Raw genomic sequence first — 244,746 nt, forward strand, 5'->3', positions numbered from 1 at the left:
TGTTTTTTTGCAGTCTTCTTACAGTTGGGTCCAATATGTTCCCCGTCAATTACTGTAATTCAGTGCTTCCATCTTGTGGTCAGTTTATGTATTGCAGTAGCAAAGAAAACTCTTTTCAAACAACAGCTGTACACTTTGTTCACCATTACCGTTACTGTCACAATATTAAAATGTGCAATCGGTTTCAGTGTTCAGTTCAGAGAGCTTCCTTTTGCTTTATAGCATACCATTATGCTATATTTCTCCAAAGTAATGCCTTGAAGCAGAAAATAGTAATACTTTATTAAAACTTAAAACTAAAGTACAGTATTTGAATGTGTGTATTGTGTCTACTGTTTGTTAACTCACCATATTCATAATAAATTCCATATTCTATTACCACATTATTTGTGATAAGTGGGTTTGCAGGGTTGGGGGTGTGGGGGGGTAGGGTCTTTAGGCTTTGGCCCCCACCCCTGCCACCAGTATATTTTTAAGCAAGTATTTCTAACTTTAATTTGAATATTCAGTTTCCTACCATCTGCTTTTAAAGGGTAATTGCCAGGTAACCCGCCCTCACCCTTTGCACACACAAGCACACAAACAAAACACACAGTATAATTTACACCCTCATTATAGTGAACAAATATTTATGCCATTTTACACCATCAGACTTAGATAGCTAAGGATGAAGAACCTTTTGTTCTTTAACCCTTAAGGACCCACAGTGACACTGGTGTCACCGCCCCTTTACACTTAGAGAAAAACTATTTATAATGGTTTAACTTTGACTTTTAACTAATAAAGTCCCTAAGTGACGTCTACTGCACAAACTAGTTCAGTCATGTGACAAGTGAGGCACTCTGGGTGTTCAAGACACCATTTTCAAAGTCTTGGTCCACCTGGTTAGCTAATGAGACCACTCTGCTAATTTTAAAAACTTTCTTTTCTTTTTCCAAAGGTAAGCTTTTACTCCTTCAGCAATTCTAAACTTTAGATAAGATGTCATAGGTCACTTGTAACCTAGTTTGGTAATATTTGTGAAACAATTTGATCTAGAATCAGTTTGTTAAATATCGCTGTGACAAATATGTCACATCGGGCATTAAACTCCAAATTTTCTTAAAAAAACTGATGTGACATATTTGTCACAAAAAGACAAAAACTGATCATTTGCTTAGCCACTTTAGCTTATTCAGTTATTTTAATTAAACATATTCTTTGTTGTTAATTCTCAGTCATATTTAACTAAATTCAAGCATACCTAATTTGTTAAATTACCTAAATTTGTGATGGAACTTTACTTTAGCTTTGTTGAGGCGTTTTTCAGTTACCCCCTATTTTCTGTCATTTTCACTCTTTTGTAGAATGGATAAAAAGAAAAAATATAGTGTTCAAGATGCACTGGAGTTTATCACTGCAGAGGACAGTGAGTATGAGGGATGTGAAAGTAGCTCAGATGAAGATTCTGAAGACCCTAATAACATCCCCCACAAAGACGTGGAGAGTGATGAATCAAGTGAATCCAGTGATTCAGACAGTTGTGATTCAAGTGATTTAGAGACAGAGACACATTCAAGCCATATAGACACTGGGCAGCCCAAGGCAGCTATCAAAGGACAAAAATTCTCCTGGAGAAAGAAAATGTTCGAAACCGCTGAGACCACATTCAAGGGACCCTGTGCCAAACCTCCAGATGAGATCCACACTCCACTGGAGTACTTCAAAAACTTCATCACAGATGATATGCTGCTGTTGTTAATGGAACAAACAAATTTATACAGTGCACAAAAATCCAACCATCTGAGAAATGTAAATACCACTGTTAAAGAACTAGAAATACTCATTGGTCTCTATCTGAGGATGGGTCTATGCCAAATGCCTGGAAATCGAGCATACTGGGAAAATGACATCAGGTGTCCTATGGTAGCAGATAACATGTCCCGCAACCGATTTCAAACCCTGTTGGGATCTCTACATTTCACTGACAAAACAGATTTATTACACAGAGATGCAGAAGACAAGTGCTGGAAGATCCGTCCATGGCTTGAAATGCTTCGCAAACAATGCCTGGATATCGTCCCAGAGGAGTACAACTCTGTTGATGAGCAAATGGTACCCTTCAAGGGGACACACAGCCCAATAAGGCAGTATGTGAAGGGAAAGCCCCACCCCTGAGGATTGAAAATCTGGGCCCGGTGCTCATCCTCTGGTATGCTCCATGATTTTGTTGTTTATCAAGGTGGTACTGGGAAGAAGACTTTACTTGGGATTGGAGGAGATGTTGTGGTGAAGTTGTGTGAAACTCTGCCAGCTGAGCAAAACTACAAAGTTTTTGCTGATAACTTCTTCTCCTCAGCCCCACTTGTGCTCACACTTCTTCATTGGGCTGATTTATTTTTTATTTTTTTTCCAAGAAGCTTTTTGAAGTAACCCAAGAAGTGTTACCATCATTATCCATGTTAAGAATTTGAAAATAAAAAGGAAATTCTGGTTTTATAAGCAAGAAAGTGTTTACAGAATTACCTTCTAAATATGGAACAAATGTACCTTGTATGCCCAATGTGACGCATATGTGACATTTCACACCTGGGGCAGTGGGTGGAGCTATTACAAAAAAAACTTCAGAAATGTGTTATATATGATTCATTTGATATAACTTACAACCCCCATAATTTTCATGAAAGTAGAAATAGGTCTGGGTTCTTAAGGGTTAAAGAACCATTTGTAATAGCTAAAGAACCATGCACAAAATAAAAAGGTTCTTTGACGTATGATGGTTCTTTAAAGAACCATGAAGACATCTGAAGAACCATTTAAGAACCATAATTTTTCTGAGAGTGGAGGCTTCGGACCTGCAGAGTCCTTCTCCAGAACATCCTCAGACTGGCTGACGGGGTTAACACTGGACAAAATACAAAAGATTCTCCTTCATGATCCAAGAAGGAAGGAGTACCAGCAGAACTTGTTCAGACAGTAAAATAATATCGTACCTCTGTTGGGGTTCAGAAGGTGGCACGACCGTGTCTTCTGCCTTGTTTTCATTTTTGGGAAAAACCTTTGACTTTTTCTGCCAGTTACAAATAAATCCAGTTAAACACAAATAGATGCACAAATTCCTGCACCGTTTGTTTGTTCAGAGCTTATTCTCTGCAGTGTTAAACTCACCTTACAAAAAAGCCATCTGTGCCACCAGGAAGCCTTCTTTGATTTGTTCCTCTGAGCCTCAGCTGGAGGTGAGACTGGTGCAGAAGAGGTGGCTGGAGTGTCAGGGACCACATGTTCATCTGTGAGATCCTTTCGTGCACTCACACTGGAAAGATAACAGAGAAGATCAGTCTGCTGTAATGCACTCAAACTGCCCTCAGTGCCTCAAGAAAGTCAGCTAAACCGACTGCATGAAGCTGTGGACTCCACAGAGGGAACAAATCTACAACTTACACAGTAAAAACTGATTCAGCTCAAATATTCAGACAAATATTTACTTTCAAATGAGAAAACTGTGCATGCATGTTTATATGTGTATTTATAAATGTATACATAAACATAATCTTAAACATAGTAAAAATATGACAGAGAGCAAAGATCGTACTTTTTCAGTGGGGCCTCTCCAACACCCACAGTATCCTCCTTTATTATCTGTTTCAAATAAATCAAACAGCATGTGATTCAATAAGAACTGTTGCACAAAAACAGCATTTTTTTTTTTGAATATTAAAAAAACATGACAAATCAGGCTGTGCCTTTCTTCTTCTTAGAGTCCAGCAAAACATGTTTGCCCTGGTTGCTGTTTGAGCAAATAACTTGTAAAGTTTTTACAAAACACTTCTCCTTCTCTCTGCAATCTCCAACTCCGGTTTGCAAAAGTCTAAAAGTGTGTGAACTTAGAGTCCTCAAAATGTGACACCTACAGAATGTGTTTGAGTTAGCAGGTAACAAACATAAACATGGTTACCATAGTGATAATAATAAACTTTACAATTTGTTGCTAACATTTTGGTTGTTGTGATGATTCAAATTTGTTCAGTGAACCTCATTAAAATGAACATGTGTTGACATATATTTGGATCTCATATCTTCTTATTAAATGTAGCTAATGTCCGATAAACTGAAATCTGGGACTTACACTAATATTTCATATATTACTTAAACTCACTAATTTAATTAAGAGATTTGTTTTCAATTATAACGTAAAAAAAACAACAACAAAAAACAATACACAATGCAAAAAGGTTGTGCATGTAAATGTGCTGGCTGCTGTTTGCATGTTGTGTTCTCTAAGGGTGCTCTGGCTCCCTCTCACAGTCCAACAACTTGCTTTTTTAGGTTAATTGTTGATTCTTTTGGGAATTACAATCATCTATTGGGAATGTGATTCTGAGTGGTGAACTGTCAAGTGTGTACCCTGAGTTTTACATTATGGCAGCTGGGATAGTCTTCAACCCCCTCTACAGCAACCCTTAAATGCTTAAGAGGAAGGAAGAAGGAAAGGAAGGAAGGATAACTACACTTTATGATCTCAGCTGTGATTATTAAAGGTTTGTGCTTTCTAGACATTCCCTGTAATGGAAAGAGCAGAGAGGTATGGTACTTCATCACGGCCAGAGGGAGGCACTGGCCGTGCTATCAAACAAAAGACCCCAGTGCTGATAAGGCAACATGCTGTCCATTACCACCAGTTATGAGGACACAAGGTAGGTGGAAAACTCATTTGATCCAGCCTCAGTCGCCCTAAATGAGAGTAAATGTGTTACGTTTCTTCAAGTCCTGTCATATTATTTTGTATGCACAAAAGTTTTAGAACAGAAATATGTTTATGCATGCTTAATCAACCAGGTAAGGAAATCCCAAAATGTTGATTCTGTTCATCTGGATGTAGCGTTTTCAGTGGGAGAAACATTTCATCACTCTTCCAAGTGACTTCTTCAGTCTCAGCTGACTGCATGTTACCCCAACCTTATAAACAGTACATTTGCACAATGACTCAAACTAGCACCACTGGTAGGTCAGTTCCTTGATCATTAAAATGCAAATTTGAATGATCATTGATCAATGACCATTGATCAAAGGACATGGTTACCATTCACAGAGATTTGGGGAATGGCTGCAATCACCGGATTGTAAGATGATGAAAGCACAGAAATATTTAACTTAAAAAGACAAATCCAAATAGATTAAATCACTGTTCCCCTTTTTTTTTTTACCTTCCTGAATTTTAGCTACATTTTTAGGAGAGTAAAAGTAGTACTTGTGTAATGGAAGTGCCCGAGGTGACTGAGAACCCATGATTGCAAGGTGACTGAGAAATGTTTCTAGTTTAAGGAAACTATGAAGGAGTTGATATTCAACAGGTCATAAAGTATAGAGGTGGAAAGACTATCCTGAGCTGAATAAACGGGTGGAAAAGAAGAAATAATTTCAGTGGTGGTAACATAAAAACACTGACAAAAGAGAAAAATGGAATAAAAAGATCAGTATATCAAATACAATACTAAAGAAAGTAATACTTAAAATGAGACCAATACACTAAATCTGTATGAAAACTAACATGTTAGATGTTAGAATTAATTATGAAACAAATACTGGAGCAGGTCTAATTGGCACAGATACAAATCTTCATTTATATAGTTTTAGAAAACATAATGAGAAACAAACTAAGAAATCATTTTTGTTAAATATGTGTAATTTATATGTTTTGGAAATTTACAATACCGTTCACTAGAAAAAAACCTGCATGGTTTGAATCTCAAAATCGTAATATTTGCTAAATCCCATTGTAGCTCTTAATATTAAATACAAAGATTTGCTCAAATTCTATGTAACGTACATGTTTGTCCAGTTTGAATCTGTCATAGGCCTGAGGTAATTTTCACAAAATAAAATGTGTGTCCAACATATTTATTCTGTTTACAATCTGTGAAAGGCTACGATCAGAAATGGAAGTATTTAAAACAGAAGAGCCAGAGAATTTTGTTTTTTTTTATGGTCTGAAAGTCTTTCAGGTGCCTTTTGTGTATACTCCAAGTTAACTGTTATGTGCCTTTTAATAAAGAGTGGCTACCATACAGGCCTAATTGGCAGAGAGCTGCAGAAGTCATTGTCCTTTTAAAGGTTCTCCATTCTCCACACAGCAATGCTGGAGCTTTGTTAGAGTGACCATCAGGTTATTGGTCACCGCCATGACAGATGCAGCTCTTCAGCATCCACACTGTGTTTATGTGTTAAAAGAGAAATGATTTCATTGTAACTAAAACCAATTCTCTACTCCTAAGTTGAGAGGCACATAAGAGTACACGGTCCAGTAATAAATTATCCACCTTTTCTGAGGTTGTTGGGCAACATATATGAGAAATGAATTGCTGGGAGACTGGGGTCCTTATGGTAAGAATTTTTTACCTTATGATATGAAATTGTGGGTCTTTCTGTGTGGAGTTTGCATGTTCAACCCTGTGATTGCGTGGAAACTCTAAATTGTCCATAGGTATGAATCTGAGTGCAACTGGTTGTCTGTGTATTAGCCCTGCGCCAGTCCAGAGTACACCCTGGTGACAGCTGGGATAGACTCCAGCTGATTTTATTTTGTTTACTTGTTTTTATACAGTTTCTTCTGTTTCTTCAAATGCATCCTCCTTCTACCTGGATTTGAAGGATGGTTCGGGTGTATCCTTCGTGGCCCACCCTATCCCAGGATTCATAGCAGTGGCAGTGGATAATTTTTTTGATTTAAGCTTGTTCTGCAGCCACAAGAGACAGGCACCTTGCAGTCGACGAAATCCTCTGTATGCCAGAGTTTTCTAGAGTCAAATGTGAGGCCATCTGTCCGACAGCTAAAGCTTCTCCTAAATTAGGCCATGCAACAGGATCAGGAACCCAAGCACAGCAGCAAATCTACAGCATGGAAGTCCAGACCTCAACCTGACTGAAATGCTGTGTATAAAGGAATGCTTGCAAATGTCAGTGAATTGAAGTTATTGCTGCTGGCTGAAGGGTCTGTAAAATTCCTCAATCATAGAATGATTATGATATTGAACTAAAACAAATGCCTGAATCCTAAATTGTGGTTATCCTATTATGGTGATCTAAAATGTAACACTAAATGTGATTAAAACACTAAAACACTAAAACACTGGACTCCTGGGCTGAACAACTGTGAGGATCACCAACCCGAGGAAAACATACAATACACGAGTCCATGACAAAGACAATTCATTCTTGAATGAAGACATTGTTCAGACACATTTAAAATGCAGCCAATTATGTTTATTATTAAATTATTGAGGAAATAGAAGGGGGGGGGGGGAGGGGGTTAAGAAGAGGGTAAATTAAAGGGATAGAAAAGAGGAAAGAGATAGAGGAGAGAAAACCCCAACAATCCCCTCTGAGCAAGCACTAGGCGACAGTGGATAGGAAGAACTCCCTTTAAAGGAAGAAACCTATGACAGAACCAGGCTCTAGAGGGGGCAGTCAACTGTCGGGACTGGTTGGGGGGTGAGGGTGAAAGAGAGGGGGGGGGGGGGGGGGGAGGGAGATGGGACAGGTGTTAGGGGTTAAAGGGAAATAGGGGAGGGAGAGGTGTCAGGAGAGAAAGGGAGAGGACTTGAGAGGAGAGGTGAAAATTACGATGCAACAGAGGTGGAGGAAGACGAGGTGACATCAGCAGTAGAAAAAGTAGAAAAAGCAGGAGTGTCCCTCCTCCAGAAGAAGCGGAAGCGTTTTTTCTTCTTTTCCAAGAGCTTTTCCACGAACACTTTTTTCTCTAGGATGAGGGTTCCTAACTCTTTGATTGTTTGTGTATTTTCCTTCTCAAGTTTCCTGCATGTTTTCTCCTCTTCTTCTAATTTGGCTTGTTTTTCTTCGAGCCTTTCTTTCAGTTCTTTACATTTTGCCTCCTGCATTAGCTTTGCCTCGTGCATCTCTGTATAACTCTGTTGTAATTTGTTGTGCGTGTCTTCTAACTGCTGACTTCTCCTCTCGATTTGTTGAAGTGTACACTGCAGGTCTTTGTTTGTTTTCTGTAGTTGCTGCTTTAACATCTGCACTTCAGTGTTTTTGCACTTCAAGTTGTTGGAAAGTTCCTCGAGTTCTGTGTTTTTTCTCAGCATGTCATTGAGCTTACTCTGCATCTCTGAGCATTGTTTTTGCAGTGTTTTCTTTTCCCCCTCCAGTTCAGTTGTTTTGTTGTTCATTTTGTTGTAACGTTCTTGCAGTTTTTGGTTTTTCCTCTCAAAGTCCTGGAGAATTTGTTTTTCTTCTTTCTGCTTTATTTCCCGTTGTTCTTTGTCTTGAAGCAGCTCTTGATATTTCTGCAGTGTTTCATCAAGCTTTACCTGCTGTGCTCCGTATTTTTCCTGCATGCCTTGGAGTTGGCACTGCATGTCTCTCTGGTTTATGTCCAGCTTTTCTTTCTCTTCAAGGATTTCTTTATTTTTTTGCAGAGCTTCATCAAGCATAACTTGCAAATCTTTGTTGTGTTCCTTGATGCTCTGAAGCTTGCAATCCAGATCTTTCATGTCTTGCTGTTCTTTCTCTTGCTTGAAATCCTTATTTCTTTGCACTGTTTTATCGAGCTTTATTTTCAGTGCTGTGTATTTTTCCTCCACGTCTTCAAGCTTGCAGTCCATTTCTTTCTGTTTAATTTCTTGTTGCTTTTTTTCTTGAAGCAACTCTTTATTCTTGTTCAGTGTTTTATCATGCCTTGCCTGAAGCGCTTTGTACTTTTCCTCCATGCCTTGTAGTTTGCGCTGCTTTACGTCCATTTGCTCTTTTTCTTGGAGGAGTTCTTTATTTTTTTGCAGAGCTTCATCAAGCTTTATTTGCAAGCCTTTGTTGTGTTTCTCCATGTCCTGAAGCTTGCAATCCGTATCTTCGTGTTTCATGGTCTGTTGCGCTTTCTTTTGAAGAAACTCAACCCTTCCTTTCAGCACTTTGTGATTTATCTCTGTGCCTTGGAGTTTTATGACCAGTTGTTTCTTCTCTTGGAGGATTTCTTTATTCTTTTGCAAAGCTTCATCAAGCTTTACTTGCAGCTCCTGAATCTTTTTGTCCTTGTCCTGCTCGTTTTTCTTCTGTTGCAGGACTTCTTCTGTTGGTTTTTCTTGTGCTTTATTAAGCTTTGCTTGGAGCTCAAAGATCCTTCCGCGCATGTCTATGCGTTCCATTTCTTTCTCCTTTTCAATATCTTCCTTTTCAAGAAGCTGGCTGAACAATCTATCTACTTCAGCGGTCCTTCTCTCATATTCTTGTCTCAGGAAGATAATCTCCGCTCGTTGTTTAAAAAAACTTTGCCAGACGTAATAGATGTACTCTGGCTGGGGCGGGTGTCGCGTATTGTGGTTGTTCATGAGATTTTCCTCATGCATTTCTTCCAAGCACATCTTCTGTACTTGAATATTGTCCTCTTGATCGCAAAGAGGAGCGCTGGGCTTTACTATTTCTCTTTTTTTGTGTTTTCTCGGAGACATGCTAGAATCTGTAAACAGTGACCAGTGACTCTGAAAAGGATCCAAAAAAGGCTTCTCTGACGAACGTTTGAATGCTGCAAACATAAATGCTGCGAATAACGTACTAAAAGTTGTTGCGCCTCACCCCTATTTAAGGGTTTTTAGGCTCAAAGGATCAAAGGATCAAAGTGGTGGTAAGATTCTAAATGTGTGTGTGATGTCACAATTCTGTAAGCTAATGAGGTTGTCACATGACATTTGTGGGAGGGCACTTTTTACCTGACAAATTATCAATAAAGTTTCAGTCTCTGTAACAATGATCACAGTATAATTGTTATTGTTCAGCAGAACAACAAACAATTATATCAACAATTATATGTGTCCAGTATGTTGGCTGATTTTCTTTTACTTTTTGCATTTGAAAATAAAAGTTGGGCTGATTTTAACACCATTACAAGAAGTGTTGTTAATTATTCTTTTTGAATCACAATCAGGTTACCACAAATTGTTATTCTTAGTACTGCATACTTGCAATGAAGAAGTTGTCCTAACAGTCATCTTAAGTAAACTGCACTCATTTTTTTTTTTTTTGAGGCAACGAGTTTGCATACTTTTTTGAGTTCTGGGAACTACTTAGATTTTAAAGTGCAGTAGTTTGAACATTTGTAATAACATTTCTGCAAACTGGAACAAACCTCTCCTTTTCTAGAACTGTTGCTAACACTTATGACATGAAAATGAATCGAGATCGAGTGAAGACAGAGTGATAAATGTTACTTTTCTTGTTTTGTTTATATCTAAAGTTTAAAAACAAAAATAGAAACTGTTGAAATTACCTGGACTGCCTCAGCCCAGGTGATGTAATATTTGCAGACAGAGGGTTTGATGTTGCAGAATCTTTGGAGCTGTACCATGCTGAACTGAAGAGCCCAGCTTTCCCCAAAGGGAAGAACTAACTGGCCCCTAGATTGCCCAATCAAATCTCTTAATGCCATCAGCCCTCCCCTTCCTTCACTGTGCGCTCACCTTGTAGAAAAGAGTTGAGTGTGGAAGAAATGGCAAAAATGTGGAGCTGAAAAGCTAAGAACAGCCACCAACGTCCTTGCCTTCACATTTTTCAGTGCTGATGTTGCCGTAATAGAAAGACACAAACAGTGCAATCACAGTGATGAAATTAGAGGAGAAGAAACACAAAGATATGAATCAGCTTTAAACAGGAACACAGTAAAAGGACCTCATGCCTCAGATCTGTAGTTGAAGTTGGCAGGAATGTTTCACGTGCCACGGCTTCTTTGTCAGGTACAGCTGAGACTGCAGTAATTTGCAACAGTCTTGAACCATCCTTCGTTTTTTGCTTCCAGGAGCCAGACGGTTGTGAGCAATAGTTCTCCAAGCTTTCTGAAAATTTTATTTGGACATTGTACCTTGCACCTGATCACTTTCATTCTTTGTTTGTTAAGTGACTTAACACTGTCATAAATCATTCAAGGAAAAAAATGCACCTAACTTAAGTGATAAAACCTTCAAACTTGTTAAAATTAAAATGTTAAATTAAAAACATTAAAATGTTTAAAAGTACATGTCAGAAACAGAACTATAGGATGAAATTGTACCTAAGACACGTTAGAGGCACGTATGTACGCAGAGACAATAGTGCAGCATAATAAAGAGTTAATATTTCACTGTGTGTTAGGAGTCCTGCATAGTAGTAAAACCCAAAACATGTGGAGGATGGCGGAGTGTTTTTTATTCAGCAATGCACTTTCTGTAAGGCTAAGATACAAAGCAGCTCCTGATTGAGAAACTTTAGAGCTTCCTAAATAAATACAATGTAAATAACAAGCTGTTTAACCAAGAGAGACAGATAATTCTGCCCCAACGATCTCACAGTGTAACTTATTAAGACCAACAAAGTATCTGATTACTTCTTTTTAAGTAAGTCATTGTGACAATACTTTAACATGGTGGTCTGACCAACATTTGGAGAAATATGAAATGAAAGGGACTTAAAATCAGATGCAAATTAATAGAAGAAGCAGTATATGTAAACACATGGACAATAATAGAGACCACGTGCTCCTCCTAAGAAAACATTAAAGTGATTGTAATTATTTGAATTTACCGTTCCATATATAGGACAGAATTTTGGAGACGCCGTATCATTAAGGATTACTGTCTTACACGTTTTTAGACTTGTCCTGGTTGTTCATGTATTTCTGGTAAACCACTGCCAGCGTGGTGAAGACGTTTCCCATGAAGAGGACCAAGTAAGAGCAGCCGCACATGAAAACCTAAAATAATACACACAAATAATTCTAAATACAGAAAATGTATGCCTTTTATGAGGATCTGTTCACTAAAATATCTGTTTTCATGTAATTTTTGCTTAATGACCTCATTTATAAAATAAATAAATTTAAAAAAAAAACTTGTGAAAGCTCTGGTGTACAAACCTGCCACTCTTTACATTCTGGGAGCTGAAACATCCTGAAGAGTGTTATGCTGTTGTAAAGCTGCCAAAACTGTAACAGAACAAATAATCAACAGTCAAAAATGTCCTAAAAACAGGTTCCTGCAAGAATTTTCTAATTTAGTATCTAGTGTTTAAAAAAAGAAAAATCTAGTAAAGAGTTCACAGTATTACAGAAAAGAGCCACTCACATGATAAAAGAACAAAAAGGGCAGGAGGAAGGTCAAGCCTCTCCACATCCAGGACTGGAAACCTTCTGAACACAAAGAGGGGCGAGAATAGAGGCACTCGTATAAGAGAGACACTGAGACGATGCATGTGTGTAGGAGGAATATAGACATAGTACACAGCTGACATAAAATAAGATGTTAATATGTAAATGAGACACTGGGATTTAAAAATACTTATCATGTACAAACATGATAGTACAGGGATCAGAATATTGTTTGTGCCAAGTTAGACTTGTTCAAATGTAAAATGTTTAACTATAAACCAGCTGCTTTATACACATCTAGAAAATACACATCTAGATCAGACTGTATATCAACGATGGAAGTTCCCAAAATGCCAGTCACGTCACCCCTTGGTTTCTGGACTCTACACTGTGAAGTCTTAAAGCTATCATCCAGAGATGACTGTCTTTTGATGTGAGGGTACCCTGATAAGTTATCTGTTAAAGCAAGTAAACTGCATTGATAAAAGTTAAACACTACAATGCAAAAATAAATACAAACATAAAGAATTTCACTCGCCTAAACTGAAGCAAAACTCCTCATTTATCAGATAAAAGGCACTAATCCATAAAGAACAAAGGGTTTTTTTGTGTGAAAACTTGCTTTTGAAGCCTGCCTCAAGTGGCCAGTCCAGGAACTTCAGTTTCTGGCTTAATCTTTTTAGTCAGGCAGCATAACCAACCTGGTGGTGTTCCTAAAATGTAATCTCAACTGTTTCCATTGCCTCAGACATACTTTTATCATTCAGTAATTTTATTAGTAAATGACCAAATGTACCACCTGTAACACCCTGAAGTCAGATGCCAAGATCAGCCAGACAAATATATCATGCTTTATCTTGTTCTGTACCACCTTCCTCTTCGGCTTGCATTATTTCAAGGTCATTTATGAATATAAATAACAAGCTGGTGTACTCACCCACTGTAAGGTCCATATTATGTCTCTCTCCCAGTGCTCTGAGTCTGTACAAACAGCCACTTTGGTAGTAGTACTGGAGGAACTGAATAAAACCTAAAAGAAAGAGAAGTGCATGTATGACTTCATTGTTGGGCAAGATATCAGGGACACAAGTGAGACAAGGACAAACCACAAACAGACTTACTTACTTTGAATATTATCAACAGTTTACACATTTTAACCATGTGTAAGGATGACATGCATGCAGGAAACACATCAGAATGAGTACATTCATATAGCTTTCCTGATTGAGGCTTGTGCATATAGAACCCTAACTGTACAAAATTCTTTATTAAAGTGCATTCATTTTCACATCCCAGGTGCCTGATCTAATGTTTATATATTAACACAGAGACAGATACAGCTTTTATGCACTTTTATGATGCTTCCCATGATGAGAATCGAGTCCCCACAAGATACTTAAATGACTATGGGAAAAATATGCTTTCTATGCTTTTCCTTTTTTCAGTGTTTGGTTGCATTAGTTGTAAATTGTTGGATAATTTAGGCCTTAATGAATCCTTAAATTGAAATATGCAGTTCTGCTAGGTAGGCTCAGCTTCATTTTAAGAGTTTGCAAGCCAAAATCATCACCTGACAACTCATACTGCAAGCATGTCAATGAAACAGGGGCAGTCTCTTACTTTGGTATAAGCAGTAACTTAGAAACTGGTTCCTAAACATCTGGTAGAGAGCACCTTCAGGCCTGTCAACAAGGACATAAAAACAAAGCACACCCACATAATATGTATGTCATTTAAAACGGAAAGGATTTTGATAGCAGGGATGCAAACAGCTGTTGTATTATTGAATAATTTTAAAACTGTGATAAAAGTGCAAAAACATCACTCACCAAGTGAGCATGACTCCAGACAAGAAGGTTGACACATAGTGATGGAAAACCCACCAGCCTTTGATCCTGAAACAATTTGGAGGATTGAAGGATTACAGACAGGATACCAACAAGAAAATAACATCTCATAAATAAGACCAAAAAAATATATATATATCAAAGTCATTATAACTGGTCACATACAGTAGTTACAGGAAGGCTTAAGAATAAGGCTTTCTGTAGTTCACAGTGCCCTGCTTTATTACAAATAAATTATATTTGCATATAATCTCCTATTATCATTAAAACAAAAACAGTGGAGACAGAGGAAATAAAATGGTCACAGACCTAGAGCCGTTGCTGATGAGGATACTCTCCCGAATGGTGAGAGTGCAGTAGTACCACACCAACAGGAAGTTGAACAGGGCGTCTAGGACTCTAAAAACAACAAACATGATGATGATTATCTTCCTTTATACATTAACATGGTCATTCAGTAATGTATATACCTTTACATATTGTACATATATTTATTACTTTTTAGATTAGCCATTTTTATATTTTGCTTGTTTTACATTATTGTATTTTGCACAACTCTGTTGCTTGTGAAGCTCGCACACAAGAATTTCACTCACATGTACTGTACCAGTGTACCTGCACATGTGATGTGACAATAAAAGTGATTTGATTTGATTTGATAGTGGATTTGCAGATAATTCAACATTTACTACTTGCTGCTACAAACATTTGCCAATAATGAGCGAGTTAACAACATCATCCACAAGTTTCATGAAAACCAACTCAAAAGAAACAAAACAATAATAAGGTGTGGGAAATCATACCTGTAGCTTAACAAAAAGCGACACGTAAAAGAGAATACAAAGAGGATGACGGTGAGGACCAGTTTGAACTTCTCATATTCGTCTTTGTAGGCAAATCTGTTTCATGAAAGAATAGAAATGATTATTATTGTGGTGCTCATGTGGCCGCACTTTAAGAGGCATTTTTAGGTTTGAAAGAAGAAGAAAATGACCCTTATATGGGACTTACTTTGACTGTTTGTTGAGGAGTGTTACATTGACATTTCCTAAAACAAGATTGAGATATAACCTAAACAGGAAAAGGCATTAGTTATCCAAAATGTCCTCAAATCTTATATAAATATGTTTTATTTTTAAAACGCAAAACTCATCCACTTTAAACATTTTCCTTGTTTACTTCCATTTGGACAAAAAATTGTAGCTATTTATCATTCTCATTTAGAATCATACCCATTCCTCTTGGGGAGAAATGCTTCCATCTCAAAGAAAGTATGTGATTTGTCTTTGATGGAGTCCTCGATTTCTGCGATGGCATCCTCCTCCTCTGGACTTAATTTGGCTGTCGAAGAATTTGATTTGCATCTAATGGAAAAAAAGATTTGTTAGGACACTTGTTAGGTTTCATGCATGTAAGGAGATGTTCACAGAGTCACATTTGATTTTAGATCCAGTTTGTGGATGAGGTAGGTTGTGATTCTGTTGTGGCAGTTATAATCCATATTAATGCCCTCCTTCGGAAAATGCCTGCAATTGGTCAGATCCTCCTATCGCAGGCTAGATTTTGCAGGAGTCTAATTTCCTCCTTGGCACACATGATTATAATATGCTAAAAGGTTATCAATTTTTTGCTCAGTGATGCCAAAAATGGCTACCTATCCCAGCTTTAATAGTAACACTCTCCATGTTATGAGTGTGAAATCAAACCATGATATATCCATGAACTTAAAAAGTCTGAATTATGAACCCTTAGTATCTGAAGAAAGTATTACGTGAAGTACATTCAAATATAACTCTTACTTGACTTTTAAAGTCCTCACATTTTTTTGCATTTATACTCCCACTGACCATATCTGTCATACTAAGTTCATGTTTGTTTGTAGAGCACAAAGTCGTCCAACACCCAGCTGAAGTTTTTTAAAAAGAAACAAAGCTTCTTTAAATGCCAATTAATACTGAACTGCAAAACTAAACATAAAAAGCTGCAGTTACTCTTTAAAAAGCATGTCTGGTAATATTGGAGAAAGTGGAAAAAAGTCCCTGAAAACAACCAGCTACTAAAAAGCCAGAATAAATTCCTACCCAATTCATTTTTTGTCCCAGCAACAATCTGGGCTTCTGTATCCTGAATGAGCTGATAACACACAAGCTTTTACAAAAACATCACACACATATTTCAAGTTATCTTGTCTCATTTCTGATCAATACTTACTCTTCTAGGGACACAGTGAGCTCTTTCAGTTTCTTCCTCTGACGTGCGATAGCGTTCGAGCAGCTGTCTTGCAGTTTGGTCACTTCCTCAAGTTTCTGTTTATATAGACGATGGGTGTCCTGGGGTTAAAAAGAAAAAAAAATCCAGAGGATAACATAAATATGTATGGTGTAATGCAAAAGTTTTAATTATGATGAAATCTGCGAGGTAGGAAAAGCACAAAAAGATAAAAACCAACCAAAGCTTTAACCAATCAGAATCAGAATCAGAAAGACTTTATTTATCCCCAAGGGGCAAATAACAATTAACCAAAGACTCTGATGCTGTTGCATGTTTTTCTTTAATGGTTGCAATACAGGCTGCTAAATGGGTTATCATGTAATAATCATAGATTTATTGTTAATGGATTCTTGGCATTTCATAGATATTTTAAATGATTACATGAGAAAATCCGTCTAGCTTCCAAAGCATTTAAATAAGTTATTGTACCTTAATTATTTAACTATATATTTGAGGTAGGTATAATCAGACATAGGTATGTTGCTTTCCAGAAAACATGTGACTGGTTATCAAAGTTGGTTTGTACAAGTTTGAGACACTTAACTGCCAGTTTTTTCTGTAAACTGATTCTGTAAAAGTTGGGCACAGGAATAAATTTTTACCCTCTTGGCTTCATACTGTGGCAAATTCCCAGAACTGAGCAATCAGAATTGCACAAGAGACAGAGAAATGGTTGTGCCCTCTTGTATATGACGGAAAGTGATGCAATTTTACGCAGAATTTACAACTGCAGACAGCAGTTACTACTTTGCATTTTACTATTCACACACACATATTGATAGAGGGCAATCTGGCATTCAGTATCTCACTCAAGGACACTTTGAAAGGAATTGATCCAACAACCTTCCAGTTAGTAGACAACTCACTGTACCACCCAAGCCACAGCTGCTCTAATATGATGTGTAAATTGACATGGTAAGACGAGTTACCCTAGAAAAATATTTGCATATAGTATATAAGTGTATTGTGCTACATTTACTAGCATAAATAGACCGAATCTCAATGTATTAATCTTAGCAAAGACACACTGAATATATAAAATCTATTTTATATGTGTTTGCATCATTGTCTTGCAGTTGATTGATTGATTATACTTTATTCATCCCGAGGGAAATTGGGTTAAGGCTGCCAGCCGTGCCAGCGCCGTAAAATGCTCGCCTTTTTAAAATGTAAAATTTCCAGTTACACCAAAATTCACATTCAGTATATTGCTCCAACAATTTTGTTTTAAATGTAGTTTTTCTTACCTTGATGCTGGTTTAGGACCTGAACACTTCCTTTGACAAGTGACATACGTATTTCACTGCCTGCCATTTAGTTATATATTAACACCACACCTATAAACTACAACTAACCAGGCCTATATCAATATACGTGCACTGTAACGGATCTAAGCTCTCAACGATAACAAACCAACACCCATAGCCCCGAGGTTCTTCCTTTAACAGTGTGACAGCTGTCACGGTGGAGGAAAAAAAGAGGCTGTTGTCCTCGCAGGAATTAAGCTTAAGTTTCAATGACATTTTCTGCATCTCTTGGCTGTCACAAGACAGTTATCTTGAGCTGCTGAAGACGAGCCCCTCATTCTGTAGCCTGTGCGTTTCCCCCATCTACCCCCGGCTGTTAGCTTACCCGGGCAGGGGTAACCAAGGGTGGACACACCATTTACTTAAAATACCTGAATCCTTTGGTAGTCCTTCTCTAAATCCTCCCATTCGCGTAAGCACTCAGATAAACCAGCTGGACTGAACAACATTTTTCCCTCTGGCATCAGGAAACCTCGCGGAGTTGGTCAATAATCACACTCGAGTGAGCAACAGTTGTACCACCAGACAGAATTAAAGCTTAACAGATAAACAGGCGCTACTTCCTGCAAGCACCTTCATAATAAAGGTCTCGAGGTATTTTAACGTTCCCAGTTCAAAACGGATGGATAATAAAACAGGTAAACTGGCATTAGTTAAACATAATTACAAATGTGATGTAACTAATTGTGGTTTAATATTTTATTAATTTATGTTTTAGTTTCCAATGAATAAGTGATTTATGGGGTACTTTCAATGAGTTTTTGTTACTGACACCGATGGTTCAAAAAAAACCAAACAAACAAACGAAAAAAAAACCCAACCCCCCCCCCCCCCCCCCCAATAAATAAATAAATAAAAAATAATAAATAAATAAATAAAAACAGAAGGTAGAAGGACACATATTATGTAAACACAGTAATTATAGTGTGTGTGTGTGTGTGTGTGTGTGTGTGTGTGTGTGTGTGTGTGTGTGTGTGTGTGTGTGTGTGTGTGTGTCTGATTTTGGCTTAAACCACTATTATTTGTAAGTCTATTATTTTAACACGAATTTGTTTTAATTTAATTTAACTTCATGTGTAATTTCATTTACTTATTTCATTGCTGCTCTGTTATGAACATAATGTATTCGAATGGTGGCTTACAGGATAATTTCATATATATCATTTTTTCAAATAGTATAGATAGCAGTAATACTATACAGTCCAAATTTATTACTGTGTTCACTTCAAAACCACTTTACACTAACAACAGTACTATTTAATTTCAAGGATTAAAAATGTATGCTTTTATTTTTTTAATGTCCCATCCGGTTAATCATAGGCTTATATCTAGTTTCCCCAATCAGATGTCAGGCTGGCATTTCGGTTTCCCCTACCAGCCAATCAGCTCTAGCATCTTTAGAGCCGCTTTGTCACGTCAGGAAATAGTGCCCTGAGTTATATCTTTCAGGCATTACAACAGCTTTTTATCCATCCAAATTAACCAAGCTAATAAGATGGGTTTGCCACATTACCCTAAACTGTCCTCTAATCCTTGCCATGCTAGAAACTACAGAAACACAGATAATTAGGATATATGTTACTACTCAGTTGGGATTCTACAGAGAAGGCACTCTCTCACCAGAAAGGTAAAATCCAGGGTTACAAATTGCACACCACTTGGCCTGTGGCCTGTATTTTTAGAGGTGACGTGGTGCAACTGTGCAAATAGGGGAAAGTGTTACCGTCAATAATGTAAGCGCCTCTGGCAGGGCCATTTAAGAACCTAAATCAACAAAACCTTTGTCTATACAAACCAGGTCCTTTAAATTCTGCAAAATAAAAAAAGAAGAAGCAAAAAACAAAAAAGATGTTACCTTCATTTTTTTTTATCCTTGTGTATTGTAAAACTATATCAACACCTGAAATTGAAATCCTTGCTTTTTTAACCTTAAAAATCCATAAAAATGGTGAAAAGGTTATTTGTTTGCATTTAAGGCAGTAATGAATAATGAATGGAGAAATTCATTATTTAGAAAAGTTTATTTAAATACAGTTTTATTAACCATTTCTGAACTGTTTAAATGAGCAGTTTTAAAAGGAAAGAAATTAATTTACTTGAAATTGATCCTTTAAATTACACCCTAAATCTTGTGATGAAAGGGAATGTTTGGCGATTTCATTGCTTTGGATCAAATTTCCACTTAAAGTCACTGGAGCCTATTCCAGCTCTCATTTCAATACTTTCAACATTTCCAATAAATCTCAGTGTATTTATTTAAACAGTTCAATCCAATATTAAATGAACTAATACTGAATGAACCTAATTTGCATCTTAATTAAAATACAATTCCCCTGTCCCCTCCGTGAAATGAAAACAAAAAAGAAAACAAAAAGAACGTCTGCCCTGCCTCTTTATTTAGAAAATGTGAGATGGCATGCTACTTTTTTGTCATCGTGTCAAGATTATTATACTGAGACTTTAAAAAATAGATTCAGAAATATACATGTCTATCTTAAAGTAACAGTCAGATGGCAGTATGAGAAAAAAAGTTTGTTTGTTTAAAAATTTACAGTTATGTTTAAACATTTACATTTTAATGAGCAACCAGAATTGCTGCCTTATTTTGGTAGAGGGGTTTTTGTGTCCAAGGGATCCCAGGGGCTATGTTGTCAGGGGGCTTTTGCCCCCTGGTAGGGTTTACCATGGCAAATTGGTCCTGGGTGAGTGACCAGACAAAGAGCGATTGAAAAACCCCTGTGAGTGTGAAATCTAGGGAACAGTTCACCCTGCCAAGGACAGAGTTACAGGGTTACTGGGGCCCTGCCCTGGAGCCAGGCCCGGTGGTAATGGTAGTAGTGGTGGTAGTGGTGGGGGCACAGCCCAAAGAGGGGACACCACCCACAGGAGGTGCCATGGGGGTAGGGTGCAATGTGTGCAGGGGCGGAGACCCTGGCAGAACAATCACCGGGCTACCGAGCAATTGGGATATGGAACGTCACCTCTCTGGTGGTGAAGGAGGCTGAGCTAGTGCGTGAAGTTGAGAGGTACTGGCGAGATATAGTCAGGCTGACCTCAACGCACAGCTTGGGCTCTGGAACCAGTCTCCTGGAGAGGGTCTTGACTCTGTTCCAGTCTGGAGTTTGCTTTGATGAGAGGCGGTGGACTGGGATGGGTATCTTAGTATCCCCTCCACTTGCTGCCTGTGCATTGCAGTTAAAGTGGTTTGGGCATCTGACAAGGATTCCTTCTGAGCGCCTCCTGGATGAGGTGGTCCGGGTATGTCCCACCAGGAGGAGGCCCTGGGGCAGACCCATGATATGCGGGAGAGATTATACCTCTTGGGTGCCCTAGGTACACTTGTGTGTTCCCCTAGACAAGCTGGCCAGGGAAAGGGAGGTCTGGGCCTCTCTGCTTAGTCTGCTGCACCCATGACCTGCCCGCAGATAAGCGGAAGAGAATGGATGGATGGATTAAAAACCAAGGTCCTGTGAAGTTACAGACTTACATGCAGTCAATGTAGGTATATCAGATATTTTAAATGTTACGTGGGCCACATATACAGAATCCAGAGTTCAGATGACTAAAAAATTTCTTCTTTTGTTAAAAATGTGATTGAGACAAAATCAGTCGTTTTTGTTCCCAAAGTGTGAAGCTCCCAGTTGGACAACTGCTGCAGAAAACCTGTGTTTGGCCTCATGATGGGTTTACATTTGAGCATATGTGTCCAGGCCTCCTGAAAAAGTTAGACCAACATCATTATGCACTGTATTTACTGTACTTTCTATAACTAGGATCAGTTCTTTCTTGGTGCCTTTTTGGAAAATATATTATTTTTCTTGCCATTTGAGGACACAAGAGCCACACTTTGTGCACACACTGCCACTAAACTGAATGAAACCAACTTGCCTTTAGTGTGTATTTGAGGTAATGGATCAGAAATGCAATGGCCACTGCGCTGGCGCGGCTTCTGCCTTGCCTGGAAACTATCAGGACACGAGAGCCCATGTTGATGTGGGAACCTGAAAGCAGGAGATAACAAGAAAGTCCTCTGCAACACCTGTTCTGTGCAACACTTACTACATTTATAGCAACAAAAAACAGAAATTAGAAAAATCTGAAATCACTCATTACAATTTGTGGTGGATGAATTGCATTGCATAATACACATTGCCTCAAATAATAATTTTCTTTTTAAAATATATTCAGTAAGTTAACATTACACTCTGTGATTTTAAGTTAAAGCTATGACTTCTGGATTCATGATACATGATGCATTTCTTTCAGATGGACAGCTGTTGTATTTTTACATATTAATAACAAAATAATTCAGAATCTGAGTAATATGCAATCAGTTTTTTAGTTTGAGATCTTGAAATTTTTACCTGAACTAAGACAGCCAACTGCATTTTATATAATTATTTCTGTTCTCCTTCTAGAGTTTGCCCAATTGAAGAAATTCAGACACCTGTAATTCACTGGTTTCCGACTTCTATGAATGAAATTATAAAATTCAGATTTTTAAACGTCTTGTTAGTTAAAGCAAAGGAACAACTTACTAACAAAATTGCAGATCCTTTCAAAGCTTGAATATAAATCAGACCGCACTGAGTCAGCCACAGGGGTGATAAGCAAAGTATGGATCTCCTTTATGAACCTTGATTTGAAGGAATTTAAAAGAGTAAAAAAAACAAATAAGATCTATAAAGCAATACGTTAATTATTCTCTCTAATACTTAATATCCAGTCCTGCCTTACTCGAGAGTGTTACTCTCTGAGATGCTGACGATAGCACTGATTTTCAGGTCTTTCAGAAGATTGGAGTCCATGGATTGCTTCTCATCACCCATGTACAGCAGTCCTGCTATGATCTCCACTGGGTAAATCTTCAGGCTTTCCAGCTCCTGAGGCAGCCCACAAATATATACATACAATCAATTACAACAATTCTCCTAACTGCTTAGACTGGAGCCTATCTCAGCTGCTATGGGGCTAACAGAGTGACAGAAATACTCAATGGTACCATCCACACTGAAGGCCAATTTATAATCACCAGTTAACATAACATGCATGTATTTGGACCATGACAGGAAACTGGAGTACTTTGGGAAAAGGGTAAACATCCAGGTTAAACAGTAGGTGTCAAACAGGAAACTTATTGCATTTAAGGTGGCAGTGAAATAATTACCTGACATATTTTATATTTATTAGGCAGCAATTGGAATCAGTCCACTTTAGCTGGATATGTGGGAACATATATGAGTAAGAAACTGCCCTGTAGCCGCTAAACACTGGCCTTATGTTACCTTATATTACAACATATGTAATTTGGCAATTAATGGAATGTTGATGGAAGATTTGTATACCTGGCTCCAGATAAGACAGCCCCCCCCATAATCTTAAATTGATGAAAAAAAGTGAGAAAAAAACACGATGGCAGGAATGTTTGTGTTTTAGGAGAGTTCTACCATGATGGTGTTCAGGATTTTCTCAGTCCTCAAAAAAGGGTATTGAGCTGAGAATCTCTGAAAGCCTCCTCTCAGTATCTTGACTGGATTGAGGCTAGCCTTAGCGAACACTTGGGCACATGAAGTTGCTCTGCCTATAATCACAGTGAGAGAGCAACAATAAGCATTGCTTTTAAGGCTGAAATACAGCTTTTATTTATTTATTTTTGTTTGTTTGCAGGAAACCAGTTGTTTTCTTTTGGCACAACAATGCAAATAAAATGCATAAAAGTGGACTTGCTCTGAAGAAATCTCTCTTATATACCACTCTAACCTTGCTCCTGTAAAGAGCTTGTGTTGTTGTCGTAGACCACCACATGCTGCATACTGTCAACCTCCACCAACTCTGGAAGAAGGAATGTCCCCTCTGAATCCTGGAAAAAGTCAATTTGAAAGTTTTGGTACAGTCGTGTGCAAAAAGTTTAGAGGAAAGGTTAAAGCCTGACTAAATGTACAGGAGAAATTTGTAGTTTGAGCTCTGGGTTTTTGCATACACACACAGACACATGTCAACTGTGGACCCAATGATAGCCATACCATTTTAGCATTTTTAGCAGTTATGATGTGACTCCTGTAGTAATCTTGGGCTTCATTAGCATCTGGAACAGAGACATACAACACTCAACAAAGTTACAACTAACGAATCAAGTTTATCAATCAATTAATCAATCAATCAATTAAAACAGATTATTATCAATCTCACAATCTTATTTGGTTTTCATATTTTTAGTGATATCAACTTTTGTATTTGTCAATCATTATCAATTCTTTTCTTTCTCTCTTTTTTTTGAGATATATGTAATTTTGCCTATATTTGACAACAGCATAATAAAACTGGAAATTCTGTTTTTTAATTTGCCACCCCAATATTTTTGTTGGCCCCCATATGGCCACCACTATAAAAAAGACTGGAGGCACCCCTGCTAAAGGGAGCAGGCGAAATAAGAAAATAAATTATATTGCGAAATATAATATTGTATAAAGTTACAAGTAAATCCATTAAATGTCATGTTTGTGTTTGAACACCTTTTACGTTTTACTCTAAATCAAGCCTGCGGGTTTGTTTTGTTTTTTGCGCTAATGGGAAAGGTTTTGATAAAAGTATAAAATCATCCAGCACATGTGAAAATTGGGTATAATATCTTTTGCACAGGTGAGACTTTGTTACTATTTTCACATCTGCACAAAAAGTTGTGAGAATGAGTCCCCTAAAGAAACAAAAAGCATGTGCTATAGCACTCATACCCATAGACAAGCACATAGAGTAATTAAGGATAGGACTTATCTAACCAGACAAATGTTGGTACTGGCCGATTTTCTCTTACCAATCAAACACAGGTAGTTGATCTCTGCGAGTCTGGGCACACCTCGGCACTGATTGAGGATATTGTAGAGCTCAAGTGTCTCACACATCACGATTTTAGCCATCACACGGACAGCTGTAACAAGAAAACACTGAACTGGAACACTAATGTCAGCAAGAGATCCGAAAAGCTTGACCTGCCAGGTAAACGCAGCAGATACAAGTAGCACGTTCGCTTCCGCTTTGTTTGTGTGGGTTCTGTTGCTAAGCAACTCAGCGTTATCGCTCATTGGCCGTTGGCGATGATGTAGATTCTGCATTGTTGAACGGTAAGTGACTGCACCTGTGGGAGGGAGAGCCTGAAAGTATTTAAAGGGGCTCAGTGAACAGGAATGTGTTGTATTTTGCTGTTTGCCAACCGCCAATAAACCCTATACAGAAGAAGGAGGAATGTATTGTTCTGGAGTGAGGAAGCTGGTGAGTGTAGCTTATGACTCAGCCAAGCAAGCTGCAGCCTATTTTACTTTTAATTTTGGGAGAATTGTTCTAGTTGCATCCTGATTCCACTGTTTTGGGAGTCCATTGAAGCTCAGACCCTTGGGGGAATACTGAACCCAGGAAGAGTTAAGTGTTTTTAATGACTCTTAGTTATCTGTCTCTGTGCATGTTATTTCTAGAAAAAATTAAGGACTTAAACATCTATTGTAATAGTAGCTTAACAGTATCTTAGCTTCACCAACTAGCTTTTTAAATGATTTCTCAAAGTACAAATGCAAACACAGTCCATACAAAGGCATTTAGAAAGAAGAGTTTCTCCCTTTAATCTGAAGTTAAGTGTTAGTTAATCTGTTAGCTAATCTTAAAATGTCTATTTCTTGCTTTCACTTAACATTAGTGTGTTGCGAGGTCTTACGAATCCTTCTGCAATATACTTGTTTGGAGTGATGTTTGGAAATCTTTCTAAAACATTTCTGGACTATTAAAATTGAGGGTAAACATTCATTCACCCTCTAAGCTTGCTAATTTATTAACACTGCTGTTAAAATTATGAGGGGCAATTAATAAGAAATTGAGAGGGATTTTTTTTTTATTCTTTGAGATGTTAACGTGAAGCAACTCCTATGTTGCTCACTGTCCTTCTAAATTTCCTAAAAACAATGCTGATCTTAGAAGGCAAAAAAGCAACTCTACCTAATTGCTGCCTCTTCCCTTAAGACTTGGTGATTTTAATACCACAATGAGGGCATTGATTGTCTGGTGTGCACAGGCAGGAATTGGAGCTTTCCCTGGTAGGATGAAGGAATGTTTCTCCTTTGGGATTCATTCATAAACTCTTGGTAGTGTTGCAGTGAAAGTGGTCAGAGCAGTTGTCTCGGGGGCACATCCCTAGACTCAAGGGGGTTGCTGTTTATACAGTTGCCTTTCTCACTCTTGTGGTTTTCAGTGCATAAATACCCACTGCAAGTAACTGCATGAAGACTAGGGTTGAGATAGTAAGTTTTTTTTGGTAAGCAGTCAGTGGGAAAGCTCTAATTAAATTGCACATCATGGATCACTGCTGTTCTCTAAGGCTAGCTTTGTTTAACCTGCATTTGAACTGAATACTTTATTAATCATGTGGTGATAGTTACAATAAGAACAGTAACAGACTGAACTAAATGATATTGCATATAAAAATAAATTAATTTAAAAAAGAATTATTGTGCCATGGTCCTGTTCCTAGATGAAAGTAACAGTTCCACTGCACCAAGAACAAACTTTGTCAACCCACCTGTTTGAGAGAAGGCTATTAAAATAAAGTAGCAAAGGAAAATGGATAAGAAGTTAAAGTGTAGAGAGACAACGGGGACAACTGAAATGGGCTGCGTGCTGGTTGACTCGTGCACTTTTACTGTTCCTTTCTAGCTTGTAAAATTTAGGATGTTAAATTCTATAATTTAGTTCGGCCTTTTGGTTTGGTGTCCTTGCAAACCTTGATAGGTGCCATTATGCTGGTTGGATGTTCTATTCTCATTGTTCAAGAGAATGCAGAACACAGGTTTGATATCAAACTTCATCAGGTTAATGTGGATCATTAGTGCTCAGGTTTTTGCCATCATGCTTGCTTAATCTTTGTGGGTTTTTTGTTACCCTGATAAACAAATTCATCAAAATCTTAAAGCTCCTATTTAAAAAAAAAAAAAAAAAAAAAAAAAAAAAACTAGCAAAACATGCTTGCAAGGTAGAAATAGAAATTTCATAAATTGGTTGACATATTGGCCATTTTTATTACAATCAAATTGACACACTATTGCAGAATTAAACATGGAGATACTGCTTATTTTAGAATATTTTAATAATCCCTACAAATTTTTTTTAAAACTAAAGAATCAAATTATAAGCATGCATGCAAATCAAAACACTGATCCAAAGTACTTGCCCACTAAAGTGATTTTTTTTTTTTTTTTTTTTTTTGTTAAGTTTGAAAATGTATTTGGTCCCTGTAGTCCATATCTGCAATTTCTCACACAACCCAACTTGTGACAGGCTAGTGTGAAATCTATGGAAGTCAAACAAGAGCCTCCAGCTCAGCTGGGAGAGATGGGTGAAGGGAAAGGCTTGCATTCAATACAAGTCCACTTGTTCACTTAAATGACTGTAAAAGGTTGATTCTGTTCATCTGGACATGGTGTTCTCAGTGAGAGAAATGTTTTGTCACTCATCTAAGTGACTTCTTTAGTCTCAGCTGACTGAAGGCTTCCCCAAACTTATAAACAGTACATTTGCACAACTAGCCCACTAAATGAACAATGGACTGAGAGGTCAGCTCCTTGATCATTAACATGCAAATTGTCATGACATTGATCAAAGAACATTGATCAGTGGCCATGAGTACCATTCGGAGTTAAAATGGCTGCAATCACAGCATTGTAAGATGTTGACAGATGTACCCTTACACTCTAAAAACTATTGTTTAAGCTCAACAAAAAAAATTAACGCAACAGTTTCCATTACTCTTTTTGAGTTACGATAACTTATGTTGAAATTAGATTGAACCAACAAACTATATTGAGTTAGGGGAATTAACTTTTCCTCCATAATCAAAGGTGATTTTAATTACCATTTACGTAATATTTGGTAGCTTAAAAACATATTTTTAAGTTGTTTACTCATAAAAATTATGTTCCTCCAATTACTTTTTCCACATTATTTAAAATGATTTTTAAGTGTTATGTAATTAATTACAGCAATTACAAAAACAATTTTTTTTAAGTTCATTATTTAAAATATTAAGTTGCTGATTTTCATCATTATTATTATCATCATTTTAGCTTTCTCTTATTTTTATTGTAATAGCTTTTAAGAAAGGAATTCATTCAACATTTTTTTTATCAAATAACTTTATTTTTTAACTGTAGGCATTTCAACACTTGGTATTTAAAAAGTGAAAATAAACCAGAAATTTAGATTTATACCATCACAGCTAAGTTATAGAATATGCCTTTATATATTTAACACCACAGAAACAAATGTGTTCAATTGGTAAAAAATCTACTTAGAAAACATTTTGTTACAGTAATACTTCCATGCAAGTGTTCAGTAAATGTTAACTTTCAAAGCCTACCAAACTTGAACAAACAAGATCTTGCATCTTTCTTTTACACAATGCAGCAAACACCTTTAAGATCAATGTTACACATACAGGATTCAAAACAGTTAACAATTTGTGAAACAGAGTCAGCATCTTTAACATAATGCTGGTTCCATCAAGGTCAAGGAACAGCTTCTGAAAAACTTCAAAAGTATATTTCAGATCCTTGCATTAGCTCAGATTGAGAGCATATATTATGCCCATGAGCAAAACACAGCACGTTGGGAAATTCTGGCCCTCCATGATTTTTGTTTCCTCCACCACAATGGTTGCAGTCTTATGGTCAGATCCAGGGGTGTACTGGTCACTGATGATGACAATTTTCATCACCTGCCTTTCAAGGTTGGCCTTAAATTCTTTGGTGTCCTTGTAAAGCAAATTTTAAAAAATAGGTTAGTGAATTATAGATTAGACTTTTATACTTACTGAATCTTAATGAATTCAGATGATCAATGGAAGACACACACACGTACACACAATGCTGAATTACTTACACCAAACTCCATGAAAAGGTCCTCTTCCTTCTCTCCAAGGAAAGTGATAAGGCAGCAGATGGCTACTTCTGTGTGTTTCAATTGTATTGTGCTATTTAAGAAAAAATAAAGTATGAGTATAAAATACATGAGTGACTGCCAACAAAGTGCATTTCAAAGCTACCCAAAGTCTAAATAGTTGTCCTACCTCAAGAAGCATGTCCTTGATCTGCCTGATTCTCACTCCCTTAGCTCCTCCCCTTGATAAAATGATATCCATCAGTTTTGGGGTGCAATGGTCAAGTGTAGCCATTCAAGGCTTACAGTGGTTATTCTCTTGAACTCCTCCTTTATCTGTAGACCACACAAACAGAAGAATTAAACCTTGCAGACTATTAGCTATACTGCATTAATGAATGCTCTAATACATTATTTAAAGAGGATAGATGTGATCTAAGGCTAACCCAAGTTTTGAGGGAACAAAAAAAATCTTGTTGAAGACAAGGGAGACTTCCCCACCATAACTGTGGTGTAATCTCTAATGTTTTAGCAACCCTGTTTTTGCAGAGGTTTCGAATTTACATTGTTCACTCCCAGCCCATTTTGTAAAAAATGTGTCCCTTCTTAGCAAAGCACTAATGACCCTAGATTATCACACTATACTAACTGCTTACATAAAGTCTTAATGTTAAGTAGATTCACATAGCCTATGCCAGAATAATGCTATTGGAATGACATTAACAATATTTCACACAATCTGATTTTTTTTTTTTTTTTTTTTTTTTTTTTTTTTTTTTTTTTTTTTTAAAGAAACAAAGATAGCTACAGCTCTTAAGATCAAGAACAATACTTACTTTAAGCTGTATCACAATAGTAACCAAAATCATTTACAATGTAATATTACGTATAGGTCATGCAAGTTTTATAAAGACATAAAATAGGTGAGCCAGACGGAAAAAAGAAGCCTCTAGGTTATCCCTCTGACAAAACTATTCACAGTTTAAAGGCTTGTAATTTTGGTAAAAAGAAAAACAAAATCAGCCTATGATCGAAATTAGATTGCACTGTGTAGCAAAACTTTAACCACACTTTTCCTAGCCACAGTTGCACTCTCTAGCTGAAGACTTTTGTGAAATGAAACTTTATAAGTCTTATCCTCTCCTGTGCTAAAGTTTAGAATGGCTAGCATTAGCTACATGTGGTAGTGCAAAGTATTTCCTTATCTGTATGAGCATCACATCATACACAAATCCACTACAGGTGACTAGCACAAATGCTTTGCTTTGGTAGAACTGTTATTTGTAAATGAAATGTTACTTACCTTGAAATGTCTTTTACAAAAGCTTGCAAGTCCACCATGCAACGCAACATGTGTGAATTTGCCCGGGCTAGTTAAGTGGGTAGGGGAGGGAATTTGAAATCAGAAGTTACAGTGGAAAAAAAAATAAGTTATCTATTCAATTTCTTTAAGTAATTACAACTTGAATTTTATTTTGAACCCACTAACATTGGGATTTAATTTCAAATTACATATAAAATTAATTTAATGTAATTACCAACATTATTAATTCAACACAACCCCAAAAAATAAAGTTTGCAACTTAGAAGGTCTATCTTAATCAATAAATTAGAATTTTTATGTTGCAGCCATGGATTTAATCAAGTGGTGGTAAAAGGCCTGATGAATTACTTTTTAGAGTGTAGGCACCCTCCTCGATTCAGAGATGGTCTTTCCCTTTTCACATAAGTGGCCTCATTGACTCCCTGCTCAAACCAGCGTTCCTCTCTGTCCAGGATGTGTACATCCTCATCGAAAGAATTGTCCAGTGGCCTCTGTCTAAATAGACTGCGGAGTCTTGGCCTGACGAGTTAGTTTTTCTGTCTTGTGCCATCTGCTTTGCCAGAGGTTGTTTGGTTTCCCTGATGATGGCAATCCTCCTGGCACTTAACAGCGTACACTACATTACTGTTTGTATCGGGGGACCTGATCCTTGGGGTGGACCAATTTTTGGTGCAGCGTGTTTTGGAGTTTAAAAGCCACAAAGACATTGTGTTTAGAAAAAAATGTCTCAACTGTTCTGATACTCCTGACACAAGGGATCACAAGGGGTTTTCGCTTGGGCAGCAGTTGTCCTTCTCTCCTGGATTACCTGGTGCTTTAAGCACCTTCCCAGATTTGACAAATGTCCAGCTGGGATGACCACGTTTACTCAGGGCCTTCTTGATATGTTCCCCTGCTTCCCTGGCCACTCTGTCTGTAGGGATGGTGTTCTCTCTGTGTTGTGGTGTCCTAATGACACTGTAATCAAGCTGATGATGATAGTAGAACCTTAAAGTCGATCCTTCATGTGCTGTGCCAACTGTGCTTTGTTCTTGAATTTCCAAGATGGAGGAAGGGTTGGGTGCTGGGTTCCTGCAGGGTCTGGTTGATCTTGTTTTGGAGTGAATCTATAGTGAAATGGACTTGTGTTATCCTCCACTCAGGAGCTGGTTCAGTGCTTCCCATAAGATCTGCTCAGGTCTGTCTCTTGACTGTTTAATACATATGATCAAAGACTCACGAGCATCTTACCTTAGTCAGCAGAGTTTGCCAAAAGGAGGACCTAACTTCAATATACTGAAAGAGGTCCTGTACAGTGATTGGGCTCCAAAATAATGGCCACCTTGCTGGGGCTCCTCACCTTTTTTGGTGTTCTAGTGTTTTTCTTCTGCAAAGATTGCAGCAAATCTGTGCAGGTCTTGCCATATGGTTTAATCCTTTATAATACAACTCATGACTAGGGTATCGGTACCCTGCAATTTCAGGTTTTGATAGGAAACCCAGAAATAATTTTACTGCAAGTACCCTTTTCTTTCAGACTTTGCCTAGCACTTGAGCCAAGTGATGGAGGCAGGATGAGTTTTATAAAGACCCCCAATCATCTTACCTTGGCCATGCCCTCCTTTACACAACCTCCATTGACCTCAGTGAACTGAAACAAGTCCTGTGCAGGGATTGGTTGCTCAAGCACCAGAATTTGTTCCTCCTGCAGATCGTACCAATCCAGCAAGGACACAGATGTCGAGTTCAGCAGCTGTCCAGTTTTTCCATCCTGGAGTTCCAACATAATGGCCACCTCCACTGAAAGACACTTTCCATCCTCTGCCTGTATCACCACCAAATCAAAAGATAGGAGCTTTACTCAAACTCATGAATAAACTTCAGTTATTTCAGTGATGAATCAGAGTAGTAGTAACTTGTGTTGCTCACGTACCTTGTTTTCCCAGAAAATCTTGTTTTTTGGAATGTGTTTTATGGCCACCTACAAGAAACAGGATTTTGGTTAGTGCCTCAGGATGATATAGTTTGCATTCTGTTCATGAAAAGCATGTAACGATCCTTACCAGTAAATTGTCTGCTTTACGATAGCCAGCAAACACGGATCCAAATCCTCCTTCACCAAGTTGATGCTCCTGGATGTATCTGGCTTCAAATTCAGCTGAATGGACACAATCAAGAACCAATTTGGTTTCATAACGTGTGAGAAAGGACTGGTAATATGGTACCAGTGTTACCTAAACTCTAACATAAGGGAATGAATGAGATTAGGTATTTAATGAGTGTTACATTAAGCACAAAATGTGGTTGGAGGGATTCAGAATTTAAGCATACCTCTGCCAGTGTTCTCTGAGGATGAAGTTGGATCATTCTCCTTGAGGTCCAAAGGCCCCTCGCCAACTCCCCTGCTTGTCACAGACTCTGACAGCCTTGTCTTTTTGCTGAAGGCCTGGTCAGAACTGGCCTTCCTTTTGGTTGCCTTGCAGAGCTTGATAGATGATGTGTTCTGTGGTGCCATTGTGCTGTTTGGTCAAATAAAGGCAGACTACAGATGACCCTGAATTTATAGTGACCTGTAGCCATTGTCTGCATTGCAGACACTGCATGTAGCAGCAGTAATGACACCTGGTTATGTCATTTGGAATTCACCAAATTTAATATTGATTTTAAGTGTGACATTGCCAAAGAGTGTTGGACTCTCTAGTGGTGTGGGGTTTGTTTTATTTATTTATTTTTGATCCCCTTCCAAATCAGACCAGGAGTGACATGTTTAGTTGAATGTTCTCATATTGCAGTCTGAGTAGTGTCTAAAAAGACATGGCCTTTATAGATTGGGGAACCTAGTCTTGTTAGGAAAGATGGCATTCATCCTACTTTGGATGGAGTAGCTCTCATTTCTAGAAATCTGGACAATTATTCATGCTGAAATGGTGGTGCAAGAGAGACATGCTGGGCTGTTTCTAAGGTTGTCAACGCTTCTGTTTTAGCAGGACATCCTGTATGAGCAAAATTGGTTTGTCCCTTTACTCTACCTTAAATGTCCTGTACTGACAGTTACCTGCAATGTCACTTTCTGACAACAGATGGCACTCTTATAAATTCTAAATCTGATTGGACCACAATTGTATCAGGAGTGCTTGTGTCCAGTCATAGCTGTAAGTGATGGTGTTGTGCCAAAAAGTTGAGACTTTAAACTGTTATAAATGACTTGACCTAAAATCTGACAAATTGGTCAATCATATCTCTCACAAAGAATATAAAGTAATTTGGAACTAGAAGAGCTCTTCTATCAAAGTAGCTGCTGCAATCAGTTCCACAATGGCTCTACCCACAAGGGCAGCAGAGAGGGAAATGAATTGGTAAAATACCAGTTAACGCATCATGCTATGGAAGCTGCACAAAACTGCTCAGACAAAGTCAATCAGTAAGACATGTGGAACATGGGTGTAAAAAGCACAGATATGAGGGTTTGTTTGTTTTTTTTTTTTGGTTTTTTTGGGTTTTTTTTTTTTTCCCCCTTCAGTAGTTTCTCCTTACACAAGCAATTAAGACAAATAGGCCAGTATGAAACCTGTGGAAGGCAAACAAAACCCCATCTTCACATCAGAAAGCAGGGTCTAATTGGGGTGGAGATATCTATAGAAATCCATTTAAGTTTACACGAATAAGTCAGATGAGTTCTTAATTGTGTCTTTAGGTTAGGCTATGATTGATACTGGAGCTGCTCCATCAGGAGACTGTCAAATATCAAGGATTCCTGCTGCTCGGGGAAAGGGAAGACGGGCAGTTAGTACAGATAACTTTAATCACTACAGCCTTATCAGTTGTGTACAATTCATGCAGTACCTTTTCAGATTATTGAGATAAGTGATTGTGTCAAACCATCAATTTTGTAGAGATTTTCAAACAGGGCCACCTTCAGTTAGAATAGAATAAACTTTTATTATCCCACGAATGAGAAATTTGGGTGTTACATAGCTCTTATAGCAAGAAGAATATAGACATAAGCAAATGAAATTCATATGCATAAATAAAAATGTACAGATATTTACACAAGTGTAAAGGGTTGTATTAATACTGGTGAAATATACAGTGTACAAACAAGATGCAATGAGTAGCAGCAATAAATAAACATGTCAATTAAACCGATGAGTAATCATGTTAAACTGTGTTATAGAGTCTAACAGCTGCTGGTAAGCTTAGACAACATCGTCTCCTCCCCAACCTGCTCGATGGACTTCAGCGGACAGTCCAGGACAAAGCTGGCCCTCTTGACCAGTTAAGTTTCCCCCAGTCCCTCTCTGCCATTCCACCACTCCAACGGACCACAGCATTTAATTTAAAAAAAAAAAAAAAAAAAAAAAAAAAGGCAGACGCCACCACAGTGTCATTAAAAACGTCCCTAGAAGTCCTGTTCACCTCAAAGGATCTCAGCCACCGTAGCAGGTGAAGACTACTTAAACCCTTTTTGTAAAGGGCATTTGTATTCATGGAGCAATCCAGTTTGTTATTGAGGTGAACTCCCAGGTATTTGTACTCCCCCCATTGTCCAAACCCTGGATGTTCACTGGTGTAATAGGGGGTGACTTCTTGCTGGAGTCAATCACAAGCTCTTGTCTTGCTGGCTTGATGCAAAGATGGTTCATGACATTGTCAATAATGACCCCCTGTATTCCAGTTAGTTTCCCTTTGACACCCAACCCACAATGCCGGTGTCGTCTGAGAACTTCTGGAGATGGAAAGTGTCTGTGTTATAACTAAAGTCCGCAGTGTACAGGATGAAGAGGAAAGGGGCGAGTACTGTTTCTTGTGAGACCCCTGTGCTACAGACTACCACCTCAGACCCGCAGTCCCACAGCCTCACATACTGCGGTCTACTAGTAAGGTAGTCAACAATCCATGTGGACAACAGATGGTCCACTCCTGCTCCCTGCAGTTTCCCCCTTAGCACTGCGGGCTGGATTGTGTTGAAGGCACTGGAGAAATCAAAAACATGACTCTTACATCAGGTGTCTTCATTAGGTGTGAAATCAGGGCAACAGGTCTGAAGTGGTTCGGTTCCTTTGTGTACGTTGTCTTTGGAACTGGCACCATGCAGGAGGTTTGCCATAGACTGAGGACCCTCTCCAGACTGAGGTTGTGAAGAGCTTTGGATGGGGGAGGGAAGGGCTTCTGAGTCAAACCTGTTAAAGAACTGGTTCAATCTATTAGCCCAAACCTAGTCTCCAGACTCTGGGCCTTCTCTGCTCGCTGTACTCCATCTGGTGATTGTATTCAGTCCTCTCCACACCGTAGCAGAACCAGTGCCGCAGGTGAATGGAATGTACCACTTTGTACCCATTTTACCTGATGGTCACAGAAACATGGGGAAAGAACATAAGAGACTGTCTAGCTTATATTACATCACCTTAACAGAAAGCCAAAAATTAATAACTGTTCAATATTATAGTGTGTGCGCGCGCGCTACCATTTCAGTTTGAGAGCCACGGGTGCTGATAGAGTTGCTTCAGAGAGGGACGTTGCTCAGGAACTTTATTCAGACAAGTTCTCAAGAAATGACAGCAATCTGAGGAGCAATCACAGGAAATGTGGTGAGATCTACAGTGATTTAAGAAGGTGAACTACACCAGACCTGTGCTGACAGTTCATCATGCAAGAGTGTGTTTCTTACTTTTTGAGAGCCTGTTGCTGATCTTTAGTTTGTGCCTGATAAACTCTTGGGTCTCAAACTGTTTTCTGTGGAGGCTTTCATAAAGTAGCACTCCCAGCTGCCACACTGTTGTAGGACCAGCACTGTAGCTGCAACAGCTGTACCACTCAGGAGGAGCATGAGCAACTGTGCCTGCAAAATACAGGAATGAGACCTCATTAAGAAAAGGATTAAAGCAAATGGGTAAACTGGTAAACAAATGGGTAGGCTGAAGCAGGGCAACGTACCACGGAACACTTTGAAGCAGTCTTCCTGCACAAAACAGCTAAGGCCAAAGTCAATCAGCCAAACACGTGGAACATCTGAGCCGGTCTCTATTAGAACATTTTCCACCTTAATATCACGGTGAAAGATGTTCTTGTCCTCAAACGCCAATGCTCCAGTGACCAGCTGTTTCAGTATAATCTGAAAGAGGCAAATAAACATGCTGTGTGAGGGGAGGGGGGGGGGGGGTTTCTATGCATTGCTAGTTCAAAGTGCCATACTGCCATCCCCACAAGGCAGTCCTATTACTGTAATTACTTGTATAAAGATGGCGTTTACTTGACAAAAATAAAAAGTGCAGGACATGTTGCCAATTCCACACTTTGTTTAGGTGCTCAGGAGGTGAATAAATTTTTAAGTCTCCTACTCAGCATAGCTGAATTATAGGTACATTTTGTCTGAGGCCTTCAAAGGTAGAAATGGTGAAAGGTTACAGGCAATTTAGTATCGGAAATAGAAATGTTTAATACACACTTATAAAGACCCCCAATCATCTTACCTTGGCCATGCCCTCCTTTACACAACCTCCATTGACCTCAATGAACTGAAACAGGTCCTGTGCAGGGATTGGTTGCTCAAGCACCAGAATTTGTTCCTCCTGTAGATCGTACCAATCCAGCAAGGACACGGATGTCGAGTTCAGCAGCTGTCCAGTTTTTCCATCCTGGAGTTCCAACATAATGGCCACCTCCACTGAAAGACACTTTCCATCCTCTGCCTGTATCACCACCAAATCAAAAGACAGGATGAGCTTTACAGAAACTCAAACTCATGAATAAACTTCAGTTATTTCAGTGATGAATCAGAGTAGTAGTAACTGGTGTTGTTCACTTACCTTGTTTTCCCAAAAGATCTTGTTTTTTGGAATGTGTTTTATGGCCACCTACAAGAAACAAACAGGATTTTGGTTAGAGCTTCAGGATGATATAGTTTGCATTCTGTTCATGGAAAAACATATAACGATCCTTACCGGTAAATTGTCTGCTTTACGATAGCCAGCAAACACGGATCCAAATCCTCCTTCACCAAGTTGATGCTCCTGGATGTATCTGGCTTCAAATTCAGCTGAATGGACACAATCAAGAACCAATTTGGTTTCATAACGTGTGAGAAAGGACAATGGTAATATGGTACCAGTGTTACCTAAACTCTAACATAAGGGAATGTCTAAGATTAAGTATTTAATGAGTGTTACATTAAGCACAAAATGTGGTTGGAGGGATTCAGAGTTTCAAGCATACCTCTGCCAGTGTTCTCTGAGGATGAAGTTGGATCATTCTCCTTGAGGTCCAAAGGCCCCTTGCCAACTCTTCTGCTTGTCACAGACTCTGACAGCCTTGTCTTTTTGCTGAAGGCCTGGTCAGAACTGGCCTTCCTTTTGGTTGCCTTGCAGAGCTTGATAGATGATGTGTTCTGTGGTGCCATTGTGCTGTTTGGTCAAATAAAGGCAGACTACAGATGACCCTGAATTTATAGTGACCTGTAGCCATTGTCTGCATTGCTAGCGACTGCTCAGCCTACCTGATAAGTCAGGTGGCTCATTAACATGAGTGATTACAGGTTTCTGTTCACACTTACCATAATCATTTTCAGGGAATTGGAGCAGGGTGAAGCTTTTGTGCAATGCCTTTTGATCATGATGATGATTGAATTTAAAAGTTTCAGGTTAGTTTCTGTTCATCTCTTTTTAGGTTGCCTGACTGACTGTTGTAATGTCTTCAGGCTCTATGTAGTGATAACGGTTACCTTGAAAAATGTATGTTCTCTACCTGATAACACAGAATTTATTAATCACACAGTGTGAAAATGTACATGTTACAGCAGCAAAAGGGTCATGGAAAAGTGAATTAGAGCTATATTAGGAAAAAAGAAATTTTTAAAAAGCCCCTAAATCTATACAAGAGTAATTTCTAATATTTACAAATGGTAAATAAATATGATAAAAAAATATAAATTAAGATTTGAATAATTTTTTTAAATTATCTATTGGTAATTTTTAAATTCTAATGGTTGATTTTAGTTTCCACTATGTATTACATCATTTTATTCCAAATAAATTACAATATATTAAAGAGTGACTTTAAGTGGTTTAAGCCACTGCAAAAGTCTTCTTCAGAACTGAAGAAGCTTCCCGGATGAGAGGTGAAACACCTTCAAGCATCTTAAAGATGTCCAGACATCATTTTAATGGCAATTTTTTTTTTTTTTTTTTTTTTTTTTTTAAACTCTTGAGTGTAAGACTCAGTTTTGAGTTTGATGTGTTTAACAATCAGTTGGAGGCTTGACGTACACATGAATAATTGATGTAGATGGCCATTATACAAATGATTAGAACACAAAGGTGTGAATAGGTGAACTTAAACTGCTCAAAGATAATGACATGGTGACTTTAAGTGGTTTAAGCCACTGCAAAAGTAAAAATATTTTCCTTGGGCCCACTAATGTAATCCGTATGCTATATTGCAACTGTTAAAGCACAATGAGGGAAAAACACAGAATACAAGATAATGAAAGAAAAGACAATGCAATGAAACTAATAATGATCATCCATACAATTACCCACCCTTTGTCACAGCTGCAGCAACAGATGTGTGGAGTTATAAGAGAAGGATCCAAGTGCTGGCGCTGGCTTTACTGCGGGTGAACCTTTATTTTCAAATAGTGACAATTCAAACAGAAGCGGAAATGGCAAGGACAGAAACGTAGAAAAACCTAAACTGGGAAAGCTAGCTAAACAAACCTGCAGCTAGAACACAAGGGATGACGCAAAGAATTATACACAGGTGGACCAGCAACAAGCAGAGGGGGAAAAAGGGCTTAAATACACAGGTGGTAATGAGGGAGTGAGAAACAGAAACAACTAATTACACATAACGAGACCAAGGAAGCAAAGCAGAACATGCTGACAAAGGACAGGGATTATCAAAGTAAGACAGGAAACACACAGGCTGAACTCAAGACATGTAAGCTTAACACTTGGGACTGGAGGAATGAAACAGAGACAAGACTCACAAAACACAAAACCCGACTAGACACTTAGGGAGGTAAAACATGATCACTAACAGCAAGGAACTAAACAACCTAACATAAACCACTCAGAGAACCTAAACTTGGAATATTCTTTTAACCCCAAAACACAGTCCAATAGGGACGGAACAGTAACATAAACACAACAACCAACTGATACAAAACCAAGGAATATCAATCATACACATGGACACTGGGTCACCGGACCCAGAACCATGACACCCTTTATCTAAAACTTAAACACTCAAGCCAGCAGATGGTGCTGCACTGAACTGAACCGAAAAACCAGTTTATTTGTTCAGGACTTTTTTTTTCTTCTTTTTTTTTTTTGAGTAATAAACGCAACTATGGTTTTTCTCAGTGGTTGACATGGTCAAGAAGTGGTTGCCTTCTTGTGGTCATGTCCTTGCCCCCACACAGGTTGTAACACATGACTAATGTGGCTACAACTGGAAAAGAGTTTTAGGATTTTACACAATGCAGCATTTTCTTATAAAACAGAAAGCACCTCTGTTTATTTATTTACTTCTCTTTTAAACCACTGGTATCTTTCTGTCTAAAAATAGTGTATTGCTATGTTAGTATGATTGTAGATTATATGTGCATTGTCTTTAAAAGTTTAGATGGAAGCAGATTACAGTGGATAAAATTGTCTAGGCTACACATTGGGTGCTTTGTCAATGATAAATGTTTGGTCCAGGATGCCTAATCTCAATGTTTGTATTTTGTTCATTTATGAACACTGAAATCTCACCACAGTGAAGCATTGTTGATATGAAATTAGTTTTTCCCAATAAAAATGTAGACCCATCTATAGTCACACACACACGCGCTTTTGTCCTTTTTCTACAGTGGCTTTTGTGAACAACATGTACTCAGTTCCAGCAGAGCCTGAATGAATGACTGTGTCCTCCGTCCAGCCCAGAAGCACAAATCATGCTGCTCGTCTGAGAGGAAAACAAAGCTTGAGACCCAAGATGAAGGAAGAGAAGGGTGCTCCATTGAAAAACAAAATAATTTACCAGATTTTTTTGCTTGTGTGTTTTGGTTTCTGCAATTCAGGTATGTTACCTGTTCTTTTATATGGGTGCTTCAAACTTAATCTCCAGAAGAGCAAATACTTGCCTAGTACAAGTCTATATATTCTTAATGTACTGGATTGTTAGGATTCGTGCATAAAACAGTGTGTAGCAGATACATTTGTCTACATGTACCGCTGAAATTTGCAAATCTTTAGAAAACTGAAATTTGCTTCTTTTTTAATGTAATTTTTCACGTCATTGCATCACCAAGTCATTAAATGAACAGATGCTTCTAGTAGATTTTGCAAATTAACAGAAACATTTTCAGAATAACTGAATTATAGAGGCAGGTGGAGTTTTTATAATTGTTAGCTGTGGCGTGGATGGAAATGACGACAACAACAGCTGCAGATACGGTTGCGTACTTTGATCTAATTAGAAATAGAATTGAGAAATACAGTATGATCACTAGTTTCTGATCATTTTTGCAACATTTTGCCGATTTTAACATTTTAATGGTGTTACAAAAAGTATGGTTTCAGAGAATATAGATTTAAATTTAATAACATGAGGCTCTGGGGGTGTTTTGTGCCCGTTCTTCTAAGTAATAAGGGCTCACAGACTAGAGCCAGTGTTTTCAGCTGTTTTCAGCTGTGGCTGTGTGTCATCACTGTCCTGCCATTGTTGTGGTTAGCAGCAGAGTTACTGAGCTGCTCTGTTTCTGCAGAGCTAGCGTGGTGTCTGGATTGCTCCCATTGCTCTTTTCATGAACTGCCAAGAAGGAAATTTCAACGAACAATCCTCACTTTTGTTGGTTCATGCTGGCCCATCCCAAAGTCTAAAAGCCATCACCATGGTAATATAGATCTGTCATGCAAAGGCTTCCAGTATACAACAGTGATGGGGGGCAGTGCCCGCTTTCCCACAATGATAAAGTATTTGGTCTTCATCTAACCACTGTATCACTTACCAAAGTTAAAATACTGATAAATTATAATATATTTATATAAATTATTTAATTGTGCACAAATTCTTCATTGGCAGTAGAGTAGTCGGGGCCGTATTCTATTCAGATAGGTAGAATATTCAAAAAAGGATGGGTGTGTAGTTCCTTTTAAATCATTGAAGCTTTCCAACTGTAAACAATACATACTTTGTCAACTTTGTCAAGCTGGAAGGTGTATTAAGGTTTTTTATGTCTTAAAAAAAAAGTCACTAGGCTTTCAGGACTGTCCAGTGGCAGCACTTCCTCTTTAAATACTGCTGGTTATATGAATATCACATATTTATAGTTTGCAGAATTTACATTTTTCAGCAACTTGGAGTGTAAAGAGTTAAGATAACGCTGTCTGATTCATAGATATAATATAAACTTATATTTTAAGATTATGCATAGCCTCGCTATTCTTGTGTGTTAATTTTCTACTTACTTTTTCTAGGTTCATGCATTTGCTTCAGAACATTTCTTATCTCAAGAATATCACTTTTTAGTTAAATCATGGTCAATTCAATTCAGTGTTATTTATATAGTGCCAAATCACAACAACAGTCGCCTCAAGGCACTTTATATTGTGAGGTAGACCCTACAATAATACATACATAGAAAAACCAAGCAATCATATAACCCCCTATGAGCAAGCATTTTGGCGACAGTGGGAAGGAAAAACTCCCTTTTAACAGGAAGAAACCTCTGGCAGAACCAGGCTCAGGGAAGGGCGGCCATCTGCTGCGACCGGTTGGGGTGAGAGAGGGAAGACAGGATAAAGACATGCTGTGGAAGAGAGCCAGAGATTAATAACAAGTGTGATTCAGCAGAGAGGTCTATTAACACATAGTGAGTGAGAAAGGTGACTGAAAAGGAAAAACTCGATGCATCATGGGAATCCCCCAGCAGCCTAAACCTATTGCAGCATAACTAAGGGAGGATTCAGGGCCACCTGATCCAGCCCTAACTATATGCTTTACCAAAAAGGAAAGTTTTAAGCCTAATCTTAAAAGTAGAGATACTGTCTGTCTCCCGAATCCAAACTGGAAGCTGGTTCCACAGAAGAGGGGCCTGAAAACTGAAGGCTCTCCCTCCCATTCTACTTTTAAATACTCTAGGAACAACAAGTAAGCCTGCAGTGTGAGAGCAAAGTGCTCTAATGGGGTGATATGGTACTATAAGGTCATTAAGATAAGATGAGGCCTGATTATTATTATTTAAGACCTTGTATGTGAGGAGCAGGATTTTGAATTCTGGATTTAACAAGGAGCCAATGAAGGGAAGCCAATACAGGAGAAATATGCTCTCTCTTTCCAGTCCCTGTCAGTGCTCTTGCTGCAGCATTTTGGATTAACTGAAGGCTTTTCAGGGAGTTTTTAGGAAATCCTGATAATAAAGAATTGCAGCAGTCCAGCCTAGAAGTAATAAATGCATGAACTAGTGTTTCAGCGTCACTCTGAGACAAGATGTTTCTAATTTTAGAGATGTTGCGCAAATGGAAGAAAGCAGTCCTACATATTTGTTTAATATGTGCATTGAAGGACATATCCTGGTCAAATGAATTATGAAGGTTCCTCACAGTGTTACTGGGGGCCAAGGTAATGCCATCCAGAGCAAGAATCTGGTTAGATACCGAAAAATAACTTCAACTATTTTACAAAGACATTTTAAGTACAAAAACACTAAAAACAAAATTTTTCTTTTTATGGTACAAATGTAAAATAGCCACACAAAAAAATCTTAAACTTTAAATTGAATTTTAATCTTATACGACCAAATCACAAAACAGTCTTGTAGTATTTTATGTTGTAAGGTCAACCTTACATTGTTGTAGATATGAATTCAGGGTCATATAAATAACTCTGGGAAAAGTTAGGAGGCAACAGTATCTCAACCACCAAGCTAAAGAAGGGCAGCCAAGGGAAGTAAGCAGACAAAAGAATAGCATAAAGAAAGAAGTCTAAAAATTACATGTTGAAGCAAAAACCTTCACTGAAATATTTGAAAAGCATCAAACATTTCTAGTTGTGACTGGAATATCATACCAGTTATGCAACCTCCAGTCTTTATTTGGGTGGAGCCCATTTACAGGTTGCGCTGCTTGCAGTTACAACAGAGGAAACTACAGGACCAGTTACAGAGGCAACAAGCGCAGTCACATAATCTGTTTTGTAATGTTTTACATGATTAGTTGTTGTTCAACTAACTTAAACTGCTGATAATGCTGCCCAGATAAACCTAATCATTCGAAATTTGTTCTCTTAAGCAGATGACCTAAAACTAACAAGAAACTCTTGTAGTCTGTGAAGTGTTTAGAGTATTTAAAGTATTCACTGTGGGCGCCTGTAATTAATGGTGGAGAGTGTTGGTGTAGAGCAATGACTGTTTTCTACAGTCATTGGTGTAGAGCTGCACGATGCTATTTTTCATGCCAGTGTAGTTGTTGTAGAGTGCATGAGAAATATTTGATGGAAAAACATTGTTCCCCAAAATCTGGCACCCCAAAAAGCCAGTCATCTTAAAACTCTGTAGTATCAGTTAACTTTTACAATTTGTTTAAAATGGAAAAGAAACTTCTCAGGGACCTTTCTTCTTTGTTTCTGTGCAGGTGGAGTGTTGGCAGTGAATATGACTATCCCAAATGCTCTCATTAGAGGTAAATTAGGAGGGGAGGCCCTTCTGTCAGTCCGCTATGATAGTTTCAGCTTAGACCTGCCAGTTATCAAGTGGCTACTTAAAAGGGAAAAATCTGTCACGGTTGTCCAGTCGATTGGAACGGACATCATTGGGACGCTGAGGCCCGAGTACCGGGATCGTATCCTGGTATTTGGGAATGGGACTCTGCTTCTCCACAACCTCAGGTTTGCTGATGATGGAACATATGACGTAGAGATCTCCATCACAGATGATACCTTTCCAGGAGAGGGCAGCATCACACTCACTGTGGATGGTAGGAGGACATGTCCATTTGTACAATTCTGTAATGTTTTTAGGTGTAAAAGCACATTTTATTAACCCTTGTCTGCTGTTGCAGAATGCAACACTATCAGTTTTAATATATATAGAGAGACGTGTTTATTGTCTGAACTATAAGTTTAAACCATGATGATTCAAAACACTTACCTAGACTGCAAAAAAGCCATTAGTGATCTGTTCAGCATGAAAATTTGGAGCTAAACCTGCTGAACTATAATTTAACACGCATATTTGTCTTTCTTTCCTCCTGATAAGCTGCCTATGAGTCTTTGTGGCTCTTTGTTCGTCTTGCACACCATTAGTCTTGCTCTGAGTTCAGGTTTCTGAATCATTGTGTGTTTCAGACGTACTCAAACACTCCGGCGCTTCTGCAAACATTTTATCCCACAATGCAAAAGGATTTTATTAAACTGTACTGCACTGTTCACGGTTTGTAATCAGAGCGGACAGATTTAAAGTCCTTACACATCCACATGTTTTTCTCTTTCCCTGATTGGGCTACTGTTCAAGTTGTAGGTGGCTGAAAGAATGCCAGGAATCTCATGAAGTCACTCCATGAATTATTTGGCTGTACTGGTATGTCGGCTGTTAGTAGACAGGCACACAGATGTAAATCATCTAATTTTTATTAGCATCATTTTATGGAACAACAATTAACTTTAACTTCATCTTTCCTTTACTTTTTAGGCTCTGTTGAGAAATTTTGTTGAGACTTTTTCATCTCAACATCTCTATTTAAGATGAGCATGCACATGCACATGCACGCATGCACATGCTCATGCCAGCTCAAACTTTTTCCACAATAGTTTGAGCTGGCATGAGCAGCAAGTGCTGTTTTGCTTGTTGAATTTAAATGGAGTGCAAACCACTGGCACAAACAAAATAAAAAAATTGTTCTAGTCAGGTTTTTGGAAAACACTTATTTAAACTGATAAAAGACTTAATTTATCTCACAGTAAAAGGTGAAGATAACAGGAATGGAGAGGTCAACCAAACTAAATGAATGCACACCAAACCTTTTATCTGTGTATGTAAAACAAATATATAATAGTGAGTATAGGTGTGGCCAGCAGAGACATTCACATCAGCTCAGGTTGAGCAGTTTGCAGACAAAGTTGAAGAGGCAAGGCTGGGGTGGTTTGGACATATGCAAAATGAGGGATAGTGGATATATTGCACAAAGGATATTAAAGTTGCCAGGCAGGAGGCAACTTTAGACCACAAAGAAGATTTGTGCATTTAGTGCAGGGGTGTCCAAACTTTTTTCGCTGAGGGCCACATACATAAAAATATAGGACGGGCTGGGCCACTTACTAGAAATTAGGTATATAACCTTTACTGTTTTAAAAATCACTTAAAAATGGTCAAATGTGTTATATTGTTGAATATAATTAAAGACAAAACTGCCTTCATCACAGCTTTCCATAAATGGATCTTTATTGATTTATGCAGAAAAAGCTTTGGTAGCTCATTCTCAGAACAGCAGCCTCAGATTTCTTCTTAGAGGGAATATTTACAGCACAGAGAAAAAACAATAAAGGGGAAAATGGGACGGGTAAATTTCAAGTTTGTTATTTAAGTTATTAGGCTTAGCAACACACCTATTAACGTTCGTTTGAAACCGTTATCAACATTAACAGACTGAACTGGACTTAATAACAGGAGTGCATATAATTTTAGTAAATTATTCTGGTGAGTATCAGCTGCGCTGGGTATGTAAATCGGGCCATCCAGCTGCGGTGCTGATCCGACGCCACTCGTGCCAAAAAATCCGGACAAATGTCACTTGACCAAGGAGGAAATCTGCATCAGATGAGATCAGCTGACTTTGCATGTGCGTGCGCTGTGCACAGCGGTGTGTACTCTGTGTGTTAACAAGAAAAACGCATATAAGAAAGTGGTGCGCAAAAGCAGGGTAGTGACAGAATCGATGCGCATTATTGATATTTGAAGCACGTGTACCTGCACGTTAACACACGGGTACTGTGGAATATATTTTTTACTCACCTAAAGTGCTCGTGCTCTCGTCCACTCCCCGCAAAAAATTAGCAGCTGTGCGGCGTCTGTGGCATCGGCGCTCTCATCGCATGCAATGGAGTAAAAATCAAGAGCACAGCTTTATCAGACAGCTGCAGTTTAATGTTGGCTGACGAGTCTTCAATGCGTCGCACAACTGGATTTCTGGACATGCTGACGTTGTTGAAGTCCTGCACTTTTTCCGGGCACGTTATTTCGGTGACTTTAACGAGGCCGTGTTTTATGAGGCCTCCATCCCGACCTCATATTGGAGCCTTTTCCTGGACAATTTGAGCACGAAAAAAATACTGTTGCTCACCCTGCAGGAGAGCTACCATTTGCTTTAATTTCTGCTCTCGCTCAGCACCAGTGTAGGATGCATAGGCCTGATGTTTGGTTTGATAATGATGTCATACATTATACTCTTTCATAACTGCCACAGTTTCAGTGCAGATCAAACAGATACACGTCCCCATGAATTCTTTGAAGAAATATTCACTCTCCCACCTTGTCTGAAATTTTCTGCACTCACTTTCTACCTTTCGCTTCTTCGGTTCTGCCATGTTTAGTAACTTGGGGGTATATTTCTTCTGTGATTGTACTTTTTGGTGGAGCAACTGCCTTGATCAACAGCAGCTCCCCCTGGTGTTAAAACTAAGAAGTGCAATACACTCAAGCAAAAGTTGAAGTGCGGGCCATATTCTATTCAATTTATAAAATTACTTGCGGCCCAATTAAAACTGGACCGCGGGCCGCAATTGGCCCGCGGGCCGGACTTTGGACATGCCTGATTTAGTGGAAAAGGGATAGCGTGACCTGTGGCGACCCCTAAAGGGACCGTGCAAAAGGAGAAGATTAATATTCTAAAGAGCTTGGAAAGAAAAGCATCTGGACTTCTGGGGGAAACTCCCACTGGGTTTAAATCTGGGACTCTCCACCATTTGACCCTTAGAACTGAAGAAGCTTCTCGGATGAGAGGTGAAACGTCTTCAAGCAACTTAAAGAAGTCCAGACACTTTTCTTTCCAAGCTCCTTAGACTATGATGACCTGGATGACTGAGAACCTTCACAGACGAGAAGATTAATATATTGTCTGATGTTATGATAGAAGTTATTCCCTGAGAAATTATAAGTAATAGACTTACTTCTGACAGAATGTTGAATTGAAATCTTCTGGAGAATTCCTCAACAGTAGAGCTTTTTTTTTTGGTAGAGTTTTTTAAAATCATATTTTGAGTCAAAGTGAGGGTTTTTTTTAAACCACATTTGGTTGGTTTGATTCTGCACATGTAGTTTTTATGTCCCAGAGATCATCAAAATAGATATTAATTCAATGAAGTGCTTTAAGATAACTGCTTCAAAGATGTCTGTGGAGTGGGTTCAGCAATAATCTTTCCAGCATGAACTGATCTTTGATTACTGAGTTTCAGTCATGACAGTGTAAGTGGAAAGTATTGATCTGATGCCATGAGTTCTCCTTCTAAGAGAGACATCAATCATCCTGCCCATGTAGAAACCCAAGTGAAGGTCACCTATGTCTTAAAGAGTAGGAGGATGGAACAGCAATGTTCCACATGAGCCAGGAGGAGACCATTTCTTCCTACTTTGGCGCAGTTCCCTACCAAATAATTTTGACACTTGAGAATTACTTTGACTTAAGATAAGATAATATAAGATAAGATAAGATAACCTTTATTAGTCCCACACGTGGGAAATTTGTTTTGTCACAGCAGGAAGTGGACAGTGCAAAAGTTATGAAGCAAAAATTAGAATAAAATAAAATAAGAATAAATACAGTACACAACTGTACAGAATAGAATAAAATAAAATACTATATACAGTAGAATAAAATAGATATACAATAAGATAAAAATAGAACACAAATGCTATATACAACTGAGTAAAAATACAACGATGCCAGAAAAGATTATTGGACATTAGTGTTATTGCACATTTGTGGATGTGTGTGTTTGATCAGTTAAAGTCTTTGTTGTGGAGTCTGACAGCAGTGGGGAGGAAAGACCTGCGAAATCTCTCCGTCCCACACCGTGGGTGCCGCAGTCTCCCACTGAAGGAGCTGCTCAGTGCTGTCACAGTCTCATGCATGGGGTGGGAGATGTTGTCCAACAGGGATGACAGCTTAGCCACCATTCTCCTGTCACTCACCACCTCCACTGGGTCCAGAGGGCATCCTAGAACAGAGCTGGCCCTTCGGATCAGCCTGTTCAGTCTCTTCCTGTCCCCAGCAGAGATGCTGCCGCCCCAGCAGACCACACCATAAAAGATGGCTGAGGCCACCACAGAGTCATAGAAGGTCTTCAGGAGTGGGCCCTCCACTCCAAACGACCTGAGTCTCCGCAGCAGGTACAGCCTGCTCTGCCCTTTCCTGTAGAGGGCGTCTGAGTTATGAGTCCAGTCCAGTTTGCTGTTCAGATGAACACCAAGGTACCTGTAGCTGTCCACAGCCTCAATGTCCATACCTTGGATGTTCAGTGGTTGCAGTGGAGGATGTTTGTGCCTGTGGAAGTCTACCACCAGCTCCTTGGTTTTACTGGCATTGATCTGGAGGTAGTTCAGCTGGCACCAGTCCACAAAGTCCTGAGTCAGTCCTCTGTACTCCTTGTCATCCCCATCAGTGATGAGGCCGACTATTGCAGAGTCATCAGAGAACTTCTGCAGGAAGCACTGGGTGGAGTTGTGGGAGAAGTCTGCAGTGTAGATGGTGAAGACATTATTGATAGGTAATATAGTTTAAAAGTGAAGTAATGACTTTCATAGCAAGTCGACTCCATGTAAAGAGAAGAGGAAAAAATCTAAATATTTTATTATAGATCTAATGTAGAAAAAACTAATACTCTTGGCATAATTTATTTCAAAGGTTCCTTCAGTGTTTCTTGCATGTGTAAAGACCACTACTACAAGAAAGACACGACTTCAAAAAAGGACAGCAGCATGTTTATTGTTTTTATCTGCTAACATATCCAGAATTATTGTATCTGCTGTCTCTTGTATCCAGAACCTATATCCAGGCCTTATATCAACATGGAGTCTTCATCATTACTGGAGCTTAGCGAAAATGTTGTCCTCAACTGCTCTCATGACAATGGAACCAGGACTACATACAGGTGGTTCAAAGGCGGAAAACTCCTGACCAATGAGACAAGGTTCGTGTTTTCTCCTGATCAGAAGCTTTTGACCATCAAGCGGGTGCTGATGGCAGATGATGATGTCTACAGCTGCACAGTGGAGAATCCGGTGGGAAATATGACAAGTCTGCCAATTAGACTGACTGTGTACAGTAAGTAACACTGCCTTGGTTATTTATTGGAATGTCAACAAGGGTTAAAAACATCATGGTAGACACAGAGACATGGGCAGCAGATTTCAGTTGAATTCAGTTTTATTTTTATAGCCTCAGTTCAAAACAAGTTTCATCTCAAGGCCTGTAAATAATTGCATAATTTAATAAAGGTGGTGATTTTGACTACTAAGTATTGCAGTGCATTGCCTAAAATATTCAATTCAGTAGTATAATTTCAGGTGTTTAGTTTTTGTTCCGTTAACAGTTTAATAGCTCATTTGAAAGACTGGTTCAGGCTGTCCTGAGGGTGACACAACTTCTTTAACTATGCAGCTGTAAGAACACTGCAGGTCTACATAAAGTAAAGAAAATAGTTCCTTCAGTTGATCAGAGAGGATGCTTTTCTACATTGCTAAATTTTCCCTAAATCTTTTGACAGATTTCTCTCAGAAATTACAAATGTCTGCCTTCTGGTAGGGTAGGGATGGAGGAAAAGTCTGAGGTTTTTGAAAGCCAAAGAAAGGTGTGTCTTTGAAAGACCTGCACAATGCATTGCATATCTGCCATTCGCAGCAGACACATGAAGCATGGAGCAGGTCGTCAAAGACACAGCTCAGTAAGTAAGTAACATCTCATGACTCAGATCTCTGGAGGAGCAGGAAAGTAATACATAAAAAAAAAACACTACATGAATGGTGCTAGGCCACAGTTGACTGTTGTTAAAAGATTAAGTTTAATCAGGGTTGACAACATATACATTGCTCATCAATGATAATGTGATAATGATGTGAAAGGCTGGTACAAACTAGTACAAAAATAGTGAAAAACAGACCCAGAGGGTATACAGTATGTGTGTCACATGGGCATAAAGAGAAGGACTACTGTGGGTTATACCATTAGCTCTAGTTGCACATTTTGTTTTGTTAGTGCCTGTGTTGTTCATTAATTGTAATCTTGTACATTCTAATCAGAAAGAAGTTCCCTTTATATCATCCTTTCTACTGGAGGCATCTTTCTTTTGATCACCTTGGTGACTATATGTGCCTGCTGGACACCTTCTAAAAAGTAAGACTGGCTATTAAATAATTGAATTCAATGCCAAGTATCACAAAACTGATCAAATATTTTGTCTACGCAGACCAAGACAGCCCCCTAGAAAGCACCTCTCCAGGTTTTATAACCGCTCTCACCAATCACCAATCAATCACACAGGTAAAGTATAGCTGTGATGACAGTTATGAAGTGTGAATTTGTATTCAAATAATAATAAATTTGAATACAAATTTATTATTTATTTATTTTTACTTCATCACAGATTGTGTGCTTCCAAAAATACCACAGCACAATGGGATAAATGCAGTAACTTCACTTTATATCCTCCAGCAAAAGGTACCACTTTTCATTAATAGTCTGATTTTATTACATTCTGTGAGTCGTGAATGACACCACAACAAATCTGAAGCAATCTGAAACTATCGTCTAACAAATTTTTTCTTCTATTGCATAATCTTTAGGCATAAAACCCACAAGTCACTACAAGGAATACATGAAACATTATGTTCTGGCAAAAAAGTACTAAGGAACATGCAAACTGCTAATTGTTAGATTTGTTAGATAAAAGCACACGTTTATAAAACTCAAGGCTAGCCAGTTTAATAGCTGCATGGACAGACAGACCAGCTATAAGGTGCTCATTATAAACTGTCTCATTAGCTGCGGAAACTTCAAAACCAAGCTATCCAAATCTTTTTGCTCATTTAATAGCAGCTTATCAGTCTCACAGGCTAAGCTCAGTAAACCGAAACCAGTGACTTTTGCTATTAGGTAATCTGAGAGCCATTTACACAAATAGCCACAATGAAATTTAATAAAAGTAAAATGTTACTTTTGGAGAGTGAAGTTGGGCTCGTGTCACTGTGTTTTGCAGGATCCTTCCACAGATGACTCCTCCAGCAACAGTATTGGATCTCCATCTGAACTTGACAACCCACCATGCTACACCACTTCCCCCACATATACTGGTCCTATTACTCTAACTGCTGGCTCCCCTGCTCGCATCTCCCGTAAGCATACCTGATGGGTCATCGGTTTAAACAGTCCACAGTACAACAAACAGAAGGTTACATGCTCTACATTCTACTGCTCCAAAATGAAAAGTACTCTAGACATCCTGGAGATTGTCATAAAATGAAGAAAATGCTGTAAATTAAACACTGTAACTTAAATAACAGTTGTTTTAAAGTTTAGTAGCACAGCCTGGAATGAAATATGAGGACAGTTTGACATTAGAGTCAAAATGTTTCAGTTTTTATGATTTAAAATTTTGATTTGGTTTGTTACTCAACACCATTGCAGTCTGTTACATGTCAATTCCAGACATATAACTGACTTGTTACATGTTATCTCTCTGTTATGTGAAATTTTCTGTATACATAAAAATACAGATTACTTTGTGAAATAATGTAAATTAGTATTTTAGTTCTACTAGATTGCTTAATTTATGTGTATACAGTGACAAAACCATGTTGGGGTAGGATAGGGGGCCATGGTATTTTAATTTTATACATACTTTAATAAAAATGTCGAATTATCAGAAATTTGTCTTTGTGATATTTTGGAAAGACTGACCTGTGCCAGTTGACTTGAACAAGTAGCGTCCTTGTTTGCTTGTCATTTATCATAGATAGATTAGTAGATTTAATTTTTAACAAAAACAGTTGCCTCAAGGTGCTTTATATTGTAAGGTAAAGCCTCTACAATAATACAGAGAAAACAGAGAAGATCCCATCAGATGGCAGTGACACAACTGTCATTGATGTCCACTATCGCTGATCAAAAAGAAGTTTTCATCATAGCCATCTTCCCATTTTAGGACATGGGTGTCTAATTTTTACTTACCAGTCTATACTAATTAGTCTTGAAGGACCTAGGCCTTGTTGCAGAGGTAAAATTCAAATGTTCAGCATGGGCAGGAGGAGAAAAAATGTGGTATTTTTAACAGTGTTGCTTTCTTTATACATAAAGAAATGGTTTAATTTATGCCATGTTCCTTGTTCCGTGCCTGAGGCACTGAAGATATTTCACATCAACATGAGTATCCTTCTGTTTTTCAACTCTTGGGCTGCATTCAGACCCAGGGGACTAAAGCTAGCAATTTTGACTTCTCCATTGTTCAGAAATTGATACTAAAGTACTGTGTTTTTAGTTTTTGTTTTTTATGTCACTTACCTTAATATTGGAAGATCCAACCCTTCAGACCCAGGGAGTACAAGGAGCAATTTTGAGAAATTGATACTAGAGCATAGGACTGTGCTTTCTGAATATCACTTACCTTACTGTTGGTAGATCCAACCCTGTTGGACCATGGGATTGCACCCAACTTTTTCTCTGAAAATTGTCCTAACCTGAAAAGTAGAGTAAAGTGGGAGGAAACATATCTTCTTCCAACACACAGAGAAGTCTTTGCTTTTCCAACTGATCACTCAAAGGATATACTCGCTATACTCCTCAAAGGAGTATAGCGATACTATGAAATGGTAGTAAACGCCATTGCGTTTAAGTTTGGTTTTTAGCTGAGTTCAATCAGTACAGACAGAAGGTGTTGTAAAATCTCCTCCGAGCCGGAGTTGAACCAGCGACCTAAGGATTCCTGTTCCCATACACCTACAGTCCTCCGCTCTACCAACTGAGCTATCGAAGGGATCGCATGTGCAGTGTCTGGTTTGTTGGACCATCGGATACATGGTACCTAACAGAGTCTGTGTTTTGCAAGAATTCCATGTTTCAAGGACTTGAACATAACAAAACTCTGTCTGACTCTACATGTTCCTTCATGCCTGAGGCACTGAACATATTTCACATCAACATGAGTATCCTTCCTTTTTCCAACTCTTGGGCTGCGTTCAGACGCAGGGGAGTACAGGGAGCAATTTTGAGAAATTGATACTAGAGCATAGGACTGTGCTTTTTTGAATGTCACTTACCTTACTGTTGGTAGATCCAACCCTGTTGGACCATGGGATTGCACCCAACTTTTTCTCTGAAAATTGTCCTAACCTGTCTGGAACATGTCTCATGTTCGCTGTGTGTTACACTGTATGGGCACCTATAGCTACTGACTTAGAACCCTTCACCTTATCAAGTCAAAGGGAGTACAGGAAGCTGCTTTGATATTTCCCATACACCTACAGTGTCCCTCAAATGTATACTTGATTGTAGGACGGTGGGGGTTTAATGTCAGTGACCTTTCATGTAGATCAGTCTTTTTTGACCTAAGGACTTGGCCCTACTTTCTGACTGAAAAGTAGAGTAAACATGTCTTCTTCCAACACACAGAGAAGTCTTTGCTTTTCCAACTGATCACTCAAAGGAGTATAGCGATACTATGAAATGGTAGTAAACGCCATTGCGTTTAAGTTTGGATTTTAGCTGTGTTCAATCAGTACAGACAGAAGGTATTGTAAAATCTCCTCCGAGCCGGAGTTGAACCAGCGACCTAAGGATTCCTGTTCGCATACACCTACAGTCCTCCGCTCTACCAACTGAGCTATCGAAGGGATCGCATGTGCAGTGTCTGGTTTGTTGGACCATCGGATACATGGTACCTAACAGCGTCTGTGTTTTGCAAGAATTCCATGTTTCAAGGACTTGAACATAACAAAACTCTGTCTGACTCTACATGTTCCTTCATGCCTGAGGCACTGAACATATTTCACATCAACATGAGTATCCTTCCTTTTTCCAACTCTTGGGCTGCGTTCAGACGCAGGGGAGTACAGGGAGCAATTTTGAGAAATTGATACTAGAGCATAGGACTGTGCTTTTTTGAATGTCACTTACCTTACTGTTGGTAGATCCAACCCTGTTGGACCATGGGATTGCACCCAACTTTTTCTCTGAAAATTGTCCTAACCTGTCTGGAACATGTCTCATGTTCGCTGTGTGTTACACTGTATGGGCACCTATAGCTACTGACTTAGAACCCTTCACCTTATCAAGTCAAAGGGAGTACAGGAAGCTGCTTTGATATTTCCCATACACCTACAGTGTCCCTCAAATGTATACTTGATTGTAGGACGGTGGGGGTTTAATGTCAGTGACCTTTCATGTAGATCAGTCTTTTTTGACCTAAGGACTTGGCCCTACTTTCTGACTGAAAAGTAGAGTAAAGTGGGAGGAAACATGTCTTCTTCCAACACACAGAGAAGTCTTTGCTTTTCCAACTGATCACTCAAAGGAGTATAGCAATACTATGAAATGGTAGTAAACGCCATTGCGTTTAAGTTTGGTTTTTAGCTGAGTTCAATCAGTACAGACAGAAGGTGTTGTAAAATCTCCTCCGAGCCGGAGTTGAACCAGCGACCTAAGGATTCCTGTTCCCATACACCTACAGTCCTCCGCTCTACCAACTGAGCTATCGAAGGGATCGCATGTGCAGTGTCTGGTTTGTTGGACCATCGGATACATGGTACCTAACAGAGTCTGTGTTTTGCAAGAATTCCATGTTTCAAGGACTTGAGCATAACAAAACTCTATCTGTCTGACTCTACATGTTCCTTCATGCCTGAGGCACTGAACATATTTCACATCAACATGAGTATCCTTCCTTTTTCCAACTCTTGGGCTGCGTTCAGACGCAGGGGAGTACAGGGAGCAATTTTGAGAAATTGATACTAGAGCATAGGACTGTGCTTTTTTGAATGTCACTTACCTTACTGTTGGTAGATCCAACCCTGTTGGACCATGGGATTGCACCCAACTTTTTCTCTGAAAATTGTCCTAACCTGTCTGGAACATGTCTCATGTTCGCTGTGTGTTACACTGTATGGGCACCTATAGCTACTGACTTAGAACCCTTCACCTTATCAAGTCAAAGGGAGTACAGGAAGCTGCTTTGATATTTCCCATACACCTACAGTGTCCCTCAAATGTATACTTGATTGTAGGACGGTGGGGGTTTAATGTCAGTGACCTTTCATGTAGATCAGTCTTTTCTGACCTAAGGACTTGGCCCTACTTTCTGACTGAAAAGTAGAGTAAACATGTCTTCTTCCAACACACAGAGAAGTCTTTGCTTTTCCAACTGATCACTCAAAGGAGTATAGCAATACTATGAAATGGTAGTAAACGCCATTGCGTTTAAGTTTGGTTTTTAGCTGAGTTCAATCAGTACAGACAGAAGGTGTTGTAAAATCTCCTCCGAGCCAGAGTTGAACCAGCAACCTAAGGATTCCTGTTCGCATACACCTACAGTCCTCCGCTCTACCAACTGAGCTATCGAAGGGATCGCACGTGCAGTGTCTGGTTTGTTGGACCATCGGATACATGGTACCTAACAGCGTCTGTGTTTTGCAAGAATTCCATGTTTCAAGGACTTGAACATAACAAAACTCTGTCTGACTCTACATGTTCCTTCATGCCTGAGGCACTGAACATATTTCACATCAACATGAGTATCCTTCCTTTTTCCAACTCTTGGGCTGCGTTCAGACGCAGGGGACTACAGGGAGCAATTTTGAGAAATTGATACTAGAGCATAGGACTGTGCTTTCTAGAATGTCACTTACCTTACTGTTGGTAGATCCAACCCTGTTGGACCATGGGATTGCACCCAACTTTTTCTCTGAAAATTGTCCTAACCTGTCTGGAACATGTCTCATGTTCGCTGTGTGTTACACTGTATGGGCACCTATAGCTACTGACTTAGAACCCTTCACCTTATCAAGTCAAAGGGAGTACAGGAAGCTGCTTTGATATTTCCCATACACCTACAGTGTCCCTCAAATGTATACTTGATTGTAGGACGGTGGGGGTTTAATGTCAGTGACCTTTCATGTAGATCAGTCTTTTTTGACCTAAGGACTTGGCCCTACTTTCTGACTGAAAAGTAGAGTAAACATGTCTTCTTCCAACACACAGAGAAGTCTTTGCTTTTCCAACTGATCACTCAAAGGAGTATAGCAATACTATGAAATGGTAGTAAACGCCATTGCGTTTAAGTTTGGTTTTTAGCTGTGTTCAATCAGTACAGACAGAAGGTATTGTAAAATCTCCTCTGAGCCGCAGTTCAACCAGCGACCTAAGGATTCCTGTTCCCATACACCTACAGTCCTCCGCTCTACCAACTGAGCTATCGGAGGGATCGCATGTGCAGTGTCTGGTTTGTTGGACCATCGGATACATGGTACCTAACAGAGTCTGTGTTTTGCAAGAATCCCATGTTTCAAGGACTTGAACATAACAAAACTCTATCTGTCTGACTCTACATGTTCCTTCATGCCTGAGGCACTGAACATATTTCACATCAACATGAGTATCCTTCCTTTTTCCAACTCTTGGGCTGCGTTCAGACGCAGGGGACTACAGGGAGCAATTTTGAGAAATTGATACTAGAGCATAGGACTGTGCTTTTTTGAATGTCACTTACCTTACTGTTGGTAGATCCAACCCTGTTGGACCATGGGATTGCACCCAACTTTTTCTCTGAAAATTGTCCTAACCTGTCTGGAACATGTCTCATGTTCGCTGTGTGTTACACTGTATGGGCACCTATAGCTACTGACTTAGAACCCTTCACCTTATCAAGTCAAAGGGAGTACAGGAAGCTGCTTTGATATTTCCCATACACCTACAGTGTCCCTCAAATGTATACTTGATTGTAGGACGGTGGGGGTTTAATGTCAGTGACCTTTCATGTAGATCAGTCTTTTTTGACCTAAGGACTTGGCCCTACTTTCTGACTGAAAAGTAGAGTAAAGTGGGAGGAAACATGTCTTCTTCCAACACACAGAGAAGTCTTTGCTTTTCCAACTGATCACTTAAAGGAGTATAGCAATACTATGAAATGGTAGTAAACGCCATTGCGTTTAAGTTTGGTTTTTAGCTGAGTTCAATCAGTACAGACAGAAGGTGTTGTAAAAACTCCTCCGAGCCGGAGTTGAACCAGCGACCTAAGGATTCCTGTTCCCATACACCTACAGTCCTCCGCTCTACCAACTGAGCTATCGAAGGGATCGCATGTGCAGTGTCTGGTTTGTTGGACCATCCGATACATGGTACCTAACAGAGTCTGTGTTTTGCAAGAATTCCATGTTTCAAGGACTTGAGCATAACAAAACTCTATCTGTCTGACTCTACATGTTCCTTCATGCCTGAGGCACTGAACATATTTCACATCAACATGAGTATCCTTCCTTTTTCCAACTCTTGGGCTGCGTTCAGACGCAGGGGAGTACAGGGAGCAATTTTGAGAAATTGATACTAGAGCATAGGACTGTGCTTTCTAGAATGTCACTTACCTTACTGTTGGTAGATCCAACCCTGTTGGACCATGGGATTGCACCCAACTTTTTCTCTGAAAATTGTCCTAACCTGTCTGGAACATGTCTCATGTTCGCTGTGTGTTACACTGTATGGGCACCTATAGCTACTGACTTAGAACCCTTCACCTTATCAAGTCAAAGGGAGTACAGGAAGCTGCTTTGATATTTCCCATACACCTACAGTGTCCCTCAAATGTATACTTGATTGTAGGACGGTGGGGGTTTAATGTCAGTGACCTTTCATGTAGATCAGTCTTTTTTGACCTAAGGACTTGGCCCTACTTTCTGACTGAAAAGTAGAGTAAACATGTCTTCTTCCAACACACAGAGAAGTCTTTGCTTTTCCAACTGATCACTCAAAGGAGTATAGCAATACTATGAAATGGTAGTAAATGCCATTGCGTTTAAGTTTGGTTTTTAGCTGAGTTCAATCAGTACAGACAGAAGGTATTGTAAAATCTCCTCCGAGCCGGAGTTCAACCAGCGACCTAAGGATTCCTGTTCCCATACACCTACAGTCCTCCGCTCTACCAACTGAGCTATCGGAGGGACCGCATGTGCAGTGTCTGGTTTGTTGGACCATCGGATACATGGTACCTAACAGAGTCTGTGTTTTGCAAGAATTCCATGTTTCAAGGACTTGAACATAACAAAACTCTATCTGTCTGACTCTACATGTTCCTTCATGCCTGAGGCACTGAACATATTTCACATCAACATGAGTATCCTTCCTTTTTCCAACTCTTGGGCTGCGTTCAGACGCAGGGAGTACAGGGAGCAATTTTGAGAAATTGATACTAGAGCATAGGACTGTGCTTTTTTGAATGTCACTTACCTTACTGTTGGTAGATCCAACCCTGTTGGACCATGGGATTGCACCCAACTTTTTCTCTGAAAATTGTCCTAACCTGTCTGGAACATGTCTCATGTTCGCTGTGTGTTACACTGTATGGGCACCTATAGCTACTGACTTAGAACCCTTCACCTTATCAAGTCAAAGGGAGTACAGGAAGCTGCTTTGATATTTCCCATACACCTACAGTGTCCCTCAAATGTATACTTGATTGTAGGACGGTGGGGGTTTAATGTCAGTGACCTTTCATGTAGATCAGTCTTTTTTGACCTAAGGACTTGGCCCTACTTTCTGACTGAAAAGTAGAGTAAAGTGGGAGGAAACATGTCTTCTTCCAACACACAGAGAAGTCTTTGCTTTTCCAACTGATCACTCAAAGGAGTATAGCAATACTATGAAATGGTAGTAAACGCCATTGTGTTTAAGTTTGGTTTTTAGCTGAGTTCAATCAGTACAGACAGAAGGTGTTGTAAAATCTCCTCCGAGCCGGAGTTGAACCAGCGACCTAAGGATTCCTGTTCCCATACACCTACAGTCCTCCGCTCTACCAACTGAGCTATCGAAGGGATCGCATGTGCAGTGTCTGGTTTGTTGGACCATCCGATACATGGTACCTAACAGAGTCTGTGTTTTGCAAGAATTCCATGTTTCAAGGACTTGAGCATAACAAAACTCTATCTGTCTGACTCTACATGTTCCTTCATGCCTGAGGCACTGAACATATTTCACATCAACATGAGTATCCTTCCTTTTTCCAACTCTTGGGCTGCGTTCAGACGCAGGGGACTACAGGGAGCAATTTTGAGAAATTGATACTAGAGCATAGGACTGTGCTTTTTTGAATGTCACTTACCTTACTGTTGGTAGATCCAACCCTGTTGGACCATGGGATTGCACCCAACTTTTTCTCTGAAAATTGTCCTAACCTGTCTGGAACATGTCTCATGTTCGCTGTGTGTTACACTGTATGGGCACCTATAGCTACTGACTTAGAACCCTTCACCTTATCAAGTCAAAGGGAGTACAGGAAGCTGCTTTGATATTTCCCATACACCTACAGTGTCCCTCAAATGTATACTTGATTGTAGGACGGTGGGGGTTTAATGTCAGAGACCTTTCACGTAGATCAGTCTGTTTTGACCTAAGGACTTGGCCCTACTTTCTGACTGAAAAGTAGAGTAAAGTGGGAGGAAACATGTCTTCTTCCAACACACAGAGAAGTCTTTGCTTTTCCAACTGATCACTCAAAGGAGTATAGCAATACTATGAAATGGTAGTAAACGCCATTGCGTTTAAGTTTGGTTTTTAGCTGAGTTCAATCAGTACAGACAGAAGGTATTGTAAAATCTCCTCCGAGCCGGAGTTCAACCAGCGACCTAAGGATTCCTGTTCCCATACACCTACAGTCCTCCGCTCTACCAACTGAGCTATCGGAGGGACCGCATGTGCAGTGTCTGGTTTGTTGGACCATCGGATACATGGTACCTAACAGAGTCTGTGTTTTGCAAGAATTCCATGTTTCAAGGACTTGAACATAACAAAACTCTATCTGTCTGACTCTACATGTTCCTTCATGCCTGAGGCACTGAACATATTTCACATCAACATGAGTATCCTTCCTTTTTCCAACTCTTGGGCTGCGTTCAGACGCAGGGAGTACAGGGAGCAATTTTGAGAAATTGATACTAGAGCATAGGACTGTGCTTTTTTGAATGTCACTTACCTTACTGTTGGTAGATCCAACCCTGTTGGACCATGGGATTGCACCCAACTTTTTCTCTGAAAATTGTCCTAACCTGTCTGGAACATGTCTCATGTTCGCTGTGTGTTACACTGTATGGGCACCTATAGCTACTGACTTAGAACCCTTCACCTTATCAAGTCAAAGGGAGTACAGGAAGCTGCTTTGATATTTCCCATACACCTACAGTGTCCCTCAAATGTATACTTGATTGTAGGACGGTGGGGGTTTAATGTCAGTGACCTTTCATGTAGATCAGTCTTTTTTGACCTAAGGACTTGGCCCTACTTTCTGACTGAAAAGTAGAGTAAAGTGGGAGGAAACATGTCTTCTTCCAACACACAGAGAAGTCTTTGCTTTTCCAACTGATCACTCAAAGGAGTATAGCAATACTATGAAATGGTAGTAAACGCCATTGTGTTTAAGTTTGGTTTTTAGCTGAGTTCAATCAGTACAGACAGAAGGTGTTGTAAAATCTCCTCCGAGCCGGAGTTGAACCAGCGACCTAAGGATTCCTGTTCCCATACACCTACAGTCCTCCGCTCTACCAACTGAGCTATCGAAGGGATCGCATGTGCAGTGTCTGGTTTGTTGGACCATCCGATACATGGTACCTAACAGAGTCTGTGTTTTGCAAGAATTCCATGTTTCAAGGACTTGAGCATAACAAAACTCTATCTGTCTGACTCTACATGTTCCTTCATGCCTGAGGCACTGAACATATTTCACATCAACATGAGTATCCTTCCTTTTTCCAACTCTTGGGCTGCGTTCAGACGCAGGGGACTACAGGGAGCAATTTTGAGAAATTGATACTAGAGCATAGGACTGTGCTTTTTTGAATGTCACTTACCTTACTGTTGGTAGATCCAACCCTGTTGGACCATGGGATTGCACCCAACTTTTTCTCTGAAAATTGTCCTAACCTGTCTGGAACATGTCTCATGTTCGCTGTGTGTTACACTGTATGGGCACCTATAGCTACTGACTTAGAACCCTTCACCTTATCAAGTCAAAGGGAGTACAGGAAGCTGCTTTGATATTTCCCATACACCTACAGTGTCCCTCAAATGTATACTTGATTGTAGGACGGTGGGGGTTTAATGTCAGTGACCTTTCATGTAGATCAGTCTTTTTTGACCTAAGGACTTGGCCCTACTTTCTGACTGAAAAGTAGAGTAAAGTGGGAGGAAACATGTCTTCTTCCAACACACAGAGAAGTCTTTGCTTTTCCAACTGATCACTCAAAGGAGTATAGCAATACTATGAAATGGTAGTAAACGCCATTGCGTTTAAGTTTGGTTTTTAGCTGTGTTCAATCAGTACAGACAGAAGGTGTTGTAAAATCTCCTCCGAGCCGGAGTTGAACCAGCGACCTAAGGATTCCTGTTCCCATACACCTACAGTCCTCCGCTCTACCAACTGAGCTATCGAAGGGATCGCATGTGCAGTGTCTGGTTTGTTGGACCATCCGATACATGGTACCTAACAGAGTCTGTGTTTTGCAAGAATTCCATGTTTCAAAGACTTGAACATAACAAAACTCTGTCTGACTCTACATGTTCCTTCATGCCTGAGGCACTGAACATATTTCACATCAACATGAGTATCCTTCCTTTTTCCAACTCTTGGGCTGCGTTCAGACGCAGGGGAGTACAGGGAGCAATTTTGAGAAATTGATACTAGAGCATAGGACTGTGCTTTTTTGAATGTCACTTACCTTACTGTTGGTAGATCCAACCCTGTTGGACCATGGGATTGCACCCAACTTTTTCTCTGAAAATTGTCCTAACCTGTCTGGAACATGTCTCATGTTCGCTGTGTGTTACACTGTATGGGCACCTATAGCTACTGACTTAGAACCCTTCACCTTATCAAGTCAAAGGGAGTACAGGAAGCTGCTTTGATATTTCCCATACACCTACAGTGTCCCTCAAATGTATACTTGATTGTAGGACGGTGGGGGTTTAATGTCAGTGACCTTTCATGTAGATCAGTCTTTTTTGACCTAAGGACTTGGCCCTACTTTCTGACTGAAAAGTAGAGTAAAGTGGGAGGAAACATGTCTTCTTCCAACACACAGAGAAGTCTTTGCTTTTCCAACTGATCACTCAAAGGAGTATAGCAATACTATGAAATGGTAGTAAACGCCATTGCGTTTAAGTTTGGTTTTTAGCTGTGTTCAATCAGTACAGACAGAAGGTGTTGTAAAATCTCCTCCGAGCCGGAGTTGAACCAGCGACCTAAGGATTCCTGTTCCCATACACCTACAGTCCTCCGCTCTACCAACTGAGCTATCGAAGGGATCGCATGTGCAGTGTCTGGTTTGTTGGACCATCCGATACATGGTACCTAACAGAGTCTGTGTTTTGCAAGAATTCCATGTTTCAAAGACTTGAACATAACAAAACTCTGTCTGACTCTACATGTTCCTTCATGCCTGAGGCACTGAACATATTTCACATCAACATGAGTATCCTTCCTTTTTCCAACTCTTGGGCTGCGTTCAGACGCAGGGGACTACAGGGAGCAATTTTGAGAAATTGATACTAGAGCATAGGACTGTGCTTTTTTGAATGTCACTTACCTTACTGTTGGTAGATCCAACCCTGTTGGACCATGGGATTGCACCCAACTTTTTCTCTGAAAATTGTCCTAACCTGTCTGGAACATGTCTCATGTTCGCTGTGTGTTACACTGTATGGGCACCTATAGCTACTGACTTAGAACCCTTCACCTTATCAAGTCAAAGGGAGTACAGGAAGCTGCTTTGATATTTCCCATACACCTACAGTGTCCCTCAAATGTATACTTGATTGTAGGACGGTGGGGGTTTAATGTCAGTGACCTTTCATGTAGATCAGTCTTTTTTGACCTAAGGACTTGGCCCTACTTTCTGACTGAAAAGTAGAGTAAAGTGGGAGGAAACATGTCTTCTTCCAACACACAGAGAAGTCTTTGCTTTTCCAACTGATCACTCAAAGGAGTATAGCAATACTATGAAATGGTAGTAAACGCCATTGCGTTTAAGTTTGGTTTTTAGCTGTGTTCAATCAGTACAGACAGAAGGTGTTGTAAAATCTCCTCCGAGCCGGAGTTGAACCAGCGACCTAAGGATTCCTGTTCCCATACACCTACAGTCCTCCGCTCTACCAACTGAGCTATCGAAGGGATCGCATGTGCAGTGTCTGGTTTGTTGGACCATCCGATACATGGTACCTAACAGAGTCTGTGTTTTGCAAGAATTCCATGTTTCAAAGACTTGAACATAACAAAACTCTGTCTGACTCTACATGTTCCTTCATGCCTGAGGCACTGAACATATTTCACATCAACATGAGTATCCTTCCTTTTTCCAACTCTTGGGCTGCGTTCAGACGCAGGGGAGTACAGGGAGCAATTTTGAGAAATTGATACTAGAGCATAGGACTGTGCTTTTTTGAATGTCACTTACCTTACTGTTGGTAGATCCAACCCTGTTGGACCATGGGATTGCACCCAACTTTTTCTCTGAAAATTGTCCTAACCTGTCTGGAACATGTCTCATGTTCGCTGTGTGTTACACTGTATGGGCACCTATAGCTACTGACTTAGAACCCTTCACCTTATCAAGTCAAAGGGAGTACAGGAAGCTGCTTTGATATTTCCCATACACCTACAGTGTCCCTCAAATGTATACTTGATTGTAGGACGGTGGGGGTTTAATGTCAGTGACCTTTCATGTAGATCAGTCTTTTTTGACCTAAGGACTTGGCCCTACTTTCTGACTGAAAAGTAGAGTAAAGTGGGAGGAAACATGTCTTCTTCCAACACACAGAGAAGTCTTTGCTTTTCCAACTGATCACTCAAAGGAGTATAGCAATGCTATGAAATGGTAGTAAACGCCATTGCGTTTAAGTTTGGTTTTTAGCTGAGTTCAATCAGTACAGACAGAAGGTGTTGTAAAATCTCTTCCGAGCCGGAGTTGAACCAGCGACCTAAGGATTCCTGTTCCCATACACCTACAGTCCTCCGCTCTACCAACTGAGCTATCGAAGGGATCGCATGTGCAGTGTCTGGTTTGTTGGACCATCGGATACATGGTACCTAACAGAGTCTGTGTTTTGCAAGAATTCCATGTTTCAAAGACTTGAACATAACAAAACTCTATCTGTCTGACTCTACATGTTCCTTCATGCCTGAGGCACTGAATATATTTCACATCAACATGAGTATCCTTCCTTTTTCCAACTCTTGGGCTGCGTTCAGACGCAGGGGACTACAGGGAGCAATTTTGAGAAATTGATACTAGAGCATAGGACTGTGCTTTTTTGAATGTCACTTACCTTACTGTTGGTAGATCCAACCCTGTTGGACCATGGGATTGCACCCAACTTTTTCTCTGAAAATTGTCCTAACCTGTCTGGAACATGTCTCATGTTCGCTGTGTGTTACACTGTATGGGCACCTATAGCTACTGACTTAGAACCCTTCACCTTATCAAGTCAAAGGGAGTACAGGAAGCTGCTTTGATATTTCCCATACACCTACAGTGTCCCTCAAATGTATACTTGATTGTAGGACGGTGGGGGTTTAATGTCAGTGACCTTTCATGTAGATCAGTCTTTTTTGACCTAAGGACTTGGCCCTACTTTCTGACTGAAAAGTAGAGTAAAGTGGGAGGAAACATGTCTTCTTCCAACACACAGAGAAGTCTTTGCTTTTCCAACTGATCACTCAAAGGAGTATAGCAATACTATGAAATGGTAGTAAACGCCATTGCGTTTAAGTTTGGTTTTTAGCTGTGTTCAATCAGTACAGACAGAAGGTGTTGTAAAATCTCCTCCGAGCCGGAGTTGAACCAGCGACCTAAGGATTCCTGTTCCCATACACCTACAGTCCTCCGCTCTACCAACTGAGCTATCGAAGGGATCGCATGTGCAGTGTCTGGTTTGTTGGACCATCGGATACATGGTACCTAACAGAGTCTGTGTTTTGCAAGAATTCCATGTTTCAAGGACTTGAACATAACAAAACTCTGTCTTACTCTACATGTTCCTTCATGCCTGAGGCACTGAACATATTTCACATCAACATGAGTATCCTTCCTTTTTCCAACTCTTGGGCTGCGTTCAGACGCAGGGGAGTACAGGGAGCAATTTTGAGAAATTGATACTAGAGCATAGGACTGTGCTTTTTTGAATGTCACTTACCTTACTGTTGGTAGATCCAACCCTGTTGGACCATGGGATTGCACCCAACTTTTTCTCTGAAAATTGTCCTAACCTGTCTGGAACATGTCTCATGTTCGCTGTGTGTTACACTGTATGGGCACCTATAGCTACTGACTTAGAACCCTTCACCTTATCAAGTCAAAGGGAGTACAGGAAGCTGCTTTGATATTTCCCATACACCTACAGTGTCCCTCAAATGTATACTTGATTGTAGGACGGTGGGGGTTTAATGTCAGAGACCTTTCATGTAGATCAGTCTGTTTTGACCTAAGGACTTGGCCCTACTTTCTGACTGAAAAGTAGAGTAAAGTGGGAGGAAACATGTCTTCTTCCAACACACAGAGAAGTCTTTGCTTTTCCAACTGATCACTCAAAGGAGTATAGCAATACTATGAAATGGTAGTAAACGCCATTGCGTTTAAGTTTGGTTATTAGCTGAGTTCAATCAGTACAGACAGAAGGTGTTGTAAAATCTCCTCCGAGCCGGAGTTGAACCAGCGACCTAAGGATTCCTGTTCCCATACACCTACAGTCCTCCGCTCTACCAACTGAGCTATCGAAGGGATCGCATGTGCAGTGTCTGGTTTGTTGGACCATCCGATACATGGTACCTAACAGAGTCTGTGTTTTGCAAGAATTCCATGTTTCAAGGACTTGAGCATAACAAAACTCTATCTGTCTGACTCTACATGTTCCTTCATGCCTGAGGCACTGAACATATTTCACATCAACATGAGTATCCTTCCTTTTTCCAACTCTTGGGCTGCGTTCAGACGCAGGGGACTACAGGGAGCAATTTTGAGAAATTGATACTAGAGCATAGGACTGTGCTTTTTTGAATGTCACTTACCTTACTGTTGGTAGATCCAACCCTGTTGGACCATGGGATTGCACCCAACTTTTTCTCTGAAAATTGTCCTAACCTGTCTGGAACATGTCTCATGTTCGCTGTGTGTTACACTGTATGGGCACCTATAGCTACTGACTTAGAACCCTTCACCTTATCAAGTCAAAGGGAGTACAGGAAGCTGCTTTGATATTTCCCATGCACCTACAGTGTCCCTCAAATGTATACTTGATTGTAGGACGGTGGGGGTTTAATGTCAGAGACCTTTCATGTAGATCAGTCTGTTTTGACCTAAGGACTTGGCCCTACTTTCTGACTGAAAAGCAGAGTAAAGTGGGAGGAAACATGTCTTCTTCCAACACACAGAGAAGTCTTTGCTTTTCCAACTGATCACTCAAAGGAGTATAGCAATACTATGAAATGGTAGTAAACGCCATTGCGTTTAAGTTTGGTTATTAGCTGAGTTCAATCAGTACAGACAGAAGGTGTTGTAAAATCTCCTCCGAGCCGGAGTTGAACCAGCGACCTAAGGATTCCTGTTCCCATACACCTACAGTCCTCCGCTCTACCAACTGAGCTATCGAAGGGATCGCATGTGCAGTGTCTGGTTTGTTGGACCATCGGATACATGGTACCTAACAGAGTCTGTGTTTTGCAAGAATTCCATGTTTCAAGGACTTGAGCATAACAAAACTCTATCTGTCTGACTCTACATGTTCCTTCATGCCTGAGGCACTGAACATATTTCACATCAACATGAGTATCCTTCCTTTTTCCAACTCTTGGGCTGCGTTCAGACGCAGGGGACTACAGGGAGCAATTTTGAGAAATTGATACTAGAGCATAGGACTGTGCTTTTTTGAATGTCACTTACCTTACTGTTGGTAGATCCAACCCTGTTGGACCATGGGATTGCACCCAACCTTTTCTCTGAAAATTGTCCTAACCTGTCTGGAACATGTCTCATGTTCGCTGTGTGTTACACTGTATGGGCACCTATAGCTACTGACTTAGAACCCTTAACCTTATCAAGTCAAAGGGAGTACAGGAAGCTGCTTTGATATTTCCCATACACCTACAGTGTCCCTCAAATGTATACTTGATTGTAGGACGGTGGGGGTTTAATGTCAGTGACCTTTCATGTAGATCAGTCTTTTTTGACCTAAGGACTTGGCCCTACTTTCTGACTGAAAAGTAGAGTAAACATGTCTTCTTCCAACACACAGAGAAGTCTTTGCTTTTCCAACTGATCACTCAAAGGAGTATAGCAATACTATGAAATGGTAGTAAACGCCATTGCGTTTAAGTTTGGTTTTTAGCTGTGTTCAATCAGTACAGACAGAAGGTATTGTAAAATCTCCTCCGAGCCGGAGTTCAACCAGCAACCTAAGGATTCCTGTTCCCATACACCTACAGTCCTCCGCTCTACCAACTGAGCTATCGGAGGGATCGCATGTGCAGTGTCTGGTTTGTTGGACCATCGGATACATGGTACATAACAGAGTCTGTGTTTTGCAAGAATTCCATGTTTCAAGGACTTGAGCATAACAAAACTCTATCTGTCTGACTCTACATGTTCCTTCATGCCTGAGGCACTGAACATATTTCACATCAACATGAGTATCCTTCCTTTTTCCAACTCTTGGGCTGCGTTCAGACGCAGGGGAGTACAGGGAGCAATTTTGAGAAATTGATACTAGAGCATAGGACTGTGCTTTTTTGAATGTCACTTACCTTACTGTTGGTAGATCCAACCCTGTTGGACCATGGGATTGCACCCAACTTTTTCTCTGAAAATTGTCCTAACCTGTCTGGAACATGTCTCATGTTCGCTGTGTGTTACACTGTATGGGCACCTATAGCTACTGACTTAGAACCCTTCACCTTATCAAGTCAAAGGGAGTACAGGAAGCTGCTTTGATATTTCCCATGCACCTACAGTGTCCCTCAAATGTATACTTGATTGTAGGACGGTGGGGGTTTAATGTCAGAGACCTTTCATGTAGATCAGTCTGTTTTGACCTAAGGACTTGGCCCTACTTTCTGACTGAAAAGTAAAGTGGGAGGAAACATGTCTTCTTCCAACACACAGAGAAGTCTTTGCTTTTCCAACTGATCACTCAAAGGAGTATAGCAATACTATGAAATGGTAGTAAACGCCATTGCGTTTAAGTTTGGTTTTTAGCTGAGTTCAATCAGTACAGACAGAAGGTATTGTAAAATCTCCTCCGAGCCGGAGTTGAACCAGCGACCTAAGGATTCCTGTTCCCATACAGTTACAGTCCTCTGCTCTACCAACTGAGCTATCGAAGGGATCGCATGTGCAGTGTCTGGTTTGTTGGACCATCGGATACATGGTACCTAACAGAGTCTGTGTTTTGCAAGAATTCCATGTTTCAAGGACTTGAACATAACAAAACTCTATCTGTCTGACTCTACATGTTCCTTCATGCCTGAGGCACTGAACATATTTCACATCAACATGAGTATCCTTCCTTTTTCCAACTCTTGGGCTGCGTTCAGACGCAGGGGACTACAGGGAGCAATTTTGAGAAATTGATACTAGAGCATAGGACTGTGCTTTTTTGAATGTCACTTACCTTACTGTTGGTAGATCCAACCCTGTTGGACCATGGGATTGCACCCAACTTTTTCTCTGAAAATTGTCCTAACCTGTCTGGAACATGTCTCATGTTCGCTGTGTGTTACACTGTATGGGCACCTATAGCTACTGACTTAGAACCCTTCACCTTATCAAGTCAAAGGGAGTACAGGAAGCTGCTTTGATATTTCCCATACACCTACAGTGTCCCTCAAATGTATACTTGATTGTAGGACGGTGGGGGTTTAATGTCAGTGACCTTTCATGTAGATCAGTCTTTTTTGACCTAAGGACTTGGCCCTACTTTCTGACTGAAAAGTAGAGTAAACATGTCTTCTTCCAACACACAGAGAAGTCTTTGCTTTTCCAACTGATCACTCAAAGGAGTATAGCAATACTATGAAATGGTAGTAAACGCCATTGCGTTTAAGTTTGGTTTTTTGCTGTGTTCAATCAGTACAGACAGAAGGTATTGTAAAATCTCCTCCGAGCCGGAGTTGAACCAGCGACCTAAGGATTCCTGTTCCCATACACCTACAGTCCTCCGCTCTACCAACTGAGCTATCGAAGGGATCGCATGTGCAGTGTCTGGTTTGTTGGACCATCCGATACATGGTACCTAACAGAGTCTGTGTTTTGCAAGAATTCCATGTTTCAAGGACTTGAGCATAACAAAACTCTATCTGTCTGACTCTACATGTTCCTTCATGCCTGAGGCACTGAACATATTTCACATCAACATGAGTATCCTTCCTTTTTCCAACTCTTGGGCTGCGTTCAGACGCAGGGGACTACAGGGAGCAATTTTGAGAAATTGATACTAGAGCATAGGACTGTGCTTTTTTGAATGTCACTTACCTTACTGTTGGTAGATCCAACCCTGTTGGACCATGGGATTGCACCCAACTTTTTCTCTGAAAATTGTCCTAACCTGTCTGGAACATGTCTCATGTTCGCTGTGTGTTACACTGTATGGGCACCTATAGCTACTGACTTAGAACCCTTCACCTTATCAAGTCAAAGGGAGTACAGGAAGCTGCTTTGATATTTCCCATACACCTACAGTGTCCCTCAAATGTATACTTGATTGTAGGACGGTGGGGGTTTAATGTCAGTGACCTTTCATGTAGATCAGTCTTTTTTGACCTAAGGACTTGGCCCTACTTTCTGACTGAAAAGTAGAGTAAAGTGGGAGGAAACATGTCTTCTTCCAACACACAGAGAAGTCTTTGCTTTTCCAACTGATCACTCAAAGGAGTATAGCAATACTATGAAATGGTAGTAAAAGCCATTGCGTTTAAGTTTGGTTTTTAGCTGAGTTCAATCAGTACAGACAGAAGGTGTTGTAAAATCTCCTCCGAGCCGGAGTTGAACCAGCGACCTAAGGATTCCTGTTCCCATACACCTACAGTCCTCCGCTCTACCAACTGAGCTATCGAAGGGATCGCATGTGCAGTGTCTGGTTTGTTGGACCATCGGATACATGGTACCTAACAGAGTCTGTGTTTTGCAAGAATTCCATGTTTCAAAGACTTGAACATAACAAAACTCTGTCTGACTCTACATGTTCCTTCATGCCTGAGGCACTGAACATATTTCACATCAACATGAGTATCCTTCCTTTTTCCAACTCTTGGGCTGCGTTCAGACGCAGGGGAGTACAGGGAGCAATTTTGAGAAATTGATACTAGAGCATAGGACTGTGCTTTTTTGAATGTCACTTACCTTACTGTTGGTAGATCCAACCCTGTTGGACCATGGGATTGCACCCAACTTTTTCTCTGAAAATTGTCCTAACCTGTCTGGAACATGTCTCATGTTCGCTGTGTGTTACACTGTATGGGCACCTATAGCTACTGACTTAGAACCCTTCACCTTATCAAGTCAAAGGGAGTACAGGAAGCTGCTTTGATATTTCCCATACACCTACAGTGTCCCTCAAATGTATACTTGATTGTAGGACGGTGGGGGTTTAATGTCAGTGACCTTTCATGTAGATCAGTCTTTTTTGACCTAAGGACTTGGCCCTACTTTCTGACTGAAAAGTAGAGTAAACATGTCTTCTTCCAACACACAGAGAAGTCTTTGCTTTTCCAACTGATCACTCAAAGGAGTATAGCAATACTATGAAATGGTAGTAAACGCCATTGCGTTTAAGTTTGGTTTTTAGCTGAGTTCAATCAGTACAGACAGAAGGTATTGTAAAATCTCCTCCGAGCCGGAGTTGAACCAGCGACCTAAGGATTCCTGTTCCCATACACCTACAGTCCTCCGCTCTACCAACTGAGCTATCGAAGGGATCGCATGTGCAGTGTCTGGTTTGTTGGACCATCCGATACATGGTACCTAACAGAGTCTGTGTTTTGCAAGAATTCCATGTTTCAAGGACTTGAGCATAACAAAACTCTATCTGTCTGACTCTACATGTTCCTTCATGCCTGAGGCACTGAACATATTTCACATCAACATGAGTATCCTTCCTTTTTCCAACTCTTGGGCTGCGTTCAGACGCAGGGGACTACAGGGAGCAATTTTGAGAAATTGATACTAGAGCATAGGACTGTGCTTTTTTGAATGTCACTTACCTTACTGTTGGTAGATCCAACCCTGTTGGACCATGGGATTGCACCCAACTTTTTCTCTGAAAATTGTCCTAACCTGTCTGGAACATGTCTCATGTTCGCTGTGTGTTACACTGTATGGGCACCTATAGCTACTGACTTAGAACCCTTCACCTTATCAAGTCAAAGGGAGTACAGGAAGCTGCTTTGATATTTCCCATACACCTACAGTGTCCCTCAAATGTATACTTGATTGTAGGACGGTGGGGGTTTAATGTCAGTGACCTTTCATGTAGATCAGTCTTTTTTGACCTAAGGACTTGGCCCTACTTTCTGACTGAAAAGTAGAGTAAAGTGGGAGGAAACATGTCTTCTTCCAACACACAGAGAAGTCTTTGCTTTTCCAACTGATCACTCAAAGGAGTATAGCAATACTATGAAATGGTAGTAAAAGCCATTGCGTTTAAGTTTGGTTTTTAGCTGAGTTCAATCAGTACAGACAGAAGGTGTTGTAAAATCTCCTCCGAGCCGGAGTTGAACCAGCGACCTAAGGATTCCTGTTCCCATACACCTACAGTCCTCCGCTCTACCAACTGAGCTATCGAAGGGATCGCATGTGCAGTGTCTGGTTTGTTGGACCATCGGATACATGGTACCTAACAGAGTCTGTGTTTTGCAAGAATTCCATGTTTCAAAGACTTGAACATAACAAAACTCTGTCTGACTCTACATGTTCCTTCATGCCTGAGGCACTGAACATATTTCACATCAACATGAGTATCCTTCCTTTTTCCAACTCTTGGGCTGCGTTCAGACGCAGGGGAGTACAGGGAGCAATTTTGAGAAATTGATACTAGAGCATAGGACTGTGCTTTTTTGAATGTCACTTACCTTACTGTTGGTAGATCCAACCCTGTTGGACCATGGGATTGCACCCAACTTTTTCTCTGAAAATTGTCCTAACCTGTCTGGAACATGTCTCATGTTCGCTGTGTGTTACACTGTATGGGCACCTATAGCTACTGACTTAGAACCCTTCACCTTATCAAGTCAAAGGGAGTACAGGAAGCTGCTTTGATATTTCCCATACACCTACAGTGTCCCTCAAATGTATACTTGATTGTAGGACGGTGGGGGTTTAATGTCAGTGACCTTTCATGTAGATCAGTCTTTTTTGACCTAAGGACTTGGCCCTACTTTCTGACTGAAAAGTAGAGTAAACATGTCTTCTTCCAACACACAGAGAAGTCTTTGCTTTTCCAACTGATCACTCAAAGGAGTATAGCAATACTATGAAATGGTAGTAAACGCCATTGCGTTTAAGTTTGGTTTTTAGCTGAGTTCAATCAGTACAGACAGAAGGTATTGTAAAATCTCCTCTGAACCGGAGTTCAACCAGCGACCTAAGGATTCCTGTTCCCATACACCTACAGTCCTCCGCTCTACCAACTGAGCTATCGGACGAATCGCATGTGCAGTGTCTGGTTTGTTGGACCATCGGATACATGGTACCTAACAGAGTCTGTGTTTTGCAAGAATTCCATGTTTCAAGGACTTGAACATAACAAAACTCTATCTGTCTGACTCTACATGTTCCTTCATGCCTGAGGCACTGAACATATTTCACATCAACATGAGTATCCTTCCTTTTTCCAACTCTTGGGCTGCGTTCAGACGCAGGGAGTACAGGGAGCAATTTTGAGAAATTGATACTAGAGCATAGGACTGTGCTTTTTTGAATGTCACTTACCTTACTGTTGGTAGATCCAACCCTGTTGGACCATGGGATTGCACCCAACTTTTTCTCTGAAAATTGTCCTAACCTGTCTGGAACATGTCTCATGTTCGCTGTGTGTTACACTGTATGGGCACCTATAGCTACTGACTTAGAACCCTTAACCTTATCAAGTCAAAGGGAGTACAGGAAGCTGCTTTGATATTTCCCATACACCTACAGTGTCCCTCAAATGTATACTTGATTGTAGGACGGTGGGGGTTTAATGTCAGTGACCTTTCATGTAGATCAGTCTTTTTTGACCTAAGGACTTGGCCCTACTTTCTGACTGAAAAGTAGAGTAAAGTGGGAGGAAACATGTCTTCTTCCAACACACAGAGAAGTCTTTGCTTTTCCAACTGATCACTCAAAGGAGTATAGCAATACTATGAAATGGTAGTAAACGCCATTGTGTTTAAGTTTGGTTTTTAGCTGAGTTCAATCAGTACAGACAGAAGGTGTTGTAAAATCTCCTCCGAGCCGGAGTTGAACCAGCGACCTAAGGATTCCTGTTCCCATACACCTACAGTCCTCCGCTCTACCAACTGAGCTATCGAAGGGATCGCATGTGCAGTGTCTGGTTTGTTGGACCATCCGATACATGGTACCTAGCAGAGTCTGTGTTTTGCAAGAATTCCATGTTTCAAGGACTTGAGCATAACAAAACTCTATCTGTCTGACTCTACATGTTCCTTCATGCCTGAGGCACTGAACATATTTCACATCAACATGAGTATCCTTCCTTTTTCCAACTCTTGGGCTGCGTTCAGACGCAGGGGACTACAGGGAGCAATTTTGAGAAATTGATACTAGAGCATAGGACTGTGCTTTTTTGAATGTCACTTACCTTACTGTTGGTAGATCCAACCCTGTTGGACCATGGGATTGCACCCAACTTTTTCTCTGAAAATTGTCCTAACCTGTCTGGAACATGTCTCATGTTCGCTGTGTGTTACACTGTATGGGCACCTATAGCTACTGACTTAGAACCCTTCACCTTATCAAGTCAAAGGGAGTACAGGAAGCTGCTTTGATATTTCCCATACACCTACAGTGTCCCTCAAATGTATACTTGATTGTAGGACGGTGGGGGTTTAATGTCAGTGACCTTTCATGTAGATCAGTCTTTTTTGACCTAAGGACTTGGCCCTACTTTCTGACTGAAGAGTAGAGTAAAGTGGGAGGAAACATGTCTTCTTCCAACACACAGAGAAGTCTTTGCTTTTCCAACTGATCACTCAAAGGAGTATAGCAATACTATGAAATGGTAGTAAACGCCATTGCGTTTAAGTTTGGTTTTTAGCTGAGTTCAATCAGTACAGACAGAAGGTGTTGTAAAATCTCCTCCGAGCCGGAGTTCAACCAGCGACCTAAGGATTCCTGTTCCCATACACCTACAGTCCTCCGCTCTACCAACTGAGCTATCGAAGGGATCGCATGTGCAGTGTCTGGTTTGTTGGACCATCCGATACATGGTACCTAACAGAGTCTGTGTTTTGCAAGAATTCCATGTTTCAAGGACTTGAGCATAACAAAACTCTATCTGTCTGACTCTACATGTTCCTTCATGCCTGAGGCACTGAACATATTTCACATCAACATGAGTATCCTTCCTTTTTCCAACTCTTGGGCTGCGTTCAGACGCAGGGGACTACAGGGAGCAATTTTGAGAAATTGATACTAGAGCATAGGACTGTGCTTTTTTGAATGTCACTTACCTTACTGTTGGTAGATCCAACCCTGTTGGACCATGGGATTGCACCCAACTTTTTCTCTGAAAATTGTCCTAACCTGTCTGGAACATGTCTCATGTTCGCTGTGTGTTACACTGTATGGGCACCTATAGCTACTGACTTAGAACCCTTCACCTTATAAAGTCAAAGGGAGTACAGGAAGCTGCTTTGATATTTCCCATACACCTACAGTGTCCCTCAAATGTATACTTGATTGTAGGACGGTGGGGGTTTAATGTCAGTGACCTTTCATGTAGATCAGTCTTTTTTGACCTAAGGACTTGGCCCTACTTTCTGACTGAAGAGTAGAGTAAAGTGGGAGGAAACATGTCTTCTTCCAACACACAGAGAAGTCTTTGCTTTTCCAACTGATCACTCAAAGGAGTATAGCAATACTATGAAATGGTAGTAAACGCCATTGCGTTTAAGTTTGGTTTTTAGCTGAGTTCAATCAGTACAGACAGAAGGTGTTGTAAAATCTCCTCCGAGCCGGAGTTGATCCAGCGACCTAAGGATTCCTGCTCCCATACACCTACAGTCCTCCGCTCTACCAACTGAGCTATCGAAGGGATCGCATGTGCAGTGTCTGGTTTGTTGGACCATCCGATACATGGTACCTAACAGAGTCTGTGTTTTGCAAGAATTCCATGTTTCAAGGACTTGAACATAACAAAACTCTGTCTGACTCTACATGTTCCTTCATGCCTGAGGCACTGAACATATTTCACATCAACATGAGTATCCTTCCTTTTTCCAACTCTTGGGCTGCGTTCAGACGCAGGGGAGTACAGGGAGCAATTTTGAGAAATTGATACTAGAGCATAGGACTGTGCTTTTTTGAATGTCACTTACCTTACTGTTGGTAGATCCAACCCTGTTGGACCATGGGATTGCACCCAACTTTTTCTCTGAAAATTGTCCTAACCTGTCTGGAACATGTCTCATGTTCGCTGTGTGTTACACTGTATGGGCACCTATAGCTACTGACTTAGAACCCTTCACCTTATCAAGTCAAAGGGAGTACAGGAAGCTGCTTTGATATTTCCCATACACCTACAGTGTCCCTCAAATGTATACTTGATTGTAGGACGGTGGGGGTTTAATGTCAGTGACCTTTCATGTAGATCAGTCTTTTTTGACCTAAGGACTTGGCCCTACTTTCTGACTGAAAAGTAGAGTAAAGTGGGAGGAAACATGTCTTCTTCCAACACACAGAGAAGTCTTTGCTTTTCCAACTGATCACTCAAAGGAGTATAGCAATACTATGAAATGGTAGTAAAAGCCATTGCGTTTAAGTTTGGTTTTTAGCTGAGTTCAATCAGTACAGACAGAAGGTGTTGTAAAATCTCCTCCGAGCCGGAGTTGAACCAGCGACCTAAGGATTCCTGTTCCCATACACCTACAGTCCTCCGCTCTACCAACTGAGCTATCGGAGGGACCGCATGTGCAGTGTCTGGTTTGTTGGACCATCCGATACATGGTACCTAACAGAGTCTGTGTTTTGCAAGAATTCCATGTTTCAAGGACTTGAGCATAACAAAACTCTATCTGTCTGACTCTACATGTTCCTTCATGCCTGAGGCACTGAACATATTTCACATCAACATGAGTATCCTTCCTTTTTCCAACTCTTGGGCTGCGTTCAGACGCAGGGGACTACAGGGAGCAATTTTGAGAAATTGATACTAGAGCATAGGACTGTGCTTTTTTGAATGTCACTTACCTTACTGTTGGTAGATCCAACCCTGTTGGACCATGGGATTGCACCCAACTTTTTCTCTGAAAATTGTCCTAACCTGTCTGGAACATGTCTCATGTTCGCTGTGTGTTACACTGTATGGGCACCTATAGCTACTGACTTAGAACCCTTCACCTTATCAAGTCAAAGGGAGTACAGGAAGCTGCTTTGATATTTCCCATACACCTACAGTGTCCCTCAATTGTATACTTGATTGTAGGACGGTGGGGGTTTAATGTCAGAGACCTTTCATGTAGATCAGTCTGTTTTGACCTAAGGACTTGGCCCTACTTTCTGACTGAAAAGTAGAGTAAAGTGGGAGGAAACATGTCTTCTTCCAACACACAGAGAAGTCTTTGCTTTTCCAACTGATCACTCAAAGGAGTATAGCAATACTATGAAATGGTAGTAAACGCCATTGCGTTTAAGTTTGGTTTTTAGCTGAGTTCAATCAGTACAGACAGAAGGTATTGTAAAATCTCCTCCGAGCCGGAGTTGAACCAGCGACCTAAGGATTCCTGTTCCCATACACCTACAGTCCTCCGCTCTACCAACTGAGCTATCGAAGGGATCGCATGTGCAGTGTCTAGTTTGTTGGACCATCCGATACATGGTACCTAACAGAGTCTGTGTTTTGCAAGAATTCCATGTTTCAAGGACTTGAGCATAACAAAACTCTATCTGTCTGACTCTACATGTTCCTTCATGCCTGAGGCACTGAACATATTTCACATCAACATGAGTATCCTTCCTTTTTCCAACTCTTGGGCTGCGTTCAGACGCAGGGGACTACAGGGAGCAATTTTGAGAAATTGATACTAGAGCATAGGACTGTGCTTTTTTGAATGTCACTTACCTTACTGTTGGTAGATCCAACCCTGTTGGACCATGGGATTGCACCCAACTTTTTCTCTGAAAATTGTCCTAACCTGTCTGGAACATGTCTCATGTTCGCTGTGTGTTACACTGTATGGGCACCTATAGCTACTGACTTAGAACCCTTCACCTTATCAAGTCAAAGGGAGTACAGGAAGCTGCTTTGATATTTCCCATACACCTACAGTGTCCCTCAAATGTATACTTGATTGTAGGACGGTGGGGGTTTAATGTCAGTGACCTTTCATGTAGATCAGTCTTTTTTGACCTAAGGACTTGGCCCTACTTTCTGACTGAAAAGTAGAGTAAAGTGGGAGGAAACATGTCTTCTTCCAACACACAGAGAAGTCTTTGCTTTTCCAACTGATCACTCAAAGGAGTATAGCAATACTATGAAATGGTAGTAAAAGCCATTGCGTTTAAGTTTGGTTTTTAGCTGAGTTCAATCAGTACAGACAGAAGGTGTTGTAAAATCTCCTCCGAGCCGGAGTTCAACCAGCGACCTAAGGATTCCTGTTCCCATACACCTACAGTCCTCCGCTCTACCAACTGAGCTATCGAAGGGATCGCATGTGCAGTGTCTGGTTTGTTGGACCATCGGATACATGGTACCTAACAGAGTCTGTGTTTTGCAAGAATTCCATGTTTCAAAGACTTGAACATAACAAAACTCTGTCTGACTCTACATGTTCCTTCATGCCTGAGGCACTGAACATATTTCACATCAACATGAGTATCCTTCCTTTTTCCAACTCTTGGGCTGCGTTCAGACGCAGGGGAGTACAGGGAGCAATTTTGAGAAATTGATACTAGAGCATAGGACTGTGCTTTTTTGAATGTCACTTACCTTACTGTTGGTAGATCCAACCCTGTTGGACCATGGGATTGCACCCAACTTTTTCTCTGAAAATTGTCCTAACCTGTCTGGAACATGTCTCATGTTCGCTGTGTGTTACACTGTATGGGCACCTATAGCTACTGACTTAGAACCCTTCACCTTATCAAGTCAAAGGGAGTACAGGAAGCAGCTTTGATATTTCCCATACACCTACAGTGTCCCTCAAATGTATACTTGATTGTAGGACGGTGGGGGTTTAATGTCAGTGACCTTTCATGTAGATCAGTCTTTTTTGACCTAAGGACTTGGCCCTACTTTCTGACTGAAAAGTAGAGTAAAGTGGGAGGAAACATGTCTTCTTCCAACACACAGAGAAGTTTTTGCTTTTCCAACTGATCACTTAAAGGAGTATAGCAATACTATGAAATGGTAGTAAACGCCATTGCGTTTAAGTTTGGTTTTTAGCTGAGCTCAGTCAGTACAGACAGAAGGTGTTGTAAAATCTCCTCCGAGCCAGAGTTGAACCAGCGACCTAAGGATTCCTGTTCCTATACACCTACAGTCCTCCGCTCTACCAACTGAGCTATCGAAGGGATCGCATGTGCAGTGTCTGGTTTGTTGGACCATCGGATACATGGTACCTAACAGAGTCTGTGTTTTGCAAGAATTCCATGTTTCAAGGACTTGAACATAACAAAACTCTGTCTTACTCTACATGTTCCTTCATGCCTGAGGCACTGAACATATTTCACATCAACATGAGTATCCTTCCTTTTTCCAACTCTTGGGCTGCGTTCAGACGCAGGGGACTACAGGGAGCAATTTTGAGAAATTGATACTAGAGCATAGGACTGTGCTTTTTTGAATGTCACTTACCTTACTGTTGGTAGATCCAACCCTGTTGGACCATGGGATTGCACCCAACTTTTTCTCTGAAAATTGTCCTAACCTGTCTGGAACATGTCTCATGTTCGCTGTGTGTTACACTGTATGGGCACCTATAGCTACTGACTTAGAACCCTTCACCTTATCAAGTCAAAGGGAGTACAGGAAGCTGCTTTGATATTTCCCATACACCTACAGTGTCCCTCAATTGTATACTTGATTGTAGGACGGTGGGGGTTTAATGTCAGAGACCTTTCATGTAGATCAGTCTGTTTTGACCTAAGGACTTGGCCCTACTTTCTGACTGAAAAGTAGAGTAAAGTGGGAGGAAACATGTCTTCTTCCAACACACAGAGAAGTCTTTGCTTTTCCAACTGATCACTCAAAGGAGTATAGCAATACTATGAAATGGTAGTAAACGCCATTGCGTTTAAGTTTGGTTTTTAGCTGAGTTCAATCAGTACAGACAGAAGGTATTGTAAAATCTCCTCCGAGCCGGAGTTCAACCAGCGACCTAAGGATTCCTGTTCCCATACACCTACAGTCCTCCGCTCTACCAACTGAGCTATCGAAGGGATCGCATGTGCAGTGTCTGGTTTGTTGGACCATCGGATACATGGTACCTAACAGAGTCTGTGTTTTGCAAGAATTCCATGTTTCAAGGACTTGAGCATAACAAAACTCTATCTGTCTGACTCTACATGTTCCTTCATGCCTGAGGCACTGAACATATTTCACATCAACATGAGTATCCTTCCTTTTTCCAACTCTTGGGCTGCGTTCAGACGCAGGGGAGTACAGGGAGCAATTTTGAGAAATTGATACTAGAGCATAGGACTGTGCTTTTTTGAATGTCACTTACCTTACTGTTGGTAGATCCAACCCTGTTGGACCATGGGATTGCACCCAACTTTTTCTCTGAAAATTGTCCTAACCTGTCTGGAACATGTCTCATGTTCGCTGTGTGTTACACTGTATGGGCACCTATAGCTACTGACTTAGAACCCTTCACCTTATCAAGTCAAAGGGAGTACAGGAAGCTGCTTTGATATTTCCCATGCACCTACAGTGTCCCTCAAATGTATACTTGATTGTAGGACGGTGGGGGTTTAATGTCAGTGACCTTTCATGTAGATCAGTCTGTTTTGACCTAAGGACTTGGCCCTACTTTCTGACTGAAAAGTAGAGTAAAGTGGGAGGAAACATGTCTTCTTCCAACACACAGAGAAGTCTTTGCTTTTCCAACTGATCACTCAAAGGAGTATAGCAATACTATGAAATGGTAGTAAACGCCATTGCGTTTAAGTTTGGTTATTAGCTGAGTTCAATCAGTACAGACAGAAGGTGTTGTAAAATCTCCTCCGAGCCGGAGTTGAACCAGCGACCTAAGGATTCCTGTTCCCATACACCTACAGTCCTCCGCTCTACCAACTGAGCTATCGAAGGGATCGCATGTGCAGTGTCTGGTTTGTTGGACCATCGGATACATGGTACCTAACAGAGTCTGTGTTTTGCAAGAATTCCATGTTTCAAGGACTTGAGCATAACAAAACTCTATCTGTCTGACTCTACATGTTCCTTCATGCCTGAGGCACTGAACATATTTCACATCAACATGAGTATCCTTCCTTTTTCCAACTCTTGGGCTGCGTTCAGACGCAGGGGACTCCAGGGAGCAATTTTGAGAAATTGATACTAGAGCATAGGACTGTGCTTTTTTGAATGTCACTTACCTTACTGTTGGTAGATCCAACCCTGTTGGACCATGGGATTGCACCCAACCTTTTCTCTGAAAATTGTCCTAACCTGTCTGGAACATGTCTCATGTTCGCTGTGTGTTACACTGTATGGGCACCTATAGCTACTGACTTAGAACCCTTAACCTTATCAAGTCAAAGGGAGTACAGGAAGCTGCTTTGATATTTCCCATACACCTACAGTGTCCCTCAAATGTATACTTGATTGTAGGACGGTGGGGGTTTAATGTCAGTGACCTTTCATGTAGATCAGTCTTTTTTGACCTAAGGACTTGGCCCTACTTTCTGACTGAAAAGTAGAGTAAACATGTCTTCTTCCAACACACAGAGAAGTCTTTGCTTTTCCAACTGATCACTCAAAGGAGTATAGCAATACTATGAAATGGTAGTAAACGCCATTGCGTTTAAGTTTGGTTTTTAGCTGTGTTCAATCAGTACAGACAGAAGGTGTTGTAAAATCTCCTCCGAGCCGGAGTTGAACCAGCGACCTAAGGATTCCTGTTCCCATACACCTACAGTCCTCCGCTCTACCAACTGAGCTATCGAAGGGATCGCATGTGCAGTGTCTGGTTTGTTGGACCATCGGATACATGGTACCTAACAGAGTCTGTGTTTTGCAAGAATTCCATGTTTCAAAGACTTGAACATAACAAAACTCTGTCTGACTCTACATGTTCCTTCATGCCTGAGGCACTGAACATATTTCACATCAACATGAGTATCCTTCCTTTTTCCAACTCTTGGGCTGCGTTCAGACGCAGGGGAGTACAGGGAGCAATTTTGAGAAATTGATACTAGAGCATAGGACTGTGCTTTTTTGAATGTCACTTACCTTACTGTTGGTAGATCCAACCCTGTTGGACCATGGGATTGCACCCAACTTTTTCTCTGAAAATTGTCCTAACCTGTCTGGAACATGTCTCATGTTCGCTGTGTGTTACACTGTATGGGCACCTATAGCTACTGACTTAGAACCCTTCACCTTATCAAGTCAAAGGGAGTACAGGAAGCTGCTTTGATATTTCCCATACACCTACAGTGTCCCTCAAATGTATACTTGATTGTAGGACGGTGGGGGTTTAATGTCAGTGACCTTTCATGTAGATCAGTCTTTTTTGACCTAAGGACTTGGCCCTACTTTCTGACTGAAAAGTAGAGTAAAGTGGGAGGAAACATGTCTTCTTCCAACACACAGAGAAGTCTTTGCTTTTCCAACTGATCACTCAAAGGAGTATAGCAATGCTATGAAATGGTAGTAAACGCCATTGCGTTTAAGTTTGGTTTTTAGCTGAGTTCAATCAGTACAGACAGAAGGTGTTGTAAAATCTCCTCCGAGCCGGAGTTGAACCAGCAACCTAAGGATTCCTGTTCCCATACACCTACAGTCCTCCGCTCTACCAACTGAGCTATCGAAGGGATCGCATGTGCAGTGTCTGGTTTGTTGGACCATCGGATACATGGTACCTAACAGAGTCTGTGTTTTGCAAGAATTCCATGTTTCAAAGACTTGAACATAACAAAACTCTATCTGTCTGACTCTACATGTTCCTTCATGCCTGAGGCACTGAATATATTTCACATCAACATGAGTATCCTTCCTTTTTCCAACTCTTGGGCTGCGTTCAGACGCAGGGGAGTACAGGGAGCAATTTTGAGAAATTGATACTAGAGCATAGGACTGTGCTTTTTTGAATGTCACTTACCTTACTGTTGGTAGATCCAACCCTGTTGGACCATGGGATTGCACCCAACCTTTTCTCTGAAAATTGTCCTAACCTGTCTGGAACATGTCTCATGTTCGCTGTGTGTTACACTGTATGGGCACCTATAGCTACTGACTTAGAACCCTTCACCTTATCAAGTCAAAGGGAGTACAGGAAGCAGCTTTGATATTTCCCATACACCTACAGTGTCCCTCAAATGTATACTTGATTGTAGGACGGTGGGGGTTTAATGTCAGTGACCTTTCATGTAGATCAGTCTTTTTTGACCTAAGGACTTGGCCCTACTTTCTGACTGAAAAGTAGAGTAAAGTGGGAGGAAACATGTCTTCTTCCAACACACAGAGAAGTTTTTGCTTTTCCAACTGATCACTTAAAGGAGTATAGCAATACTATGAAATGGTAGTAAACGCCATTGCGTTTAAGTTTGGTTTTTAGCTGAGCTCAGTCAGTACAGACAGAAGGTGTTGTAAAATCTCCTCCGAGCCAGAGTTGAACCAGCGACCTAAGGATTCCTGTTCCCATACACCTACAGTCCTCCGCTCTACCAACTGAGCTATCGAAGGGATCGCATGTGCAGTGTCTGGTTTGTTGGACCATCGGATACATGGTACCTAACAGAGTCTGTGTTTTGCAAGAATTCCATGTTTCAAGGACTTGAGCATAACAAAACTCTATCTGTCTGACTCTACATGTTTCTTCATGCCTGAGGCACTGAACATATTTCACATCAACATGAGTATCCTTCCTTTTTCCAACTCTTGGGCTGCGTTCAGACGCAGGGGACTCCAGGGAGCAATTTTGAGAAATTGATACTAGAGCATAGGACTGTGCTTTTTTGAATGTCACTTACCTTACTGTTGGTAGATCCAACCCTGTTGGACCATGGGATTGCACCCAACCTTTTCTCTGAAAATTGTCCTAACCTGTCTGGAACATGTCTCATGTTCGCTGTGTGTTACACTGTATGGGCACCTATAGCTACTGACTTAGAACCCTTAACCTTATCAAGTCAAAGGGAGTACAGGAAGCTGCTTTGATATTTCCCATACACCTACAGTGTCCCTCAAATGTATACTTGATTGTAGGACGGTGGGGGTTTAATGTCAGTGACCTTTCATGTAGATCAGTCTTTTTTGACCTAAGGACTTGGCCCTACTTTCTGACTGAAAAGTAGAGTAAACATGTCTTCTTCCAACACACAGAGAAGTCTTTGCTTTTCCAACTGATCACTCAAAGGAGTATAGCAATACTATGAAATGGTAGTAAACGCCATTGCGTTTAAGTTTGGTTTTTAGCTGTGTTCAATCAGTACAGACAGAAGGTGTTGTAAAATCTCCTCCGAGCCGGAGTTGAACCAGCGACCTAAGGATTCCTGTTCCCATACACCTACAGTCCTCCGCTCTACCAACTGAGCTATCGAAGGGATCGCATGTGCAGTGTCTGGTTTGTTGGACCATCGGATACATGGTACCTAACAGAGTCTGTGTTTTGCAAGAATTCCATGTTTCAAAGACTTGAACATAACAAAACTCTGTCTGACTCTACATGTTCCTTCATGCCTGAGGCACTGAACATATTTCACATCAACATGAGTATCCTTCCTTTTTCCAACTCTTGGGCTGCGTTCAGACGCAGGGGAGTACAGGGAGCAATTTTGAGAAATTGATACTAGAGCATAGGACTGTGCTTTTTTGAATGTCACTTACCTTACTGTTGGTAGATCCAACCCTGTTGGACCATGGGATTGCACCCAACTTTTTCTCTGAAAATTGTCCTAACCTGTCTGGAACATGTCTCATGTTCGCTGTGTGTTACACTGTATGGGCACCTATAGCTACTGACTTAGAACCCTTCACCTTATCAAGTCAAAGGGAGTACAGGAAGCTGCTTTGATATTTCCCATACACCTACAGTGTCCCTCAAATGTATACTTGATTGTAGGACGGTGGGGGTTTAATGTCAGTGACCTTTCATGTAGATCAGTCTTTTTTGACCTAAGGACTTGGCCCTACTTTCTGACTGAAAAGTAGAGTAAAGTGGGAGGAAACATGTCTTCTTCCAACACACAGAGAAGTCTTTGCTTTTCCAACTGATCACTCAAAGGAGTATAGCAATGCTATGAAATGGTAGTAAACGCCATTGCGTTTAAGTTTGGTTTTTAGCTGAGTTCAATCAGTACAGACAGAAGGTGTTGTAAAATCTCCTCCGAGCCGGAGTTGAACCAGCAACCTAAGGATTCCTGTTCCCATACACCTACAGTCCTCCGCTCTACCAACTGAGCTATCGAAGGGATCGCATGTGCAGTGTCTGGTTTGTTGGACCATCGGATACATGGTACCTAACAGAGTCTGTGTTTTGCAAGAATTCCATGTTTCAAAGACTTGAACATAACAAAACTCTATCTGTCTGACTCTACATGTTCCTTCATGCCTGAGGCACTGAATATATTTCACATCAACATGAGTATCCTTCCTTTTTCCAACTCTTGGGCTGCGTTCAGACGCAGGGGAGTACAGGGAGCAATTTTGAGAAATTGATACTAGAGCATAGGACTGTGCTTTTTTGAATGTCACTTACCTTACTGTTGGTAGATCCAACCCTGTTGGACCATGGGATTGCACCCAACCTTTTCTCTGAAAATTGTCCTAACCTGTCTGGAACATGTCTCATGTTCGCTGTGTGTTACACTGTATGGGCACCTATAGCTACTGACTTAGAACCCTTCACCTTATCAAGTCAAAGGGAGTACAGGAAGCAGCTTTGATATTTCCCATACACCTACAGTGTCCCTCAAATGTATACTTGATTGTAGGACGGTGGGGGTTTAATGTCAGTGACCTTTCATGTAGATCAGTCTTTTTTGACCTAAGGACTTGGCCCTACTTTCTGACTGAAAAGTAGAGTAAAGTGGGAGGAAACATGTCTTCTTCCAACACACAGAGAAGTTTTTGCTTTTCCAACTGATCACTTAAAGGAGTATAGCAATACTATGAAATGGTAGTAAACGCCATTGCGTTTAAGTTTGGTTTTTAGCTGAGCTCAGTCAGTACAGACAGAAGGTGTTGTAAAATCTCCTCCGAGCCAGAGTTGAACCAGCGACCTAAGGATTCCTGTTCCCATACACCTACAGTCCTCCGCTCTACCAACTGAGCTATCGAAGGGATCGCATGTGCAGTGTCTGGTTTGTTGGACCATCGGATACATGGTACCTAACAGAGTCTGTGTTTTGCAAGAATTCCATGTTTCAAGGACTTGAACATAACAAAACTCTGTCTTACTCTACATGTTTCTTCATGCCTGAGGCACTGAACATATTTCACATCAACATGAGTATCCTTCCTTTTTCCAACTCTTGGGCTGCGTTCAGACGCAGGGGAGTACAGGGAGCAATTTTGAGAAATTGATACTAGAGCATAGGACTGTGCTTTTTTGAATGTCACTTACCTTACTGTTGGTAGATCCAACCCTGTTGGACCATGGGATTGCACCCAACTTTTTCTCTGAAAATTGTCCTAACCTGTCTGGAACATGTCTCATGTTCGCTGTGTGTTACACTGTATGGGCACCTATAGCTACTGACTTAGAACCCTTCACCTTATCAAGTCAAAGGGAGTACAGGAAGCTGCTTTGATATTTCCCATACACCTACAGTGTCCCTCAAATGTATACTTGATTGTAGGACGGTGGGGGTTTAATGTCAGAGACCTTTCATGTAGATCAGTCTGTTTTGACCTAAGGACTTGGCCCTACTTTCTGACTGAAAAGTAGAGTAAAGTGGGAGGAAACATGTCTTCTTCCAACACACAGAGAAGTCTTTGCTTTTCCAACTGATCACTCAAAGGAGTATAGCAATACTATGAAATGGTAGTAAACGCCATTGCGTTTAAGTTTGGTTATTAGCTGAGTTCAATCAGTACAGACAGAAGGTGTTGTAAAATCTCCTCCGAGCCGGAGTTGAACCAGCGACCTAAGGATTCCTGTTCCCATACACCTACAGTCCTCCGCTCTACCAACTGAGCTATCGGAGGGATCGCATGTGCAGTGTCTGGTTTGTTGGACCATCGGATACATGGTACCTAACAGAGTCTGTGTTTTGCAAGAATTCCATGTTTCAAGGACTTGAGCATAACAAAACTCTATCTGTCTGACTCTACATGTTCCTTCATGCCTGAGGCACTGAACATATTTCACATCAACATGAGTATCCTTCCTTTTTCCAACTCTTGGGCTGCGTTCAGACGCAGGGGAGTACAGGGAGCAATTTTGAGAAATTGATACTAGAGCATAGGACTGTGCTTTTTTGAATGTCACTTACCTTACTGTTGGTAGATCCAACCCTGTTGGACCATGGGATTGCACCCAACTTTTTCTCTGAAAATTGTCCTAACCTGTCTGGAACATGTCTCATGTTCGCTGTGTGTTACACTGTATGGGCACCTATAGCTACTGACTTAGAACCCTTCACCTTATCAAGTCAAAGGGAGTACAGGAAGCTGCTTTGATATTTCCCATGCACCTACAGTGTCCCTCAAATGTATACTTGATTGTAGGACGGTGGGGGTTTAATGTCAGAGACCTTTCATGTAGATCAGTCTGTTTTGACCTAAGGACTTGGCCCTACTTTCTGACTGAAAAGTAGAGTAAAGTGGGAGGAAACATGTCTTCTTCCAACACACAGAGAAGTCTTTGCTTTTCCAACTGATCACTCAAAGGAGTATAGCAATACTATGAAATGGTAGTAAACGCCATTGCGTTTAAGTTTGGTTATTAGCTGAGTTCAATCAGTACAGACAGAAGGTGTTGTAAAATCTCCTCCGAGCCGGAGTTCAACCAGCGACCTAAGGATTCCTGTTCCCATACACCTACAGTCCTCCGCTCTACCAACTGAGCTATCGAAGGGATCGCATGTGCAGTGTCTGGTTTGTTGGACCATCGGATACATGGTACCTAACAGAGTCTGTGTTTTGCAAGAATTCCATGTTTCAAGGACTTGAGCATAACAAAACTCTATCTGTCTGACTCTACATGTTCCTTCATGCCTGAGGCACTGAACATATTTCACATCAACATGAGTATCCTTCCTTTTTCCAACTCTTGGGCTGCGTTCAGACGCAGGGGACTACAGGGAGCAATTTTGAGAAATTGATACTAGAGCATAGGACTGTGCTTTTTTGAATGTCACTTACCTTACTGTTGGTAGATCCAACCCTGTTGGACCATGGGATTGCACCCAACCTTTTCTCTGAAAATTGTCCTAACCTGTCTGGAACATGTCTCATGTTCGCTGTGTGTTACACTGTATGGGCACCTATAGCTACTGACTTAGAACCCTTAACCTTATCAAGTCAAAGGGAGTACAGGAAGCTGCTTTGATATTTCCCATACACCTACAGTGTCCCTCAAATGTATACTTGATTGTAGGACGGTGGGGGTTTAATGTCAGTGACCTTTCATGTAGATCAGTCTTTTTTGACCTAAGGACTTGGCCCTACTTTCTGACTGAAAAGTAGAGTAAACATGTCTTCTTCCAACACACAGAGAAGTCTTTGCTTTTCCAACTGATCACTCAAAGGAGTATAGCAATACTATGAAATGGTAGTAAACGCCATTGCGTTTAAGTTTGGTTTTTAGCTGTGTTCAATCAGTACAGACAGAAGGTATTGTAAAATCTCCTCCGAGCCGGAGTTCAACCAGCAACCTAAGGATTCCTGTTCCCATACACCTACAGTCCTCCGCTCTACCAACTGAGCTATCGGAGGGATCGCATGTGCAGTGTCTGGTTTGTTGGACCATCGGATACATGGTACATAACAGAGTCTGTGTTTTGCAAGAATTCCATGTTTCAAGGACTTGAGCATAACAAAACTCTATCTGTCTGACTCTACATGTTCCTTCATGCCTGAGGCACTGAACATATTTCACATCAACATGAGTATCCTTCCTTTTTCCAACTCTTGGGCTGCGTTCAGACGCAGGGGAGTACAGGGAGCAATTTTGAGAAATTGATACTAGAGCATAGGACTGTGCTTTTTTGAATGTCACTTACCTTACTGTTGGTAGATCCAACCCTGTTGGACCATGGGATTGCACCCAACTTTTTCTCTGAAAATTGTCCTAACCTGTCTGGAACATGTCTCATGTTCGCTGTGTGTTACACTGTATGGGCACCTATAGCTACTGACTTAGAACCCTTCACCTTATCAAGTCAAAGGGAGTACAGGAAGCTGCTTTGATATTTCCCATGCACCTACAGTGTCCCTCAAATGTATACTTGATTGTAGGACGGTGGGGGTTTAATGTCAGAGACCTTTCATGTAGATCAGTCTGTTTTGACCTAAGGACTTGGCCCTACTTTCTGACTGAAAAGTAAAGTGGGAGGAAACATGTCTTCTTCCAACACACAGAGAAGTCTTTGCTTTTCCAACTGATCACTCAAAGGAGTATAGCAATACTATGAAATGGTAGTAAACGCCATTGCGTTTAAGTTTGGTTATTAGCTGAGTTCAATCAGTACAGACAGAAGGTGTTGTAAAATCTCCTCCGAGCCGGAGTTCAACCAGCGACCTAAGGATTCCTGTTCCCATACACCTACAGTCCTCCGCTCTACCAACTGAGCTATCGAAGGGATCGCATGTGCAGTGTCTGGTTTGTTGGACCATCGGATACATGGTACCTAACAGAGTCTGTGTTTTGCAAGAATTCCATGTTTCAAGGACTTGAGCATAACAAAACTCTATCTGTCTGACTCTACATGTTCCTTCATGCCTGAGGCACTGAACATATTTCACATCAACATGAGTATCCTTCCTTTTTCCAACTCTTGGGCTGCGTTCAGACGCAGGGGAGTACAGGGAGCAATTTTGAGAAATTGATACTAGAGCATAGGACTGTGCTTTTTTGAATGTCACTTACCTTACTGTTGGTAGATCCAACCCTGTTGGACCATGGGATTGCACCCAACCTTTTCTCTGAAAATTGTCCTAACCTGTCTGGAACATGTCTCATGTTCGCTGTGTGTTACACTGTATGGGCACCTATAGCTACTGACTTAGAACCCTTAACCTTATCAAGTCAAAGGGAGTACAGGAAGCTGCTTTGATATTTCCCATACACCTACAGTGTCCCTCAAATGTATACTTGATTGTAGGACGGTGGGGGTTTAATGTCAGTGACCTTTCATGTAGATCAGTCTTTTTTGACCTAAGGACTTGGCCCTACTTTCTGACTGAAAAGTAGAGTAAACATGTCTTCTTCCAACACACAGAGAAGTCTTTGCTTTTCCAACTGATCACTCAAAGGAGTATAGCAATACTATGAAATGGTAGTAAACGCCATTGCGTTTAAGTTTGGTTTTTAGCTGTGTTCAATCAGTACAGACAGAAGGTATTGTAAAATCTCCTCCGAGCCGGAGTTCAACCAGCAACCTAAGGATTCCTGTTCCCATACACCTACAGTCCTCCGCTCTACCAGCTGAGCTATCGGAGGGATCGCATGTGCAGTGTCTGGTTTGTTGGACCATCGGATACATGGTACCTAACAGAGTCTGTGTTTTGCAAGAATTCCATGTTTCAAGGACTTGAGCATAACAAAACTCTATCTGTCTGACTCTACATGTTCCTTCATGCCTGAGGCACTGAACATATTTCACATCAACATGAGTATCCTTCCTTTTTCCAACTCTTGGGCTGCGTTCAGACGCAGGGGAGTACAGGGAGCAATTTTGAGAAATTGATACTAGAGCATAGGACTGTGCTTTTTTGAATGTCACTTACCTTACTGTTGGTAGATCCAACCCTGTTGGACCATGGGATTGCACCCAACTTTTTCTCTGAAAATTGTCCTAACCTGTCTGGAACATGTCTCATGTTCGCTGTGTGTTACACTGTATGGGCACCTATAGCTACTGACTTAGAACCCTTCACCTTATCAAGTCAAAGGGAGTACAGGAAGCTGCTTTGATATTTCCCATGCACCTACAGTGTCCCTCAAATGTATACTTGATTGTAGGACGGTGGGGGTTTAATGTCAGAGACCTTTCATGTAGATCAGTCTGTTTTGACCTAAGGACTTGGCCCTACTTTCTGACTGAAAAGTAAAGTGGGAGGAAACATGTCTTCTTCCAACACACAGAGAAGTCTTTGCTTTTCCAACTGATCACTCAAAGGAGTATAGCAATACTATGAAATGGTAGTAAACGCCATTGCGTTTAAGTTTGGTTTTTTGCTGTGTTCAATCAGTACAGACAGAAGGTGTTGTAAAATCTCCTCCGAGCCAGAGTTGAACCAGCAACCTAAGGATTCCTGTTCCCATACACCTACAGTCCTCCGCTGTACCAACTGAGCTATCGAAGGGATCGCATGTGCAGTGTCTGGTTTGTTGGACCATCGGATACATGGTACCTAACAGAGTCTGTGTTTTGCAAGAATTCCATGTTTCAAAGACTTGAACATAACAAAACTCTGTCTGACTCTACATGTTCCTTCATGCCTGAGGCACTGAACATATTTCACATCAACATGAGTATCCTTCCTTTTTCCAACTCTTGGGCTGCGTTCAGACGCAGGGGAGTACAGGGAGCAATTTTGAGAAATTGATACTAGAGCATAGGACTGTGCTTTTTTGAATGTCACTTACCTTACTGTTGGTAGATCCAACCCTGTTGGACCATGGGATTGCACCCAACTTTTTCTCTGAAAATTGTCCTAACCTTTCTGGAACATGTCTCATGTTCGCTGTGTGTTACACTGTATGGGCACCTATAGCTACTGACTTAGAACCCTTCACCTTATCAAGTCAAAGGGAGTACAGGAAGCTGCTTTGATATTTCCAAGGTGAATTCAATTCAGTTTTATTTATATAGCCCCAAATCCCAACAACAGTCGCCTCAAGGCACTTTATATTGTACAGTAGATCATACAATAATCGATAGAGAAAAATCCAACAATCATCTGACCCCCTATGAAAAAGCACTTCTCATAGGCGACAGTGGGAAGGAAAAACTCTTTTAACAGGAAGAAACCACCGGCAGAACCAGAGGTTTCTTCAGGCTCAGGGAGGGGCGGCCATCTGCTGCGACCGGTCATGTAGGTAAAGATCAAACAGTGTAATTTGGGGGCAACCATTTAATTCTGGGAGACTTTTGAGTGTGATTAAGTCTCTTAACACTGAGGAAGAATCCACAGCAAGGTAGAGCTGCAGCCCTATTTGCTCTCCTGTTTCTGACAGAAAGCAAGAATTGAAAACAATTCTTGACAGAAAGTGAAAACAACTCCCTCAACATGGAGATGAAAGGTAACGAAAGGATACTCTTTATCTTCTACCTGCAGTCCTCTGTACCACTCATGCTCTGTCTCAGGTCTGCTCTGCTGCATCACATGACTTACAAAACACACAAATAAAAAAACAACAACAACAAAAAAAAACCAACCATGCACCACCACCAAGGGTTTGACGATTTATTGACACAAGATGTGGTACTGTGACAGTAACAAATCATTTACAACAAGCTTACAGCAATGACACAAACTTTTCCATTTCATAAGATGCCGTGACCGACCTCGGCACACATTCTGTGCTGCTGGAAACATTTTTATTTGCAGGAGTGTGTTTAAGACGATGCTGTGTTTAGAAAAAACAAACAAATAAAAAACTAATGGGATCTACAATGAAGACAGGAGGTTAGGAGCAGAATTTCAGACTTGAGGAAATCCACAGCTGAAATTAAGAAAGGGTAAAATGACAGCGAGCTCATGCAGGCACATTAATGTTCTCATCTCATGTACGTCACCAACACAACTGACACACTGGGATAGGGAGAAAGCATTTTTGCTTCATTTTTATACATAGTTACTAAACATTTTCTTACTACACCATTACTGGCCTACAGTACAACTCTGGGGGTTTGGGTATATGTACTCTAATGTTCATATAGCTCACACTATGCCAACTTTATAAGGATTTTTTTGAGAGTAATAAAAATAAACTTGGCAATTCATTTTTGTAAATGTGTGGTCCTGTGAGTCTGACTTGGCGGATTTCCCACAGTTTAGCATTACATGAAAATCCCCCCCAAGAAAACAAAAAATAAAAACACTGGCATTCAAATGACATGTAAAGCACATCAAGGAAATGAAACTAATGCAACAATAACACCTGTGAAAAGAAAACACACAGAGGTAGATGCACAATAAATAGGAATGAAAATATAGTTGTGAAAAGTGTGGCTGCAGTAAATGGGACTATTTCAGAAAGGAGGAGAAGAAAAAAATAACCGGAAACAGAGTGGCACTGGAGTGTGAACACAAAATTGGCTGCTGTGGCTTGTGTAGTGGTTGTAAAACTTTAAGAATTTAAACCCGTTAATGTGCTTTATGCCACCTGCTCATCAGAAGACTCTAAACAGCGTAACTTTTCCTTTGCTTATGGATTTATTTAATTTTTGAAGAGCACTTCATAAAATGTTATATTGAAGTTGTTTTATATCAGAACCAGCACAGTGAACTGCTTCTGAACGCTTTAACAAGAAAAGGATAAGGTGGAGTGTCATTAAAGACTGCATGAAAAGGCTTTAGAGCTTTGTGAAGACCGGATGGCTGTAAACGCCTCTGCCATAAAGACCATGAACGGCATAAGGAAACAATGAAATGCCAGGATTTTGCAATTACAGGGTTTATCGCTAAGTTTCTCAATTAGTGTACAATGCTTCACAGTAAGGGGAGAAAAGTTGACATTTGTTTCTAAACAAATTGCACAAATTGTAAGTGACCCCACCAGATGTGGCAGAAGCGGTCAGACAGACGTTTCTGGTCTCAAAACAACAGAATACTGCTGTGACTCTGGAGGTACAACTGAAGCAAAGAAAGCATCAAAAGTGGATCTAAATTAAAAGAAGTGTGAGCTGAACAAAGCAAGTCCCCACTCAGGACAATTTCATCATTAATCACATCTTCACTACAATAAGACGTAATGTTAAGGATGGAATGGTTTTCACTGAGACGTAAAAATAGGGGGTAGAATTAAGAGGATTTTAATGATGCTTTCAACTGCCAAAATAAAGGAAATGTCAACAGCACGCTTGATAATCACTCCCAATACCCTTTGTCTCAACTCACATTTACCCTGTTGCTCACTTCAAGGAAAAACACACTTAATCTCCAAAATTGCTTACTATCCAGCTTTTACTGTTTGGATTCTCTTGTTTTGGCAGTCAGCTGCACATACAAAAAAAACAAAAAAACATAAAAAAAACCAAAACAAACAAAAAACACTGCGGTTTGTTGTCAGGATGAAGCAGAGTCGGCAAGTGGTGAAGTGCGTCAATTCTTCAGCACAGAATCGTACATCTGGTAGACGTACTGAGACACTTCTGGAGCCCGACACTTGAGAGAGAGCTGTGGACAAAAGGAGAGCAGAGTTATAAAGGGAGACACACTCACTCACACATTTAAAAAGATGCTCAATCACAGCTCTGTTTACACTGCTTATACTGACCAACTGAGGAATAAAGGAGTAAAACTGGAACGAGGGATGTTACTGACAGTGCTTTTCCCATTTTACTTTGAGGATTTGTGCTGTGTACAAGGAAGGCTAACATGTGGGTCAGGATCTTGTACAAATATTGTACGAATATTGTAGCGTGCTTCCCCTACTGAAGTAGGGTAGTGCTGTATACTTGTATTCCCTTACCATTTTATTACAGCATTCTCACTTTTTGTCCACGGCTGAAATGATCAGCTCATTAACACAAATAACCGGTAATTATTTGAAAATCATTAGCTGCTTTTCGAGTAGTACAAGTTAAAAAATAAATAAATAAATACTGGTTATTTTCTGGATTCACTATCTTCTATACCATGACTTACTGATTTTCACTGTATTTATAGTTACTTTAAACTTTTAACTGGTGGTCAGCTAAAACAAGAAAATCTTTGTAAGCAAAGGTGAAACTTTCCTCATTACTTTTTAAAACTCAGAACAGAGCGTCAAAATGAAAAAGTGGTAAATCTTGTGATCCTATACCGTGTAGTTGGGGTTGCCAGGTTGAATGCGGAGCTCAGCCAGGATCCAGATGCCATTGGTTAGCTTCAGGGACTGGTAGAGCATGTCTTGGCCTTCTACATTTCTCTTGGCAATGGTGTAGATATTGTTATTCTGCAGCTTCCCTGAAACTGTGTCTGCAAGACCGGAAGGTTTCTCAGATTATGATTACACCTCACTCACATTTCAGAAGCCACATCAAAATACACACAAGAGGGTGCTATCACTACTGGAACCATAATCACTTAAAGGAACTTACACTAATGTATGCATGAGCTAATACGAAGTCCACTACTGGCAAAGGGTAAACTAGGTGTGTGAGGATTTTAATCAACTTCAACCTTCAGATGTCAGTAAAGCTGGACAGGTATTCTGAAACTAGTACTGCTTTGGTCAGCTTTTAGCTATCAGAATGCTAGGATTATAGCGGCAAAAATATTGTGAACTTTTTTTTAAAGGAAAGGAGATGTTCAGCACTGGTTAAAAGAAAGAGTATCCAAAGATAAGCATGCGGGTGGAGAAAGAAAACAGAGAGAAATAAGGCTTTTTGGATAAGTTGGAGTATTTTTGATGTCTTAAAAATAACAGAGGTTTTTAAACACTGAGCTGAAAATGTGTTAATCAGTCATCTATGTATTTAATGCAACCACGCTGATGATACGGTTAGCTTAAATTGCATTCAATCATTGAAACAAAGAACAACTACTTTAAAAATGCATCATTGTGCCATTCGCCATATTTTGCATGAGTAAAAGCATTGTCTAATCTTTTGATATGTTAGAGAAACCACCAAATAAAGAAGTATAGAGCCAAGTTATGTGGACGAGAAAGAAAACAATAAACATGCAGGTAAAAATAAATTAACATGCTCATGAGATTTTCGACAAATTTGTCTACCTGCATTAAGGTGACAGTCCTTTATCTGATACTGTAGCTCATTCTCATTGGGGATGTCTTTCCAAGTAGCCAGGAACACCTGTCGCTCTGAAGAAGAAAAAACAAAATATCCGACAGCAGTGATGTAGAAAGTGTTGGATGTTTCAAACCACTGACATTGATAATTCAAAGCCCTTTAAATGATTTACTGTTTTTGTTTGATTCTATTCAGATCTATTACTAGAGATGAAGGAATTCTTTAAATTCTATAGAAATTACACTTCACAATAAGGTAGGTTTCAGTTGCCTATAACATACTTTTACAGCCCAAAAGCAGACTGAATATACATTTCCCAAGTAACAGCAATGTTTGTCAAGCTTCAATAGCTGTGAGGAATATAATTAGACATTTAAGGAATAGTACCACACTGGTGTTGCTGTTTTAAAAGGTTTTAAGAATCTTACCCATTTTTCCATCCTCAACAAAGAATACATTGAGAGGGATGAGTACGCTGAAGTAGAACACATCAATGCTGTTCTTTACAGCCACCTATAGGAAAGACAAGAGAGCATGGTGAGTTTGACATCTTGAGTATAACAAGCAATATACCAACATTTGCATTCAATCAGGTTAAAACTGTAAACTAAACATCAGTTTCCAAAATATATTTTATGAGGGCTAGCTGTTTTTCTCAGTTTCCAATTCTTGTACTGAGTGCAAACACCCTGGAATTTTCATTTTTTGCAAGACGCTGAGAAATGATTTCTGAACTAATGGCCATGTCACACTAAATAATAATTAAAAAAACAAACAAAACAAAACACATTTCAGAGAGACAGAAAGAGCAAGACACCTGTCCCTGGCCAGGTCTTTAAATGTGTTCCACTGCTGATAAAATGTGTGGCCAGTGTGTGCTGCTGTACCTGAAGATTATTAAGAGGGTCCATCTTCATAACTGGCCCAATGGTGTTAAGAGGCAAAGAGATCTCAATACTCTGATTGGGCATCAGTGGAGTATGAACGGGCAGAGGACTGGTGGGGATCACCCCAAAACTGCAGAAACATATATTAATATTAAAGTTAGTTTTAAAATGTTTCTGAAAGAGTGCAATAAGCAATGACACGACATTCCTGTTGAGTCAGATCACTGACCTGTTCTTGTTAAACTGGATAGCAAAGTCGGTCATGTGTTGTAGGGCTTTGTTGGTGAAAGTCATGTCCATGTACATGTGACCCTGGCGGCGAGAGAATGTTCCAGAGATCTCGAGCCCTTTAGCTTTCACTGCAGGAAGCCACACCTGGTAAAAAGTACAAGTGCAGTCAATAACACAGACAGTGTTTTACTTACGTTACACCTTCCAGGAAAACGTTGCGTGAACTCACTGCTTTGGGGGTTACATAGCCTCCTGTGGTGATGGCCATGCCTGTGGAAAGCTCAAACAAGTCATTGAGGCCACTGCTGGTGGCGGGAGGTGCAGGTGTAGGTGAAGGAGCAAAGGTGTTGGGGACGGATGACGGGATAAAGTTTTGTCCCACCTGCAACAAAAATCACAAAAAAACCCACACAAAACACAATCTAATAAAGTATAATTTCATGAAGTATCACAGAAGACTTGACAAATTTACTAAAATCTACTAAATGGGTCACACAGAAAATCTTAGACCAGAACAACGGAAGAAGCAACTGATTAAAGTCTTTGTGATTATGAAGAAAAAAAACAAAAAACAAAACAGATTTCAATCACATCAAGATCATGATTAGCCAAATCCCAGAGAAAAAAAAAATCCAAAAATCAAATGTGAGATTAATTTAAAGGATTAAAAATTTGTTTTGCATGTTTGAGCCCATTTATTACAAAAATATTATTTGAGAAAATACTTTAGAAGTCCAAATTGACATCATATTAACTCAGCCTCTTAGAATGTATAAAATCATACAAGAGTATGGAAAAGAGGGAATAAACAAATATAAAAATATACAAAGAACTGATATATGTTGAAATTGATGGAAAAATTATGATATATTGAAATTAATATTGATGGAAAATATGACAATCTACTATTTTCATAAGGTGGTTGTAATTATTGGTTGCCCAGAAAATTACAAAGGATTTTGAAAAGGAGTTTCTAGTCTATGAATGGCTCTACAACACATAGTCAAATCTGTTATGTCCTCCTAACTACACAATTATGACCTCTTCCTTTCTTTAAAGTGTTTAAGAAGCCTATAAATGGTGTCAGTGGCCCTGTCTGTGTGTCCCAAGGCTTAAATGGGCTAAAACATTCAAAACATATGTGTGGTCATCTTGTTGAAAAATGCGTGAATAAGACGAGTGTGGTGGGTTAAATTCAGGAAGCATGCAGCATGCAGACGGCCAAACAGAAGGGCTTGACTTACTGCTGGACTTCCCCCAACACCTCCGCCCAGGTCTCCCCCCAGCTACAGGAGAGAGGAGAGGCCGCCAAAGACAGCATCCAAACATTACCGACAGACCAAAGACACAAAGACAGAGACAGAGACTTTCTTAGCAACCATAACCTATTAAGAGGAGCCCTCACTTTCTGGGGAAATATTAATCTCTGCATTGTAGGTTAGACATAAAAAAAAGAAAAAGAAAAAGAAAAAAAATCACTCTGCAAGGAGATTATGAAGAAATCCAGATATTCCAGCAGCTCGGAGAAGTTGTAATAGAAGAAAAATACCTAGTAACATGTTTATCAGCTGATGTTATTTGTATTAAAACATTTTAAATTTGTGTTACAGCAAGATACAGCACATGAGCATAACAGTTACTTTTTATCACAAGCACACTTGCATGAACAAATAAAACCCAGTAGAAAAGAAAATGGTGTCAGCAGGTACAAGGTCTGAATAGGTCTTCTTGAACAATCCTAAGGAGGAACAAAGAAAAACTAACTTTTCATCATATACGCTTTTCTTTTGGGAAAATTTCAGCTTTCCAGATGTTTTACAACTGCCTGCACAGCCTCTTTTCTCCTTAATGTGATGGCAGAGTCATTACAATGAATGGTGATAACCACTATGTAGCATCACGTAACCACCACTGGTAAACTATAGAAGGATCTAATTGGAGTCAAAGCTTGAATACAGTATAAACGTCTATTATTATTCCATACAGTGTGCCAAACAGGTAAGACCCATTGCTGCAATGACAATAAAGTGCAATCGCTCAGTGGATCTTTACCTAAATTTAGTAAAGTAAATGTGCATAAATATGCTCATGCTCACCAAACTGTCCAGGCCTCCTCCCAGAAGGTCCACTGCACCCATCTGCATGGAGGAGACCTGGGGCACATTGACTGGAGGACCCAGGTCCAGGTTCAGCAGATCACCCAGCAGGTCACCCTGACTGGGAATGACATGTGGCTGGTCCATGGCTGCCGCTGGCCCACCGCTCACTGGGCTCTCACCTGTGTCGATGCTGTCGTAAGGCAAAACAGTAGACTGGTAAATGAAATGTACTTGGAAACTCAAATCCTAAGAGCTCCAAAAGTATCACAGATCACTGGAAAATTATGAAAGAATGCAAAATAGCAGAAGCTTTAGTAATGAAGTACGGCAACAACTTTCTTTAACCTCCTAAGACCTGAGCTCTTCCATGGCATACATTTTTAATTTAACTTTGATATTTGGGCATATTGGGACCCAATGAATGTAAAAACAAAGAATTACCAGATTTTTTACCTGATTTTTGTTTTTAAGAAAAATGAGAGCCACATGAGGATATTCGTTTAAAATTTTGATAGAACAGTGGCAGTATATTGTCCTCTTAAGTGGATGTCAGTCCCTTGTAGAGCAAAATTAAGTATTTTGGTCAAAATAACCCAAAATGTGATGTCCACGTATGTGGACGCCAGGTCCTAGGAGGTTAAACATTATTTTTGGGGGAGGGTTTTTTGCATTTAGTACATTTACTGGAGAGTAGACACGAAGGCAGGTGGACAAAGATGAGCAGTAAAGGGCCATTGGGTCCAGGCTGCTGCATGAGATTGCCATCTCACCTTGTGAGCTAAACTGGCAGCAAACAAGCACACTGCTAGAGAGGGCTTTGTGCTACAGCACTGTGTTGGAAGTAGTGAGTTTAAAAGAGGAGTAAACAGAAATGTCAATTTTTTTATATCATAAAACTTGTTTCCATTATGTAAATACATTTCCTTATTAAACTGGGATAAATACAGTACATCCATTTCAATGGAAATTCATCTAAAAGTCCTCAAGTCCACAACTTCCTGTTGTAGAGTCTTCTTTCACACAAGATTTTGCCTGACTCTTCAACATCAGTCCGGCATGAGGCAATATCTTAAGAGTTGGGCAATGTCCTGTTTTCGAAACCAGTGTAAAGCATAAACTGAGCTATGATTAACAAATTGAAGAGTTCTCAGCTCACATATACAATATTACATTAATAAGTATTATCCATCATTTTCTTGATACCAAACCAAATGCTTTGAGACCAGAAGACTGCATTTTAAACTGCTCGATGAATAAAGAAACTCTGTCTTTACCTTAATTTTTATGTGCAAAAAACATCAAACCACTCACACCAATTACTTTTTTTAAGCAGCACTAATTTTAACAGTTTAGACTTTAGACTCAGCTGCTTGTTGTCAAACAGATCAACACGGGCACATTCCTGGAAATTATGAAGTATGAACGTGGTACAAGTACAACGATAGCCACTATAATGTTTCTGCTTATAAACACCAGGGATCAAGCAAAATCTACTCCTCAGCAATTACAGATTGTGTGATTTTATCTCACAATTTCGACATATGACTCATTTTCAAGAACTGACCTTCCTGGTCAATTTGCAAATTTGCCATGCAACAGAGCTGAACTACTGAAGGGATAAATACTTCCTCTTATATATGGAAAATGGAAGCAAAGCAAAGCGCGACCAATATGAAATATCTGAATATAATCAGTTTATGCCAGTGTGATTATTAAAGTTAAGCTCTTTTCAAGAATTTCAAAAATTCAACCATTTTATTACACTGATCTTTCAGACCATCATGTCCAAAAAGCCATGTATGAGCTCTATGTATTAGTACAATGGACTAGTAGTGAAAGCAAAAGTTTTGCATGATGGCATCCTGCACCCAGAACAACAGCTGGTAAAAACAGCTGACGTGACATTGTGTAGAACTGGTATGGCACTGAAAACAGTGTCTGACCTGCTGTGCTGAACAGGAAGGTGCTTCCGGTGGATTCCATGGCTTCCCTCCACAAAGGCGCTGGGGGGCTTGTGATACACAGAGGCCAGGGAGCCAATGTGGCATATAAGCTCATCCAGTAGGGTGGGCTCTATTAGGTCGGTCTCCTCCGAGATCAGGGGTTTCTCTGACAACACCACCTCTTTAGCGGTCACGGGGTCAGTGGACAACAGGCGCCAATAAATGTAGCCTCTGTCACGCAGGTCAGGGTTGTCAGAGTCCTGCATAGGAGGTCAACACGTTGTGTAAGTTATACTCAATATGGGCAGAAATCACATACTAGAAGATTGTGAGGACCACAGTTTCACAAGTCGTTACAAAAGTGGCAGCTAAGAAACCTACATATTTGAGAATAATACTTTCATATATGTTACAGAAAAAAAAACCCACTTCTCAGAGCGAGGGAAACCGAACAAGTCATCAAACTCATGCAAAGCTTCTTCAGAATGAAATATACGACTCACCTGAGTGGCCAAGCTGAGGACTTGCTGCACAAGCTCCTGAGTCTCTGATGGCTTCTTAAGGAACAGCTTGACAATGGCGGTCAACAGAGTAAGCTGGACCTGCAAGTCCGAGCACACACACCATTGGAATATGGTTGTGTTTTATATGAAATGCCTTTAAAAGTCTAACCCCTCATCATAGCTACGGTAGGTCAAAAAAATCTTTGAAACAGTCGATCCCCGACTACAACAGTTAATGATATTTACAGAAACATAAGATTATTGACAACCTTTCTTATTTAAGTCATGACAATACACAATGTAATCACAAATCATAGGAACATTGTTGACATTGTTAAAAAAAAGTCAAAACTAACTACATGAAAACATTTTATTATTCTAGATAAACTGTTAAAATTCAACTCAATGTTTTTTTGTAAGTAAGACTAGCCTTTCTGAAATATGTAATGCTGCTCTCGTATATTGTATCGTAATCTGTGTATTTTATCTTACATTTAAAAAAACAAACAAAAAAAAAAAAAAAACTTACCTGAGTGCTCTCATCATGGAAGCCCTCAAGGAAGCTCTCCAGCAACTCATCAGCGTTGTCAATCCGCTCAGCATACTCGCCAACAATCCAGATCATGGCAGCTCGAGCGTCAGGCTCATCCAAGGAATCCAGGTTCTCACAGAGTGTGGCAATGATGCTTTCATACCTAAAGAACACCATATCTCTAAGGTCAGAATCGGACTACACACTACACATCACATGAAATGACATGTACACATGTGAGCTACACAGTTCATCAATTTTTAAAAAAGGTTTATAGAGCACTAGATAGTTACTTGATAAGCACTTTTCACACATTCAATGAGAAACTTACTTGTTGGGGTACTTGCGGAAGATGTCCCTGATGACCACAATAGCCTCTTGAACCACATAGTTGACCTTAGTCTGGATCAGGTCCAGCAGAGTGCTGACACAGCGCTCGGCCGATTGCTGACGGGAAACAGGACAGAAACATCTGTCACCTTTACTACCAGAAAAGAGTTTTAAAATACTAATGACACATTATTTTAGCTGAGCGGGCCCATAATTCTCACCTCAACTTTGATGGCACAGCGTCCGATGGCTCGTACAGCTTTACGCACAAAGTCCACATCTACCTCTGTGGCATACTCCTTTAATTCAGCCAAAACCTGCAAATCACAGAACAGAAGTGAATCTTTTTAAAACTACTTTCTATAAATAATGTTAAAGATTTTTGAACAATTAATTGCTACAATATACTTTTAGTCTAGTTTTCTGTGAAGTACCTGGGCAATGTTGGCCTGAGAAGCCAAACGGATCATGATGTCCAGTTTCTCCAGTTTCACATAGATGGGGTCATTGTATTTGACAAAGAACACCTTGATCTCCTGCTTCAGGATCTCAGGCCTGCACAAAATCAATACATGACACATTATAGTGTGGCACCTAGTCCAAAAGAAAAATCCCACGAAGGGATTTAATGCTTTTCAAGTAGCAGGCAACTAAGCATGTAAGTGTCAGTTAGAGTAATATAGCCTGCTATAGCCCTTAAGCTGCTAGACAAGAAGGTTTATCCTGTGTGTGTGCTAAGGTTCAGTTCAGTGTGTACACACAAAAAATATACAGTGGCTTGCAAAAGTATTCGGCCCCCTTGAACTTTTCTACATTTTGTCACATTACAGCCACAAACATGAATCAATTTTATTGGAATTCCACATGAAAGACCAATACAAAGTGGTGTACACGTGAGAAGTGGAATGAAAACCATACATGATTCCAAACATTGTTTACAAATAAATAACTGAAAAGTGGGGTGTGCGTAATTATTCAGCCCCCTGAGTCAATACTTTGTAGAACCACCTTTTGCTGCAATTACAGCTGCCAGTCTTTTAGGGTATGTCTCTACCAGCTTTGCACATCTAGAGACTGAAATCCATGCCCATTCTTCTTTCCAAAACAGCTCCAGCTGTTTTGGTCAGATTAGATGGACAGCGTTTGTAAACAGCAGTTTTCAGAGTGATGGGCAGTGTTAGTTTTCCGCCACACATAGCGTTTTGCATTTTGGCCAAAAAGTTCCATTTTGGTCTCATCTGACCAGAGCACCTTCTTCCACATGTTTGCTGTGTCTCCCACATGGCTTGTGGCAAACTGCAAACGGGACTTCTTATGGTTTTCTGTTAACAATGGCTTTCTTCTTGCCACTCTTCCATAAAGGCCAACTTTGTGCAGTGCACGACTAATAGTTGTCTTATGGACAGATTCCCCCACCTGAGCTGTAGATCTCTGCAGCTCGTCCAGAGTCACCATGGGCCTCTTGGCTGCATTTCTGATCAGCGCTCTCCTTGTTCGGCCTGTGAGTTTAGGTGGACGGCCTTGTCTTGGTAGGTTTACAGTTGTGCCATACTCCCTCCATTTCTGAATGATCGCTTGAACAGTGCTCCGTGGGATGTTCAAGGCTTGGGAAATCTTTTTGTAGCCTAAGCCTGCTTTAAATTTCTCAATAACTTTATCCCTGACCTGTCTGGTGTGTTCTTTGGACTCATGGTGTTGTTGCTCCCAATATTCTCTTAGACAACCTCTGAGGCCGTCACAGAGCAGCTGTATTTGTACTGACATTAGATTACACACAGGTGCACTCTATTTAGTCATTAGCACTCATCAGACAATGTCTATGGCCAACTGACTGCACTCAGACCAAAGGGGGCTGAATAATTACGCACACCCCACTTTGCAGTTATTTATTTGTAAAAAATGTTTGGAATGATGTATGATTTTCGTTTCACTTCTCACGTGTACACCACTTTGTATTGGTCTTTCACGTGGAATTCCAATAAAATTGATTCATGTTTGTGGCTGTAATGTGACAAAATGTGGGAAAGTTCAAGGGGGCCGAATACTTTTGCAAGCCACTGTACATTAGAAGGTGGTGAGGACAAAAAATAGAAATCTATCTTTCCCAGCTTCCAATTGCTTGTCATAAGAGTGTGTAAACAAACAAACACAGTAAAATATGAAGAAATTACAATAAGGAAATAACCAAATTTCTAAATCTATAGATTAAAAATGTTTTTAGAGTTAATATTAAACCCAGCAGCTCAACTTGAAACCTTTCTCTGTCCTTTCTGACAATATACCTCTTCTGGACGATGAGGTTGATGTTCCTCAGAGCCACATACTGGACCTCTGGCTCCCCGGAGAGCAAGGTGACCAGTGGGGGAGATAACTTCTTCAGCAATGTGTTGTAGTAGTCAGAATCCTTGGGCAGCAGCTCCAAGAACTTCATCAGTACCTTCACAGCTGACAGCACCACCGCTGAGTTGGCATGAGACAGCCGGGGGGTGACACGCTCACAGATGCTTTGAGGAGAAGAAGCAGAAATCCCATCATTTTCAGTGGTGTCATGTAGTGATAATGTTGGGCTTATCTCTGGTCTTAAAAGGATTTTTGTAACTCTACTTAATATCACAAATGGTGTAGTTTTAAGTAAAAGTTGACAGGACTGCTACCTTTGAGCCTCACGCTCATCCTTGGGGTTGTAGTTGGACAGGCAGTCCAGGATGAAAGTCTGTCCCCACTCCGTGCACTCGTTGAGGGCCGTCAGCAGCTTGTTGATATTCTGTGGATTGAGGTCCAGCAGGTTGCTGTTGGGGTGAGACTCACTGATCTCTGATAACGCAGCAACTGCATTGGCCACAACCTAAAACGCAAGATATGAAACAATAATGATTTCAACAATAATTAACTCTATATTAACTTAATTATTCTTTAATAGTAATCCAAAGGAAACTAACAGCATTTTTAAAGCACTAACACAACTTTGGGAAAGATACAGATAGAGGTGCAAAGTACTGAGACCTACCATGGGATTGGAGTCAGCAATAAGATCTCTCAGGGAGTCCAGGAAGCCCTGGTCCTCCACCATCTGGGCATTGATGTCATGAAGTTTAGCTACACAAACAGCTGCGGTCTTCCTTACATATGGGTCCTCATCCTTCAAGCACTTTCTCAGTGGCTCACACAAGTACTCTGTGATCTTGTCCACCCGAATGCAACCCATGGTGCGGACGGCAAGAGCCCTGATCAGAGGATTGGGGTCCTCACAGTCCTAGGGGATAGGCGAAGAAAGATTTTACATAGGTACAATGGGCCTTAAAGTTAAAAAACTAACTCACTTTGTAATTTGGAGCAAATCATGAGCTTGTGTGCAAGACACATCTGAAAACTGTACAAAGATCTTAACCCCTATTGGCATGTAAGAAACCCATGGATCGATCCTGTGAAACAGCATGGACAAACTATGGTATCAGGAAAACAATAAAAAGTATTTTTAGATTTAACTGCCTTAGTGCAGATTAGTGTAGGATGTCGTTAATGAACAGTTCATTCTCTGTCTTGCCTTGACGAAGCTGTTAACGGCCATTATAGCCATATCAGGCTGGCTCTTGGCGTAGTTCATCAAGTAGAGGTACACCAACTTCTTCAGCTCCAGGTTGTCAGTCTGCATGCAGTTGACTACATCTGGGAACAAAGAACTGAGAGCAAAGCAAATTGACTTCAAAAATGAGTACTAGACAATGTTGCGAAACTGTCATGTTCTCTCACACTAGCTGTGAATTTACTGCATGAGTAACTGTGCTGAACTCACATCAGTACAAATCGGCTTAACGGACATATCATACAACTGTACTATGACTATTTAATGTTTGTAAAGCTTTAGCACACTGTGTGCAAAGTGATCAGCCCAAAAGTCCAATAATGATGAATAGCCTGAAAGTGGTAAAAACGTCCTTTCGTTCACACTTTTACCCCCTGATTTCTGAGGCTACTAGTCAGATATATAAAAAGAGTGAAGATGGCCAGAGCTCCAAGTACCCTAGCAACTGCTCTTTCCTATTTTTTTAATCTCTGCTACTGTGTTCTCTTCATTTACAATGACTGATTTCCTTGACCGATGGCAATCAATAGCAAAGCAGTGAGCCCCTGACCAGTACTGAGACTTTTATTTACTATTACTCTCTTAGCAGCACTGACAGTTCCAGGAACATATCCTGGGAGTTGGCAGAGAACAGCGGAAACAAAAGCAGAGCCGGAAACAATGACCACACATCAGTCTACTGAGGATGAGACTTATCAGCTTTCCAAAAGCAAAACTCGGAGTTAAATATCAGCAGCTGAATTACTTAGGAGAGTGAAGGACTTTAATCCAATTGTCTGTTGGTCAGTGAGCACAACACTACAATTTTCTTCTTGTTTAAGATATTCGGTGCCAACACATAATGCAACTGAGAAATCACAGAAGCCACGTCACTTTGATTTGCTTATCTTATCACACTGTTATAATTATAGAGCTGTGTGAAGCATGTCATAAATACAGTTTTGTAGTGTACCTGACATCTTTGCCAACAGTCATGGCAGCAATGACCTTCTTCACTGCCTCTTTCCTCTTCTCCTTCTTCTCATTGTTCAGCTCTGCCTTCAGTTCAAAGATCTCCCCTGAAAGATGAATCAGATGAAGAGTTGACAGCAGTACTGTTTATATATACACACTGTCATAAATTTCCAATCTCTAACATGCCCACATGAACTCACCCTTTTTGTTTGTTGTGAAATATTTGGAGTCCGTCATGACTGTGGTCCTTTAGTTCTGTAAAAAATAAATAGATAAATACATTTTAAAAAAATATTACATAATCATTCAGTGAGGCTTTAATATACAGTAACAGTCTGTAGTACCTCTTCTTCCCTGATCTACCATATGACTAAGTGATGTGGTGACAAGCCACAAAGTAGTTCAATGAAATTCAGTCATCAGGTTTGCCTCCAACAAGGTTTTCTCTGTATCTATTATTGTACGATCTACTGTACAATATAAAGCGCATTGAGGCGACTGTTGTTGTGATTTGGCGCTATATAAATAAAATAAAACTGAATTGAATTGAACATAGTACACTGCAACAGTCAGTAACACTCTAAAAAATGTTGCAGGTTTCTTCTATGACAGACCAACCTGATGTGTTTAGTTTCTAAATGAATGTATGAATAACTGCCTTACAAATATACAAGGTTACAGTACAAGTATGGAGAACACCCCTTTCAATAAATAACTGAGCAAAATCCGTACAGCAGTATAGCAAATGCTAATAGAGTGGCTTCATGACACTGGTTTGCATGGTGATGTGGAAATGAAAGCCTAAGAGCCCCAATGAAAAAATACCAAATATTAACTGGAGTGGTGTTAAACACAACCAATGGACTGGACTACAGAGCACTGTAATCGCATAGTCTGGATTCATTAATAAGGCTTTATTTTCAGGCATTGTAATGGAGGATCCTGGGTTTGGCACAGGTTAGGAGAACCATTTATGTCTGAATTATACACTCCCAACTGTTTTACAGAGTACATGAAGTTCTAGTAAACTCTGAAATAGGCAACTTAATTTTATCATAATGCACCACATTAGGGAAGCACCAAATGCAATTTTATTATGTTTAATTTGTTTTTGTTATTATTCATTGCCCTTTCTTCTTCTTTCAGATGATTCCTTTAGGGGTCACCACAAAGGATCATCTGCCATCCTATCCCTTGCATTCTCCTCTGTCACACCAACCCTCTGCATGCGCTCCTTCGCTAAATGCATGGATTTTATTTTATTTTTTATTTTCTTTGCAGTCTTCCTCTTTTCCTCCTGTCTGGCAGTTCCATATTCAACATTCTTTGTCTGGTATTTCCACTATCCCTCCTCTGCACATGTCCAAACTATCTCAGCCTTGCCTCTGTAACTTTGTCTCCAAACTACTCAACCTGTGCTGTCCCTCTGTACTTATTTCTAATCCTGTCCAGTGTGGTCCGAGCATATTGTGCTTTGACAGCTCCAGCTCGGCCTTCCATCTTTTTTGTCAGTGCCACTAGAGCATATCTCCGCCTCTCCAGGCTCTCTTTCACCTGCTCCCTTGCTTCAAGCTCAACTGCAATTTGAAACATAGTCAAGCAAAATGCCTTGTGGAGAAAGGTTTTATGGTCAGATGAGACAAAGATTGAGCTATTTGACCACAGTGACAAGAGATATGTTTGGAGGAATAATGGCACGGCTATCAAATCTAAGAACAGAGTGCCAGCTGTCAAGCACGGTGGTGGTAGATTTATTTGCCAATTCTGACGAGAAGAGTGGTCAAATGATCAGCAAGAATTATGGCTGAAGTTTGTTGATCGCTACCAAAAGCATCTGGGGAAGATGCAACTTACTAAGGGACACTTAACCAAATATTAATGGGGGGTTATGTATATATTTGAATCTGTGTGAATGAGAGAAAATCCAATATAATTTCAAGCTTTTGCAGAGTTATTAATGATGTAAGCTCTACAATCATGCAAACTTGAAAAAGAATTCGAAGTTCGGAGGAATCATTAAAAGCACAACCATATGATATCGATGTCCATAATGACTGTATGTAAACCTGTGACCACACATTTGTGTATCTGTACAGCCCTAGCTAAAACATGCTATTACATTGAAGAACGTACTTAGCGTTACATCTTAAACAATTAAACCTTTACTTTAGCCGGCATTAGCCATTTTCTTCATCTGTATGGTGAAGAAGAACCTACCTACTCTAATCTAACTGTGACATTAACTGCTCTGTGTTTCTGGGTGTGACGACGTTTGACCTCTCAACAAACATCAGGTTAGCTTTAATTAACCGGGAGGCACAGCACTTCCACTTAGCTAGCGTTAGCTAAATGCTAAATACATCCGCTCCCTCCTGCGATACCACAAATATTAACAACAAACTCCAAACGCAGACAACTTCTAACATCAACCTGGGTTTACAGTCCGATATGACAAGATTTCGTTATGTTAAATCTGGAGTCAAAATAGAAACGTGAGCAGCGGCCCAGTTTCCAGGAGCTGCCTTTACGGTAGCTAAACCATGAGCAGCCCTGCAAAAATACAGTCGATACAAAATCACACCACAATGACAGCAAGGTTAAAAGAAGGTCCTGTATTGTATAATATCGCCCATACCTTGCTGAGTATACGTGAGAAGAGAAAAATATTCCACTGGGTGTCAGACGCAGGGTGCTCCTTCGTCTGTTTGGAGGAAGATGGAGAACCAGGATAACGATGGTGCATTCACACTCATCGGAAACTGGATAACTTCCCTCTTGAGGTAAAGAATACCAGGATGCGTTGTTGCAGCGAACACATTTGGTTGATTTTATAACGGCTGTTAGTAGTGTTTGTATAGTTCAGATCTGCGAATATAAATGATGTATTATATAAAATGTATATGCAAATCCAGGAAACCACCAACGGCAATGACACCACACGGTTTCGAGGTCATGTGTACAAATCGGTCTGTAGGGTTTATATTTTCTTTGTAATTGGATTCACAGGCAAATATAAATCACTGCAAACTTTTGTATTTAAAGGGAAAATTTACATTACATAATAAATGACTCCTTATGGCGCCACGGTTTCCTATGATCATGAATGCAACACTGGAGGGAACTCTTGGTAGGGATCTCGCCGTGTCCTCACAGCCAGGAAAAGAATTCCATAACATCAGCGTTTCACCTTCACTGTACAGTCCTGGCTTTTTCAAAGCAGTTTCAAATCAGGGGCTGCAAAGTACTCCCCTGGGTCTGAACGCAGCCCAAGAGTTGGAAAAAGGAAGGATACTCATGTTGATGTGAAATACGTTCAGTGCCTCAGGCATGAAGGAACATGTAGAGTAAGACAGATAGAGTTTTGTTATGTTCAAGTCCTTGAAACATGGAATTCTTGCAAAACACAGACTCTGTTAGGTACCATGTATCCGATGGTCCAACAAACCAGACACTGCGCATGTCATCCCTTCGATAGCTCAGTTGGTAGAGCGGAGGACTGTAGGTGTATGGGAACAGGAATCCTTAGGTCGCTGGTTCAATTCCGGCTCGAAGGAGATTTTACAATTCAACTATCTCAAGTGCAGGTGTCGAACTCCAGGCCTCGAGGGCTGCTGTCCTGCTTGTTTCCAACCCTTGATCTAAAGCTTACAGATAACTAAGGTTGAGTAATAAAAGCGTGAAATCCTATTGAATGTAAGTCATCTATTAAGATGCTGAACTGCACTGAGCAAAACCTGTGCTTCAGTGGAAAAAAAAGATACTTTTGCATACAATCTAGACTGTGTGAACAGCTTTAGACTACTTTATGAATGCCCCTAAATATTATATACCAAATATAAAATATAGTGCATGAAGAAAAAAGATTTAGATTTTTTTAAGCATTTAAAGATAATTGTAATAGTTGATATAAAATGTTTATATTACAACAAATATGACAACTACATTGATATTTGAAGTAACCAACAGAAAATATAAAACCAAACTTTCAAAACATTACTTTATATTCACAAGTTTTTAAAAGCCTCAGTTAACGCCAACAATCGGACCGTTTATTGAAATCAAATATAAACAGTGACTATAAAAAAAAAATGCATTGCCAGGTACAACCATACATAGCAGGTATAATGGCTCTGCTCTCTATTAACTACCAGCTTCACTCATATTGTAACTTCATTAGTACACCATCCACTATGTTAGCCATAAATACAAAGATTAAAACATTCAGACATGGTTTTCCTCTTTGTGAGAAAAACTCACTTATATCACAGCCAGTGATAATCTATAATCTAAACTTCAAAAAATAACAGTAACAGCCCTACTCCATTTTTCAGACTTAAGCAGAGGATTCGATTTGTAGCTGGGAAGCGCTGCTGATCAGGTCTTGTGGAAGACTTTTTTGGGCTTCTTGCATCTTTTTCCTGGCCCTCTGAAAGGCCTCTGCAAAAGGAAGAAAGTACCAGTGGAATACTACACACATACAGAGAAGGCTTACATAGCAATTTATAACGAATACAAACAGAAATAACAAATAAAAAAAAGGTTAACTGTTTCCTTGATTTTACATATAACTGGTCTGAAATAATACGATAATGTTAGTCCACATTTTTTAGCTCAGAAAACAAACCAAGCTATAACCAATCCATCCATATCTCACATATGTCAGACTGAAGTGCTAAAAGAAACTTGTATCTCAGCGTGTTGATCTCCCACAGGGTTTAGCTTTCAAACTAATAGCCTAAGCTCAGTGGGTCCTGAAAATCCAGACTTCTTACCCAGGATGGTGCAAACAGCTCCTTGCTGACTAAATCCTCCCAGCTGGTCAAAAACTCTCTGCCTCCTCTTCTTCAACATGGCATTATCAACAAAGGCCCTGCACATGAAATTAAAACTTTTCATGTTATCACTGATGATCATCTGAATGCAAACAAACAGAGGTTTATATTTTCAACACCTGCACTAACATAAAAATAAAATTACAGTGTATTGTAGGACTGTGAAATAGGAGACAGTTGTGAAGTTGTAGATTTGCTGCTGTGTTGAAACTAATAAAGTCTAGCCACTGAAGAAATGTGATAATCTATAACAATGCAGATAATGTAGAGCATACCAATCATATAAGTAGTATATATATCTCTATTAAATGTTAGGTACAATACTTAACAAGTTTATTAGACTACTTGTCATAAAAACAAGAAAACAAACATTTTAGAAATCTGTCAAACACTTGTTTAAAACTAAAAATCAAATTCCTTTTTATTAGACTGGAATTCGTGTTTTCATTTCATTCATAATAATAATAATAATAATAATAATAATAATAATAATAATAATAATAATAATAATACTAACAACAATAATAGTGTGCTTTACTATTTTCAAAATATAATTTCAATTAAATAGCTCACGTAAATTGGTGGTTAACCATTACAAAACATTAGAAAAGATCTTGGTAATTACCAATACTGTTCATTTAGGGCAGCTGTGGCATAAACCTTACATTGGGTGGTGGTGTAATAAATTTGTTAGGCACTCTATGCATGGCTACTTTTTTGAAGCCAGGCTTTACTTACCTGGCTTGCTGAATACAGTTGAGATTAAAAGTGACACTTCCTGAGGTTTCAGTGCAGAAGCCAAAGCGACTCAGCCTCTCCCCCTCCAGCCACACACAGACATACAGACATATTAAAAAATAAAATAAAATAAAAATGATCATATTTAACATAACATAAAACATGTATATAAAACTAGAAGGTTAAAGAATGCCTTCATAATTGTACCAGGAGTTAAATTTATCCACTGCATTTGTAAGGTCTCAAGTATGCACGCATTGCTTTTGATAAAGAATAAATGTAACCAGAACTTATGTTAAGCTGTTGTACGGTACATTTAAATGTTCAACAGATTGTAGTTTAACAAATAAGTAATTCCCTGTTTAATTAAGTAATGCAGTAAGCCTACTGGGTTTATTAATTGTATTATGTAAATAATTTAATTATTAAATGAAGAATTAGAATATGATTTGAATAGGCAAACATTCTAATCAAAGTTTAAGTATTTTCTTTATAATCCAGTGTGGCATTTTAAGCAGCTGTGAAGTTCTGCACTCTTTTATTCATAAAAAAAATAAAATAAAATAAAAATCTTTAAATCTAATCCTCTTTAAGCAAAACAGAAAAATCATACACTTAAATTATGTGTAAACATTTGTCAGATCCATAGAGCCTCTGCAGAGTTTTGACCCTACCTTGAATGTCCCTGGTATTCTGACGTAGCTGTGGTCCTCAAGCTCTGGAGAACCTCCAATAAAGAAGCGCCTGAGCGCAGAAACCGTCCCCATCTGAAGGGGTCTCCATGTGTGGCATGTCATCGTGTGTTTACCTGGTGTGCACACACGTAAATGCAGACAAAACATATAATGCAGGACAATAAAAAGTTATAACTAATCAAAACATTTTTATCTGAAATAAAAATTTTAAAATGTAAAATTTTAATAATTGGAAAAATATATTTTCTAAATGTTAACTTAAGCTCCAACATTTGGCTGATTAAAGTTGATGAACAGGACATCTTAACCAAAGATTATTCATTTTAGTCATTTCTAAGCAAAAATGCTACATACATAGGGCATGCATATTTATAATATAGGGTAAATTAACTGAACTGGGTTTGGGACGGCCGTTTATTCTGAATGTGTAATCTTAGGATATGAGAAATTATCAATATATTTTCTTCCCTAATTTCAATCCATCAGTTTTCCAGTACACATAGCATACCAGGCATGGCAGGAAACAGCAGATATCCATAGCCTTCAGTTCGATAACGCTGCCAGGAGTCCAGTGAAAGAACCTTGAAGTAGAGCACTGGCCACTGAGGGACTGAGTCTGAAATTAGAAACAAGAAACTTGTGTCAGTTTAACCTTTTAAAACAGTGAATCACCTAAAGACAATTATCTGTTACTGATACTAACGGTCACTCTCTTTTTCGGTCATGTAGAAAGCCTCGAAGTTGAAGGGGTAGCTAAAGAAAGCTATGTTTTCCTGTTAGCCGAAAGAACATACAGAGTTTAACATATCTCATCAAACAGCCATGCTGTCAATATATTGAACAAATAGTTCTTTTCAATACACACCTTCCCTAATGTTTTAGTCCGACAGGTCTGGGTAACCCCTGACATAGACTGGAATGGCCGGCTGGACCAATCTTAAATAACAACAACAACAACAACAATAATAATAACAATAATAATAATAATAATAATAATTTAGGCTGAATTGGCAAATTAAATGCAATGAATTCATTATAAAGTGCACAGTGCATCTGCATACTGGAAGTATCACATGTGACTCACTGTTGGGCAGTTCCATAAAGAAGTGGATGTACAAGTTATCATATTCAAAGCCTTGAGCTGAGACTGGGCAGAGAGAAGAACAAAAAAAGGACATTTGAATGATAAAGTCTGTTTTTTTTCCCAAAGTATCTGTAAAAATGGGCATGGTATTTCTACTCACCTATCTCTCCATTCATCATGTAACGCAGAATACCTAGAGGAGGCTACAGGAATAAAATCTAGTAAGAAAACAGACAATTTGTGACTATATACTGTGACCTTAGGTGTCCTACCATTTCAAAGTCCTGTCCCACGAGGCTATTTAAGTAATCCTTGTGCCTTATGTACAGCTACAAAGAGAGAAAGGTTGATGTATTTGTGTGATTAGACCTGTTATTTGACTATACTTTTTCTGAAGCCTGAAAAAATAAGCATGAAGATGAACTCACATCTTTGTACATGTTCTGCTCCCTGACCTTGTCCTCAGGTTTCATAGGTGCCGATACATTCTCAACAGTGAGACGCCAAACTTCTCTCCTCTCCCCCTCTGTCACAATCCTGCACAACAACACAAACATCACACCAGCTTTGCATTTAATTCATCACTTTCTGACATGATATTTTGCTGTCTTTTCAGTTAGTATCAAACATAATAACTTATCAGTGAGAACTTGAGCTATGCATCTCCACTGATGCTGAAGACTTGCCTGTAGGGCTCTTTGCCTTTGTTAAAATCAGGTTTTACAATCACTGTTCCACAGCCATCGGTTTTTATAGTTGCCAGCAAACATTCATTTTCTTTCTGGCCCAGCCTGAGGAAAAAAAAAAAAAACACAAACCGAAAAGTCACATAAGAAACACTGAATAAATCAACCCTAGTAATAGGAGAACAAGAAGAAAAATGCCTGACAGACTGAAAGTTTTCCTAACTCCTTCACATTGTGCTGCAAGACAAGCTGCCCCTCGAAAAGCTAAAACAAGCAGGGCCTACACTGCATAATGGATTTCTCTGATCTGAGAGACAGCAAAGTCACCAACACAGGGTACAGACTACATGTTCTAAGAAAGTGAAGCCTAATAAATGAAGACTAACTTTTTCTGCATTTTCTATGAGAGATCAAAAGTGTGAACGAAGCCGACTCCTTTACCTTCCACTGGCACCCAGGTCCCCCATGATGTGCATGGTCTGCATGACATTATTGACCACATGCCTGTTCCTCACAAACTCCTCTGTTGGCTCCCAGTTGATGATTTTTGACTTTGGGACACTGGAATCCCTGCAAAGCATGCCAGCCAATAATATAGCATTACTTTTTACATGTTTATACCTAGAGTTAGGATTCTATCCTATTTTTATGTCTTGACTTTCATTAGGAAAAGAATCATTAGGTGGATTATAATGGATTTAGACAGGAAGATAAATAGAAAATAATACACAGAATGTAATGAGGAAAGACAAACGTAGGCTTTTAATCAATCTGAAAACATAGTTTCACCCACATGGTGCGTCTTTCTTGACGTCTGTGTCTCACACTGGCCATCCTCTCAGCCAGGAAGGTTGGGTTGGATTTGGTGGTAAATATGTCAGTAGCATGCTGCTGTGAGGGCCACAAGGTCACAAGAAACACACAAATACAGTTAGAGAAGCTGGAACTGCACAGTTTGGGGTCTTAGATTTATTTTGCACAAATAAATAAAAATTAGAAATCTGCAAAGCTGGTTGCTTTTGGAGAGAAAAGTCTAGACCATGTGTAGCAAATAAGGTGTCAAACTATCAGAATTATCAAAAAAAAAAAAATCTGTCAGGGAAAGTACTGTGAGCAGAGCCATCACAGACAGCATGCTTACTTTCTCCATCCTGACAGGTACAGTAAAACAGTCAGGACAAACAGCAGCTTGAAAAGTATTATAGAGAGCCTTCGAGAACACTGGTTGCAGTCTGCCCTCCATATCATCACAATATGCCACCAGAATCATGAGGAAGGCTGCCAGCATCATCATTACTAACCTCTCCCACCCTCAACATCACCTGTTCAGTAAGTATGAGCAATTATGCACCATTATGCACTGAAACTATATGGATGTATCATTCATTTGCACTATGAACTGTATGATGTACTCTATACGTCCTTGTACTAAAAATACACCTTACAGATAGGTACACCTGCACTTTGGATACACTGCACTACATTTTTATATTTAATGTGTTGCATGTTCCCTGCAAATTTGAAATTATGGCCATTATTGGGCACAAAAAGTTCAAAAACAATCATGATAGGGCCTAATGTGGCCACTAAATGAGTGGTTAAAAGGATTACTTTTGAACTTTGCTGGCAGGCATGTCTTATGAGACATGGTGAGCCACAAAACTTTACTTGATAGATCTGTGTAAGGTTTTTAAGGATAGCCAGACTGTGCTATGCCACAAATACCAAGCACAGCACACAGAGGACTGCAAAAAGCCTTTACAGTAAACACATCCATTTGGTTACATGATAAAGGGATACACTCATAGGTGATAAATACTGTAACTGCTTCTAAACCTACAACATGTTTTTGGTCCAAATCTAGCCGTTAGTGTGTCCCATTTAAATATATTTATTAAAAGAAAACATTACTTTTGGAATACCTCTGCAAATATGCTTGTCGTGTTGGACAAATACAGTGAGAATACAGTGCAACCTACCAGCTGATGTAATGGAAGGCAGCTGGTGTAGCGGTCATGATCGGTGTATGTGAAAATTCTGCGATTGCGTCGACCCTTGCCCCTGTTGAGGGCTTTGACTTCTGTGTGGTACTGACGGTCCAGAGGGGTCTGACATGCTGCTTCGTTCTGGAACAGCTCCATTTCATACTGGAATCACAGACAGTCACTGAAATGTAAAGTAATAACGTCCAGTGTCCAGTTTTAAATAGTAAACATTTCAATTGTTTTCAATATAATTTGTAGTGAGAGTAGGATGTTAAATATTCAAAATTCTACCTGACTGAAGAATTTCTCCTGCCAGCCAACCACTAGCTCCTCTTCGTTATCACCTGATGTCAGAGTAGCATAAATGTCAAGATATTAAAATAAGCCTCAAAGAAAAGAGCCATCCTAATATGGGCAAATACAAGTGCCCCGCCCCAGTTCAGAACACCATTAATAAATAATTAATTATAATAGAGGCTTTAATGAAGAAATTGTATCAATTATGTCAATTTTTCAGGTGCTGCAGCCTGAGGTTGCTTCCAGACAACTTGTGCTATTAATACATACAGAATGTGAATTAAGTTATGGTTGGAATACTATTCAGTTATACGTTTTTGCAGGTACAGCCAGTTTCTGAGGAAAAATAAGAGAACTTTGTTCTCAGAATTTAAGAACAAAAAGAGGAAAGAGAAAATGAGGAAAGATGACTGATCATTTTCAACACCAAGGACTGTTCAGCAAGTGACATTGAAACACAGAAAGAATGCTAATAATGTTGTGTTGTTATTTATGAGCTAAGTTTGAAGGCTAAACGTTGGAAGTATTTTAGAACAGCTTGGACTGGTGCAGAACAGGCTGTAGTATTAAAGTTTACTCAGGGCGACTAATTGCCAATTTAAATATAGCACTCTTTTTTATTTCATGCAAAGTCCACCTTTATACCAGCTTTAAACTGGCTAGAGGTTTGAGCTATGTAGCCATAATAACTCATGCAACATCCTCAGTAAACTTCAAGGCCTGCAAATGATCACAGCTTGAACATAAATTTTAAAACCAAGCAGAAAAGCTGGAAATCACGGGTTGACTCAACACTAACCAAGCAAAAAAGAAGTAGTTTCTCACTGTAATTTTACCTGTCTGGCCTTGTGATGACAGTGTTTCCAGTTCAATTGCTCCTCTGTCTTGCCGGGACAGAAACTGCTGCTGGAGATGCTGAGAGAGAGCTGATGTGGAGGTCACTCTCTCTATGCGCACCCTAAAGGACGTGAAGAAATGGAAATAAAGCGTGGAAACAACGTGTCTTGACGTTAACACATATGTTTGTAGACGTAGATTTCTAATCTTCACATTCTTTCCTTAAAACAGTGAAAGTAGTGGAATAGTTTGGTGAAAAAAACAGCTCAAATTTTTCTCATCTCGGTCTCAGTAATACTCATTTTCTTTATGAGTTGTCCTTCAATACTCGTATAAAATAAGATCTAATACAACCATAGGCTACTTACTTTATTTTCAAGTTTTTGATAGCATCCCGGGACCGATAGACAGCTTCTCCGGTGTCTGTGTTCCAGCAGTCTGTCATGACTATTTAGCGGTGAGATGTTAGCTACTCCCGTAGCACTTTTTATTAGCTGCAGTTAGCGCACACACACACACACACACACACACACACACACACGCCCTTGTGCAGATACTTTCATTTCGTAAAGAAAGCCATTAGTCAAAGGTGTAAATGTAAGCAGTAAAAAATGTGTATATATATGTGTATAAAAATATAAATCGAAACACTTGTGGACAAAGCGAGGCAAATTGGTAGTTGTCGTTGCCATAGAGATAAACGATGTTCTTCTTCTTCTAGATTTTTGCGGTTTGAACACCAGATTACAGCAGCATTATCGCCACCTATTGACCAAAGCTCGAAAGGGTTGAGTCTGTTCATCTGGACTTTTTTTTTTTTAATAGACTTTATTGACAAAACACAAAGTACAAATATAAATGAACAAAACATAATGTCAGGGGGTTTAGTGTAAAAACAAATAGATCCAGTCAAGAAAAAAATCACATAATATTTAATAAGAAGCATTAGTTTATGGTTTCAAAAGCTTTTATATTTTGGGAAAGTTGTATAGTTTTGACTTATGGTTTGGTTTCATTTAAAAAGCATTTTAAAGTATGGTTTTGCGATAGAAAATTTGGATTTATGTATATGAAATTTAGCCATTAGGATAAGTAAGTTAATCAAATAAAATTCGTTTGCCCTGCCCGCAGGGTAATTAAAGAAACAAAATTGATCTGGACATAGCGTTTTCAATAGGAGAAACGTTTCGTCACTCATCCAAGTGACTTTTTCAGTCTTACCTGACTGCAGGATCCCCCAACTTTATAAACAGTACATTTGCACAAAAACTGAAACCAGCTCATTGACCAAATGTAAATGAAAAAGAAAACAAGACATGGATAAGTTCAAATCGAGTCAAAATTTCCACATATAAACCAGACAATTTGAGCTTCAGACAGTATTTTTGTGTGTATTTTATATATGTTTTAAACAATTAAAATCGTTTGAAACAGTTTAAAAAAAAGTTTAATAAAATTAAAACGAGAAAAGATTAATGATTAATTTAAAAATGATGAAAGACTAACAAGATTTTTTTATGACTGTCTTTTTGCGTCAGCTTCTTCTTCTTCTTTTTTCAAAATATTTACATCTACCCCGAGGGAACACCTGGGGGCGGTAGTGGTTTGCTCTCGCTGTGGCTGTGTACCATTCGTTGTGCGTTGGCTCCCTCTACTGGTACACGCCTCATTCAAATGTCACCTCACATTTAAAATTGCAGGGTGTCTTTACACTGTCATATCCCCTAGTTAGATTTCTTCAGAGACCTGAAAATCGCTGTGATTATTCACCAAAGCCTGCTGAGTCTTACAGTGAAAGAATGACGTCAACGTATAGCATCATCGGTTACTTTAATTATGTTTGGTTTTGGTTTTGTTTTTAAATCAAATCCTACAAAACAGGACCACTGTGGCACAAAACCTCTCACACACTAACACAAACTCTTTATACAGATACAGAGCTTTACATGTAAAAATAAGGCAGACAAAAATGCATAAAACACAAGCTATCAACAGATTGTTGGTGGACACCATGTCACTTTATTTTGTTTTAATCTTGTTTCTTTTTGGTGTAGTCTCATTAAACCAAATGTTTATAAAATGACCACTTTTATTAGGAACACTGGCTGAAAATCCACCGTCAGTGATAAAGAGTAGACATCAGAAGCAAAGTTCTGTCAACATCGTCACACCTGCCACCCTCAAGTGGAGGTGGCAGAGAGGAGGCACTTGGAGTTTTGGTCGAGAAAGTGTCCGCGTGACTGAGTCCTGTCCCAGCTCTGCTTCAAGGTCTGTCGGTCCAGCTTGTTGAGGGCCTGAGAGCAAAGACGGATATCCTGGACCAGCTCTGACAAACTGTCCAGGTCTTGACTCTCCCAGGGGCCAGAGACCTGACAACCTGCAGGTTAAGCAACAAAGAAACATTTTATTTCATATCCATAATTTCCATTTCCGCCCCCTATAAATATTTGACATCCAAATGTAGCCTATTAGCTAGCATCCAGTAATGTTTTCTGCTCCATAAAATGGAAAATTAATTCACAACTAATCTGTTTTTTTAAATCTTTAAACCACACTTCTATATTGTAATGTCTGTGTTTGTACTCATCAAGCAACACCTCTGTGCATACGTGCTAAATGTTCAAACTTAGAAATGTGTCAAAAGGAAACAGACTCACAGCAAGAAGCAAACTGTTGACAAGTACAACTTTGCACAGGTGATAAAAACATCAAAGAAATCCAAAATGTGGTTTAGTGTGAAACAGTGAATCTAAGAATAGCTTTAGAAAAAAAAAGGAACTCCATGGAGTATCTCCAAGTTCAGACACATGCATACCTTCGAGGTTTAGAAGTGTCAGTGGTCGACGGACCTCTCTGACAGACGCCAGGATGTTGTGAAGTCCCGCTGATGTAAGAGACGGATTTCCAGACAGATTCAGACTCACCAGTGTGGGACACGACGAGAGGCACCTGTGAAATAATAATAAAAAGTCCAACAGGCCAGTAAAGAGTGACAATTTAAACAACACGAGTAATAACTGAGCCGTAGAAATGACGCCCTCACACACAAACCTCGCCAAGGTAGCTACACTGCTGTCTGTCAGCCCATTTGCAGCCAGGCTCAGGTGGGTCAGGGAGCACTCGTCCTGCAAAAACACAAACGTCTTAACCTGATCGCACAGTTATATCTTTAGATAATAAATGACATTGCATGATTTTTGCGTGCACACCTGTGACAGGACTTTGGCGAGGTGTTCCAGTGCCGGGTAATCAGCAGGGCCTCTGCAGACAGCCGACAGGTCCACGTGTGTGAGGCAGTGGAGGGGCAGAGTCTTTAAAACCAGCTCAAAGCCGGTGGAGCCCAGGGAATTGTGGGACAGGCACACTGCTTTCAAATGGCCTGTGCCTGAACGTTCAGAAGATGTAAAGTTAGTTGCAGTTTTGCTTATGGGTGGGAGTTCAGTGAAGCTTGAGTCACCTGTGAGCGTGCTGGCTAGCAGCAGTCGATGCTGCTGAAGGAAACGAGCAGTGAGGCCGCAGGCCTGCAGGGACAGCTTGGCTAGCACAGGGCAGCAGGACAGCAGACAGGACAGAGACTCAGACACGCCGTCCCCCAGTGGGTTCATACTGAGGTCCAGCTCCTCCAGGCACTTGGAGTGGAAACGAGAAGAAAAAGCAAATGATCACGAGAGCCAGTCCTCTCTGACAGATATCATTGATACGAATCAGGTTAGCTTGTTATTATGATCTAAGGGCGTTATTAAGACCAGAGGTAGTTCAATACAGGCTAGAAGGTAAACCTGGAGCTGCCAATATTGGCGAGCTGAGGCCCTTACTGGGAATGCAGGTGCACTCTCTGTCCCTTTAAAGCATTAACAGCCTTCTCCAGGCCGTCCCCTGTAATTCAGTTGGAGGAGATGTCCAGCAGCTGCATACAAGGCATGCTGAGCGTTGTGGCAATCAGCTCAGGGAGAAGGTCGTCAGACATACGGTTGCCAGAAATTCGCAGCTCGGCGAGGCTGGCCTGGAGTTCCAGGGCACGGAGGAGCGGGCCGAGGGAAGAGGCGGCCAAACCGAGTCCACACACTGACACGGAGGAACCCCGGTCCTGAACCTCACATAGCCGGGAGACACGCTTGTTCTCATCTACAGGTAGAAAGAGACGGTACTTCATAACGGAATACAAAAATGCACATGTGTGCGTTTTATAATGCGTTTCCTCTGTGTTGCTCACCCACTGCCAGACTTTGACAGGCCTTCTTGTATCGCTCAGGGAGAGGAGGGAGATCCCACGAGCAAACTTCAGCCAGAACCTGCAACACAAACCCATCAGTTATACTGCACTGGTGCTGGAAAGTGACGCCAAGGATTCAATCCCAAAAACTGTGATTCCTTCAATGTCCCCTGGAAGCTGGCTCCAAAAGCAAGTCAGCATCCAGTCTGTGGATCACAAGGTTTAAAACTACTTAAAAACACACACAAACACAACAAAGTAACTCCACCGTGTGTCTATCCGGTCTTTAAGTGATGACGTGATGAATCCTGCTTCTGGGCCCAAACTATTTTTTTTTCTTCTTTTTTTTTTTTTTTTACTTTATTTATCACATTTTAGACATACAGTCAAGTAAAACAGGAATCACATAAAAGATAGCATTGTGGTATTACAATGAGGAACAAAGAGAGTGACAGGGACAGTGAGACAAAAGTGAGTACAAAAAATAAAATAAATTAAGGGGAACATAAATAAACAAAAGTTTGCAAGAGCCAAAATCAAGTTAGCAGTTTCAAACAGTTACAGATGTTAACAGTCTTGAGAGCCTTAGTGTTTTTTGATGAGGAGATTGTCCTTATATATTGTGCAAGTTCCATTTTTAATACAAGAAGTTCAGGCTTTCTGCCGAGGACTTTGCTTTTTTGCATATGAAATTTTGCCAAAAATAAAACAAATTTACAAAGAAGAAAGCATCATTGTCCTTGTCTTTAAAATTATAATAGCCAAAGATAACATCCTTGTAGTATAGTTGAAGATTAGGGAGAACAGAGTCAGTAATAAACTGGTGGAAATCCTTCCAAAATTTACATGTAAATTTACATGACCAAAACAAATGAGAAACTGTTTCAGGTTTCTCTTGACAGAAGGTACAATTTATATTTATTTCAGCCATAAATTTGGAAAAATATTGTTTGGTGGGGTAAAACTTATGAATCAATTTAAAGGAAATCTCTTTAATTTTGTTGGTTAAGAAAAACCTTTGTGGTAAAGTCCAAACTATTTTCCATTCAATATCTGTTACAAAATTGGCCCAATAAAATATGGCTGATGGAACAGAGACCATTGCATCCTGAAAGAGAGATCTTATTTTGGTATTTATAGACTTATGAGAGGAAAAGCAAACACTGCCAAGAGAAGAATGTAACACATCTGGGGGAGTGACCTGTAGTGGAGCACTGTGGGAGCTTCTGAGTAACATGGACAGACCAGATGGGATGGCATCGAACACTATTGAGAATTCTTTAGGCGTTATCTGTACATTGTATCTCCTGAGGAATTCAGAGTAATTATATAGGAGTCCATCTTCTCTATATAACTGACTAACCAAGATTATTCCATTATTAAACCAGTTATTTAAAAAAAGAGTTTTATTTTTATAAATAATATTGCAGTTATTCCAAATAAAACAGTTTTGTGGAGAGAAATTGTGTTTGTAAATCAGTGCCCATGCCAAAAGAATTTGTTGATGAAAGTGAGAAAGTTTCAGTGGTATTTTTGGAATACTATAATTGCAGAGCAGTAGGAAGTTAAGGCTGCCTAAATTAGAGAACACATGATGTGAGATAAAGTTCCAGATAGAATTGGGAATTTTTAAATACTTTTTAATCCAGTTTATTTTAAAGGTGTTGTTAAGAGCACCGAAATCAATAAAATTTATACCTCCTTTATCATATGAATTTAAAGCTACTGATTTACGCAAGTAGTGAGTTTTGTTTTTCCATAAAAATTGTATAATAATTTGTTAATTGACTTACAGGTTGTATTATCAACATGTAGTGACTGGGCTGTAGTGAACGGCATTACAGAAGGATTGACCAAATCCAAATTTATTTAAAGCAGTAAAAATAAACTCATGCTCTAAGGAGTCGAACGCCTTGTAAAAATCTAAAAAAAGAATAAGACTATCATCCTGTACAAGTTCTGGGTAATCTATTATGTCTAAAATTAATCTTATATTGTTTGAGATATGACGATTCTGCATGAATCCAGACTGACTCTCATCAATAACTTTATCTAATACAGGTTTCATTCTATAAGCCAGAATTTGTGCCAATATCTTATAATCATTATTCAGTAAAGAGATTGGTCGCCAATTGTCTAAGAGCAAAGGATCCTTTCTTAGTTTTGGAATAAGGGTGATCAAACCTTGACATAAAGTAGGAAGGAGTGCACCTCTATCCATACTTTCCTTAAAAACTTATAAAAGAAACGGGGCTAAACTGTCAGCGAACTGTTTGTAAAACTCGGCAGTAAGGCCGTCAGTTCCAGGTGATTTGTTAATCTTTAGATGTTTTTATAGCATCTGCAACCTCGATCAAAGAAATTGATCTGTCGCAAAGCTGACTATCCTCCTCATTCAGCTGAGTAATTTTGTCTAAAGAATTTAAAAAAGTCAGACAAGCTTCAGGGCAATAACTAGAAGAATAAAGTTTTCAATAAAAGTTTGAACAATATTTTGCTATGGTATCCTTATCATTAGAAATTGTCCCATTAATATTTAGTTGTAGGATGGAGTTGGTGTTATGATGCTTTTCAAGTCTGAAAAAATAGGCTGAATTCTGCTCTCCATCTTCGAGCCATTTTCTGCGAGACCAAATAAATGCTCTGTCAGCTTTGCGTTTGTAAATCTCATCTAGCCTATGCTGCAGGTCAACCAGTTCTATCTTATCAGATTCACTGAGGGTGTCTATTGGTTTGGAAGTAAGGCATGTGATCTTTTGTATCACTTGCATCTCATCAAATCTTTTTTTGCCAAATCACTGCTATATTTTCTAAAGAATTTTCCAATTTCATATTTCAAAAGTTCCCAGTTGCTACAAAATGTATTATCTGTGAGAGCTTTATTCCAATAAAGTTTAATGAATCTCTGAACTTCACAACTCACTTCTTTATGCAAGAATGGTACTATTTAGCTTCCAGTAAGAGGTTTTAGTGATTGGGGAGGATGACAACGGGATTGATAAGCTAACCATTTTGTGGTCTGAGAGTGGTGTAGGATAAATATCCGTTTTAACTTTTTCTAAATCTTTTGAGATAAGCCAATAATCGATACGGTTTGAGTCTTATTACACCATGTATAAGCTATCTGAGACGAATGAGAATCCCTCCAAGAATCGAATAAAGTTGAATCTTTGTGCAAACAGTCTTATGAATGAGTTAGAGTCTGAACTTCTAGAAGGCCATCTGTCCAAATAGCTGTTAAACACTGTATTAAAGTCTCCACCAAAAATAATGAAAGAATTGGGATATATATAGATAACCAACGCAGTAGGCGCTCCTCCAACCTATCAAAATATAGTTTATTCTCCCTCTGACAGTTAAAACCATACACATTGACTAAAATATAGATAGAGTGTGCAGCCTCAACTATTAGAAAAATGTAATGACCATCTTTATCTATGTCAGAATTCAAGATTTTACCATTAAATCTTCCTTTAAGTATGCAAACACCAGCAGCATGCTCTGTACCATGGGACATCCACAGATCATCTCCCCATTGCGATCTCCAAAATGTTTTTTCTTGTTCTGTTGAATGAGACTCTTGTATAAAACAGAAATCTGAGTTGAACTGCTTGCAAAACAAAAAAATAGCCTTACATTTAACATTGTTTCTTAAACCTCTTGCATTTAAAGAAATAACCGACAGAGACATAAGGATAGTAACAAAAATTAAAGGTGACAAATAAGAAAAAGCTTAGACCAAGTAAATGAAGAAAAGTTGAATTGGGAACCTGGTCACTTGAGAGAGTCCTATATAAGATGAGAACTGCAACCCCTGAGTAAGAAAATTGTGAACTTGAATAATAATAGGAATACAATAGCCTAAAACAATAAAACCAATGTACTACGTACGGTGCGTACTATAAGTACGAGAAGTGCGGAAGTGAGAGGCTTGTGAAATGGGACGGTCTAGCCTGTTCAGGTTACCTAGCAACCATGATACTAACCGCAAGAAACGTTACATACAGCTTTGTTTGACATAAATGAAGGAGAAAAAATGTTTTGTTGTTCATTCGTTTTTGTCATGACATCACTTTGAATAGTTGAGTATCTGAGGCTGAGACCACGGGACTGTAAAACATGATAGTTGGGCTTCATTTCTGTACTGAACAGTCATTTTAAGATTAGTTAGGAAATAACAATTAGCTAATGTTGTTCATGAGACTAAAATCATCTCACTGTGGTAATATAAATATAATATGGCCAATATTATATGTATTTTCAGATTATTATGATATATGTATGTATCTATATATATACATACAGTGGCTTGCAAAAGTATTCAGCCCCCTTGAACTTTCCCACATTTTGTCACATTGCAGCCACAAACATGAATCAATTTTATTGGAATTCCACGTGAAAGACCAATACAAAGTGGTGCACACGTGAGAAGTGGAACGAAAATCATACATGATTCCAAACATTTTTTACAAATAAATAACTGAAAAGTGGAGTGTGCGTAATTATTCAGCCCCCTGAGTCAATACTTTGTAGAACCACCTCTTGCTGCAATTACAGCTGCCAGTCTTTTAGGGTATGTCTCTACCAGCTTTGCACATCTAGAGACTGAAATTCTTGCCCATTCTTCTTTGCAAAACAGCTCCACAGCTGCCCTGTGATGGCCTCAGAGGTTGTCTAAGAGAATATTGGGAGCAACAACACCATGAAGTCCAAAGAACACACCAGACAGGTCAGGGATAAAGTTATTGAGAAATTTAAAGCAGGCTTAGGCTACAAAAAGATTTCCCAAGCCTTGAACATCCCACGGAGCACTGTTCAAGCGATCATTCAGAAATGGAAGGAGTATGGCACAACTGTAAACCTACCAAGACAAGGCCGTCCACCTAAACTCACAGGCCAAACAAGGAGAGCGCTGATCAGAAATGCAGCCAATAGGCCCATGGTGACTCTGGACGAGCTGCAGAGATCTACAGCTCAGGCGGGGGAATCTGTCCATAGGACAACTATTAGTCGTGCACTGCACAAAGTTGGCCTTTATGGAAGAGTGGCAAGAAGAAAGCCATTGTTAACAGCAAACCATAAGAAGTCCCGTTTCCAGTTTGCCACAAGCCATGTGGGGGACACAGCAAACATGTGGAAGAAGGTGCTCTGGTCAGATGAGACCAAAATGGAACTTTTTGGCCAAAATGCAAAACGCTGTGTGTGGCGGAAAACTAACACTGCACATCACTCTGAACACACCATCCCCACTGTCAAATATGGTGGTGGCAGCATCATGCTCTGGGGGTGCTTCTCTTCAGCAGGGACAAGGAAGCTGGTCAGAGTTGATGGGAAGATGGATGGAGCCAAATACAGGGCAATCTTGGAAGAAAACCTCTTGGAGTCTGCAAAAGACTTGAGACTGGGGCGGAGGTTCACCTTCCAGCAGGACAACGACCCTAAACATAAAGCCAGGGCAACAATGGAATGGTTTAAAACAAAACATATCCATGTGTTAGAATGGCCCAGTCAAAGTCCAGATCTAAATCCAATCGAGAATCTGTGGCAAGATCTGAAAACTGCTGTTCACAAAAGCTGTCCATCTAATCTGACTGAGCTGGAGCTGTTTTGCAAAGAAGAATGGGCAAGGATTTCAGTCTCTAGATGTGCAAAGCTGGTAGAGATATACCCTAAAAGACTGGCAGCTGTAATTGCAGCAAAAGGTGGTTCTACAAAGTATTGACTCAGGGGGCTGAATAATTACGCACACCCCACTTTGCAGTTATTTATTTGTAAAAAATGTTTGGAATCATGTATAATTTTCGTTCCACTTCTCACGTGTACACCACTTTGTATTGGTCTTTCAGGTGGAATTCCAATAAAATTGATTCATGTTTGTGGCTGTAATGTGACAAAATGTGGAAAAGTTCAAGGGGGCCGAATACTTTTGCAAGCCACTGTAGATAGATAGATAGATATTACAGGATATATTACATCAGTGAGCTTGAACTCTGGGTCAAAGATTCAAGTTGCAGTTATTTATATTTCCTATCACCTTAAATCTTCACTCAAAGACAAGTATCTTTGACAGTGTATATATAGATGTATTATATATGAGAGACAAATATTGTTTGTTTAATATGTTGGCATTACATTACATTTGGCTTAATGCTTACATATATATGTGTAAAAAGAAAATGTACGAGCTGTGATAACTGTGTCTGATAGAATGAAGAGTAGACTGATATATTAAATATTCCTTTACTGGGTGAGAAAATCAGACCATGTCATAACTGCTTTAAGTCACACAGAATAGATATCAGAGCCTTAAACAGGCTGACTTCTGCTAAATGGGTCAAACTGGGCAGAAAGTACACAAACACATAACATCCTTATAGAATATGATGTAACACTATAGATCAACTTAGCTCAGAATATATAAAGCATATAAACAATTACAGCAATATGATGCAACAAACACAGCAGTACTACTAATCCAAAATACTCAAAGCTTCATAGAACTGAAACAAACATTTATTTTTAGCTCCATTCTGCTGCTGATACATACTTTAGGTTTCTGAACATTAAACTTGTTTCTGCCTTTCATAGTGTTTAACTTGAAAGCCCTGAGTACTTTCTCCCACACTGAAAACACTGGAATGATCAAATTATTTTAACATTACCTAATAAGACTGATTCAGGACAGATAATTAGTTATTTTAAACTTTCCTAGCAGTCCTTCACAAACAGGGAACAGTCTGTCTATTCACTCCATCTGTCAGCTGCTGCTGGCTCTTCCTCCTCCTCTTCCTCACACACTGCTGAGTTTGTCCTGGTGGATCATCAGGGGTGCAAAGCCTCACAGATGATGTGCAGCAGTGGGTCCCTCAGTCTGTCCTCACTCTGGACACTTGCAGTTGTCACACATGGAAATCAAATGTGTGATAAGCTGCAGGATTCAAACACACGTGTAACTTATAAATACATGTTCATACTTTTATTCCACAATCAGAGAGAAAGAAAGAGAGAGAGAGTGCAGGACAGACAGACAGGTGACAGTCTCAGGTGTATACACTGCTACAAAACAGCACAAGAGAAGGAGGATTTAGTGTTTGTGTTATTACGAGTGCTAAACAAGAAGAGTTCCCAGATGGTACAGTGGACACATGTGTGACTCCTGTGATTAAAGCATCTTTCTTTCAGCTTAACAAGTGAACCGTCAGCTCGTTCAAACACACGTTAAAGTCCGTTTGGCCCGACACCACCGAACAGAGGCAGCAATATAACATAGCTAATATTAACAGTGCAGTGAATCCTTTAATGTTCTTCGTTATTAAACATTCGCACATAAATAAGTGACATCATATTCAGTACTTACTTTTGACAGTTCACTCTTCGGCCGCTCCCTTCTGCCGTATTTTGCGGCAAAATTATCCGTGTGCATACCCTGCGTGCATACCCTGAATTGGGACACAGCCAGAGTCTATCAAAGACGACAGTGAGGACCAATCTATTTATTTATTTATTTATTTATTTATTTATTTGTCATTTCGGTCCACACTCCACACCAGTTGGTGGCGGTAATGCACCATTTTGCTGTTTGCCAACCGCCAATAAACCCTATACAGAAGAAGAAGCGAGGACCAATCAAAGCGGTCGGCGGGTCCTGAGCTGCTGCTGTTGTGCTGACCTGTCACAGTTTTGCTAGGACAATATAACGTTACTAAAAAGCATGGCGTCGTTTGTGACTGAAGTTCTAGCCAGCTCTGGCAAACTTGAGAAGGAGGATCTGTCTGGCAAAATAAGCAAGATGTCGCGAAAAGTGGAGGACACAAAGGTAACCACCGACTAGCGTCATAGCGTCAGCTAACGTCGCGCTACGCAAAGTTTGAACCAACTCTTAGCTGTTAGCGGGTTTACTGTTAGTTCCCCGTCATTGCTTTAACTTTACTACCTGAAGGTACACTCAGCTGCATGTAGAAATTAACCAGAAAATCTAATAATACATGCAGACTGTCAGTAAAGCTCAAAGCGAGTTAACTTCGTTTGTTTAGCAAGATTTGGACTAAGCTATCTGTGGTACAGACTCAGTACTGACACCTAGGTTACGTGGCTTGTAAATATTACTGTACAACGGGAGGAGGTGTGTAAGCTTAAGAAATAAGTTATGCTTTCTCTAGATTTAGAGACGACTTTTGGTCTGATGCAGATCTTATAATAATTGATGTGAGTTGCCGTGCCGTGGTTAAACAGGCTTAATGTTTCTGGCTGGGCCAGGTGACTAGTTATCGCGAGCTGATCTTTTTTTTTTTTTTTTTTTAAGGTCTAATATCTTTGCTTAAAGTAATAAATAGGCTGTAGTTAACAGGATTTCAGGACACCTGCTGAAGTTTTAGCCAGCTCTGACAGCCTTCTTCCACGTTTGTCTGCCGCAATAAATTAATTTAATTGCTCTTATTTGGGTTTGCATGATTTCAACCATAGTGTATTTATATCAACTGTTATGTGTTTTGATAGTTTATTAGGAGTTACACTACACACTAAGCCTCAGGCTTATTTTCAACAACACACAAATAATTGTAATCGTTAAGAAACTTCAAAAATGTGCTATCTGAGCTTATTCAGCAGGTTATAGATGAGTAAAAGTTAAATGGTTGTCTCATAATTATTATTATGAAATAAATGACTCGGGTTTTCTTTATGTGTTTTCTCCAGGAAGAAGTGTGCGACATGATAAATAAGCGATACAACGATTTCCTGCCCAGTCTCCAGTCATCAGAGGAGCTGATGTTACAGGTTGATGCAGTCTCCAAAGAAATGGACACTCTAAAAAACTGCATTGAGAATGAAGTATGTATGAAATTGTTTAAAGTGAAAGTTGAACCAGGTCTCATTCTGTTTCATGAAGTAGGTTTTTCTTGTGGTATAACTTAGTAGCATGCTTTTAAAGTATTTGTTGACGTGGACATAGGTGCAGAACGTCCATGTGGCCGTGGCTGAATATACAAAGCTGAAGCAACAGCTGGAGAAAAATACCGTCATCATAACAATGCTTGGACACCTAAAAGAGGTACACTATTCTTGAGTTTTTATATTAAAGTCAAATAATTGCATGGATGCTTCCAACCAGTCCTTTCTCCAAACAGCTCCCATAATAAAGGTCTCTATTGCTCTAGGATACTTTACTACTGTTCTTGGGGGTTTTTTAATGTAAAGAGAAAAGCACACCAACTGTTTCAAAATGCAGAAGTTCATCTTCTTACTAGTTTTAGCATCACTTAAATGTAATAGGACCCCTTGGCATGGAACAATCCTGCATGACGAGCTGAGACTTGCAAAATCAATTTTTCCTCATGAAACTTCGGAAAACACATTTTGAATTATTTGCTTTGATGTGATAGCGTCTCTTCTTCTCTCGTTTGTGTTCTTTTCGTGATTCTTTAATCATCTCTTATCGTTTTTTAATTGCTTGTATGTTTGTTTTTAATTCTCTTGTATGTTTTGTGTTTATAATTTTTGAGAATTTGTGTTTTCTGGTTTTCTATGTAGTGTTTTTGTTTTTAACAGTTCCTGGATTTCATAAATGTATTTTCATATAACAACAACAATAACAATAATAATAATAATAATAATAATAATGATAAAAATAATAACAATGAGTCATGATTGTAAATTATCCTGAAAAATAGGGTGAACTGGCCAGCTTTTCTGTCACTTGACAAAATGTTTTATTAGCAAAGATCCAGTTTTTTGTGTGTGTGGTTTTTGTTTGTTTGTTTTTAAGGCGGTATAGATGTTTCTGTGGCTAACGTATCTGCCGTGTGACTCAGTTTCACAGTGCAATGGAAGAATTCAACAAGGCTTTGCTGGAGAAGAAGTATGTGGATGCTGCCAACCGGCTGGAAAGGGTAAGAGCTACTTCATTCATGTCCACACAGCCTTAGGTTACTTTAAACAATACTCAGCACTAAACCAGCATTTATCTGCCTCAAAAATTGGTCCTTTTAAGGTGACTGCACACATGAGCCCCAGGTTAGGTGGTAAAGCAGGTTAGAGGTTCAGTTGCGGACTCCTTCAGTTCGCATGCCAAAGTGTCCTTGAGCAAGATCCCAAACCTTGAGTTGTGAATAGCATCCATTGGAGTTTAAATGTGCGTGTGAATGTTAGAAAGTCCTTAGTCATAGATAAATCTGAGCTTCTGAGACTTTTTGAGTGCTCAACTTACTAGAAAGGCAATCATTAACCATCAGCCCAGTACTATTTAATTTATTCTACTTACTGTTAAGGTAATAAGTCTGTGTTACCTTATTTAACAAGTTCTTTCATTTCCTTTCATTTTGATAAACAGAAATTTGTTTTAATGTTTAAAAAAACAAGTTAAAATATATAGTGATACAAAATGTGGACGTGAAAAAAGCAGAGGGTGACTGAAAACTTGATCATATTTGCCTGCTTCCTCAAAAAGTTCACTTACAATATATCTGAAATAAATTTCATTATAATAAAAGCTGTTCCAAAAAGAACAAAGCACTGCCAGTCAGTGTTGTATGCTGTTTGTAGTTAATTCAAACAGAGGTAGCTATGTTTGGCCTTTTCACTCAATGGCATTTTTGTGACATAACTAATCCAATGTGCAATTCACTCCAGTGAGCCTATATAGTGGCTTTAAGCTAAGTGAAGTACAGCTGGAAAACTAAAGTTAAAAAAAAAAGAAAAGGCATGACTGTGTCAGTAAAGATGAGGCAGAACAAATACAATCACACAAATACCATGATAAAATGGGCCGTTGTTAAAAGATTTTTTTAGTTCCTTTGGGGTCTTTGTGTGTGTCACTTACTGTGACCGGATACGCTGCACTAACAATGCTGTTCAGTTATACAAAAAGAGAACCCCAAACAACTGTGTTAAATAGAGTGAAAAAGGTGGCTGGAATGTCTCCTGCGTACATGTGACTCTTTTAAATGAAGAAGAGGGGAAATGTTGCCCTAAAATGACCTGGTTACTGTTCCACAGTTGTTGTCTTGTTGCCTGTGTAAGATGCTTTCTCTTGGTAGCTGAGTGGATATAAACAGACTAATTCATGGGTCATATTTTTATTGAAGGCAAGGAAAAGTGTGGGGTCACTGAAGCGCTGGAAGACTTCTGAGCTGCCGCTCCTCAGTGCTCTCAGCTCTGAGTTGACAGTGCAGAGAGAGAACCTCATTTACCACCTGGGAGATGAATGGAAGCGCCTCGTCATCTGGAAGTTACCATCCACAAAGGGTAAGACATCCTGAAAGAACAGGGTACCACTCTTTGTGTGAGCTCTTTTCCACATTTCATGTGCTAAATAAATAAGCCAAACTCTACTGCTAACTAGCTCTCACCTTTTTCCAGGTGAGAAAGTTATCCATAATTGTGCCCAACAGGCTTGAACACATTAGTTAGATTTTATAAGCTAATCTTAAAGTATACTTGAGCTGTAGCTTTTGAGTGTGTGTTCCCAGAGCCTGCAGGGGAGATGTCTTTCTTGAAGGTCGAGCTGAAACTGAGCAGTACTTGCAGTAAGGATGGCGAACTGAAACCACCTACACTACTGAGCTCTGTCCTGCAAGCTCTGGCCATCCAGGGAGACCTTCAGCACAAGATCAAACTCTTCAGTAAGAAGCAGCACCGCCATAAAGCAGCAGTGCTTTTGTGTCCTTCTAAAATGTGTATAATACCTGAAAACTTAGGTATTTTAAATGAAATATTTTATTTCATTTAAAATATTTATGATAAATGTGTATGACTGTTCTATACCATATTTGTGGTACAGCGCTGCAATTTCTCTAACATAATTTTCCTTGTTAAAGATGTTTCTCAAGTGAGTCAGCCAGGTTAACCTATTTAGCTCTGAAGCACAATGTACCTGAGGTCAGAATCCCGCTCACTTATGCTTTCTGTTGATATTCAGGTCAGGTGCTTTTGAAGAACATGTTGAAGCCGTTGGTGATGTACGCGTCTCTGTCTGTGAGAGTGACTGAGCAGCAGGGTGAGGGAATCACGCTGGCCCTGCAGTGTTTGGAGGAGAGCGACGAGGAGCGATGCGCACCTTCAAAGGTCTACAACAAGCTGCTGCTGGTGCTCAAGACGCTTCATGCACACCTCCTAGGTACAGTATGGCTGCACGTACTGGTTGTAAAATACATACTGGATTTTACATCTTTTGGGGACATTACACAGAAAGCAATGACAGACTGAATATGAAGAGAAATTATCCATGCTAACCTGAAATATTGCATCTGAGTCTTGTTGAAGAGGCAAGTCACTTGTTTATTATTTTCCAGACGTGTCGATTGGTGATAAAAAGTTGTCAGCTATCTTGGGGGAGCTGATTTGGGAGGAAATGTCCCACACCATCATACATGAGTGCCTGGTCCACTCCATCCCCACCAACAGCAGCCAGCTGGAGAAATACAACACTGTATGGACCTAACAGCTCTTTGTCTAGTATAATAATATTATAATACACGCAACTACATTTTTACTATGTATTTGTTCTCTTTTTGTGTTGAAGGTGATAAAGGAAACAGAGGAGTTTGAGAAGTCTCTAAAGGAGATGGAGTATCTGCAGGGTGATTCCACAGACCTGCTCAAATATGCCAGAGATGTTAACTGTCACTTTGCCAGCAAGAAGTGCAAGGACGTCATTGTAGCAGCCCGTAAACTCATGACCTCAAAGATGCATAACACAGTCAAAGTATGTGAGGCTGAGTGTCTGAGTGTTCTCTTATCATAATGTGAAAAACATTCCACAGAATGTCAAAAAAGGAATTATGTTGTATTTTTAGCTAATATTGTGAAGTTTTCCTTATCCTTTTAAGATCTTTGTGTAAAAATGATTAAATGGTTTTCATCAGGCCACCTCCTAAATATGCTACAAAAACTGTTGTTTGAAGATGTATTTAAATAACTATTCCACTGGAGTTGTACAAAATTACATGCATGTGTGATTACCCTTGTAATTACCCCTGCTGCAAATTATTTCCTTCTTACAAACTTTATCTAATAGATCACACCAGACTCAAAACTTCGCCTCCCCAAGCTGCCAGCTCCAAGTTTAGAGGGCAAGGTCAAGCCAGAGAGCTTAAAGGAGGAGGTGACAATGGAGAACTCAAAGCAGCTGTCTGCGTGGAGTCTGAGGCTGCCAGCCTGTCGCATCAGTGAGTCAGTGCAGCAGCTGATGGAGCTGGCACTCGACACTCTGTGTGAAGCTGTTGGGAGCTCAACACAAAGGTCTGTTACAGTTCTGAGAGAGCTCACTGTGTTTTGTGTTGATGTATGCTTGAGTCCTGATAATAATCCTTCTGTGCTTTTCTACAATGAGAAATCTAAGACTGTCTCTTAGCTGTAGCAGTTTCAGTGTGATTTCAATACCTCTGTCCAAAATAGGTCAAAATATCCTTTTATTTATATATAGACTATACACTGCACGGGGAAGGTTGAGTGCGTAAAGAATCAATTTGAAAACTGTTCTCTTCTTCTTTGCAGTGCTTTGCAGCTCTTCTTCACTGTGAGAAACATTTTCCAGCTTTTCTACGATGTTGTGCCAACGTACCACAAGTAAGGCTGTTTCAATCACATAACATGTGACGGACAAAAGCAGTAGATGTACTGCGAAAGTGTAAATAAGTAACTGTTGTTTCTGTGCTACTCAGGGAAAACCTGCTCAAATTTCCTCACCTAGCTGCCATCCAGCACAACAACTGCATGTACCTGGCCCATCATCTACTCACCCTGGGGCACCATTTCAGAAACCACCTGCCGCAGCCTCTCAGCGAGGGCGTCGCAACTTTTGTTGACATGGTGCCAGGATTCAGGAAACTGGGTAAGCATTCTGTCATGAATTGTCGTACTATGAACTGCCCTCTGTTGTTGGCAGATGCAAATTATTAATGATTCAGACACTCAAGATTTGATTTCAAGTTTCTGTCACGCTGGACCAAAGAGAGAAAGGGGTTTTATGGCAAAATTGGGGCAAAAGTTTCCTACCAAGGACCAACATTCAATCTACAGTTTGCTTTGAAATATGAGCACACTTATCTCTCCAAAAACATTTATCCCTTTTTGTTCTTTTTCTTGCAGGTGCCCAATGCTTCTTAGCCCAGCTGAATGTTCAGAGAGCTGAACTGCTGGAGCGACTTTCCACTGCTCATAATTTCTGCAACCTGGATGATGAAGATAACTACACTGCAGCTAGCAAAGCAGTACGCCAGGTGAGTGGGGAGAAATGCTCATTATAGAAAAAGAGTTTGGGCATCAAGCTGGTGTGGTGGTTAGCACTGTTGTTAGAAGAAGGTTTGAATAGAAGTATATCAAGATCGTGCCTCTTTTCCACTTGTTCTTACTCGACTAAACTCGGTTTTGTAGTTTAAGAACTATAATTGAGTATAACCTCAGTGTAGCTGGGGTCATTAGAGCAAGGAGGCCCGTGACCTTATTTGTATGTGACACAAATGCAACACAACAATGAAGGACACTGAGGAATGTCTGCTGCTGGGTCTTTGGCTTAAGGGTGCTTGGAACCCCGGCCGAGTGGTACTAAAAAGTACCCGGTGCCAGGTAGTACCACCTGATAGAAAACACTAAGAGTCGAATTGAGCCAGATAGGTGCTAGTGGAAAAGAGGCGTATGAGGTTACACGTTCCAACAAGGCTTTTCAAAGACGTGTCTACAGGAAGTGTTCAGGCACAACACTGAGGTGGGGCCCCCACCATTTTGCACAAACAATGAAATGATATATGTAAAGTGTATGGAAAAAGGCTTGTAGCACAGGTAATCTTTAGGCCATTTCACTTAGTAGAGAGCTAGATCAATTAAAATGGGGGGATCAATTCCATCAGAGCCACACGAGGGGCAGCTGAAATGCTTTCTTAATTGATATCCTTATTAAATAGTTAATGAGTATAATGTAAATATCCATTCAAAGTCCTTTGAGTGGTCAGTAAGACTAGGAAAGCACTACATACATGTTAGTCCATTTCTATTTTCACCCTTTAGGCTGTGCAGTGCTTTTTACTCACGCTCCACTCATCTGTTTGTTTGATTGCAGGTTATTCATCAGTTGAAGCAGTTGGGTACAGTCTGGCAGGATGTCCTTCCGGTCAGCATCTATTGTAAAGCCATGGGCAACCTCCTCAACACAGCCATCACAGAAGTTACTGCCAAAATCATGATGCTAGAGGTTTGTGTTACTGTAAACATTTGTCATAATAAAGCCCTAATAAGATGCTGTCTTTGGTCGATAAAATATGAAATTCAAACAGAGTTATTCAGGTTCTAATACTAGGATGCTGTGTTACATGCTCAGAGTTGACATATTTAATCTTTAATAATGATTGTATTTGTCACTTATATAGGACATTTCCTCTGAGGATGGGAACCATCTCCAGACTTTGTGCCAAACTATAATTGATGAAGGGCCGCTGGTCTTTATCCCTCTGGCTGAGGAAAAGAAGAATAAGAAATATCAGGAGGAAGTGCCCCTCTATGTGAAGAAGTGGGGCACCTTCAAGGAGCTCGTCATCGTGCTGCAGGCCAATCTGCAGGAGATTGTTGACAGGTAAGAAAGAAACTTCACAACACAGAAAATAACAGAAAGGTGTGGTGTAACATTGGCTTCTCATTACTTTTAATCCATTCAGCCTTTAAATTAATGGCTTGTTTGTAAGTGTGACGGTGTCATATTTTTATAGCTATAAAAGAAAAGTTAGTATGTAGGAATTTACAGTGATATTTCTCCATCGATAAATTTTTATAAGTCTGCTTTTACATGCATGCATATTTATTTATTTATGTATGTATATATTTTATTTATCCAGTACCTTTCATGGGGAGAGGAAAAAAAATCCACAGAGTGCTTTACAGTAAAAACTGGCATTTTAAAAACAAACAAAAAAAAAAAGCACAGAAGATAAAAACATAATATGTATAACAGCATAGATAAAACATCATACTGCCTAAAACTAGTTAAAAACCAGTCTGAATAAATGAGTCTTCAGCTGCTTCTTAAAGCTGGAGGGGGCCACAGTTCTAAAGGATTTATCCCCCCTGGTCTTAAAATGACTTTGTGGGACCATTAATAGTCTTTGACTGGAAGATCTAACTATCTTACTATATCTCTTTTCTTTTGTGTGTGGCTGTCTGACTTGTCTCTGATTCATCTCCATAGGTGGGCTGACAGTAAAGGTCCGCTGGCTTTGGAATTCTCCAGTTCGGAGGTGAAGAGTCTGATCCGAGCTTTGTTTCAGAATACAGAGAGGAGAGCTGCAGCTTTGGCCAAAATCAAATAGATTCTTGGAAAGAAAAAAAATCCCAACAAGATACTAGAGCACTTTTCCACTGTGGAAAATAAGGACTCTTTGCCTTTATTCATTTCTATTTTCTGTTATTTGCATAAAATATAAACATTTACATTTATACAGGCTGAACAGCTCATCACAGAAATGGTTGAGGTGTTGTCACTGGGGATTTATTACTCCCCAGCCCCCTGAGGTTGTGTAACCAGAAACTTGCCCTCCGTTGACACATGATGCTGTATTCAGGGTAACTTTGCTGCACTTCATTAATCAAACTTACTGATGTGATTTCAGGAGTTTATTTGTTTGAACCTAAGCGCCTCTAAAGGACCATTAAGTTGTGAAAGACCCGCTCTGGACCTTGGACTTAGTATTGCAAATTTTCTTGTTCCAGCAGTGAAACTGAATTTTTCCATGATGTGTGTCTGTGTGTACAGATATAACTTATCCAAATAAACCAAAACACTCAATTTTTTCGAGACCTTGTCCAGGCTGTTCTTGATGAATATAAATGATGAGTGTTCTTGGTGATAGGTCTTGCCATCATACAACTAAAATGCTCAGTATGCAGAGAATATAGTAGCAGCTTATTTTGTGTAAGTTCCATTTGTTAATTTGATCCCTGAATTGTATTCAGTCAGGTCTATGTTTAATTTACAGCTGCCACCACTGATAGATGACCTATAAAACAGAGCCTTAAGTGTCCATGCTTTTGTGGAACTTTTTCCAGCTTCTTTTCAACAAATAGCTTGATTTACAAACGTTTAAGAAAAATATATACACCCAGGTTATATTATGTTCAAGGCTGATTAAATTATCTGACTAGGGTGAGAGTATCTGGGCTGAAATGTTCCAAAAACTGTTGCAGGCTTTTTAATGTGCCCTGAATCATATTAGGTTTGTGAAAGCAGACTTTAAGCATGAAAAAACATTTTGTTGTCAGTGTTTGTTCTCTGAATGATTGAGGGGGAGGAGACAAACAGCTGGATAGCTCCACAGCAGTAGCTCTTCACTCCAAACTCCTCCTCCATTTGATTACCCCGATGAGCTGAAGGAAGTTACATTATACCAGCGGCAGCGTTCATCTTAAGACATGCTTTGCAGAGGTATGTGAGGTTTTCATGTTTTCAGTAAATAAATCTGAACATGTGAACTCAATCTATAAGACATTACTACTGTCTTTGCTTTCTTTATCTAAACTTACTCAGTTACTTGTCCTGTATTTTAAGCAATAGAAAACACCGATACACTGTTGTGTGGTATTTATGTAATGCTTGTTTTCACAGGAATCTAAATTCAATTAATTTTTATTCATGATGATACATTTGGATTAATTTGGTTAACTGACTGATTGGATATGGAAAATGTAAAAATAAAAAGTGAAAATTGAAGGAAACATCAAAGATTACCTGTCAAAAACAACAACAAAAGAACAGTGTAATGTGGGTGAATTATTTTCTGTCAGTACCCTTATTGATTAAACTACGCTTTCCATATTCTACTTTCCAATGAATATCCTGGAAATAACTCATTAAAAATACATGCATACTGTACTTGTCCACTTACTTCAGGTTTTCGTTGCCTGGAGTAGCTGTCAGTCTGAGTGCACCATGAGGTCAGCTTAGCATAACATGGAATATTTGGCAATGTAATTTTTTTTACTCAAAATATTTTTTGACTAAGTATTAACGTATTGTAAATATAGTTACAAAAAACATCACAAGGACTGGTTACATTGAAAATGATACAAAAAAAGGAAGAAAAAAAAACCTAAAACCCATCCACAACAGTTCAACATGTATGGAAATGACTATTGTTTATAGAACCTCTAAAGTTACAAAGTTGTAGAAGATAATACTAATTGAATATCGATCTGTATTACCACCATATTTGTTTATACTGTTGCACCTTACAAAATGTCTGGACTGAGTTCATAATTAAGCTTCATATTAAATTATATTGATTTATCGAGGTTGGCACTTTTTGTATTTTCTATGTAACTGGCTATTGTAACACAGTAATTTTTTATCATTGTTAAACTATATAAACTACTATATTTTATAATAGTTTACTTTTTATTTATAGACTACATCTTATTTGACAATTATCACATATGGCTGATGCTTATTTTTAAAACAAAAATCTTGCTAATTGTGTTTATATTATCAATACAACACGTGAGATATGCGACACCCTCATCTACAAACAGCTACTAGTTGCTCAAAATCCTTAAGCAACTCTAAAACATAAATGGGCTAAAAAGATTTAAGATTGTAAGTTGTTATTTGTTTTGGAATGTTTCCTTGTAGTAAAATCCTGTCTCCCTGACTCATGTTGCTTGATAGCTGTAAATGTATTACACAGATGGGGCACACATGTAGTCAAGATGAATTTTGGCCACATCTGGACACTACTTTCTAGATTTAAGCCTTCAGGCAAATACAGTTGATAATCTTTTCAAATCCTTTGTATTCTTTGGTGTAGTTCAGATTAATTTTAAGGATTAGGACAATCCCTGCATGTGCAATAAGTTGCAGCGGTGACTGATCAGCCCACTTCAGACAGATGAAACCTGCTGTTATGCTGATCTGCATCTGAGGTCACCTCGTGAATCACCTGAATATAAATAGAGGATGACCTGGCAGCATGAATAAGTAAATACATAGTTAAAGAATAAATATGTTCTTAGTGCTTATTTTCAGATTATATTGTTTTATGTATTTTAATAATAAAGGCCTGTAAAGCAAGCCCAGCTTTGACTCATAAACCAAGTGCTCAGCCAGACTGAAAAACAGGAAGTTTAGTGCAGAGCTGCAGAGGCATATTAATAAAATACAGGAAACCAGACAGAACTAAGTAACACAGAAGGAGTTGTTTTTATCGAAACTATGTGTGACATGTAAAGGACCAAAATAACACATGATACACATTTTTGGTTTCTAATGCTAGAGATCTGCAAAATGGCTTTGGGCTGCGCATGTCCCTCTCTCTTCCGGAAGATGATTAAATAAACTAATTATAAATAGTTTGACTAACTGAGTCGTGTTCTCTCTATTCAGTAAAAGAATGACAAGAACCAGAATTATTATTTTGATTGTTGTTTTAAATTAATTTAAATTACTTTAGAACGGAAGTTAGACTTCTAAGAAGTGCACAAGTTCAGGGGTGAGAACTTTTCACGACATACACAAAGTGAAAAGTTAATATACTGCACGTGTTGCACTGAATACATTTGTCAGCCAGTCAAAGAGGTGGATATGTAACCTCACCAATGTAGACATTTGCATCACTGCACGCTTAATAATGCAATTAAAACACTTAATGTTAACAATGTTTGTTTTTTTTTTATTTTGTGTCCCAGTCTCATACTATGACTTGACAGTGTGATAGGGATCCATTAAGTTCAATACCCCTTTTACTTAACCATTTACCCTTTACCTTTTCTTACTGTGACATGCCAAAGTGTCCTGTGGAAAATGCTGTTAAGGAAGTACTAGAAGAAATGTTGCTGCTACTGAAAACCGATTCCTTTCTTTTTCCAAACAACCTGTTTGTGCCCTGTTTAAAATGTAGCTCCGACACTGTGTTTTATTTATCTATCGTGCCAGTAAAGAATAATAGTTACTTTCTTGTTGGTTTAAAAAAATACCTACATGAACATTTTCAGTAACCTACTTATCTGTTTGTAGGTATTAAAAGATTGTTGTAACAAATCCTGTGTAAACTTTGACAAAATGCTTTCTGACCTCAGTGCTCTGTCTGTGACACTCGTTCCCATGGGTTCCACCAACAACCATGTCATGTCTGAAGTCACATATATTACCTGTCTTTTTCACTATGATGCTTGGTTTGGTTTCTGAACGTCTACACAATTAGAGCCATTGGTTTACTCAACCACTCTGTTCTGTGTACACCAACTCTCCCCGACAATAAAGCATGAACTGTGTGCAATGTTGAATCATTGTTGGCCACATCACATCATCCATATCCACATTTTTCTGCAATATTTTTGGAATATTGTGAATATTATGTAATATTTTCTGCAATTTCAGGTTGCAGATAAATTCACTTTGATCCACGATGATCACTAACTGCTCATCACCCCCACCATCCCAAGAGGGGCCTCAGTGTCCACCTGAGAGTTCCTCTCAGGTGTTCGCTCCGGCTGAGCATGAGGTTCATCAACAGGACATCATCCAAAAAACTCCTCTAGAATCAGTAGAAGACACTTTGAAACCTCTGCACATGCATCGTAACAAACACTTTAAACGTTTGAGCTCTCAATGGCAATCAACCTTCAGGGGCAACATTGCTCTCTCTCCAACAGAGAAGCGGCACGGTGCAAAGAGCTTCAGGAGGTGCTGCAAGCTGCTGGGAGACGAACAGCCTCTATGTGTCACTACCAACAATCAGCGCCAGCGTTACGTCACCAAGGACGGCAAGTGCAGGGTTAATCTGGGGCACATTAAAGACAAGAGTCGCTTCATTTCAGATATTTTCACCACATTAGTAGATCTTAAATATCTCTGGTTCCTTCTCATCTTCACTGCCTGTTACATCCTCACATGGATGTCCTTTGGTGCAATCTACTTCTTAGATGCTTGGCTACGTGACGACATTGCACACGTCCACGACTCCCAGTGGCAGGCATGCTTTGAAAATGTGGATAGCTACCTCTCAGCCCTGCTGCTATCTCTGGAGACCCAGAGGACTATTGGGTACGGCTCCAGGAGGGTAACAGCTAATTGTCCTGAGGGTGTGGTGCTCCTGATGGTCCAGTCCATCACCGGCTCCATTATCGATGCCGTGATGGTGGGCTGTATGTTCGTTAAAATCTCCCGACCACAGCAGAGGGCCCAGACACTGATCTTCAGCAAACACTGCGTCATCTGCGAGCGTGACGAGAAGCTCTGCTTGCTCTTCCGCATAGGTGACCTTCGAGAGAGCCACATGGTGGACGCCAAGATCCGAGCCAAGCTGATTAAATCCAGGCAGACCAAGGAGGGAGAGTTCATCCCACTGGAGCAGTCAGAGATCAATCTGGGCTATGACACTGGAGGAGACAGGCTTCTCCTGGTAGAGCCCCAAACCATTGCCCATATCATCAATGACAGTAGTCCCTTCTGGGAGGTGGGGGCCAAGCGCTTGAAGAGGGAGACACTGGAGATTATCGTTATCCTGGAAGGCATTGTGGAGGCATCAGGTTTGTAGAAATGTTGTGCTTGTGCTGTTTAATACGGATACAGCTACGTTTACAACTTTGCATGTTTGTCATTTTTGAAAAGAGCTAAGTATGTGTGTTATTATTAAACTGGGATTTTATTGCTTGTTGTGATGTTTACTGGTTGTTTTTATGATGTTACAGTAACATGTACAATAGTATAGATCTTCATAAAGCTGCTTTGTGGTAGTTTTTTGGCGTTGTTTGAATGGTTGGCAAACTGAAACAACTAAGAAAAAGGTTACTGTTCACTACCTAAAATATTAATAAATTTGTGTTCATAAAAAAACTTTATTCTTATGGCTCAGTGCTGGCTAAAGTCCTGCAAGCACAGAAATGCAGAGAAAAAGATGTGCTTTCATGTAAACTTGCACACAATAAAGTTATGTCCTGATAAAATCTGTCGGATCTTTTACCAATAAAGTGACCGGTTCCTAACCCGCTGATGCTTTTCTGCAGGTATGACATGCCAGGCAAGGACATCCTACACACAGGATGAGATTCTGTGGGGTCACCGATTTGCTTCGTGCATTTCCCTGGAAAAAGGGGCATTCCTTGTGGACTACAGTGCATTTGACAAAACCTTTGAAGTCCAAATGTCTCCACTCAGTGCAAGAAACAGAAGCCATGCAAAGGATGAGGAATCTACATTTTAGAAACTGAAAACAGGTCTTATTTATGGAAACTAAGAATCTGCAGTTGTAATAATTTTATCTACTTTCTTGATGTGGAAAGTTAATCATTTTGCTATGTAAGTAGGTGAACCGAGTAATTTTTAATGATCTATTAAGTTTTAAAGACAAACATGGCCATCGATGACTTTCATACCTCTTTTTGTACAGCAGTTGTGACATTCTCTGAAGTAATGACAATCTTATTCATGAATATAAATCTCAGGGAGGCCATAATTTCTGTTGTTTTCCTTGTTGTATGTTTTGACATAATATGGTGTTTGATTTCTTTCAAATCAAGTAAAAAAAAAAAATGTTATCCTCTTTTTTGTTCTTCATCTTTTAGTTGTTCCTTTTAGGGGGCACCACAGTGGATCCTCCTTCTCACCCTATCCATAGCATCCTTTTCTGTCACACCAATACCTATGCATGAATTTTCTCTGTGCTCTTCCTCATTTTCAGCATCCTTTGTCCATTATATCCACTGTCCCTTCTTCTGCATTTGTCCAAACCATCTCAGACTTGCCTCTAACTTTGTCTCCAAACTGCTCAGCCCTCCTGATATTCTCATTTCTAATCCTGTCATTCTGCTCACTCCCAATGAAAATTTTTAACATCTTCAGCTGTCTCACTTCCAGTTCCGCCTCCTATCTTTTTCTCAGTGACACCAGCTCCAAGCCATATATCATAGCAGGTCTCACTACCATCTTGTAAATCTTACCCTTTACTCCCACTGCTATCCTTCTGTCACAAATCACCCCTAACACCGGCCTCCACCTATTCTACCTTGCATGCACTCTCTTTTTCACCTTTCTTGTGCCCTGTCCATTGGTTTGGATGGTTGACCCCAGGTATCTGACCTCATCCAGGCATTCTCTGGTAAACAGTCTGGTCAAAAAGTCCATTGCTCGCTCTACTAGACATCTCCATACCTCTATAGGTTGTCATCTGGACCATCCGGCTTTCCACTTTCATACTCTTCATAGCTGCCCTCAGTTCCTTTTTACTAATGATTCACCAACATTGCTTCATATGTCCTGCTCTCACTCTCATTTTCTCCATCCAGAAGTCATCACAGTACTCCTTCCAAGAAAAAACATGTTTAAATAATATCATTAACATTCTGCTAAAAACACTTGTCTGTGGTCTTGTCTAGGTGAATAGAAGAGTAGAATGGCAAATCTAAATTTAAAGGTCCACCGTTGTTTGGTGATTTTTGAACTATGCGCTGTTGGACTCAGGCCGGATTATTTGCCCAGGGACTTTACCGATGTAATCTTGGTGGCTGTTTATGTTCCTCCCTCTGCTAACCCCACTGCTGCATTTGACATTAGCACTCTGTTATAGCCCAGTTACAGACTCAGCACCTGAGTGAGGGCAGATCCCATGAGTTAAATTTGTTTTCAACAGATTCGACACTGCAGTAAATGCTCAGCCCCCTACTGACCTACCTGTAGTTAGCCTGCAATCCACAGCCAAGCCACTCACTCTCTTTCTCTCTCCACATTGCACCATAAAATCTTGAGAAAATCCTGACACCCCTCCCACACCTATCGTTTTCGCTCGTGACCAGGTTCAAAGAGAACAGAGAAGACTCCACTCAGGCAAGTCTGCTGGACCAGACAGGGTGAGTCCCCTTGTCCTCAAGGCCTGTGCCCCCAGCTTTGTGGAGTCTTTCATTAACTGTTCATGGTGAATCTGAGCCCGCAGAGGGTCCCAGTGTGGAAGACGTCACAGCGGCCCCCAGGATTACAGACCTGTGGCACTGACTTCCCACGTCAGACCCTGGAAAGACTCATCCCTGACCATTCCCAAACTATTATCAGGATCCCCTTCACAAACTGCATGCTATGTTTACTCCAGTTATCTTTGTCTTTATGTTTTATGGACAACAGATGGAAATTAGCCCTTGGCTATAATCTGGTATGTTTACATTCATGTAAATTTTTTACATTTATGTTCATTAACATGCACTGTCCTAAATAAATTAAATTAAATTAAATTAATATTAAAATTGAATTGATGATCTGAAACATTTAAGTGTGACCAATATGCAAAAAATGAAAATAATAATCATACATATATTTTACACAAGAGTTTACATTACATTTGTCCAAGGTTCAGCAAAAGGAAGATTAATTTAATGAGCAGTAACACTGGCGGCGTTTAACAGCCCCACCTCGGTAGATGGCGCTAATGCGCGTGAATACAAATATAAATCCAAGAAGTAATGTCGGAAGAACAGCATGATGGGATATGAGAGTCCTCCGGCGGCGCGTTGCCGCCATGTCTCCTAGAGAAAAACATTTATTGCTTCTCTCTGCTCTAGGCCTAGTTACTCTCGCTTTTTATTATATTCCCACTTTTCTTTATGTGACCTTAATTCTTGCAGTTTGTTGTATTGTCTGTTATTATCATAGCGGAGAACCGCTTCCCGCCAGGTTAGGCCCGAATCCTCGGGGTGGGCTAAACGTTCCGGCCGTACTGCGGCGCTGGCTGTGGAGCTGGGAGGCGACCGGCGTCTCGGTACCCGCACGGGGGAGAGCGAAGAGCAGCGGCAGCAACAAAGCCGAGCTCCGGGAATCAGAGGGACACTTAAGACAAAGACTCGCTGAAAGCGGCGTTTATCGAAAGGAATCCTTATCAAGAGAGTCTTTTCTTTTTAGCCCCCGGGATTTTCTCATGGGGAGTTACATCGGGAAACCGGAGAGCCCAACCGCCGACTCGGGGAGGCGGAGAGCCGTGAGAAATCCCCGAGAGCAGCTCCGGGAAAAGCTGGCCAGACCCAACCATGCCGTCTATACTCCAAACAGAAGGCTTTCATTTGCTGGGTATGTTCAGGCTAAAATCAAATCAATCACATCACGGTTTTACCGGCGTAATACAGCCCGGTCTTTTTGAATGGAGGCGGTTAAGTTGTTGGAATTCAAAAGGTTAAAGGTGCAGCTTGGCGGTTTTTAATGACTAACCTTCGAGCCGTCAGAGCGATCTCTGTAGCTCCACACAGCTATCCAAATGTGCTACACGTTACTACAATCCTATGCGTGTATATCTGTACAGGTTATGTCATGTGCAAGAGTTTCTCATTACAGTAATTTACTACTAATATAGTACCGGCATTTCCAATCTGTGAACAGTTATGACAGAAAACTTGAATTGTCGGCCATATAAATTACTTTAGAGCTGAAAAGCATATTTAGCAGGTTTGCTGTATTGGCAATGTAATAATGTATTTAGAAAGCATAACAAAGCATTAGACTTTTACCTGATAATGGGATTTATTTCCGCTATCGCCCCAACCATTATAGAGGCTGACAAATGGTATCTGACATGAAATATTATAGACAGGAACAACAGTTCACGTTTTCTGTAATATTAGTGAGTATTATATGTTGGGTTTTCCCAGAAAAATCTATTATGGCCATTTGTGGGATTACAAAAACACAGATGAAAAGCAGACTTTCAGACCCTTCATTTTGCCTTGGCCTCTAATTGTTCTGTCCTGCAGGGAGACACCGGGAGCAGCGAGCAGGTTCACCATCACACCCCAGCGCCACTACCCCCTGCAGCAGCCGGGTGTCTTGTCAGTGGGAATCCTTCCTCCCGTCAAATGGGATGGTTTCAGAAAGAAAAACATCCTCAGCCCTCGCAATTCCCCGGCTGCCCTCAGTCCTGTCACAGTGAAGATCGCCAGGCCTGACCACAGCTCCCCCAGGTCTCTGCGCGATCTATGCATTACAGTGTTTCAGTTTAGATCATCAGCTTGAATCAGATCCCTTTAAACTCTAACATAACCTGTTTTAAGAGATTAATGTCAAAACCCTTTTGATACAACTTTTGTAATGGCTGTTTACCTTTCGTTTTTTTTTTTTTTCCTTTTTTTTCAGCATGGACCATTTGAGTTATGCCGTTCTCCCCAGAGCGCCTGCCGATCCGTGCTCCAGAGAGAGTGTCCTCAAGGTGCTGAAGGAAAGCCGCAAGAGAGAAGTGGAGGACGAGGACAGGAGCTTTACAACTGAGCACAAAAGCAAAAGAAGGTACGAGGCAGCACATGAATGCTGACAAGCTTTATATTTGCCTTTTTATGTAGTTTGGCAACACTTTGTTTTGTCTGATAGCTGTAAGGTTATTATAGTAAACTAAAAGTAGGTATAAAAACTTTTAAACTGAAATAAATTTAAAAAACAGACTGGAAAAAAGAACTTACTGTACTCACACAGCAAACCTAAGACATAAAAAATATCATGTGTTTTGTTTAAACCTTCTTGGTCTGTAGGTAATTCATAGTGTGGTTTTTAGCAAGGCTACAGAAAAACAGCCTGTTGATGCTTTCAGTTGTCTTGGTCTCTTAGCTTTACGGACAGCTGCAAACAGAATGGATGAATAGCTTTTTCCTATTAACACCATTTCCCAGTCCATTTGTGGTGCACTTGGAAAGCTCACTCTTCTAATGTAATGTTCCAACAAATAATACACTCCCACATGGGGCCTTGCATTCTTGTGAATGCATATAACATCTGCATTATAATGCTGTATTCATTGCTTCCCTTTTCCCCCCAATAATTTGAATAGATACAGATCACATGCTAATACAAGATACAAATGTGGACTTAAAGTCTTCTATAAATACATTACCGAAGCTCAAATGCAGTTTTGAGTTACTGAAGGATGCCAAGAAAATTGGAAATATCACTAAAACGTAACATAGCACATTTTACATAGGTTTTCTCTATTATTATATTTCAAAATAATAAATGGTTGTTGGTTTTTTCCATTTTATTTTTTTCATTAATTTTTTACTTCCTAAGACGTAATGACAGCGGTGGAAGTGCACACTCTGCTTTTGAACCCCTTTTGCCCAATGGCACGCCATCACAGCTGGTTCCTAAGTAAGTTAAACTTTTCTACTAGTCATGCTGTTAAATCATGTCTTATGAAAGCCTGTGGTGCAGGGTGAAGTATAGTGTGGTGCTACCTGTGCATTAAGAGAAATATTTTCCCTTTCCCAGGCCGGGAAGTCTGAAAAGAGGGATGACCTCAGTGACTGAGGAGTCCATTATGAAGAGGTCTCGGACATCCTCAATCAGCTCTGGCAGTGGAGCTCATGCTCCAAGAGGAACCCCAGGCACCAGGAGAAATGCCATCCAGAGTTCCTACAGCTCTTCATTGGGTCTCAACCAGGTAACTCTTCTCTGCTGCATTAAAGGACGCACAGGATTCTAGAGGAAACAGTGGAGCTATGACACTGTAAATCTTGTTTTCCCTTCACAGTGGAAGAAGCCGTCAGCACCCAGCTCCCCTCTGTCCAGCCCTGGATCATCTCGCTGTCAGACTCCAGAGGGCATCTCAAAAAGACCCAGGTGTGTCTCTGCTAGGTTTCTGATCAGTTGTTGACATTTAATCCAGTATCACGGTTTGTAACCTTAAGTTTCATTTCCAGAGAGGACGACACGCAGTCTCCCAGCTCAGCATCCTCTGCAAAGTCAGATCACACGCCTATGGACAACACACTCGTCTCTTGTGAGTGTCAAGTGTGCAGTGTTCAATCTGCGTGCCCCAAAAGTTTAACATGAATGCAGTTGACTTAAAAGAAAAAAACCTTCAGAGGCATTAAATTACTTTCTATTTATTGTGCCTTATATGATGATGTTCCAGTCAAACTGGCTCCATTGCCCAAGGTCCAACTGAATACCTCGTCAGACTCTGGTGGTAGTGGGAAAAGAAAAAGGAAGATTCAGCTGGTGTCCAGCAACCGGGATGATCACATTTCTCTGGTAAGGATTGCTGTAGTCTCGTTAGAAACCTCTGTTCTCGTGCTTAGCCATTACAGTGCTTTTAGTTTCTCCTTGTGCTTCCTTGCAGCCCCCACCTCCTGAACTGGGTTATACAGTTACTGTTAAAGATCTAGATGAGGAGAAAAAGGCTGGTATAAGTAAGATACAGAAGGTCCTGGAGACACCTGGTAAGTTGCATTCAGTTCAATCTGTTAACCCTTCATTCACATGTAAAGATTTAAACACCAGAAAAATTATTTATAGAATAGAAAAGAATAAACCTTTATTGTCCCACGGATGAGAAATTTTGTTGTTACACAGCTCTTATAGTAAGGAGAATATAAAATATAAAACGAAGACACAAAGTGGTCCTATATACATAAGCAACTGAAGTCTGTATATACAGGTAACAATGTACAGAAATGTGTATAGAAAAATCGCATGGAGATATGTATAAAATGTACAGGAATATGTATAAAATGTATCTATATTACTATAGAGCCATTGTGAAAGAAGTCAATCTACATAAATGTGTTTCAACCAAAATGGAGGGAAAACATGAGCCCTAGCATGTCTGTGACCCTCTTCTTTCTTTTAGCTCCAGAGCCTGAGAAGACTGTCTCCCCCTCAGCCACCACTTCCACCCTGCCTGCCCCCTCTGCTGGCTCTACTGCTACCGCTACCACTTCGACCACAACCTTGAGCAGCCTTCTGGCAGCTCCCTTGCCCACATCTAGCTCTGCCACCCCAGTCATTAACCTGGATCCCAATCCAGTGAGCAGTGCCGGTACAGTGCCTGCAGCCCCCAACCCACTGCTGGAGGCTTTGAAGAAAGCTAGCGCTCCTTCTCCCACATCCGCTACCAGTGCAAGTTCAGGTACAACTGCTCTTCACTTGATTTAATTTTGACTACCTTTAATTTCTTTGTTATTTACACTCATGTTTTTTTCCTCCCAATATGCCCTTAGTGTCTGTATCAACCACACCCACACAACCCAGTGTTTCAATCCTGAAAGCATCAACAACAGTGGCTTCCCCACAAATCCCTGCAGTCTCCCAGTCCTCCTCTGCAGGTGTGCAGCAGTCCTCAGCCTTTGCTCAGGTCCTGCTGGGTCAGGTCTCCCAGGCTGCCAGCAGCACCCCACCTATGGCAAGCCTATTTGGGGTGGCTAGCCAGGTCGGCGCCTCCTCTGCTTCCTCAACATCTAACTCAGCTGCTGTTACTGCACCCCCAGCCAGCAGCTCTGCATCAATCAGTAACACCAACCCACTAATGGCTTCAGGCTTTAAGCCCATCTTTGCTGTAACCGCCACCACCACCACCACCTCAGCTACATCAGCTTTAGAAAGCAAACCACCTGTCCAGAATTTCAAACCCATCTTTGGAGATGCCACTGCAGCTACTGGCTTTGGACAGCCTCCATCCCTTACAAGTGCAAAGGCAGCCTCTACAATTTCAAGCACAGGCAGTACAGCCTCAGTATTTGGTGGATCAACAAGCAGCAACACAGCTGGCCCATCTCTGTTTTCTGGCTTAACCACCACAACCACCACGGCTGGCACATCCACAGGCTCCCTTCCCACTTCACAGCCTGCTCCACAGCCAGCTATGAAATCCCTCTTTGGAAACTGGAACACAACATCTACAACAAGTACCACCACCTCAGCCTTGAATCAGGCTCAGAATGCTGTCGGCACAATTCAGTTTGGAACTGCTACCACTACTACAGCAGCAGCCACGGCCCCAGCTCCAGGGCCTGCTACTGCTTCAACCACAACCTCCAGCCAGGGTACCTTTGCATTTGGTGCCACACAGCCAGATGCTCAGGCTGCCAGCCAGAAAGTATTTACATTTGGCCAGGCAGCACCCAATCAGAACACAACCACTGCTTCATTTGGAGGCTTTGCCATGGGCAACACAGTTTCCACTGCTGCTCCTGCTACCACACAGTCAACCTGCAACTTTGGAAAGTCATCTTTTGAAGCCCCACCAGCTCAGACAACCTTTGGCTCCACAGCAGCAGCGCCAAAGCCATTCAATTTTGGAGGCAGCGGAGCGTCATCCACACCTGCTTCTAACCCTGCCCCAGCTCCTTTCAACTTTGGGGCAACTCCTACCACCACAGCAGCCACTTTTGGGACCCCAGCTAAACCAGCATTTGGAGCCAGCACTGCTGGTTTTGCTTTCGGTGGCACTGCCGCTCCCTCAGCTGCACCCTCAGCTCCACCAAGTTTCGGTGCAGCAACCCAGACTCAGAGCTCCTCCACACCCACCTTCGGATTTGGCAGTGCAGCTCCTCAGCCGGCTCCCTCTGGACCAGCTCAGCCAGCATCCGGTGGATTTAACTTTGGCTCTGGAATGCCGTGCCCTCAGTTTGGAACACAAGTTTCCAATAATCCTGCACCACAGATGGGAAGCTTCAACTTTGGGGCTGCTGCTACAGACAAACCAGCTTTTGGTAAGGAATTAAGACTGTTGTTGTTTTGCTTGTTTATGTCTTAAACCCACCTGTAAATCGGTTCAAGCAATGAATGTAATGTTGGCTAGCTATTTCTTTTGGCTGTTCCCTTGCTTGAAAGGATTTTTATCACACCAGATATTTGATTTGGCACAGATTTTACTCCGGGTGACCTTTTTGTGTCTCCTCCTGGTCTCAAGCCAGGGATCTTTCTCGTGTTAGGCAAAGATGTTAACCACTACACTAATTTTGTCTGTTGCGAATATCTTAAAATAATTTTAGTTTTGATTACCAGTAAATAGATGATAGAAATGATAGAAAATTTATTGAAATGATTGGTATGTGAAACATAACCAGTAGTTGAATTAATGGGTCTCAGTGGTGGGGAGGGTGGGCTGCATTTTTGTTTGTTTACATCGCTGTATGGTTGCACTTATGTGTGAGTGCTGGTTTCCTACTGTGCCACACACTGACAGAAAGATCTCTGTGGTTAGGTTACTATGTTGGTCTATCAGAATTTTAGGTGTTGGGTGTTTGAAGTTGCATGCTGTTTTCCCTGCAGGAACGTCAACACCATCTTTTGGCCAGAGTGCTGCTGGAGGTCCAATTCCCTTTGGAAGTCCTGGAACTCCACTCCAAGGCTTCAATGCTGTTCAGTTTGGTAAGGCATCAATTTTCTTCTTCTTTTTTTTTTTTAGAGGTGATGCCCAGCTGGGGCTTTAGTAGGGATGTGTGGCTAGATGTTTAAAAGGTTGTTGCTCTCAAGGAGCTGTAACCCAGTGATTTAAACAAATTTGTCTTCTGATTTTATTTAGTGAGAGTGCAGCACCATCACAAAGCTTTATTGATAAATTTGTTAAATTACTCTATACCTCTTCTGTTGGTAATAGGATGCTACACTGTAGCATTGTGCATTGCAATGTAGTGGGATTTAGCCTGTTTATCTACTGCTGTGAGGCCAAAGTGGAAACACATGGGTTCTGTTATTAAAGGTGGGCTTGAGGCAGGCTTATGGGAATTTTTATTGCAGCCAAATACTTAAAAGCATGTTGCCTCACTATAAGAATTCCTTGTCAGACCTGATATTGATCCTAATTTAGATGAAATTAAGAGGCAGTTTTGAAGTTGGAAAATTTGATGCCACTGTTAAGAACTGGATACTTTGTAGCAGAAATTGTTACATATCCATATATTTTTTATTTTGTTTAGGATCTCCAGCAACTCCTTCCTTCTCAATCGGAGCTGGATCGAAACCATCCGGAGCACGGCAGAGGCTGCAGGCGAGGCGACAACACAACAGGAAGAAGTAGCCTGCCACGTCGTTCCAACAACGCATTCGGAGGACTCCAGCTGTTGCTGCTATGGCTAACCTGGCTAACATTGCTCTGTTCTAAGCCCAACATCCCACCCCATCAGGCTACCACCATGCCCTCTGCTTCCTCCCTCTCCTCCTCCAGTGGGTTGTGCTGGCCCGAAGTTTGCAGACGAGTTAGAAAGAGCACATTAGCCTACTGAGTCCATGACCCAGTGAGGGAATGCAGCAGTAAGGAGAGAGAAACCACAATGATGTACTATACTTGAAGAAAGAGAAAAGACTATTTGATAGATGCTGAACATAAGCATATCCAAAGTTCTTTTTCCTTTTACCGTACACGGACACTCCCATTGGTTCGTCTTAAGGAGAAAGTTGAGTCGAGCTAAAGGTGGAGCTGCGGCTCAGACATTTATTTTTTTACGTGAAACGCTCGCTGGTTTGTATGTTACCTGAATATTTGAGTACATTCTCTGACTGAGTCTGAATGGGATGAAATGCACAGTCAATTCAGATAAGGTACACAACACTGCAGTGTAAATGTAAAGTTTGCATTTAAATTATTTTTTTAATTGGCTCTCTGACCCTGTAAATGAATAATGTGTTTCTGCACTTAAAAGGGCGACTTAGTAAATGTCTTAACATAGTTTGTGCAGATCCTCGTATTCTTGTTTCGTACTCTTTGTCATTGCAAGCATTCCCAGAGTCCTCCTGTGGATGGCCTTTTTAGATAGTGATTGCCAACTGATTGAATTAGCAGGTCAGTATGTGAGTAGGATGAGTACTCGACTAGCGCTGACAAACCAAAGCCAACTCTTCAGCTTGTTCCCTGTGAAAAGAATCTTGAGATGAGAGTGTGCTTGTGTGTGTGTTTGTTGTGCCAGACTACCTCTCTTTGCGCCCAGGCACTGAATCCTTGTTAATTCACTGAAACGTAACAAATCTGCTAGAACCAGTTACATTTTACCTTCAGCCTACCTGCTGTTAATGCACATGTAACCGTGATAAATGGTGAGTTTTTAAATATCTGCACAGCAACACATTATCCCCACTTCAGAAATGTCACTGCTACCTTATGTCAGTTTTACTAAAAAATTACAGTCTGTTCTATTGGATCTCTCACAGCGATACAGGGATTTTTTTGTTTTTGTTTTTTGTTTTTATTATTATTATTATTATTATTTTTGTTTTTGAGCGTGCAGCAAACATGGACAGCAAAGCAGTTGATGTCAGCTGTTTTATTCAAATGATCTCTGGTCTCAGTAATAATCACCTCTTATTGTGAAAAGTGAGCCGTTACCAGTTGTCTTTTTTTTGGGGGGGGGGTTCTTTCTTTGTTTCTTCTTCGTTTCTTCTTCTTTTTTTTTTTTCTTTTTTTTATTTGGATGGTCAAATTTGAATAAATAAAAATGTGAGTTGTGGATGTTCCACATTAAACCTTTAAAGATCGCCAAATTTTCTTCCCAAGGCGTGGAGGCTATACTTCATACTGTATATTAGCAGTATGCTCTGTTTTTGTAGTGGATATACAAGTATTGCTTAGTAATGTTGCAGGAAGTTAAAGAGGACCTGTTATGATTGTTCTTATTTTCTGTCATGTATATACTGTTACAATAGTGGATCCTCATATTAAACTTGGCCAGAGTTTCGAGTAATTTGTTCAGTCTATGAACAAGTAAACCCTGTCAGGCGTCAAACTTCTCCAAACGCAGTTTCTGATAGTTGTTTTTTGTTTTTTTCCTTCTACTTCTGGTTGTATGATGTTCATGAGAGGAGTAATCCTTAACACCTCTCTTTGTGAGGGGCATCCAATCAGAAGAAAGTTGGCTTAAAGAGGGGTTTGCTACACATGGTGGATGAACAGCAGAGCAAGAAGGGAAAGTGATTCTTTATGGAGTCTGGATTTTTTCTCCAAGCTTCTGTGGGTTTCTCTTCTGAATTCTGGTTTCTCCCCTGCCAAAAACATGAAACACATTTGGAAAAATGCTTTGTTAATGACACGCTGCTTACAGAACAAGAATGTCAAGAATTGATATCCAACACACTCCGAGAGATCTAAGTAGTGTTTTACTGGGCCCTGTGTCTATGAGTTAGTCCCAATAAATTTAAGTGATTTAATTTCAAGAAAGCTGGAGTTGAAATCAGATTCAATATAACGTCAGACTAGATACAAGTCCAAACTTTGTATTTTATTTCTTCTCAGAAAATAATCACAATGCATTTTAAAGCATACTTGGAAGTATTACCACTTGCTACGGAACAGTAAATGGCTACTTTCCTGAGGAATACATGCTTTTGCTTTAAATATTTCAGGTATACTTGATGCAAATATCTAAATCACATTTATTTAGGCTTGTAGACATGGTCAAAATGAAGTTCAACTGAGCATGGGGGTGGGTAATTTAAGAAACTATGAAAGGTGAAAAAGCCTGACAACTTTGAACTGATCCGAAAACTCATTTAATTACTTGTTACAAACACAGGAATGCAGAGGAGCATCTCTGAATGCACAGCATGTTAAACCTTGAAGTAGGTGGGCTAAAGCAGCAGACACCCCACAATCAGTGCCACTCCTGTCAGCTCAGAAAAGGACACAGAGGATACTCTTCACGCGGGATCGCAGAAAATAGACAGTAAAAAACTGGAAAAAATTTGCCTGGTCTGGTGAGTCCTGATTTTTGCAGCAACATTCAGATGGTAGGATATAAATTTTGGTGTAAACATCGTGGAAGCATGGCTCCAACTTTTCTCCTGAAAAGTTTTCAAACATTCCACACACGCCAGTCCGCTAGGTGGCATTAGAGACGGTTTGATACCCGGATTGTGCTGCATTCATGACTACACCCAGAACAGGAAATGTGAAAATTGTGGCAGTTACGCTAGGTAACGCCGTTATAATTAAGAAAAAAACGAATAATCTAAGAGATTAAGTTGTCTTTTAACGTCATGTTAAAATCATGCAAGTCAAACTGAATGGAAACGGAATGTTTATACATTTAAAATAAACTATATGTTTCACGGAAATGTTTGGGGGCGGGGGGTTCTCGTATTTACTATTTGCAGTCGTAAACATGAACGCAGCCTTAGATGAAGCGTACTATTAGGACGCATGCGCGGTGCCCCAGTCGTGCGGGGTTAGTTTAGGAGACGTTAGCGTTGCAAAATACGTGGCAGAAGGGTGTCGACATGGAGATAGCTGCTCTGGCCGCGTTAACTTTGTTACTGGGTGCACTGGTTATTCTGGTTGCGTTAGCGGTGGGCAGACGGAAAGAAGAAATAAGAGAGGAAACTGAGCAGGCAGCGGAGTTTGCCGGTAAGAGCCACTCGGGCTAACGTAACTCTAGCTAGCTGGAGAAGGGGGAGACTGTGGAGAAGGCGGCAAGTCAGTCATACTGCATTCATTCATTCATTCATTCACTTACTCAGTAATTGATTCATTCAACAAAAGAGCTCCGTGCCAACGATATTAACACGAACTCAGAGCTAGAAGTGCAAGCTACGGTAACTTTTGAGTGGCTGTCACTGTCACATTAACAGACCAATGGGTGCACTGCTTTCTGTCGAGTCACTGCCTGTTTTTTAACGCTTCATTGATGACAAAGGTTCAAATCGGTATCTGTAGCACGTGACATTAGTTAATGGCAACACTAAGACTCTTATACATGTAAATGGTAAATGGCTTGTATTTGTATAGCGCTTTACTTAGTCCCTAAGGACCCCAAAGCGCTTTACAGCGTAAAGTAGAATAGCTCACCGTATAAAGATAGTACTTAAAAGTTATAAAACAGAGGAAGGTTAGCACATTCATCTGATGTTGAGTCTGTTTAACTATGTTCGAAGAAGAATTTACATTAAATTAAATTTTGGACTAATAAAGACGTAGTTAGACTATTATTTTTTCTCCAGGTAATAGGAGTTTATAATTGACTAATAATACAGTAATAATTCTGGGCATAATTTTTATAACCTTGGAGTTAATCACTTTAATAGTAACTTATTATAGTTTTGTGTTGTCTAAATAGGTTTTGTTTGTGTTTCATTTTGAATTTTGTTTTTCTTTTGAGGTTAGTTTCAGTTATTTTGGATGTTTTAGTTTAGATTTTTATCCATCACATCCATCCATTTTCTTCCACTTATCCCAGACAGGTTGCCACTCTGTTGCTGGGTTAACTTAGAGACCGACAACTGTCCATACTCACATTTACACCTATGGAAAATTAAGAGTCACCAGTTAACCTAATGTGTATGTCTTTATACTAAAGGAGGAAGTTAAGTAATTCGGGGTTTTTTTTTAAATTTATTTTGGTTACTTTTTCATTTTCTTAGTTTCCAGTCATATAGCTTATTTCCACAATTTTCTTGGCTTTTAATTTAATTTTAGTTCACTATAATAACCATGCTGAGAGTGTTTTTCCACATTCTGTTAACATTATTGCATGCAGTGAATAGAAAACCTCCCAGAGCTAATTCCCTGATTTCCAGAGTTTTTTGGGGGTTTTTTTGGGGGGGGGATTGTCATGATACCAAGGATTGGAAAATTACACATCAATTATCTTTTAGCTGTTTGTTAATGCTTCATAACACCCACATCATGTTCAGAAATAGCATAACCAACAGTTTATTCTAAAATGAAATGTGTGGAAATAAAACTTTTTTTATGTTCTTAGCCTTTTCCTTATGACTGGGCTTTGACATACATGCTAATGTGCAGGCTTGTTGAAGAAGATCCATAAACAAGAGCTATCCATCAATGATTTTTCCCCAGAGATAACTGATTCATAGCAGCTCACAAGAGTACATTGTTATTGTTAGACTGCTTATAAAAGTTAGATACACTTATATTGTTAGTAAAATTACAAAAGACCAACCACACAAACCACACAACTTAATTAAATAATGATAATAGAAAAACTTATAATAAAAAGTAAAGAAATAAAATGGAAACCTAAAAAACAAAATGAATATATATATTTTGTTTATATTTATGTTAGAAATTGTGCAAAATTACAAATTCTATATGATATGTTATATGCTATATAATGCTAAACATATAGCATTATAAATGGACTGGTTCTCTTTTGCAAGTGCTTTGTATTACAAGACTTATTAACACAAGCACTTTTTTCCTATGCCTAACTATTTACTACCTAATATTTATGCTCTATGAGCCAATCGGAGAGCAACTTGGGGTTCACTATCTTCCCCAAGGACACTTTGGCATGCAGACTGGGGCAGCCAGTGATCAAAGCAGCAAAGTTCCAATTAGTAGAACTGCTTATTCTACTGATATACAGCCATCTGAGTAATAGTTTGTATATATCCTTTTAAAATAGTCTTAGTGGGCATCAATGGTCATGTTTTTCCTGTGTGTCTTCCAGCTGAAGCCAGTGCTGTGAAGGGTTCCCAATCCAAGAAGCAGAAGCAGGAGAAGCAGCGTGGCCGCAAGGATAAACCTACACAACACACTTTCAGCCATCCGCTGCTGGCAGCCTCTCTGAAGGTAAACTGAAACAATCATCAAACACACACATTGTAAAAGCCTCAGAGGGCAAGGAAGAGTTTTCATAAGAGACCAGAGTTTGGTTTGTTTTAAGTCACTGTAGGTTATGCGAGTTAAAAGCCTTGCTTTTGTTTTGGTCTGGATGCAGCTCAGCTCAGTGAGCTGTTCTGAAATAATTTAACAAGGTTTCACTTGAACCCCCTCCATAGCCTTTTTTCAGCATGTGTGTATTTGTTTCCATGTGCCTTTTAGGGCCACAGTGGAAATGTGACCTGCCTCGATTTTAGCAGTAACGGGAAGTACCTGGCGTCGTGTGCTGACGACCGCACTGTTCGGATCTGGAGCACCAAGGACTTCCTGGACCGCGAGCACAAGTGTCTGAGAGCCAATGTGGAGCTGGATCACGCTACGCTGGTCCGGTTTAGCCCTGACTCCAGGTCTTTAACTACACTTACTGACATAAAGCATTTCTTCTCTTTCCTAAGGAAAGTGAATTGTACACAAGAGCTAGTGTAAGTTTAACATAAACCAATAAATCATGTCAAAGAGGTTTAGAAAAGACTTGTGAAGTAACTTGTTTGATGATCTGAAACATGTAAGCATGTAAAATATGAAGAAAAGTAATCAGTAAGTGGACCAATACCTTTTCAAAGCACTGTACACAACCAGAGTTATGGTGAGGTAATCTTCAGAAACAAGCGCTGCCTCCTTCACTGATTTTCTCCTTTTCTCTACAGGGCGTTTATCACCTGGTTGGCCAATGGAGACTGCATACGAATCTTCAAAATGACAAAGAAGGATGACGGCTCCATGAGCTTCAAAGCTGCTCCCGAGGATTTCCCACAGAAGCACAAGGCCACCATCCTCAACATTGGCATCGCAGAGACAGGTACAGAATGCCGAAATAACTTAAAAGTTTTTACTTATAGTATCGGCTAGTAACGCAGTTAACACAGCTGGGTTTGTTTTTATCACCAGCTGGGTTTTTGAAAGTGTGTGAAAGCATTTGTGGTTTAGTATTTAACAATCAGTAAATTCATTTCAATGTTTCTTTTATTCATCTGCTCCATCTCTTTGATTATTTGTGCAGTCTTTGGGTTAGTCAGCCTCTTGACAGCCTAACTGTTTTAAGAAAAAAATCGACCCACCAATAAGCAACAAAAGTTGACTCTAGTTTCACATGAGAAGAAAGCTGTCAAAAAAGGGAATATCTGTTAAAACCTTATTTATTTATTTATTTTTCAGTATTTGTCACCAGTTTGTGGGGCTGATATTGTGTTTCTCACCCACAGGCAAGTTTATCATGAGTGCCTCCACCGACACCTGTATCAACATCTGGGACCTGAAAGGAGAGGTGCTGGCCTCTATCAACACGAACCACATAACCAATTCTTATGCTGCCATCTCCCCGTGTGGCAGGTCAGTCCCACTCCTTATTTACTGCACAGCTTACACTTGAAAGCTTAGAAATGATATACATCTACTCTGTAAGTTTATTGTTTTACTGTTTCATGACATTAAAACAGAAAAAGTGTCTATAAGCGATGTTTTACAGTAAGAGCTGTAGGTTCTTCTGCTTTAAACTGTTGTTGAGAAAAGTAAAGGTCTGAAAAGTAATTTTCCCACATGTAAGATGATTTCTTCATATAGTTTTTTACTTTTAAATTCCATTCAGTAAAATAAAAATCGAAATAAAAATAAGTGTTTGAATTGCGTGTCACTCTTTGGGAGCTCTGATCCTGCTTCATCTATTTGCTCAGGTTTGTCGCGTCCTGCGGCTTCACTCCTGATGTGAAGGTGTGGGAGGTTTGCTTCGGCAAAGGAGGAGACTTCAGAGAGGTGGTGCGAGCCTTTGACCTGAAGGGCCACTCTGCTGGAGTCCACGCATTTGCCTTTTCCAACGACTCTCGCAGGTAATACGCTGCAATATTTGAGATGGAAAATAAATGGTTGTTTATAAGCTGAGACAACATAAAATGGCGTATAAACTAGAGATGGACCGATCCGATATTAGGTATCGGTATCGGTCCGATACTGACGTAAATTGCTGGATCGGATATCGGTGAGAAATAAAAAATGTAATCCGATCCATTAAATATCAAAAAAGCACCTCACAAAACTTGCGACACGGCGTAACTCGGCTTGTAACCGTAGCACGTCGCGTGATAGAGCGGCTGTGTGTATTTGTAGCCTCGCTACCAAACCAGCATTTCATCTCCGAGGAAGTTATCCCAGAGAGAAGTAAAGCAAGTGTGTAAGTTCATCTCTGAATGTTTGTAAAGCGTACCTACGTTAAGCTTAACAACCGATATATGGAGCGACTGCCTCTCTCTCTCACTCCCTCTCCTGCCGCTACTTCATGAAACTGCTTAATGATCAGCTGATCGGCTTTTCTGTCGCGAGTCCGTCTCTCTTCTTTGTTTTTGGCCCACTTTGCACCAGAAAGAGGAAACCAGCGGCTGAACAACAGCAGCACGTTTAACATTGATAAGCTGTCGTTAGAATTTATTTAATATTACTTTCTAGACCAGGATCCTTTTCTACGTAGCTGACGGCTGGTAACTGTGCAGGGGCGGATCTAGCAAAGTTTAGCCAGGGGGGCCGATAGGGCATTAACAGGGAAAAGGGGGCACAAAGATATACTTATCTTTCTTATTCTCATTTAAAATGTCTAGCTTTTAATAAATAATTATCTGAATCTTACACCCAAAGTTTTAATCTGATGTAAAATGTATAGAAGTCCATTACTGTATATAGTAACTGTTAAGTCTAATATACCCTAGTAAGCTATAGTACTTTTTCCTTTGGGAAAGTACCATCTGTGCAGTCTGCAATTCTGTAGAAGAAAGATGTTGAATATATTTAATTATTCTTGAAAAATAATTTATTTCTGTGCATTTTTTTCACACTGCATCAAATTAAAGTTGATTACGTCGATTAAGCATCATGGGGTGGAGGGTGGAGGTGGTTCCCTTTTTTTTTTTTTTTTGCTGGGAGTTTGCAACCCTATTAGTTAGGTTGCTTAATATTTCTGCTAAGTACTCTTTAAAATACCAGAATAGGAAGGATGGAGTAGGTTTAAGTTTATTAGATTGATCAGTGTTGCTGAACTATGAAATATTTTGGGTGCAGTGTATTTTTTACATACAGGTATAACAGAATAGCTTTAGTGTTGTTGTTTATTTAAACTTGAGTATGAACTTATACAAAATGCAGCAAGATATTAAAAAAACAGTTTTATTGATTAAAAAACACACTATATCGGATTAATATCGGTATCGGCAGATATCCAAATTTATGATATCGGTATCGGACATAAAAAAGTGGTATCGTGCCATCTCTAGTATAAACGTTAAGCTGAGAGTAAAGAAGCCTGCTGTGTTAAGCAGTAATACTTTCTTTTCATTTTTCAGGATGGTGAGCGTCTCCAAAGACGGCACGTGGAAGCTATGGAACACGGACGTGGAGTACAAAAAGCAGCAGGATCCCTACCTCCTGAAAACCGTTCCCTGCAGCTCGTCTGAAGGCAGCCGGGTGGCCTTGTCTCCAGACGGCCGGGTGGTGGCCGTCAGCGATGGCTGCAACGTGGCCATGTACGATGCTGCCAGCGGAAAGCTGGAGGAGGAGCTGCATGGCATCCACAGCGTGGAGATCACGGACCTTAGATTTGACATTAACGGACGCTTCTTGGTGTGCAGTGGCGACAAGGCTATCCGAGTGTTTCACAACGCTCCGGGCTACCGGGCTGCCATCAAAGACATGCAGGACATGCTGAAGAAGGCTCAGAACGAGGCCATGAAGCAGAGACTGCAGCAGCAGATCAAAGAGGCTCAGAGTGCCCTGGACGCTGTGCTCGCTGCCCCCTCCAACTAAACAGAAATAATAGGAAATCACACTCTGAATGTGACAGTGTCAGACTCTGCTAATCATTTGTTTGCATAGTCACCTCTGCCTCTTAATGATCTGGACTGTGAAGATGAGATTTGCATGCAGTTTAATAAAAGTTATCTTTTTATGGAAGTGCTTCGTTTGATTTGAGACATTTGGACTTTTGAGTGTGATGTGCTGTGATTGTGTTTGATTTGTCATAGTTTGTGAAATTTGTCTCAGAGTCACTATGTGGAAAAAGGAACAGATTAACAGTCCCTTTAACATCTAATGGCCACTGTCGGTTTGGGTGCTTCATTTCCAAGTCCAGGTGTTGTCTGTGCTGACTCACTGTGAAACTTTGAACACAAACTAGTGTTAATGTCACACCTTTGCTTTTCCTACTGTGGTAGGTCAAAATTTCTGCTGTGAAAAAAGTTAAAAGTGTAATATTTTCCCAGAGGGTGGCGTTGAAGTAAAATTCCTTTTCTGCTTATTACATCCAAAGTAAATCTTTGGAAATCTCCTCTTTGAAATCCTTAAAGCTTTATCTAATGGCATTGCTATTGAGGGTTAAAAATTAGGCCTCAGTTGACACCTGTGCACTCTCACTTGGGTGTACAATTCAGTGCAAATACCATAAGAGGATTTGACTTCAGAGCAGAACGTAAATTGTGAGGTGCCTTTCAAGTACAACTAACTGAAAGAAGTGTGAGCAAGATGTCCGGCATCTTGAAAACACAGGTGAAACCACCTCTTCGGATCTGTCAGAGTGATAAAAATAACCTTCAAAGTCACTGAAACTGGGGAAGAAAAACTAGCTTATTCCTCAGTCCATCCTAGCAGCCCACTGAAGGTGTATTTGATCCTCACAAACAGATTTTTTTTTTTTTCCAGAGTTGTAGCGGTGAAGTCTGGAGCGTCCTATAGTCCCCAGAAAGGCAAAGCATATCAAAATAATCCTCAGGATTTGCAGAATTTGTAACTTGTTTTGAATAAAGGCATATATTTGATTACAGTGTGCTTGTGTTTGAGGATTTGGGTATAAAATAAGGCCTTAAGTATCTTAATTCAATTGTGCAGTCTGGATTAATTTTTGTAGCTTTAATAGAAGACATCCTGAATCTCTGTGCCCTTTTTGGTATTTTTTTAAGACTGTCAGAATGAATATTTTGTAAAACAACACCAAAAAAATAAATAATATTCCCTTAAACAACATTAATCAGTTATTTTCCAGTCTTTCAGCATAAAAGACATGGGCTGGTTATATTAATCAGAAAAACTGGGTGATCCAGTGTAATGTGTGGCTTGAGTAGTTTATATAAAAAAATTCTAAGTCATTTATAGGGTGGAGAACAGATTCAGAATACTTTATTGATCCCAGAGGGAAATTGTTCATAGAGTAAAACAAAGGCACACAAAGTGCAATGTTAAAATTAAAATAAAATGTTCCAATTCTAGTGAAAATGTAATGGATGGACAAATAAAGGCAAATCAAATGAAAAAAGTGTCACCATTTATTTTAACCATTTGGATGAAAGAAATCTTAAAACAAGGCTCATGGTAACAAAAACATGTTTTATGATATTAATTAAATGTAATTCAATAAATAAATGCATTGATACATTTTTATTATTTATTATTATTATTCGAATATGTGGCTATATATGCTCATTTTTTAACAACTCTTTTAACAATATTATATTATATTATATTATATTATATTATATTATATTATATTATATTATATTATACTGTGAATCGCTCAATAAAGTTTTTTTCGTCTTAAAAAAAACATGGCTGGTGAGTTGACCCGGATGTAGTTTCCGTGAGTGAGGCACGTGTTCCCCCTGCAGCAGCATGAGTAGAGGTGGTGGTGGCATTTGGAACAGATGTCTGTAGAGATGGTGGAGCTCTCAGTGAAGGCGGCGGAACCGCTCCGGCCCGCCGGTAACCTGCAGCAGAACCGGGTCTTCCTCGACTTCTTCTGGGACCTAGCCAAACCGGATCAAGAGGTCCGACTGAAGGCGGTGGAAAACCTGATACAGTACCTAAAAACCAACAACAAGGTGAGGCAGACTGCGATCGATGTCACTGAGAGACGGAGCGTGGTCCCGCTGCACATGTACTCCTCGGAAGTTTTCCACTAGTAGTTTTAGAAGTAGTAGTTGTACACACAGTGTCGTATGGAGAGGTGGGAGATGTTTTCATATGTAACTGATTATATGACTGGATATCATACAGGATATCATTGACACACTGAAGTATTTCAAGTATCAAGAATTTAAATACTCATATAACAGAGTTAGGCCTATATTATTAACATAAGGTACTATTACCGTAACTACCTACTTTATCAAAACTTGTTAAAATACCTTGTATACAGTATAAGAATCAAAACATTAAATAAAATTACTCAATAATATAGTAAACCTTTTCTTACCGTACTGCAAGTAGAAATACTGTAAAGCACAGTAAAGTATTTTACTGTCAAGGGTCAAGGATCAAGGTTTAATGGCATGTTTACAGTGGAACTCCATTACCAGTAATGAAATCCTTGGAATCAGAGTTTTATCTGATTGCTGTTGCTCATTAAACTAAACCCAACACTTAAATGAAAAATTATTTATTAAAGAGTGCACTTATAAAAATGTCTGAGTTTAGTATGTAGTATTTCTTGTATAAGTATATTCCAGCATATATATGATTCCACACAGTGTTAAAGTGTCTGTAGTTTCAAAGTTTTAAATCATCTTTCTTCATGTTTTGCAGGATGATGAGTTGGAATACACCTTTAAAAGGCTGGTGGATGGACTGGCTCACACACGGGAGACTGCGAGACCTGGGTTCAGCCTCGCTCTGGGGCAGGTGAGTGGAGTTTATCCCCATCTATCTTTGTCTGCAGCCCTGCCTCTGCGCACACATCCACAGCTTCAGCCACATCTCTTTGTTTCAGGGTTAGGGTTAATAAACACAGTGCAGCAGTTCAACACTACTTTTAATAACAAAAATCCTCTTTATTTAGCTTCATAAGTGATAAAATTCCTGGATGTGGCTTTTATGTGCTAAGAGATGGTTGTGAGACCTGCTGTGATGTATAGTTTGGAGACTTCGACTGACAAAACGATAGGAAGCTGAGTTGGAGGTGGCAGAACCAAAGATGTTAAAGAGTTAGAGAGGTGAGGCTGAGATGGTTTAGAGATGTAGAGAGGAAGGATAGCAGATGTTTAATACGGAGCTGCCAGCATGGAGGAAAAGAGGAAGACCAGAGAGCAGGTTCATGAGTGTAGATAAGGAAGACATTGCAGAGCGTTGGCACGACAAAGGAAGATGCTGGGGGATGGGGGGATGTTCAGATGATCTGCCGTGACGACCTTTAGATGTCGAAGATGAAGATGAGGAGAAAGAGGCAAATGACAAAGTCACAGAAGCAGATGAAGAAGACAAAGAAGAAGCGATGATTTGTGTGTAAAAGACTTATACACACCTTTTTTTTTTTTGGCACATTTTTGTACGTACAAAAGTGTCACTATAAGCTTTGTATAGCAGTAGGTTATGACATCAGCATGTACACATATACCTAATAAAGTGGTCAAGATGTGTTGCCGTTACTCTTCATTAAAGAGCAAATTCAAAAGTCTAAGGAGGACATGTGATCATGTTAAAAGCTAACCAGTCAGCTGTAAAGCCCAGCTTTATATTAATCTTAAATTAGGGTGGTAGCCAGAAGTTTCCAGGGTGTCATTACGTACACTGGAATTTGTTTCTCCCCCCTGTCAAACATGGACATACCTTCTGTCTACCTATGCTTCAAAGTCCTGAATGAATCATCCTTTGCTTTCTGTCTAGCATGGACAGTCTCCCTTTATTTGAGTATCACCTTCTGTACAGCGTCATGCAATTTAAAGTGCTAGTTTTACCTTATTTTAACCCTGGAGAACCCATGGGGTCAGAGCCGACCCCATTGGTTTTCTAGGGAAACCATGGGGTCAAATTTGACCCCATGGGTTCTCCAGGGTTAAGATGAGTATTGAACTGAATATATTGGTCATAATGTGGGTTTTGGAGTGTGTACAAATGCTGTTTTGCTGCTAGTGTTAGGAAAGTGCTCTATAATAACTGAGCTAAGCAGTAAAGTTTCCCTTATTTTTAGGTTTTGAGTGCCTTTGAAGATGTCTCCCTGCAGAGTGTACTCAACAGAATCAAAGAAAAGCACAACTTGCAAGGAGCTAAAAAGGTGAGTTTTGGGTGTTTGGTCTCTTTTAGCACCAAAATCGATGAATGCAATCTTTGAACTTGTTTCATCTTTCGTCTTTCAGAAATTTGCCAGAAATGCTATGTTTGGAAACTTGTTTGGTGTTCTTGCCCTTCATCAGTCCAACCGCCTCTCTAAGGTAAGTTTTCTCACATTTTTAGCATACTTGGAAATTTTTTTGCTGCATTAAAGAGGAGAATGTGCCTGAGACAATATACTGAAGATGCCTGCAAATATTTAAGGGATACCAATCATAGGGAAAGCAGGGAAAAAAAAAGAAGATCATGGTTGCATCACTTTCAGGTCTTTGTACGGTTGTAAATTTCACGAGAGATTTAAGATCCAGGTGACAGAGGAGATCCAGGACAGCTGATGCTCTATCAAATACGTTGTGGTCTCTGAGCTCTCTGTCTTGTTTCTGTGCAGGAGCCGCAGGTGGTGTTGGGATGTGTGCAGCTCCTGCAGAGCCTCGGTCAGCACAAACAACACCTGAAGGACCTACCCACCAAGACCATGATGGACATCCTCGCTGAGGTGACAGCTGCAGCCTAGTTACTGCTATAAAAATAGTGTTTTTCAGCAATTTTCAGGGGTTTTCTGACTCTAGTGTATGTCATCCTGTCATCAGGTCCCTGAGGAGGTGTTTGAGGAGGTCCTCATGGGAGCCCTGCAGACTGACCTGGAATGTGCTTTCAGGACTCCGGAGCAGCTGCAGCTGCTGCTGGTAGCTCTGCAGCGCTTCCCACAAACCCTCAAACCCAAGAAACTGAAGAAGTTGCTGGGCTCCTCCACCATCATCAACGCTGACAACATACCCAAGTAAGAAGCTTTCACAAAAACGCACATCTTCTGCTGCTGATCTGAATGTTCATTTTAACTTACACCGCTCTGTGCTGGCTACACTACTGTAAGTGCATCCTATAATTATGCACCACTTTCCCCTTCTGGGTCTGCTAATCAGCAGCTTCTGTCTGAACTGTCTAATCTGATGTCTGGCAGAATAACAGAAGTGTTGAAGACGGCAGCCCACGCTGTGAAGAAGGAGCGCATCCTCCCAGCAGTGGTCCTGGACCTCCTGAAGCTCTCTCTGAAGGAAGATAGCTTTGAGCTCTTCTGGAATAAAGCCATCACCGACGGCATGTTAAAGGAACAGCCGGGGCCAACTCAGTGAGTCCTGTCAGCTTTAGAGAGAGTCTGCAGCCTGTTGAACAGTTAGTCCTTTAAATATGAAGTAATTAAATATTATTATGCTCACTGGAAATGGTTTTATCACATGTGAACTAACTGTAGTAGACAACTGAGTGCTGCACTAGATGAAACGGCACTTTTTTAATACCACTGACTTCGTTATCCTGTATCAGACGTAAGTGCAGACATCTTCATGTCAGGATTTTAGTGTGAAAATAACTAACTCAGCAGTTTGTGTTGATTTTCAAGTCAAACTTGGAGCAGCAGGGTGTAGAATTTAATCTGCAACAGCAAATCTGACACTATATCATCGCTGTGTTTAGTGCTCACTTTGCTGCTTTGCTTTAGTAACACTTGACAGAGGTGGAGAGAGCACAGCTGTTTCTGCAGGATTTACTCTTCTTTTTTCTTTAATTTGTCCTGTTTATTATGTCATTGTGCTCAGTCCTTCTGCTGCTTTCCCATCTGTGTCCAGTTACATGAGCTTCCGTGTGCTGGGCAGCGCCCTCCCTCTGCTGTCCGCAGCCCAGCTGAAGGACGTCTTGTCTGGAGAGGTGATGATGAACTATGGGGAACACGTAGTGTCTGCTCAGGTCAGTGCCACCGTCTGGACTTGACTATAAAGAACAGCTTCCACTCTTCAAAGTCATCTAATGGGACGAGCTAATAAAATCTGCACACTGGAGGAGATTGCTTGCAATGCTTTCTGCTACAAGACCTGCTAAAATGAGACTAGTGCTACTGTACTTGTACTAATTTATAATAATTGCGGATGTTATCTCTGATCTTAATCAAATACAAATGTGCCATGCCTATAATTCATAAAGTGAAAATTTCCCAGCAAATGACCTACAGTCTTTCACCAAACACAGAGGTCATGTGATCATTTTACTTTAGTTGACACCAAGCAGCAATATCACTGGTTTGTAAAGCACTGTAGCACTTCCAGCTTGTTGATGAGGGTTTTTTTTCCTGTAGAATCAGTGCTAAGTCACCATGTTAAAGCTGTGCTCACACATATTAAAGCTAATGTAGGTCCGCTTCCATCTTTTCTCACTCTTAGAAACCGGACCGCTTCAAGCTGGCCCCTGAGATGGACGTCTTTGTGTCGGATTTCTTGGAAGGCTGTCAGGACTCAGACAAACAGCTGGCAGTGATGGTGGGTTTCTCCTCCCTCACCAACAGAGGCTACCCCGTGGTGCCGTCGGTGTGGAAGGTGGTGCAGCACCTTCAGCCTGCAGCTCTGCAGGGCTATGTAGAGTGGCTTAAGGACATATTCCTGCAGCCTCAGCTGGACAAGCTGCTGGACATCAGTACTCACAAGAAGAAGGACAGCAAGGGAGGACAAGATCAGTGAGTGCATCTGCTGTTGTTTTTGGTAGATCGTGCAGAGAATGTGTGCTGAACAGGGCGAAAGTGGCACAGGGATGGAAAGTTGATGAATGCAACTTGTTGATTATCTTTCCTCAGGAAGGAGGAATCTGTATTCCGCCTGAGGAAGTGGATTGTTTCCCGGCTCGCCTCCATCATTGACAACCACCAGGTGAAGAAGCAAGAGGATCTCATCATGGATGTGGCCAGGTAAGACTTGTTGAGCGCTGTGAAGTTATTGGTTTGATGAGGAGGAGGTTATTCACTAGTGTGTTTGTTTGTTTGTTTTTTTCCCCAGGTTTGTCTTTTTCCATGCTTTCTTCAGCGCCAAGAAGGCCTCGGCCGACATCTCGGAGACAAAGACGAAGCTTTCTGTCCCAATCGACGATAAAACCAGAGCCGTGCTCGTTAATTCTTTCTTCGGGTGAGAGATGACATTTTCTCTGCAGCTTTTAAATATCACCCGCTGATGGCTGTGCTTTATTTTTGATCTTTTTCTTCAAGAAAAATTGTTCAGCTGTCTTCTGTCTTTCCGCTACCCAGACTTCTCCTGTCCATGCACCACATGCCGCTCACTGAGGACTCAACCGAAGGCGCAGCTGTCAGCCAAAAGCGGGTTCTGGGTGTGACGGCTGACGGCACCATGTGGATCTACCACCTGGTTCAGTACGCGCAAGCCCTGCTTAACCAGCCAAAAAACGTCCAGAGCAGCCAGCCCTTCAGCCCTGAGCAGAGACAAGCCTGGGACAGGTAGGGAAGCTGGAATATGATGTAATCTTTACATTTAAAGGAGTTTTGCTTCTTCACCTGTGCCATGTTTGATTTGTTTTCTTCCAGCATGCTGGAGTCTGTGGCAAACCTGAAGAAGAAGGCAAAGAAAAGCCAAACAGCAGAGAGCAGCGCGTTCCAGCAGCTCTTCCTATTGGTCGGCATGCACCTCTTCAAGGTACAGCATCCATCAACCTGTTTACAGTTGGTTATTTGTACCCATTAAACCTAAATTAGCTGTATAAGAGCAGCGTAGTAATACTTTTCTTCCCAAAGGCCCCTGAGGAGCTGCTGGACATCATGAAAGACCTGCAGAGCTGTATGGAGAAGGCTCAGGAGAAGAAGGCCAAAAAGAAAAAGAAAAAAGAAGGTCAGGACTTGTGCATCGTGATGCTGCTGCTTTTTATCACATCTCTTTTCATATATATAAAGAAATGCTTCAGCATTTTTGGCAATGCCAGGAGTTATGAGAAGGTCAATATTGTTTTCATGTCTGTGCTTACCTTCCCACTGCTTCCTACACTCGAAGCAGCAGGACACAGACAACCTCGCTATGCCCAAACTTTTGAAATATGCCTCACAAAAAATGAAAGTGAGCAGAACAACCTAGAGATCCAAACATACTTTAGCGTCATATTTGACAGTCTATAAGCTGTACCTTTTTTTTTTTTTTTTTTTTTTTTTTTTTTTTTTTAAACAAGGGTTAAGACTGAACTTCCATTTTTAAGAATCAGTAGTTGCTCCCATTTTTGATCAAATTAACCAACTAAATTCATTCATAGTCACTATAGAAATGTCCATGCAGTTGGTGGAGACCAAAAGCGAAGCTAAAAGCAGATTATTCGGCATAATTTTGTTCACCTTCTGCAGAATTTCTTAATAATCGGCTGATTCCAATTAAAATAAAAATAATTTTGTGTTCTTAGTTTATTGTGCTGTCTGTTAGGAAGCCAGGGAATGAATAAGCGAGTGCTGCTTTTAAGTGTATGAATGTGTTGGATGTTTCGAAATGCAGCCACAGAACAGGAGGAGCCCGAGTGGGTGGAGGTGATGGTGGACATCTTGTTGTCGCTGCTCTCCCAGCAGAGCAGACATATCAGACAGGTGTGCAAGACGGTCTTCTCCTCCATCTGCCCCCACGTTACTGCAGCCGCCCTCACCGCCATCTTAGATGTAAGTAACACATACGGGGTCATTATCGGGATTCACTGTAGACACTCGTGAAATTAACATAAGTCAGGTTATCAGTGTAATGTAACTTTAATCAGAGCTTTGCTTGGCCTTTTTTTTCCTGTTCTTCTTTCATCACATGACCTAAATATGGCCACTTTTTTGTCATGTGACAAAGATACACCAAGAGTTCTGCGGGATTTCTGCATTTTTCAGGGTTTCCTGGTGACACTTTTGGTTCATTCCACATTAACTGAGCAAATGCTTCCAATATGACCATCTCCAATTCCCCTGAAAAAAATTTCCAGGGCGGTGATACACATCTTAATAGGAAAACTGCCAGATTGTAGCTTTCTACTGTTATTAATTTGCTCATAACCCCCCACAAATCAAAACATGTGTTTGCGATGAAGTTAGTGTGTTTTCAAGCCTTTTCTGTGGAACCATTTTCAAACAGCTATTTAACTGTAGCTATTTATTTATGTAATAGCTACATAGAGAACTAGATAAGCAATTTTATTCTAATTTTAGGCCAAATATCTATTTTTGGCCTTGATTACACAGAACTGAAAAAGTAAACCCATGGAGCAAATTTATTTTATACCTTTGTCTATAAACACAACAGATTTCTGGTATTGGACGCTTTTTGTTTACGATTGTTTTGCACCTGTGCTATTGACCTGTGGAGGCTTTGGTTACAGGTAAACAGTCTGTGTGAAGAGTAATGTGTTGGTTAGCCACGGCAATTTTTAATTTTAATTTTTTGTAAAATCTGCCTAAAAAAATGAGTTTCCTGCTTAATTTTGCCAAACAGCCAAAAAAGCAATGCATCAGTGATTTCCGCACAAAGTCGGTGTTATTTGTAACAACAACATTTTGTACTATGTGTAGGTTTTAGACCCAGAGAAGGATGATGAAGAGGACGCCGCTGTGGTTGTCGAAGATGACTCAAATGCAACACAAAAGAAGAAAGCAAACGAGGAGGATGACGAGGAAGATGATGAGGAGATGGAGGTCAGTTGTTGTCAAATGTATTTTCTGTTATCAACCTTTTTCTGTCTTATGCGCTGAATTCTACTCAAACATAAATGATTTATCTTTCACATACTGATTGTTTCTATCTTTACGGTTACAGTTTATTCTTTTAGACAGAAAACGCTGTTTATTTTAGTTATTCTAAAATGTGCAGTTTTTTTTTTTTTTCAGGATGACAAATCTGATGATGATGATGATGATAATGACGATGACGATGATGATGATGATGACTCTGAAGATGAAGCAATGGAGGAGGAAGAGGAAGGGGAAGATGAGAAGATGGACGAGGAACCAGTGGACCAGAATTTCCGCATGGAGCTCATGAAGGTCCTCCAGCAGAAGAATGCTCTGGTGGGTGTTCAGGCTTTTCAGCTTGTCCGCTCTGATTTCAAATGAACTTTTAATACAAAGAGCCCACTAAGGCCGAGCAGAGGCTCATCACAGCAGCAGTGTTCATTAGGATTCACCAAAGTGTTCTGTGTAAAGACACCGTGGTCATTAAGTGCATTAATCTTTGTCATCCTGGGAGCAAATTTTATGTGCGTAAATAGAAAACGTGACCAAAATTAAAATTTCACAGCCGTTAAGTCAGCATCGTCCACAGTGCCGACATGAAATCTACAAAAAAAGCAAAATTAATATTCATCATACATATTGTCATTAGTCCACCTCTCTCTTCATTAGAGATTAGGATGACGAGATTGCATTCCTCTGCACCACATTTTGGGCTGTATTTTGTAATGCGATCGTCATCCTTTAGCCTAAAGCAGGAAGCTAAAATTGCAACAGAACGTCACCAGTAACTTATTTAACAGCTAATTTTTAGAAAGATGCAATAAAAACTGAGCAAGTATTCTGTATTTTGTGTGCTGTTTAAGCTCTTTTAGCCCGACTTCAGTTGCAGCATAACTGCAAGCCTCTTTGCAACCCACCTCCCTCCCAGTTCCATTTATTTATTTTACTAAATGTGTTTGAAGCTCAGCTAGAATAATTTAAGTTTAGGTGGAGCCTAACAGAAGATGTTTCACCTCAGAGACCTCAGGCTAGAGCTAGAATTCAGTGCTTCATTGTCAAAGTAAGACAGTTGTACTTCATATTCAGGCCACAGAGGAGGATGCCAGCAGTGATGAAGATCTGGATGATGAAGCCATGATGGAGCTGGATAAGAGTCTGTCAGCGCTGTTCTCAGAGCAGAAGAAAAAGATCCAGGCCAAGAAGGATGAGAAGACAAAACTACAAAAGGAGAAGACGCTGGTCAGAGAGTTTAAGATCAAGGTAGCTTAAGCTCAGTCCTGTCAAACACATCTTAACCCAGCACAGCATGACACTAAGAGGAGAGACGGCGAGAAGTAAAATACAGACCTTTCTCATCCCATTGTTTTGCTCTTGTAGGTGTTGGACCTGATTGAAGTGTTTGTGGCGCGGCAGGCTGGCAGCCCTCTCGTCCTCGGCTTGGTTGAGCCTCTGCTCGCCATTATCGAACGAGGAATGAGCTCCGGCAGTGACCAGCAGGAGCAGGACTTCCTCCGCCGGACAGCAGACATATTCAGGTAAGCACATGTGAGCTGTGGACTGAGCTGACTGTTAGTGTCATAATTAATTTTAAATGTTTGGTGTTGCGATTTATGTCTCATGTTTAATTTGAAATGTTCACGTCAGTGTTTTTATCCACTGGAGATCAACTACAAAACACTTTTCAAGTTCAAAGCTGGTGATTTGAGTGTATTTGGAGAAACTGAGAGACAATTTATAAATTCATAGATGGCAGGAATTTCAGAGGATAATAGCTTATGTTCTTTCAACAGTGGCTATTGCTGCTCGTGTGTGTGTGTGTATGTATATATATATATATATATATATATATATATATATATATATATATATATATATATATATATATATATATATATATATATATATATATATATATATATATATATATATAGAATCACTTACTTTGCACAAATGTAGATTTTGTGAGAGATTTTGTGGACATCTAAAAGCTTTTCTGCTTTCATGGGGATTGTATAAAAGGGTTAGGGTGATGAATAGTATAACATTTTCATTTTGAACGTTTAGTTTCTCTAACTGTATTAGATCTCTGACGTGGGCAGAGCAAATCAGTTTGGAGGAACAATTTTACAATAACAGACTTTATGAACATCAGTGTGGTAAATTTCAATTTAATCTGCTGAATTAGACAAAAACAGATTTTCTCAAATTAATAAAATTTACTTCATTGCTCTGGGGTTTCAGATGGCTTCCAAACCCACCAACACACAGAGAATTAATGGGGTCTGCATACATCCACTTCTTACCCTACCCTGCTAAGTAGTAGGTTGAAGGTTTCAGGTACCCAGCTTGTATCTAAAAGACAAGGTGATACATTTTAACATGGCCCAAGCTCATGTCTTTAAATCTAAGTACTAAGTTCAGGTCAGTCAGGGTTTCAGCCCTCTGTGTGTTTGTTTTTGAACAAAGTTAAATGAACTCTTGTTGATGGCTATAAAAGCATCTGGTTGATGTGCACCCCTCATCAAAGGGACATTGAACCACATATTTCTGGGTGTATGTATACTTTTGACCAAATTAATCATATTAAATTCAAATTCCTTATTCTTGTTTTCGATAGTAAAGATGGTAGGCTGCACAATCATTCCTCTCTGAATAAAAATAAAAAACAGTTCAAAGGAAAAAATTTCCCATAACGTTCATGCCCATGACGAGTACGTGTAAACTTCTGACCACAACTGTAAGTCAGATAAGCTGTTTAGAAAGTGGATGAATGTATGAGTAATGACAGCTTCCCCTGAGGTCCTCCTGAGTGTTTGATGTCTCTGTTTTTATAGGAACCACCTGTGCAGGTCTAAGGTTTACTGCAGGACTGCCGGTGACAGACAGGGGGAGCTCCATGACCTGCTGGAGAAGCTGGTCACCAAATCCCAGAAGCTGTCTGACTCCTCAGTCTCCCTTTACTACTTCAGGTACAGCAGTAATGTTTGTTCACGGAGCTGAAGAGAAGATGATGTGACACCACCGTATTTCTAAATGTGTAAGAAGAGTTATTTTGCCTTATGTGTGTTGTTTTCTCCCTGCAGTGCTTCTCTGTATGTGGTGAAAGTGCTGCGAGGAGCCCCTCCTGCTGAGACCACAGAGGAGCAGGCCGACGTATGTTCACACACAAGTAGACAGACACACACACGCACACTAATTTCAACCATCATGTTTACCTGCTCGCAGGGGGTTGCCTGTCTAGATCAGAATGTGTGCGTTTTGTTTTTTTGTGTTTTTTCTTCCAGTTTTACCCAAAACAAGTCACATAAAGGACAGGCCAGGCTTTTTTTTATTTTTTATTTTTTTATTTTTTGCGCTTGTAGGTCACACAGTTGGTCAGTAGACAGATGGTAATTAAACATTTACACAACAGGCAGGTACTGTTCTTATGTTTTCTCTCATGTTGTGCTCAGCTGTGCACCAGATTCCAGGCCTGTTTCTGGACTTTACTGGGTTAGAGGAGTGTCCTGGATAACTCGGCCCCCTTTTCACCAGATTATTCTCTCGTCCTTGAACGAACTTTTGTCCTTACTCACTTCTGAGTATTTTCTGTTTTTCTCAACTTTTAAGATAAGAAGATAAGAATAAACTTTATTTTCCCACGTGGGAAAATTTGTTTTGGACAAACAGTGCTAAACATAGCAAATCCCATAATACGACGCCAGCAAACATTCAAGTACACGATGATGTGGCTCCAGAGCTTTTAAATTGGGCTAAGTCCTATTTAAAAGTGCAATAGATGCTGGGAGGAACGAGAGCTTATAGCAGTTTGTTTTATAGCCGCTTGCCTTGTACTGTTTCCCTGAGGGTAATAGCTCGTGCCGTGATAAAGGATACAGGAGGGATCATTAACAATTTTATGAGCCTGATGAATGACAATTTTTTCCTATGTTGTCTGGAAACATTTGTTTCCTGTGATTTTCATGGCAGTTTTTACCAGTTCATTTTTAATTTTACTGTAAATAAGCCATACCAGCCATTACTATTTAGGATGTACTAAAGTTAGCATTAATGTAGAAAGTTTTCTTCTTCTACTTGTTTGCCCATCTGTGGTCCAGTTTTGAGTTACTTTCAGTTTCCTCAACTCTCCGTTTTTTACTTCTTTGCTTTCTCGGCCAGTGGGGCACTCTTTCCTCTTGCCGCTTCCACAGTTACTGCTTTTATTCTACCATCCATTATTTCAGCTACCTTGGGGAATCTACTGATAGCTACAGAGAAGACGAAAGCACTTTTCCTCTTCCTGTTTTGGTTGTGCAGTCAAGCCTTCATTATCCCAAGAGAGCTAATACCCAGCAGGAGAAAAGCACGAACATGAGCCCTACAGAAAGCCAATATTAATGCCAGCGCTGTCTGTGCTAACTGTAGAGATGACATCATGAAATCAGTGACTGCTTGACAATAATAAGTTAAATCCAAACAACTTGTCTATATTGATTTTAATTAAGAAAATGATCTGTTAATAATGAAATGAGTTCCTGTGAATTCTCAGTTTAATGACAGGCTGATTGGTGGTGTTGGTGGTGGTGGGGGGCATTCACCAGATGTTCCATGCACGTCGCCAGCGTTGCGTGATGCTGCTGCTGTCAGATGTTTTCATAAGACTTGTTATTAAAAGTGTATTGACAAAGATTCCTTAAATAAGCTTCTGTTCCAGCAGACAGTTTGGGATTTGTTTGTCCCAGTTTTGACATATCTGTCTCTTCACGCCTCCACACCAGTGAGTGGATGTTCTTTTTCCACAAATAGTGTTACCGTTAATCTGTTTGGAGGTTTTTTTTTGCCTTTTATTTTAAGTGATGGCTCTTCTCTCTTCAAATATTCAAGCAGACACGACAGTAGTCAAGTTTCAATCTAAATGATGTGCAAATATCTGTTAAAACATGCAAATGAATGTGTGTTTCTGTTTGTTTGTGCCTGTACACTGAAATACTGCTGGTCCCAATTCCAACATCCTCAGCGCTCAGAAGAACTCAGGGGGGGCACCTCTGTTCTGTGTTTTTTGATTTTTTTTTTTTCTGACACCATTTTATACACCACATTTTTCACCTCACAACTTTTTCCTCACATTTATACCCAAAGTGAAAATTATAGTTGTTCTTGGCAACTAATTAAGAAAAGAAATTAATTACCTACTAACTAACTAACTACTAACTAATTACCTTTTCTAAAACACTCAGAGAATAGTCTTAATTGAAGCCATTAATCACATTCTTTATTAAACAAATATTATTTTGCTGAGTGTGGCTAATGTTAGCCGCGGTAGCACTGGCAGATTTCTTTTCTTGCAGATTTCCCTCCACAGACCTGTGCACAATGTAGTTACTCATATTCAAGTAGGCAGCCTACGCACAGCTGCTCATAATCAAGATCAAAGTACTGCAAAGCTGCTTCAGTTAGTTGTGCTGTCATCTCTTATTTTAAGTCTTGCTTGCATACAAATTCCTGTCATGGAGAGAGGTGTCTGGCGGCAAGTGGCTACATGAAACAGTTGACTGCTTTTCATTAGATGCACCTGGACAACTGCTAGGATCAGAGTGGGGGGAGAAAGGCAGTTTAAGTGACTTTGAATGTGGCATCATTGTGGGTATGAGTATTCCACAAACTGCTGATCTGCTGGGATTTTCCCACATACCCATCTTATTGATTCCCTTATTTATGTCAATAGATCAGGGGAAAATGGCCAGGGTACTTCAAGTTGATAGTAAGGCAGCTGTAACTCAAATAACCATTCATTACAACCTAGATATGCAGAAGAGCATCTCTGATACTGCAGCAGAAGACCACACCAGGGGCTTCTCTCTTCAGCTGCTAACTGAGGCTACAATTCGCACTGCCTTACCTAAATTAGGCAATCGAAGATTAGAAAAAAGTTGCCTGGTCTGATGAGTCTGGATTTCTGATGCAGCATTAATTTCAAACTTGTTTCTTGAACTCAGTGACTTCACTGTACTCGGCTGACAAATATTGAGCAACTGTGTGATGCTCTCATATCAAAACGACTAAAATCTAATGTTTCCAGAACCTTGTTTAATCTACGCCACGAAGAATTAAAGCGGTGCTCAAAGCAAAAGGAGCTCCAACCCTGTACTAGTAAAGTGTTTGTAGTACCGAGTAGCGGCCATAGTCTACTTGAATAATCGCATGCTTTCCCAGTAAAAACACAAATAGCTAACTGGAATCCAGCCATGACTAATTTTATTATTTAGGCTTGTTCTTTTTGCTTTAAATTAGCATCTGAACCCCGATGTCTGCTGTTTGCTATTTGATGTGTGCAGGTGAAGTTCATGGGTAATGCCGACGTGGATCGGGTCTCCACTATCTTCAGAGATGCTCTGTGCTCCTTGATGAGCCGGAGGAAGAGCCCACTCACTGCTCAGATGTTCATCGACTTATTCGTCAGATTCCCCGTGAGTAAAAACACACACCTCAGTCTGAGTGCAGCCGCTCACCTCTGAAGCAGTAACTGACACTTGTGTGTTATTTGCAGGTTTTATGCGTGAAGCTGTTGGACACAGCAGTGCAGAACATCACATCTGGAGTCAGAGAACATCAGCAGGTAAAAAGTTTTGAACCTCCCAGTTTTGTTTTGTTTTTACTATAGGAACAGTTAAGCAGCCTAATCCTGAATGACAAACATGAAAGAGTTCTCTTGGGAATAAAACTGAAAGATGATGTCATTTACTAATTGATTGAGAACTTAAGATCATCTTCACTTTGGGAAAAGTCCCACATGAGCAAGTTAAACAATTAGAGCACATATGGCTCATATGGTGCTGTCTGCTAGAGTAAAGTTTCAAATAAAGCTGTGATGCCCAGTCCTCGGTTGGTGTGTCGCTCTGAATAAAGTAGACCTGTTCATGAGTTTGGATCCTTGACTTATTGTGCCATATGGTGTTTCAGTATTAAAACATAGCAGTGGGGATATTCTGTATTTATTATATTGTCAACAGATTCCATAAAAGCAATAAAGTCAACTGTTTTTAGTAGCTCCCTGCCTTTCCTCCTTTAATGAGATATAAAACTAAAAAAATAGCTCACAAATATTTATAATAAATAAAGACTGAAACAGCTGGGAGCAAACTGCAATTTTTTGGCAAGCATTAATTTACATTTATCGCTCTACTAAGTATTTACAGCAGCAGGACAGCATGTCCATGCACATTAAGAAGCATTTGACATCACAAATCATTTTAATACACCAACAGACTCTATAACATATAGGGTTTACTTGCTTTATAATAAATGTATTGCTGGTTTAGCTCCTAGAATATCACCAGAGTTATCCTTTAAAGAGTTTCCTTTAAGGATAAGAGAAGTATAGTGACAAAGTAGCTGTAAAACAGTGATCTAACAAGAAAATGACATAAGCGTAACCTTACTTTTATATAGGAATATATCCAGCATACAACCAGCTGGCAACCAGTCGAGTCAGGCCCCTATTGCAAACAGACTCACTGCAGACGAGTTGCACTCATCAGTGGAGACTGACTTGGATTGATGGCACCATGTTGGCAATCTGTCTGCGTTTATAAATTAGACAGCAGTTACGTCAGAAATTAGTAGCATGTTTTTTGTTCCGTGTTCCGTCTTTTACCCCCAACCAATCACGGCAGATGGCTGCCAACCAATCACGGCAGATGGCTGCCCGTCCCTGAGCCCGCTTCTGATGGAGGTTTCTTCCTGGTAAAAGGGAGTTTTTCCTTCCCAATGTCAACAAGTTGTTGCTCCAAGGGGATCTTTTTTGATCATTGGGGTTTCTCGCTATGATTGTAGGGTCTTTACCTTACAATATAAAGCCTCTCGAGGCAACTGTTATTGTGATTTGGCGCTATTTAAATAAAGCTGAACTGAATTGAAACTTATTTTGTTAAACTTCACCAGTCTGTCTGCATCAGACTGCAATTGTTTGGAGACAGATTATCTCCCACCAAGCAACCAGCGCAGTCGCCCTGCAATCCAAATTTGTCCCCCAGAGGTTGACGGTGTTGCACGCTTAACCTTTGATGACCAGTTGGTTGCCGCAAAGTACTTGCAGTCATTTTCCAATAAAAAAAAATTCAAGCAACTGAGCCATCATCCAAATTTATGCATTTTACTTATTTGTCACGTCAAAATGTTTTTTTTCCATTAACACATTTTTTTTTTTTAGAACAACAATAGCAAAGTAACCAAAAGAGAAACACAACAGCAATCTGCTTTTGTTCATCACCTTACTGTCTGCATCTTAAGAGATTTAAAAAACAAAAAAAAAACAACCTCAGACTTAATGTTATTAATTTGCTGGCAATTTTTCCCATTTACACACCTTTGTCCACTCCTGTTTTACCGTTAAATTTCTCAGAAATGTGTTTCTGTGGCGTCTGACACGTTTAAAAGAACTAAAAGACATTTCAGCATGTTTATTCTTATCTCAAAATGAGATGAGGTGAGATTTTTCTGGCAGCATTGTGTCTGAGCTGCCTTTTATTCCATGGTGACATTACAAAAAATCATAAATGCTAATTTTTGGTTAAAGTGCTCAATTTAACTTTAAATTCTTTGTCTTACTTGCTTCATTGTGTGTTTGTGTTTGGTTGTGTGTGTGTTCAGGGTCAAGCATGTGTGTTGGTGTTGCGGGCGATGCAGAGCAGGGAGGTTCAGCAGCAGCTGAGCGGCTCTCAGTGGACCGAGCTCTGCGAGAAGGTCAAAGGTCAGCTGGCAGCGGTGAGTCAACACACCTCTGCGTTGTAGCCGAGGCTCAGGTGGTAGAGCGAGTTATCCACTAATCGCACAGATAGCGATTTGATCTTCTGCCCCTCACATGACGAAGCCTCCCCAGGCAAGACACTGAACCTGATGGCAGACCTTTTCCCTCATTTAAATTCTGTAAACCTCTGCTTGTGGAACTGATTGAAAGTCATTTTTCCTTGAGTATAGCAGCATGAGGCCATAGCTGCACATCATGTCCTCACTGTAAGTAGAGGCATTCATACACCAGCATGCTTCAGGCTTGTTCGCATTTTTATTATATTATTCCAGAAGGTTTATGAGATTGCATCGTCCTGTGATAAATGATGATTAGAGCCGCTGCTCCTCTCGCTGTCCTCTGTGTGTCCTCCAGAGAGCGGAGGGTGAAGACATGCCTAATTGCATGCTTCTGCAGGTCTTCTGCAAATAACCCCACCTCCTGTCTTTTTCCTCCCAGACGAAACGACACGACCAGCTGTACTACTTTAGAAACTTAGTCGTGAAAAAAAAAAAGTGTTTTCAAAGAAACTGCACATAAATCCTAGCTTTTCTCTTCCATCGAGAATTATTTATCATATAATAACAATATTTCAAAAATGCAGGTGTAGGCTTTCATTTATCCAACTCAGCTGTTCCCCTGTTTTAATATTTATAAGTAATGTTTAAACATTTATTGTAATATATAATGAAACATGATGCAGTTGTACTCAAATATAAGTGTCTATTAAATTAAAACCCTCTGCAATCTGTTCGAGGAGGCTTTTATTTTAATAGATAGTAAAGTACAGGAGCAAACATTAAAATGTCCTTTTAGCTGTTTACATTTACATTATAATGTGTTTTAAACTATTTGCTTAGCTGATGTCTGAACTACCATAAAGTAATCCAGTTTTAGCTCAGGGTTTGGTCCTCCTTCACATGTTTAAAACTGTTTTCTGACAGCAGGGGAGAAATGGTGTTAATCTAGGCACAGCATACAGTCTTTAGCTTTTATTCTCAGTTAAAAGAATAATGATGACCTGGATATTCTGGAATGTTTAAGTGGATTTTGGTGAAAAGCAACAAATCCCAAAAATCCAAAACATGACAAAGACTATAAATACACACAAGATAATTGGGAAACACCAGGGCTGAAAGCACTCACAGAAGACTGGACAGGGCAAGCAAAACAAAAACACAGCGCACACAAGATGAGAGACTATCAAAATAAAACAGGAAGTGAGTAAAGATTGGACATCAAACACAGATATGCAGGCTTAACAGCCACGGGAATACAAAATTGAACTAACACAGTACCACGATGCATACTGTTTAAAATAAATTAAGGAAACACTCGATTGACAGAGTATAACACAAAGTTGATTAAACTTCAGAGATGAGTGGAAGCAGAAACCATTTTGAGTCCATTTCAGCTGCTTTGCTGCAAATAAAAGTGATAACAGCTTCACTGAAGAGGCCCAACCATCCATCCATCCATCCATTGCTCTGTCCTTTTACCTCCTTACTAATTTTCTTGTCACTACTGGTAGCATGAGAAGGTCCCCGCACACCTTCCAGCTCCACCTCCGTCTGTATGAAGGGATAGGCAGTGACATGTAGCCAGACTGAGTGTAGCAGAAGTGTTCAGTGCTACAGAAAGCAGCTGTCCAGATGAAGTCAGGTCAAAATGTTTTCGAGTTGTTTCATCTAATTCAGATTGATTCCCTTTATGTCCTCAGATGTCAATTATAGATCTGATTTTCAAAGGCCAGATAGACTCCAAGCAGATCTTGAGCAGAATGTATAGTTTATTCAATACATGTGTATCTTTAAATTAAATAGGAAACTGGAGACATCCCAGATTCAATTTGGCAAAAAAAGGTCTGTGTACGAGGATATGTACGTCTTCAGCATGCCTTTGACACGTGGTAATGGAGTTTAAGGTTGCACACGGTCTTTATTGGTCAGGTTATCAGAAATCCAGATAGACCTGGATCCTGCATGTGACGAATGCAGATGGGCTAGAGCTGCACGGTTACATATGTTGGCTATGTACAAAGCTACATAGATCCCATTAGATATCTCTCTTACTGTGAGCGTGATATGAATGTGATGTCTTCTCTGTTTTCTTTCTAGATGAAAAGGACTCTTTGTCTCTAACATTTGGCCATTAGAGACGTTATGTGTCATATTCATTTAGAAAAGATCAGATTCACCATTAGACGATCTGCTGGGAAATTATATCCTACCATTTATATCCTTTGTTGGAGGTATTGCAGCGGCTATTATTAACACGCAACCACAATGTCGTTATTGTACGTGAGGTTTGCAACAAAATGACCACTTATTTTTATATATTACTCGATGACGTCTGATTATGTTTATATCTTTCATCTGGTACTCTAAGGGTGAGGTGGGGGGAGGTTTGAGATGCGGTTGGTTTCTATAGTCTGTACTGTGTTTTGTTGTGGCAGAAATAGAATAAAAACACAGTTTAGAGTTGAGAAACTAAAGAGAGAACTTAAAGTGGAGCTATTATGTTTTCCCCTCTATTTCTGCCCTATATAATGGAAGATGCTCCTATTAATCATGGCTGGAGTTCAAATACTGAAGCCATGTGCAAGTGAGCCAAATACTCACTTTCAGACTGGGTTTTTTTTCCACTATTGGATCCAAGAGAGTGGATCTAATATAAAATTGTCCTCTCAGGTACACCGCTCTGATTGTGAGCAGCCTTTTTTTTTGCCTTCATTCATCATTATCTGAAAGGAAAAAGGTCCCAGAGTATAATGTGTATATATGTGATTAGCTCATGTGTTAAATAAACACAGGAGACATGGTTAAGATAATGCTGACTGATGTCTGATTAGGTTCATCTTCACCTACTAAGAGGTTTAAATCAGTGGCCATAAGCAGTAGTTACATAATGGGCCAAACTGTCAAATCAGAAGCAAATGAAAACAGCAGGATCAGGCGTTAAGGCCAACATGGACAGGAGTCTAATCCCATTATCATCATCTTTCTAGAGTCTTCGACAAGTTGGTCATGCTGAGAGCAAGGTGGTGAAGGAGAAGGCGGTGAAAACTCTGGAGCTCTGCCAGTTTATAGTCAAGCACGTTCGCCAGCAGGTAGGTTTGCATGGAGTGTTGAGATGAGAAGAAGCAGGTAACGTGTTCCCAGTTTCTGACTCTGTTGCATGCTATGTGTAGAAGCTGTCTGTGGATTTGGAGCCCCTCCAGCAGGTCCTGCAGTCCCTGACCAGCGTGATTGCTTTCAAGAAGACCGGCAAGCTGGAAGACACCTACTGGGCTGTGATGAAACACTTTGGAGTAACGTGAGTTATTTCGGCATCTCTGAAATGAAGAGCTATAGAGGTGATTCTTGTGCAGAAATCAGATTAAAGGAAGAAATCAGGTTTGTGCAAAGTCCTTGTGTCCATGCAGCAAGTGAGTAATCAGATTTCCTCGCCCACACACACCAGTTTGGTGCCAGGGGTCGCTTATTTTAACTCGTATTACTGAAGCTCAATGTAAGGGTATGTTCTCGATCCTCTTTTCTTCTGTTAAATGCTATGCATGGGTGCCAGGAGCTCACAAGTATAAATCACACCATGCTTGGGTGCATATTGTAATCCTCAGGCTTTTACCTAATAGCTGCAACCCCCCAAGAAGGACTCAGTGGGAAAGATCGGTGCACTAAGTTGTATTTCTAGAGTTATTTAATGTTTGCAGACTTTCTCAACCTGTAATACTGACACGTATTAAACAGCACAGGCACAGATTCATTCAGTGGCAGAGGGTTTTTTTTAATGATGGATATCCTTGCGATGATTTTGCTTCTGCACTGATGGCAGGAGTTCTGATTTTTGGGTCGTCTTTGTTGATAAATGGCAAAAATCTTCCCTTGTTCTAAGATGAACTGATAACATTTTGGTGTTTGAAGGTCTAGCTGACTGTAACCTCACAAAACCTTTCTGCAAACCATCGTTTCCTTTCATATGCTGATTACTTTAAAGTTTTGGGGATCCAACTTTTTCAATTTGGATCCTCGTATTGATAGCTCAGCTTATCTACCGATGACCGAGTACTGATCCGGTATCAAATAAAGGCTCAAATAACAGTAGCTTTCCTGACTTTAAAACAAAAGTTAAAGCGGCTTTCAGCTACTCCATTATTCACAAATGGTCGTCACAGCGGGTAGCTCTGCATGTTTGATTTGACACTGAATTTACACCAGATGCTCTTCCTGATGGTATGATATGCTTCCTCCAAGCTATGTTAGCTCTCCTTCTATCAGCCAGTGCACTGCTGCTGAATAGTAAGCACAGCAAATAACACTGAAATAAATGGATCATGTTGTCAGCTATCCACAATCTAAATTTTTGAGTCTGTATAAAATTGATATTCAGTCCAATTGCCCAGATTGGAAAAGATGGTAAAGTAAAAACTCATATTCATTTATTAATATACCCCAGTATCGTTTGATGTGATTTAAAGCTCTATTTTCAAATGTCTTTAAAGGCATTTGAAGATACAAACGTTTTATTTAATAGCATAAAAAATGAGAATGACCAGCATTATTGGGAAAAAAAAAGGGAAAGAATAAAACACTTTTACACGGAGATAGAGAGAGAAATCACTTTTCCACTTTCAGATGATGAGCATACGCATTTCTCTCTGCCATTATGAAGCCCTTTGACTGAGTAATAGAAACACTATTTCCTGTCTGAGCGATAAGACACTATTTCCTTTTCTACACCTTGAGCTCTTCCAAGTATCCACTTTTTTTTTTTTTTTGCTCAAAGGGAATATCCAGTATTGATTAAATAAACCTCCATCTGTTCTATATCTACTCGGGTTATTCTGGATGTAAACCAGCCAGCCTGTGATGGTATTTCATATCCAAAGATCCAATCCAGGACAAATAAGTTGTGCCTTTCTTTTGTGTGTCGCAGGTATAAATGACTTGCAGTAATTTCTGCTAGAATAAAATGTAAAAATAAATGGGAAGTCATAACTAGGAAGGATTTTGAAGTGTTAGTGGTAGCAGCAATTTATCAAGGACGAATGTTAAGTGTCTTCTCGTTCTTTGGATTCGTCTGTTCTGAATTTTGTCCATGTCCATTAGAAGTTCCTGCCTCAGTTCCATAATCCTCACATACTGAGTAAAGGACATTTAAAGGACAAACTGTTCTGAAGTTTCAGGTTTGGGGTAGTTAATCTGTGTTTTAATAGAGTTTCAAATTGATTGATGATTCAGTTTTCGGTGCTTTGATTACGATGCTCAGGAGGTAGAGCAGTTTGACTACAAATCGGAGGATCAGTGGTTCGATCCCTGGGTACTCCAGCCCACACCTCAAGGTGTCTTAAAGAAAGATGCCGAATGTTGCACTCCATAAATTCATTAGCATACGTAATGTGTGTTTATGTAGCGCTTTTCTAGTCCTGCTGACGACAGTTTAGACAACCAGTCACATTTAACCGTAGATTCATACAGCACTTTATCTACCTCACATACTGTGCAAACATTTAGAATCATCAGCTAACCTAACCTACCTGCCTTTGGGGGTTGCCGGTGAAGCCTGAATACCCGAAGGAGGACGAGGCAGGCACAGGGAGAACAAAATCCACACACTCCAGCCAGGTCCTTTTTTTGCTGTGAGGTGACGGTGCTGAACACGCCATCACTGTACCTCCCACCATTAGTGTGTATAATTGTTACAAAGTGCTTAAAGGCATAGAAGAAGAGCACAGTTAGAGTAGAAAACAACCATATAAGTAGCAGTACCCTTTTCCCCCCCCCTTGCCTTTTACATAAACAAATTATTTCTTGACCACAGCAATTGTTTTTTAAAAATAAAATCTGTCATGTTGACCTTCTGTGTTGCAGGAAACCTAAAGCTGAAAAAACGAAGCCTGAGAAGGAGACAGAACAAAAGTCAGGCCCCGCAAAGAAGAAGGGTTTTCTGCCAGAAACCAAAAAACGTAAGAAGCGCAATAAGCCTGTTTTGGAGCCGGCAGCGGGCAACACAGCCTCCACAGATAAACCAGGGACGGAGAAAGGACAAGGCAAAAAGAAGCAAGACAAGAAAAATAAACAGAAACGACCCAATGGTGGCGCGACAGCATCACAGCCCAACCCAGCCAAAAAGAGTAAAACGGAGTCTGAGAGCAAAGCAGCCAAGAAGAAGAAGCCCAAACAGAAGAAAGAGGGAGGAGGGCAGATGTAATATGGAGACTCCTATTTAAATGGACACAGAAACGTTTTTGTAATTTCCTTTAAAGACGCTTTGTTTTCGTCTTTCTCTGGTTCTCACATCTTTCTATGTCAAATTACGAGGCTTTTAATGTGTGGCAAGTGAATTAAGAAAGACTATATTTTTCCCAGGACATGACTGCTGTTATGAGAAAAATAAACGTGATTTTCCTCCTGGAAGTTAATGAACTCGGCCTCCACTTCAGAACAGTTATATTAGTTTTGTTATGCAGGTATGTTAAAAAGAAACAGCAAGGACTTGTGCGAAAAACATGAAAGCATGGATCCATCATGCATTGGATCAAAAGTTCAGGCTTGGGGAGTTGGTGTAATGTTTGTGGAGCTCCTGATTACTGGCTGATCTACAAACTAACTGTATACTGGAAAGTCATGGGCTTATGAAATAATCTTAAACCTGTAAAATTTTTATAAAAGTATGTTGAGAATGCAATTTTGACATCTCATTCCCTTTTTTTCATTAATATGCTGAGGTTGCTGGCAGATGGTTAACTCATCCTACTCTTATGGACCCCCACTGTCATTACTTTGGGCACATTTTTGTGGCCAGCTTGTGTCTCTTTTAGCTCTCTTTTCAGTTTGCTGTTCCACAAAGTTTGGCTCTTTTGCTGCATTTCTGTTTGGTGCAGAGCAGGTAGTGTGCAGCAGATTTTCAGGCTGAAACAAAAAAAAAAAAGACTTGGAGAACAAAAACTAAACGGCAGGATGCTAATAAATCTTGAGGCTTATCACTACAGCTTAGCCCTTTCACAGAGTAATGTAATGTAGAGATAAAGAATCAGCATTATGGTAATGTTCTGATTTTCTTCTGGCATCAAAATATGTTAGTTTCGTTCTTGGTGCACTGAGATTTCCCCATTATGTTTGTACTCCAGGCTTATTAGGTTCAATAATTTTCCTAAAACAGCTGCGCACTGGAGTTTTGGGAAACATTACTCCAGCAGGACTAAATGGTGCATTTGTTGGGGACTGTTTGTAGCTGGGGGATTAATACAGCAGTGTGATTCAATAAGACAGTGTGCTGTTTTTGTATTCATGGCAATATAAGACCTCGTCTCTCATTGATATTTTTTTTGTTTTTAGACGAGAATAAATTCCACTCTGACCTCTACACTTTCCTGGTTCTGTGACGAGTCTAAATGCATGTGAAGTCACACTTGCAGCTCCCGAGGGGCCTCCTAATGTTAATGTTATAGTAGAAGTATGTTTGCAAGCTTGAGAAATTCTTGCCTTTCTTTATCGATGCCACTCATGTCAAGACACGAAAATTCCTCACAATGCACAAAGGTCTTCGGCATCCTGAAGCTCTTTGCGCAACAGAAAGAGGAGGATCAGTGAGTGTCATATTATCCATGAACACATCAGAACGATGACTCCTGAAATGAGCTTCAAGAATGTAACAGGCAGCTGAATATCAATGGCGATGAGGAGCAGGAAGAAGAACTATCCTGGACGACCAAGCCCCTCCATGGGATTGACCAATGATAGATAGAGAAAGTGTCTGACATCAAGAAATCCTACCAATGGCTAGAAAAGGCTGGCCTGAAGGACAGCACAGGGGCTCTGATCATGGCAGCACAAGAAGAGTACCTAAATACAAGAACCATAGAGGCAAGAGTCTAACATAGCTGACAGGACCCAAATTGCAGACTGTGCAAAGGTACTCCAGATCCAGCATACAGTAGCAGGATGTGTGATGCAAGCTTGGACCATGTACAATGAGAGACACAACCAAGTGACCAGGATAGTGCCCAGGGACATCTGTGCCACATATCAACTAGAAGTTCCCAGTTCCCAATGGGAAACACAGCCAAAGGTGGTTGAGAACAACAGGGCTAATGTCCTGTAGAACTTCAAGTTCCAGACAGACAAGCTGCTGGCCAATCAGCCAGAGACAGTGATGGCTGACCACAGTTGTGATAGATGTTGCAACCTCAGCAGACAACAACACCAGCAATAAGGAGCACAAGAAAACAGAAGTATCAGGGTCTGAAAGAACAACCGGAGCAGATGTGGTAGGTAAAGTCCAAAGTTGTCCCAGTGGTAATAGGAGCTGTAACCCCAAAACTGGAGGAGTGGCTCCAGCAGATTCAAGGCACAACATCAGAGGTCTCTATCCAGAAGAGAGCAGCCTTGCCTCTAACTTGGTCTCAACCCTTAGCTGTCCCTCTGAGGGCCTCTTTTCTAACCCTAACCCATTCTGAACACTCCCACTGAAAATTGAACATCTTGAGCTCAACATTTTCTTTGTGAAACTGTAGATTTTCACACATCACGCACATGTTGCACTTTCACAGAGTGTGGTTAGGAAGCCTGTATCTGTGCTCGCAGCAGGTTGGAGGGCTTTATAGCCCACTTGCATTTAAAGCTAGATGGTTTGGAAAAATACTCAATGTGGCGGACTCTCCGCCTGGATAGAGAAACTCTCTTTTTTCTGTCACTTCCTGTCTTATTTTGGAAGGTTACCATCATTTCTTGTCTTTTGCTTTCTCTTTCTTTTCCCACCTCCATCCACCTGTTTCTTGTTTACCTGCTTTGTTTTGTGTGCATTAATTCAGTCCAACTTCACTCACTTTTTTGAGTCCACCCCTGTGCTCCTCACCTTTGTCCTTCCTGACATATTTCGCTTCTGTTTTTGCTTTTGTAGTTTTCTGTGGCTTTTTGTACTTTATTTCATTAGGTGCTTTAAAAATATGTACTGTTACTTTTTTTAAAATGTTTAAATCTTTAAAAAACATTCTGCTTTTGTAGTGAAGAAAGTGTGTCGAGGGTTGATGTGACAGACCAGGAGGAAGAAAAACAGGAACAAGGAGGCAGTTAGTTGACCTCATTTTGGGACACATAATGTTGATGAACCCAGAGTTCCAGATGATTTATTTATTCATTTATTCATTTATTCATGTATTTATTTATTTATTAGTCAGGTAGTGTAGTTCCCTGCTGCTGCTTGTACAGCTGGAAAAATGGCTCTTTGTGGCTCAAAATGGGCCTTTGTGATGGTAGCTTTGCACTTAAGTTTGATTGGTTTGCATATAGTTAAGTCTGTTATGTGACTTAACAGAGATTTGTGATTTTTTTTTTTTTTTTGGGGGGGGGGGGTGTGGGGGTGTGAACAAAATATATTTTAAGCTTAAGTAAATGATATCCATCTTACAAAAAAACCCCAATCAACCAAACAAAAAAACAACAAACAAAAAACCCTTACAGTTATAAATCACAGTCCTGGGGATTTTCTTTCAGTGGAAGACCAAAGCCTCTTTTGTAGGAGCCAAAATTATATTTGAGAGAAAAACAAGTAGCTGTAGGCTCATTCTCAGAAGCTAGAACCAGATCCAGATGTGCAGTGTGCCAGTGGAGAAGAGGTGTTTGTGTCTGACACCACAGAATACACATATGTATAAATGGACATTTTTTACATTATTTAATGCCCTATTAAAAAAAAAACCCATCAAAAAAAACCCCAGCACATCCACTTTGACTTAAGAAAACCATCAAAATGTTCAGCATAACGTTAGCGTTGGAACCAGTTCACTGCTGGTTGTAGCTCGGTCATGAAAATCATCAAAGATTCCTGCTTTGAGCGATAATCTGTGTTTTCTTTTAGGATAGTTTAATTTCGTCTGTGGAATGGAGAACCTCTGACAATTCACTTCGCTGTGTGTAGACTGAAATGTGTATCCATTACATAACAGTCTTATAAGGAAAAATGTCACTGTCCTTTTCACAGGATATGATGTTGCAAGCCTTTGTGCTATAAACTAAGGTGAGCAATCACACAGAACCCTAATTCAGCTGTCAGAAAATGATGCAGTGTCCCACAAATGGATTACTATACAGGACATGAAGCCATGCAGCCATTAATCTCCAGAAGTGTGAACAGGCAGCAGCCCCATCCATCAGTAATCTCATCTTAAAGCCCCTCTCCACCGCGAGAAAATTCAGTGGAGGGTATCAACTGGAGCCGTTTTACATTCGAGAAACATATTTGCTGTTCGGGGCTATACTCACATTCTGGTGTCCTGTGGGGCCTCGATGGCTGTAAAATGCACCTACTGTAATACCCAAGCAGGGTGAACACACAGTAAATCAATACACATCATGAGTTTTATGTAGGTGAAGGTAAGAGGAACACAGCCATACACAACATCAGGAGAAACAACAAAAAAAGCTCACAATGGATCAATAACATGTTATGTTACTGAATTATTTACTAACCATAGATCGCGTGACAGCCTGTATCAGTCATAGTAACAAATCCCACAGCTCTGCAGAACTTTTGTCTCTTTTAGGTCATTGTTTTGGGGTTTGTTTATTTGTTTTTCCCTACAATCTTTTGATAAAAGCTAACTGGACTGGTTGAGTTTTTCCTCAAAAATAAAAATTTTTCGATTCCCACCAAAGAGGCTTTGGTTTTCCACCGAATGTGATTTTTAACTTGAAGTTATTTTTATAAATGGATATAATTTACTTGAGCGTAAAATATATTTTAATCATTCCAAAAAAATCACAGACCTCTCTTAAGGAACTTAACTAGATGCAGACCATAGGCATTATTTTTGCCCTTTTCCCTGGATGATATTTTGATAACCACGTGAGCGTTCCTGTCATTTTGTGATCAGCAGAGATAATTTGCATGAGACAATGAAGACATTTGGAGTCATCATCTGGTCGCTACAATTGTAGCCAGTAGTTTATGTATTTTAGTCTAGATCAAACTAATGGACCAAGCATCTTACATACTAACATGGTCAGAAAACACTGTATTGTAGTTCACACACACATATATGTGATTACTCCACTCTTTCAATGACTCTAAGGCTTCCATTTCAAACACCCATTTTCTTAGAGACCACTGCATCTCTGTTAGTAATGTTCTAGTTAAACTGAGGCCTATATGAATTACAGGAGAATGAGGGCAGAACAGTACAGCAAATCAAAAATGATACACACTTTGAACAAATCTTATTTTCGATTCCTTCTTTTTTGCCCACAGAGCCATGAAGGTACTTGCCTGAGTTCTTGGTTATGTGCCCTCACAGTCACAGCTTGAACCCGCAGTAATGAAGCATATACACAGACACTGGTGGTGACAAATCATCCTCCTCAAACCCTGACAGCAGGGGTGAGAACGGGAGCAGTGGTTCCCTCTCTTCCTGACAGTGAACTGACACTTGTCATCACTCTGAGCCGAGATATGGAGCCCAGAACCAATCTGCTAATGCAGCTCAGTGGAATAATCGGAGCGAGCTGTAAAGTTGCAGGCAAAGCCTTATCAGTATGAGAAAGCTGTAACCGGACGCGGGTCTAATTCATCCCTTCACCTTGAGAAATGTTTTAATTCCAGTGAATTCCTGCTGCATATCAAAGACTGAGAAATCTTCCAATCTCTGACGCAGTGGACTGTGAAGTGTTTATCACTCAATTTTTATTTTTTTATCCCCCACTCATGCTGCTTCTGTTAATGTGTAGCCCTTTAAAATCTGATGCTCCACAGCAGGCAGGTTGGCAGAAGCGTTGGTTTTATATTGAGTGCAACCGGAAGCCCATTAATTGGCACGCCCAGTAGTTTACTTGCCAGGCCTTGTAGGAACAACCTGAGCTGAGTTCTTTCACCGCTTGGAGAAGGTCCAAATCTTCACACTGTCTCAATGTAATGTTACACCTGCACTGCAGAAACATTCCTGTTTCTCGCACGATAATTCAGAGGTAATATTCTTTATGTTCTGGGTTTTATTTTCAAACATCAAGCTACACAGTTTGCAACAATGTCTCAGTGTGGAACAGAGAAACAAGCCAAACCAGCGACTGCATCTTTCTATACCATAAATCCTTGCACACACACCCTCGTCTGAATAGAGCTCTTTTTCTTTCTCTTCCCTCTCCCGCCATGCATCTTCGAGTTATGCCAATAAGTGCTACATCCTACACCACAAAGTTCACTCATCCACAAGCGCACACTCTGTGCAACGATTATACCAACTGCCACGCCCCTTTTGCTGACCTACGTAGAGTCACTTTAATGTTTTAAAAGAAGTGAAACTAGCAGCTGTTTTTACTGTATTATTTTTCAGTTCATTTACTTCACAACTGAGAATTGAATTTATAAATCATCATTTGGATGATGTTGCTCTCTATCCACTTAGCCTTAAATTATGTTTAGTTACTAATTATGCTGGGACATCATCCCACAAGACAAAAAAGAAAGAAAAAGAAATGCAGTCATTTCCTTTGAGAAGGTGGTGCAAGCTAATATAGATAGTTTTACTTTGATGTGTAGACCTATATGAAGGCATGTTGCCTTAGGTGACATATACAGTACTCACAACCATAATGGCACCATAATTGAGACATTAAACAATGTCTAGAGCCCCTATTTCCACTTACTGGCCAACCAGCGCACCTTGCAGAGTCTATTTGGAGCGGTGATGAGCATGCCTCCTGAGACAACAAAACCGTGAAAACTGGCCTCATTAATTTTAAATTAGGTTATACACGATAAGTAGGCTATTCCCAAAGTGAACTTATGTCACAAAAGTCTCTGTCTGCCCTCTGTCTCTGCCTTTCTAATGCAGCTATATGTCTGATAATAGATAATAGCAGTCATAATTCATTACTGATTATTGACCTCTTATCGCCATCCATTCCTAATTACTGACTACTGATCACAATTCATTCCCAGCTACTGGCTTCTGACCTCCATTTCAAAGCTATTGACTTGCAGCTTACATTCGTCAACTGATCTCTATCCATTTCAACCCACTGATTAAATAATTCCTCGACACAGACCTCATAATTCCTTCAATCTTTCCAGATCGACAACCCTCAGTGACTTGGAGGCACTGACAATGACTTTACTTAATTCACAACTACTGCCCTTTTTCCATTTCCTTTTGTACAGCTGTTGACTTCCATCCTAGCTACCAACCGTTTTCCATCTTTACCTAGTGTCCCCTTCCACTCCTCTGTAAATTCCTAGCCACTGACCTCCATCAATTCTTAGCTGCTGATCCCTCACCATTTATCTGTCCATTACTATCCAGTAACTTCAACCCATTCCTGTCTACTAACCTCCCACCATTCCTTTGTCCATTACTAGATACTCAACTGATTCTCAGCCACTGACTTCCATCCATTCCTAGCTACTGCCATCCTACCATTGCAGTGTCAACTCCTAGACTCTGACTTTTAATAGATTCTTAACTTCCAACTATTTCTAGCCACAGAACTATGACAGCTCTATCCAAACCTAGCTGATGAGCTCTTCCATTACCTTGTACATTTTGAGCCAGACACTTCTATTAACTTGTATCCATGGACTTTCACTATTCTTTCACTATAACTGATATCTTTCCATGTATCTGTCCATTTCTATCTAGTAACCTCCATCCATTTATGGTTACTAGCTTCCCACCATTCATTTGTCCATTCCTAGACACTCAAATGATTCCTAGCCATTGATTTCCATCCATCCCCAGCTACCATTCGACTGTCAGTTCCTAGACTCAGATTTTTAAAAGATTCAAAGCTTCCAACCATTTCTAGTCACTGAACTTTGACAACCCTAGCCAAGTCTAGCTGATAAGCTCTTCCAGTACTTCATACAGTTTGAGCCATGCATTTCTATTCATTCTTATTTACATACTTCGTCATTTTACAGCAGCTGACCTCCTTCCATTTCTCTGTCCATTCATAGCCAGAGCCTTCTATCCATTCTTAGCTACTGAACTCCCTACCATTAGTCAATCACCTTTATCCACCCTTTGCTACTTCTTTCCACCTGGGTACTTAGCCTAGTCACCCTATCCTTTTTGTAGTAGCACCCCACAAGTAATCTACACCAACTGCAACACACATACTCCCATGAATTGCCCACAACTGACAGCCACTGACTTCCCCTTCTTAGGGACTAATCATCATAAAAGACTTAGCCACAGACCTCCACTAATTTGTAGTCATTGGGCACAATCGAGTCCTGGTTGGTGAACCCACTTCCCTCCCCAGCTACTGTGTTCCACTTCCCTCCACCTCTTCTGAGACACTGACCTTCAATCATTTAAACTATCTAGTTATCATTGATCTCCATCCGCCCATGCCCACTCACATTCATTCTTACACTGCTACTGACACCAAGTCAGTGTACTTCCTCATCCTGCCTTGTTGGCAAGAGATGCCTGCACACCCAAATAAATAAAATTTAGATCCACATTTAACAGAAGCAAGTGTTGCACAAGGTATTTATGAGTATGATTGCTGCAGGTTGTGGCCTGATCTAGCTACATAGAATTGCAACATTTAATGCATCGTATCCTTCTAATTATTACGTATTTATTTTAAATCTCAATAATTTGTTTGACCTTCTGGTTTCAAATCTATAAATTGCTGTGAAGTAAACATATGTTTAAATGTAGAATGCATCAGTCATCTTTCACTGACTTTTTCCAATTTTCCTGTGAGGATAAATGGCTTCATTTTGTTGCACTTATGCCAATGAGATAAGATAGATGGGCGGGCTGTCAGTGCATGTTCCAGAGGGGGCATCTTGCCAAAGATTGCTTCTTATTCCCAAGCATTTTTGCTGGGGACAATTAGGAACATGGTGTCCTGGTACCCAGCCAACATGCTGTCTGATGCCGACTCACGGCCACCGATGTCCAATAAGACATGATGGGGCTTGCAGAAAGAAGTTGAGCTCAAGGATGGTGTGTCTGTGGACAAGACTGATAGGGTCTGTATGGAGGATATTGCCCTATATGCAGTGAATGTGATTTTGTATTCAGTAGACACAGCTTTCAGCACCAGTAGTTCACGGCTCATGGGTTCTTAGAGACCCTTGGGAAGGTCATTTGTTCACTCCAAGAGGATTGGGCAATGGTAAGAATATAAATGTAAACATTTTCATAATGTCACCTATACAGTACTGCAATCATGATGATAAATTGTACCTGTCAATTCAGTTTCCAGTGTAGTTGTACATTTCCTTCAGTAGTAAAAGTAGTCCTGACACATTCAAGGGATTAACATAAAGTATTTATATATATCATGTATTTATTTAGAAACTTTGAATATTACACATTTTCCTTTGATAAGGCAGGTTATATGAACTCCAGAAAGATGGTGTTACTGCAAACATTCCAGCTCTCATAATGGCATACATTTACAGTGAATTCATATAATAAATGACACAGAATTTCTAGTAGGCCCACTATTATACAATATTAAGGATCAGGAGAGAGAGAGAGAGAGGGAGAGAGAGAGAGAGAGAGAGAGAGAGAGAGAGAGAGAGAGAGAAAAAGACTGGCTTCAACTGAAAGCCTCTCTTGGAAGATTTCTCAATTTATTACATCTCAGAGAATACATTAAAAATACTCAAAAATTAAAATACTGTATTAGCGCCAAAGAGTTACGTTAAAGACACTTGAAAGGAAAAAAGAAACTATCTTATGTGCATAACTACAGCAAAAAGGTTTTGCATCCTGTCAGGCTAACTAGAGCTACCTACAGATGTCTAACAGACATTGGAGGACAGTACTTTATGCAAATATGCTAAGTCACTTGATTGAAGGAAAAATACTACAGCAAACAAATAAGCCGTTGTCTATAGCCTATGTGCAGCTTTGCACTGCCTAACAGCACCACAACATCCATTATAGACTAACTACATACTGGTAGTGTGTCAGAGGACATGCCAAGGAAGATCAGCGAGCCGTTATGGTCTGTGTTATCTCACCAGCTCTCAATAATTTAAGCACAACCATGTGCACATCCCGGGGAGGATTTAAAGTTTCAACATATTTGAGGTTTAAACAACATTTTAGGGCTGGGGGGGAAAGGGGAAAGAGGGAGGCCCAAAAGTCAAAGCAGGCAAATACTTTACATAGTCCCAAAAGGAACTGGCTAAATAGTGGTGTTTTAGGGAGGAGTGTGGCATCACAGCTAATCTGTGTGTCCGTGAACTGTTACCTCTAGGCCTATTCTGCTCAGTATTCTGCATTTTTTTCCTAATTCATCTACAAGCAGCAGAGATGGGTGTGGGAGTTCTTTGTGCCTTATTGCTTTTCCTGTTTATTCCACAGTCTCGTTCCCTGAAATTGCACTAAGTTAACAGTCAAGAGAAACTGTCTCGTGCAGCGCCTGTTTGTCCTCCGCCTCCACGTCCCCGCTCTCCGCGCTCTGACACGAGAGCTTCTCCTCACATCTCACTGGTCGGACGATGACGCACGGCCTCACGGGCTCCCCGCTCGCCCCGGCGCGCGCGGGGTTGCGACTGTCGCGCTCGTACTCCTCCTGCGCGCGTTGGATCTTCCTATTCCGAAGCTTCCTCTTGTGGAAGTGGAAGGTTGCCAGGGAAACGAGGACGATCCCCACGAGCACGGCCACCAGCACGAGAAGCGCGAGGGTGGAGGAGAACGGCGGAAAGAGGCTGAGCTGCTCCGCGCAGGTGCCGTTACTGGCCTGGAACCCTCCGTGACAGCGGTGCAGCGGCACCGACAGCCCCGAGGCCTCGGCGGTTCTGGCTGTCATCCCGGCCACTCCAAGTCTCACTGACCCCTGTACCCTTCGTGCTCTCCGGGCTCAGCGCGGTGACACCGGCCCGCGCATGTGGTTACCTGCACCGAAAAGAAGACACACGAGACCCGCTCGATCAGCTCCAGAGGAGGCAGAACATTAGAAACCCGCCCTCCAGTTTCCCCATTAGCTGGTCCAGGCTACATTAACAAAACCAAAACGAGACAATTAAGATGGCAAGTGGCACTGTGATGGCACTGTGATTCGCACTGAATCACAGTGTTAGATGAAACGTGCCAACTCCTAACAGATAATACGCCCAGGTCAGGTTGAAAATAAATGAATGAATTAAATTCGGACGTTGCTTTGAATATAACACAGCAGAAGTCGGGACAATACATCAGCTATTGTAATGTGTAGGCCTTCGAGATTTAGCCCCAACAGAAGCCCTTTTCTGCGCTCCACGCAGCAGCGTTTTAGGATAAGAATGTCAGCTTTACGCAGAGTATAATAATCTGCATCAGCTCAGGCAGGTAGGCTATATTTAAACAGGAGGAGGAAAAATGCTGGAGTCTTACCTGATAAAACAGTCAGTGCGGGAAGCGGTCCGTGAGTGGCGAGCCGATGTGTGTAAATGGGAAAACTGGATCGCGGTGACGCATTTCATACAATGTGATGCTGTTGCTGCTGCTGCTGAGCTCCGATCATTCAGGACGCTTTGATTGCCGCAATCCGCTCAGTCTGCATCTAGGACGGCGCTTTCCCCCAGCTAAATATCTCAGGTAGAGAGGGGAACTCCCTCACTATGCATCAAAGTGGGCTTTTCAAAAATGCGATTAGAATAGAGCTGTGTCTGGTTTTCCTGGAAAAGCGTCCCTCCTCCTCCAGCCGTCCGCTGCTCCACTCAGCATCTGAATGAAGAGCTGCAGCTGCATTAAAGGTCTCCTATACCAGTCAGCTGGCAGGGTTGTTTGTTTTTTTCCCCCCTCTTCACCCTGAGATGTAATTTATGTATTAACATGACCCCGGTGCGTGCGCTTCATTCCAATCAGCAAACTAATAAACACTAATCATCCTGGTGACTAAACAAGGAGGAAAATTAGTTATCAGTGGCATTCCTGAGGGTGTGGTCAGTCAAATGCTGCAAACCTACATGCTATGAAGATTTTAAGCTTCATTATAATAACAGAAATTGCATTCATTTGTAGGTCTGTGCATGCTGTGAGGATTTCATTTGCTTCTAAAGTTGCTAGAAAGCTCCACACCTACACTTGTTACCAGAGACTTTATGGGATTTGTGCTCAGAGAACATCGCTGTGCATTTATCACAGATCTACAGCTGAAAATCGGTTTAACTCTTCATTAAATCAAGCCGTCGCAGGTGTAACTCTGCTAAGTAAACACTTTGGAAATCAATATCTGCTTCACTGTGTGGGTTCTGGGGGCAAATACATGATCTTCACACTGCTGAAGTTTTATATCAGCCTAAAACAGCCAGATACAGTTAGCCCTCTAAATATGGATTGCAGGTTTAGGTGGCGATGGACCAAAATTCCACTGAACTGTTTTTTTGCTTTTGTCCTTCACAGAGAAACTTGTCAACGCCACAGAAATGTAAGAAAAGTTCTAAATGGAGATTTAATTGTTTTGTAAAACTCTGCACAAGCCAACATTTTATCCTCTTTGAAATAGTGTAGATATGTCATATTTCATATCTGCAGGTGTAAGTGTGTGGCAGGCAGAGCTGTGGTTGCCAAAACGTAGGACTCGGTAACACAGAACTGAACTAAAAATCACAGCTTTAATGCTGAAAAAAGGGGGGACAAAAGGTAAAAGCCCCAACTAAACAGACACAAAATATAAAATAAACTGACTGACAGGAAGAAAAACAGACAGACAGAACCACTGCTTACAATGAAGGCAAACGCAGCAGAGAACAGAGGAATGCAGACAATATATACACATGAAGGATAACAGGCCTGAGATGGGGGAACACAACTGACATTATCAGATTGATGAGACAGAGGAAGCAAAACTGAACACAAGACGGAGACTATCAAAGTAAAACTGGAACGAACACCGAGACACAGACTAAGACACTTGAACTTGACACTAGGACTGGGAGTAACCCAACGAGGGGAAACAACAGACCGGGGATACAGAAGGGAACATAAAACATGGAGACAAGATCGACTAAACGTGGAACACAGGGGAGACATGGAAACAGAAACCTAAAGACTAGATGGCCAAACTAAGACCACAATATAGAAATACTACACAACGCAGAAACACAACAATGAGAACCAAAACCAGGAACATCAAAGGAACTTTAGAATATTATAATCCAGAATCAAATTGTCCAAATACAAAAACCCTGGGTCACAAACCCAGGACCATGACAGAGATTCAAATCATGGCTGTCCAGCTGACATATCTGTAGCAACTATGTGATGCTATCATGTCAACATGGAGCAAAATCTCAGAGGAAGGTTTCCAGCACCTTGTTGAATCTGTGCCATGAAAAGTAAAGGCAGAAGGGAGTCTGACTGGTCCTAGCAAGGCGTACCTAATACAGTGTCCAGTCAGTGTATAAATAAGCACATTTAAAGTCACCCTAATCAATAACAAAGTACCCCTCAGTGTCACAAATACATAAAACCGTTTCCCCTGGTGGCCTTCGTGTAGACTATAAGAGTAAGTTTACGATACAGTAATACAATTTTTGTAATTTTTTTGCAAGTTTTTCACCATAAAAGTGACTACCGAGTGTATTTCTTTGTGGATTTTTTTTAGTGCAATTAGGATCATAATTATCCTGATGAAAGTTCACTTTCTGGTTCAGCTTTAATTTGATACAGATATAATCTCATTATGCTCAAGCAGAATTTGTAGTTCAATCAGAGACTGACACTTTTCCAGTTCAGGTTTTCTCCAGCTCTCATAATGGGCTTCTTAATGGCTCGCCTCCCACGACAATAAAATCTGTGCACAGTCTTTCTGATTGAGATACCTGTACAACCTACGAAGACATTTAGGATTGCTCATCACTTCTGGTAGATACTTCTTGCTGTTTACGTGCTATTAGACAATCATTTGAAATATACCTCACTTGGTAGAATGATTTATCCATGAAGACACCCACAGCTCATTTTTTCTGGAGGTTATTGATAAAAGCAAACGTTTACTCTTGAACCTTTGATTCAGACTTTCTGCATTTGAGTTTGTGATAAACATCAGGCTTTTTTGTTCACTCTTATCTATGTAATAACTCTTTTACATTATGACTAAAAAAACAAACATTTTGTTGATTTTTGACACCTACTACTGTTTCAAAGAAATTCAGGTGTTTATTAGTTCAAATATATATATATTTTATTCACATGACTTGTAGAAACAGTTTACAGAAAAAGCCTCTAATTGAAATCACGACCGAGATAAGCTCAACTCCCTGACTGGAAGATTACTGCAGGCATTGTGACACAAACTCCAAATATAGAAGTGTGGGTGAAGGAGAAGTGAGGAGACGCTTCTACAACGAGGACACCTCGACCTACTGAGACTTTAAAGCATTGTGAGAATATGCCGTATGCCACTAATACTGCTTTCTTATGGAAACAGTGGGCTTCTGTTTTATTTCATGATGAGCGTAGTCCCATTTTTCTTTTGTTTCATAACGCTGATAATCTGCAGCCTTGTATCTCAGCTTGAGGGTTTGAGTTCATAGTGTGAAAAGTGGTAATTTATGTACAGTAAACATTATGCTGTCTATTTGTGAGGTTTAACAGGCAATAAACTTCACACCCTCCCTGTGTTGCTAGACTGTTGTCATTCAAATGAATGAGAGGGCTTCACTTTTTCGCACTGTTCTCAAATTGGTGTGAACACAGCTTTAAAAGTCACTCAGCCTTTGCTACAATATCATTGCCAGGCTGGTACATTATTTTGCAGTGTAATCACCACATGTCTGCTGTTCAACTCAAAGGCAGGGAGAGGAACGATGAAATGATTGCTGGAATGATTAAAAAAAAAATTAAGAAGCAGGAGCTGCTGTGCAGCCCTTTGGTGTTCATTAACCTTTGAGATGCTGGATCAGTTACTCAAACTGGATTCGAGGCCTCAGATTACATCTGTGCCGTCAGAGTGTTGCAGACTGCGTTATTAAGGATGCTAATAACGTCAACAGGATGCCCCATAGGGGAAATGAAATGTTTTATTATTTATAAAGGGAACCTTTATTAATATTTTCCAGCTCCATATATATACCTGAATTTTACTGGAGTAGCTGTGCATGATTGCCACAATTTTTTTTATAATCTTTATTTATATAATTCAAGGCCTTCATCCAACTCATCACTGTCCCCTCTGTTATAGGAGCTGTTGTTACTTCTTTTTAGCCAGCTTTCTTCTGATTGGCTGCTTCTTGCAAAGAGAATGTTTGAACTGCAGGTGGGTGGGGCTTCTGTGCTCACAGCTGGAGCTTTAAGTGAAATAACCATATTAGGTATGTTTTTTAAAAAACATTTTTTTGCCTTTATTAGTGAAGATTAGACAGGGAAGTGGAGGGTCAAAGCAGGGAAGACGCACAGCAAAGGGCAGCAGGTCAGACTTGAACCTGGGCCACTGTGGCATATGCTCAACCAGTGAGCTAAAGTGATGCCCCATATTAACTATATTTCTTCTCATTAACATGATACAGAGCCAAGTGTAGCAAACTCTGCCTGAAACTGAGCAATTAGAGTGCAAAGGTTACTTTTACATACGCTGAACTCATTATTTGAATCTTCAGTCATGTTTCACGAGCATCCACCATTTTAGCCGTATATAGGTATATGACAAAAGATAAGGAAAAGCGTAAAAGGAGCTTCTGTGGAGTTCATGTGTTCTAGTTTATAGCGCCTACATTCATTGAAGGGTTGAGAGCCATTGTTCGTGATACCTCAAGCAGCACTGGAAGATCCAGCTGCACCTCCCACCGCCTGGACAGACCCAGCGTTCCTCATGTTGAGTCTTGTTGATTGTGATGGTGTCAGCTGCTGCTGACTCAGCACGTCGTAGAGCAACACAGTAACCAGGTGATCGATTCTGTCAATAGACAGGATCGGCAATATCTGGCAGGTCTGTAAAACTATGGGTTGCCACAAATTAGTGTTGTTGTAGTTTTGGAATTTCTAATTAGTTTTTAATTTTATTCCACTTTGACTATATGTTTTTAATTCAGTTTAGTTTCCAAGGTGCATTTTCTTCTTTAAGATTATTTTTTATTGTTTGACAACATTTAACTTTTATTATTTTTATTTTTATTTTTGGTCTTTTTATTTTTAATGTATGGAGGGCATATCTCATAGGAAAGATGAATGTTTTAGCACTGGAATTACAATAACTTACTAATTAGTAATTACTTAATTAGTTTGGTACAGTATGAATGGCCATGGTGGAAGTCTTTATTAACAGGAAAAGCTATAAAACCTATGACAATACACTTAAACGTCCAAAATGTATGTCCTCCTTTAGACTTTACAAAGCTGACCAGTAGGCCTGATTTGAGTAATTTCAGCCTCCTGGGGCCTTATGTTTGACACCCCTGTTGTAAGTGAATCTAAGCAGCCAATGAGGCCGCTGGGAAAAGCAAAACATAAGGTAGAAACTCCACAAATAAAGGACAGTTTTAATTCTGAGTCAATGTTCACTGGAGACTTGTTTGGTTTCTCTTAGTTTTAAAGCGCTGACCTCATTTGAGAAGACATATGATTTAAAATCGCGTATTTAAAATTAAAATGTTCTGAGATGAATAGAGTTAATCTGTTTGGGTTTATTATCGTAGCCACAGTAGCCACAGGGTTTGCACCCTAGAATTAAACTTCAGTAGAAGAGATGCTGAATTGCCCTTTATGAATGTAAATCATTGTCATATTACACAGCCTACGAAACAATAAGAGCATCAACAGGAAATTGCTGTGCTTAGAGCCAACAAGTGGGTGGCTGAGACCCATGTGTTCGCTAATCGCAGAGTTGACTGCATGTGCGTTCCTCTGAAACACTTTGAAGAACCTATTAAAGGTTAAATGATGCTCTACATGTGCAGAATACTTGCTATTTTAGTCCTATACAGCCTTGGGTAGAGGTGAGCTAGAGGTGTGAGTCTTCTCTCTTCTGATGTCCCCCATAAAGTTGGTTATTTTCAGACACTTTAGCCCACACCTCTCTGAAACTCAACCACAGCAGCTGTATTGAAAGCATTGGTCTCTGCATACCATAAGAGCAGAGTAATCTGAGATATTAAGTAGAAATTACTGTGTTATAACTGCACAGCTGTCACTGCTTAATGTGACTTTTAATAATCTCCAAAGTTCTCAGAAACCCCTTGAAAGAAGGGAAAACATGTTAACATCATTTAACATCAATGTGATGGGGCTTCTATATCCACTCACAGGTTGTGGTGGCCACCTGGATTAGAGGCGTGGCTTATTTAGAGTGATGTTTGTCACCTGGGTTAATTGCTCAACTGAGGACCTTTCCAATCAGTCTCCATTGCATTCATTCCAAGTCGTTTGGTTTACTTTATGCTTTGATTTTTTTTTGCACTAATCACAGATCCACCCATCCACACACATTACTGATGAGCTGATATGAGCTGATATTTCACAATTTCCTTTTTAAATAAATGTATTTTTCACAAGTCATAAGTCATTTTCTTTCGAGGGTTCAGACAACATTATACTTTCTTTTTTTTTTTTAAGAAATACTCACTAAAGTTTGACAAGCATAAAAGCAAAAGAGCTGGGTATGAATATGAGAACAAATGGGTTTCATATCCATGTCTCGATATTTTTTTTATCATTAATCACGATGAAGCTTTGGGGTGTTTTTTTTACACTGTAAAGGCTCATCAGCCATTTATCGGAGAGTTAGCACCTCATCAGAAATATAGGATTTGAAATGCTTCTGAAAAGCCATAAATCTTTTGTTCTGAAATTAAATTAACTTTCTGGCTTTAATAAATAAAGCAGATGTTCCCGATGGTTTGGAAATTTGCTTACAGGCTTTAAGAGTCTTAAACAAGCAGCAGAGAGGTGCAAGGAAAATTCAGGATATAATGGTAGTGGCAGCACGGTGGTTAGCACTGTTGCTGCATAGCAAGAAGGTCCTGAGTTCAATTCCACCATTAGACTGGGGTCTTTCTGTGTGGAGTTTGCACGTTCTCCCTGTGTTTGTGTGGGTTTCCTCTGAGCATTCCCACTGTCCAACCACATGCAGTTTGTGGGGATAGGTTAATTGATTAATCTAAATTGCCCATAGGTGCAAATGGTTGTCTGACTCTTTGTGTTAGACTGGCAACCTGTCCACGGTGTACCCTGTCTTTTGCCCTATGACACCTGGGATAGGCTCCAGTACCCCCCGCGACCCTCAAAAGGAGAAGCAGATGGATGGATAATGGCAGTGTTGTTTCAAGATGTTTTGCACCTCAACTCAAGTAGTCCCCATGCAGCTTGGGATATAAAACAGAGATGAGTGGTAACAACAAAAAATAAAAAAGCAGAAAGCAACATTTAGTTAGATTAAGGTCCATGTGATTTTCTTTTAATATGCATTCGTACCACAAAGTGTTGAAGATTCTCGCGGTAATTTCCCAGTTGCACTCGTGGACATGCTCCATCACCGTCGGGGCTCCATGAAAAATGAATGGCCTCGGAGGGAGTGAGGGTCCCTGGATGATGAACTCACAGTAGATGAGTGCATACTGAAAGATTAATGCAGCTATTCAGGCACAGTTTAAAGCATGGCATATGTTTGTGGGCTGGTAAATGGAGAGTGATTACAGCGCTTATTTTAATATTCATACAGGTCCTCTCCTCTCAGCTGTCTAGGTCAAGCTGACCGAATCTAAAAAGGGAATCCTGGAGTAGAAGAGTAGAAAGAGGGTCTCTTTTCAAATACAAAGTGTCATGTAGTCACATTCAAGGCAGAAACATTTACACCTGCTCACTCGGGGGTGGTGCAAATCACTCGGCATTGCCTTGGCTTTGTCTTTTGTGTGCCTTTGTTATCTCGTGATGAATCATAAGGATGGAGATTACGGTGCACACATTCAGACCATCTCTCTTAGAAGCCTTTGGTTTTCCCTCAGTTGTGCACACAAAAAGAGGTTGTGTGATGGATGAAAAGAGAGCTCCAGAGAGAAGTTTAAACCCTGTCCAATTTCACACCTCTGCACACTGTATGCTGTCAGCCCTTATGCCAAACAGCAGTCGGTTTAGCAGGGTTTTTTCACTGCCCGCTGAGGCTGGAAATGAGGCTGATGAGAGAATGAACTACAACAGCGAGCTTGTGAGCCATAAAACCACAACAATGGGATGATGGTGAGATGCTCCGTGCCACCGAGTAGAAGTGCAGAGTTGGTGACGGTTCTTTATGGCAGCTATTCTTTAAGGTAATAATACTGAGTCACAATTTGAAGTCTGAAAAGGAAGACTCCTCAAACCTTTAATCATGAGATGAAGTATTTTGTGGTGCTTAAGAAATCAGATAGCCACTAGAACATCTTATTTCCAAGTATTAATTTTTACATTTCCTGGTCAAAACCCCTCCAATAAAGGAAGATTAACGCCTAATTTAAACCCTGTGGCTTTGTTTTTTTAGTCTTTACAATTGTCAAAATTTGATTAAATAATGTATGGTAACTTGATTATCAAACTACAACAATGAAAAAGGTAGATTAGAAACTTTGGTGATCCATATGGAGCCCACCCAGGGGGCTCAGATTTTAGGAAACAGAGCTACAGATTTGTGATGAGCAACACTGTTCGTTGCTCGGGGAGAGGCCACCTCCCTGAGCCTGGTTCTGTCTTCCCGCTCTCACGGTTTGGGAGTGAAGGGAGGAAGACAGGAAAAGACACTGTGGAGGAGAGCCAGAGATTAATAATAACTAATTATCCAATGCAGAGTGATGTCTAATCATCATTCTGCATTTAGATGGGAACACTGTGGTCATTAAGGCATGGACAGGAGGGTCAGCAGCAATACTCAGGCAGGCTGTGGAGTTTAAATGATGCCAAGTTGGTACTAAGGAGCCCAAAAGTGTACCAAGAAAATATCCCCCGCACCATTACACCAGCAGCAGCAGCCTGAACCACTGATACAAGGCAGCATGGATCCATGCTTTCTTTCAAAGGCTTACATAGATACTTACCGTACTACCTGACTGTCACAGCAGAAATCAGGACTCATCAGACCAGGCAATTTTTCCAAACTTCTGTTGTCCAATATTGGTGAGACTAAGCAAATAGTTGCCTCAATTTCCTGTTCTTAGCTGACTGAAGTGTGGTCTTAAGGATTGTTCTGCATGTCTATGTAATAACAAGGGGTGATTTGATTTTCTGTTGGTGTCCTATTAACTGAAAGCAGTCTGGCCACTCTTCTCTGACACCATCAAGGCATTTTTACTCAGAGATCTACTGCCCACTGGATATTGTCTCTTTTTCGGGGCATTTTCTGTAGTCCTGGAGTTACACTCAAACGTCAGTCATTTTTTTTCCCGATTCTGGTGTTCACTTTGAACTTCAGCAGGTCGTCCTGTTCTTGTCTAATTGCTCAGTTGCACCCAGTTACAGCTATGTGATTGGCTGATTAGACAGACGTACCTAAAAAGTGTAAGGTGAGTGTACATTCACCTTTCTTTCCAGCTACCTGTGTGGCCGCTCTCTTCTGCAGGTATTGGGAAAGGAGATGTGATTTGCCCACAACCAGCACTGGCAACCCTGGACCCAGTGTACTGGTGTTCTATGAAAGCCCTTAGAGTTCAGTTGTGGGTGATTCTAATCCTTGAGACACCCTTTTGGAGTTTTGCTGCTGTCTGGTTTGTTTTCTTATACAACACTGCACTCATACACTCACTTACAGCATAAACCACACCGACCACACACATCATTGTTAGCTTAAATTCCTCATTAACTATTAACTGTCATTTTGTGTGTGCAGCTCGCTTCTTCTCACAGCCATGTCACTTGTTTTGTGACACTCTCTCTTTACTTTTATCTCCGGTGTCTATCAATACAAACTTGTGTCCCTGTAGCTGCCAAATGCTCTTAAGTTCAGATGCTTGCTGTGTTTATCTGGGAGTTTATAGCCCTTTTATTTTAAATGCCAGGCTAAGTAACCTGAAACAAAGGTTGACAGGAGAAGAGGCAGTGAATCAAAGGAGGAAAGATGAGGACTGATTGAAACAATTGTCTCATTCTCAGTGGGTTTGATGCAGTAAGCAACAATATATATTGTGACTGACTTTTAATGTAAAAATTATCACAATTTTAAATATTTAATATTGAGCTCAGTTCTTTAAAAAAATACCAGCAATAACTAGAGGACATCATCATCTAAAGTCTGAGAAAGATTTGATTCTGCAAATGAAATAAATGAATTTATCTTGGACGTGATAAAAACTGGTAAATACTCTAGATTCTTGTTTATTTAATTATATCATGACACTTAGGTTTCAAATTTATTGTAAAACACCTTTTTATTGGTTTTATTTCTTTTACTTTCTTCAACCAGTCTGCATTAACCTTACAGAAGTTCCTCTGTGAATTTACCATGCACCTGTGCGACTCGTAATAAAATGCTTTTACAGCCAGAAAACCCAAACACTGGCTCAAACTACATTTTTCTGTTTCTTAATGACACTGTACCTCATTTTCCTGCCTATTATTCAGCCACATTATTCTCTTTCACTGCAGCCCGTGTTAATCAGAAATACCAACTGTAATGAGAAAAGTTTGTGGGCCCGAATACTAACCACACATCGATGTCCAGTCAGTGTTTGTGCGTTTGTGTGTGCGTGTGTGTGAGACGTTATAAGTCTTTATATGAGGGAGCTGATATCTTTAAAGCTGCAGGCCATCTCTGGGCAGGAGCGGTCCTCTTGTTATTCCCTTCACGCGCGCACAACTGCTTTCTCTGCAAGTCTCTGTCAGCAGAATTTCTAATGAATTGCACAAAAGCCAGTTTACTATGCCTGCACTCATGCATGCGCACACACAAACACAAACAGACACAGGCCAACTTTCTTTTTGTGCACAACAGAAATGGCTTTGGGAAAGAATGAATGAGGCTCTCATGCACACAGAAGGGAAATATCATGCATAAGTAGTTTTTTTGCCCCTTGGAAAAAAAAAAAAAAAGATCCTGTCACCACACATTAGCATGTAGCAAAGAAGAACTTCACATCTTTTTGGAACTGTCCTGGTTTATTGCGTGCAGCCTTTATTGGATAGTATTGGTAGTGGTGGAGACAGGAAGCATCTTCTTTTCCTGGAAAATGAAGATGCATATAGACTTTTTACATGCTTTAGGGCTATGTGAATCATGGCTAGCTAAAACAAAATGAATCATTACTATGGTGGCTGCTTGGGCACAATACCATGAACACTTGCACAATCTGTTTCTTTTTACAGCTGGTGTGGAGACGATATGCAGTATAATCACTAACTGTTTTCTTAAAATAATGAACATATGTGAGGATGTCAAAAATACATCTATGCAGGTGTTGTGCTTCAGAAATCTGTTTACCCATATTTGTCAATCCTAAGTTTCCATTCTTCTTAACAGGCTCCTATCTTTACAATATACAGCCATATGAAGAAGAAAGTTTCACACGACTCTCTGCACTGCTTTGCTTTTGTCTAGGTTGGGGGCAGGAATGAATGCACCTGTGCCTGGAGGCCTGGGGGTTCTCCCTCATCAGCCACTGATCTCCTGTGTTCCTATAAGTTTGTAAGTTTAACTGCCTTCCAGTGTTTCCTAAATGCCATGAATTGGCTTTCATCTCAGGCACATTCACCTACCGTTGGTGAGTTGGTTCATTTCTTCACGAAGTGCTCACCAAAATGATCATCACATCCTCTCACCTGCCAACACACCCTCCTCCAACCTCCATTACTGCTTCAGAGCAAACCACCTCAAAGTAAGCTGCTGCTTGCAGTTGAAAACCTTTTACCTTCAGGAATTGTAGGTAGGGCTTGCTAAAATCTCCATGTACAAACTCACCTGGATTAACCTGCCTGTCCTCTCTCCCTGTGAAGTCTCGCTCAGTCTCCTGGAACCCTCCTCGCTGGCATCCACTCCTGTGAAACTTTTTCCTGTGAAAATAAACCTTTTGAACTGTGAAATTGCTTTTGTTGGGCCTTGTTTAAGAGTCCGCTTTTCATTACTACTATTTTAGCATTTGGCAGTATGATCAGTAACACCTTTTTTTTTCTCAACGTAATGTATTGTACATATGTATTTTTGAACTCCATAAACCCCAACACCTTGATTCTGTTGCTTTTCATCCATTCTGTTGTAGATTTGCTGTGCTTAGGAGTTATCGTCCTGTCACATGACCCCAAATTGGGGATCCCGTGTCTGGCTTTAGCAACCAAGCCCAGCATATCAGCAAAGGAACTGCACATTGTGGCCAAACATCTTCACTCCACATCTTTCCAGAGGGGATTCATTCAGAAATCTTGTGGTTTGTTCAAATGCAAAAAACTGTCCAAAACTTATGGAGGTGCTCACACCTGCTGATGATCAGTTAATCAGCTGCATTTCATTAGCAGCACCTGGCTGCTGCTTACCCTCTTATTTCCTATGGAAGCAATAAGTGTTTGTTTTTTTCCTCAGGACTGCATTAAAACTTTCCTTTCACAAGGCTGTAGTTCTACATAAACTTATACTACCAGTGTTGAAATCCAGCTTCCTGCCCAACACTTTGGATGTGGCATTAATTCAGCTCCACCTGAACCAGTTGGAGCCCAAAACTGGCCTCAGTCTGATTCTTTGCTGTCAGTGTTAGTTAGTCTGCCTGTATTTGATGCCGACTGCATTTGGGATATGTGATTCAAATAAGTGATTCATTTGTGTATAGTTGCTATAGTTATTGCTGTTACTTCAAAACAACAATAAATTAGTTCCCTAATTGGATTTGCATATTTGCTGCTTTGATTTAATACTGTAGACTATTTATATTAGATCCACTGCATTGCTAGTCACCCCACTCTTCATCCTGCCAAACGCTCTTCTTTCCCCTCTTGCAATTCACCATCTCTGACAGTTCTCTCCAAATATGCCCAGTCATCCAGCGCTCAAATGACAAATCTGGTAATTGTTTTGAGGATCCAAAAGCAAGACGCATTTAGGCAGAGCAGGTGAAGTGAGGTTGTCCTGAGGCAAAGACAACTCAGACAGCAAGTGACGCCAAAAAAGAGAGCAGGCAATCAAGCAACAATGATTTCTTATATCAACTTTTTCTCTTTTCTCTTTTTTTCTTTGCAAACAAAAGCTGGTAAGAAGGAAGTTTTACCCATTTAAATTCAAAGTAAAGACCCTACAGAGAACTCCGACAATCAAACAATCCATGCCAGCAGGACTTGGTGATGGTTGGGAGGAAGAACTCCCTTTTAATAGGAACAAGTCTCCTGCGGAACCAAGCCCAGGATAGGTTGGTTATCTGGACTGATGGTTTGGGGGATCCTTTCTCAACAACTTTGAATTATACTTAAGACTAACATTTTTGTTAAAGGGAGTCTGACTTGCTGATCTTTGTGTTTGGAGACCTTCAGATTTGCTGAGTTTGGTTCAGGGCTGGACTAGTGAGTACTATTACTCTGTTATTACCGACAAACACAGATGAGAATTAGAATTAGAATAGATCTTTACTGTTACTGTTGCAAGATCAATGAAACACATTTTAGCAAATCTCCGTTAGCAGCATGTAGATTTTTACATTGAAATTTCTTTAGAATAAAAGAAAAAAAGAAAAGCAAAAAGAGAAACCAAAAAATAGACTTAAAGTTAAAGAGGTACCTACATAGGGAATGTATGTAATAACGTAAGTATCTACACAGATATGTACAAGTTATATATGCCATATAAAGGAGCAGGTGCAATATAGGGAGCAATGTGATCAATGGTAGCGCACATTGAGTAAGAAGTAGGACTAGAGGTAGGTTGCATTATAATAAATACGGTTTATAAATAGAGGTAGGAATGTTGGTTGCATTATACTACAATAAATATGGTTTATGTCACAGTCTGGCTGAGGCAGACTATATGGAGTGAAAAAGGTGGACCCAAGTGCGGACATGCAGAATAACAAGACTTTATATTAACTGAAAACGAGCCGTTTATTGAAGGCTGATCTTAGCAATAAAAAAACAAAAGCATAGACTAAATCATAACCTAAACTGGGTGAGCTAAACATAACAAAACCCTGGAACATGGACATAGAGACCTGGCATGAATGCATAATCTTGGAGACATGGCATGGAGACAAGGTAGGATAACAGACGCTCGGACAAGGAATGAATGAACACACACAGACTAAAAGCACACAGGAGGTGATCAGGGGAAGTGAGTGAGTGTACAGGGTGCGAGGGGTCCTTGATGATGATACTGGCTTTCTGCTGAAGTCTGCCAGTATAAATGTCTCTGAGGGGGGTTAGTGAAGTGCCAATTGCCCGCTCTGCTGCCCTCACCACCCACTGCAGTTTTCTCCAGTTTTACAAAAACTTTAAAGAGTTTTTAAGCAGAATTCAAAAGTTTTTTTTAATCTTTTCATACTTGAGAAACAAAGGATATGAGAAATGACCTTAATTGTTTTAGTTAAAAAATATTTGAATTCTCAAAACCTGTAATTTGTGTTTTGTCCTGTTTGTCATCCTTTGTTTTCCTATGCTCCTCTCGCTCCTCTTATCCAATAACCTCTCAGGACAGAGCCTGGCTGTTCAGGAGACTGTTTCCTGTTAATAAGGAGCTCTTCTTCCCCACCATTGCCAAGTGATTCTTACGGCATTGTTTCACTGTTGGTTCTGTCCTTAATCTCCCTCAAGTAACCGGATTAGTAAAGTCCAATTTTTGTGATGCACCTTTTTTCATTCACTGTGCTTTCATACAACACTCTGCAGTTAATCATTAGTTATTATTAAACTCTGGCTCTTTTCCGCAACATGTCTTTCGTCCTGTCTTCATCCCCTCACCTGTGACTCGTTACAGCAGAGTGGTCCACCTCCATGAGCATATTTCTACCAAAAAAGTGAATTTTTCCTCCCCATTGTCATCAAGTGCTTGCTTATAGAGGGTTGTTTGATTTTTATTTATTTATTTATTTAATTATTTGTGTGTGTGTGTGTGTGTGTGTGGGGGGGGGGGGGGGTGGTGGTGGTATTATGGGTATATGTGCATATTACCATAGAAAGTGCCTTGAGGTGACTGTTGTTGTAAATTGCCACTATATAAATAAAATTGAATTGAGAAAAATAGAAAATTATTTTCACAAATAGCAAACGTCTTAACAGTTTTAAAACAAAAGTCAAGCAAGTTAAGCAAAATGTGCACAGCTCAGCAGTTACATCCCAGCACGGCAGGGCGCACCATTAAGGATGCAGGTGGAGAAGCTTTATTCACAGCTAAAAGGTTTAAATGGATACATTTTTTTACAAGAGAAAACAGAACATGAAAAAAAAAATACTGAGCTCAAAACAAAAACAAAAGAACAAACAAACAAACCAAAAGATGACTTTTTAACCACGAGCAACAGAAATTTAACTGAAATAATCTTTTCTAAAAGACCAAAATTAAACCTAGTGACTGTAGTTAAACTTAAATTTAAACCCAGTGCAGTCTCCAGGTTTAGGTAGTTGTGTCAAACTGAAAGAAAACAGGTTGTAGAAGTAAAACTGAGCAAGCACTTCAATAAGAAGAGATCATATTAAGGAAATGAACAGACTTTATGGAAGCACAAAGTTTGAGTAATGAACTAACTGGTAATTAGAGTGCAATGATGGCAGGAAGTAGAACATGACCGCCTGCAGTGTAAATGCTGGTGGCGGTGGCGATGGAGCAGCTGGAGAGGTTCTCTGAGTGACCAGGAAGAGGCGGGTCGCACAAATGAGATTCTGAAAGGCAGAATGACAGACGAGCAGGGATTTAAAGTGAACAGAGGCTGATCGGCGTGCAGATGGCGGCTGAGGAAACTGTTGGACTAGAGTGATAATGACGAAATTGAGTTTGACAGAGTGGTAAAGTGTCATGTCCTGAGGACAGACAGAAGAGTGAATGCAGATTTCTTACTGAACTTGAGATTCAGATGCGTGTTATGTAGAACACGAAGCACCTCAATGTGGATTCAGTTTTAAAACAGCTGAAATGTATTAAAAACTTTGCCACCTAAGGACGTCTCAATCATTCCAACTGTATTTATGTATATATATTGTCTGAGTATCTCCTTGCCCAATGTTGTGTCATCAGTCACTGCTGTGTGTTCCCCATGGTATTCCTTAATATGTGCTTTCCCTGGTTTGAGCTTAACTTTTGGTTTACCTTGGACTTTCTTTTATCTTAGCACAATATTAAAGGCTCACTTTATTACCTCACCCTATATCCTGAGTTCTGGGTGCTGCTTCCCACACAGCTATACCTGCCTGATCCTTGATAATGTCTTATGTTAACAAAATAAATACATTGGATTTAAATTAAGCACATTTTTGTGTAAAGAAAATCAAACAGTTAGACAAAGATTTACTGAAAGAAAAATAATGCCATACTTGACAACTGGATATAGTACCGGCAAAGTGTAAATACAACATAATACATAGAATTAAATTCAAACATTGATTTATGATATACAATAGTCTAATCACATAAAGTCCATGGACAGAAAATGGGGCAGACGAGGGGGTCACACATGACAACAGCAGGGGTCCACTAGGACACCCACATTTTCTATGCTCATCTCCTCTCCAACCTATGCCCCTTTAGGAGTTGCACAGCTGATCACCACCTGCCTCCATCTCACCCTATCCTTAGCGTCTTCATCACACTAACCCTCTGCATGTTCTCCTGCACTACAGATGCAAAGTTAGACTGATCACTTTAAAACACAGATGCAACAAATGGAAAGTTGGCAGCCCTACTTTAATTTAAATCAGCTGAAAATTGATTGGACTGGTAGTCCAATGGTGGAAGGCAGGAAGTGTGGGCACAAATCTGAAGCAGGGACCTACACTATTTTAATGGGAAGGAGCATAGCTGAATGTATTTTTGTACTTTATTCACTGTCAGTGAACATTGTCAGATAAATTCAATATACATCATCAAAAAAGAAAAAGAAAGGAATGCATCTGAACAAATGTAGATAAAATTCCTTTACAAAATTTTGCAAGTTTACGCTGCATGATAATACCTTTAGAGTTAAACTTCTCAACCTAAAATAGATAAGATAGATATTTCTGGAATACTGGAATACCACTAAAAATACCACTTAAAGTTTTTGAGTAATGCCAAAACGAATCATTTAAACTACACAAGTCAGCAAGTAATCTACACTGTAAAAGCAATGATCCTGTATTTTATCATTTTAAATCAATATATTTATCCTTGTACATCACAGTTTGCAGAATCTTTATTTAACTTACTTAGCTTCTTCAAAATATAACATGCCAGCATGGCAGGAGACCTATAAAGGAAGCAGGGTTTGGGCTTATCCAGGTAACATCAGGGTTAAGCCTGGGCTTTCACTGATATTAAGGTGGTTCACGTCCTGCTGCAGACCAAACCTGCTCCTGTGCAGGTTTTGTGTGAGATGTGACAGTTAAATCACCAATCCTCTGTGCAGAAATAAAAGTCACCATTCCTGGATGGTATACTTCTGTGCACAGATACTAACAGACTCTAAAAATTTTTTTAACAGCATCTAAACTTTTGACTTTTTTCTGCAACCCTGGGTTACTTTATTCAGCTGGTAGCCACGCACATGTGTGCACTTTGAATGGCCTGCCATTCAAATTACAACGCAGAGACGACACTTTGCAGAAACATAACTTAAACTCAGTCAGGACATAATGAAAAATAACCAGTACGAATGAGGGTAAGTGGTCAAAGGAAATGTTTTAAAACCTTTATGCCAGTTCAGCTGACATAAGAAGTGTGCAGGTGCACCTATTTTGGGCACAAACTGAACCACATAACGCTGGAGGAGTGAGCTGGAGGGGGCTGAAGCAGGTTTAGTTTAGTGAAACAAATTTTTTAGCAAGATATGACAGCGAGGAGCGCCAGTGAAGGGTGAATTACACAGTAAAAGTGTTTATATAAATATTTCATACTGCTTTGAATTTCTAAAACAATCCTTTTCTCCACTTTGCACCAGCATTGTTATAGCAACCAGTTGTTCAGCTGGCGGATAGCGCATAAGCAGCAGCTCACCTTTTCCACCCACCTCCAGGCATTATGAGCGTTATGAAACCCCTGCTTCACGCACGTTTGCATGAATAAAACCCACACCCTACGTAAAAGTGATCACACCCACATCTGATGAACAATTCTGTTCCTAAGCAACTGATGCTCTCTGCGTGGGGCTTGCATGTTCTCCGTGTGTCTGTGTAGGAGTCCTCCGGGCGCTCCACTTTCCTCCCACAGCACACAGACATGCAGCTCAGCTGGAGTGAGCACTTTAAAACACTCCTACGTGTGAATAAGTGTTCGTAGGTGGTCTGATGGAACGGGAGTTTGAGGTTTCCCTGTGAGGGCAACAGTGTGCAGATAGGGCTCCAAACCCCCCACGGCAGCTATAAAGACTCCAAGTTCGGGTGTTGCATTTTCTTTCTTAATAAAAAAATTGTCATTATGTGCATTTCAGTGGTGAATACAGTAGACCACAGCCCTGTTAACTGGCCCAGGAGGTTGCAGTGTTCATTATACTTCACAATAATTAAATAATCCCTGGAATAATTTCTCTGATGACATCAGGAGGGCTCCCCTTTAGAGTGAAACTTAAAACTTATCTTTTGGCCTCAGCTTTTGATTAGCTGATTATTCTCTGATTAGTTTGGCCCATGTAGCGTTTAGCCTCACCGCTGTGGCTCTCACTCACATGTTTGAATTATTGCAAGTATTCATAATTATACTGATGTGCTTTACAATAGGTTATTACTATATTTTGAGCTGATACCAACATTACAGACTCGCCTGCTGGTTACTTTCTATATTGGTTTTTAAAAACAGTGAGAATCACTCGTTAATCAGTCATTAACTAATCAGGTATGAGTTTGATCTGTGCCTGTGTTTAGTATTTGTACAGTCTTTAGAGGATCTGTGATGCTCTTCTCTATATTGTTATGTTTTTAGCTGAAACTAGAAGATTTAAAGGCAGTTACTGAGACAGAAAAACAACAAACACACTTTTAGGGATTTTATTACAAGACCAGAATGCACAATATTGAAGAGGGGATGGTGAAGAGTGGGCAGGCTGCTGAGGTCCTTCACAGGCGAATAATTTTTCCAGAGTGAGTGTTTGATTATGAGCCCGAGGGGAAGCAGGCACTAAAGGTGATGTAGGGTGGATGAAGGGAAAACAGTTAAATACGTGAATACATAACAGAGCCTAGAGCAGTTATAAATGACTGAACGATCTGGAAATATGTGCTAGTAATGAGTTGGTGGGAAACGGGTGCACTAGCATGAGATTTGTCAGGAACAGGTGACACTACTCCAGCCAGACTTTCAGTCCATCTAAACTTTTAATCCATCAATGAGTAGCTAAAAAGAAGGATTCACAGAATTATTGGACTCCATCCATCCATCCATCCATTCTCTTCCGCTTATCCAGTTCAGGGCTACAGGGTGCTGGAGCCTATCCCAGCTCCTACATGGTGAGAGGTAGAGTACATCATGGACAGGCTGCCAACTCATCGCAGGGCCAATAAGACACATAAACAAGAGTTCACATTCAAGCAGTTTAAAATCTCCACTTAACCTAACTCCATACATGTCTTTGGACTGTGGAAGGAAGCAGGAATACTGGTAGAGAATCCACGCAAACATGGGAAGAACATGCAAATTCAGCAGAGAAAGACAAGGAGTCCGTCCTTGTCTTAATACTAATAAACATTAAACATGCCCACCGGTGTTAATATCTACCACAGTAATGCTGTTTTTGTATCATTAGCTCAGCTCAAATCCAATATGTAAAACCAGAGGGTCACTAATGTTATACAAGTCATCCCAAGGGGACCATGAGTATCTGGAGCACATTAATCATAATCCATCCAATAACTAGGATATCTCTGTCACCACACTCACAAAGACGACACTAGATGTAACACAAACCATCTTCACTGTGTTAGATGTGTTAGTGTTATATCAGAGCAATTAGCAGTTATCTATATTTAACCCATATTTTCTTTGAAAAAATGAATTGCTGTCCATGAAGCCCAACAAAGATTAGGCATTTATTTGATATGTTTGTGCCCGTCCTAAAACTCAAGTTAATTATTATCTGATATAGAGCTACTTAACTTAAGAACATTTTCATTAACAATTCAGCTCACTGATAACTGTGATGGTTGAGTTCCTTTTATCCTTGCACTGCTCCCTAGTTTTGCTATACCTCTATGTAGAAAAGAGCCTCAGATTCTCTTGACAAATATCAACTCCCCACTTGTCTGTCACTCTTCATTTGTCCTTAAGGGTGACAGTCAATTAGACGAGAGCATTTCCAGGACTTGATTTCACTCAGCTAGCTCTGCAAGGCCTCAAGGAGCAGCTGTTCAGTGAGGTGAGAGGCTGGAGGCTGAGTTTCCAGACCAAAATGGAATTGTGTCCCTATTTTCATTCTGATGCACTAAAAGTGCAGCTTGCCTGAAATTGAAATGAGAGTCTTGCAGTTCTGGGTATCCACACCTGCCTGGTATGCACCTCAGTCATTCAGCAGGTTTGACAGTGAGAGCCAAGTTTAAAGAGAGGGAATGCAATAAACCTGAATATGTAAACATTGCATCTTACAAATATGAAAACCTGGAAAACAACACAATAAAAAAGATCTGTTCATGAGTCAAAATCTCTCTCTCTTGTGTAAGCAAAATAAATTTTTTGACTCAATAAAAAATAACAAGTGCTTTCAAATTGCTGTATTTATGAATAGCTCCATTGTCTTGTCTGCTTCTGTGTGAACTACGCTCTCTATTGCGCATAATTAATGCTCTTACATGTGTGGAAGGTAACCTTGTCTCGTATGCCTCTGTGTGAAAAGTACCCTCTTCTGTGTATAATTAATACTGTCAAATTGTTCTCGGTGTGAGCAGTGCGCTTTTCTCCCTTCCCCCTTTTTACCTTTGTGTTAACAGCATAGTCATTCCTTTTGTGTGTCAGCTCTGTCTATTTCATGTTTTTTAAGTAGAGATTGTTTTGGTTGATTTGGAATTCATTCTACTTATATAATGAGATTTTCTTTAAAAGCCTAATTCATGCAGCTTAATCAGCAGGCAAGATGGGTATGTTGAGATAAATCTTTTAAGGGGAGACGAGCGCGCCCCTGCCAACCACCGCAAGAGGAATGTGGTGCTCTTGATCAAAGTGTAGGACAAACAGACCAACCCTCGTCCCCGCTGGACGGACTCCTTATCTGTCCCCTCTGACTGTCTGTCCTATTTTTAATGGACAGTAAAGTTGTGACATGCCCTGTTTGTCCCATTGTTGACATTCCTCTATTCTCTTAAGCCCTGGAGGCTTTGTGTTTGTTAAGCTGTAGAGCATCCCTCCTCCTCTTTCTCCCTCTCTCCCCTCTCTCTACTATCAATTACATTAACAGCAGCCCGAAGCTTCCCCCTAGCATGTTGCTCCATTTTGTGACAGGAAGCCTCACTGCTGTTAGTTTATGGCCTCCTGCTACATTATTGCACTACACTGGTAATAGAGCATACTCTCTATTCTAGTCCAGACTTTGTCCTCCAATCCGAGCCCTCTTTCCAACGCCAGACGTTTTCTGGTGACAATGAAGTATTTTTATGGCTGTGCTGATATCATCACATTTCTGTTTGTCCCTCATCTCCCAGGGCACCGCTTACGGGAAAATGAATTATACAATACAATAGATGGGGTGGATGCTCTGCAGTCAACTTGAGGCCAATTTGCCCTAACATGACTTGGCTTGTGTTTCCAGCTAGCTATACAGCTGAAGGTAATTTGAAAGCTTCTGAAATTTTGTATTCCTGCTTTCTTCCTCTCGTGTTAATTATGCATTACCAGTAAGAAACTGGTGGAGCCATGTGGCATGTCAAGTTTACCTCTGATCGGTACCAAGGCCAGAAATAGTACATCAAGCATCCCGACTCTAATTGCTTGTCGTATTCAAGCCAGTATGCATTGTAAAACCACACACCATGTAAATTCAATGGAGAGCCACAGCCTTAAATCATTCATTGATTTGAGTGAACTGCAATGGCAGAAAAACGCTGGAAAGTCATGCCGCCTCGGGCTTTGAGCTTCCCCCAAGGATTGTGTGGAGTGATGGTTTTGCACTTCTCCATGTGCATGCACAGCATGTTTGAGCCACTCAATTTAAGGTATTTCTGCACATGAGACGGTAATATTACGCTTCACTTGCTTCAAGCTTGATCTTACAGCTGACCCCTTGCTCATTTGAACATTGAAATACCTTTTATTGTTTTAATCATTTCTCCTGTTCATTCACAACCCAGAAATGATAAAAAAATTTACAGGAATCCTCCTGTAAGCAACAAAAAGAAAAAAGAAAAAAAAATCTCTGAAAAGTCTCATTTTTTGTCCCCTGAAATTCTTAAATAAATTGCGCATAAATTCCCAAAATTGAAACTCATATATGGACATTGAGATTTAAGTTCTTTCTCTTTTTTAATAAATATATAGAAGTTCAATAAACACTCCAGTTAAAAAAAATCTGGCAATTATTTCATGGTTCAGACTTACACCGTTAAAAGACACTCTGGAGAAAAAATGAAAAACTATCATTTAAGATAATTGAATGCAAAAATAGTTTTCATCTATTTATTTAGCTCTAACACACTGACATAGTTTATCTCAAGGAGTTAAGATCTTCAGCCATTTAGATAACTTTATGAGAGTCAAACTCTATACTTCACTGGTTACAAACAGCAAATTTGATCTTAAATGTATTATTATTACTATTATTATTTATAAAGAAACGTTAAAAGTAAGATCCTCTTAATGAAGGATCTGTTTACAAAACACATGATTAGCAGTTCCATGTTTTTACACTCACAAGCCACTTCCTTGGCTACACCTTTCTAGCACTGGTTCAGACTTCCTTTGACCTTCTGAACTGCCTTAATTCTTCATATCATGGATTTAACAAGCAGCTGGAAACATTCCTCAGAGATTTTGGTCCTTACTTGATAGCATCACGGGATTGCTGCAGATTTGTCAGCTACACACCCATGATTTGATTCTCCCATTCCACCACATCCCAAAGATTTCTGTTGGATTGACATCTGGAGACTTTGGAGGGGATTTGAGAACAGTGAACTCACTGTTTTGTCGAAGAAATCAGTTCAATCAGTTCAGTTTATATGGTGTGCCTTTATAAATGCTCTTCTGCATACCTTGGTCAGATAGAGTGGTTATTTCTCGAAACTGCTACTTTTAAATATCCAATAGGTGTCCAACGATACACAAAATTCACGGTTCAGTTTGGTTCGAAACTTTGGTGTCACGGTTCGATATCTTTTCGATACAAAAAAATGTTCATGCTTTTTTAATTTGTCATTTATTAAAATTATAAATATATATTTTAACTCAAAAGTACAGTTTTTAAATTTAATGTTGCTGAAACGACAAAGTAATTAAAAAAAATAAATATCTGATGGAGAAATCCCTCATCTTTGAAAAAGAGAGTTTATTACAGAGAAATGGCTCTTTCCAAAATAAAAGCTATACTATACGCTTCTTCTGGGGTATATTCTCAGCAGCATATTAAACATATCAATGACTCGGGTAAAGTTTGTAGCATGCGTGCTTGTTGTTTTTGTCTGCTTCCACTTGTCTTTGCACTAGGATGATGTCGGAGTAAATGTGCAGTCATATTCATTGTGTTCCCACTAGTGCTGTCAGCGTTAATCTGAAATGACGTTAACGCCACAACACGGCAAATCTCCGTTAACGAGCTACCGCCCCGTGGGTGGGGCTGGACGGTGTCAACACGTTAACGAGCAAACTGCGCTAAGGCAGTAGTTCCCACCCATGTAATTGAGCATTGCGTGGCACATCCAACATACTGTTTTACTTTTGTCCATGACGCGCTTACCTTCAGGGTCATACTTCACATGAAGACCAAAATAGTTCCAAAGGCCAGATCTAAATGAGGGTGGGGGGAGGTTCAATTTGCTATGTTGCAACCAATGAGCTTAGCTTCTGTCTTGCTAGCTTGCGCTGCGCTCAGTGGATCTGCGCTCGACAGTGCAGCCTAGGCGGAGTAGTCGAAGGCAGATCCACTGAGGTCTCAACACAGACAGCATCGTCAGAAGAAAAGTTGATAAAATAAATTAAAAATTTTGTATTGTTCGATACACATGCGTACTGAACCGAAAGCACTGTATCGAACGGTTCAATATCGATACGAGTATCGTTGCACCCCTAATATCCAAGTATTTTCATTATTGTGAAATATTGCTATTCCCACAGGAGGAGCTAAACAGCAATTTACTGATATAATTTGAAGTATTAAAGATGATTTCTTTGCAATTTTGGCCAATGCTGTCGCTGTCCACTGGACCTCATGTTTGACCATCTGGGGTTTGTAGGCTCAACTCATTTATTCTGAAATTTCAGTGTTTAAAAATAAGCTTTTATTCTGAAGGGATCGTGCTGCCGGCGGAAGTCGTGGCATGCACGTCATGGCTACCTGTCTGAAAAATCTGTAGCTAAACTTTCACTTTGTTCTGAAAGCACAACGATTATGGCGACATTTTTCGGGGAAGTGCTGTCGGTTTACTCTCGGGCTGTGGAGGAAGACGACGATGAGCTTGATGAAAACGAGGAAGATGAGCAAATCCGCAGAGAGCTGGAGGAAAAAAGGTAAATAACTAGCTGTAGCATCGGGGAGTGAATGCAGAAAAAGCATGCAGAGGGGAATCGGGTTTAGTTAATCTAGCTAGTTAGCTCGCTGAAATTCAGAGATTATTGCCAGTGAAATACTAAGACGTACAAAAGTATGCAGACCATATCATCCCAGTTTAAGCATTTTCTTACTCGGTCAGCTGGATGGATATCTGCCGCTGAAGCTAACTGAGCTAACATGACACATGAGTTTTCAGTTCACCCATTCAAACAGCATTTACACACTTAATACAGGAACCAGTTTTTAACACTTTCATCAAGTGTACAAAAAGATATGGCAACATTGTCATTGCTATTATGCCCTTAAATAAGGAAATGGTTAGTAATAATAATGATATAGAAACTTAGTAATCAAACAAAACGTTAGGGTAGTGTCAGGAAGGGCATCCTCAAGAATGAGATTTCCATAAAAATCAGTCGAAGCCCGGTTTATCAGTGCTGCTGATTGAAGACAGAGGAAGAGAAGAGGTGTGTTTGGAAGCTGCCAGAGAGAAGGAAAGGTAGGAGGTGAGGGTAAGGACTTTAAATGCAAAGGATTTTAAATGTGAAGCTTTCAGGGTGACGGAAAGAGGAAGACAACAGAGAAAAATAATGGATGAAATGAAGGAGGAGATACAGAGGGTTGGTCTGACAGAGGAAGATGTTAGTTTGGAAGGGTGAGATGGAGGCATTATCCATTACAAAATCATGAAAGTATTTGTATGTGTAGTTTTTCCAGAATTCGTTCTAGAGAATAGCACATTTTAGGAATGATTTCATGATTCTTTTATGTAAGAGAAAAAAAAATATTAAAATTAAGTTTTTCAAAGCCAAACCAACACATTGTGTGATGACAGGCAAAAAGTAAACACATAGATTTTATTTTGTTTTTTGTCTTTCTTTTCATTCGTTATATAGACAAAAGTTCATGTTACACCTCCAGGAGCTGCTCAGCTATGGAAACCTGTAAGCACACAGTTTTTGTGCTGATGTTAATGCCAGGGGAAGTTTGGAGCTCTGCTTTCAATGAGCAAGCAGAGCGTAGGCGACGTTTACGCTCTGTATGCCTCAGCACTCAGCAATCCTGCCCTGTACATGATTTCTGAGTGCTTCCCAATTCCCATAATATCACTTAAAGTTGTTCATGGAATATGGGAGGGAAGAAATATCACTAACTGTTGCAACAGTGGCGTCCTATTACAGCAATACACTTGATTTTAGTGATCTTCGTAGAACGACATGTGGAAGGCTGTCTAAACTTTAATCTGAGTTTAAATATTTTGTTCACTAAGCCCAGAACCCAGACTGGCAGATCTCATTAGGAGTAGCAGTTTTATAAATGTATAAAAATGTTGATTGGGGGAAAAATCTTTAAACTCTTTCTTCTCCATAAAACCAAACAGAGAGGTTCATCTGCACTGGAGCCCTGAAGTCTCTGAGTCGCTGAAGTCTGGAAACAAGTTGCAGTGTTCAGACTTCGTCCTTGCTGTGGGACAAAATGCTTCCAGTAAGTTGCTGCTGTCTCTGTCCTGTCTGCTGACTCACCTGTGATTGGTTTAACTGGATGCCCAATATTATTACACATTAAATGAATATTTAATATCCCCGTCGGGACACTGGAACATGGTGGACCAAAATGTCAGCTCAGAGGCAGTAACAGAATATTTCCAAGAATCTTTTGTACTTTTAAAAATGATGACATGGGGAGCGAGTAGGATATGGTGCTAAAACACTGCAGGAAATATAATGCAGACAGTGGGGGTTTTGTGTTTTGATCATCACTTAATCTGCATCTTATTTTCTCAATTATTCAATGAGTCTTGAACCTTTGAATATGTGGTTTTTACATTTTTTAACTAACTGTTTTCACTGAGTTGGTGACTGTTTTATTTCTTTGAAGTGAGGTTTTGATCCACAGCTGTTGGTAGCAGTAGGCCACGCCCCTCGGCAACACTAACGCCGTATACTACTGTGGACTGGGATAGCAGCAACATGCATTTTGGTGATCTGAAAAAATTCAGTTGACATCAGATCTTTTTCAATTCAGTTTTATTTATATAGCACCAAATGACAACAATAGTTGCCTTAAGGCACTTTATATTGTAATCCCAGTTAAATAATCTTATTAGTTTTCCAAGCCTACCTTCAATATCTTAAGTCTGGACTTTTATTTTTGCTCATAATCTTTCCTTTTGCTGTTGTTCCCTTCCGTAAGGGATACCAGTATTTTGTTATTTCATGTTTCCTATTTGGAAATAAACACTTGAGTAACTTGTGAGCTTTCTTTGAAAACTGAGAGACTCTGTCTGCACAGGTTTTCTGTCAGTGCACATCCTGTCCACGGCAAACTGGGATACAATCGGACGTGTGTCGGCGTGGAACGAGAGGAGCCGAGCTGTAACGGGGCAAAGCTGCGAGGAATCGGCGTGTGTTTTCTACAGACACAAGAACAACCCAACAGTGAGTGACACACCGAGCGGGGCAGCACTTCAAAATATGTCTGAAAGCTCCTGACGGTCGAGAACTTGATGATCATTCAGTTTAATGGGTTTGCTCCTGAACTTCTGTTTAATATTTTTCAAGTGCTGTTTGAGATGTTCGCTCATTTATATCAAGGGCACTTTATAATGGCTGTGGCCTGTTCGCTGTCGAGCTGCAAACAGATGAGATATTATAAAAGAAAAATCTGAATAAATTACAGGCAGTGCAAGAGTAAAGAATGAAATGCTGGTTCTGTTACAAAACTTGGAAGAGAGGCCATTACACAGAGGATTAATGAACCCTGGTAATCTAGTGTCTGTTGTCAGAGTTATAACCGACCGTTTGATTGTGTGTAGAACCGCCTGCCCTCAGCCACACGTGATTCAGTCGAGATAAATGTAGTGAACGGTTGCTCCTGTGCTGCCGAGGAAGCTTCAGATTTATCACACGTATCCTGCTGCCTTCAGGTGGCTGCTGGGATTTAATGTACTGGGGGACCACAGGAGCAGCTGTGGACAGCAGATACCGCGACAGTTGGCCATTAATTTGAAGATCACTGATTTACTAAAAGTCCTGTTAGCACAACCTTCATTTTTAATGCTGATTTAAAGGGTGGGGAGTGTGTTTTAGACAGTAGTTGGTGTGTGTGGTGGAAAATAATGCAGCAAAAGCAGGGATATTAAGTCTAAATAAAGCTCTCAGTTCAGTGTAGGATCAATAAACGTGATTTTTCTTTGAAGAGTCGAGAAGCCTGAAGAAGTTTGTAATGCGTCCACTTTAATCTGTCATCGGTGGAAAGAAAACTGTAATGTGGGTTAGAAGATAAATCATTGGTTTATGTTTTTTGATAAAGGCAAAATACCCAGTGTTTGCTGACCTCATGTTCCTGATTGAAATCTCTGACAATTAACTGACTAAATAGTAAAGTAATGCTCTAACGTAACCAACAAAATCAGTTGTAGAGTGTTGAATCAAACTAATTTAGCTACGTATTTAGTGGAGGGGGCTACAGCCTGTCCCCTGTCCTAGAGCGAGAGGCGGGTTACACCCCGGAAAAGGTCACAGTTCATCCCAGTGAAAGACAACCATTCTCTTTCACATTCACACCCAGTTTAGCCAGTTTAGAACCACCTAAACTCATCTTTGTCTTTCCGTGGGGCCCCAAATTTACCGGTCCCATGTCTTTCAGTGTCAAGTGCATTCTTCGTCAAGGTTTTAGCTGGCAAACACCTTGTAGGTGGGTTTGCAGTAGTATTAAAAAACAAAACAAAACGAGAGACACTATATTCAAGACAAAAAATGGCCACACAAACTTCTGGATTATTTGAATATTTAAGAATCCATACTTGTGGGTCCTCTGGGTGTTTGACTTTAACTCAACAACTTTAACTAATTATTGTAGAGCTTAAAATGTTGATTTACTCTTCTCTGATTTAATCGAATTTAATCAGTTAGAATACGGGGAAATCCTATTGCATTTGAATGTTAAAGGTCTGAAAATGTTTAGTTTTTTTAAATTACGAAAGTATACTTGTTGCATAAAGTTTTTTTTTTTCTTTCCTTGAAGGTTTTGATATGCCAGGTGTCGTGCTACGTTGCAGAAGACCAGCTTTTTCAGTGGACAGAAAAGGTATGTTTAATGAACTAAGCGAAGAACTGTAGGGAGATTGTGTTATGTTGTTATTCTAGACCTTTTTTATGATGTGAAATGTGAGCCAGTGGTTGTTGGCGACCCATTCCGAGGACTTGAGCTGAGCATTTTTGACACTGAATGCTCATAAGCTAAGCCCGATTTAAAGAAAGCCCTGCTTCATGCAAGAAACTACTGGCTGAGCCTATAAACTCAGATTAGAGAGGTCAAATAAAACTTCTGGGTTGGGGTTAGGGCCTTGATTTTACAACAGCAGGTGTTGTCCCCTGAAGTTAAAGGCATTTAAACTTCAAATTTCCATCATTTATATACAGTTTGTTGTTTGTTTGTGCAGAGCCGTTCAGGCCAGCACCTGCTTCTCAGTCTCTAAACCGATTTTCTTTTTTTTTTAGTTCAGCACAATTTTATTTATTTTTTGTTTCACGCGTGAAGCACAACAGCATCACAAAGCATAAGGTTTGCTATAATATACATTTACCAGTATCTCATCCAGGCATGATCAAGAAGCTCAGATTTTTCAGACCAAACAGGAGAACTGTGATAAAGTGTGATCTTGTGATGGTTGTTGGTGCCACACAGGCTGGTTATAGAGATCAGAAACGGCTGATCTCCTGGGATTTGTTATAGTGCAAAGCAGGGTAGCATCTCACACACTAAACCTTCAAATTGGCTACAACAGCAGGAGACCAAAGCAAATTTCACTCCATTTGGCTGAGAACAATAAACTGGGCTGTACTAGACACCGGCACACCAAAACAGAAGCAAATTGGAAAAATATCAACCGGTCTCACGAGTCTCCAGTTCTGCTGCCAAATAGGGCAGAATTTGGTGTAAACAACATCGATCTATCCTGCTTCGTGCCAAATGTTCAGGCTGGTGGTAGTGTGGAACATTTTCTTGGTACATATTAGGTCCCTTATGTGTTCAGTAATAAATCAACCACTGAGTGTACAGTAATTATTTATTTACTGGCTTTTTTTTAACCACACACTGAGATTACAGTGAGACATGGAGGTGGTTTTTCAGCGTGACCAGCATGGTTAAAGTGTTGTTTGACTGACTGTGTTTCTTTTGTCTCCTGTAGGTGTTTGACTGTCTGCAGCACAGAGAGCTGAATGTGACGGTGCTGTCAGACACCTCTGTGGCTGATTATAAGACGGCAGACTATCTGGGCGGCAGCTCCGCTCCCTTCCTGCGCTCTCTCCACACCAGTGCTTTCGGTGATCAGCCTGTCTGCCAGTCACTGGAGCAACCCAACATAGTTACTGGACTTGCAGCTGCAGGTATTACTATCGCACGACTGTGTGACTCGGATGTCTCAGACTTAAACTGTTCGTACTTCTTTTTCTCTCTCATTTTGCAAACGCACAAGGAAAACCTATAGACGCTGCATTAAAAAAAACTGCAACTCTGCTTCCCCAGTCGTGGTATTGCTGTGCAAATTTAGCAGAAAAAAAACCCTTTGATGTTTGATTGAATGCCAGCTTTATTCTTACAGATGGGTTAGGGAGGCATTTTCCTTTAACCCAGATTTCCTGCCTTCTAGGCAACCTTTCCTAAGCTATTTTGGTGTCATGTGCACCTCTTGTTTCCTTTCCATGTTTGAAATCAACACCTGCCAAGCACCAGATTCTCCTACTGAACAACATATACATGAATAAATCTCTGATAGGCCAAAATCAGCCAGATATATAAGCCAGGTGATTTACTGGTTAGGCTCTAGTTCTGCAGACCTTATTCCCATTCTTTATAGATTAATGAAAAAACCCTCTACAGAGTTTCTATAGAGTCTTATGTGTTAACTCAAGAGTTTTATCTTACTTCTGTAAGACATTTATCTGAAAGAGTGTAGATGACCAGGACAGTTACTGTGAAAAGAAGAAACCGGAAGAAGTAATTTTCTCACAGACCTACAACAAGTCATGTTTCTGGTATAAATTAGGCCTTAACAAAGGAATTGCCGCAAACGTTTTTCATGACCACCAGAGGGCGACACCTGTGCTTGCACAAACACCCCAGTACTGTAGAAGTCTGTGTAAAAGCAGCGTTCGGCCTAGGGGTGGGCGATATAAACGATATACGATAGAAACGATATAGATTTGGCCAACGATAGAGATTTTGACTATATCGCGATATCGCATGTTGATGATGTCATCAAGCTGCGCCTGTTTTGGTAGAAAGTATCACAGTGGCTACAAGCATTATCATCAGTAAATTATGTTCTCCTGACTGAAGTTTGGCCCGTGTATAGCATCCTGCTATGCGATTGCATTTGTCCCTGACCACCAGAATCCCTCACGTTAACTTTTATCGAGTGGAAAAAAAGTTGCCGTTCATCCTCCAGCTTCACTGTGCTAATGTTATGCTAACATAGCTGTGTCGCTAGCAATCACGTAGCACAACATTATATACCAGGTAGTCCAACTTCGGTAACCCTGCAAACGCCACTGCTGTTTAGTGTTTCTGTCTTCACTTATGTTGGAAGTGGTAGCAGAGCTGTACGTTTTAATTAGTTTCAAAAATCTCTGTCAGAACATGGTATGAAATGTTTAGGTGTAAACTAGTGAGCTAACTTCCTGTTAACTTCTAACTCCGTTAAATTTAATAAATTCTGTTTTCATGGATGCATGGATGTTAAACTTAATTGTTACACCCGATAAAGCAGCAACGCTGATGATTTAATTAAAGATGAAAGAATTTAGACTGTTTTTAACTCTGTGTTCGTTTGACTTTGGGACCTGAAGGGGACGGAGTTTTGGACCCAGATTACTCCTCACTACGGCAGCCGTAATGCTCTGACAATCCATCAAGCAGTCCATCAGCAGGCTTACCAAAGTTGTACTAAAACATTTTTTAACAGATTTCTACACGCCAAAATCGGTTCAAGGTCAGTGAGCACAACCAGAATTCATACATAAGGCACACTCTCGATTTTTGAGAAAATTAAAGGATTTTAAATGTGCCTTATAGTTTGGAAAATACGTTATACAGAAGAAAAGAATATATCGTGATATATATCGTTATGCTTCAAATTATATCGCGATTTGAATTTTAGGCTATATCGCCCAGCCCTAGTTCGGCCCCAACCTCTGTTTGCTTATGAGTTTAAGGGCTTGGTCATGTGATTTGAGTCATGCTGACTAAAACATGAAGCCCATTTTGTGAATTTTGTTCTGTTTAAATTTCAGAATGATTTATCTGGCGTATGCTCATGCTAATGTCTTGTTATTGACGTGTCACTCGCTAGTGAGCATGCGGTTTCAATCACATCCACACCTCGCCCACTGCAAAAGGTTTCAAGACACCAAAGCTCAGTTTGACGTCACAGTAGTTATGTCCATCTTTTGTGCTGTGATTTGGATGATGTTCTTAAACTGAACCAGATACTTTGGTTTTTACCTTAAAACCAAAGTATCTGGGCTCTGTGGTGTAGTGGTTAACACATATATGCCAAAAATCCCTGGATGGAGACACAAGTCCAGCCTAAAGAGGTCACAAGTTAATGTACTCCAAGTGCCGGTCAAAGACCAGATTAATGGGATTATTGCATCAGGAAAGCCGCCTCTATCCACTGTGGTGACCCCTTGGGAAATAAGCGAGCTGCTGAAAATGTCTTACTGTTCATTGTGAACTGAGATCAGTGTTTTAACTTGAAAATATTTTCACTTTCTGTGTATGTCATTTCCAATTTGGTCTTGAATTCCGTTTAAAGTGGCTTTAAGAAGGTGCTTTATTTAACACCTAGTTCTGCTGCACAGCACCAGTCTTCCTCTTCAGTAATGGGACAAAGTGAAATAGGCTGTAAAAGTGCTGTAAATAAAGCTTTAGCTGGGTTTGTTTCCCAGCTTTTCTTGTTGAAGTGTCCTTGAGTAAGATACTGAACCCCAGTTTGCTCCTGATGTGTGTCTGTGTGTGTTTGAGAAGTCGCTTTGGACAACAGTTTCTGCCAACTGAATGAAATGTGGTGCCATTAGGCTCCTCTCCACTCACTGAGAACACAAAGTCCTGCATCCTGATTTTTGGTGCGAGTGCTCTTAAAGACGCAGGTTCCAAACAAACAGATGTATCATCAGGAGATCACTGGACGGTCACGCACACCTCATATCAATAACCTTGGTGTCTTCTTCTTCTTTGTGCTGTTTCATCAGTACTGAACCACTGCCAGGTCCACCGCATCGCCGCTGTTGTTTACCAGTGTTACAGTGATGTCATTGGCCCTGACTCTGTCACCATGGAGACCTACAAGCCTGTGCTAACCAAACTTGGCAGATCTATACAGGTGAGCTGTTTTTCCTTTTTATATCTGAAGAGGCTTTTAAAAAGGTCACAAAGAAAGGATGCACACGAATGTCCTACATCTACTGAGCCGCTCTCTTGGCTGAACCCCAGTCGATGACGCCACTGAAGGTTTTAATGCTGATGGAAATAGAGCTGTAAAGTTTGAGGAGCAGCTGCTTTCAAAAGTGTATTTCAATTTTAAGATCTGTCTTTCGAACAATAGCCACAGTCAGAGCTCCCACAGGTCATTTAAAAGTCACAGATAGTGAGTGAAACTGAAAGAAAGTGTCTCCTGAAATGGTGTGTGATTAAGAGAAGTCATAAACACTTTCATTTTGTAAATAGGTTGCTCAGCATTTGTTATTTTGTTGTCAACCTCTATTTATTTTTAAGATTCACCTACATTTTATTTATAGAGCAACACAATAAGGGCAATCTCAAGGCATGTTATATGGTAAGGTAAAGACCCTGCAATATTACAAGGGAAACCCAAATGATCAGAAGCTTACCTATGAGCAAGCACACGGTGACAGTGGGAAGAAAGAACACCTTTTTAACAGGAAGAGATCCCCAGCAGAACCAGGCTAAGGGAGGTGATGGGAAAGAGAAGAGAGACGAAGGGAGAGCAGAGAGAGATGAAGACAAAGCAAACTACAGGAGTGAGCAGACAGAATTTAATGCTATGCAGTAGCAGTATATAGATGCATTGTGAATGAGAAGAGCAGAGTTGAGATTGGTCGGTGCATCATGGGAAGTCTCCCAGCAGTCTGAGCCTGTAGCAGCATTAACTAAGGGATAGCTCAGGGTCACCTGATCCAGCCTAACTATACCCTAACTGGGAAACAGCCCTAACTGGGAGCTTGTTCCACAAAAGAGGGGCCTGGTATCGAGTTAACCAGAAGCCAGAAGAGCAAAGTTATAACAGAGACTCATACAGAGTATTTAAAACAATAGGAAGCGTCCACTGCATTTTCTGTCTTTCTCCTGTTGTTTTTTGATGTTTAACATGTTTTTGGGCTTTGTGGTGAACTCCATCTCCTGTTCCAACCCACTTTAGGACATCTGCATAGATCGCACACTGATAATCCTTCACTCTGCACAATTCCTACACAAAAAGATGCAAATGCAGCAGCACTAGTTTTCAGCATCAAAAGGATATTTCTAATTTTAGCTATATTGTTCTGATAAATAAAGGTAGTGCTAGATGGGTTTAATCGATGTTAAAGAACTCCTTCTGGTCAAAAATGACTCCCGGGCCACCAGAGTGAGTGTCTGGTTAGACCTTTGAGATTTCTTGTAGACACAGTCCACAATCTAAACTCATGTGACACTTCTGTAGGTTTACTTTATTACGAGGATCATTAACGGCTTAATCTTGTCAGTAATCACATTTTTGTTCATCAGGCTGGCATGGTGGATGGCTCTAATCCGTACAACACCCATGAGCCTTGACGGCTTGTTGCAGTGCAGGAGAGGCAGAATCAGAATGGAAGCCAAATGAAAGCGCTTCACTGTTGAATTTATCTAAAATATGGTTCCCAAATGAAACCAAACCCAGAAGCAGCGATTCCTGCAGCAGCTTGTGTTATAATTTTTGTCTTTTAACCTTTAAGATTTTTGATTTGATAAAACTTTGCAAAAAAGTGCCCTCGGAGACACAGATTAAAATCTCCCAAGAAAGTTTTAGGTTTGCATGTTTGACTTTTTATCAAAGATGCTTTCCGATGCAGCTGCTCTTCCCTTGCTGATGAATTATCCAAGAGTGATTCATGCTCCAGCTCTGACTCAGGCAACATTGTCTCTGGTTACTTCACAAGTCAGGTGTCTAAGATCAGAGAAGATAAGTTTTTTTCAGCAAATTTGTCAGTGCCTACCGTAACGATGGAAATGTGCTTTATTTATACCCAAGATCTCTTTTATATACTTTGAAACCCTTGCAAGTTTTTAGAGAACATCAGTCATCAAATCCATGAGGGTTTATAAAAACAAAAAGCTGTATTTAAATCAAACAAAACTGTTTCTCATTTTAAATTCCTGCATTTCTCTTTCTCCTCAGCTCGATCCGTCTCCAAGCACAGATGCCCTCCGCAAGTTTGTCAGGACCACCGACCTTCAGAGTAATCTTTATATCTGAGTCCATGCTGCACACTCTGTAATTCTATTTTTCTGTCGTAAAATGCTGTCATTTTTTTAAAATAAAGACATTTTAAGGAAAAAAAATATTAGAAATCTTTTAAGTTTAATTATTTACTTCAGTCTGTCCATAAATAATAGGTCCTAAAAGTTTCCAAAGAAATGCAGATGCATACCAAGAAAGCTGTTGCAGCTTGGAGAACATATATAAACTTTTAACTTGCATGTAACTATTTCTTAAGAATTACAGGCTAAATCGTTGCACAAGGTGATACAGACAGTTCATGTAAAAACATTTCCATCGGGCATAAAAACAGCTGAGGTTACTTGAAACTACAGATTTGTAAACGGCTCAAATGTTTCCTCTGTTTTCCTCCCTCTCTGATTCCTGAATAAAGTCAATTTTATAAATATTTTTATTGGGGTTTTTTTTTCTAGAGAGTCAGATAAGTATTTTTTGAATGCGTATAAAATTTGGTACAAATATTCTCGGATGAAATCTGTCAACCTTTGGTTCCTTCTGAGTTTTTGTGCCTGCAAAACTAATAACACTCCCAGATTAGTGAGCCTTGAAAAAGCATGTTTGATAGACGTATCCTCTGAGCTATAATCTCTTGAATTAATCTCTTACATGAAGTTATTAAGTGCTATACATATCCTTTTAGGCCAGCATGTGTCCTTATTCCCACTGATCTCCTGTCAGCTGTGCATGCTATGGCAACAGCAAAAATAAGCCCAACAGTAGCTGAGAAGGGCCTATATTTCAATTTTATGGCAAGCACAGTTTCATTTTGGTGCAGAAAAAAGACAAAACTGAAAGCAACATGTCACAAAGGCTACCAAAATGCTTCATTATAATGTCTTCTTACACATTTTCAAGTTATATGTATGCATGTAATCACTGTTTATGAAATTATTACTATAATTTATGATATGGACAGATTGGAGTCGTTTCATTTCCCAGTGTGTGGGGATGACACCCCTGCCAGTGTTTCCTCCTGGCCAGGTGGGGGCAGCAATGCGCCGGTGAACCCCAAAACGCTCAAAGAAGTTGAAGTGAGCGAAACTCAAACAAACCAGTTGGTCTAGATTGTGCACAGGTCCTCGTAACAGGTACTTTTAAAATTTTTTATTTTTTTGCCATTTAAACAGTGGAATTCGTGCATAATAGAGTCGATGTATGTGCTGTGTCTGTCTGTAGTAAGCCCGCGTAAAAATATTACTATTTGTGGGTTAGCCCTGCTTAAAACGTTAGCCTGGTTACCAGGCTACCAATGAATGCTAACCGGGTTATAGCTCCTAAAAACGGCAGGAACAAAGCTCCAGTCGGGCGGATGAAGGAACACCGAGCCTTCAGAGCCAGCAGAGTGCTGGCTGAGAGGAACCAGGCGGTGGTGGCGGTGGGAGCCTGGGTGGAGGGCGGACAAGACTTCGTGGAGCATCCGGCTGTAAGTTTGGATGTGGAGAAGCTAACTGCTGACAGTTACTGTTTGTTGACATAAGCTCTCCTTTCCATTTAAATTTACTTCATACTGATATATAAGCAAATATTCACACCGGAGGAGTTTAATCCATTGCAATTTAGACATTTATTATAACTGTTATTAATATTGAATAGATCCAGTGTGACAACACACATTGGTTGGTCTTAATCTAAAATCACTCTTCACTTTAAAATTATGTTTCTAAGAAATTTCACTGTCATAAATCACCCTGATGCTCATCTCCACCTGCTCCACCCTGCTTGCACGCTCTTCTTTACCTCTCATGTGCACTGTCTGCTGGTGTGAGTGGTCATCCACCTTCGCTATTACACCTGTCTCCTTCTCATTAACACACATGTATTCTGTCTCTCTTCTACTGACTTTGAATGAATGGGTGCACTTGTGATTTGGTAAGAAAAACCTGGAAAATTTCTATTTAAATTCCAACTGTGCAAGATCATAGACTTATCAATATTGAGACACAGGAGGATTTTACATTAATTAAAGAATAGAAGGACATTTAACTGCCAAGTAGACTTGCCCTAGATGCAAATTTTATATAAGGTTAGCTGGTGCAAGTCTTAGTTGCCCTTGGTTTTCTTCACTACAGTTTTCTAAACTAGTTTTCCTGTCTCTTGGTTTAGACTCTTGCTTTGCTGACTGATGAGCTACAGGCAGAGAAGAGGAGGGAGAATGAAGAGAGCCTTCAGCGTTTTCAGGATGAAGTGCGCCACCGTGTGGCACAGAAAGCACATTTGTTCAAGAAGAGACGGCAGCTGCAGACAGATCCAGTGGTAAAAATAAACTTGACTCAAATAAAGTCTTAATTGTGTTTCTTTCACACCAGATTCCCACCTGAAATTAACACTGCAGCTAACAGGATTTATAGCTAACATTATTGAGTTATTTTGACCATCATTTAGAAAAGGTAAAACAAATTGTAATGTACTATCATTGTCATTGTTAAATTTATCAATTATGTTCCAGGTGTTTTATTACGTTTAATATCTAATTAAATGGCATGTTTATTTTTTTATTTATTTATTTATTTATTTATTTTTTGCGCCTGTCCCGTTTGGCTCTTTTGCCATCAGAATTATTGTCTAAAGGCGAAGAAAGATGCCCAACGGATTTACTTTACCAAATGGACCATCCCAGCCTTGCCGTAATGGTCTATTTGATTCACCTTTTATTGTTTATATTATTTGATTTTCACTTGTTAAATACGGGACAGACTTGACTGGAGAAAGAAAGGGAAAGAAAAACAGCGGGGAAGAGGGATGGGGATAAAGGGCAAAAAACAACAAAATAAGCAGACAAAAAATACATATATCAATCACCTGGATCACCTGTTGAGAAAGAAAAAAGAGAAAACAAGCAGAAAAAAAGAGCAACATAATAAACAACATCACGATGATTTATGGGAATGTAACAGTAAAAACTAAATATTAAACATTATTGTGCAGCACGTAAGATCGACAGCACACAGTGTGCTTTGAGGTAGGAGCTAAAAAGGGTGTAGTTAGTGTGTGTGAGTCCCCGTGTGTACACCTGTGAGCATGAGCGCGTGTGCATGTTTATGATAACATAAAACCCTTAGAAGAAGCAGCTCCTCATATCTGAGAAAACTTTGTGAAACCAAATTTTAAACACGCATAGCTGAGCCCTCTGATTTCCTTTCCTGCTGCTGCTGATGTTGTTGTCTGCTTGTCCTGTATTGTTGCATATCGTGTATTTTTTGTCCAGGTGACACCTGACACGCGAGTCATCTGGACCCATCATGAAGGTGAGACAGTGAGAACTGCTGCACAGCAAAGGGTGATGGAGAGGAGACCTCAGGAGGTGAGATATTAGTAAATAATTACAGGTACAATGTGTGCACCCTCCAGAGAACTAAACTTTAGTGAGATGTGAGTTTTAGATGTGCTTTCAGCTTGGTTGCTTTTTAGGGTAGAATGCAGTGATGTTAAAATGTTCTAGAATGCACTAAAAATGGCGAAATGGTTCAGTTCAGTTACTTCAAGTAGGTGAAGCTGAGGCCTAGCAGACACTGATTGGCCACAGCTGCCTATTTAGGACCTCCTGTCAGTCACAGGACGACACCCTAACTTTAAGACTTAACAAAATCCAAGCGGATGAATTATAAAATGTTCTCCCAACATACAGGTGTCATTAAAGGGGGCAAGTATCCATAGAGACCAAAACTGTAAATGTGCTCATATAACATGTGAGTCTGTTGAGACTGATGATCTTTCGCATCAAGCCTCAAATGGCCATTAGAAGAAATGCAGTTTGTGGCTCCATTTGTAGGCCCCAGAGGTTTCTTTCCAGAGTCTTTCCTGATTATAAGAAACTCTTAAACCTGTATATTTTTTTTGTCCTTAATGACATGTTGATCAGAGACATATGTGTGTGTGGGTAAGGTGTGGCTGAGAAATTTAATGTAATGTAGATATTTACAAAGATTGTCTGGATTGTTTATTGTCCACCAGGGGTGCATCGAGTTTTTATCCCACTTGTAAACTGATAGTCATCTTCTTTATAGGATTCATTAACCAGCCTTGACATCCTTTTTTAAAGTTTTTTTTAAATATGTTTTAAAAGTATTATCATTGAATTTAAATGAAATTTATTTGAAGTTTGCAGTATCTGCCTCAAATGTCCATCTATTTGTTGAGACCTTGTTATCTGTATATGTACTTTTTCTTTATTTTTTGTTGTGTCTGATTGTTTATATTTTGCAGTGTGTGAAGTGTGCTGTTCTTGGATTGCAGAATGATTCCACTGTTCCTTGTGTGACTTCACACAGTGTGACACTGATTAATCTGGATTTGTATTTATTTCCACAATTTTCCAGTCTGCTGAAGGCATGAGGCAGGTCAGACTCAGACTGGCTGCCTGTCAGGTGATGCAGCAAGAGGAAACAACGTCAGAACTTCCTGGAGGCAGCTGGAACATCTCTCAAACCAGACATGTGAGCGCATGTGTCTCATGCTTGTTCCTCTTTTCAAACCCATAATTCCATATTCGGGTTATAATTAAACATTTCCCCCTTCACCTCACAGAAAGCAGAATCTCATGCTCTGAGAGCAGAGGAGGATGCTCTAGGAGAGGAAGATGATGTTGTCTTCAGCAGTCGACATGAATGTCCACTTGTTCAACAGAAGGTGACTGAATATTCAAACTGTGTCCCATGTTTATTCCTTTCAGTTTTTAATGGTTTTTCTTAACGTGAAATTCATTATATCCACACATTTACCGACTAACTCGGCCACCGCATAGTTACAGATAAGATTAAATTATTTGGAGCATTCTGAGCAGGTGCATTTGCACTGTAAGATGCTTTTTTTAGTCAAAAACCAACATTGAAATTCAGTGAATTTGGAACTTGCTGTACACCTCCATTAAAAATTATCTTCACTTTCATGTCATATAGTATTTAAAAGATGGATGTAAAGCTTCTGGATCTTAAAAGTGAAGCCTGCATGGAAGTACCCTAATACTCCATTCTTTCTAATAGTCAGCAGGGGGTGACTCCTGGTTACAAAAAGAAACAAGTCTATGGAAAATGACCCTATGCTTCCTCCTCAGTCAGTCAAAAATGAAGATAAAGCTGGGTATATTTAGGGCAGGGAGATGGACAAGCCACTCAGAAATGGGAAGTAGAATTAATAGGTGGCTACACGGTAGCTACGCCATATTTAAACAGGCTAAAAACAGCAAGATGTAGATAGTAAGTTTGATGATCAGGCAGTTTACCGATTGCAGTAAAGGTCAGAACTTGGCTCTTTGCGATGCGATGGTAAACAGGAAATCTGATGCTTTAACTGTTGGTGGATGTCAGGCTGAAAGCTCAGTGCTAGGAAGAGTAGTAGGCTTTTCTCCTCTTCTCTATTGCTGCATTTTTAAATGCCTTACACAGTATTTATTGAGTGTAAATCATTGCCTTTAATGTCAAAGTCCAATGTGGATTCTTAAGAATTATTTTGCTCTAGCCATCCCATGTAGAAGGCAAGATGAAAAACTCAACTCTTTCAACCCACAAAGATTAGATTTGATTACCTCTGTTGTACCCTTAATGATGAGTTTTGACACTTTGGTGTATACCGATAAAGATGTGGTTTGACGGCCATTAGAAAAGTTCCTGGGTTGCTGAACTGGCAGAGTCCACCCTCACCAACGTCCAGTTATTCTGTTCCATAAGCAGGTCTGAAACCACTCAATTCAGCAAAGAGCTTCAAGGGCTAAAGATTTAAGAGTGAGCCTCTGTTTCACTCTTGCCAAAAACATGTATAGTTCAAAGTTTATGAGCATGATATAACGCCTCAAAGAGCAGAAGTATAAGCCTGAAACCAGGTCAGGATTCATTATTTCAGTACAGGCTGTAATGTTTAATTTTACCACATCATCATCATCATGATAATGACGTGGATGTGTGTGAGGTTAATGGAAAAAATATATATAAATATAATGTCCAGTTCCCTCTCACATCTTGTGAATCATTATAAGCTCCAAACAAGGACAGTAACATAAAGTAAGGCTTATGTCAGGCTTCCTCTGTCTGTACAGATTTTTGTTTTTGTTTTTATGTTGGCTTGTTTTCACAGGAAATTGAGTGAGCTGTCAGCTAACCACACAGATGTGAGTTTAGCCTCAGGGTTGTGTGTATCTTAAAAAACAGTGTTGCGAGATTGTGAGTGTGCTGGATGAGTAAACCTGTGTAAAAACTAGAGTGTTGTTAATATTGTCACTTGTTTTAAATGTTTCTCACTTTGCACGCACCTTAACTGTGGCATAACTTTAATCTTTACCAGCTGCAGCCTGTACATATGGAGTTATGCATATGAATGTTATACATTTTCAAAGTGCACTACACTACTTTGTAATGCTTTTAGTTGCTACTGTTGATCCAGCCATTCGCTTCCGCTTATCCTTTTCAGGTTTGCAGGGGGCACTAATGGGATGAATGGGATTAATGGGATGAATTGGAGATAAATATTGGCCAATAGAAAAGGGATAAGATGCCAGCAAAAAAGTAGAAAGTGTGTTTTTTTTCTTTATATTTATTAATGGCAGAAATGTTTCAGCAATAAGTCATAATCAGGGTAACCTAATACAGACAACAGTCACAATAATGAAAGTCAGGTTAGATTCCTGTAACATTCAGAAATCAGAGCTCTAATTATAAAATAAAACCAGCACAATATACAAAAATACAGTTTTGGAAAAATAGTATCAAGACAATATCAATATACACACATAATCTATGATGTTAAAATCACTAGACATAGGAAAAATAAATGTGTAAAAATATAAATATAATATATGTAGGCAGAAAGTTAACACTAAAGTTAACAGATGTTGAAAAAATCCATAAATATTCTGCAGCTAAATGACAAAAACATATATTAAATATCAAATATCAGTGCACCAAAGGTATCCGCTTACATCATAGCTTCCCAGTTTAGACATGGGGGGATTACCTCCTGGTACAGCAGAAAAGCAGAAGGCTAAAGAATTATGGCAATCAGCCCTGGCTAGTATTTCTCTCAGGTTTTTAGCACAAATTGATACATTATTGAACAAATGACCTGTGGAAGGGTCACCAGATAAAATATGCCAATATTTACTGATGTTTCTTTGTAACTGTTAAGATAAAGGAGAAAATGTGGTGGCAAACACCACATTTTTGAGCCCCTCCTTGAGATACATTTAGGTGTCAATAGGTTTCTGCTCTCTATGTTTTTGACTCTATCTGAAGCATCTTCAGGTCTCTTAAAGCTGTAACCTCTAATGGTTACAAATATGGTTACAAATATCTCAAGCTTGTTCTTCAAAGGCTTTTTTGTATATTAAGCTTGTGTCTTTTTCTTTTTTTATGTTATGATTGGCACAGTTTTGCTTTTTTGGGGGCGTTTTTCTTTACAGATGTTATTCATTAAGTAATTATTACTTATTGTTAAGTAATAGCATTATTACTTAATGCTAAGTTATAGCATTAAGTAATAAGGCACTACTTTTTGATTGGTCCAGGAATCTCACCTGGCTTTTAAGGGAAGTATTATCCAATAAATACTGTACAAACTACAGTATCTAATTAATAAAGGGAAATATAACAAAGTAGCTCTGTAGCAGAGAATAGGATAAATCAGAGATTGGATGTGCAGGAAACTCTTATTAAAATGAGTTCTTATAGGATGTGTCAACATTAACCAATAATATAAAGTCAATTTTTTTAATATTTGAATATCTATTTATGCTTATAAACTGATATTTTGGAGGAATACATTTTTATTTTTATTGAAAAAAATGATTGTTTGAATGTCAACTTTTTGATAATAATGTGCTTTTAACACCTTCATACATACATTACTTTGGCTGAGGGTCAGTAGATCAGTCTTCACACGTCTTTATTTTATTTGTATGCTTTTCAGGGAAGTGAACGTCCACTGTGGAATCCTGAACAATCACAACCTGATTCGGGATTCACATCCAGCCTTAGAATCTGGCCTCTGACTGACCAAGAAGAACTGAAAAGACAGGTAGGAATCAGAAGCATGCACAAACCTTTGGCTTTACTGGTTTGATGTCAGACATCACAGACAGCGTGTTTGTCTCTGCAGCGCCAATCTCAGTTCCTGATGCACCGCCGCCTGGCCATGAACATCGAGAGAGAGCAAGTGAAGGAGAACAAGCAGCACAGGAAGCACCTGAAACAGACAGCAAGGTGAAGAGAGGACAGGCGTACCATGCTGTATCGCTTCCTCTTGTGGTTTGGGGCGTTCCATTAAAGTGAATCTAAATCCTGAGATCTCTCTATAAAGTGTCAAACAGCAGATATCTCTAACATGACACATTTTCACAGCAGAGGAAATAAAAACATTTGTTTTCTTAGCTGAACAGTGAGCTTGCTTGGAATACAATAGATATCCAAAGTAATTTTAAAAAACCCTCCTTTAAACTTAAATTACATGTTATTGTCAGTGAAAATCTCCTTTCGTGTCTTCCTGTCTTCACTGAAGGATCAAAGCGGAGAAAGAACAGATCCGTCTGGAGGAGGAGAGGAAGCTGGAGAGAGTTCGACAGCTCGCAGAGGCCAGGCAGAAGCTGGAGGAGAGGGAGCTGCTGATTCTGGAGCGACTAAAGCTTGAGGAGGAGGAGAGAGCTGTGGAGCTACAGAGGAGGAAAAGAGAGGAGAATGGCAAAGTAGCTGCTAGGTAATTAAGCAATAGAGACTCAACTGAATATACCTAATGCAATTAAAACAGGAAAATCCACTGATGTTTAAATGTGGAAGTGTGTTTGCAGTCATTGGGGAGTGCTACTTGATTTTTATTTAAGGCTAGATTTTGAAGGCTTTTGTAGCTTCCAATAGGATAACAGATGTAAACCTGCTGCAAACCTATTTGTAGGCATTTGAGAGACGGGGCATATGTGGGTCTGTTGGGTTAATTTTGAGCCTCCTTATTATTTCTGCAGGTTCATTGAAGCTCTGAGAGCTCAAATGAAGGAGCGAATGTCTCAGGCGAAACTGGAGCTCCCTCCTCTCTGCTGCTGTGCGTCCTCGTTCTGGGACTCCCACCCCGACACCTGCGCTAACAACTGTGTTTTCTACAATAATCCCAAAGGTGAGGACTTCACACTCAACCATCTGCTTGCTTACTGAGCTTCAGTCCAACTACATGAAAACATTTTTTTTGTTCTGCAGCGTATGCCCAGGCCCTACATTCAGCGTTGGTGAGTTTGGATTTGCAGTAAAAGGAAGCTGATGTCTGCCTAAAGGGCCGGTCTCAGATTTTGGAAAATCTTGTGTACGTTTTCTAGCCTACATTCAGATCAGTTCTCTCGCTCAGCACAGAGGAGTCCAGGACATGTTGAGCCGCCACAATAAAAGAGATTTATATGTTTCAGTTTATTGTTGTCTTCCAGAGGTAAAATCATACGTTTCACGTAGCTCTACAAGCAGATTCAGAATGATGCTTTTACTCTGAAATATCGCAATGTTTTAAAGATGATTTGGTGCACAGATTGTTTTCTAAATGAGCAATAACAACCATGATGTTTCTCTTTGCCTTTGACTCCTGTCTTTGCCTGTAGCGTTATTATCGGATCATCTTTACTTTCCCAGATCTTTGATTTTAATACTTGGAAAACTCATCATGTTGTCACTGAACAGTCAGCTGAAACACTAGTGTGCCGTATTACAACTTCAAACAGCTGGAATGGCTGTTTACACTTAGATTTATTCTGCTGATTGTGAAGAATGAAATGGAGTATACAATTTCCTTTTGAACTTTTTGGCTTTGTTTAATTATTGCTTATTAAACCTCACAGACATTTGCTTTGATTTATTTATTGGTAATTAAGAAATTTGTGCAGTGTCTTACTCTGTGTATGTAGTTTTAATGGTGGTAGTTTATGTACTGAGTACACAACTAAACTTGAAAATGTGCTTGTGAGGCAAATGATTGAAACAGTTTGTTGTTTGTTGTGTGGGTCATGAGTCATGTGTCATGTTGACCAGTTTCAGGGCTCCATTTAACAAATAAAACTTCTGTCATGTTTTTTTAATTAAATTTTACTTTTTTGTGGTAAATACAAATGGTGAAATGACGTGGTCTTATAAACATCTGCTTTTTAAAATTGTATTCCTTTTTGTGATTCTGTGATGGATGCACATTTATATGTTTTAAAAAGGTGATAGTCATTTGCATTTTTATTGTTTTTAACATCAGCTCCAGTTCTTTTTGTTACATTGTGGTTACTTGGTTGTGCACCTCATTCACTGGCAAAATATCAGACTCACTGGCCCCTTTGTTAGGTCACCCATTCAGTTGCTTGATACATTCTTTAAATTGCCAATCACACGGCAGCAGCTAATTGTATTTGGGCTCGGATTTGCCACGGATTTGAGTGTTTTCCATTGGGTCATGGTACCTGGCAGCAGGTTCGGCAGTCACCAGATCCCACCTTGATTCACATCATGGATGCACAGCTGTCATGCCAGTATGGACCAAAATCCTATGGGGAATGTTTCCAGCACATTGTTGAGTCTGTGCAATGAAGAATGCAAAAGGGCTCTGAGCTAGTCCTAGCAAAGTGCAAATAATTAAATAAATGTACATTTTGTACTTACCTTGAGGAGTGTAAATGAGGAGATGCTTGGCCAGGCTTTAATAATTTATTAGTTACACTGACATCGGCAAATGTAGACCGTTTTTAACCTGCAAAATAATTCAAATATAATCCGAAGAAATCTCGACTTAAATCACTGTAATAATTATTGCATTTTTTTAATCAGTTGTGCATAACGGACCATGAATAACATGTACCTATTTATGTAAGAGACTTGAATATTTCACACCTCTTTGAAATCATTTGATCAATACATTCAGTTTTTTAATGTCCAACTTCAAGCACAAACAGTTTTTTTAAGTTAAATGTAACTTTTTAAAGTTTCAACTTTAAAAAATTAATTAATAGAAAAGCTAATAATAAAATTAATTTAATAAAGCC

General features: G+C 40.1%; 13 protein-coding genes, 33 non-coding genes and 1 pseudogene across 54 annotated transcripts; 9 read left to right on the forward strand and 38 right to left on the reverse strand.

Annotated features, from left to right (window-relative positions):
* Positions 1-11,158: 11,158 nt before the first annotated feature.
* tmem120aa (transmembrane protein 120Aa) lies at positions 11,159-18,059 on the reverse strand. The gene is made up of 12 exons (XM_063486526.1): positions 17,900-18,059; positions 16,162-16,280; positions 15,183-15,314; positions 14,962-15,021; positions 14,754-14,849; positions 14,260-14,349; positions 13,933-13,998; positions 13,724-13,785; positions 13,041-13,133; positions 12,081-12,145; positions 11,873-11,941; positions 11,159-11,710 (listed from the first exon to the last, which is right to left on the reverse strand). The coding sequence occupies exons 1-12, from the start codon at positions 17,990-17,992 to the stop codon at positions 11,597-11,599; spliced, it is 1,059 nt and encodes a 352-aa protein (XP_063342596.1). The 5' UTR covers positions 17,993-18,059; the 3' UTR covers positions 11,159-11,596.
* A 2,420-nt stretch (positions 18,060-20,479) lies between these two features.
* Positions 20,480-24,442, reverse strand: styxl1 (serine/threonine/tyrosine interacting-like 1). Its single transcript, XM_063488410.1, has 9 exons — positions 24,340-24,442; positions 23,552-23,613; positions 23,289-23,388; positions 22,976-23,109; positions 22,266-22,411; positions 22,067-22,164; positions 21,417-21,529; positions 21,130-21,243; positions 20,480-20,809 (listed from the first exon to the last, which is right to left on the reverse strand). The coding sequence occupies exons 1-9, from the start codon at positions 24,440-24,442 to the stop codon at positions 20,480-20,482; spliced, it is 1,200 nt and encodes a 399-aa protein (XP_063344480.1).
* Positions 24,443-39,556: 15,114 nt separating this feature from the next.
* On the forward strand, positions 39,557-51,620 carry LOC134636425 (hepatic and glial cell adhesion molecule-like). Of its 2 annotated transcripts, XM_063486400.1 has the most exons (7): positions 39,564-39,802; positions 43,356-43,697; positions 48,756-49,037; positions 50,012-50,105; positions 50,179-50,252; positions 50,356-50,429; positions 50,968-51,620. In XM_063486400.1, the coding sequence occupies exons 1-7, from the start codon at positions 39,640-39,642 to the stop codon at positions 51,115-51,117; spliced, it is 1,179 nt and encodes a 392-aa protein (XP_063342470.1). In that variant the 5' UTR covers positions 39,564-39,639; the 3' UTR covers positions 51,118-51,620. The 2 variants fall into 2 exon arrangements, with proteins under 2 accessions (XP_063342471.1, XP_063342470.1); XM_063486401.1 differs by lacking the exon at positions 50,356-50,429 and having other exon boundaries at positions 39,557-39,802; positions 50,968-51,097.
* A 1,031-nt stretch (positions 51,621-52,651) lies between these two features.
* Positions 52,652-52,740, reverse strand: trnay-gua (transfer RNA tyrosine (anticodon GUA)). Its single transcript is given in 2 exon segments — positions 52,652-52,687; positions 52,704-52,740. It is a non-coding gene; the product is annotated as a tRNA-Tyr (tRNA).
* Positions 52,741-53,507: 767 nt separating this feature from the next.
* Positions 53,508-53,596, reverse strand: trnay-gua (transfer RNA tyrosine (anticodon GUA)). Its single transcript is given in 2 exon segments — positions 53,508-53,543; positions 53,560-53,596. It is a non-coding gene; the product is annotated as a tRNA-Tyr (tRNA).
* Positions 53,597-54,374: 778 nt separating this feature from the next.
* trnay-gua (transfer RNA tyrosine (anticodon GUA)) lies at positions 54,375-54,463 on the reverse strand. Its single transcript is given in 2 exon segments — positions 54,375-54,410; positions 54,427-54,463. It is a non-coding gene; the product is annotated as a tRNA-Tyr (tRNA).
* Positions 54,464-56,961: 2,498 nt separating this feature from the next.
* trnay-gua (transfer RNA tyrosine (anticodon GUA)) lies at positions 56,962-57,050 on the reverse strand. The gene is given in 2 exon segments: positions 56,962-56,997; positions 57,014-57,050. It is a non-coding gene; the product is annotated as a tRNA-Tyr (tRNA).
* Positions 57,051-57,821: 771 nt separating this feature from the next.
* Positions 57,822-57,910, reverse strand: trnay-gua (transfer RNA tyrosine (anticodon GUA)). Its single transcript is given in 2 exon segments — positions 57,822-57,857; positions 57,874-57,910. It is a non-coding gene; the product is annotated as a tRNA-Tyr (tRNA).
* Positions 57,911-58,691: 781 nt separating this feature from the next.
* Positions 58,692-58,780, reverse strand: trnay-gua (transfer RNA tyrosine (anticodon GUA)). Its single transcript is given in 2 exon segments — positions 58,692-58,727; positions 58,744-58,780. It is a non-coding gene; the product is annotated as a tRNA-Tyr (tRNA).
* A 1,652-nt stretch (positions 58,781-60,432) lies between these two features.
* trnay-gua (transfer RNA tyrosine (anticodon GUA)) lies at positions 60,433-60,521 on the reverse strand. Its single transcript is given in 2 exon segments — positions 60,433-60,468; positions 60,485-60,521. It is a non-coding gene; the product is annotated as a tRNA-Tyr (tRNA).
* A 782-nt stretch (positions 60,522-61,303) lies between these two features.
* Positions 61,304-61,392, reverse strand: trnay-gua (transfer RNA tyrosine (anticodon GUA)). The gene is given in 2 exon segments: positions 61,304-61,339; positions 61,356-61,392. It is a non-coding gene; the product is annotated as a tRNA-Tyr (tRNA).
* A 778-nt stretch (positions 61,393-62,170) lies between these two features.
* On the reverse strand, positions 62,171-62,259 carry trnay-gua (transfer RNA tyrosine (anticodon GUA)). The gene is given in 2 exon segments: positions 62,171-62,206; positions 62,223-62,259. It is a non-coding gene; the product is annotated as a tRNA-Tyr (tRNA).
* A 778-nt stretch (positions 62,260-63,037) lies between these two features.
* trnay-gua (transfer RNA tyrosine (anticodon GUA)) lies at positions 63,038-63,126 on the reverse strand. Its single transcript is given in 2 exon segments — positions 63,038-63,073; positions 63,090-63,126. It is a non-coding gene; the product is annotated as a tRNA-Tyr (tRNA).
* Positions 63,127-63,904: 778 nt separating this feature from the next.
* On the reverse strand, positions 63,905-63,993 carry trnay-gua (transfer RNA tyrosine (anticodon GUA)). Its single transcript is given in 2 exon segments — positions 63,905-63,940; positions 63,957-63,993. It is a non-coding gene; the product is annotated as a tRNA-Tyr (tRNA).
* Positions 63,994-64,775: 782 nt separating this feature from the next.
* Positions 64,776-64,864, reverse strand: trnay-gua (transfer RNA tyrosine (anticodon GUA)). Its single transcript is given in 2 exon segments — positions 64,776-64,811; positions 64,828-64,864. It is a non-coding gene; the product is annotated as a tRNA-Tyr (tRNA).
* Positions 64,865-65,642: 778 nt separating this feature from the next.
* Positions 65,643-65,731, reverse strand: trnay-gua (transfer RNA tyrosine (anticodon GUA)). Its single transcript is given in 2 exon segments — positions 65,643-65,678; positions 65,695-65,731. It is a non-coding gene; the product is annotated as a tRNA-Tyr (tRNA).
* A 782-nt stretch (positions 65,732-66,513) lies between these two features.
* On the reverse strand, positions 66,514-66,602 carry trnay-gua (transfer RNA tyrosine (anticodon GUA)). The gene is given in 2 exon segments: positions 66,514-66,549; positions 66,566-66,602. It is a non-coding gene; the product is annotated as a tRNA-Tyr (tRNA).
* A 1,637-nt stretch (positions 66,603-68,239) lies between these two features.
* Positions 68,240-68,328, reverse strand: trnay-gua (transfer RNA tyrosine (anticodon GUA)). The gene is given in 2 exon segments: positions 68,240-68,275; positions 68,292-68,328. It is a non-coding gene; the product is annotated as a tRNA-Tyr (tRNA).
* A 771-nt stretch (positions 68,329-69,099) lies between these two features.
* trnay-gua (transfer RNA tyrosine (anticodon GUA)) lies at positions 69,100-69,188 on the reverse strand. Its single transcript is given in 2 exon segments — positions 69,100-69,135; positions 69,152-69,188. It is a non-coding gene; the product is annotated as a tRNA-Tyr (tRNA).
* A 782-nt stretch (positions 69,189-69,970) lies between these two features.
* On the reverse strand, positions 69,971-70,059 carry trnay-gua (transfer RNA tyrosine (anticodon GUA)). The gene is given in 2 exon segments: positions 69,971-70,006; positions 70,023-70,059. It is a non-coding gene; the product is annotated as a tRNA-Tyr (tRNA).
* Positions 70,060-70,826: 767 nt separating this feature from the next.
* Positions 70,827-70,915, reverse strand: trnay-gua (transfer RNA tyrosine (anticodon GUA)). The gene is given in 2 exon segments: positions 70,827-70,862; positions 70,879-70,915. It is a non-coding gene; the product is annotated as a tRNA-Tyr (tRNA).
* A 782-nt stretch (positions 70,916-71,697) lies between these two features.
* On the reverse strand, positions 71,698-71,786 carry trnay-gua (transfer RNA tyrosine (anticodon GUA)). Its single transcript is given in 2 exon segments — positions 71,698-71,733; positions 71,750-71,786. It is a non-coding gene; the product is annotated as a tRNA-Tyr (tRNA).
* A 1,637-nt stretch (positions 71,787-73,423) lies between these two features.
* On the reverse strand, positions 73,424-73,512 carry trnay-gua (transfer RNA tyrosine (anticodon GUA)). Its single transcript is given in 2 exon segments — positions 73,424-73,459; positions 73,476-73,512. It is a non-coding gene; the product is annotated as a tRNA-Tyr (tRNA).
* A 1,653-nt stretch (positions 73,513-75,165) lies between these two features.
* trnay-gua (transfer RNA tyrosine (anticodon GUA)) lies at positions 75,166-75,254 on the reverse strand. Its single transcript is given in 2 exon segments — positions 75,166-75,201; positions 75,218-75,254. It is a non-coding gene; the product is annotated as a tRNA-Tyr (tRNA).
* A 778-nt stretch (positions 75,255-76,032) lies between these two features.
* Positions 76,033-76,121, reverse strand: trnay-gua (transfer RNA tyrosine (anticodon GUA)). Its single transcript is given in 2 exon segments — positions 76,033-76,068; positions 76,085-76,121. It is a non-coding gene; the product is annotated as a tRNA-Tyr (tRNA).
* A 782-nt stretch (positions 76,122-76,903) lies between these two features.
* On the reverse strand, positions 76,904-76,992 carry trnay-gua (transfer RNA tyrosine (anticodon GUA)). The gene is given in 2 exon segments: positions 76,904-76,939; positions 76,956-76,992. It is a non-coding gene; the product is annotated as a tRNA-Tyr (tRNA).
* Positions 76,993-78,641: 1,649 nt separating this feature from the next.
* trnay-gua (transfer RNA tyrosine (anticodon GUA)) lies at positions 78,642-78,730 on the reverse strand. The gene is given in 2 exon segments: positions 78,642-78,677; positions 78,694-78,730. It is a non-coding gene; the product is annotated as a tRNA-Tyr (tRNA).
* A 1,649-nt stretch (positions 78,731-80,379) lies between these two features.
* Positions 80,380-80,468, reverse strand: trnay-gua (transfer RNA tyrosine (anticodon GUA)). The gene is given in 2 exon segments: positions 80,380-80,415; positions 80,432-80,468. It is a non-coding gene; the product is annotated as a tRNA-Tyr (tRNA).
* Positions 80,469-81,239: 771 nt separating this feature from the next.
* trnay-gua (transfer RNA tyrosine (anticodon GUA)) lies at positions 81,240-81,328 on the reverse strand. Its single transcript is given in 2 exon segments — positions 81,240-81,275; positions 81,292-81,328. It is a non-coding gene; the product is annotated as a tRNA-Tyr (tRNA).
* A 778-nt stretch (positions 81,329-82,106) lies between these two features.
* trnay-gua (transfer RNA tyrosine (anticodon GUA)) lies at positions 82,107-82,195 on the reverse strand. Its single transcript is given in 2 exon segments — positions 82,107-82,142; positions 82,159-82,195. It is a non-coding gene; the product is annotated as a tRNA-Tyr (tRNA).
* Positions 82,196-82,977: 782 nt separating this feature from the next.
* On the reverse strand, positions 82,978-83,066 carry trnay-gua (transfer RNA tyrosine (anticodon GUA)). The gene is given in 2 exon segments: positions 82,978-83,013; positions 83,030-83,066. It is a non-coding gene; the product is annotated as a tRNA-Tyr (tRNA).
* A 771-nt stretch (positions 83,067-83,837) lies between these two features.
* trnay-gua (transfer RNA tyrosine (anticodon GUA)) lies at positions 83,838-83,926 on the reverse strand. Its single transcript is given in 2 exon segments — positions 83,838-83,873; positions 83,890-83,926. It is a non-coding gene; the product is annotated as a tRNA-Tyr (tRNA).
* Positions 83,927-84,704: 778 nt separating this feature from the next.
* trnay-gua (transfer RNA tyrosine (anticodon GUA)) lies at positions 84,705-84,793 on the reverse strand. Its single transcript is given in 2 exon segments — positions 84,705-84,740; positions 84,757-84,793. It is a non-coding gene; the product is annotated as a tRNA-Tyr (tRNA).
* A 782-nt stretch (positions 84,794-85,575) lies between these two features.
* On the reverse strand, positions 85,576-85,664 carry trnay-gua (transfer RNA tyrosine (anticodon GUA)). Its single transcript is given in 2 exon segments — positions 85,576-85,611; positions 85,628-85,664. It is a non-coding gene; the product is annotated as a tRNA-Tyr (tRNA).
* Positions 85,665-86,442: 778 nt separating this feature from the next.
* trnay-gua (transfer RNA tyrosine (anticodon GUA)) lies at positions 86,443-86,531 on the reverse strand. The gene is given in 2 exon segments: positions 86,443-86,478; positions 86,495-86,531. It is a non-coding gene; the product is annotated as a tRNA-Tyr (tRNA).
* Positions 86,532-91,944: 5,413 nt separating this feature from the next.
* Positions 91,945-109,256, reverse strand: ap2b1 (adaptor related protein complex 2 subunit beta 1). Of its 3 annotated transcripts, XM_063485361.1 has the most exons (22): positions 109,150-109,256; positions 106,715-106,769; positions 106,513-106,618; positions 105,522-105,657; positions 104,985-105,230; positions 104,632-104,822; positions 104,260-104,481; positions 102,412-102,532; positions 102,199-102,294; positions 101,979-102,094; positions 101,645-101,810; positions 101,116-101,214; positions 100,613-100,872; positions 98,667-98,859; positions 97,815-97,856; positions 96,800-96,952; positions 96,569-96,714; positions 96,340-96,469; positions 95,881-95,965; positions 95,437-95,523; positions 94,522-94,676; positions 91,945-93,893 (listed from the first exon to the last, which is right to left on the reverse strand). In XM_063485361.1, the coding sequence occupies exons 2-22, from the start codon at positions 106,749-106,751 to the stop codon at positions 93,819-93,821; spliced, it is 2,862 nt and encodes a 953-aa protein (XP_063341431.1). In that variant the 5' UTR covers positions 106,752-106,769; positions 109,150-109,256; the 3' UTR covers positions 91,945-93,818. The 3 variants fall into 3 exon arrangements, with proteins under 3 accessions (XP_063341431.1, XP_063341432.1, XP_063341433.1); XM_063485362.1 differs by lacking the exon at positions 97,815-97,856; XM_063485363.2 differs by lacking the exon at positions 91,945-93,893 and having other exon boundaries at positions 94,604-95,015.
* A 723-nt stretch (positions 109,257-109,979) lies between these two features.
* On the forward strand, positions 109,980-110,068 carry trnay-gua (transfer RNA tyrosine (anticodon GUA)). The gene is given in 2 exon segments: positions 109,980-110,016; positions 110,033-110,068. It is a non-coding gene; the product is annotated as a tRNA-Tyr (tRNA).
* Positions 110,069-110,540: 472 nt separating this feature from the next.
* mks1 (MKS transition zone complex subunit 1) lies at positions 110,541-118,353 on the reverse strand. 4 transcript variants are annotated; one of them, XM_063486510.1, is made up of 18 exons: positions 118,037-118,353; positions 117,668-117,789; positions 116,826-116,878; positions 116,529-116,696; positions 115,343-115,437; positions 114,991-115,119; positions 114,550-114,654; positions 114,292-114,400; positions 114,136-114,192; positions 114,024-114,066; positions 113,864-113,926; positions 113,645-113,715; positions 113,483-113,552; positions 113,288-113,395; positions 112,759-112,892; positions 112,085-112,167; positions 111,287-111,384; positions 110,541-110,951 (listed from the first exon to the last, which is right to left on the reverse strand). In XM_063486510.1, the coding sequence occupies exons 1-18, from the start codon at positions 118,111-118,113 to the stop codon at positions 110,848-110,850; spliced, it is 1,689 nt and encodes a 562-aa protein (XP_063342580.1). In that variant the 5' UTR covers positions 118,114-118,353; the 3' UTR covers positions 110,541-110,847. The 4 variants fall into 4 exon arrangements, with proteins under 4 accessions (XP_063342580.1, XP_063342581.1, XP_063342579.1 ...); XM_063486511.1 differs by having other exon boundaries at positions 114,319-114,400; positions 115,343-115,440; XM_063486509.1 differs by having other exon boundaries at positions 115,343-115,440.
* A 1,378-nt stretch (positions 118,354-119,731) lies between these two features.
* LOC134637873 (tonsoku-like protein) lies at positions 119,732-125,409 on the reverse strand (annotated as a pseudogene).
* A 4,095-nt stretch (positions 125,410-129,504) lies between these two features.
* On the forward strand, positions 129,505-138,658 carry zw10 (zw10 kinetochore protein). The gene is made up of 16 exons (XM_063487261.1): positions 129,505-129,697; positions 130,576-130,710; positions 130,832-130,930; positions 131,691-131,768; positions 132,963-133,122; positions 133,347-133,499; positions 133,796-133,993; positions 134,169-134,305; positions 134,399-134,581; positions 134,894-135,117; positions 135,373-135,444; positions 135,540-135,709; positions 135,967-136,097; positions 136,934-137,065; positions 137,241-137,443; positions 138,053-138,658. Exons 1-16 carry the CDS (start codon positions 129,593-129,595, stop codon positions 138,171-138,173), a joined length of 2,301 nt encoding a protein of 766 aa, XP_063343331.1. The 5' UTR covers positions 129,505-129,592; the 3' UTR covers positions 138,174-138,658.
* A 101-nt stretch (positions 138,659-138,759) lies between these two features.
* Positions 138,760-144,244, forward strand: LOC134636976 (G protein-activated inward rectifier potassium channel 3-like). The gene is made up of 3 exons (XM_063487262.1): positions 138,760-139,285; positions 142,232-143,382; positions 143,860-144,244. The coding sequence occupies exons 2-3, from the start codon at positions 142,260-142,262 to the stop codon at positions 144,054-144,056; spliced, it is 1,320 nt and encodes a 439-aa protein (XP_063343332.1). The 5' UTR covers positions 138,760-139,285; positions 142,232-142,259; the 3' UTR covers positions 144,057-144,244.
* Positions 144,245-146,290: 2,046 nt separating this feature from the next.
* On the forward strand, positions 146,291-155,708 carry pom121 (POM121 transmembrane nucleoporin). Its single transcript, XM_063487072.1, has 13 exons — positions 146,291-146,902; positions 147,580-147,786; positions 147,959-148,108; positions 148,880-148,960; positions 149,081-149,252; positions 149,343-149,431; positions 149,512-149,591; positions 149,727-149,845; positions 149,934-150,033; positions 150,444-150,722; positions 150,814-152,304; positions 152,867-152,965; positions 153,514-155,708. Exons 1-13 carry the CDS (start codon positions 146,328-146,330, stop codon positions 153,612-153,614), a joined length of 3,543 nt encoding a protein of 1,180 aa, XP_063343142.1. The 5' UTR covers positions 146,291-146,327; the 3' UTR covers positions 153,615-155,708.
* Positions 155,709-156,739: 1,031 nt separating this feature from the next.
* Positions 156,740-164,001, forward strand: tbl2 (transducin beta like 2). The gene is made up of 7 exons (XM_063486282.1): positions 156,740-156,929; positions 158,995-159,116; positions 159,369-159,553; positions 159,854-160,005; positions 160,409-160,535; positions 160,877-161,029; positions 162,530-164,001. The coding sequence occupies exons 1-7, from the start codon at positions 156,803-156,805 to the stop codon at positions 162,987-162,989; spliced, it is 1,326 nt and encodes a 441-aa protein (XP_063342352.1). The 5' UTR covers positions 156,740-156,802; the 3' UTR covers positions 162,990-164,001.
* An 841-nt stretch (positions 164,002-164,842) lies between these two features.
* On the forward strand, positions 164,843-188,914 carry mybbp1a (MYB binding protein (P160) 1a). Its single transcript, XM_063487961.1, has 27 exons — positions 164,843-165,052; positions 165,756-165,851; positions 167,137-167,220; positions 167,303-167,377; positions 167,665-167,772; positions 167,867-168,057; positions 168,238-168,405; positions 168,902-169,019; positions 169,490-169,779; positions 169,897-170,007; positions 170,096-170,221; positions 170,341-170,547; positions 170,635-170,743; positions 170,842-170,935; positions 171,581-171,738; positions 172,627-172,749; positions 172,942-173,121; positions 173,872-174,045; positions 174,163-174,320; positions 175,620-175,754; positions 175,869-175,938; positions 179,100-179,231; positions 179,312-179,380; positions 181,414-181,527; positions 184,557-184,658; positions 184,740-184,864; positions 187,420-188,914. The coding sequence occupies exons 1-27, from the start codon at positions 164,876-164,878 to the stop codon at positions 187,757-187,759; spliced, it is 3,834 nt and encodes a 1,277-aa protein (XP_063344031.1). The 5' UTR covers positions 164,843-164,875; the 3' UTR covers positions 187,760-188,914.
* A 7,920-nt stretch (positions 188,915-196,834) lies between these two features.
* LOC134636372 (uncharacterized protein C11orf87 homolog) lies at positions 196,835-199,266 on the reverse strand. Its single transcript, XM_063486331.1, has 2 exons — positions 198,888-199,266; positions 196,835-198,410 (listed from the first exon to the last, which is right to left on the reverse strand). Exon 2 carries the CDS (start codon positions 198,322-198,324, stop codon positions 197,902-197,904), a length of 423 nt encoding a protein of 140 aa, XP_063342401.1. The 5' UTR covers positions 198,325-198,410; positions 198,888-199,266; the 3' UTR covers positions 196,835-197,901.
* Positions 199,267-222,972: 23,706 nt separating this feature from the next.
* psmg1 (proteasome (prosome, macropain) assembly chaperone 1) lies at positions 222,973-234,140 on the forward strand. Its single transcript, XM_063488186.1, has 7 exons — positions 222,973-223,182; positions 224,607-224,710; positions 225,518-225,663; positions 227,252-227,314; positions 228,420-228,618; positions 231,484-231,614; positions 233,670-234,140. The coding sequence occupies exons 1-7, from the start codon at positions 223,064-223,066 to the stop codon at positions 233,745-233,747; spliced, it is 840 nt and encodes a 279-aa protein (XP_063344256.1). The 5' UTR covers positions 222,973-223,063; the 3' UTR covers positions 233,748-234,140.
* A 650-nt stretch (positions 234,141-234,790) lies between these two features.
* ccdc15 (coiled-coil domain containing 15) lies at positions 234,791-243,839 on the forward strand. Of its 3 annotated transcripts, none has more exons than XM_063487367.1 (11): positions 234,791-234,859; positions 235,043-235,194; positions 235,875-236,024; positions 236,977-237,072; positions 238,088-238,204; positions 238,296-238,397; positions 241,665-241,772; positions 241,854-241,957; positions 242,253-242,447; positions 242,710-242,858; positions 242,939-243,839. In XM_063487367.1, exons 2-11 carry the CDS (start codon positions 235,081-235,083, stop codon positions 242,986-242,988), a joined length of 1,185 nt encoding a protein of 394 aa, XP_063343437.1. In that variant the 5' UTR covers positions 234,791-234,859; positions 235,043-235,080; the 3' UTR covers positions 242,989-243,839. The 3 variants fall into 3 exon arrangements, with proteins under 3 accessions (XP_063343437.1, XP_063343438.1, XP_063343436.1); XM_063487368.1 differs by having other exon boundaries at positions 234,813-234,859; positions 235,059-235,194; XM_063487366.1 differs by having other exon boundaries at positions 234,819-235,194.
* Positions 243,840-244,746: the final 907 nt, after the last annotated feature.

Source organism: Pelmatolapia mariae, linkage group LG10_11, assembly GCF_036321145.2.
Source record: "Pelmatolapia mariae isolate MD_Pm_ZW linkage group LG10_11, Pm_UMD_F_2, whole genome shotgun sequence".
In the NCBI taxonomy this organism is placed as follows: domain Eukaryota; kingdom Metazoa; phylum Chordata; class Actinopteri; order Cichliformes; family Cichlidae; genus Pelmatolapia; species Pelmatolapia mariae.

What these genes read in the sequence shown, in the direction of transcription:
- LOC134636425 (XM_063486400.1), top strand. Translation starts at nt 39,640, where the DNA reads ATGACTGTGTCCTCCGTCCAGCCCAGAAGCACAAATCATGCTGCTCGT. An exon ending in TGCTGGACACCTTCTAAAAA is followed by an intron (nt 50,106 to 50,178) that starts GTAAGACTGGCT and finishes TTGTCTACGCAG; the next exon opens with ACCAAGACAGCCCCCTAGAA. An exon ending in TTTATATCCTCCAGCAAAAG is followed by an intron (nt 50,430 to 50,967) that starts GTACCACTTTTC and finishes TGTGTTTTGCAG; the next exon opens with GATCCTTCCACAGATGACTC.
- tbl2 (XM_063486282.1), top strand. Translation starts at nt 156,803, where the DNA reads ATGGAGATAGCTGCTCTGGCCGCGTTAACTTTGTTACTGGGTGCACTG. An exon ending in GCAGGCAGCGGAGTTTGCCG is followed by an intron (nt 156,930 to 158,994) that starts GTAAGAGCCACT and finishes TGTGTCTTCCAG; the next exon opens with CTGAAGCCAGTGCTGTGAAG. An exon ending in TGCTGGCAGCCTCTCTGAAG is followed by an intron (nt 159,117 to 159,368) that starts GTAAACTGAAAC and finishes TGTGCCTTTTAG; the next exon opens with GGCCACAGTGGAAATGTGAC.
- psmg1 (XM_063488186.1), top strand. Translation starts at nt 223,064, where the DNA reads ATGGCGACATTTTTCGGGGAAGTGCTGTCGGTTTACTCTCGGGCTGTG. An exon ending in AGAGAGCTGGAGGAAAAAAG is followed by an intron (nt 223,183 to 224,606) that starts GTAAATAACTAG and finishes AAAACCAAACAG; the next exon opens with AGAGGTTCATCTGCACTGGA. An exon ending in TACTGGACTTGCAGCTGCAG is followed by an intron (nt 228,619 to 231,483) that starts GTATTACTATCG and finishes CTGTTTCATCAG; the next exon opens with TACTGAACCACTGCCAGGTC.
- tmem120aa (XM_063486526.1), bottom strand. Translation starts at nt 17,992, where the DNA reads ATGCCAGAGGGAAAAATGTTGTTCAGTCCAGCTGGTTTATCTGAGTGC. An exon ending in TCTGGAGTCATGCTCACTTG is followed by an intron (nt 13,786 to 13,932) that starts GTGAGTGATGTT and finishes CCTTGTTGACAG; the next exon opens with GCCTGAAGGTGCTCTCTACC. An exon ending in CAGAATGTAAAGAGTGGCAG is followed by an intron (nt 11,711 to 11,872) that starts GTTTGTACACCA and finishes GTATTATTTTAG; the next exon opens with GTTTTCATGTGCGGCTGCTC.
- pom121 (XM_063487072.1), top strand. Translation starts at nt 146,328, where the DNA reads ATGAGAGTCCTCCGGCGGCGCGTTGCCGCCATGTCTCCTAGAGAAAAA. An exon ending in GGCATCTCAAAAAGACCCAG is followed by an intron (nt 149,432 to 149,511) that starts GTGTGTCTCTGC and finishes TTTCATTTCCAG; the next exon opens with AGAGGACGACACGCAGTCTC. An exon ending in CGCTACCAGTGCAAGTTCAG is followed by an intron (nt 150,723 to 150,813) that starts GTACAACTGCTC and finishes ATATGCCCTTAG; the next exon opens with TGTCTGTATCAACCACACCC.
- ap2b1 (XM_063485361.1), bottom strand. Translation starts at nt 106,751, where the DNA reads ATGACGGACTCCAAATATTTCACAACAAACAAAAAGG. An exon ending in AACCTCATCGTCCAGAAGAG is followed by an intron (nt 102,533 to 104,259) that starts GTATATTGTCAG and finishes GATTTTGTGCAG; the next exon opens with GCCTGAGATCCTGAAGCAGG. An exon ending in GGACTGTCACCTTAATGCAG is followed by an intron (nt 94,677 to 95,436) that starts GTAGACAAATTT and finishes CCGGTCTTGCAG; the next exon opens with ACACAGTTTCAGGGAAGCTG.
- styxl1 (XM_063488410.1), bottom strand. Translation starts at nt 24,442, where the DNA reads ATGGCTAAAATCGTGATGTGTGAGACACTTGAGCTCTACAATATCCTC. An exon ending in AAGCTCTTTACAGGAGCAAG is followed by an intron (nt 23,110 to 23,288) that starts GTTAGAGTGGTA and finishes CTGTGATTATAG; the next exon opens with GCAGAGCAACTTCATGTGCC. An exon ending in AAATCCTGAACACCATCATG is followed by an intron (nt 22,412 to 22,975) that starts GTAGAACTCTCC and finishes GGGCTGCCTCAG; the next exon opens with GAGCTGGAAAGCCTGAAGAT.
- mks1 (XM_063486509.1), bottom strand. Translation starts at nt 118,113, where the DNA reads ATGACAGACTGCTGGAACACAGACACCGGAGAAGCTGTCTATCGGTCC. An exon ending in AGGAGAAATTCTTCAGTCAG is followed by an intron (nt 116,697 to 116,825) that starts GTAGAATTTTGA and finishes CTGTGATTCCAG; the next exon opens with TATGAAATGGAGCTGTTCCA. An exon ending in CATGATGAATGGAGAGATAG is followed by an intron (nt 113,927 to 114,023) that starts GTGAGTAGAAAT and finishes CTCTCTGCCCAG; the next exon opens with TCTCAGCTCAAGGCTTTGAA.
- LOC134636976 (XM_063487262.1), top strand. Translation starts at nt 142,260, where the DNA reads ATGATCACTAACTGCTCATCACCCCCACCATCCCAAGAGGGGCCTCAG. An exon ending in AGGCATTGTGGAGGCATCAG is followed by an intron (nt 143,383 to 143,859) that starts GTTTGTAGAAAT and finishes GCTTTTCTGCAG; the next exon opens with GTATGACATGCCAGGCAAGG.
- zw10 (XM_063487261.1), top strand. Translation starts at nt 129,593, where the DNA reads ATGGCGTCGTTTGTGACTGAAGTTCTAGCCAGCTCTGGCAAACTTGAG. An exon ending in AAAACTGCATTGAGAATGAA is followed by an intron (nt 130,711 to 130,831) that starts GTATGTATGAAA and finishes ACGTGGACATAG; the next exon opens with GTGCAGAACGTCCATGTGGC. An exon ending in TGCTTGGACACCTAAAAGAG is followed by an intron (nt 130,931 to 131,690) that starts GTACACTATTCT and finishes CGTGTGACTCAG; the next exon opens with TTTCACAGTGCAATGGAAGA.
- ccdc15 (XM_063487366.1), top strand. Translation starts at nt 235,021, where the DNA reads ATGAATGCTAACCGGGTTATAGCTCCTAAAAACGGCAGGAACAAAGCT. An exon ending in CACCTGAAACAGACAGCAAG is followed by an intron (nt 241,958 to 242,252) that starts GTGAAGAGAGGA and finishes TCTTCACTGAAG; the next exon opens with GATCAAAGCGGAGAAAGAAC. An exon ending in AATGGCAAAGTAGCTGCTAG is followed by an intron (nt 242,448 to 242,709) that starts GTAATTAAGCAA and finishes TTATTTCTGCAG; the next exon opens with GTTCATTGAAGCTCTGAGAG.
- LOC134636372 (XM_063486331.1), bottom strand. Translation starts at nt 198,324, where the DNA reads ATGACAGCCAGAACCGCCGAGGCCTCGGGGCTGTCGGTGCCGCTGCAC.
- mybbp1a (XM_063487961.1), top strand. Translation starts at nt 164,876, where the DNA reads ATGTCTGTAGAGATGGTGGAGCTCTCAGTGAAGGCGGCGGAACCGCTC. An exon ending in TCGGCATGCACCTCTTCAAG is followed by an intron (nt 170,744 to 170,841) that starts GTACAGCATCCA and finishes TTCTTCCCAAAG; the next exon opens with GCCCCTGAGGAGCTGCTGGA. An exon ending in TCCAGCAGAAGAATGCTCTG is followed by an intron (nt 173,122 to 173,871) that starts GTGGGTGTTCAG and finishes CTTCATATTCAG; the next exon opens with GCCACAGAGGAGGATGCCAG.